The sequence below is a fragment of the Eschscholzia californica genome, unplaced genomic scaffold (assembly GCF_041429995.1).
Source record: "Eschscholzia californica isolate CP2 unplaced genomic scaffold, dmEscCali1.0.p SCAF_2, whole genome shotgun sequence".
NCBI classification, from domain to species: domain Eukaryota; kingdom Viridiplantae; phylum Streptophyta; class Magnoliopsida; order Ranunculales; family Papaveraceae; genus Eschscholzia; species Eschscholzia californica.
This window is the reverse complement of record NW_028238309.1, coordinates 56,104,054-56,380,509: the sequence shown is the minus strand read 5'-3', so window position 1 is coordinate 56,380,509 and position 276,456 is coordinate 56,104,054. Positions and strand designations below refer to the sequence as shown.

The window sequence follows — 276,456 nt, the reverse complement described above, 5'->3', positions numbered from 1 at the left end:
TTTTTTTTTGTTGAAATATGTCCAATATGTTCTTTCGACAAAAAAGAAGAAGCTCAATGTGTTAAAAACACCTAGAGTTTGTCCAAATCTTCATACTCTAAAAAAACAGATACGTTGTCAAACAATTGTATGAGTATGACTCAAAAGATTGATCACAAAATATTTTTAGTGCGAGGATGATGAATGTGGCTTCAAGAATTAAAAAGAAAACAATCTGGCCTTTTGTTTCCTCCAAACATACCCCTACCCTTTATTACATTTTCAGTTTCTCTTCTTTCATTTTCTCCTCCCACCGCAACATCAGCTCTAGTGACACCTCACCATCAACTCCGACTACACTTCACCATCATCCTTTTCTTATCTCATATGTTCGGGCGAAGGTGTTAGAGGAAGGGACATTTGTATCTGGCGCAGATAGTAAAATAAAAGGAAGATGAGAGAAAAGAGAAAGGAAAGGGAGAGAGGCGAAATAGAAAGAAAGGAATGAAGATGAGAAGAAGAAAAGATTTTCGGCGAGAGTCATCTGTGAAACTAGAACCAAGTCAATAGAAACTTGAGAACTTTTTTTCTTTCAACAAAAAAAAAACTTAAGAACTTGATTTTCTCTTAGATGGATAACATCAACAAAAAAGAGAAGGGCAAATATCCATGTCCAATATGTTTATTTTGTTGAAATATGTCCAATATGTTCTTTCGACAAAAAAAAAGCCTAATATGTTAAAAACACCTAGAGTTTGTCCAAATCCTCGTAATCTAAAAAAACAGATACGTTGACAAACAATTGTATGAGTATGACTCAAAAGATTGATCACAAAATATTTTTAGTGCGAGGAAGATGAATGCCGATTCAAGAATTAAAAAGAAAACAATCTGACCTTTTGTCTCCTCCCACCGCAACATCAGCTCTAGTGACACCTCACCATCAACTCCGACTACACTTCACCATCATTCTTTTCTTATCTCATATGTTCGGGTGAAGGTGTTAGAGGAAGGACATTTGTATCTAGGGCAGATAGTAAAATAAAAGGAAGATGAGAGAGGAGAGAGAGGAAAGGGAGAGGGGCGAAATAGAAAGAAAGAAATGAAGATGAGAAGAAGAAAAGATTTTCAGCGAGAGTCATCTGTATACTGGCGACATTCGTGTTTGGGGGAAATTTTTTATTTCTCCACTATATGAAATTTTGTACCCCAAAAAATTTTCTTCATTCTTGAAAACATTGACCCAATATTTCGGTTTGCTGGCGACGTCAGTGTTTGGGGAAATTTTTTGTTTCCTCCACCATATAATTAGGAGTAAGAAAGAGTAAAGAATACTAAATTTCATTCAAATAATATTAGAGTTTATACAAGCCAAAGTATGAGATTGCAAATTCTCCATACTCTAAGTTCCTAATATATCCTCTTGAAGAGAAAAAGCTTTTATTTTTATTTTTATTTTTAATCGATGTTATGGAAGTAGCCATATGCCTAGAATTTATTAAATTCAAATATTAGTTTTATCTCTAACCAATTGACTTGCAATGCAAATAAGAGTGTTGAGCAACTTCATTAATCTTATGAAGATAATACTTAAATTGTACTTTCTCAAAAAGTGCAACTTCAGATTGGAACTCTGATATAATAGTCCTGATCCTCCACGGAGGATCTTCTTCTGATCTTTAACAAGACCCGGCTACAACCGATTTGATTCTTTTATATCTAACTAAGCAGTACTTGCGCCTCCTTCAACAATAGAATTTCAACTAAGTACAGATTTTGCTCTAGCAACTGCTAGTTTAGTGGCCATTGCTTTCACTACTAATGCATTTGGAACTACTATGACGACCTCTGCATAGACTGCAACAAAGTTTACCTCGGAGTCCCTACAAACTATTGCAATCCTCGTAAGTCCTTCGAGTGCTGCATCAAAATTACATTCTTGATAACAGATATATTACGCCCTGGATTCACGAGGCAACGACAATAATTCACCCAAGTGAGTGGTTTCGCCGAACACGTAGCACCCACTTCTGAAAAAGCATTAGCATATCAACTTCGGATTGGATCTTTGATAATAGTCCCGATCCTCCACGGAGGATCTTCGTCTGATCTTGTGCAAGCCTTGGCCACAACCGATTGGTTCTTCTATATCTAACTAAGGAGTAATTGTGCCTCCTTCAACAACACAATTTGAACAAAGTAAAGATTTCGCTTTAGCAACGGCTAGTTTAGCTGCCATTGCTTCCCTACTAATGCATTTGGAAATACTCTGACGACCTCCACATTGACTGCAACAAATTTTTTCCTCGGAGTCCATAAAAACTATTGCAATCCCCGTAACCTTTTAGCGAACTACTGCAATCCTAATACTAATGCGTTTAGAACTACTATGACAACCTCCCAACAGACTGCAACAAAGCTTCCCTCGGAGTCTCTATAAACTATTGCAATGCCCGTAACCCCTTTGAGCAAACTATTGCGATCCCCGTAACCCTTTCGAACGTTGCATCAAAATTACATTCTTGATAACAGATATATTGCACCCTAGTTTGTAATCCTCTCTTGATAACAGATATACTGCCGCCCTAGTTTGTAATCCTCGTAACCCCTTTGAGTGAGCCAAAGACAATGATTTACCCAAGTGAGTGATTTTGCCGAACACGTAGCACCCACTTCTGAAAAAGCACCATCAAGATTTACTTTCATGAAATCTTTGTGTGATAGACAAACTCTCTATTGAGAGGTGACTGGTATGATTGCTTAAAAATTTGCAATTAAATTAGTGACTCTAAAAAATCAAAACTAACCCCATCAAATAAAATTATGTTCCTTAAAAAAATTCCATAGACCTTGTCTACATGTTCTTGTTAAATGGAAAAAAAAGAACAGACAGTATAAATTAACTTGTGTTACTAAGGTATCCTTTTCTGTGCATCTTAACACAACAAATTCAAATCAACATCTAAAAATACGACGAAAAGAACATCAACAAAGAGATTTTGTTTTTCTTCTCTCTTTTCTTTACTTGGGGTTTATACAACAGCACTTGCGGCGGACCAGCTTCATCCGCTTTGGCCGACTACCAACAGAAAGGTACATTATGTATGTATAGAAACGGAACTAAAGGTCAACACAAAGGTAGGAGAGGATGGAACCCGCTCTTCGTTTTGTACGCTGACTTACCTTCCACTTCTCAACCAGTATCTTCTTTATGTTGACACAGCTCGAAACAACTGTTGCAACTCCGGCTGAAGAAACAAGCGGGCAATAAACCATCTGGCAGGTCTCGAGTAGTGGGCATTTCGCCACTAGATATGATAAACCGGCATCTGTTATTTGCCTACAATGAGATAATACTATATCCTTTATCAATGGACAACCTTCTCCTATTTCGGCCAGGGCTGCGTCACCCAAATTCTGACAAAACAGATATGTATATACATGTTAACTACGTCTACTTCATTTAGTTTTGGTTGGAGATAGACAAAGATGTCAAAACTATTAGAGAGAGAGAGAGAGAGAGAGAGAGAGAGAGAAATTTTGTGTGGCAAACAACATACTAAGTTGAATTGTTTGGTGGGTCATTGAAATATTATATTCAACTATTCGAAATTAACAACACAACGGATGCTAACTAAACCTGATTTAGAAAGTATTTGGGAAACTTGAAAGAAAATAGTCTCATACCTGAAGAACACTGACATCTAGGTAAACAAGGTTGGGGCATCCCCTCGCAATAGCAATCAGTCCAGCATCACCAATTTGGTGGCACCCACTGACATTCAAATGGCGTAGTAATGAGCAGCCCGTAGCAACAGCAATAAGGGCATCATCTCCCACCCTGATTATATCAACAGAAAATAGAATCAGATATATGTCCTTAATCAGTGGCACTTCATAGTCTAACCTAGAGTGTACTGAAGGGTAAATAGAGAGATTCAACAAGCATATGGTTCTTTCTTGGGAAAAAAAAGCTTACAATACAAGAAGGTAATGGGAAAGAAATTTTTGAAAATCTTTACCTATCACAAAATCGAAGGCTCATATCTGTGAGATATTGGCAATTCTCACCAATGGCTATGATTCCCTTGTCTCCGACCTATTAAAGGCAAAATAAACTAATATCAACATCCAATACACTAGATTAGTTCAATCTCAGAGTTTTAAGAAATAACCGATGGAAGTCCGGAAATTACTTGAATTTTTGTGTTCACACTTAATAGGAAGTACGAAGTGGATTGAAGTACTATAGTTTCTGTAGTTTCAAACAAGATACTGATTACAAAGGAAGGAACTTGGATTTGATTAGAAGGGATACCTCATAACAACGTCGAATATGAAGCTTCTTCAAGTATTTGCAACCTTCTGCTATGTGGCAAATAGAATCATCTCCGATATTTGAACAATCCACCAAGTGAAGAGCTTGTAACCATTTGCAGCCTCTACCAATTTCAAGAAGAGCTCCATTACCAATTCTTTGGCAGTATAGTAGAGATAGTTCAGAAAGATTCCTGCATCCGTTACAACAGATATGTACTTAGTTGCTAGAAAGAAAAACTCAAAGAGTGAAATACTTCAAAAGAGTCTACTACTTGAATAAATATCTAGAATGATGAAGTACAATAACCACCATCCATAACGATGTCAAATTTGCTTTGCTATTTTCAAAATTTACTTCGAAACAAAAATATTTGTCAGTAAACAATATAATACGTCAGACTGAGCTGCTTAACTTGGAATACATTCGGTAAACCCATTCCTATCAAAAGCATATGGTTTTTGGAGATAAATGTTGGATCGCTCACAATGAAAAATAGGCTTAAATATTGAATTGGGGAAGTTAAATTCAGGTGAAATACATCCTTACAATCATTTATCTGATTCTCGCAGCATCTATAACAATGAACAGAGAGAGAGAGAGAGAGAGAGAGAGAGAGAGAGAGAGAGCGAACATACGGGCAAGATCTCCCAATAGCCTCCACCCCGTCTGTCCCAATATTGTGGCAGCCATTAACTTCAAGATGTGTGAGACTAGGACACCCGGTCCCGATTGCTCGTAGGCCCCGGTCACCCAAGAAGTAACAATCGCTAAGAGAGAGACTTTTTAGTTTCTTGCAACCCGACCCAATCGCAAGGAGACTCCTAAAAATGGATTAGCAGAGATTATATAACTTATAAGCATGTGGATAAGGCATCGTGATATTGAGACTAAACATATAGATCTCAAAATGGATGATTTTAAGTGACAAGATGGTTCTATAATTGTGACGAGAGAGAACCACAACAAGTATAATATACCAACATGAGAAGCTGATCATGGGTGCGTCCAACCAACAATTTAGGGAGCGAAATTTTAAGTATTTTGATTTTCATGGTCAGCTAGTTTGTTCAGAAGAATTTCTGCCAGTATAGTTTACTTTTTTTTAAAAAGAAGAGAATAATGCTGTCAAGGTACGTAATGTGGACGCTAGTATGGGTATTGTATACAGCAGATACACAATCTGCCAGATATGATGATCGGAAAAGGCCAGTACGGGCGTAAGATTATGCATGTATTTTCCATCAGTTATTAGGTCAACCTTTTTTAGTTTTAGATTAACCATTACAACATCATACGAAAGACCATAACCTAGGTGTTATTTTGTGGTGCTAACACGATTTTGTGCAAGTTCACACTAGATGCACTGACAAATTACATGATAGACTTTACAAAAGATGGAGTGACTGATAGAAAGAGAAGTATCATAATGCCCAAAACAAGGTATACAAGTAATCGACACTGCAAAAATTACTATGAAGGAGTTTTGATGTTATATAGGCTATAGCTATATTATTGGACTCCTTTGCTGAGAAATTCATCTATAGATCTACTGTAGACATCAGACCTAGGCTTATGGGCATTAACTCACTTAAGGCATGCCTAATTCCTTCTTCAATACTTGTTCAAACAAACCAATTCCTTGTTCAATATTGAGCTTGCCTTCTGTATCTTATTTTGTTTTTAAGATGAGAAATCATTATATAGAATATGAGACACACAATGAACAAGACACAAGTATCTAACCTGTCAGTAAATCTCTGGAAACTGCATAGTGCTAGAACCTCCAGTGACAAACAATAGGTACCCACAGCTTCCATAGCCTCATCTGTAGCATTTATACACTGTAACTTCAAAACTTTCAAGGATGGGCAACCTCGAGCTATGGAGAGCACCCCTTGGTTTTTCATGAATTCTGAATCCAAAATCAAGGTCTCAAGAGAGGTACAGTTGGACCCAACAGCTTCCAATGAAATATCAGTAACTTTGACGCAAGTTGCTATTCCAAGAGATTTGAGGGACTTCCCACAGCCAACAGCTAATTCCACCACGCCTTTATCGGTAAAGCCTTCACAAAACCGTAAATTAATATCTTCAAGTTGCTTACAGAACTGTCCCACAGCTGTTAGTCCTTGATCACCAATATAACATCCCTACATGCACAATAAGTAACTCTCAGAACTTACATTATCCATTACCTATCAGTGATGAAGCAAGTATTTATTGAGCAAAGTTGACATGTTCCAGAAGCTGACTCACTATATACAATTTATCTCTTATCTACCTTATAAGCAAAAGATTACTTCAGAAGAAAAGGTAAACATTAACCAACTGAATACTCATCTACATGGTTAACAAATTCTGAAAGGCGAGCATATTCCATAAACGTCTTAAACTTTTAATCAAAGTTCGTTATATTTTTATTTTTCCTTCATATTTCAAACAATACACATACAGTCTTCGTGCATGCAGGAAAAAAAACATAACAAATCAATGGATAAAGTAAGAGGGAAGACAATTGCAATCAATATAGTGATACAGTCCATCAAAAGTAAATGAAAAAGTATTTGGATTTACATGCATTCTAACCCTAAGCTTAGCATTACAGACTGATCATTTAATAAGTGGTATTCAAAGCAAATTTTATAAGCACCGTACACAGGAACAATATCATTCAATTTCCTCACTAAATCTTGTAGATACTGCTGAGTCGAAAACTTCAAAAGTCACCACTAACATGTACTAGATCACTTAGTCTTATATTATACAAACTAAGCAGGTTCTTAGTCACGACTGGTGACAAAACTGCGGAAATGAAGTAAAATGAATGCATGCATATGAGAATATAAACCACATCATGAGAGATAATATATACCTGTAAATCCAACGATCTTAGGGATCGAGATTTCTCAGCAAGAGAGGTTAGTCCTACACTTGATACATGAGAACACCAGATCAAGCTCAACTTCTCAAGACTAATGAGCTGAGCAAGAGAACTTAAACCAGCATCAGATAAAGTATACGATTCTAAGTCACATTGTGAAGAGCCATCATCCCCATCCACATCAAGATTGACTATGGATGTACCAGTACTCTTATTGCTACGGCGTCTTCTTTTCTGCAAGACAAATAAAAGCTACCACATTATTGGACCTGGATGAATGTACTTCGAATAGAAACGGTAATTTTCTTGAAGAAACTAGCAATGTTTGACAAGAAAGAGTGTAAAAGAATAAATATGGAAGCGACATATAACAATTGTATCTATGCAGGTCAAAAAAATCACTGGTTGACATGTTTAGTTGTATCCAAAGCAAAGTTTAGGACTGAAATGTGACAAGTTGTCCTGGAATGACACCTAAATTTTTTTTTTTTTACAGCCTAGTGTTACAGTTACAACCAATAATGCTAACCATTTCGCTGGTATCTATCCCTTCAGTTCAAGTTCACAAGTTTTGAGCACTAAATAGGATTTTTAAGTATTCCTTCCTAACAAAGCCATGTAATGTGACTTCACCAATCCCAACTAACCGTCTGAGACAAACATAAAATGTAACTTAGTTTCAAGGGTTGTTATTGATCTTCTTAACAAGATACATTCTCAAACTTTATAAAAGACCTTTCAGCTAAACATAATTTTGTTGTTTCACATTTCCAATCTCATGCTAGGGTATCAATGTGACTCTAGATTCTGAATTAAGTGCTACAACTAAATTCGAGTCACCCACCTTAACCTTTTTGGTGATAGTAATGATAAATCACAAATAACTAATAACTACTACTTGTAACGAGGTTTCATATTCCTTGAGAAAGTTAATTTCATACCTATATAACATGTAAAGTTCTTCATTTATATTTTGTATAGTATAGAATAATAAGACAAAGATAAAGGGAAACCTTAAAGTATTGAAGAATTTCTTCTAAACATCAATTGACTAAGTATAAAGATGTCACCTTTACTTGCAAAATATAACCTACATTCTTATCCTTCCCATTATTTTATCAAATGAATATATTCTTTCCACCTTTCTTACTAAGATATCAAGCTAGATAAACTTATAATACTAATTTCAATAAATTTACAGTTAAAATTAAACATAAATGCATGTGATCCAGATTATAGACCTACAATGGGTAAGCATCCAAAACCCTAATTCACATTGAACATTTTAAACGAATTCCAATAATTCTAGAGAGAGAGAGAAAACACTTACACTAGCAGAACGACGTGATCTGGGTACGAAAGGAATCACAGAGTCCATTGGTGAAGAGGTAGAAATTGGTAACCTTTCATCAATATAAACATTTCTAAGATTTACAAATCTATCAACTAATAATTTAATCAAAGCATCTGGATTACCAGAAGCACTTAACCTAACTGTACGACGACTCAATCTTTCGAGCTTCAACCATCTTTTACAGACAAGAGAACATGAATCGGCGTTTAATTTAGAATCCTCAAGACGACTAATAATCTCAAGAATGATTTCGTCGGGAAGAATTGTATTGATTAGATCATGACCTCGCATTGTGGGAGGTGATGAAGATCAAGCTTTCTATGTATTCTGAATTTTAATTTTAGAGAGAGAAAGAGAAAGCCCTAAATTTGTTGCAGGAGAGAAATGGCAATGTTGTTGTAGCAGAGGATAAAAGGGAAGAAGGATGAAGAATGCCTTGGAGTCTCTCCTAAAGTAACGTGTCGTGTGAAACTTATGGAAAATACGTTTTTTTTAGCGGAAAAAAATGTATCTTTGATAAAATACGTTTTTTAGTTTAAAATATCGGAAAATAGTGGTACAGAAAGAGTGAAGAAAGAGTTTTGTTTCTTCCAACTAAGGGTGGGAATCAGTCGGGCTCGGACGTCCGTGGACAGTTTTCTTTTGGACTCGGACGGGTCGGAGCCTTTCCCCACAATTAAGATTGGCGGACGGGGCCACATATCTTGATTTTCTGATGCACGAAGCTCGCCCCGCCAAATAAATTAGCCGAGCCAGGTATCAGATCATCATGCTTCGTGCAAGAGTCCTAATCCGGAATTAGAGAAAAAAATAATACAATTTTTTTTTAGAGAAACAATTTCCAAACGTTTAGAAGATCTCTATATCAAAACCCGAAAGTAAAACCCTAAATCAAATCTAGAAGAAATTATCTCCAAACGACTTAAAGAATTCAGTAATGGCAATCATTTCTGATTTTCAAGGGGAAGAAGGGCAACAAAAGATATAGAAAAAAAAACCTCAACTTCATCTTCTTCACTTCTTGAATCTCTTGGAAACTTTGTCGAACCTTACGATGAAGTTCTAAAATCTATCTTAGACCATCAAACTCAATTAGGAGTTGATGAAACTATTATCGATTTTCTTCATAAGAAATCTGATCTTCTCCGATATAATAAAATGGACAAGAAGATCTCTTCTCTGGTTCATGCATCAAAGGATAAAGATGTCGAGGAGAAAAGGAAGGCTGAGAAGAAGATGAAAGAGGTTGAATTTGGAAGGATGCCATTAAGTAACCTACTATATTGTATAAAAGTTGAAGAGAAATACGATTTATGATACTCTCATGCACATAGACTCGATGTAGACACAATATAAGAGTGACACAAACTATTTAGATTTGATCATTTTACCGAAATTATGTGTCAGTTCTGGTACACAAATATTCGATTTTTGTGCATGAAAGTGAAACTCATTTATATTTCTCAAAACTTTTTTAGTTGAAAGGAAATCTCAAAACTTAGTAAGCCCATACTCTTACATTTGAAGCATCCTAGATTGAAAATAACATACCCTATCCAACCTTGGATCTAGACAACCAAAAAATGTAACACACGCTTTCATATAATGAACGACCCAACATACATACCTCAACGTGCCATTAACACCTCACACCCCACCTTTCTTCACTCTCTCTCTCTCTCTCTCTAGCCGGTCTCTTCTGAATCATTCAGATTAAACCATTTCTCCAATAATCTAACCCTAATTTTTCTTTTCATTTGATTCTCCATATGAACTTCTTCAAATCTGTTCTTTTTGTTGACGAAGAAGATGATGATGATCAACAAGAATCGTCTCATCACCCACCCTCTGAATCTGGATCACCGACTAAATCACTTGACCAACCAGCAGAAGAACAAGAAGAAGTTGAAGAAGGAAGAGATTTAGATGTAGAAGAAACTGAATCAAATCAAAACCCTAATTTTTCAATTGGTTCTGGTTGGAGTTTTGGTGGTTTAATTAAAACATTCGCATCAAAATCTGAATCAGTACTTGAAACATACCGTCAAGATCTTGAAGATTTCAGTTCTGGTTTGAAAAAAGAAACTGCTAGTTTTCGTGAAGTTGCTACTAGGGTTGTCAAAGATCTTCCTGTAAAATTTGAAGTTGGTACAGCTGTTGCACAAGAATCACTTGAATCTGTAGGTCAAGCAATTGATGATCTTGGAACCACTGTTTGGAAAGGAACAGCTGAGATTATAGCTCAAGGTAAAGATACCCTTTTATCAGTTGACCTAGAAGGTGATTCTTCTTTTGATAATCAATTAAATACTACTCCTTTAAGCACAAAACGTTATAGTAGATTTGAATCACAACTTTATGCAATTCAATCTGATTTTAATACATATTTTGAGGATCCTGATGATTTAGTTGATTTTAGTAATTGGAAATTAGGGTTTGTTTTAGGTGAGAAAGTTGATGAGATTGAGAATTTGTTGAATGAAAATGAAGTAATTGAAAGGGTTTATGCTAAGATTGTTCCTAGTGAAGTTGATGATGAAATGTTTTGGACTAGATATTTTTATAGGGTTTATAAGCTTAAACAAGTAGAGGATGCAAGGGCTAATCTTGTAAAGAGAGTAATTTCGGGCGAGGATGATGAAGATTTGAGTTGGGATATCGATGATGAGGAAGATGAAAAGAAAGAGGAAGAAGAAGTGAAAGAGAAAGATAAAGATACGACTTCAGAGGCGACAGTAAATGTTGCTGAGGTCGAAGAGAAGAGTGTGGACAGAGAAATTGACAACAAGGGTTTGACATCAGAACAAACGCTAAGTGATAATCAATCTAATGAGGAGGTTAAGGGGGGGTTGGAATTGGAAGGCAAGAGCGAGATCTCTGGGTCGAATTCCGATGATTTGGTAGCAAAATTTGATGAAACAATGAAAATACAAGGAAAGACAGACAATGGCGAATCGGGTAAAGATAGTGACTTTTCAGTTGTGTCGAGCCAACAATCTTCACCGGATGAAGAAGAAGAAGATCTTAGTTGGGATGAGATCGAAGATATAGATAACAATAATGAGAACAAAGCTACTGTTGATGAAAGAGCTGGTTTAGTGAAGCGGTTAAGTGTCACTGCCGACGATGATGAAGATCTGAGTTGGGATATTGAAGAAGACGATGAAAATTCAACAGGCAAGTCTTAGACTTTCATTATAATTTAAATTCAAAAAACTGGTTTTATCTCTTTTATGTGTTCAATTGTTTAGTTCCATAAATATGGCAATTATTCTGTTTCTTAAGTACTAGTAAATTGTGTAAATACTTGTTTCATTGTTTGTATACCCTAATAATTGAAGATGAACATAAACCCATTCATGAATATGATTTTAGTTTCTTGATTTGGACATAATATCATGGCATTAAACTAGTTTTGCTTCTGATGTTAATTTACTTATTTTTTAAGGTATTGACTGTTGTATTCTTTAAGAAGCCTCTTTTGGTTCTTGTTATTTCTCTTTCGGTTCTGTTTGCTTTAAATTTAACCTTAACTTTCTTCTTCTCTCTTTTGTTATGTTAGCTCCGAAAATTTTGTTCACAATATTTGGATGTGGTTTTCTTATTTATCAATAATGAGATGTTGATAGAAAATTATTTGTCATTGGCGAACTCTTTCATAAGGCATGCCTAGAAATTTTGGTTTATTACGGAAACGAAGAAAAATAAACATCTATGTTTCTTTCAGAAGAGTTTTGGGTTTTATTCGGAGTTTTGGGCAGTCAACTACTGTTGTTGCTCGATTTACTTGACTCAGAATGCTAGCAGGTAATTTTCAATGAGATCGGCTAGTCATTTACATTATCACTACTCATCTTGCAACTTGGGTGTTCATTAAAGAGAGCCGTTAGCAGTTACAGACAGAAAGGTGTGGAACTAAAAAAAGCCCATAAGTCTAAGAGCTTTTTTTTTTTTATGAGAAAAGTCTAAGAGCTTTCCACAGTTGTAAGAGCATCTCCTCCATCCCCAGTAGGAAGTCCATGACTTCCGGGCTCCTTCAATTTTTTTTTTTGGAAGTCGACTACGATCTACGTATGTCGTTACATTTGACACTTGATACATCATAGATGTGATAAGCTCGATAACCGCCCACTCAAACACTAACAGAACCGGGCTATAGCCGAACAAGACATGGCCTAAAGCCCAACAACATTATTTACACCCTAATAACCCCAATTCAAATAACCAAAGATTCCACCTTCTCTTGGATTCGAACTTGGGACCTCCAGGGATTTCTGGAGTTTATGTCAACACCTTGGAACCACTTGGGCTACCAACCGTTGACTCCTTTAATTGGTCTACGTGTAAAGTCTCATTTGGAATTCTCTTTCGTAGAGGAAATTATTCAAATCATCAACTCAAACATTGCCTCCCAATCTTCATCCTCTATCGCTTGCACCACAACAACTTCCCACCACCACCATTCGAACTACCATTGCCACTTCTTCTCTTTCCTCTCTTCTTCTCTCTAACTCACTGTTACCCTCTCTCTCTTGTTGCTTTCGTTCTTTCTCTCGTTCTTGTTAGATCTCTCTCACTCTCTCTCTCTCTCTATCTCTCTCTCTTGTGGTACTTCACTCTCATTATTTCTCTCGTTGTAGACATATATCTCTCTCGCAGTTTTAATCTCTCTTTCTCGCAGTCTCTTTCCCCCTCTCTCGGTCTATAGATCTCTCTGTGGAAATCGCAGAGTTCGTGGCCACGAAACGTTTTGTTGCCACGAAATGGTCATGGCCACAAAATGTTTCGTGGCCACGAAATCCTCGAGAGAAACCCTCTTCGATGTCAGGTTTCAACGAAGGGAACACTTCCATTTGCTGAAGCGGCGTGAAAGATGGAGATAAACAATGAGAGATTGAGAAACAATGAGAGGTCGATTGAGAAATAAGGAGAGATCGAGAGAGAAACAATGAGAGATCGAGAGACATAGATAGTAAGAGCAATGGAGAGATATAGTAAGATATAGATAATGAGGAATAGAGAGAGAGACTAAGTAAAGAAGAGGGAAATACTAAGAGAATAAGAGAACAAGAGAGAGATGATGCGAGAAAGTGGGAGAGAGAGAGAGTAATAGGAGAGAGAGAGATGAAGATTAGGGGGGCAATGTTTGATCAAGTCAATTTTTGGACTAAAAAAAATAAGCCCCTGAATCAATATATAACCAATAAAGTCTTTATTCTGCGGAGAATTTTTTTTACTCCCCAAAGCCGAGTAAAAAAAAAAAAAATCTCAAAGTATTGAGTTTCTTCTCAGTGTCATCTCACTAATGAGTGTTACCACATTATCTTAAGACCCAAACTGGAGTTATAATTTTTGTGTTAAAAACTCAAAAAATCTTAGGTGATCTTTAGAGTTTCTCAATGAGAGTCTTGCATTGGAGATGTTCTTAGAGCTAATCCCATAGGGGTTCTGAAGGAGGGGTTGCCATCCCATTTTGAGAACTTCTAAATTTATGGGAGTCGATAAAATTTTCAATTTCAATAGGAGCTATCATATAAGGAGATTTATAATTCGCACTTAACTTATTTTATACCTGTGCGATGTACGTGTGTTACATATTTCATTTTTCAATTATAAATTATTAGTCTAAATTTTAAATCTAAATTTGATGTGTGTTACATATTTCATTTTTCAATTACAAATTATTAGTCTAAATTTTAAATCTAAATTTGACTATCGGAGAGAGGGTTACAAAAAAATTGAGACATGAACCTAAAACTAAAGTAAAAAACATAAAAGAATGGGGGTCCCATATAAATAAGGGAATCATCCGATTGTAATTGAACTGGCGGTTGAATTAGGGTTGAGCTCTTATTATATAGAAGGAGACGCAAAGGTGATTCTAGATCTAATCTCATCCGTCGATTTAGAAGTCCCTTGGAGAATCTCATATGTAATCAACGATCTTAGACGAATCACGTGTCAAGCTGATATCATTTTTAGCTTTTGTCCGAGAATTTGCAATACTGAGGCACATAACCTCGCGGCTATGGCGTTAATCCAAGACAATTAGGCTATTAGCTTTTAGTCCTTGATCTGTTAAATCTGTTACAAGATAGTCTTTTTTTGTATTTTGTTTTTTGACTGAGTACTTAGAGTACTAGACTTTTGTAATCCTGTTTGATTTAATGCAATGTTTATCTCAAAAAAAAGAAAAATCAATTGGGAGGAGTTTCTGAGAGGATCTCAAATTCACCCTAGTTTAGGGGTGGGATTTTGGCCCGGAAACCCGGAACCCGCCCACGACCGTCCGAGCCCGAAGGGTCCGTGACTGTCCGATGCCCGAATCGGTCCGTACCCGCCCGACCAAAAGATCTTAAACGGACGGACGCGGGCATAGGTTTTTACCCGGTGGTCCGACCGAGTCTGCCCGCTTATATCGTCCGCCCGATCGAACCCGTCCACACCCGTCCGTTATCCTACCCGTTATACTCGCCCGCCTATATGATTGATTTTAAGACTTTAGATTTGTAGAGATAGCTACAACCATTAGATTTCAAGAGTAAAAATAAATAACCCTAAAAATCACTTTTCTTAATCTTGTCTTCGTCGTTCTACTTCTCTAGTCTCTATCTCCTCCAAAATCTCAGTATCTCATCAATAACCCGAGAATCCACAATAAACCGATCGTAATCCATGAGAAGAAGCATAGAAACCGATCATAATCCATGAGAAATCTCAATGTTTATCTTGCGATTTTGAATTCATTTACTTTTTAGGATTGTAAAGTGGGAGTTTTAGAAAGTTGTATTTAGCGACTAAACATTTTTAATTTCGAATAAAAGTTTCTTTATTTGTTCATTAGTGACCGGTGTCCGCCCGACCGATACCCGGTTTGCCCGACTATTAAAACGGTCACGGACGGGCACTTTGTTAGAGAAAAATCCGATATGTCCGCCCGTTTTGTCCGGATGTCCGAGTGGACATTTAGGACTCGTGTCCGTTCCGTCCGGACCGGTCGAGTTAGTGTCCATTTCCCGCCCGTCCGGACCGATTCCCACCCCTACCCTAGTTATAGTTATCTGAGACCCAACGACAAATAAATAACAAATATATTATTAATGTTAATTTATGACAATCAACACTATTAATAATATGTTATTATTTATTAATTAATTATATATTACTAACTAGAATACTAGTTACTAATTTATTTATTTATTTATTACTTAGAATACTGATTAATAATTTATTTCTCAATTAAAATACAAATGTGATTGGACATGAATATAGATTTATAAAATGTATCAAAGATCCAAATATGATATTATTTCATTAAGTATCATAATTATTAATAGTATTAGTTAAAGAACATTTAGAGTATTAATTAAATAATTTTATTGATGAATTAGAATATTAATCAATGATATTATTATTAATTAGCACAATAATTAATAATATTATTTATTAATAAAAAATACTAAGGAATAATATTATTTATTAACTATAATATTTAGATTCTTAATATATATTTTATAGATTAACATTTATATCCTATCTATCTTGTATGAATAATTAATAATTAATATTAATAACTACTATTTTAATCTATAAATAATATTACTATTTTAGTATTCTATTTATTAATAATATTATTTATTATTATTTAAAAATAATAAAATAAGTTCATATAGAAACTTTGGCTGAAATTTGCCCTTTTTTTTTTTTCTTAAGAAATCGATTTTCTTACTTATAATGGCCAATCAAACGGCGGAAAACTGATTTTCTTAAGAAAACGATTTTCTTACTCACATTTGCACACGTATCAAACGGACCCTAAGAGATTTGTTACACTTGATTGGAGTTATCTCAAGTTCTGGTGACAACAAATTAATGTTTTCTTTGTTGATTTTATGTTTTACTCAAACACTTCATTTTAAGTTTGAAAACAAACAAATCTTATATGTTCATTTTATAAAGAGAAAATCTATTACATTTTGCACCCCTATAAAATGTACATTATTTTAGTATCATATTAATCATTAATACTAGTTTAATAACATTTAATGTTATATATTAACTAAAATATTAATTAAATATTTTATTTATGAATTAGAATATGAATTATTATTATTATTATTTATTAACTACCTGATAATAAATTATATTATTTACAAACTAAAAGACCGATAAAAAATAATTTTTATTACTATAATATTTAGATTCTTAATATATGTTATAGATTTATATTTATTTCCTATCCATCTTGTATTATAATTAATTAATAATATTAATAAGTACTATTTTAGTTAGTAAATATTATTATTAATCAGTATTATAGTTATTAAATAGTGTTATTCATTATTATTACAATTAATAAAATAGTATGGTACAACATGACATTTACTTATTTAAAACTAATAAAACAATTAAGATGTTAATGTAAAGATTTAAATAATGATTTTCTTTTGAAGTGAATGAATCTATTTGAACAAATGTTTTAATTGTTATCTTTTGAATTCTTTCCTATAGCTTCCTTATAAGTTAGTATTAAAATTAATAAAGAATATCATATCTAATTAGTAGTCTAATTAACAAATATGCTATTAATTCCTATTCTAACTAATAATATGATATGTTTAGTATTTCAATTAAAAAAAATAATATTACTTAATTAATAATATTATTAGTTGAAATAATGTCATATTTGGATCTTTGCTAAATTTTATAAATGACAGTTGTTTTTTTATTTATTTTAAATTTAAATTATTAAATCTTATAAGTTAATAAATAAAAATTAATAAGTGATTAGATTTAATAAAATAATACAATAATAAAGATGTTAATATAGATACTTGAATAGTGATTTCTTTTTCGGCGGCATAAATACTTAATCAATCAATATTGAGTTAGGGGAAATATTTTTCTTTTAGCCCGAAAATTTATTTTATTGAAAATTGCACCCTAATCTTCACCTTCTCTCTCCACCTCTGAAAAAAAAAACCACCACCATCATTTCCGACCACCATCATTCAGGTAGTGTATAAATAACAATGAAGCAAGCCAACAAGCTCAAACATGAACAGTTGGCGAGCTCACGATTTATCTGTCTCTCTTTCTAGATTTATTTCTCTCACATTGTAGATCTCTCATTCGCTCAAATTCTCAATGTATATCTTTATCTTGGCCAGTCGGCGCGAGTCATCAACCATTGTTGCTGGTCGGCCACGAACTGACCAACCACGATTACTTCGAGGAGGGTTTCGCTAGAAACCCTTATCGAGGTCTGGTTCATGTGTAGGGAACACTTCCCTTCGCTGAAACTGTGTATGAGAGAGATATAGGGGGTGAGATAAAGACAAAACAATAAAAGGGAGACACTGCTAGGGAGAGGGTGAGATAAGAGAGGTTGAGAGATTGTAAGAGAGAGCTAGATCGTGAGAGAGAGAGGGAAAACGACAGAGATAGACCGTGAGAGTGCAACAGAGAGAGAGAGATATAGAGGGAAGAGAGAAGGAGAGGGAAATACATTGGTAGATGAAGATTAGGGAGTAAATTTTAACCAAGTGCATTTTTGAACTTAAAAATAAATATCTCGCCTAAGTCAATTTTGACTAAGTCTTTATGTCCTAGAGATTTTTCTTTATGCCCAAAAGTTCACACCATCCAATAAGTCAAATAAACAATTTAAGATCTTCACAACAATATAAGACTAGGTAAAAATTGAGACTCTACCACCTTGTTGTATTACCCTTTCGTTACCTGCAACAGTAACTGAAGTATACCTTTACGAACTTATATCCGGACCGATGAAGTTGGGTTGCTCTGAGTCTTCCCTCCGCTTGTTTTGACCTACTACTAGATTTTTTTTTGTTGAAATTTGACCTAGTACTAGATGATTCAAGTTTCAGAAGATCTTTTGCAATCTTCTCCTATTTCCCTCCACTCTCACTGGCCTTGTTGTATCATACTTCTTCTTAAAAGGAAGGAAGCCCTTCGTGTAACTCCATGCCTAGTTCTCGGCTTATCTACGGGAAGCTTATGATCGTCTGCATATTCATATGCTTTAAGTGGTATCCTTTCGGTATGCATTGCGAACACTTTCATTTTTAGCGTCTCATCTTCTCTAGACAAGTTGTCCAATAAGTTACGTTCCGATGCACGTGTTCCAACATATGCACCAGGTGTTCCAACATATGCACCAGGTGTTCCTACAAGTTGGCAAGAGTGCGTTTACTTTCTAGCGTTCCTACTTATGCAAGGCAATACACCAGTGTTACAATAAAGTTTTATAAGTGGTATTCCGACCATGGTGTTCCAAGGATAGGTGTTCCAACCGTCCTTGATGTTCCTAAAAGCACGTCCACGGAATTCTCTCAATATCTTCTTTCCACAGGCCCAACCATAACATAATAGGTCATCAGAGATCTTGTGCGTATACTCCTGGAATAGCAGAGAGGAAAAATAGATACTTATTGGAAAGGGTAAAGTGCTTCTTGATGGGCCAGGAATTATGAAAAATTTTGAGTGGTGCGGAAGGTGAACCGGAGGATGTGGCGAGTAAGAAGCTATTTTCATGTCTTGTTGGGCAATTTATTTGATTTCCCTCCACATGTTTTGCATTTTCTTTATTTTTGTTGGCTATCAGCTTCATCAAGGTTCTCAGCAAAAAAGTTTTGAGAGTGATTGCGCCCTATTTATGTTTCCATATCAACAAGGTACTCTAAGGTGCCTTGGCATCTATACCAGTGGAAGGAAGAACCATGTACCATGTGGAACTATGTTCAAGTGCCGGCACTTGCAGAAAGAACGGGTGGGAGGAGGTTATCAACTTGATGTATATTGATTAAGTATTTCGATTGAGTTCATGATACATGATTTTCGTAAGTACAGCTTCTAACCTGCTGAAAATATTATGCTACAAATTCTTACCAAGACTTTGAGAGAGAGCAAATTAAGGAACTCAAACAACCCACCAAGGGAGAAGAAAGTATAAGTAAAAGAACATTTGAAATAAAAAACAGTTAATACAAAATTCTAGTTCCTACATAAAATTAATTCACAATCTTCAAACTTTGAAGAAACTCATCTAAACTCTATCCCTAACACACTACCAACCTGACTCCTCCTGATCATCTCAATCAAGAAAAATAAAAAAGTAAATCAATACTTCTAACCTTCCTTCTTAAACATCTCACTCTGGAATATTGAACTCCTCTTGGGTCTCTCGATTAACTCACAAAGATCGTTCGTTTCTCAAACTGTGATAGCTGAACTAGTACTTGACTCCATAACTTGTGTTTCTCTTGAAGAAGGTAAAGCGAGAAGCCTGGCTCGTTGAGCACGAGGTGGAAGATGTTTAGCTGGTTTCTTAGATTTCATAGTCCAAGGCAAGAAAACACCAGTACCGTTTTTCGGGAGTTTTCTAGGGTTCATAATCATCGGACCTGTTGGAGCTAACATGACTAACGGATTATAGTTGAATCCCCATTTTGGGACCATTTCCATGGGTCCATAACAAGGGTAGGATCCATTTGGAACTCTTAATGGTTGGGGCATACCTGGTTGCCATAATGCCATGGTTGTACTCAAGGGAGGAACAGTTGATGAGTGAACGACTTGATTCGTTTCTGACCTAACTCTGAAGAATGTAATGCTCACTCTCTTGTTTGAAGACGGGCATATGACGTGTTTTGCCATGTCAGCACTATTCCCACGCATAACAAGAAGTGACCTGTACATAGTTACCAGAATGACATCGTAAAATGATCCGTCAGTTGTAACTACTTATCTATGACAATCCAAAAATAGTTCTTCTAGACCCACTTCGACTTATTCGGGTTTGGCCTTTTACTTGCCTCTTTTGAACCTAAGATTCATTAAAGTGGCACATGAAAGGTTTTGAGTAAAAGACCAAACCAGTTTTAGGTCTAGGAAACTAGATTAAACCACAAGGTTCACATAGTGCCTACAAGGATCGGGTGGAATAATTGATAGCGAATTTTAAAGAATTCAAATGTGGAAGGCAGAAAGTAAAGCAAGAACATTAAGTTCTTACCCTTCCTTGAGAGAAAGCATGAGCGGGCCTTTATAGTTTCCTTGGTTATCGCTTACGAGAATACGCCCAAATGCCATGGTTGATTCAGAAAGAAGAAGAGTTGAGATTGGTTGGTCCAAATGTGGTGGTTTTAAGAAAGGTTGTGAGTGTTCTCCCTGCACGACAACGAAAAGATACCTAATTAGCTCCAAGAAGCCTGAACACGTACTTTAATCTACTTGACGATCCTAGCTAGAAGAACAAAACAGTAGTTAAGAATAGTAGAAATAAACGAAGTTTACCTCGTCAAAGAAGTTAATAATGCAACTATTGGGTCTTCTGGTCTCTGGTAGTAGATGCCATTGAGTCAAATGATCAATGACAGTTTGAAGAACTGAAGGAATCGGTTCGATATTACCTGCATATATTCATAAACGCGGAAAGAATTAGCGAGCAACTTTTGATTTAACAAAAAGGACAAGATTTAGCTACATAATTAGAACATGATAACATGGAAGTCAGGCTTACATTTGTCAGTATTTGTTTTATCATCCTTCATCTGTCCGAAGATTGGAACTCCTAGTTGAATTAGCTCTCTCTTGTTTCCTTTTAGTTGTTGATTGAACAGAATAAAGGTATCACCTAAATTCACCAACAAACGACTCAATTAGGACATGATGAGTTACATAAATTGAAGATATCAAATACTAACTAAAAGAGCATCAGGATTTGTATCTCACCAGAAAGCTCTCCATTGTGACCAGCATTATGGAGTTCAGTTATGTAGTCTGAAAGCTTGGAGAGTTCTGAGACGGTGAAGATATCCTCGTAAAGTTTCAGACCTTTGACGACGTTTACCTGCTAGGCATAAAGTAACCGTCATTAACAGAGAATGCTCTAGTCTACTACTTGTCTAATATATCTAACAGAGGATTTATATGAATGATGAAAGAAAGAACTTGCCATATGCCCTTTCACTGGCTCCTTCGCTATGAAACCTTTAGTCATCTTGATTTGGTATCGGCGTGACTCGCAATCATCATGGTTGGAGCAAATTTGGATATTTTCCAGCGGCAATTGCCCTCCTTGAGATCCTAGTAAACAAAACAGAAAGAACGTTAATACTTCCGTTCGATGTACAAAGAAATATATACCGTTACGAGTTAGAGTCAATCAGCAACTATTCAGGAAACTAGTGTTCGTAGATCAAACTGGTCTGTTTAATGTAACCTAAAAAACATTATGAGTTTCCAAAACAGACTAAAAGCCTAACATCGAACGGTAATTCCTGTTACCATAATCTTAAACCTATCTCCATGTAAACAAACAGGTTTCTAAAAACGTTCATTATATTAGCGAATTCTTCGTGGGTACCTAAACATTTTTCATTTGTGTGATTTACCCACATTCATAATTGAAGTTCTGAACTATCTTAGACTCTTTCTTTCAGATATTTCCTTCCACTCACTAATAAATGATAGTTAACTCAGATACAGATAAAACCTGAGTAACTGAGTAATCGAGCCGGAACGAATTAACTTGCCATTAATGATTATTAGTTCTGACCACATTTAATTCGATAAAGGAACTAAGAAACTGACAAAGCTCTGACTAGTTGTAACGAACAACTGGAACAAGTCTAGAAACAATCAACATTGAAAGGAAAAAAATCAGAGTCTGAGTTTTGTGCTTATCTACAACTTTTTAAGAATACAGCCTAACTTCCATTAATGACCTAAAATTCTCACACATCTCGAGCTATAATTCACTCTGATTTCGTATTCACGTATCCCAAAAAAACTATAAATGACAACAAATTTACCTTTTCTGATCTTGAATTACTCAAACCGTGAGTAAAATCTCGGGAAATTACAACTTTAATTCTTTTCCTTACTAATTTCATATCTTCACGGACACGATTTAAAGAAAGAAATCGTAAAAAGTAGAAAGTTTAGTCAGAAAGTTGAATTAGAAAACCGGCAAAGTCAATTTTGGGAATATCAAAGAGAAGATCAACCAAATAAATAAAGAAATCAGACGAATTCATTTTTCTATTTTGAATCGGTTTGAATCGTTTGATACGGAATCAGAATTCAGAAGAACAATAATAGAACAAGGAATGTCAATTTTCAGATTTAATATATGAGATTTTTAGAAGATGAGTTGAAAAATCAGTAAAATAACCTAAAAGCAGAAATCTGATTTACTCAATTTTAGGTCAGTTTTACTCACTGAAAGATCTAATAGTACTGATCAAAATTAAAAATTGAAAAACAGAGTTATACTGATCAATTAAGGACAAAATAAGATTAGAAAAAGAAAAATATTAAGAAGAAAACAAACCTTCGTCACTGAAAGTACGATCTGATGAATCAAATCGAGATGAATCCTCTTCCACCGTTTCATTTTCACAATCGCCATTATTCTGCTCCAATTTCTCAACCAGCAAATCTTTACTCTCTGATTCAACAATCTCATTTCGTTCTTCTATTTCACTTTCTCTCTCATCATCATTTTCTTTCATCGTCACCTTCTTCTCATCAAATTCTTCTTCTTCTTCTTCGTCACTAAGCTTCTGGTTCTTCTTCTCCGCCTCTTCTTCTTCGTTTCTCTTCTTCATCTTTTTTTCAGATACAACTTTTTTAAGCTCAATAGGAACATCAGCAATTGAAAAGTATTTTTGCATATTCAAAATCGGAATCCAATTCAATCTTCTTCGATGAATAGCTGCAAAAACAGATTCATATTCGGATCCATCACTGATTCCTTCGAGTTGACTCACCTGCGTCAAATGATTACATAGTGCATCAATAATCGCATTTGCAGCCGCAAATTCACCTCTAAACCAGGCAATAATAGCATCTTTAGCAACCGATTCCGGTACCGGAGATGGTTGTTGTCCGGTCATCGTCGTTGCTAACATCGGAACTCGATCTGGTACTGTTACTGTCATCGTCGGCATCGGTTTAGAATGTAGAGAGAGAAAGCTATAGAGAGAGAGAGAGAGATTTAGAATGGAGAGAAGAAACAGAGAGAAGATCGTTTTTGCAGTAGTACTTCGTTCTTCGTTTATATAGTCAGAGTTTTCCGTACTAGTAGACCCATTAGTCTGACGTGTCAAATATTTATGTGGTGAGTTGGCTTGATTAAAATGATAAACGGTTGAGATTAAAGGGTTCTTCTGTTTTAAATTGTCATAAAATGTAGTTTGGCAAAAGCAATAAGCATAGGAGGAGGTGCCACGTAGATCCAAATTTTTTAGGAAGCTTAGGTGTCAATCGCTAAATTATTCAGCTGGTACTGTTCATAAGTCAAAATTAGGGTAATGTTTATGGTAAATCAAAATGCAAATGTAGAAGGAAAATAAGACTATGCCCGTCATGAGCTTGCAGGCCTACGTATGGGGCCATGATCTAGAGAGAGAAAGTGAATGCTGACTCTATGTCTGACCGAATTCCGGTTGAGGTACTTGAACGAGCAATATTTAGTGAGAGAAAACGTTATCAAAACAAATGGAAAATGAAATTATCTCTCCACTTTTAGTAACTAAATCTGACCTAGCTAGTGAGTTGTCTGATTGCAAACTTTGAAACTCTAATTATATTTGTCTAGATATCCTACCCAAGAGTCATCTAGGATATATTGTTGAGCTGATATTGGCGAAAAAATACGTAAATATCTAGGTGACATTAGAAACATAATGTATCTGTGTATATTTTACTTGAAAAGTACAAAAGCACTAAGGTAAATAATGCTACAAACCATCAACATGTTAGTTCTTTTTACGAGATTAAACACAGGAGTATTCATTTCAGAAACAAATGGAATTATGTAGGTGATGGTAAGTAGGGAACCTTAAAACGTCTTTAAGGTACAACTCCATTCCTAGGTTAAATATTGAAGATGTCTTCAACTAAGGATATCTTGGGGGTGGAAAATAAAACGAGATAAGTAATTGGATTGATAAACACCATTGAATTTGTCGTTGCAACAAAAAAAATTGATTGTAGTTCAACAAAAAAAAAAAAAACAAAAAAGTTGTCACCATATCTGCTAAATTAGTCTACGCAAATGATCCATTCTTTAACCAGTCTCCAGTTATGACACAAGAAAATTGACCTGACCATGTGCAAACCGTTGGTAGTAGGGTTATGGTTAGAGTAGTTTTAATTTAGACATTCTTACGCAAGTTTCTAATACGAGACAATACTATGTTAATACAACTTAAACAGCCTAAAATTATGAAACTAGGCGTTAGAAGAACGTAAAGAAAAATTACCAAAAATGTGTAAGTAATAGTGCCGTAGAATCTTCAATAAGGTTAGACTCATGGGGAAAAAAATGTTAATTGATCTATTACAAGGGCACCATTAGGGGAACATATTTGGAGTTGAAATTGAACTCCCTCTCTCTTTCTAGATCCACAAGGAATTAGAGCAAAAAATTCTTGTGGTGGTTGAGATTCAAGTTCTTCATTTTTCTGGACCTACACGTGGGTATTAGTCAAAAAATGGAGAATTCAAAAAACGTGCTTATTAAAACATCTTTCTACCATACTAATGGAAACATCAAACACTATATACAATCCACGTGTACGGACGGTTGATGAAGTATGTCCAACTAAATCAACGGCAGGGAGAAGAAGATGATGGAGATGTGGTCCCTACATTAAGTATGGCCTGCAAAATTCCGTTAGTGGTGGGTCCCTTACTGGAAGGAGGTTTCATTTGGTTGTACGGGGTCCACAAAAATGGTTATGTGTATTTAGTTCTAGTGGGTCCTACATCAAAAGTTGACCAATTCTGAAATGTGAGAAGTAGTTGGTGCTGACCACCGCCTAGCGCACTACGCACGTGTCGTCAAACGCAACCCGACGCCATTCCCATCCCTGTTCCCACAATCCCACCAGCAAACCCTAGCCGAGCTGAGACAATCCAGTCGAAACCGAGGGACTGAGACAACGGTAGTCGAAACTCAGAAACGGAGCGAAGACAATTAAAACCGAGCTCTAGAGGATATTTAATGAAATATATTTCATTTGATATCTATACTGAAGATGAAATATACTTATAATTGTTACAGAATCTTTTATAGATATTCGTACTCTCTAAAGATTATATAAACCACTCTACAAGTCAAGTATTTATACATTTTACTATCCAAATCCAGTCAATTTGAGATATTACATGTTAAAATTAAGTCGAGAAGATATTTGAAATCTCATTTCCTAAAATAATATGATTACCATAGTTCAATCATTTGACATTGATACGTTAAAATTAAGTCGAGAAGATATTTAAAACCACCTACATATCACAGAGGTCATACAAACTACGATATATCACTACTTATACCATTAATAACACTACTTTAATAAACTTTAAACTTGTGCTTCAACCGAAAAGTGAACCAATGGTCTCTTGATTTTCGAATTGCTCCAAGTGGATTCGGCATCTTTATTTTAGAAGTTAATTGAAGGTGTAGGTTGTATGTGGGTATAAGCCTTTTCTGTATAGAGGGAATTGATTCTTCGAATCCAAATGTCTTTAGAACATTCCTAGACGTAGGATTTAAGGACCACAAATCCTTTCTCTATTACATTTATGATTATGTTTTGGGAATATTTTTTTTGGGGAGTTTAACTTTTTCAACTACCATATTTCTTTTGTCATTCATGGAGTTGCTAAAAGAACCACTCCATATATTCCTATCAAGTTGTTTTTATATTTTCCGGTAAATTAAAATGCCAAAAACAGGATTCTGAAGTAACAAATTTATTTTCTTATCAAATTATTATATGGTTTTCACATTTCAGATATAATCAGCTTTTTCGAGACTTGCAGCAGAGTACGTGATGTCGACAGTTCGAAGTAGCACCCGAAGGTCTAGAGTGGCCCTAAGCAAAAACATAAGCGGAAATGCGGAACAAACACAATTATTGGTGGAGAAACAACTTACTATAGAAAGAGAAAAGCCTTCTAACAATTTGATCTTACAATCACAAAATATGTTTGACTGTTTAGAATACTAGGCCCCAAAGTTTACCAAAATAATTAGATCACACTATTTAGATCCATATTTATTTTGTTTTATTTTTCCATATTTTGATCAATTTTAAAATTTTGAAAGATCAAGACCTAATAAATACTACTAATGTATTTGACAACTTTCTAATATTTTTCACAAGAATCAGATACCAGACAAAATGCTTTTGAGATTTGTCATTAAGTGAGAGCACGTTCATCCAAGCTAGTCCACTCTTTTGGTGAGCACATAAACATGAGAGTTTTATCACTTTAAGTTTGATGCCAATATCCTAGAGCACCAACAAGTTCTCTAACCTAGAAGTGACTATACTCACAAGCATCTTGTGGCTAATAATATCACACTTTTTCTTTTGAAAAAGATTGAAATAAACTCGACTTCTTGATGTTATACATGAGAGTTTGAGTGAAACCTAACGACAATAAATCTTTACGTAATACAAATGAACATATATATATATATATATATATATATATATATATATATATTTCGTACACGCATATATAGCCCATAATAGATATACAAATTTAGATAATCCATGTGTCTAAGTCAAAATCCATAAATTATAACTAGGGTCAGTTTTCATACTTGCGTAGTCTAAATCGAAATGGTGGTTGGTTTCTTTATCGAGGGGTTTAAAAATGTAGTTTTATCTTGTCGTTTGGTACCATAAGCGATTTAACAACTTGATGGACATTCGAACTGAATGTGCAACATGTGATGTTGGTGTTTTTCTAAAGATCTTTTTTAATGAGTTTGTATCAAATTTTTATGAATACCTAAATCTAAGTTGACACCCATATATCTTGACATAATATAGTCAGACATAGAAATAGTGTAACTTACAACATTTATCCTAAAACGTAGAATGAATATTTTCTACTGTACCGTATCACGTAACATCTACAACACATCAACTGTAAGTCAGAAATGATGTTTGTCGTCAAAACTATGAAACTATGGCAAAATGTGGAATAATTCTGAAAAGGATACGTAGAGTACGTGAAAATTCCTCACCATAAATGGTAGACTAAACTTTAGATTTGGGTGATAAAAGTAATAATGTAAGAGACCAAGAGAAGAAAGAAATCGAGAGGAAGAGGAGTCTGATTCTAAAGAAGATACAAATACATCACATATTTGGGTTTTATTTTATGTATCTTTCCTCCTTAATGTTTACCTCTTTAATATGTTTTTATTCTTCTAATGTTTGGATTGAATCTGTTTTTTTGTGGCTTCAACATTGAATCTGGTATTGGCAGCGGTTGGTGCTACAGATGTGATTACAACTATTCGACCATTTAATCGTATTAGTACATACGTTTTTATCTCTTTCAAATGTTTACATTTGGGCTCAACATTGTATCTGGTATTGGCAGGCGATTGCTGCTACAAATGCGATTACAACTGTCCGACCCGCTTGACGAGACAGAAAATTATTATGCCATTTAGATAGTTTGGATTGGATCTGGCACTGAGCGGTTGAACACCTGGTTCTATTAGCACCAGTAAAATGTATCGATATTGTTAGTGATATTTTGCGGATTTACCTGATTTTTGGACCAGCCTCTATTTTTTTCTCTAAATAAGAGAAACAGAACCCGGTTTTTATCCGAGCCAAACCCTAGTATTTGAAGAAATAATTGAAATATACATTTTTCCTTCTGCATAGAAAAAGTCCACTAAGGGAAGTGCACATAATGAGAGAAGGATTGATCCAAAAGGCAAACAAAATCAGAGTATGGGAATTGGGAGGACACATTTAAATGCAGATTCCACTTCCCCTGCCCTCCATTGAAAGAGCCTACTACTATTTTATAAATATAAGCTAAAATAGTAGAATAACAACGTTATCTTTATTTAATAAAAGGACAATGCGGCAATTTATAATTATGTAACTACTATAAACAAATTGGAACAACGACACTTTATATAATTTAATGTAACAATGTAATATTTATATTCTTTTTTTGAAACCATTGAAACTCTTTTCATTCATAAGTGATTAAATAACTGATTTACATGGCAAATAGTAATTCCTCTCTGTTCGGCGACATAAGAGTTACATAGGTAAATTCTAAGAACATTGAATGTAAAGTACCTCATGAGGTGAGAGAACTTGGACTAGACTCTAACGAGAAAGATAGAAAAAAGATGAAAGGATCCTAAAGATCACGAATAAAAGGACCCTAAAGGTCAACAAAATAATATTTATATCTTCTTTTTTATGTATTTTACTATTCCTTACATTGTACTACAATATAAATTATGAAGAAAAAAAGTTCAAGCTCGCAATTTCATCTTTGACATTTTTGTAAGATAAATAGTAAGTCGAAATAAATATTCTATTTCACCGGTAAAAGTAAAAAAAGTGAACATAAAAATTATGATTGACATGTTGTTAATTATCGAAGAGACCATTCGTTTAATAGGCCATTGAACTCTCTCAATCGAGGGTCGGAGGCAGTGGTGGCATGGTGGTCGGAGGCAGTGGTGGCAAGTACGGGGATAGGGGAGGAAGAGGATAGAAAATTAGAGGGCCACTCAGATGACAATCCCCCAAAATTGTCAATCCAATTTTGTCTCCTTAAGACAATCTCTAGTAGATTACATTTCTCAATTGGGAAATAATTTAGTCAGCACCATTCTTTATCTTGGTTGAGATCTCATAAATATCTTTAGTTATTTACTGTGTCATTCAAGTTTATGGCATTAATTATGATTCAGAACTAAAAATAATATTGTTCAATAAGAAATTGGTGGAGGCACTTTAGTTCCATAGACTATATAAAATTCTATGCCAAAGTAGTATTATTTAATAACAAAACCTACAAAATAAATATTTTATTACTAAGGGGAGTTTTATATCATAAGCTTTAGATATTTCGGTTTTCTCTTTTGTCAAGTAAATTAGTCTAAATTCTAAAAAAAAATATATTCTTCGAAACAAAAAACAATTCTTTCTATTTAATGACATGTGATAAAGAAAAATAATGTTAAGATTGCCTTTCTATTGACATTATTTAGGCCTCTTTAGTCTTTTTACGACTTTATGTTCTGATTTATAATTAGAAAAATGACTTTATACCGGGAAAACTGCAGGTAGAACCAGTAAAGTGTGGTTTTTCTGCTAAAACAAAAAAGTTGCAGTTTTTTTTTTAAATTGACTACGATCTACGAGTCATTACAATGACATTGATACATCAAAGATGTGATAACCACGATAACCGTCAAATTTAAACTCTTACAAAAACAGGCTTAAACCTCAACTAAACTATGACCTAGAGCTCATTTCTAGTTTCATATTTTAGTAACCAAAGTTCAATAAACCATGGAATGCACTTCTCTTGAGAACGAACTCAGGTCCCCATGTTGTTCGAGTTTATGTCAAGACTATCAACCACTTGAGCAACCAAATGTTGACAAAAACATACTTAACAATTGTAATAGTAAATTGTAGTTATTAATACTCTGCTGCAATTATCATGACAATTAATGAAAAAAATACGTAGATTAATGATACAATTAATATTATAAACAATTATAGGGTTATATAATTTGAGACAATATTTAAATAATTTTGGGTAGTTTTTAATTTTTGACAACTCATAAAAAATGTTAACCATTAAAATACACAGATTGATGACTTGGACATTATGTATTAGTTTTTTTTTTGTTTTTTTTTTTTTTTGTTAAGAGATACAACTTTATTAAGCTAATAAAGTGTCGTTACAATACAAGGAAAACATAAAGTAAGGAATTCTGCTCCAAGTCTTCGATTTTTTCTTCTTTCTGGCCCATTTAGCAAGTTTATCCGCTGGGGTGTTGAATCTACGGCAAGTGTAACTGAATTTCACCTTATGGATATGACGTTTAATCTCTTTAATTTTCCGCAAATGAATTCTGGACTGCCATTGAACTTCATGCTTCGGGTTCTGAATATTCTGAATGATATTGATATTATCACTTTCAATAATAATGTAATTATAATCATGTTCTACCGCCCATTCCAGGCCGGCTAGGATAGCCAAAGCCTCTCCTTCTTCACTATTTCTACTTCTCGTAACGTTCGTATGAGCTTCTAAAAATTTAGAATCAGAGTCATGGATAATAAGACTAATACCTGTAATTTCATTCACATTGGTAAATGAAGCATCAACATTAATTTTCAGCCAATGTGGTTCAGGCGGGTTCCATGTTCCTTGCAATTGGTTTTTGATGCTAGGAGTGGTATAAGTATTTTTTGGAAAAGCTAAAATCATATTGATAATAATAGGAAGAGAATTAATTTCATATTGAAAACAGTGATCACATCTAATTTTCCAGATTATCCACAGAATAGTGGCAAGCAGATTTTGATACGACGGTTCTTTGAAAGAGGGGGTGTTCTCCCAGGAGAAAATCCATTCTGCAACATTCATAATATTCTCAGATATAATATTGAAGTAGAACCAGATATTCCTAACAAGAGTACAGTGGAGAAGGGCATGCTCGATAGTTTCAATTTCACTGCAGTTTGGACAGATCAAAATATTATTAATATATTTACCGATTCTATCCCTCACTGGAAGAGATTTCGTACAGATTTTCCAAATGAAGTTTTTGATTCTGGGAATAGTTGGGAGAGACCAGATAAATTTCCAATTAGGGTTTAGTGGATGGGGGGAATTCATACTAGTGCAAAGGTATTTATACATGGATTTAACTGTAAATTTTCCTGATTTTGTAAGCGTCCAAATTCTTTGGTCCATCCCCGACACATCAATGGGGATGGATTTAATAAGGTTTTTAGTGTTAGTATCAAAGTAGTTGTTTAGAGCTTCTTCATTCCACTCATTATTACTAATCAATTGGGCGACCTTAGACACCGAAGGGTCAAAACTCTGAGTAGGAGGAGTATGGATGTCTGGAATCCATCTATCAGTCCAAATATTGATTTTCTCTCCATTGTGAACCTCCCAAGCAATATAATCTTCAATCTGAAGTAATTGCTTCCTGATATTCTTCCACATCCAAGAGTGATGTGGCTTAACTGGACTAGTTTTTTTTTTGTTGAACTAAGATATTATATATTAGTTTCCTTTCTTTTCTTCATGACTTACATATATTTATTTAAAGTAACAATATTCTTCAAATCAGATACTTTTTCATTTAAAATAAATGTTAAAAGCCCATACAGAATATTGTGGGTTGTTGAATGATCTTAACAAACAATATTATTTGTTAAGATAAAAGGCAACTCAAAAAGGGCAAGATGGAGAAGATAGTAGACCTATAAAACTTTTTGGCTCCCATTCTATTAGGTCATGTTCGCGTGTAGTTTGTGGACCCGACTTAACGATTTTTATAACTATTTTACAATTGTGCGGTTTCAGCTTTTTCGACCTATTGCTTACGTAGTCTAAATAATAGATAGAAAAATCTTTCACAACCACGGTAAATGACCCGAAAGATGGGCAATGTTGGTTTCCGGTATGTGATAAACCAATCTTTTCGAACCATCTAACATTTTCCATTAGAATATAAACCAGTTGGGAGCGAAGATAAACTTCACCCCTTTTTGGCCTAAGTGAAATCTACATATATCTTCGACAAAATTCTTGTTACTAGAACCAACAAAACGTGGAGATGTAGTATGTTCTGAGAGTTGAATCGTTCCCTCATTAAAGAGGCAAGGTTCAGAACCATACGATAATAAAGTATTTTTTACCAGAAATCCACTTGTAGAGACCATATTACAATTTATTTTATTATTCTTTCGGAGGATAAAACTAATATTCAAATACATTTTCATGAATCATCGATCCCTAAATTAAATATATAAATAGAATCTTTTTTTTTTTTTGTTGAACATATATAAATAGAATTTCTATTAGAGACCATCTTATCCTTTAATTTATTCATTTTATAAGCTTGTTCTATGTTTGAAAACTAGCTCTATTTTCTTCTCATGGTCGAGCTTTGCATTTTTCAACTATCACAAATAAATAATAATAAAAAGTATATAAAAATTCATTCAATGATCAATAGTATCTAATTTTGATATAATCAACATGGACCCTTTTATACTCACCAGAGGACATTTATCTTGAATAGGCATTAATAAGAGGTGTATTGCCTAGCTTTTCATGATGTCAGCATCTAATATTATATACATAATGTGTACCATTTACGTGGTTATTGGATATAATGCACTGCACGATTTGCTCGTATTTCATATAATAAGTTTTAACTCATTTCCTCTCCAAGCTCCACTTAATGCAGTGATCTCTCTGCCTCCGTGTACTTTTAGTGTATCTATAGTTCCACGTAGAAAAATAAATTTTCATTACCAACTAAATAGTTCCAAGGTCACTATGTTTGTTGTTTGATACGAAAGAAATTCAGAACTACAATATGGTAATTGAACAAGCCCAAACATGACGCGCCCAATTCTTAATAAAATACTCTTTTTTCATTGATATCATTGTCACTAGATTCATTTGTAATTTGACTCCCATTCATGTCCTCTTAACAAACTATTACTCTTTCCTTCCTACGGATCTTTATAACTTAACCGTGCTTAAAAAGTAAGATATGACTATAAGAAAATTTTATAAAAGAAGAAGAAACCAGACGTTTTAAATAAAAATGTTTTTAATTGGCTAGAAATCTGACAGCTTAGTTTCGTGTCTACCGATCTTCACCTTACATGACAACTTGTTTTAAATATTTGTTTTTGTTATAGTTTAATATTTGCAAAATGTTAATTTAATATAAGTTTCAAAACTTTACTGCCTAATAATTAATAATTGTTTTAGCTTTTTCTTGGCTTCTACTTATATAAAGACTTTCAACATCATCATGGTTCATGTGTTACATAAAATTCCAAAATGGCATCTCTTTTGACCTAGCTTAAAATTATTTTAAGTGTAAAATCAATGTAGCATGATTTCAAACGTCATGAACCACATCACAATCACATTTATCATTGAGATGGACTCGTTTGTTTTAGAGGAGAGAGAGAAGGTGGGATTATGAAGTTATCAAGTCAATGGACTTCATGTGAGAGACGTCTTTTGCAAATGGGTAGCTTCTTTGGGATGAGTTTGTCCTTCTCTTTGAGATGATAATTGATACACTAATTTAGAAAGTGTTACTTTGTCAATTTTCATATTTAAACCATTGAAGGTACAAATTGATGAAAATTTTATTTTATTTTAACGGTAACATCGAAAGATGTTAAAAAGGCCACTTGCTATAGTCGAGCAGGTTTCCCTAAAATGATAATGTCGATTTAGGGCTTAGAGGACTATTACATTATAGAATAAACTATTGTCATTAAAAATCAAGTCTCCAATTATTACCACCATTAGTTATTAGAAAGAATGTATATGAAGACAATTTTATGAACATTATAATATTTGGTGCTTTATTAGGTTTTGTAATTGTATGTGACCACATATTAGAGTGGACCTAGCATGAATGTGCACTATACTATTTAGATAGTGACTTCCTTTTCTGGTAGAGAGTGAGGTCATGACTTGGAATCCTGATTATTTGGTCCCTTGAAGAGAGGTGCCATGAGAGAGTTTCTTTCTTCCTATGACCCACTATAGGGTTTTCACTAAATTGGAACCTATGGAATATTCCATATGTAAAGCAGAATCTTCAATTGGGATATTCTTGTTCTTCATAACTCAAGTGATTTTCCATTATAATTTTGTTTAGGCCTTTGATTAAACAAAATTTTCCATTAGCAACCTATAGTTACTACTACGATTTACATGCAAGGTAAGCCCTTGACTCGTGGTCTCGTGGCATTATCAGGTTGGTTTCCACTTCTACGTGTAGGATTCGAGACACAAGTTCATACCCCTTAAAGTAAAAGTTGACATTTCCTAAAGTAAAAAAGAATATTCACACGCATTTACATAAGAAGATAGGTACACTAGTAAACCAAAAGTCAATATCTGACCCACACACGCAACCAAAGTCTTCCGCAGAACTAGGGTTTCTGTATTTTAGTTCCTAATGGAAAACAGAGTTCAAGCTCAATTAGCTTTTATATAAGGCTTGTAAGATATGACTAACTTATAGCGTAATATGAGCTCTTCTTGTTATCCATGAAGAATTTAAGAGACCAACAATTACATATCAGGAAAGACCTAACAGATAAAGAAGATTTCATTAAGAATTCACTCATCTAAGAAGATGTTCACAAGTTTCAACTCAAATTCAAGACACCATATTATAAGGACGAAAAAAAAGAGAAGCTTGATTTTAATCGTCTTTACACACAATAATACAAGTCAAAGAGTGGTAGTAATAGTATCAAGAAAGATGAAACGGCACTCTGCCCTTCTGATTGCATACCTCTCAAGACTCTCAAGATGGAGATAAACAGGTTGAGGACGTCAAGATATAGAACGACAGATGCCCATATGTGTTCATCGTAGGTGAATCGCTTAAAGAGGCTGTCTGTGTCGTAGACAATGTAAGCATAGAAAACCATGGCACTAAATCCACCATAGACGGCAACTGAAGTAGGACCCAGGAAAAAACATCTGTTTTCATATCACAAACAAAATTTTCACATGTTAAAGAAACAGCCTCCGTCAGATGTGTGTGTGTGCTTTGTCCGTGTATCTGGTCGTCGTGTCTGTTTGTGTCAAAGGAACATGTTGTGCCAGAAAATAAGCCAATACGCAGTAGGTGTTAATGACAATATTCCGAAAAGAACCAAGCTTATTATCTACCTTCAGACAGCTTCTGAGTCTAACATACTAGGAGTAAAGAGCGAGCTTATTGGTCTCTAACCCAGTTTCCGGAGACCGATTTTCAGATACCGAAGTAAGCAGTCTTGTAAACTCTGATTAAAACTAATGAGAACTGTAATGGTACATCTATGGTAGTAGTTCAGATCGGCCTATCAACCTGAGTAACTCGTGGACCAGATCCGGATTGGGGGTAGCCCAAGCTGATTCAGCATGGCAAGAGGTGGTTTAATTTGAATCATTAGAGACTATGTAGAAAACAATATTTATATTCTAAAAGTTATGTAGGATTTATGTTGATACAAATGGGTATATAAGAGCATATGTTGGTGTGTGCGTGTGTGTGTGTGCGAGTTAGTAAAAACTTTTCGGCTAAACTGGGAAGAGTTACTCGGTCGTAGCTAATTGGCTTTGAGTTGGGTGCATACAAACTTAACATGGTATCAGACTTACCGCCATACATGACAGGCCAAACCACATTGCATGTCACCAAGCAAAAAAACACATGTTTATAGGCTCAAAAGAACATCGCGGGGCATGTAAGAATGACAAAGAGTACTCTGGTAACGAAGGATATAATATCTGTGTCTATTCTAGTTATATGCCAATTAGTTTTGCTTTGGATGTTTACATACTTAACATATACTTCATCAGAAACATAGTACTAAAGAAATTGCTGCAGATATAGAGAACATAAGTTACCTTTTTAAAAATTTTGAGCCAAAAAACCCAAAAGATGAAGAAGTTTCACATTCAGGGGCAAAATAGAAGTAAGTTTCTCTATCTTGCGGGAGGATGCTGTTGTGAACCAGGATAAACAGCAGGACCAGGAGGTATAGATGATTGGGGATCAAGTATGGCTGTTCCCGAGCCCTGCAAAACAAACAAATGCTTAACAGAGTATTGGATAAGAATAAAATGAATCATCTTCAAATTGAATGAAAATTAAGCATACGAAGGAGGGATGAGGAATCAAAACTGAAGCATATAAAAGATTCAATGTTTTCCCTATCTTTTCTTTTTGTTCTTTTAACCACTGACCCTTTCTACCATAATTGAACTCAAAACTGTGTAATGTTGTGGTATTTTCCTTCTGTCTTCTGTTCTAAATTTTTCTCATCTTTTCTTCCTTTTCTTTTAATCAGTATCATGAGAGAAACCCAGCGAGAGCAGAATCAAGACATGGCTATAGCCAAACACCAACTTGGAATTATGATCCTCGTTTCTTATGAAAGTTTACTCGGGAGAGTTGCCATTAGCATTTACCATGAGAGAGTTAAAGGGAAATAGTACTTGCTCCAGAAAACACACCTGCTGGTAATAACTGGTGTTCCATGTCTGGCCCGATTGGGAAATTACCTCCTGATGCTGTGTCTGTGGATGCGGTTGTTGCTGTTGTTGCATTACTGAAAATTGTTGTTGCTGCTCTGGCAATTGTTGTGGCCGCTGCTGCTGTTGCAGATAATAATAGTGCCAAAGGTGATTTATGTAAGCCGGATTGTTTTGCACATTGTCATAGCATTCAGTACTTTGTGAAGTAACCGGGTTAACTTGTGCTTGAGATAAGGAAACAGATTGAGGTCCTGCTTGAAATTGAGAATGAGCCGCTGAGGCGAAGTGTTGTTGCTGCATATTTTCTGCTGACAGATACATCAACCTTCTTAAAAATTTACAACGAGGCAGCATTTGAATACAATACACATAGCTAGGTGATTCATGAAATAATTAATATATAATATTTTAATGTGATAATAAGAGTAAATATATATAATAAAGCCGAAGCCTAATTTCCTGTTCATCTTAGTGGAATCATGTGCAGACTTTACAACCTGAACAAACTATGTTCAAGCTTTACATACCAATTCGGAACTTGAGAAAACCTTGCTCTGCAAACAGTAGAGTTAAAGCCTACAAAGATTATGTATCATTTTCTATGAAAGAATATTTGGCTCACGGAAGTTTCGCCATTTACTCCTAAAAGTAATTAGTTTCTCATAGTTTAGAAACGATAATAATATATGGGTTGATTCCGTCTTGGTCCGCATAAGTATCCGGCAGTTTGTTTTGCCCCCAAGGGGCAAGAAAAGTTTCAACTTTTCCAGAAATACTCTTTGGAGGCCAAAAATAGAATTAATTTTCATAAAAAAAAATAAAAAACATTAAAGGCCCCATCATCTCCTCCACTTCACCACATCTCTCCTCCATCTCATCTCTCCCTCACCTTACTTCTCCAACAGAAAATCAGCCGGCCTATAACCTCTATAGCCCGCGACCTTCAACCCTAAAAATAACATTTTCTTTCTTCTTCTCTCTCTCTCTCTTATTTTTCTCTTCTTACTTTCTCCTTCTCTTCTGTATCTCTTTTTCTAAACTCTTGGATGGAAGGGAACATTTTTGTCGGAGAGTTTGGACAGAGAGAAGGGAGAAAAAAGGAGAGAAAAAAAGGAAGAAGAAGATGAAGAGAGAGAAAGGAATTTATTTTTTAGGGTTGAAGCGCACCTGTTGGAGACCTTATGTTGGATTAGAAAGGCGAGGTAAAGCCGGAGAGATGAGATGGGATGAAGTGAATGACATGATGTGGCCTTTAGTGTTTTTAAATTCTTTTGAAAATTAATTTTATTTTGTCTACCCAGGGTATTTTGGGGAAAATTTGAAATTCAGAGGAACCCCACGGTGTTGGGCCTGGGGCCGCTTCAACCGGTCCTCCCCTCCGGCTTCCCAACCCCAATTATGACCGTTGGAGATCCATCCATTTAACTTATAAAAATCTTTTTTGTTTGAATGTTACTTTTTCTTCTTGACCAATTTATTATTCGAAAGTTGAAGTAACCACAGTATCTTTTTCATTGAAAATATAAATACTATTTTAAATCCACATAGATTTTGGTAAAATTTGAAACTCAAAATTTTAATTTAGAGTCAATATTCTCATAGTTGAAAATTGAAATTAAAATCCCACATACATATATCAGACATGTGATAATATATTAATAAATTTGGACTGGGAGCATCTGTTGGGAGTCCGACATCTGTTGGGCTCTCATAATTGGGAGCCTGAGCCTTATACATAGAGTTTGCTCCCCTTATGGGGGCCAAAACCTCGAGTTGGTCACAAATTGGGGCCAAAACGGAATTAACCTTATGCGTGTGCGTATATATATATTCCCGCTTAAGAAAATGGGGTAACATGAAACGGTAACGAAAGAAATGGTTGTAACAAGGTACATGACCACTCATTTGTTTCTTTTGAGCAGAAGGTACCAGACATTTGTTTAGCTTCGTACCTGGGTACATCTGTTTGTGTCGCTCAAACAGAGGCTGAGAAGGATAACCTTGATTTGCAGGAACTCCTGATTGTAACTTAGATGTATGGTGTTGCTGCTGCGGAGAAACCTTCCATTGCTGAGGGATTTGAGTTTGAGAATGCCCTTGATAGCTACCACCACAAACAATTCCAGGAGTTTGCACAGAAGAATTCATCTGATGCCAATTTTCTCCACGAACAGAACAAAGATCAGATGTCGCAGCTCTAGACACCTGTTCTCGAGAGTGTGGTTGCGTTTGTTTCGAACTTGGATCAGTTGCTGCAGTTAAATGACCAGAATCTGTTTGACCTTGAACTTTGGCTGAGCTTTCAGATTGTCGAAATGTCATACTTGATGAACAATACACGTCACTAGTGTGACCATCTTCCGTTTTCCTTTCATGAGATTTAGGGGATGCTCGAGGATCTACAGTTTCATAAGACAAAGTGGGGGCCGAATCTCGGATTTCATCATCTTGGGGTTTTAATGAGATATCCTCTAAAGAAGGCAACTTCAGATCATTGTCAGGCTCATTATCTGGATCTTTCAGGACTTCACTTTCACCTTCCAAACCCGATTGTGAAGATTGCAGAGCTTTACAGCGATTAGAGACTTCATTCTCCAAAATATAAGCCCCAGAATCCCATTCTCTATTTTGTTCAGAATGTTTTAAAACTTCGGAAGAGTCCACTGGTTGTAATGTCCCTTTGGTGTCATCAATATCAGACTGGATATGAGGCACTTCTGGTGACACTCGTTTCTGATCAAGTACCAAAGGTTGAACTAGAACATCAGCAGTTATGCCTTCAGGAGCATGAGAAGGTGGAGTAGTGAGCACATTTTGACTCTCATATGCACGACTATAAGATACATCCCTCAATATATTTGGAAATAACTTCCAGTGACGGGCCCTTGCCTTCATAATATCGTGAATGGTCCCACATTGGTCTACAAACTGTTGGCAAATAGCATTTAATATATAGTTATAAAAGCGAAATATCTAGATATTGGTTAAAAACCTGAAACATTGTGCACAAAAATAAATGAATAACGTCACAGTATCATGTGTTAAATATCTAGATACCGGTTAAAAACCTGAAACATTGTGCGCAAAAAATAAATGAATAACGTCACAGTATCAGTTCCCTAATATTTTTAAAATGATGCGTATCTCATTAGCATAATCTAATACCCTTACATCCTTGAATCTGGTACTTGTGATCAAATTATTTAGGAGTAATACTTCAACATAGACATGTAACTTGCCAACAAATAAATAACAAGCCTCAATTAAGTGCTCCGAGGACCGTGGCATGACATTGTCACCTCTAGATTCAGGATATTTATGTGAATTATATGGAAACACAGTTAGGATATGTGATCATAATCACTGAAATATATCAGCATCCATCTACAGATGATCAAACCACATCCTGGAAACTCAAGGGGTCACTTCAACTGAGAGCTGGAATAAACCGGCGAATTCTTCTCTTTTACTCTTTTACTCTTTTCCTAATGCTTTCTTTTTCCAGTCAGTAAATCCGGTTATTCGGCAACCCTCTAAGAAATGGACTCCACAACTCCTCTCCATCAGGTTTTTGTTTTGAACAATTTCTCCCTTAAAACAGTAAATAATTTATTAAATGAGTGAAGGAGAAGATTAACCTCTAAATATAAGTTTGATATATCTTCACGATCTTTGATGCCTAATCCTTGAGACACATCTGTGCCAGGAGATATAGCATGGGTTACAATGGAATCAACCACATCTATTTTCCACGGTCCTCTGTGCATCATCTCAAAGTTCATCAACCCCTGCAGAAGCTATAAATATTAAAAAGTTCTAAAAAATGTAAAATTTTTACGGAACTGAAGTTTGATCGTTGTCTTTCTACTCTAAACTACAGGGATTTGGAGACACGTTATGTGACAACCCCAAACTATTGAGCCTCAATTTGAAGTTTGACCCACAGTTTCCTTGCTATTTGGAAATGTTTTATACCTTCTGTATGGACATAACAAGGTCCCGATGAAAAACTTGTATAGGAATGTTGAAACTAATCAAAATATGTACGCCATCTAGCATCCACAGGTAGCAAGCGTGTGATGTGACCAAACAAAATGGGATAAGAGGGTCATAAATGACAAAATACCTCTAAAAGTATTTTGCAATGAGGCAAATGTAGAATACCCTTAATTATGACATCTCTAGCATCATCTGTACAACCAGTGACCTGTTGCCAAAAAGAAAACATTTTAGAAAGACTAATTCAAGTAGTAACTCTAAGGGCGTTGCCCGAATCTGCAGAAGTACAAAATGGAACCTCAAAGGTGACTACTGGAAAACCACAAAATAACTATGCATAAATTAGAGATTGCGTGAGTCTAATGCCACTTACCATGTACTTAAATCGACAGAACTCGAGATAGAGGAGGGAAAGAGTATGTAAATTTTGCTTCTCTTTTGCCAGTTCAATAGCTTTCTCATATATACTGAAAGCTACTCCCGAATTCCCCTAACAAAAACGAAAAAGATGCAGTCATATTCATAATGTCATACATTCTATCAAAGATTCTAACAGGAAGCGACCAAGGGGGAATTACTTACCAAGCGTTTTTCCATATTAGCTTCTCTTTTGACCTTTTCAATCAAGTCGTGATTTGATTCTGCACTGCAATTGCTGAATGAAGCTTTTGCACCCAAAACATCTCCTATTTTCTCCTTGAAGTTTGCACAGAATAAATTGATTGGTTTCACTCCCTGCTGGGAGAAGATAAAACAGTAAATATCGCGATAAATTCCATCAATAAACATAAGGCTGACATAGATCATTGTTTTGAGGATAACTGTTATTCTGGCGGCCACGCTTTGTCCAGTTCAGAAGAATTCGTTTTCTGAAGAATATACGAGTACCACTTTTATTGATACAGCTTAGTACTACAGCAATGGGTAAGGAGAAGGAAGAAAGGGTCAGCCATTTGTGCATTCACTGCAAACTTGCCAACAAAGTATTAAACTACTTTCTGAACTCCATAGGTATAGATTGGTGCATCCCCAGGATTGCCGCCGAAGCAGTAAAGGGACAGACAAAAGAAACCTAAGTTAGAAAAGGAGTCTTGGACCTAATCCATGGCCATCATATGGAACATCTGGAAGGAGAAACAACAGAATATCAAGGAAAAAGATCAAGACTTGGAAAAGTATATAGAAAGGCATTAAGAGGAACCATATATCATTGTGAGTGGAACACAAAAATCTTTCTGTGAATAGTGTTTTTTCAATATTTTGATTCAAGTCTTAAAAAAAAAACTACTTTGATAAAAAGCAAAAACATTTGATAGATTTTGAAGGTCAGATAAGTCAAATGGTAAATATTTTCCTATGCAAGGTTTTGCTATTTTGGTGTTGAAATTTGGTTCCACGTCACAAGGAACAAAAACCCCAGACTCACATGCAATTTAACTTCCGAAGATTTTTGACACTTTAAAAATGAATTACGTTTCGCATAAGCAAGCTTTTTTTAACTCGTGGTAAAACTAGAACCTAGAAGGTATAAGTACAAGATACATGGTTTCTCATTTGGGACTTTATCAGGTATTGACAATTCAATAAGTGGAGAACTAAAAAAGACACACAAGTGTGCAACTTATGAAATAACTTTGACCCTCTGGAAGTTACATTACCAATAACATAAAGTTAAAAAATAAGCAATACCTTCAGAAAAATATTTGTTGCTCGTCCAAGAGAAAACTTAGCTATCTCTCTTCCACCATTTCTTTCCATGAAAACCACATAACGCATCCAGAATTCAGGATAGTTAGCACATGGAATTAGGCATCTCTCATAAAGTTTTAAAGTCTGCCAAAAAGTATGTACAAATTAGAAATTTGACATTGTCAGAAGCCCAACTAAACAGTAAAAAAAAAATATTAATCCTTACCCAGTCGAAGTCTCCTTGCATCTCCACAAAGTCTAGGTAGTAATGCCAATTTTCTAGCTGACTGACATCAAGTGGCTTTACATGGAAATATGGCCTCTTAATACGACTTTCAAAACAATGGATCTCTACATCTATCTGAGTTGATTTCTGTTGGAATTGTGCGGCAACGGACAAAAACTTTTCCAGTGCCCTACGTCTACGCAATGCATTTGTTGGTTCAAGAAGGTCTTTGATTACACGAGGGATGTCTTCATCTGTATAAGTTATCATATCATCTTTTGATTGTTCTTCTATAGCACTATTACATTGAAATTTTATCTCCTCTTTCCATACAGTAGCGAGCTTTACAATACTGAGAAAAATGTGAAACAAAATTTATGTATTTCATCCTAACTGACTCAGTTTGGAACTCCACAGCTTAAACAAAGAAAAAGGCATCGACGAAAAGGATTTGAAATGTATACACGGAGATCACAATAAACATGGGCATAAGATACATAACCACTCTTGCCAAATTTTGAGCAACAAATCTAAATATCTCAGAGTTCAATAACGTAATTTTGTCACTTGTTCTAATTGAGAAGTCCTGCTGTTGTTAATGAATGCGCAAGAGAATCAGATAGATACCTATCATAGTAGCTATTCAACTTTTTAGTTGGAAACTTCAGAGCCCGTATGAAAATATAAGCTAGGGCAGTCCACTGCTTCTGCAGGTACTCAAATTCTATGTATTTGTCCCACAAGAGATGGCACAAGTAGTCCTTGCCAACAAAAGATATTCCTCTCTCAAATAGTCTGTTCACAAATTCAGCAGAAGAATGTTAATGACCATTAAATACTTCAATTATATCCATAAAATATCAAAGAACAGATTCAAAACCGAGCAGATACAAGTACCAAAATTGGTCTATCAGGTATCCTCTTATCCAGATAGAAAGAAAACCATAAGATATGCTTGGAGTCCTAGGACAGCATGTATGCGTAACTAAATCCTGACCAATAACTTCGTTAAAGGCTATATACTGTTCAACTTAAATCTGACTGTTTTTTGCACTTCCAAAAAGACTAGGCCGAATCATGATTTTTCCAAACAATTCTTTTTTTAAGATTATACAGAAATTGCTAATTATCCAAGTTGCTAGAGACCTATGCTATTATGTAGTTCTTTTGTCCTTTACCCTCTACTTTAAGAAGCATGTAATTGTGTTCCATCCCACTTCAAGAGGAATGTGAACGACAGAGTTGTTATAGAAGTCCACACAAATTGTCAAGGGGTTCATCAAGAGTTAGCTGATACCTAATAAAGAGCTACTAGTTGGAAATTGAGCTCCAGTGAAGTTGTGAAACTGATCCAACAGTCTAGTTGTAGCTGTAAGGCCCATAATATCAGCTTGAAACTTGAAAGAACTGACTTTTAAACCGCCACTAGCATTTAAAGTTTTGAACTCCCAAGCTATAAAGACACAGGCATTGCACATTTAAAAACGCTACTTTATGATCCGACCTAAGGTGTGAGACGTATTTCTAGTATGGTGTGCGTGTTTATATTGTTGTAGGTGGCAATGTGTGCTTAATGACTAAATGACATCAACACTAAACTTGTTAGCGTAGTTCCAGCCTATAACTTGATTTTGAAGCTAAAAGTATAATTACTTCTGCCTAATTATATGTCGTAAATTAGGAACAATAATCAGAGAAAAGGTTCTTTTGAAGCTAATAAAACTTCATTACCTTCTAACTTCAATTTGATCTTCAATTAGAAACATAGAGAAGGTACAATAGTCAACCCATAAATGTACAGAATAAGGTGCGACTTCCAATGCTCGTTCATAAATTTCAAATACTTTGTTAGCAGAGTCTAAATTTGCCAGGTGATTGGCGTACTTCTTCCAGTAACCATAACATAAAGGATACAAAGACAAGAAAGTGTCATACACCAGGCAGATCTTTTTTAAGTCAACCTGTAATATGGAGACAATTCAACTCATATTATGTCCTGAATCCAAAAAAAAGACCTTAGACAACAATCGTTATGAAAGTTAAGTTTGGAGATTTTAGCATTAGATTATAGTAATAAGAGAGTATCTTTATACTGAGGTGGAATTGAATTAGACATAAGATCTTAAGTATCCATTTTCAATTTAACATGATCATCCGAGAAAAGAACATAAATTTCCAACTATCATTTCAAAAGGCTAGATGGTATGCTAGAAAGACAACAGTCTGTAGCAAATGAAGCGTCCTAGTTATATGTCCTAAATTAGGAATAACACTAAGTAGAAACATTCTTCGGAAGCTAAAAAGTTCAGTAGAAAGAAAGGAATAACTAGAAAGCAGTAAAATGAACTAAAAAGATCATAAATCCAACCATGGTTTGACTATATTCCAGAGATAGGGAAAACAGAATATAAAGATATCTACTTATAGGGTCCGGCCAACCCTTACGCCTGAGCTTCCTATTCTACTTTACACACTTATTTCCTATTCCTGTTCCAATAAAATTGCTGCTATGGCAAACTTAGAAACTTCTATATAAACAAATCTACTTAATAATTCTTAGTTGATTAACTAAATTTGATGCACTGTTGCTTCCTTTATAGACAGATGGAAGATGGCTTGCAACCTAAGTTTCAACCATATGGTATAACACCATATATCTCTCCACAATTTCATTGTCTATCCATTTCCCAAGTTCCATCTTGTGATTGTGTTAAACTTCCTCTCTCTGCATTGAATTCCTTTCCAAACTGCGCAACCACAAGGTGCTTTAGTTGTTTTTTTTTTGAAACTTTGAATGAATATATTAGAAAAAACTAGGTATTTACAAGGTTAGGGGAATGGCATTGGAATCTTTCACGATACCCAAGCCTCCCAATGTATAACAACATCAAAGAAAGTTAACATTTTTATATTTGTCTAGCTTCCTAATCCAAGAGAATAAGGTCCCTTTAATGTCTTCAATGTCAGCATTGCTTGATAAGTTCTTTTCCTTGAAGATTTTAGTGTTCCTGTCTTTCCTTATGTTCCAAAAGACCGCTGGCACAAGCTGTCAAACTTCTTCCTCTTCTTCTTCTTACATAGGCCATCCCATTGGGCCAACATTTGAGTAGTTGTGTTGGGGCCACACCAATGGACTGAGATGGATTTGCCGAAAAACTTCCAGATATCTGTGGCAATTTTATAGTGAAGGAAAAGGTGATCTATGCTTTCGTAATCATATGCTCCCATCCACCCTTTTCTTCTCCATATAATGATGTTTTACACAATTGGCAAGCTTGGATATCTTAATAAATATAGTAATGTAACACACCCATCCCATTCTAATTTATTCTCATTTTAATATAATTCATTCAATTTTTTTTTTAAAATGTTTGTACTTAATTTTCAAACATGTGCTCATTTTTAGACAAACTTTTCTGTCCAACAACAAGAAACATTGCTTACAGGTGATGTTTTCTCGATCTTTGATATTAGAGAAGTCCATGCACCGAAGTCTGTTGAACTCGGAAGTAGAAATGTCTGAAGTAGGTCCTCGTCAGAACCAGCTGCATAAGAAAAACAGGCAAATACAATCAAGTAGCTACTCACAAGTCATAAAAGCAATTTATTACTTAATTTGAAATAAAATAAGATGGATAATGGTGATGTTTGACCTCTGTAAGATGAAACCTAACTAGATGTGGGTAAAAGAAAAAACCTTTAACATTTGAATTACAGAGTATCAGAGACTTTCTGCAACGGAGGAAAAGTATCAGATGGTAAGGTCACGACAACTTTTGTCGATGGGTTCCTAGATTGCCATAAGTGGTGCCGCTTGTCTGATATTACTTCCGTCTCAGTCAACACACGAAAAATTTCTCCGGCGACCACCAGAACCTGTTTTTCCGGCATAAGACCGTTGGGTTTGCACTGAACAGTAACCCTAGCATACCAAAGATTGTTGAAACTTCGGGTATCCTCATGAACTCGATCATATCTCCCGCCTCTTCCAAAAGCGACGCAAAGATTTCTCATTCCACAGATGAAAAGGGATATTATAAAGCTTGAATGTTGGGCTAGAGAATGTCAAAATCCGAACTATCCATTATGCTCTTGACAGGAAACTTTGCTTCTGACCAATCTTCGAAAGGAGGGTCCATCTCCAAAATAACTGTTTTGCTCCAGTTGATATCGCCACTAGCTGAAACCGCCATTGAAGATGAAGGTTTAAGTTGAGAGGAAATGGTTGAGTGTGGAAGAGAAGATTGGATTTGTTTAAATGGGGGTTTCCTGGCTAGAGAGAGTCCCTGCTTACTAGACCCTAACTTAGGGTTTATGGAAAAGTCGACCTCTTCCTTACCCGATTGTTGATTACTCGAGAACCTAACGTTATGATGAGCATGCCATGCACTTGTTGAGTTACCAATGGTGGCTGGAAGAATCTTTGGGATGGGATTTGCTACCAGCTTCTTATCCTTCAAAACTTTCGCTCCAGATTCCAGAAGTATTTAGAAGGTTTCTTAGTTGGTCGGCCATTTCCAACCACCCGCTGTAGTTTCTGGCCGTCGGAATGCAGATAGACTTTTTGCTATTATCACCTTCACCCACTTTATGCGCGTATACTCCCCTCGACCATTTTCCATGCTTTCCCAAAGCCACAATGAATTTCCATCTATATGTCTACTTATTTTCTTTGTAAGATCTTTGCCTTTCCTCTGAGAAACCATCATTTCCGGAAAGTTAGCTAGATTGGTTATACCCTCCACCGGAATATTAATGTTCCATTCCCTGTAGTAGCCAAACTCAGAGATTCCCACTCGGCCATTCCTCAAGATTATTAAGGAATAATGTTTGCCTTCGAGGTAAATTTTGACCTCCTTCCCATGTTTACCATTATTTTCCTTGACCTTCGGTGCCATATTCTCTCTCACCTTTCCGGTCACTAGCCAGCCGCCAAACTTCCCCTATCGATACCACTCAAATCACCACGCGGAGCTACACCGGAATCTGAGATTCACGCGATCTTGGGGGTAATTTTTCAGTCGTCGGAGCTACAACTGGAATCCTTACCGGTGTCAGAGCTTCTCTCTCCTCAGAAGCTCCTTGAGGGCGTGATAAGATGCCCCCATTGTAACAATCAACATTTTTGCATATAATGATTATGGTTGTCGCTTTGGGGAAACAAAGAAATTTTCCAAGGTACAAAGACTTGGTTGGAAAAAGGTTTTGTTTTCCCCAAGGCCCAAGCCCTACCACTGCTTCTTCTCTTCACGAGACAAGGGTCACCGGCAGATAGCTATTGTCGGTGACCCTTACAAAAAGGGTTATTTCCCGTTAGACCCCTACTTTGTTACCAGTCTCCTTCCTAGCCCCTGATTTATGTTAAATACCTAGATACCCCACTTTTTGCATTTTTAATCCATCGACTAAAACCTCATATTTGTACTTTCCAAAAGGCACCCCTCTTCAATTTTTCTTTATTTTCTTTTATCTCATCATTCTTTCTCTCTCCTACTTTCATCCTCATTCTTCTCTTTCCTCTTCATCTTCATCCTTTTTCTCTATCCTCTTCATCTTATTAAGTTTCTCTTTTTCATCACAAAACAAAAAAAGTTTGATTCTTTTATACAATTATTTCTCGGTCATCTTCCTCTTCTCTCATCTCTAGTTCTTCCATTTCAAACCTAAACTCTCTAAAATCGTCATCAGGAATTTGAATCCCAAAGAGGAAGGGAGTTCCATACTCAATCCCTAATGGTAACAAGAGATGAATCCATAAAAACCAACGCATTGGACAAATGCTTGAAGGTCTTGTGGGGGCTTTAAGGATGAATTCTTGAAGGTCCCGTGGGGGCTTTAAGGGATGAATACCTCAAATCAAGGATTTGATTCCCAAACAAGGCAATCACTTGAATACTTGAATGTAGGGATTTGATACCCCAAACTAGGGTTTTGATTCCCGTTTATCCCATCTAGAGTTTGAAGAAGGGTGAACCTTAACTTTCACTTGCACAATAATATTCTTTCAAGAGAAACCAAATTGAAGTGATGTTTAGGGTTGAAAAGGAGAAGTTTGTTTCTTTGCTAATTCACCAAAACAACTTAGGGTACTACTCAATCTTCATCTTCTCCTCTCAATTAATCTTGAACGAAACAATAATCTCTCTTTAAAAATACCCATCTTCTTCTCTCTATATATATTACCCATTCTTCTTCGCTCTTTAAAAAATGCACATTCTCTTACTCTCTCTAAAAATGTTCATGTTCAATATTGTTACTGTGTTTTATGTGCTACTTCTCGTACTTCTAGTTTAGAGGGTTTTTTTTCTCATTTATCATTATCTCCTCCATTATTACTAATCACTAATTCTTAAAACGCAGCAATCTCTTTTGGGGATAATGAGTTGCAAAAATAAACTTAAGGATATAGATAATTTATTAAGAGGTATATAAATATAAGAGGAATTTCTTCATTGACTAATTCAGAGGAGAGAGAGAGAGAGGACGAGGATGGAGATGAAGGTAGGAGAGCAAAAGAATGAAGAGATAAAACGAAAACGAATAGAATTGAAGCGAGGTACTTTATGAAAGCAAAAAATAGGACTTTCCTGTCAATGTACTAAAAATCCATAAAGAGGTCACCTATGTATTTTGCATAAACTAGGGGGCTAGGTGGGAATATGATCATAAACTAGGGGGGTCCAAAATGGATATCAACCAAAAGAAATCACATCTTCTTCTTTCTACTCTCATCCTACCACCACTGGTCGACCAACACCATTTGTCTCTCCTTCTTCTCTCTCTCTCTCGACATATCTGTTCTTTTAGTAATACTACATACTTATCTATAAGGTAGTGTTCTTTTAGTACACATATTTATGCTTGCTAATTCCTGAACGTTTAGCAATTCAATTAGAATCGAAATCAAATGCTTATTCATGATTACGGTTAAGTGATTACAAATCAAGCACTAAATTACATGGTTAAGAAACAGTAACTGGTACATTGTAACAGAACTAGTAGAAAATTGCAATCAAACCCAAGAGAACCAAGGATTACCTGGATCAGTAGCTGGAAGCGATGACTGATCTAACATATCCATTTGTTTGTATGATGATCTGAAAATAATAAGGTGGTCAATATATGCACAATCAAATATCTTATGTGAAGAACAATTTTATGTGGACAAATTGAAAAATTAAAAATCATATATGGACAACAATTTATAAGGGGACATTACTCTAATTTATTTCACTCATGTCCTCTAAGAATTAGAGTGTTTATTTTAAGTCCTCCCCTTTTCTTCTTCCATAAACCCTAGACAACACTTTCTTCTTCTTCTTCTTCATTGGCAACAACTATCTTCTTCATTACCAACAATTAAATTTGTACAAAGATTATTGGAGGACCATTTTTTCTTTGACTACACTACGCAACCGATTCTTTTTCCTGTTTCTGCCATGGGTGCTTTCTTCTTAACAACACCATGACATGTGCTTCTGTGCGTGGGTCTATATAGATAATACTCAAATTTAACAGGAAATTGAAGCATAATTTCAAACTTCCAACCATCCAAACCCAAAACTGAAAAACCTAAACCTAATAATTTACAGAAAATTCAATTCCAAAACCCACAATAAAATCAAACTGTAAAGGAAAATCAAACTGAAACAAAGAGCCACATGATTTATAATAAATTGAAGCAAAACTTAACAATTCTATCGATCCAAACCCAAATCCAAAAATTTAAACCGAATAGTTCTAGAAATTCAATACTAAGAGCCACGATAAAAATCAAACTGAAACAAAAGAACAATGGTTGTATTATAAGGGAAATCCAAAAAGGGTATGCCAGAATTACTAATTTAATAGCATAAATCAAGATAATCAAATTTGAAACAAATAACTAGGATAAAGGAAATGAAAGAAGAGTAATCCATACCTTTTGGCTTGGGTCCAAAACTTACTTGAGGAAGAGAGAGGTCAGAGGAAGAGGGTTTAAGAGCCTCGGTAGAGTAGAGAGTTAATGAATTTAATTAGAGTTATTTCATTTTTGACCCCTACTTTGTGATCAGTTTTCTTTTTGGACCCCTGTTTTCTCTAAATTCAAATTTAACTTTTTTTTTTTTTTTGTTAATACAATCAATTAACCTTAGTGATTAATTTTTTATTTAACATAAAAGCCCTTGTTATAAAAGTGATTTTTAAATTTGAAATTGAGCCCCTTTTGAATATGGGTTAATTCCCAAAAGATTTCACCTTATTTATAACAAATTAGGGGCCAAAAGAAATTTATTTTAAGAACATTAACGACACTTCATCACTTCTTCATTTCATCACCTCTCTCCTCCGTGTCATCTCTCTCGCCACTTCATCATCTTCTCCGATGAAGGTTGCCGACCAACCAAATTTTCCGATGACCTTCAAACTTAAAAATAAAATCTTGAACTTTCTCTCTCTTTTTCTATCTATCTCCGACGAAGGGGGCATTCCCTACGTCGGAGGATCTGGTTTCCAGAACGTTGATTCTGATTTGTTTAAAGAGAGGGCAAAACTCTTCACTGTTTTTAATCGAGATTTCCCTCTCTAATTTCTGCTTCTCCTTCTTTCTTCCTTCGAATTGTTTGGCCAAAATCACCTGTGGTGCACCAAGAGGTCTTGAGTATCTCAACCTTCTTTAGTCGATTGAGATATTGAATCTAGTAATTTTCTTCTGTTGGATGATTTCATAATGCTAAATCACAAAAGATTTTGACAAAAGAAGTTACTAGCTGATGTGGCGGTTGTGATTTGAAAGCTTGACTAAATCTGGATCGTTGAGAGATAAATATCACAACCGCCACATCAGCTGGGTAATCAAATTTCTTTGTGATTCTAGCACTTTTGTTTTTCTTAAGTAGGCATTAATGAGAGTTGTAGTGCCTAGCATTTCATGGCAACAACTCTGTATCTAATGTATATATCTATAAATGTATAGATGATTATTGCATATAATGCACTGCACGATTCGCTCGTATTTCATTCAATATGTTTTAACTCATTTCCTCTCCAAGCTCCACTTAATGCAGTGATCACTGCGACATTCATGTCCTTGCAACAAACTACAATATTATTCCTTTCTTCTTACGAATCTTTATAACTTAACAACGCTTAAAAAGTAAGATATGACTATAAGAAAAATTTCAAAAAAGAAGAAGGAATCAGACGTTTTAAATAAAAATGTCTTTTTTGGTTGCTAGATATCCATTGTCCAATGTGGTGTGGGCCTAGCTCTGATACCATGTTAAGTTTGTGGCCATCCAAAATAAAAATGTCTTTAATTGGCATAAATATTTGTTTTTGTTATAGTTTAATATTTGTAAAATGTCAAGTTAATGTAAGTTTCAATATTTTACTGCCTAATATAAAATTAATAATTATTTTAGCTTTTTCTTGGCTTCTACTTATTATAAAGACTTTCAACATCATCATGGTTCATGTGTTACATAAGATTCCACTTGATAAGAAGATAGGTATACTAGTACACCAGAAGTCGATATTTCACCCACAATAATGAGACGGAACAGGACTACGTTTCACCCATGAATTCATTAAATCCTCTAGCATTACTAATTTTCTTTGTGAATATCCACATCATGCCAAGCAAAGCGAAGTCTTCCGCGGAACTAGGGTTTTATGTATTTTTTTTTCTTGAAGGGGTTTATGTAATTTAGTTCCTAATGGAAAACAAAGTTCAAGCTCAATCGGCTTTATGTAAGGCTTGTAACATATGACTAACTTAAAACATAACATAAGCTCTTCTTGTTATCCTAGAAGAGTTTAAGAGACCAGCGATGATAGATCAGGAAAGAAGATTTCATTAAGAATTCACTCATCTAAGAAGATGTTCACAAGTTTCATCTCAAATATAAGAAACCATATTATAAGAACGAAAAGAAAACCGAGGCTTGATTTTAGTCGTCTTTACACACAATAATACAAGTCAAAGAGTGGTATAATAGTATCAGGAAAGATGAAATGACACTCTACCCTTCTGATTGCATACCTCTCAAGACTCTCAAGATGGAAATAAACAGGTTGAGGACGTCAAGATATAGAACGACAGATGCCCATATGTATTCATCGTAGGTGAATCGCTTAATGAGGTTGTCTGTGTCGTAGACAATGTAAGCCGAGAAAACCATGGCACTAAATCCACCATAGACGGCAACCGAAGTAGGGCCCAGTGGAAAGAACATCTGTTTTCATATCAAAAACAAAATTTTCACATGTTAGAGAAACAGCTTCGGTCTGATATGTGTGTGGGTGTGTGTATGTGCTTTGTCGGTGTATCTGGTCGTCGTGTCTGTTTGTGTCAAAGGAACATGTTGTGCCACCAAATAAGCCAATACGCAGTAGGTGTTAATGACAATCGAAAAGAACCAAGCTTATAATCTACATTCAGACAGCTTCTGAGTCTAACATACTGGGAGTAAAGAGCGAGCTTATTGGTCTCTAACCCACTTTCCGGAGACTGATTTTCAGATACCAAAGTAAGCAGTCTAGTAAACTCTGATTAAGACTAATGAGAACTGTATTGTGTACATCTATGGTAGTAGTTCAGATCGGCCTATCAACCTGAGTAACTCGTGGACCAGATCCGTATTGGGGATAGCCCGAGCTGATTCAGCATGGCAAGAGGTGGTTTAATTTGAATCATTAGAGAATAGAGACTATGTAGAAAATAATATTTATATGCTAAAAGTTATGTAGGATGTATGTTGATACAAATGGGTATATAAGAGCATATGTTGGTGTGTGCGTGTGTGTGTGCGAGTTAGTGAAACTTTTTGGCTAAACTCGGAAGAGTTACTCGGATCGGGTGATGGACCCCTGTCCAATTCCGCCCTCAACTGATTAGCATGTATATCTGCAAAATTCGAACTACAGAGGATGATAAACTTACCTGAATAAAACCAGTAAGGACGAGGACAGAGAGACTGGTAAATAGTATAGGTCCAAGATAGCTGAAATCTTTGCCCTTCTTTGCAGCCCAGAAAGTATATCCCGTCAGGGCAGAAAGCACAGCTGCTGTTAAAATCAGGGCTTCAAGAACAATTCTTCCTGCACATACACCAATTCAATTAAAATCATAAGACTTAAGGTTGTGTTTGAAGTATTCACGGAAGTCCATACAATTCCACCACTTCCACAGAAGTTATTACCCTGGGTCCTGGGAAGAAGAGAGAAGGGTATTCCACAGAAGTGTACCAAAACTACATCTTATGTCACAGTAGTAGATTTCTTTGACCTCGCCTATTTCCAGAAAAATGGATCATAAGAAATGGAATAAGCAGGAAATGAATAGTGAGTACCAACCTTCTGTATTCGCACAAGCAACGGCTACTGTGACACTCAGGCACGCAGTGAAGAGCCCAAGGAATACAAAGTTAAGTGGATGTTTTTGCTGATAATGGTGCAATGGAACTAGCACTGCATGGAATTATACGTTTGTCATTAAACAAATATGTATCTTGGATACTCTTTTCAGAATATCTTGATGCGTACGATACTCGGATACTCTAACTACAATGAGTATAAGGTGGGTTTTTGTTTGAAATGTAATAAATCGTGTTAGACCATAGGATACCACTTTATGCAATGACTTTGTGCATAATGAAATGATAGCTGACAGATGGCAAAAGAGAAAATGCAAGTCAAAATGAAAAACCACGTAACTAAGACTATAGAGTATACGTTTATAGACCAAATAGAGTACCGGTGTCAGATACCATGTTTATGGTACATAGGTTAATAACAATACAACACTACCAGTGTTAAATGAGTCCTTGACAATAATCTTTCTGCAAGTTTAGACAAACAGCAGAAAGAAAAAAGAACAAGCATACAAAGGTAGTTTTTCATTAAGACTTGAGATTCACACAAATACGCAATATAGTTCAAGATAGTAGTAATTGACACACACAACTTTCCAAGAATACTAAAATAAGCTTAACCAATGAGAAGACGCCAATGTGCCACTAAATTAAAGAAGTAATACAAAAACATATCTAATAACAATTTATACCAAAATTAAAATCCCGACAAACCCAAGATAGAGCATATGCATGCCCCACTTGGATTGATTTGCAGATAACTGGATTAGCAACAGTAAGCCACTCAATGCATAATAAATTTCTCACTTAAATTAAGCTAAAGCGAAATATTAGGCATAAAATGTTGGAGAAATGGCTTTCAAAGCCTTTTTGCCTTCAGACATTGGGTAACCAAGGAAACTTGTGGATGTTTATAATAAGTTGTCAACCAACCTCTTGTAAACAATTCAGAGGAGTAGAGAATGGTACCCACATGTGCGCACACACACACACATGCGACTGCCGACCCAGGCGAGGATTGGGGCTTTGGACAAGGGGCTTAGGGAATTTAAAATAAATTAAAACCCGCGATCTTCTCTGGATACGACTCCACCACCTCTATCTTCTCCTCCACGTTTCCTAGTCAGTTACAGCTTTCTCTGGGACCAGTTAGTTGTGTTAAATTCTTAGGGAGCGACCGGAAGTTCACAATTTGTGCCGAAATCACTTCCAAGTCAGTGGTTTTCACCACGACACAACACTGCTATTTTCAGTCCTTCTTCTGTGACTCAGTACTCACGTATTCTCCATTGACCTTTCTTATTATTCCAACATAATAAACAACCCAATTTCCCTTGACATTAACCACAACTCAAGTTTCAACAATAAAGCAGTAGCATAACCAGATAAAACAACTATAAAGAGAATCCAATACAGGCAGAAAGCAATCCATCATCAAGCACATAATAAATCAATCCATATGATCATCTTAAAATAAGAGGAAACCCCAATTCGCTATTAATCTTAATCCTCTTCATAATTATTTTATAATCTATATAATTATCAATCCATATGCTGAAATCATTGTAAAAAACCTCAATGCTCCCAATCCCTCAGCAGAAAACTAGATCGAATTCATCAAAGCAATCAAAATAACAATTCTATTAACAAATTAAGAACAACCCAATAATTGAAAACCAAAACTAGATCAAATAACATCTAAGAAAATGATAGATCACTCGGGAGAGAGAATAAGAGAACGTACAAATAAAGGGCAAGATGGCAAATTGGGTCTCGCGGAATTTAAAATAAAATCCTTAGTTGTGTTTTATTATATCTGGAGAAGATCGTGGGTTTTATTTTGTTTTAAACTAGACCAAATAACATCTAAGAAAATAAAGGCAATATGGCAAATTGGGTTTTTATATATTTAGAGACCCAAATATCAAATTGGGCCTCGCATAATTTAAAATAAAATAAAACCCACGATCTTCTCCAGATATAACTCCACAACCTCTATCTTCTCTTCCACGTTTCCTAGTCAGTTACAACTTTCTCTGGGACCAGTTAATTGTTAAATCCTTAGGAAACCTAGTGACAAGAAGACTTACAAATATGTTTTAGTTCGCTGGAGAAGAAAGAAATACGACGGTTGTGGAGGAAGAGATAAACCTCTTCAGTAAAGATGGAGAGCTAAAATGCTTCGGTAACGGCTTAGAGAAGTAATGGGATTTTTGCATCATTTTACTAATGATTACAGAGAAGAGGGGCAGTCAGCCGCTCCTCGCGTCTGTGGAACTCCGACCGTATTATTTTTCGAAATCCGTAGTCAGATAGAAGAGAGCAATTTTAAATGCAACATTATAGTGACTAACCAGTCATGACTTTGTATTACTTACCATCTCCTATGAAAATATGTAAAAAAAAGTCAACAATTAAATTAGATTGTTGATTGCAAATTCTATCAAATGATTCTAGATGCATTCATGAGTCACTAGGATAGAAATGAGCTTTCAAAATAAATAATGGTCTCTTTATCATGTGTTCTAAAGACACATAGTAAGTCATAAATTATTTCTATTTTTACTAAGTCAAAAATCAACTCTCCTCCCTGTACAGACTTCTAAGATTTTTAATTAAAAAAGAAAAAAATGTATACTTTAAAAAAATATTCTTAGAGCACATACTAGGAAAGCTTATTAAACAATAGTCAGATTTACCTCCCATTAGAAATCTCTGTCTTGTATGGAAGTTCAGTAAAACTAAATCTTTATAGTTGATTTTTTAGTAAATATTAAGTCATTTATATAGTATGTAAAAGAATCACAATTTATGGGCCAAGTAAGTAATGATTATTTGACAGCTTAATTGAGAGAGAAAAATGAATACATAAATAAGGACCTTCCCCTATATATACACCTTCACCTCAACCTTCCAAGTTCATCAAAATTCATTTTCTTTCAAAATTCCTCTGTAGCTACAATGCCAAGAGGACTCAGTATCGGTCGGCAGAGGATTGAGATCAGGAAGATCCAAAATGAGCAAATCCGACAGGTAACGTTTTCCAAACGTCGTGCTGGTGTTTTCAAGAAAGCTAGTGAGCTTTCTATTTTATGTGGTGCGGAGGTTGCTATAGTAGTCTTCTCACCAGCTGGGAAAGCATTTTCATTCGGCCATCCTTCGGTCATTTCTGTCATCGACCGTTTCCTCAATGGAAACGCCAATCGGGACAACAATTCTATGGCATCAGTCCTTGAAGCCAATAGAAGGGATGTTGTCAGAGACTTGAGCAACCAATGCAATGACACTATGGCCCAGATTGAAGCAGAGAAAAGAAGGGGTCAGGAGCTTGATCAAGCTAGGCAAGCCACTGTGAACCAGTTCTGGTGGGAATCACCTATTGATCAAATAGGTCTGGAGCAATTGGAATTGTTGAAGAACTACATGGGAAGTCTGAAGAATCAAATCGCAATGCGATCTAATGAACTCCTAATGAATGGAGCTGCCAATACTGGGCGTTCCATTCCTTAGATCAAGTAGTCCTAAATATCGATACACATCGAATTAATAATGTTCTTTGATTTTGAAGAATATTAGGGTTTCATTTGTATTGGTTAGCTGATTTTCCGTCGTACTGCTTCTATCAAATTACTTATAATCCAAAATAAATTAATCAGTTTGGTTAGAACTGTGGTGGTATTGTTTGTTTCTATATTCTTGAAAATTCGTCACAACAAATGATACGTCTTTTTTACTTGATATTGTAAATCAAAAATCGAAGAACGTAAGAAAATAAACTGCGATGAAAACTATAAAAAAATCCATAACCATATGATAAAGATTACATCCAACGGATGATATAAAATCCTTTTCGTGTAAATCCAGTCAAAATAGAGAGATAGTAATGTAAACAATTAAATCAGTTAAAATTTCCCTACAATATCTCCCAACACCCCACGATTTCTCTTTCTTACCCTCTCTCCCTTCCGTAACTTCTAAATAACTTCCCACTCTCCCTTATCTTTATCTTCTTTCTTCTTCAGTTAAAATGTGGTTTACCGACGTAGCCAAGAGGAATCTGTCGCGTCCGTAGGACGCGGCGGAAACCTAGTCATATAAATAATTGCTCGGTACTTGAACCATAGAAAAAAAAAAATCAATATACTAAAAAAGATTTCTTGGTGCTCATTTGGCAGGGCAGGGTTATACTGATTACTTGTATATTTGTACAATGATGTATAATTTATTATGATACTAGGTATAACCCGTGCCCGTGGGGCACGGGCATGTGTGTTAACTCATCACATGAGATCAAACTAATGATTAGAAAAATTATATATTTAGAGACCCAAAACATGATGTGTTGATAAAGGTAAACAAATATACAGAGAAGAGTACGTGTATGATATAACATCGTTAAAGAAAACAAAAGATAATAAATTCACTCTGTCAATGAAATGAGAGGGAGTACAACCCACACCGCCAACTAGAACCTAACTGTTACTCTAACAAAGACCCGCCTCTCCCCACGACCTCCAAACTATAAACCTAACACTAAGACTACACCACCCTCCCCACCCCAAACATCAACGAACTCAACTGACCCCTAAAAAACAGAAAGACCTGATTCCCTATGCCCCCTCCTTGTGCCCTCCCCGACTATTGAAACCTTTACACCCGATCTGTTTGCTCTTTATCGTCCTCCTCACTCTTCCCTTCCTTCCTTTCCTTCTCCTTATGAGTTTTTCTAATCAGATTATGCTTGGTGGGAGTAGATAAGTTCCATTCTAGGAGCCTCAATTCTCTGGTTTGTCCTGCAAACCTCTTCTTTTTGATTCTCTCTCATAGCATCCAAAGACGATACATACTCCGTAACTCGATTCCGATGGGGTGGTAGAGATGCCAGAAATTGAAGAGGCTTTGCAAGGATGGACTCACCAGGTACCGTATAAATTACCTCTTTTCCTATAGTTGTCGTGCTCTGAAATGGCCCAACTGACCACCCCAACTCCTTCATCTTTTCTCCCACCTTTACCTCTCCCGAACCCGATGCCTCTTCCTGTTTGTTCTGAACCCGAGTTGGGGTTTCCAACGATAGCTCACTTGAGACCTGCGAATGAGGAGTGCCTCTAACAGCCAGGCTCAGGCATCTCTCGTCTACCGCCCGTTTGAATCCTTTAGCTTTGTGAATTGCATTCTTCAGGCGCTCCGGCCCAACGTTAGTTTTAGCCCACTTCACTGACATGTCCATGAGGACCCTCACCGCCGACAAGACCTCCTCCGGCTGCGGAGTTTCTTTGACTGAATAAAGGTTATCTTTGCCCGTTTCAACCTTTTTCGCCTTGTTCCCCACAGTCTCCTTCCCTTTTTCTGATTGTACCTCTTTCCCCATCCCTCTATCTGACTTACTACTGTCTAACTGTAACTCCTTCTCGTGTATCTTTATTCTTCCCTCCGGTTCTCTTAGTCTATTGATGATGTTTTTCTTTCTGCTTACTGATCCCACCAAAGGAGCTCCACTAGGGTTGGAGTTGAAGCTACTGTCAATGACAGGACGAGAAATCCTGCGCAGGATCGGGAACGAGTTCCTGGGAATTCTTACTGGGACTGTTGTAGGAGGAAACATCTCCTACCCTATCTTTGAGTCATTATCCGAGAGTGACTCCACCTCCGCATATATAATGAAAGAAACTCCATGAATGACTAATTCCTGGTTCACTGGTATCGATTTTTCCTTCTCACAGAGAACTGTAATCGAAGCATACCACAGGTTATTCAACTTTGAAGTATCTTCGTGAATGGCCAAGATAGTCCCTACCCCTTCCACCAGAACTGCAAAGATTTGTTCTGAACAGAGATGGAACGACAATCCAAACAACTTGACTGCATAAACGTTTGCTCTTTGAACCAAGGCAAGGAGGTTCCGATAAACCTAGAAAAAATGTAAAAAAAGAATAGTACTCTTTGACGAAGCGGATTGCATGTGGGCTCCCAACTCCGAACGGAGAGAGTGGCATCTGCTTCGTCGATCATTATGGCTTCAAGTTCTCGTAGGTGTTCCGTATTGAGAGTGGTACGCAAAACAGCTCCCCCCATACGAACGGCAGAATGTCGAACTCAGTCGACCCCAAGACGCTATTTATCACCCTCCTTACTCCCGTCCAGTCGTCGACCGGCGGGTTCAACTCCAAAATCAGCGTATCTGCCCATGAGATCCCTCCATTTCCTACGACGACCATGGTTGTGGTTGATTTTTTACAGAAAGTAGAGTTGAAAGATAGAGCATACTGTATAGTAGGAAAGAGGATAGGAGACTGAGACCGGAAGAATAGTTTATATCCTATCTCGGGAATGCAAACCAAACGAGCAGGCGGCGACATGACATCCATGCCTCCCTCTCTTGCCTGCATGCGATGCTCTTCGGATTTCGTGAAGCCGTCACTTCTCGCCTCTGCGCCTGCCCCTATCCCCGTCTACCTGATCTTTGTAGACATGACGTCATCTAGCATGGTTGCCAAGCCGGACCAACCCTCCTTTGTCCCGACTGCCGGAAACCTGATTGAGCGGGCTCCATTGAATTCGACTCCCGTCCTGTGCACCCAAATGTATTCCCCTCGCACATTCATCATGCTCTCCCATATCCAAAGGTTCGACCCTTCCCTAAGAAAACCCATCTTCTTTGCTTTCTCTGATCGTCGGCGGGCAGATGATACATCAACCAAAAACCGGCAAAGACTCACCACCCCTTCCTAGTGAAGGGATATTTCCCATGACTTTTCCTTCCCGAACTCCAGGATGCTGATTCTTCCGTTCGCCCGCACCGAAACCCCAAATTTCTTACCTGCCAGAAAAAGTCGTCTGACCCACCGCCCACATTTCCCCGATGAGTTCGACATCCTGTGATATCCCCAACCTGGGTTTACTCCCTGATCTCCATCTCTAAACCATCGCCGAAGCAGAGTAGATCGAATCCCAATCTCTGTTTTAGTACCCGAATCTTCTCGCCGGAACTCTAATCGGAGTCAGAGCTTCTCTCTCGTCTTCTTTGTCTCTTATTTATTTTGTTTTAAACTAGATCAAATAACATCTAAGAAAAGGATAGATCAATTGGGAGAGAGAATAAGAGAATGTACAAATAAAGGGCCATATGGCAAATTAGGTTTTTATATATTTGGAGACCCAAATATCAAAAACCCACAATCTTCTCCAGATATAACTCCACAACTTCTATCTTCTTTTCCACGTTTCCTAATCAGTTACAACTTTCTCTGGGGCATTGTTGTGTTAATCCTTAGGAAACCTAGTGACAAGAAGACTTACAAATATGTTTTAGTTCGCTGGAGAAGAAAGAAATACGACTATTGTGGAGGAAGAGACAAACCTCTTCTAAAGATGGAGAGCTAAAATGTTTCGGTAACGGCTTAGAGAAGTAATGTGATTTTCGCATCATTTTACTAATGATTACAGAGAAGAGGGGCATTCAGCCGGTCCTCTCTGTGGAACTCCGACCGAATTATTTTTCGAAATCCTTAGTCCGATAGAAGAGAGCAATTTTAAATGCAACATTGTAGTGACTAACCAGTCATGACTTTGTATTACTTACCGTCTCCTAGGAACATATGTAAAAAAAAAAGTCAACCATTAAATTAGATTGATTGCAAATTCTATTAAATGATTCTAGATGCATTCATGAGTCACTAGGATAGAAATGAGCTTTCAGAATAAATAACGGTCTCTTTACCATGTGTTCTAAAGACAGATAGTAAGTCACAAATTATTTATATTTTTACCAATTCAAAAATCAACTATCCTCCCTGTACAAACTTCTAAGATTTTTAATTAAAAAAGAAAAAAATGTATACTTTAAAAAAATATTCTTAGAGCACATACTAGGAAAGCTTATTAAACAATAGTCAGATTTACCTCCCATTAGAAATCTCTGTCTTGTATGGAAGTTCAGTAAAACTAAATCTTTATAGTTGATTTTTTAGTAAATATTAAGTCATTTATATAGTATGTAAAAGAATCACAATTTATGGGCCAAGTAAGTAATGATTATTTGACAGCTTAATTGAGAGAGAAAAATGAATACATAAATAAGGACCTTCCCCTATATATACACCTTCACCTCAACCTTCCAAGTTCATCAAAATTCATTTTCTTTCAAAATTCCTCTGTAGCTACAATGCCAAGAGGACTCAGTATCGGTCGGCAGAGGATTGAGATCAGGAGGATCCAAAATGAGCAAATCCGACAGGTAACGTTTTCCAAACGTCGTGCTGGTGTTTTCAAGAAAGCTAGTGAGCTTTCTATTTTATGTGGTGCGGAGGTTGCTATAGTAGTCTTCTCACCAGCTGGGAAAGCATTTTCATTCGGCCATCCTTCGGTCATTTCTGTCATCGACCGTTTCCTCACTGGAAACGCCAATCGGGACAACAATCCTATGGCATCAGTCCTTGAAGCCAATAGAAGGGATGTTGTCAGAGACTTGAGCAACCAATGTAATGAGACTATGGCCCAGATTGAAGCAGAGAAAAGAAGGGGTCAGGAGCTTGATCAAGCTAGGCAAGCCACAATGAACCAGTTCTGGTGGGAATCACCTATTGATCAAATGAGTCTGGAGCAATTGGAATTGTTGAAGAACTACATGGGAAGTCTGAAGAATCAGATCGCAATGCGATCTAATGAACTCCTAATGAATGGAGCTGCCAATATTGGGCGTTCCATTCCTTAGATCAAGTAGTCCTAAATATCGATACATATCGAATTAATAATGTTCTTTGATTCAAAAGAATATTAGGGTTTCATTTGTATCGGTTAGTTGATTTTCCGTCGTACTGCTTCTATCAAATTACTTATAATCCAATTTAAATTAATCAGTTTGGTTTGAACTCTGGTGGTATTGTTTGTTTCTATATTCTTGAAAACTCGTCACAACAAATGATACGTGTTTTTTACTTGATATTATAAATCAAAGAATGTATGAAAATAAACTGCGATGAAAACTACAAAAAAATCCATAACCATATGATAGTTATCTCTCTCGAAGTGCTTTCTTGGAGGAAATAAATATTTATTTAGTAAAAGGATAAATCAAATAACATCTCCGATAGGGATAGAGAAGTAATAGGATTTTCGCATCATTTTACTAATGACAAGAAGACTTACAAATATGTTTTAGTTCGCTTGAGAAGATAGAAATACGACGGTTGTGGAGGAAGAGACAAACCTCTTCAGTAAAGATGGAGAGCTAAAATGTTTCGGTAATGGCTTAGAGAAGTAATAGGATTTTCGCATCATTTTACTAATGATTACAGAGAAGAGGGGCATTCAGCCGGTCCTCACGTCTGTGGAACTCCGACCTAATTATTATTCGAAATTCGTAGTACGAAAGAAGAGAGCAATTTTAAAGGCAACATTGTAGTGACTAACCAGTCATGACTTTGTATTACTTACCATCTCCTATGAACATATGTAAAAAAAAAAGTCAACCACTAAATTAGATTGTTGATTGCAAATTCTATCAAATGATTCTAGATGCAGTCATGAATCACTAGGATAGAAATGAGCTTTCAGAATAAATAACGGTCTCTTTACCATGTGTTCTAAAGACAGATAGTAAGTCATAAATTATTTCTATTTTTACTAAGTCAAAAATCAACTATCCTACCTGTACAGACTTCTAAGATTTTTAATTAAAAAAGAAAAAAATGTATACTTTAAAAAAATATTCTTAGAGCACATACTAGGAAAGCTTATTAAACAATAGTCAGATTTACCTCCCATTAGAAATCTCTGTCTTGTATGGAAGTTCAGTAAAACTAAATCTTTATAGTTGATTTTTTAGTAAATATTAAGTCATTTATATAGTATGTAGAAGAATCACAATTTATGGGCCAAGTAAGTAATGATTATTTGACAGCTTAATTGAGAGAGAAAAATGAGTACAAATAAGGACCTTCCCCTATATATACACCTTCACCTCAACATTCCAAGTTCATCAAAATTCATTTTCTTTCAAAATTCCTCTGTAGCTACAATGCCAAGAAGACTCAGTACCGGTCGGCAGAGGATTGAGATCAGGAGGATCGAAAATGAGCAAACCCGACAGGTAACGTTTTCCAAACGTCGTGCTGGTGTTTTCAAGAAAGCTAGTGAGCTTTCTATTTTATGTGGTGCGGAAGTTGCTATAGTAGTCTTCTCACCAGCTGGGAAAGCACTTTCATTCGGCCATCTTTCCGTCATTTCTGTCATCGATCGTTTCCTCACCGGAAACGCCAATCGGGACAACAATCCTATGGCATCAGTCCTTGAAGCCAATAGAAGGGATGTTGTCAGAGACTTGAGCAACCAATGTAATGAGACTATGGCCCAGATTGAAGCAGAGAAAAGAAGGGGTCAGGAGCTTGATCAAGCTAGGCAAGCCACAATGAACCAGTTCTGGTGGGAATCACCTATTGATCAAATGAGTCTGGAGCAATTGGAATTGTTGAAGAACTACATGGGAAGTCTGAAGAATCAGATCGCAATGCGATCTAATGAACTCCTAATGAATGGAGCTGCCAATATTGGGCGTTCCATTCCTTAGATCAAGTAGTCCTAAATATCGATACATATCGAATTAATAATGTTCTTTGATTCAAAAGAATATTAGGGTTTCATTTGTATCGGTTAGTTGATTTTCCGTCGTACTGCTTCTATCAAATTACTTATAATCCAATTTAAATTAATCAGTTTGGTTTGAACTCTGGTGGTATTGTTGTTTCTATATTCTTGAAAACTCGTCACAACAAATGATACGTCTTTTTTACTTGATATTATAAATCAAAGAATGTACGAAAATAAACTGCGATGAGAACTACAAAAAAATCCATAACCATATGATAGTTATCTCTCTCGAAGTGCTTTCTTGGACGAAATAAATAATTTATTTAGTAAATGTGCATGTAGTGGTTTTAGTTTCATAATCATAGAAATAATTGCTCAATACTTGAACCATAGAAAAAAAAATCAATATACTAAAAAAGATTTCTTGGTGCTCGTTTGGCAGGGCAGGGTTATATTGATTACTTGTATATTTTTACAATGATGCATAATTTATTATGGTACTAGGTATAACCCGTGCCCGTGGGGCACGGGCATGTGTGTTAACTCATCACATGAGATCAAACTAATGATTAGAAAAATTATATATTTAGAGACCCCAAAACATGATGTGTTGATAAAGGTAAACAGATATACAGAGAAGAGTAAGTGTATGATATAACGTCGTTAAAGAAAACAAAAGATAATAAATTCACTGTCAATGAAATGAGAGGGAGTACAAGAGACGCTTAATTTGGGAGACTGCAAAATGGTTTGCTCATGAAAGTTGAACAAATATTTCTCCTTTATAATTTGTTTCAGTAATCAAGTATCAATTGTTGCTTTTGGCCGTTGCATATTGGTAGTAGCAAAACAGAATATTTCAACAACCACCCAACAATTATAGAGATAATATAAGGAATGTATAGAGATCATAGCAAGACGCCGGTTGTGGAGGAAGAGACAAACCTCTTCAGTAAAGATAGAGAGATAAAATAACATCTAAGAAAAGGAAAGTTAATTGGGAGAGAGAATAAGAAAACGTACAAATAAAGGGCAGGATGGCAAATTGGTTTTTTATATATTTAAGAAAAGGATAAATCAAATAACATCTAAGAAAAGGATAGATCAATTGGGAGAGAGAATAAGATAACGTACAAATAAAGGGCAAGATGGCAAATTGGGTTTTTATATATTTAAAGACCCAAATATCAAATTGGGTCTCGCAGAAATTAAAATAAAATAAAACCCACGATCTTCTCCAGATATAACTCCACAACCTCTATCTCCCCTCTATGTTTCCTAGTCAGTTACAGCTTTCTCTGGGACCAGTTAGTTGTGTTAAATCCTTAGGGAGCGACCGGATGTTCACAATTTGCACCGAGATTGTGCCGAAATGGGCCAGATGGCAAATTGGGTCTCGCAGAATTTAAAATAAAATCCTTAGTTGTGTTTTATTATATCTCGAAAAGATCGTGGATTTTTAATTTGCACCAAGGTTGTGCCGAAATGGGCAAGATGGCAAATTGGGTCTCGAATCCTTAGTTGTGTTTTATTATATATGCTGAAATCATTATAAAAAAACCCAATGGTCCTAATCCTTCAGCAGAAAACTAGATCGAATCAATCAAAGCAATCACAATAAAAATTCTATTAACAAATTAAGAACAACCCAATAATTGAAAACCAAATCTAGATCAAATAACATTTAAGAAACGGATAGATCAATTGAGAGAGAGAATGAGAGAACTTACAAATAAAGGGTAAGATGGCAAAGAGAAACAAGATGCCAGAATTTCCTCTGAGAACTTCATTAAGGGGAGCATATAATACAGTAACAGCAGAAATGATCGTGGTGAGAGCGATCTGAGCAGAAAGAATTCCGTATACCTTTTGAATGAAACCCCATCTAAGTTCGTTTTCTCCTTTTCCCAAGCCTGGGTAAAGGGTGCCTTCTTCTAGGTCTCCTTTCTTGCTTACACTCGCATACCCAGACATCTCCATCTCTCTCTCTCTACTTTATCTCTCCTGCAAATTCGATTCAGGGGAGAAAATACAGAGAGGAGGAAAAAGATGGTATAATGAACAGAGACGGTTGACATTATAAAATAATCCTTGGAAGTCTTTGATCGTTTTGGACCGTCCGATTTTTGTCGATAATTTGGGTGATAAAAATCAACGGTCATGGAAAATGTGGAAGAAGAAAAAAAGATCCGACCTACCGGATTCGAACCAGTGACCTAAGGATTTAAGCTGCATACTACTACAGTCCTCCGCTCTACCAACTGAGCTAAGGTCGGATTGGTGTCCAGTTCTGAACTAGTTATGTACTAATCTACACAGAGTGTGTTAACTTCCTCGGCAAGGCCTGCCTGAAGTGGCACAGTCGAAGGTACAGATGCAATGTTGTTATGACAGGTGTTGCAGGTACGACCGATTTGATTTACAAAAGAGATTTTGCAGGAATTTTGTCGCATCTGTAAGTTGTCGATAGGGTGGTGGTATCTATTTAAGACACAGAAGCTACAAGTTTCTTTCTTTCTCTTGATGTTTGGACCCTATTGGCCAAGTTGAAAGTGATATGACCGACTTTACGGAGATAAGTTGAAAGTCGTGGCTATACAGCAAGTGAAATCGATATACGACTACTTATGGTCTGGGTAATGTAGCCAATGCGATATCACTAATGGTTATTCAAGATGTAGCGGTTATTTAGTGGCATCACGGCTTACATTTGCGATCCTGCTCAATAATTAACTCGTGTTTGTGTGCCATGTTTGAAGATCAAAGATTGTGTTAGTTTATTGTTGTGCTTAGAGTCCAAATGAGTTGGGTTTGTGAGTGTACTTTCGAGGTCTGGAAGTACTTAAAAATAATTATTTCGAAGTTGTTTGGAAACAACAATATTAAAACTCACAATTCAAAAAAAACAATATCAAAACTCTTTTTCTTAGAAGCAACTGTTTTGTGGAACAAAGCTAAGAAAAATCTCAAAGTTCACAATTTCGAAGTTAAGTAGTCAAAAAGCAAAAAGAAAATACTTCGACGAAAATATAACGTACAAACCTAAGTCCTTCATCTAACTATTAATCTATGAAAATCTCTCATCCTCAAAATAATCAAAAACAGGTTCACCATATAACATCACATAATTACAAAATAATCAAAAGTATTATTACAACAAAGAACTACCAAAAATTCTAATCCATTAACATGTATTGTACAACACAAACAAGAATCAACCACGAAACATGGCATTATCGCTGTAACAAAAGGAACGTCTAATGGAGATGAACATGGCTTCATGGACTCATGGTTGTTGTGCTTCTTCTGCTTCAGTTGGTGAACCGGGAACAACAGGAACAAAACCACGTCCACCGAACACCGGTCTCATATATTTATCGTCGAATTTCCTCCAAAAGTAATGAACAGTTGATGCAGGATATTGCATTAATAAGGTTATGCTACTTCCTCGAGGAGGTATGGGATGTCCATATTCATCTAGTGGGGCACCAGTGTCAAGGAACAAAAGTCTTATGTCTTCTAAGCTTCTCGGCTGAGGTGTGTCAGATTTTCGTCCGAATAGCACACATTCAATCAATGGCTTGGTAATCGAGCCAAATACCTGCTTATGTCGAGTTGTTTTAGTCAAATGTTCGAAAGAAGAACAGAAAGAATGAATGCCATTATAGTGGGGAAGTCAAATTCATAGGCAAACTTGTTATGTATCGGTCAGTTAACTTACCACTGTACTGAAGAGAACAACGATTATGGTACTCGTGATCATAAGTGCATAATCTTGAGATAATGTTGAATCAGATTTTGTAAACTGAAGCAGATGAACGGTTAATTTTAGAACTTTGAAGCAATCTCATAACAGATTTACATTTGTAAGAAGTTCGGAGTTTTAACATGTACCTGGTTATAAGATAAAGCTATAGTAACTGCACCTCTCATTAGTCCTGCCCACCAAATAATGAGCTGAAATTTAAAACAGTGAGAACTTAGAAGACGAGAGTACGAGACACGAGTTTAAATGGGTTAATCATAGAGTGATATAGGATGAACAAAAGTATATTGCCTGCTGTTTTAGTATAATACTTGTTCTGTTTCTACTTCTTAACCAGTTTGCGATGTTTGCAAGAGGAAAAACAAACGCAGCTCTTCCAACCAAAACTAACACAAACAATGTCGAACTAACGGCAAGTGAAGTTTGAAAACTGTATTCACGAAAAAAAATGAAAGTTAGAAAAGTCACTGTAGTATGTTTTCATCTTAATGCAATGAATTTAAACAACTCTCGCATTATATCAGTTGATGCAAGCCGAGTCTTTGAGTTAACTCAAGTAATGGGTATTGCCGTATTGGGATAGTCCGATAGTCCCCACACTGGTTGTGGAAGGGGTGGGTGGGTAGGCTTATAAGTGGACTGAAAGTCTTATATCTTGACCTAGCTGGCGTGAGAGAGGTCTAAGACCAGTTGACACAGGTACCAGAGCTCAAGAAACAATAAGTCTCTGCTCAATGGTCTATCGAAGTTAAAAGTCGATTTGTGGAGGTGAATATTCTTGGGATAATCCTATACTGGTTGTGCAAAGGCAGGTGCTCCTTTCATAATTGGAGGGAAAACTTTCACATCTTGAGGTTTGAGCTAGCTTTTAAGATGGGAGAGGCTCAAGACCACCTCATAAGGGATCCCACGAGCGTCCCAACAGACTATAATATAGACTCAGCCCTATTTTCTTTTTGTCTCCAATTCCTCAATCGAGGAGGTTACATCTACTCTCCTCTACAACTTAAACTTGGAGAAAGACGAGAAAGTCTAAGTTCACTTAAGACATAAGGGTCAACAAATTCATAATCAACTTACCTTGCATGGCTTGCTTTCCATTTATCGATATCTAAGGCATCCATACCAACGTATAGAAAAATAAAAGTCTCCGCAATAAATGACATAGTTGCGAATGCATGCCTGCAATTGTTCAAGTCATTTTAAGCTTTGCAAGTCAAATTGTGAGTACTTAAACTGAAACGAAAAGAAAAATCAGATCCTTATTTTCATTTGAATTCTGTGAACAGAATGACTTATATCAAGAGCATCTGAAACTATAACAAATTACAGAGAATAAAATTGGCCTCAACCTCATAATTGCTATAGAAACTTGGCACGTCAATAAGCAGACAAATCACATGATAGTAATAGTCTAGCCTAATAAAACTTCAAATGAACATGACCTTACTTGGTTGTAATTCGGGAACTTTCAGTAACGTTGTGCCATGTATAGTGAGACATAACAATGCCACAGAAGAAAACTGTCAAAATACCACTCAGGGACAATATCTGCATAGCAAAAACTGATAGGCATTACAATAGTAAACAAACAGAAAACTTGGGCACGAGCTCATGCTACTATGATTGCATAAATATATGAGCAAAATTGTGTGGCTAAAAAGCCTTAATTTTATATCATCCCCCTCTCGCTATAAACTTAATTTGTTCCCTTTCCTGTGGTTTTAGACTGTAAGTAAGCCATAGGAATTAGTACCTCAGATAACATGTACGATAAGTAAGCCATAAGCATCATGAGTGCGACTTCACGATCAGTAGAATGCCTGAAGATGAAAGATATCTGATTTTTAAGTTAACCACAGCTGAGATGCATATACATGTAGTACAAAAAACCGATAGTTGATGCATTTTCTTTTTTGATTGGTTTAGTGAGTATAAGATTCATCAATCACCCAAGGTCTTTGTAAGCAATTACAAAGTTCATATACGAATAGATTAATTTTAAGTAACATTTTGATGCCATGGGTCTTGAAGCCAACCACAACTTGGGCATGTTGTTACCTGGTGATGTGCACAAAATTACAATTAGAAATGTTTCATGGCTGAAGCTCTAGTTTCTCTCATAGTATATCGCCCCGAACATCATGCAAAAATGTCATGTCAAACAGACACAGATACGTGCAAAAGGAAATTAACCTTCACGATAACTTGGAATAAAAGGTCGAATGTCTAAGTACCTTCCGAAGTATATTGTCTTCATGACATATGCACTGGTAAGCCCCATCTAAATTGTATCAGAAATTTCATAGTTAGTTAAGTTGAACCCAAATCATGCATTTTGATACTAACAATTTCATAAGAAAACCAAGAGAAGTATGAAAGTTTGGCGATCTAAAGTGAAAACAGATGATATAACAAGAGAAACCAATACGTATAGAGAATTAAGGTACTAGCTATAATAGTCGAAACACCATAAAAGAGCAAACTTACTGCCAAACCAAGCAGAGTACTTGTGACGAAGAAGTAAAGGAATGTCCCAAATAGATTAAACGCCACAGAAGCATTGATATTGCTGAAATCAAGTGTTTGGATTGCATTGAAAAGTACAATAGACGTAGCATCGTTCACCACTCCTTCCCCAAACACAAGACTGTAAAGTAAAGGCGTTTGCTCTTGATTGAGGACCTTTAAACAATAAAAGATTCAAGGTGAAAGTAAATTCATCAAAAATTTAGAAGAACTTCAAAATTCACTTTTTAGATTCGGACTTGTTTGAAGTACCTGTAGTGTGCAAACAGAATCTGTAGCCGAAAATATGGCCCCAATAGCTGCAGAATATAAGCTCAATACATTAGTAAATAGATACACATAATATGAGAAGCCTATAACTAGATCCCAACTAGTTTAATACTTACCTAGAAAGTCCTGAACCTTCAACGATGATAAGCCGATCTTTTTAAGAATAAAAAATGCACCTATATATGCAAGAAAGTCGAATTTTAGATTCCATAGAAACACTAAAAAGTCTACTTGAATTTTAGAGTTCGATGACATATTTTTACTTCGTAAATAACCTATTAGCAAGGTTGGTCATTCGGAGCTGGTTTGTCAGTCCATGTTCCAAGCTTACATATAAGCTCTATCTTGTGTTTCTATGTTCCTGCTGGTCCCTAAGCCGAAAGTACTATCATCCCCCAAGAGTTCTAAAAAGAGAGTATTAGTCATTTTTTAATTCACTGTTTCACATTCAAAAGAAGATTACTAGTTCATGTGAAAATAGCGGGAAGAGTTGATAGAAAGTACCTAGTGAAATGACACAAAATGATATCAGTGTACCGACCACCCCGAATAACAAAATTATCGAAAAGTTACGAAAGAACCTCTTTTTCTTCACCTGAAAACTGAAAAAGTATAATTCAACTATCAAGTAAAAAAGAATGTAACAACGTTCCGGAGTCAAAAGTAAAGAAGGAAAGCATATCAAAAACTGAAACGTAAGCGGAAAATCGGATAATTCAACAAGATCCATTCTCTTCTTACTGTAGCCAGTTTTGTTTGAGTTTGTCAACTTAAGGTAGTACCACGACGAAATCTAAAGTTTTCTTTTCCGACATAATTACTGCATCGAAGTGATTAAAGTAATCATATATGGGGTGTTAGAATCAATGGGAGTATCAAAAAGTTAAGGTGAGCTAATGGTTGATACAAGATAGACCATAATGGCCAAGGGATATAAACTCCCTTGGCTTAAACTTCTTTTATTAATTAGGATCCATCAATTTTTTTTGAGCTCCCTATGCAAGGTATTAGGTATGCACAAACTAAATTCGTACACACGAGTTCGAGCAACTAAGTCTTCATTCACAAATATTTCAAAAGGTTAAAGCAAGTAAGTTCTTACATCATGAGACTTAAACCCTAGAAATTCGAAACGAAAAAAAAACAATATATTCACAAAAAGAGTACTTACCCAGCATTGAAAATGATTGGGGGAAGCAAGTAAATGAAGAAAAGATCTTCACTGAAAACAAGTATATGTGAATTCCCACCTTTACTCACCAATAAAACAACAGCCCCAGAGCATAAACCCTAAAATTACATCCCAAAATCAAATTCATTCATTAATCAAGCAAAATTCTTTAAAAAAAATCAAAACCCAATAAAATTCTTCACTTAATTAATGAACTAACCAGAAGAATTGATGTAGTAGATTCATTAATCCATCGATGTTCTTCAACAAGATGACCAATTACAATACAAGCACAAAGAAGTGCGAAGAATAAAGATATAGCAATTACAGTACTGATATTAAACGAGGGTGATTGAAGTTTTATTTTTGGTAATATAGCTAGTAATTGGTAGGGGACTTCCATTTTTTAGGTCTACTTTTTTATCCGTAGGTTGTAGTCATTGCAGTAGTTTATAGGATTTGGTTTTAGAGAGAGAGAGAGAGAGAGAGAGAGAGAGAGAGAGAGAGAGAGAGAGAGAGAGAGAGAGAGAGAGAGAGAGTTGAAGGGAGAAGAAGAAGAATGGTAGTTATGAGTGGCTGTTAGTTGGCGGGTAAGTTCAAAATTAGGAGTTGGGAAGTAATAATAGAATAAAATGAAGAATATGGTAGCCCATGCTTGTTTATTGTCTGTGAAGTCTGACTCCAGATGTGAATTGACTCGAACCATAGTGTTTGGCTTTTTGTGTGTTTGGTAACGTTTATATTTTTGTTAATGACGTGTCTAAGTTGATGTTGGGTTCATTTGAATGGGGTAATTTCTCAAAAGGTCAAAATAATATTGAAAATGAGTAGAAAAGCACAAAACATTTGAAAATTATTATTCAGGTCAAAAAGTGTGTAAATACTAAAATACCCTTTTTTGTCATTTTGTGTAACTAAATTCTTTTATTTTTCTTTAAACTTTAAATTGATATAACTTTTGTTTGAGATGCCGGAAATCTATAAAAATTATATATTTAGAAATGATTTTTCATTAGCTTTCTAACAAGATCCACTTTCAATACTTTTTTTCAAAAAAAAAAATTCAGAAAAAAACGGCGTTTTTTTCCTTTACGTTTTTCTGCAAACGTGTTTGCAACAATCTGTTCTGCAAACGTGTTTGCAACAAACTGATCTGCAAACGTGTTTGCAACACTCTGTTATGCAAACGTGTTTGCAACAATCTGTTATGCAAACGTGTTTGCAACAATCTGTTATGCAAACGTGTTTGCAAAAATCTGATCTGCAAACGTGTTTGCAACAATCTGTTATGCAAACGTGTTTGCAACAAACTGATTTGCAAACGTGTTTGCAACAATCTGATCTGCAAACTGTGTTTGCAAAATATAGATTGCAAACATGATTTGCAAGCTTTGCAGAATATAATCTTGAGGTGCATATCCTGCAAACTCGATTTGCAAATCGAGAATATAAACTAAGAGTGTGTATGAAATCTTGATTTGCTTACCTTAATAATAATTATCCATATTATTTCAAACCTTCAATACTTAAAGAAGAAATAATGTAGAGAGAGAGAGCGAGAGAGAGAGAGAAACGTGATCAATGAATCATATACAGAAAACAAGATACTCAAAAGGTGAAATAATCAAAGTGAATTAAAATACAGAACTAATAATGCATATGAACATTGAAGATTTAAACAACTTAAATGTCATAACATAAAATGCCAACAACCCATGGTTGGAGTGGTAAGAGTTATAATCTTCCGCCTAGAGATCAAGGATTCGAGGCACACGCTGAACAATTCAAAAAAAATGTCATAACATAAAACTAAAATAAAAAGCTTTGCCTGGTGACTAAAAACCCTAGAATGTTTGATTTTCATTTGTTGCTTCTATATTACCAGCATCCATAATCTGTCGCCGCTGCCACCACCACTGCCAGAGCTCAGGACTCTTTGACGACGCATATCTATATGAAGAGAAGGGACAAAAACAAGGGAACGAGATTGACTATAAAAAGATAATAGTTTTCAGAAAAAAGAAAACTAATAAAATGATATTTAACTAAGGTATTGTGTCCTCTATGCAGCAAACAATTTCTTTTTTCACACGGAAATAATATTAATTTATTATCAATCTTTGATGATTCAGTGGACAGACAAGTTTCCCAATTTTCCCTAATAAACCTCTCTTGAAATTCGTCATACGAATCAATGATCATACCATTTACTTTATTTGCCAAAAATTCCATTTTGAGTAACAGTAGGTACATAACAATGATAATTTATCCACAGGTATTTTAAGCACCCGAATATGCCCAAGTGCGTACAATAAGGACACCTTCCCAGGAATATGTGGAAGCACATGCATTTAAGTTTGCACTTCGTGATCTAATTGTTTATTGTGGCAATAAGGGTTATCGTTATAATATTGTGGAAACATTTGGCTCCAGTTTATAACTAGTGATCTTTGGCCAATATCACAGTCTAAGTTATTCATAAGTTGTACTTTAATGTTGTCTATCTCGGTGCAATTAACTCACTAACTTTGCGGATAGTCAAATGAATTTCACTAAAAGGGTCAATATTTGTAGAGCTCAAACAACCCACACCCTGTGTTGTTACCATTTGGATAACCATGAATATTCTTACAAAAACAAGATAAAGGAAACCATTTATTCGTGGGACTTACCTCTATGCTCTTGGAATGAAGTTTGGAACACCTTTGCTAGGAGAGCTGCTTCCAAGAGCCAAAGGGGGTGACCACACTTTTTGTGGAGCACCGACAAACCCATTAGCAGACGATAAATTCGTGGCGGGATCCAATCTAACAGTCAAAAATGAGAGAAAAGCAACATATCGGAATCAAACTTGACATGCTATAATATAACCTAATTTATCTGATTATGATTCACAAGTAGAGCCTTGCTTCGCCTACACACGCGAGCATGTAATTCAGAAGAGTGAATGCATATTGTTACTCTGAGTCTGGGCTTCTCGCCAACACATTTAAAGAATCGACAATCTCCTAATCTTGGGAGAATAAGACACCCATCTTAAGTATGTTAACTACCAACATATGCAATAAGGAGCTTGTTCGCGCCTTTCGGAACATAAATCAAACATAGCAATTGACCAATGCCGAAGTTAGGAAATAAGTTCAACACTAAGAAACTATTCAGATCATCACATTTCCAGAAACTTAAAGAGAAAGACAAGAAAAATGAGTCTCTTTTCCAGGTCAAAAAAGTTAAGATAAACAGGGCTCAAGGTCTTAAGAGTATTCTATCAAAAATATTGATAAGTAAACATATTTGTACCAAATCCTGAGTCAATTTGTATTTAGGTCTATTTCAAACAAAAATATAGGTTTTACCCCTGCTAATCAAACTAAAAACCCTAAAAAGCAAATTGATCAAAAACCCCTAAAAATTAAAACACAGTGGGGCAAACCCTCACAATACTGAGAATAGGTTAACAATACGTAATAGAGAAAAACCTAAATTCAATGTGTTAAATGATCAGAGAGATAGTGTGGAGTTAATTACCTTGGAGATCGTTGTTGAGGTGTCGTTATAGTCGGAAAAACTGGTAGAGAAGAAGGAGAGAAAGAGAAACTTGATCAATAATCATATACAGAAAACAAGAGGATGATGATCGATCGAGAACGAGTATGGTGATGGTGAGAAGAGTATGGCGATGAATCTTCAGGAGTTTAATCGACTGAACGAAGAAGAGGAGAACCCCTAAAATTTTGGGATTTGTGGGAGGGAAAGTGAGTTATAGTGGACAAGGATATTTTGGGAAATAAAAAATAGGAAATGACCTGATTCTTAATTACTCATATTATTTCAAACCTTATTAGTCATTACCCATAATATTATGACAATTTTTAGTTAATAGAAAAATGTGATGGCTTTTTTAGTTATTATGTTAATTTTTCAAACCCAAATAGCCATTTTCCCCATTTGAATTAGACGTTTCAATATCATACCAATAATATGGAGATAAAGAGAACAAACTTACGTACATCTTTGTCTAATTATCAAGTTTGTTCGTTCTGAAAGGTACATTTGTTTGGCGGCAATAAGTCAGTCTCTCTGACTCGGTCTAGTGCGGAGAAATTGACAAAGGACTGAAAAAAAATAGAGAAGGCTTGCTTTGTGATAGAAAACGTAGACGACTAACCCTCCCCGCCTCTCTCCTTAACAGAGACCTCACTTTTAGAACTAAGGTAAGACGAGATTAATGATGGAAAAGTTAATAAGGGAATAACATAGTAGTTAGTTTAGAGACCAAACTGTTTGCCCACGACTGTTTGCTCACTTTATTGTACATCCATTTTGATAATCTGGACATCACATGATCGAAATTTGGTGGAATTTGAAATATATGGCTCATTAATTTTGTGTTATTATGGTATAAATTAATGATCTTTAGAGTAGACTCTATGGCCTTTAAGATATAAGAGTATATTTAAGACAGTTGATGATAGTTATGAACATAGTTCATCCTTATGATGTAACCCAGTCAATTCATGTGTGTGTGATTGCATATTATACTCGTGTAATCCTTTTGTTTCAAAAAAGAATACAGATCAAACTGTTTGCTAGTAAAAAGAGAGAATAATATAAGAAAGAACACTCTAAATATCTGAAATAGACACCAAATTTGTAGGAAGATGGAAACTTTTATGCTCACTAAAACAACAACATTAATGGGACTCAATATGATCAAGCAAAAAGTGAAAAGATTCCAACTTTTGGGCACTTTAAATAGCCAAATTAACTCTGTACGAACCACCGAATTTTCGGTAAAAACAAAAAAAAAGAGGGATTTTCGGTATCGAACTTAAATCAAAATTTTCGGCCAGAACCAACAAAAACTATAAGAAAAATATGACAACAAAAAAAGAGGATTTTCGGTAGGAACCACCGATTTTAAATCGAAATTTTCGACCAGAACCAACAAAAAATATGACAACAAAATCTCATTTCTTTTATGACAAGATTTCTTTGAAAACTACCTAAAGAGCTAAAGAAAAATCTGCTTCCATGAGTATATATGATTCAAGATAAATCTATAACAAGTTTCTTGGAAAACTACCTAAAAAAACCTTGAAATCCTAACACATTAAGATAAAAGTTGAAAGAATGGCTTTAAGAATCTGTGGAGGGAAGAAGAGTTTTAGATGGAGGGAAGGACCTATTTATAAAATAGGGGTCTCATTCTAAATACCTAATAAGTTGTGATAAAGTCAAACTCTCTGTAAATAGCAAAAAGTGTATCTACAAACATCCAACCCTCTAGATAACACTTAATAGCTTTGTAAATAGCACCGACCAAAAAAATGGTTGAAGAACCTTCACAAAGAGAGAACATTTCTTATTCAAGCCTAAAACTTCAATACAACTTTTTCTTCATTAACATACTTGGATTTTTGTTGAATAAGTCTAAATATCTTGGATCTAAGACAAACTGAACAATTTGTTGTTCCTAACAAGCAAGAAACAACTCTTCATCAAAAAAAAAAAAACAAGCAAGAAACAACGTTTCTTTCATGCTTCGTGACAACTTCACGAAAAATTGCACAGTCAAATGATATATTGTTACATAATTTGGGCCAAGAAGCATAGTTCTGTCTCTAATTAAATAAAAGTCAAATAAATCAATTACACTATAATTGCATCAAATCTGTTATAGGATGATGCAGACTAGCCTTTTAGGTTGCTGGTGATATTATCTGTTTTGATAATTTTGGGTCTCACGATTTTAAAAGGCTTCGCTAGAGAAATGGTGCTTAGGTCGCGTTAGGGTAGGGTTAAAATCTGCAAAAAAAAAAAGCTAGCTTTTAGCTATTTCATAAGTGCTTATATTTTATGTAGCATTTGGTTAAAAAACACACTTGGGAGGGTGTGTTGTGAACGATCGCACATCGGTGGCGAGACAGAGTGTGGTGCCCCTCTTAAGAGGTTCATAAAACGAGTCCGTGGGTATATAGACCAAAATAATATTCAAAAAAGGTTTATGATCCAATCTTCTCAAAACATGGATATTTAGTCTTTTTACATTATGGACATAATAACCCATTCTTTATGAGAGAACTACCGTCCATGTCCCTCCTACAAAAATCACGGGATTTTTAATTTTCCAGGGTGAATTTGGAATGTTTCTAATGTGGGCGTAATTTAGGGGATTTAAAGCAACTAACGTATAAATCCGAAATTGATTTTTCTCTATCTTCTAACCGTTTTGGAAAGCAAATCTATTTCCAAATCAATTCAAAACAAAAATCGTAACCAAATCAATTTTCTCTTTCTTTACAGATTTGGAAACCAAATCAATTTTCTCTCTCTTACTATGTAATTTTTTTTTCGATTCAAATCAATTTTCTCTCACTTAACTTTCAGATTTGGAAATAGTATATTTTCAAGGATCAATTTAGCGTGATTTGGGGGTTAATATACAAAACATATATATCACTTTCTCTCACTTAACTTTCAGTTTTGGAAATAGTATATTTTTCTAGGAACATTAAAGCAACATGTGTTTTCGTTTTTACTCATACATAAATACACATAGAATACAAATTATGAAACAAATACGTAAATTATGTATCATTTATGACGAGGAAACCATCATTTGTCAAGTATACAACATAATTTATCAAATGTATGTGGGTCTTGTTCAATAAATTACACATAATTTCTTTTACATTACACATCCTTTACATTCTGTTACAAAAAAAAAAGTACAAAATCTTCTTTGGTTAAAAAATGGTGCCCATCCATGTACTCTCCATTAGTTTCGTTGACTCACTTTGATTTGACGATTCTCTTTGAAATTTCATCTGGTATATCAAATCTACACACATAAATACACATACATTAAAGAAAAAAAATCGTATATTGTATTATAAACTACATGTACAGTTTCGTAAATTATATATAATGTTTGTCAAATTTTGACAACATTTGAAGGTTTTGAGTAGTTTGGTAAACTTATCAAGGCTACTGTTTTGGGTGAAAAGTACACGTAATGGTAAATAAATAATATACAATTTATGTGCACTTATACGTAAATTATATACATAATGGTAAGAACATGAAGATATACGTAAATTATATATACTCTATTGCAAAATACACGAGATTTGATAGTAAAGCGAAGTATTTCTACTAATGAAATGAGTACTGTTTTGGTGTTAAAGCACGGGTAATGTTCTATAAATTACCCATAATTTACTATAAATTGTGGTAATTTACGATAAAGTACCTGTACTGTAAATTCTGTTATGGGTAACCGTACGAAAGAACAAATGTTTCATAAATCCGTACGGATTGAAAACCAGATCTGAAGAAAAAAATGAGAATATCATTATGCTTAAACTACAAATCTAAAGATATCTGCTATGATGATTTATTACAATAATGTCAAACTCGAGTTGAAGGATTAAACATCAAGATCAAAAACATAAATGAAATTTTAAGAGAGAGAAAGAAAATAAACATCAAACATTTGATAGATGATTGATAATCTGATCTCACGAAATATAAGAAACAACAGAAGATTAAACATAGTTCTAAAGAAATATGATATTATCACTGGATGCAAACATAACATACTAACTTTGAAGGAATCATTGAATAAGGAATAAACATAAAGATCTTAAACAGTTATGAAAATTTTAGAGAGAGAAAATAAACATCATACATTCGAAGTTAATGAATTAGTAAACAGATCTTATAGATATGTATCATAAATCTGATACGTTTTATAATAGAGCGAAATAATTAGGGTTTTAGTTATAAGAAGAAATATTAGATATTAACAATGGTGTTTATAAAGATTTCGAAAGTATTAAACCTGATAAATGATGAATTTGGACAACAATATAATGTAGAAGAAGAAGATTTTCTGAGTTTAATGGAGGTTTGTCAACTAAATAGAGATCAAATAAAGAGTTTCCGTTACTGAAAATAATGAAGATATCCTTACTTTGAATAGAAACATGATTGGAGAGAAATATGGAAGATAATAATGAAGATATCCTTACTTTGAATAGAAACATGATTGGAGAGAAATATGAGAGATAAATATGGAAAAAGATATGCATAGATTTCGAAGATAAATTAGTTATAAAATATGAAAAGGTTAGATTAGGGATTATAAAATAATATTTATTCTAGAAATTTGTGTTTTCTCTCTAGATGAGACCAAATGGACTAGATATCCATTTATATTATTTTTTTGGTTTCAAAACCCTTTATAGAATTAGAGAGGATTATATCTACTATTAGGACCCGTTTTTTGGACTATAAGCCCAAAAATTCTTCATAAAACCAGAGTAGTCGAATAAAAATTGTATGGAAGTCACTGTCTTGAAAGTCATTCGGAACAACCTCAGTGCAAATTATAAACTCTACTCACTCCCCAAGGATTTACCACAACTAGTGCACTGAAGAAAACAATATTGGAGAAAGCAAAAAAGACGTCTCAGTAGGAAGAAGAAGATGGTGGCTTCTCTGTTTTCTGTGTGTTTCATCTGTTAATTGCTACCAAAATACACAACCTCAGAGAAGACCTGATCGACTAGGAAAGGTGGTGGAGAAGTTAAGGTCTACGATTTAGGGGAGTTAGATATACCCGGAAAGATCATGCTTATCCCACGAAAATTCAGTTATTAGAGTTCAAGTCAAAATAAACTTACTCCAAGTAGCAAAAAGAGCTCCTTCAACAAAAAAAAAAAAAAAAAAAAAAAATAGCAAAAAGAGTTTTATTTTAAATTCCCCAAGCCCAAAGACCAACCCGGCCCGCACATGCGTGTGGTATTGTCGCCTTTGGTACTTCTAAGTCTCACGATTTTAAAAAGTCTAATTAAAGAAAAGGTGTTCAATCTCTTAGACGGAACATCACACTCTGTCTCACCACTAATGTGAAATTGTTTACATCAAAACCAATATTTTTCCGTCGATATAAGATTTTTGATTGTCCCTATATTTATGTGACAAAAAAAAAAAAAAAAAAAAGGGCCAGCCAAATGAACGAATTGGTCTCCGAGGGGCAAATGGGGATTAACCCTTTCACTGGACCAACTATAGCTTTTGCAACGATCTGAAGTTCCGAACCAGTTTTGTTTCTCGGAGCTCTCTCTCTCTCTCTCTAAAAATCTCCTGCGTTTCTGTTGAAACAGGTATATCCTCCTCTTTGTAACCCTTATATCATTTGCAAAACCAAGAATACGTTTTTATTAAAGTTCTGTTTGTACTAAACGAACTTAATTTTATTTTGAAGAATCAATATCAGCCTAGGGTTTAAGAATTAAACATATGAGACCTGTATAATCAATCACATATCTGAAATTTCATTTGGTACCAAACAATCGTTAAGTATCACTAATCGTTCATGTAGAATATTGAATAAACCCAATTTTCTGTTGTTTGAGGTTCTTTAACTGATTTATAAAATGTGAGGAATTCGAGCTGATTTATAGTGGATAATGAAAACCCAGTAAGGATTTTGATGGGTAATCATTATTTTGTTGAGTTAAGAAATTTCTATTGGTTAGGTTGGAATTGTAATCATCCTTGAAAACATAGAAATTGAGTTGTTTGATTAAATGCCAACAAGAAGTATCATATTATGAAGTTTAATCCAATGATAGAAGCATACTTGTATTGCTTCACTAATTGCTCGAGTAATATGATTTGCGAAATTCATGATACACGAGAAAACAAACTAAAAGTACAAGCTAAAATATTGTCATGTGTGGCCTCAAAGCGTTGCAAAATGTGCATATACAAGTATCATCGAATTTGTCTGCAAAAGCATCAGCACGATAACTTGTATTTGATTGCCTAGTGAGATCGTCGTGAAAGTGCAACACAAGGCACAAAAGTGTCGTTGTATTTGTATCAGATTTAGGCACTTTAGAATAGCCTTATCATTTCTTGTTGTTTCCCTTTCTTGTAACTTTTGTTGTTTTATGAATATGATATTGATTGTCTAAAGTCTAATTTCGTTTACGCATTTGAAATTGGTGGAACTTTCGATAATAGTTCTTTATACCGTTGTCTCTTTGTACCTGATAATAACTGTCATTGCTATTTTTCGTAGTTGTGTATATAGGTAGGTGGTTAGCTTGATTTGCATAGAAATAACACCAATTTGGCCTCTAAAGCTATAATTTAATTAAAATATTCAGTCCATCTGAAATCACATTGAATTTATTACAGCATCTTCTCTTAATCCGAAAGTCAAAAGCGCGTAAATTCTACCTTTAAATCATGGCTAGATCATTGTCAAACATTCTCTTGAAGAACATGGGAGGTCTCCCAGCTACTCATTCTCTAAGAGCAATGGTAAGATCCTGGAATCTGACTATTTTTATTTTCGAGTTCTTTAATTTAGTTGAATAATATATTAATATATCTTTAGTGTAATGGTTTTGTGATCATGTGTTTCTCTGTCTAATTTGAATTTGTGGAGTAGGTGTCAGGATCTTTTTGTCGTGAGGGTAAGCGATACTCTACAAATATACCTAGTGATCCAGACACGCATGACGATTTCAAACCCACTAACAAGCTCGAAAGTTCCGGCCTTTCTTTGAAGGATGTAGTTGAGAAGGTACTTGCTTATCATCATCCCCGTCATGTTTTTCCGCATGTTATCTGTTCTTTGATAAACATTCTACACATCTCCTTATTAAAAAGGAGAGCTTCTGGAGTTTCGTGCTCACGCATTTCATTGAATTTATGTGTAGGATATCAAGGAGAACCCTGTAATGATATATATGAAAGGAATTCCTGATCTTCCTAGATGTGGATTCAGCTCACTGGCAGTTAGAGTACTTAAAGAATATAGTAAGTCCCTACTTCTTCTTTTATTTTCTTAATGTGGTATGAGAAACCAATACTTTTTTTTTCTCGATCTATGTTTCTCATATTGAAAACTTAGCTATATGGATATATGTTCTTTCTCATGTTCACGGTATGAGAAAATCAGAAAACTATCATTTTAGTTGTGTGTGAGAATTTTGTCTTTCTCAGAGATCACCATGTGTTATAATTAGACACAGTATTAGACTAAAAGGAATGAGAATCATTGTCTTCATCCTTGTGAGTTCATAATGTAAGTGGTCCTATGATTTTGATTATGAGTAAATAAGAGAAGTAAGTTGGGGGTCTCAATGGAGGCAAGTCAAGGCTAACTGTCGTGACAGTGATGCTAACTTGTAGAATGTGTTGTTCTTGATCTTGTAACCGGAGTACAAGTGGCCGTAAAGTGAATGTTGCAGAAACCTCTCTCAGTCGACTATTGATAGGAATACAAGTTTGAGAATGAACAATTATTGGTTTTAGATTCTTCTAGAAAATCAGCATTGCCTATTAATTAAGGCCAGCGCCTTGGGGAAAGTTAGATAGTTTCCGGGGTGTGAAGACTTGGTCAAAAATTGGTCAATTTTGTTTGACAATTTTATTTAGGGGGAAAGCAAAATAGCTTCTCCACCTCAGCTCTCTCTCTCCACCTCACTTCTCTCCCTCCACCTCATCTTCTCTCTCCACCTCATCTTCTCTCTCTCTCTTCTCCGATAGGTCGCCGGCCGGAAAATTTTCCGGCCGGCGACCATGAAAAAAAAAATATATATATTTTTCTCTCACATCTCTCTCTCTCTAAACTCCGGCGAAGGGGGTTCCCTTCGCCGGAGTTTAGAGAGAGAGAGAGATGTGAGAGAAAAAAAAAAAAATTACATGGTCGCCGGCCGGAAAATTTTCCGGCCGGCGACCTATCGGAGAAGAGAGAGAGAAGATGAGGTGGAGGGAGGTGAGGTGAGGTGGAGGGAGGTGAGGGGGAGAGTTTTTTTATTTTGAACCATATTCCCCATAAAATATGCTTCCCCGGAAATTTTTCAAAATTTTGCATATTCCCTTCAAAATTTCACACCCCGGAAACTATTTAGCTTTCCCCAAAGCGCTGGCCTTAATTAATAGCCTCAAATGTACTTTGCCAACTCTTATCGTCCGATTATGGATCTCTTTAGTATATTGATGCTTCTAAGCTCATCCAAAGTGTCTTATGGAGTATGCGACAAATAATATCCGTCTGATCAGGCAATTGTGGAATTTGATAATTATGAAACTCGCAGTTTATATATGGAACCTGACATCTGTGAAACTTGCAATTTTGAATATGTGTGTGTGTATATATATATATATATATTGCTGTATCCGTGTATTCACGCCACTGCGGGCAAGTAGGAACATACATATCTAACAGTTTCTCGGCTGACATTCTTGTGACTTATGCTATAGTTGTCGCCTTGCAGATGTTCCTTTGAGTGCCAGAAACATTTTGGAAGACCCAGATCTGAAAACTGCAGTAAAATCTGTCAGGTAAAATATAAGAGCCATAAGATGAGAAAATGCTTGGTTGTAACTTCCTTTACTGATCTATTAGGACCTGTTTTTGTAGCATGTGGCCAACATTTCCGCAAATATTTATTAAAGGGGAGTTCATCGGAGGATCCGATATTGTTCTCAATATGCACCAGGTAACTATAATACCAAATACCGTTTGGTCTTCTTTATGTTTGTATTAGATTACTCTAATTCTTTTAAGCTGCTCTTGGCAGAATGGAGAACTAGGAGAGAAACTCAAAGATCTTGCTTCCAAAAGATGAGCAAAAAAGGAATGAGGAAAAACTCCATGAGCTCAAGATAGTAGTAAAGAGTTTCCGATCTTACGTAGTAGTTGAGTGGAACCAAATAATCAAGAATCGTCACCTTTGTGAGCGAACGAGTATAATCAGTCATTCTGAACATCTTATGTCAATGAAGACAGAGTTATGGAAGGAATAGCTGTTTGTACTAAACCTCAACAGCCCAAAGATATATTAAGGCAAATGTGAGTAGTTTTTGGTTGGTTATTTCGGAATGATCTTATAACTTTCATATAAATGTTATAAGAAATGATAAAATGAATATGCTGTCTTCTATTGGAATATTTTATTCCAAATTACCCATTATTTGATAAGTCAGTGGCCCTATGTTTGGTTATGTGCAAAATATTTTCAATTTTGTTCGACCCAAGCCTGTCCGAAAACTCTAGTGTTCTTCATAATATTTCCAATGTGTGACCTGAGGTCTTACATACCCATGGGCCATGGGTACAGAGTACAGTGCAGTTCCACCCTGAGATGAAACCCATGTAAGATGGGCAGTCATTTGTTCTGAGGGGAAATTTTATACAACCGTATCCCATCATTTCCTTTGATTGGTGAGGAAAGTCCCAACAAATAATGTTGTAAGCCTTTTCCAAGTCTACTTTAACCAACAGACCTGGACTTCCGGATTTGATCCTAGAGTATACCAACTCGTTCGCAATACGGTCAAAAATCTCCATCCCGAGAGCTCCTTGGAAAGAAGAAATGCTAACCTACCAACTAACACCTTGTGATAACTATGAATGATCCTCCAACCAAACTGATAGGCCTATAATTTGATTCTGTTATCTATAGCTCCCAATCCTATGTCGTTGACCGGGCATATGTTGTACTACATGATTAGTTATTACAAAAAATTGTTATGAGTCAAGGTAAGTGCTTATCAAGCTATGCCAAGTAAAATGATGGTGGACTAAATCATTTCAGAGCTCTGAGTCACCGAAAAGTTAGATGTTAAAACATAAAAGGTCGGCTAGTATGTTTCTTAGGAATCGATTCTAAAAGGGAACCAGCCTTTAAAGCAACCAATTGAGTTGGTTTTCTAATTTAATGTTATAAAGTTGTTTATGGATAAAGCTAGTATATAACTTGCTGTTTTAATGGGAAAAACCATTGATCTACCCTAATTTTCCAACATATATTGCTGTTTTAATGGGAAAAATCATAGATTAGGAAGAAACTTCACATTGTGATTTTGATTCAAACATCCCAAAATCAAACAATTATCATCCTCTAAAATGATACAAATTAGTGAAAGTTTTTATTAGTGTTTTAATGGGATAAACGATAGATTATGAAGAACCTTCACATTCTTATTTTCATCCAAACAAAACTGTAGATACTGAAAATTTACCTACTAAAAAGGTATATAATCATCTCGTGAATCTTTGGTTTAAGTTTTCTTCAAGTGAAAGTGATGTTATTCCTTTAACAAAAACTTCAGGAAGGTAACCTATCGGAAGCACCAGTTTGTCGGATTGCATTAGATGTCGACACACAGCTACCGACATGTACTGAAACATATCGATATAACTGCATCGATATAATGTGTAACCAGTTGATTGTATCTTACCAATATATGTATAAAAATGTGGGAATGTTGCCTCCAACTATGACATTGAGTAACTAATTATTCTTACTTTGTTTTCCTAATAATTGGAAGATGATCACTTCATAAGTGTCGTCTAAAATTGAGAGAGAGAGAGAGAGAGATAGAGAGAGAGAGAGAGAGACGCAGAATGAAATCGAAAGAGTTCGAGCGTTATCGTTGTTGGACTTCATCTTCTCGTTTTTTTTCTTCTTCATCTACTTTTCTCTCTCAAGTTTTTGAATTTTTCGCTCTACTACTTCTAACATTGTTGCTGTAACTTTACTTTGTGTTCTCTATAATTTTGTGTTGCAACTGCTTTCTGTTTTTTTTTCTCTATTAATCAGCTAGAATGAAGAAAATACTACTTCAGAAACTTTAACACAAAATAAAGGTTTAATTGTTTCCGTCCGCAATCTGAATACTCGACGCATAGCAACTAGTCGAATCGGACCTAGTCGCCTCAGTAGACGTCGCTTTGTTTGGCTCTCACTTCCCACTAGAGACCGAGCCTCTACTTGATCACCTAAGAGGGGTCTACCCTCTAGGCACGGATTTTTAAAACTTCACCTAAACACATCTCCAATACAAAACTCAATCTTAGAAACTCGGAGCGTCACGTAAGATTTTCGAGACACTGATTCATATCGATGAAGTGTCCTCGCGAGACGAAAAAAGAGTACTCTGAAGCTGCAAACTCGTATACAGCTGTGTTGTAGCAAATAAGTACTCCTTAAACCCTCAACAAAAACCCTTCTCTCTCTCTCCTTTTCTTTTCTCTCATTATGTGAAGAAGATCTCGTCACCGTATTCAAGCAAATGCTGTCCATTTTTAATACGCAGAAGAACAGATCGGAAAATCTTTCTCACTACTAATCACCTCAAAAACTCAAACCCTAATTTTTTTTTTAATCTCAGTGCTGGTCACGCAATTAGAGAAAAGGTTCCGCATTGATTCTGTAGCTGGAAACTGAAATCAAAGATGGGATTTTTACGATCACAGACAATCCATCAGTTATATCGGTCACTTGAAATACGAAAACTCCCATCTGTGTAAGTTAAGATTTCTATGTTGGTTTGATTCTTATTGATAATGTTGAATTAAGTTGCTTGGATTTTGTTTTAGAATTGGTTTATCTGAGATAAAGCTTTGGTTTTTAGGTTTGGGAGCTCAAGAACTTACTTTAATTATGATGAAAAGGGTAACTTTTGTTTAATTCAATCATATACATCTTAAGCAATATAAATTTGAGAGGTCAATTAGCTGAATTTGTTTTTTTTTTCCTTTTGGGGTTAATATGAACAGTTTCAGGGTTTTTATACCAAAGCATTTCCACAATTCCATCATATAAAGATCATGATACAAGTAGTTGGATTCCTGGAAGTGCAAAGCCAGAAAATCAAATGAAGGTTATTTCTCATAAGTTTTAAAGTAGTTGTATACCAGTGATTTAATTTTTGTAGATTGTATCGTGTTCACCAATATATGTAGCATGTGTTTGTGTACATGTGTTGGTTAACTTGGTTTCGTGTATTTCATGCTTGTGGTTCTCGTTATCGTTCATCTTCCTTTTATGAGGGGTTTTCCAATAAGATAAGTGGGAATGAGTGAGATTGGCTTTTTCACTTCTATGTTTAAGGTTCATTGCCTTCCGGAGAGAATGTTCTTGACGATGACCTCGATCAACCTTAAATCAACATTTGAAGAGGCCATCTAAGTGTCAAATTAATGTCCTTTAAGCCAATCATACGAGGGGATCATCCCTATTACTATATTCTGCATCTCAATTCGTGATATGGTGGGGTTCTGTTTTGCGACTTAGATCCCTATTAGGAACTTAAGCATAAAACTGAACCAATAAAGACTTATACATCTGACTCTTGCATCTTACCATGAAATTTGCACTTATCCTTTCTCCATTCTTTAGTAAAAGTTATGTATTGTGTAAGTCCTATCAACCTAGGTAGATAAGCATATTTTAAGGTCATAAATTATCCATTTAGACATGTATCTTAAGCATTAGATGAATTGTTTCAGACGTATATGGCAGGAGTGAAGATACTAGGACTTATTTTCGTGTTCAAGAATGAAGGATTTGCGGTTTTAGATGGCAACAATATTAGTATATTGTGGGATAACATTCCGCCATTTGGGACTTGGGTGTAGTATGTCTTGTAGTTTCTGATCCAGCGGAGTCGTTATTTCTGCTTGACTTGCTTATACAAAGACTGGACTCTGGAGGAAGAACATTTCTTGTTTAAATTATATGTTTTGATATTGAAAATTGCACGTTGTGGTATTATGTAACCTGGATAATCTTCTTTGTGATTTAGGTTGCTGGGTTATCAATATTCTCCAATACAACAAGACTAATGAGCACAAAAGTGAAAGCATCTCCTCAAACACGGCAAACGGTAAGTGCTTAGTTATTTTTATTGTTCTGTTCCTCCAATACTTCAACTATATAATTGGTGTAAAGATAAAAATGCATCAGTCCGACGACATCCATTCATTCTGTGGAATCTCTTTCAATCTTTTTCCTTTTGTTTGGGGTGCTAATTGAAGCTAATATGGAAAGGGGCAAGATTCATTGAAATATTCAGTGATTGTACGAGTTTTATCAGTTCTCTGTTGTTGTAATTAGAAGAGCGGGGTTATGTCATAAAATCTTATATTCTTATGTATTCGATATAACCATACAAGTATGCTTCATTTGGAAAACTATACCTTACTTGTGGGATGTTCCTTGATATATATGTATGCAGGGGTCTATGACAGTATCCATGACAAGCCCAGGATTTATTTATGAACCGTATGAGCCTCGGGAAAAGCTTTCATTTTGGCGAAGGTTGGTTAAGTTCCATACCTTTTTTCAGTTACTGAAAGTTGGTATTCATCATCGTTAGGCTTGGAAGCAATTAATATTGATCAAAGGTGGCATGATAATTTGTTTATTTTATATTAGATTATTTTGATTACTACGACACTTGTATTTCGAGTTCCTCTAATAATTAGTTTTACATTTGTTTTTCTTGAGAAATGGATAAAATTATTGAGAAAGAATGATGATCTTGAAGAACCACCACTACTGATAGGAACTCTACTATAATGTGAACAAATCTTGAATTTTTCCCTAAAAATATCATGTTCCAGACTACGTGTGCGTTACAAATCAGTTTTTCCTATGTAGTTGTTGGAGGAACTTATAAAACAAGTCTTCGAGATCTATTGTGATGTCCATTTGTTGGTAGCTACTGTTGTAAGTTTTATCTAATTTTCAAAAAAAAAAATATGACAAGATTTTTCTCCGTATGTTTGCGGAGTTCAATTTTTGTTTTTATTTGTTTTCACTAGGCTTGACAAACATGTAATCATTTAATCTTTTGCTTGTAGACAGAAAATAATGCACTTCCTTACTAACTTCTGGTAATTTATGTATTAGATGGTTCACTAGAAGTGGCTGGAAAAGAACGAAAGATGATGTTATTATAGAGGTAGTAGTCTATTGCTTTGTTAGCTTTAGCCTTGTACTAGTCCCAATACTGTGTTGCTCTCTCTTACGTTTATCATTCATCTTGATAATCCTGTTTTTGTACTGACGCAAAAGTTAAAAAAAAAATTAAAAAATGAACTACGGAAGTCCTAAATAATATAATAAAATAGTTACGTAAGCATGCAAAATTAGTATGTACGGCCAAAGAGTATCTTCACTTAAACTAGATAGTGCGTTGTGCTATCTTATTACTTGAGAGCAAGTATTGTCAAGATGAACACTACTGATAATGTTCGTTTGAGATCTGAATTTATCATGCTATTGTTCTACGGCGAACAATTATCTATTTGTTGGCTTTCTCTGACCTTACAGCTCAAGAGTGCTTATGCAATCGCCAAATTAAGGAAATCTGGATATTCAAGAAAGGCATTCTATCAGGAGGCTGTACAATTATATAAGGAGGTGACCCTTCATTACATTTTGTATTTCTAATTCTGTAGCAAGTTCAGTGTTAGTTTAACCCCCTCATTGTATTATATCCTAATGTATTTTTATCATTACTAAGTTTTCAAAAAAAAAAAAAAACCTGTAGCAAGTGTAAGTGTTGGTTTAGTGTTTTACTCTTATTATGATGATATCCGACAATGATTTGCTTTATTCTTTATCCTATGATGATCTGCTTTGTTCTTAGTCCTATAGTTATCCTTTATTACAAGGAGGAAGCACCTAATTTCATGCATTTTTACCTACTGAAGTCTGAAGGCACTTATAGATTTTGGGATGCTGCTTCTTGTCTTGTGTATTTGATTCATCTTTGTTTCTCACATTTGTGTGTCCATGTGATGATCAAGTAATTGGAGTTGTGCGATTATGTTTAAAACAGCAAATGGATATCGTGAACATTGTTTTTCTCTTGTCGTCGACCTGCTTAGGAGGAGCAACTGAATCCTCACTGTTAGTCTTTAACTGAATCTTCTCAAGAAACGTTCCCCATATAAACCTAGTAATCTTTGTCATGAAAGTTTCAAGATTTAAAAATAAATAATTTCATTTTTGGTGTAGTAAGTAATTTCCAATAAAGTTAATGTTTTGATCCCTATGAAGCACACGCTCTACATATTCATAATGCTATTCATTGTAGTAAAACTGGAGTTGTTCTTCCTTTATTATTTCCCCTTGTCGTTAAAACTCTTCAAATGAGTATATTTTTTTTGTGTCATTTGTTTGCTTCAAAATTTTAAATTCTGTTTGAGTGTTTATATATCTGGTTCTCTAATATTTTGTTTTTCAGATAAACCTTCTAATGGCAAACGGTGACAAAACTTCATTAAGGAAAGCTGTTACTGAGAATATGTACTCTGTAAGTGATTTATTACCCTAGTCACAAAAATTACATGTTCTTCCTCTACTTGAACACCCAGGCCCCAGCTATAGTTTCTAATACTAGCTTAAACTCCAATTTCATGTCAGGTCTTTGTTACTTTTGGCTGATGTTCCATTCTTATTTGATACTAGGCACTCAAAAATGAGATTAAACAAAGAGAATCCATGTGGAGTAGTGTTCACTGGGAGTTGATTGAGCCAGTTGTTTTGATTCGGACTATGCGAGCTAGACTGGTAAAGATTACTTGTTTGCTGACTTCTGATATTTTATACTGCTAATTGTAGGTTACATATGAAACCGGACTTTTTAAGTTTGACCAATCCTCACTATTAATCCTAACGGGCCAGCTAATAAACTAACATAATCCCGCCTATCTAGTAATTAATGTGGTCTATCATCTATGGGTCCTGAAAATCAATTATGATGCCTTATTAACATCAATAGGTTTCCAACAATGAGGTAGGTGATTTTTAGTTTCAGTGTATAGGTTTAGGTTTTATTTATTATTTTCTCTGTTCAAATTAATAAATAACATGAAACACACATAAAATTTGTTTTACAACTGCTGTACAGCCTGTACCAACAGAATGACTAAAATATGTAAATAGCGCGAGAAATGAAATTTTAGATGCTATGGTAAAAAAACTTTAATCATTGTTGCAGTTTACACCAAATTAATCACTCAAAATGGATGTTTAGACTAAGATTGCTTTACTTGCTTCTTTTCACTGCTAAATAACGCATTTGTTTCCTTTTCCAGATAGGTGTTGATAGAAATGATCTCAGCAAAGTATTTGTACAGCTGACACTTGAGTTCCTTGCTAAGCAGGTTTAGTGACTCGTTTTAGACTTTCAAGTTTATCATATAAATTTAATTTAAATCAGAATGCATTTTAATAACATTGATATTCGATGCACTAGTATTTCCTGTTTACTGCCAAGTATAGTTCTTAAAATTCATTAGTGCGCCGGATTCTTTTAGGGAAATGACTTTTTTTTCTGGGTTCGTACTCTACACATACATAGGACTATAGTCTATCGGAGTTGTCTAAGAAGTGAAACGCCCCTCGAGGGCTTTCACAACCCCTCTCTTTCGTTGTTCTATATTATTGTTTATTGCAATTAAATGTCACTTTTTGTGACTTTAGATATAGGTGTATAACTTATGAGGTGGTTTGTTAGTTTCTGTTTCTTTTCTTTGCTGATAAGATCCATCTCTGAGAAGATCACTAAATGCCTTACATTCTTGCAGAAATTTGAAGCATATAACGCGAAAGGTGCTGTTGTAGCTGGAGATAAAACAAAAGAGGTAATTTTGTGCTGAAATGTTCATATATTGTTTCTATACCTTATCTCCTTTCCCCATATAAAAAATGATCGCCGTGATTCAAACAAATATTGACCCTGCGAACAGAAACCATTATCTTTTATTGAGAACAGGCTAAATCTTGTTGAAAAAGTAAAAAGACAAAACAATGACAATAACAGATTCTTGTAGAGCTGCCATAATACATGAATGGGGGCTTGGAGTTTCAGTCTAATTTAACTTCATTAGTCATCCCTGAGTCTTGTCCTAGATTGTGATGAGGATCTGAGTGCTAATCCCCGCCTAGCTACTTGAAACCAGCAGAAACAGATATTCCTTTGCCCGTAAACAAGGAAGCATAAGATAGTCGCAAAAAAAAAAAGAACTGTATAGCAAAAGATGAAACCACTTTCCCATGCTCACATAATTAGCATAAAGTGAAACAATCTGAGGAAATATACAGAAATTTGGCAGCAGTTCAAAATTTCGCATTGATGCAGAAAATTCCCTTCCATTTATGTGTCTCACCTATTAAGGATAAGTGGTGGCTTAACCTTGCAGTTGGTTAAGTTTTCCATCTCTTGCTTGCGTTGCATTTTCTCTTTATTATTTAGCCGGGCGGAGGGTATGAAAGCAAATTTGCCTTATTGACTAATGGACACATGTATAATATAATGTATGTACTAAGAATTTGGATCTACTTGTATGTACTAAACATTCTCTGGATTGGATCTGGAATCAACCAATGGTGTAAATATCAATGTTTGTGTATGCATATTGTCTTCAGCAAGACTTATGGTTCAGATTCTTCATTTTTATTAGGTACTCGTACGTGATCTCTGGGTATTCGAGAAATCTCTCTTTCATAAGGGAGCATATTGGCGCCTTTGTGGACGTATCAAAGTATAGGCCCATTTACCTGATCTTGACCTCCTTCAAAGGCAAATCAGTGCATTTTACCCAAATTGGTAATGTGTAGCAGATCAAGAGAAATGAATCTAAATTTAGTTCATTCAAACTTTACTGCTTGTTTTATTTAAGTGATCTGCATTTTGCATCAATAGTAGTTAGAGTGGCTACTTATGTAACAGAGTTGAGTCAGCACTTAACAATAACACATCATTGTGCAGTTTCTATTTTTGAAGCGGTATATGTAGAGGATTAGATCTACGTACTTTGATGATTTTGTGCTAGACTTTGACGATTCATTGGAAGAATAAAGTATAATAGATGGTAGCAACTTTCCGATCCTATTCGCTTTTGTGCAAATGATATTTATGGTGGATTCATCTATCAAAGGTTCACTACATTTTCCCATTACTATGTCTTGGTTGACATTATTTAAGGATGCATTCACATCTTCTTCCTGCACCTATGCTTAGTTGTATATTTTTCGTACTATATTTGAGTTCTGCTACAAAGTTATAGTTAGTAATTCTAATAATTCCCAAACTTCTTGATAAACACTCGAGGATAATTAATCAATGTTTAGCTGTTAGCCGGTGAAGGCAGGTTTAGAGTCCAGGTATACTAATATTCTGATTTTAACAACCCATTACTCGAACTTGTATCGATCACAACTTGTTCCAATTGATAGCCAACTCTCTTTAGTTTATCCTTATTGAGATTAATTAAGAAACTTCATAAATACAACTCACTTTTACTCAAATCTTACAAATCCACCACAAGTTCAGAGAGTAGTGTAATAACTGAAAGACTCGAGGACTTCAGCTTGCTCTCTCGCTGTCAGACACACATACACATTACATAACTGAAGGTCATATCTATATATATATATATATATATTATATAAATTATCAACCTCAAAAATTAATAGTGGGTAAAACCAAAATTATTTGTATTACTCCTGTTATTGAAAAAGTTAACTGTGATATTTATTTATAGTTTGGGTTCTTTACTTAGAGTTTGTTTGTTTTCCGGCTCCTCCAGTCATTGTAGTAGTTCTGAGCTTACTCTTGGCACGGGTAATATAATCAGCAGCTTTCTCATTAATACTATTTGTTCTCGTCTTTTTGGCTTCTTCAACTTTACTTGTCACCACTTGCTTCGGTGGCACTGGAAGTGGCTCAGGCTTAGAAGCGACCTCTGGTTTCACCTGCTTAGCCACCATCTCTGGTTGTGGAGCTAGAGGCAGGTCGAGTTTTGGTTTCTCTTTCTCCTGGTTTGAAACAGGAGCATGTGTCGATTCATTCTTCGAAAAGACCTTACTTACATGGCTTTTCACTTTCGCTCTCATGGGTAACTGTGTTGTCGTAAGTTTCTCTCGCTCATCTGTTGCGGTCGGTGGCTGTGGTAATTGATTATCTGTCTTAGCAGGAAACACTGCTTCAGCTACTACTTTGGTCTTTTCTGCTATATGGGTCTGGCCCGAACCCATGCCTTGTTCATTCTTTCCAGCAGTATTTGATTTGCTTGGAGCGACACTGGTGTGTCCCAGATCCTTACCTGGTTCATTGCCCCCAACAGTATTGGGTTTGGTTTGGTTCGTTTTGGTCCCAAGTGTGCTAGCGTTATAATCTACTGTGACTGGATGTGGTGGTGGTGGTTGTGGCGAGACCTGATGTTGTGGAGGTGGTGGTGCTGAAACTGGAGTTGAAACAACTGGTGGAGTTTGTGGCTGATAAGAAATGCGACGAAACGTTCGAAAAGTAGGATTAACAGAGAAGGCATTGAACAGTTTTTCGCAAACGCCTTGAGGATTTGAAGTGGGTGGTTTCTGATCCATTTATAAGATTCCCTTTTTGAAGGTTGAGTATTTGATAGTGATGAATGAATTGACAAGGAAATAGTGCAATGACAGAAACTGAGAAGAGAATTAGAAGATGAAAGGAAATTAGGTCTAAATGAGGTCTTTAAATAAGAGGGTTGCGGGGAAACTAAGCAAAGATAGAAGGAGAAAAGAGAAATTCTTCTCTAGAACCATGAAAGCTGGAAAACAGTATCTTGATAATTTATATTTGGAAGTGGGTAGTATCAGATTCTCTCTCTGCTTTCTCTCCCCATGCTATTTTTAGGGTTTGGGTGATAGAATTCATTGAGGTTCTTTCTTATTTTGATGCCTGCCATGTCTGGTTAGACAGGGTTGAAGATACAATTCCTTGAGCTGAAATGCTCTAGGAAATTTTAGTGGGTGGTGAAGCGAATAAATGATGAATTATTTACAGAACTCGTAAAGGTTAGAAAACAATTCGACATTTCATTTCATCGATGGTGGGTCCGTGGTGCTTAAAGCATCTCTAATGGGACACTCTAACAAACACTCCAAAGTCCTAGTTGTCAAGTGTCAAATAAAGATTCTCTTTCCTAAGTGTCAATGTAGAGACACTCTAAATTTTTTTGGTCTCCAATGGAGATCTCTAAATTCTATCTACTTAATACATATGTCACTCTTAAATTGAATATGGAAAAAGTATTTGAAAAGAAAAAATTTCTATTGGTTCAAATTTTAAATTTACACTTAGAGAGTCTCAAGGAAACACTCTAGTTTTAGAGTTTCTCTCTCTAGACACTCTATAATAAATGTGCCCACCTCATAACAGAGTGTCTAACAAAGTGTTCCATTGGAGATGGTTTTTTTAGTAAAAACTCCAAAAATTCATATGTGGCACTCTGAGTGTTAGAAGTCAGTCATGGTGTATGGTCTTAGGACCCCCTTGTTTGGGCCTACCTCGCCTAAAAGCTAGATCAAGAGTTAAGATTTCTCTTCACGATTAGGAGTGAACTACTCCCTCCTACCACCAATGCGAGAGAGATTACTCCTAACCTAATAGTTCCCTTTTCACATTGGGAGTTGGAAGACTCTTTCCATCTACAAGAGGACAGAGAGATTACTCCTAACCTAATAGTTCCCTTCTCACATTGGGAGTTGGAAGACTCTTTCCATCTACAAGAGGACAGAGAGATTACTCCTAACCTAATAGTTCCCTTTTCACATTGGGAGTTGGAAGACTCTTTCCATCTACAAGAGGACTTGAGAACTTCGGTAAACCTCGTATTTTTTACCATTTGGTGTAGTTTTGGGTCTTCTTCGACCAAGGGGGTCGCAAACCTCTCTTACGCTAAAAGCTAGCTTAATAGGTGAATCTGGGACCACTAACAACTGTCCCAAGTCCAACCACAAAAATTTAAGTCAAAGAGCAAATTAATTTGGTATAGAATGCTTATCATTTGGTATCCCTGCACAATAGAAATTGGATCCTTCCTCAACATGATCTAAGAGAACGTTTCAATGTCCCTCGGCTGGATATTCCTACACAATACTATTAAGTATATAAACTTAAGCCAATATGAAGAGAATTTATACAAAAATGAACGATGTCGACAATGTGGGACATAAATTTCAATTAAAAGTTGCCGAGAAAGGGAAGAGGAAAAAAACAAGCCTCGAATAAAATAGAAATAAGATTTTAGGAACCAGTACTGTCTCGAAATACTAATTTACTGAGAAATCAAAGACTAATGTTTATGGTTCGTGGACAAACCACATAAATGGTCTTCCTTTATTGGGACGAGTAATGAGGGAAGTTTTTTCATGAATTTCTGTATGAATTTGAAATTCGTATTAGTTAATACAATGTTGGGTCTGGGAGGGTATACTGTCACATATTGGTTACCTAGATGAGTTGAAAATTGAAATGTGGAGGAAATCAATGAGGCGCCTCTGACCCGAAAATCCTCAACGTCTACATTCCTAGACTGCTTCTTCTGAGTATTCAAAGCTTTATCACTGGCGGTAGGTCTTGAGAACTTGCTTGATTCGGTGGCGGCAAAGTGGACAGCTGATCAACCGTTTGGAGCATGTCATACAGCAACACATATGACCACACCTGAAATTTGTATATGTGGTTACCATAAATTATCCTAAAAAACAAGCCTCGAATAAAATAGAAATAAGATTTTAGGAAAAATGTTAGGGTGCTTACGGAACAAAAACAGGATTACACTCGTTCTGCCAACATATCACACATCGATCGGGCAAGATATGATCTCCTGTTGAAGCATCTGGTCCATTTTCAAATTTCAAAAAGAAGCAACAAAATCACCATAAGCTAGTTAATTAGAAGAATAATTTAAAGTCTACCTTCACCATCCTGCTGTAACCGTTTAGCAGCCGAAGCAAGAACCCTGGGAACACGAGCCACAGTAAGTTCTAAAAAAGAAAAAGGTTTGTTTGCACATAGGTCTAGATGGAAGTATGGCTACTTTGTCATTCGTATTTGTGAAGATGAAGAGTCGAGCCTAGGAAAAGCTTTAAATAGCACCGCTTGCATTTAAGCCTTATTCAGGCCAATAGTTTGTAAACTGCAATGGCATTGTATATGCCAAGTAAGAAAATATATATATGTGCAGTATATATAGCCGACCTGGCCTGATTGAAAGGATGATGAGATACAAATCTAGTTTCACGCTATCTATATCAAGTAATCGCCAGGAAGGATCCAACAAATATAACTATCAAGGAGAGGTGAAGAAAAAGAACAAATTTTACCTTTTCTGCAAATCCCAGCTACGTCTTCTTTCCAGGATGTATTCAATGGCATGTTTCACAATCAGATAAACACCAAATACTGTAAATCCAATAGAAGCGTACTTGTACAGTCTGCAAGTAATGCGAAGCTTAGATATATATACACATATGTACCTAAAAAGTGAAAGAAAACAGGTGTTCTGCTGGATTGAGCTATACTACAACCTCGCCGACTTCCCAAGGTTTGCAATGAGCTGGTCAATACTTTTTGGTGAAACATAAAATGGACCTTTTTGTGGTTCTTCAATCCGAACGGCTCCAATTTCATCTTTCACAGCCTATCCAAAAGCAGAAGTAGAGAAGATGAGAAACTAAATTAGTTGTTCCGGCATAATTACATATTTTATTGAATAGTGTCCCAATAAATATCGATGTCTATCATACATTTCATCCGATATAACCAAACTTCGTCATGGTGGATAACTCGATGTACTCTATGAATCCAATGTTGCCGATAATGCCCCACAATCCAACCTGAAGCGAATTCACCTCGTGTACTAATAAATCCAAGATATAACCCAGGCTATCATTTTTAAATTTTCATCAGAGTGCTATCGAGAGATAGAGTATTTAGTCTAGCGGTTCAGTGCTTACATATGGTGTAAGTGGTTCAGAGTTCAAATCTTGTTATTGGCATTATTTTATTTCTTTTGTCTATATATATATATATATATATATATATATATTCTACTTACTATAATTTGTGATTCAGAGATTGCAAAATTTGGGCCTAATACTAATTCTTCAATTTAATAATAATTCGTAGTGGATGGAAGATTAAGAATCCAAAAACATGCCGAATTTAATCAATACGGTCATTCAATATATCCCAAAGTTACCTTGCCAACAACTGTTAATGAAGTGCCAGTAGGAAGAACTCTTTCAGTTCGCTTGACTCCAATCATCTAGAAACGATACCGCTGTCATGTAAGTATAATGCGTAATAAACAAGTAAAAAGTAGATGAAAGTACAGAGTACGGAAAAACCTTGAGGCCTTGAAGATAATCCAATGTTCCCCGTAAAAAAGAACTCCCGGATTCCTCAAAGACTCCACTTGCCACAGTTAATACCAAACCAGTAGCCCCTCGAGCTCCCACAACATATACTTGACCAGTCCCATCATCCTGATTCAGTCAATTCAATTAAATCTAAATACTAGATCAGTCCCACCAAGCTCGAACCCTCTCGGAGTTCTTAGATACCTAACTTGGGTCCAATTTGTCCAAAGAAATTCACTTGGAGTTCGCTAAGATTAGAATGTTAGATGTAATAGTTTCAAAACTCGTATTCATTCAAATGAAATTCTTTTGAAAAATTGTAAGGTTTCAAAAAATCATGGGTTCACGGTACTTGGACACATTAAAACCAGATATATCATCACCAACTGAAAGGAAAAGGACAACCTTTACTCACCAGATACCAAGGAACCTCTTCACTCATAGATAGCTTCAAAGCTGAGTCTTGAACCCATGAACCAGTATCATTGTGCTTTAGAAAGTAGTGTTCTGTCTGAAATCGGATACCGAAAGAACTTGAACATAAACGTTGTAGTTAACTGAAGAAACAGATAATATATGCTCCAAAAATTTCGATAATAAACTTGCTTACTGTTTCCTCCACTATTACACCTCTCAAACCACCATGTTTGCATATAATGGGTGTCTCTGATCCGACTTGACCAGATATACTAACAACCAATGGTAATACTTCACTAGCAGAATCTAGAAGCTGTGCTGAAAGTTTGAAAATGTCATGAATTCAGCTCAATTTGCATATTAAGCCATCCATTTTTCACATGAAAATTAAGTTTTAGGACTTGCTCAGAATAGACACTTGAGGTTGTGTTTGATAACAAGGAAATGGGTTCCATGGAAGTGTGTTGATTTCCACGAATTCCATTGAAATGTTTGAAACCACTTTTTCGTCACAGTTTTAAATTAATGGGCAAACGTTTCTGGTGAAATAATATCGCAACCAAACAACAAAAACTAGACGATTTCTCTGGAACCGACCTATTTCCACAATAGGGCTATCAAACACAACCTTAAGGTGCATAAATATTTCAAAATAAATTTAGATAAATTTCATGAGCTGTATCTAATCTAAACAGAACACCCATCCTACACTATACTTCATCCCCCATTCGAAGTACTAAATTAAACTATACATGGACTTCAACATTCAACGGAGCTAAAGTTCAATCTGCTCTTTCATGTAAACTCCCTAAAGTCATACCCGGGGGATTCAAGCGATGAAAGAAGGAACTTTTTTTCAAGATCGCTTCCACCATAACCTCCTCTGGAAAGGAGGCTGAGTACGCAGGCCGGGCCCGTCCAGGCCTATTCCGAGTCCAGGCTAACCGGTACAGTAGACACCACTAAGGGAAACAAGGTCTGGTCAAATGTCTACACTACATGAGACTGAGTACCCGAAGGCTGAAGCTACTGGAAAAACGTAAGGGCGCACTAGTGCACACTTTTCTAATGTAGTGTAGAGTGTAGACTGTAGTCAGGCTTAACAACTCCTTCGACTTGGGCTTCTCTTTGACTCGCTTTACTTTTGCTTTCTGTTGCTTTTTGCCATCATCTGATTGACCCATCAGGCCTTTCACAAACCAGTTTCGGCTTTGATAATATAATTCTCAAAGATTATGAATTTAAGCTATTCAAGAGACAACATTAACTAAGCTTACTCAAGATCAAAAGTCCTTAATTTAGTTCAATCAATACTAAACACATTTATCACATACAAGACCAAGATACAAATCCAGCTAACTCAAATCCAAATTTCAAAATCTTATATCAGAAAAAGAAGAAAGAATGCACTTACCCAAGTCTTTCAATTGGTTAACTTTAGTAATTGATCTTAATATTTCAGCATCCCTGGAACATAAATCACCAAAAATTACCAAAATGAGTGGAAGTACCACAATAATCAATGCAAAAAAAAACTATATAGAGAGAGAGAGAGGACCTTCCACTGTTTCTACTAAGAAGATAGAGTGCAGCAGCACTCAAGCTACAAGTTAATCCACCCCATGAAATCATTTCCATTAAAAATTGAAAACCCAGATTTCAAATACCTAATGAGAAAGAAAGCTTTACTTTGATATTAGAATAGAACTCAAACTGATTGTGGCTTCTTTGTATTTGATTCAGGAACAATGGTAACGAAGAGTTGCATAAAAAGATTTAGAGAGAGAAAGAGAGTTTATTGGGAAAGATTAAGAAAAAAACTAGGGATAGTCATGTGAAAAGAAGCAGTAATGTTGAATTAAGACTGAAATCGAAAGAGTTCTTTAATAGACAATTTGGGTCCAAATTTGGGAAATCTTGGATAAAAATAACAACTTTTTTACTTTTTCTGATCCCTTTTGAAGAGAAAAAGGAAATTTAGACAAATTGAAGTCTTTGGGGCATTATTGAAAAATGGGAAGTTTTATAGACCCCTGCGGGTTAAAAGGTCCCTCCCCTCTTGTGAATTTGGTACGAGTCCACCAAATTCACGAAGATAAGCTACTGGAGTGAATTTCGGTGGACTCGTATCGAATTCACAAAAATAAGCTACTGGAGTGGATTTCGGTGGACTCATATCGAATTCACAAAGATAAACTACTGGAGTGAATTTCGGTAGACTCGTATCGAATTCACAAAAATAAGCTATTGGAGTGAATTTCGGTGGACTCGTATCGAATTCACAAAGATAAGTTACTGGAGTGAATTCGATGGACTCGTACCGAATTCAACTGGAAAGACCCTTTTAACAAGAACGTGAGGCCCCTAGTTTACGAACGGTTTGTTGTCTAGCCTCCTAATTTTTAACAACAACCCCCTCCCAAAAGTTGCAACACTTTAATCATTCATTGACCGTTTTCTTTTCCGAAATTTTCAGAATTACCCATGTTTCGATTTTCTCTGATATCTCTCTGACTCTCTCCCTACTTTCTCTTTCTTCATCATCATCGTCTACTTTCTTATCTCCTTCAAAATCAATGGACCTCCACCAACGGGGTCCAATTTTCCATTTCTTTTTTTCATCTCTTCACACAAGTTAAAAAGAACCAATCTTTGCCAGATTCATGAGGATCTTGAAAAACCTAACCCTCGTAAAATCCGAGGATAGTTTGAAGAACCCAACTGTAGTATGATCTAGGAAAAGGAAAACGAGGCTTAAATTCTCGGCCTACATTTGATTTCATGGCACAAATTTTTCGTGCATAGCCGAATTTATACGTCAAACAACAAGAAAAAAAAGACAATCCAATAGAAAAAGCGTTAAACCCTCTGTTTGATTTTAATAATTTGAAAAAACTGAATTTATAGGTCAAAATTTTGTTGGATAACTTTTTTTGTACATAGACTAGGAGAATTGTTGGATAACATTAGTTAGAGAATAGGGAGAAACTCCATCCTAGAGGCCTAGACATAAAACACAAATGTAGCCCAAAAGATGTGCACAGACAGAAAAATAATAGTTAGTCCCCTTTTCTCATTAGTTCCCTTTATTCTTAAACATAACATGTCTTGTTGTTGTTCTAGGGATAAACTAGTGACGGATGGAGGGTCTCACTTACTTTTTTTCTTTACAACGTTAAGATTCGAACTCTGATCTGTCCGGTAGAAAGATGTACATATGACCACTCAACCAGAGTAAGAGAGGGAATCACTTGCTCCTTAAACAGTTCTTTCAAAAGCTTGTTCAAGATAAGATTAGTACCCACTCTTCCCACCATTTTCTTCCGTCAGGTTTTTCTCGTTCAACTTCATAAACTTGTGAAGGACATCGGTTCTCCAGATTTCTAGCCAGCATCATGTACGTTGGAGTTCGAAAAACCTAAGGCGGGAAACATATGCAAATACCCGAAATAACAATCTCGATTGGCTATGTTTAACTCAAGTTAGGTTCATGCCCTAGTAACACGAAATATCAGGTAGACACCATCACACTAGACATGAGCATTTACACATTAAGATCCTACAAGCAAACACAAAGAGAACTCGTACAGAAACTAGTGATATCGATAGGTCAGAAATGAAATTGTGCGTGAACATAATAATCTAAAAAGAAAATAAAAATGAATCTAGAAATGAAATAGAGACCGTATTTTTAGGAACTAATAGTAATTTGAATACTGTCATTTGATTTCCTAGTTCAGAAAGAAATAAAAGCCTGTAGTATTTACAGCTCCTAGGGAAACCACATAGATGGTTTTTTCTTTTTCTAGATAAGTACCAACAAAAGCAGGAATTTTGAAAGAGTATATACTTGCTATTAGAAGAATCCTCAAGGTATCCCTTATGGTATGCTTCTTCAGAATATCACAGCGTTTATCAATGGCGGAATGTCTTAACAACTTGCTCGATTCGTCGGCGGCAAAGGGGACAACAGGTCAAGTGTGAGGAGCATGTCGTACAGCAACACATATGACCACACCTGAAATTTATTATATATAAGAATGAAAATTCAAAATTTTAAGTTTCTAGCAAGAGAGTTGACTGGAAATGAACTAGAAACAGATGAAACATGACAAACAATTGCTACCAAATTTAGTATTTCTTTCTTCAATTTTATGCAAACGCCTTTCCCAAGTGTTATCTAAATCTAAGAGCCGAACCTCAAGTTAACTAGTTATCAAGAGAGTCGACACTCGCAGATTTTGATTTTCTTGTTACCCATTGAAAAGTTGAATCATGAGAACGGAACAGTTCTATTTACGTTGGTTGATGCCGACTTACTTCAAATTGTAGAACCAGGGTGATAGGTTAAAAAACAACTATAGAATAGATGCCTCTGTAAGGCACAGATAACCGGTTCAAGACAGTACCTTTTTCTAAAAACTTATGGGTCAAACACTGCAAGCATGCAATGGAAGTTAGAGGGAGTTTGTTCCAATTTTAGTATCTACTGTGCATAAGAATCAGGTGGGCTGAGACAAGCAGATCCTCACTCACAACCAATAAATGTGTTTCTGATTCATTGATATTGCACTATTATTGACTTAATGTAAGATAGCTTCTTCTCACTCATCCCCAATTTGTATTCCCACCAACAATATTGGGTCAACCGTAAATGAATGCTAGAAAAAGGGTTCAACATTTAAACCACAAAATCATGATAAGGAAAACATATTAGTGTACTTACGGAACAAAAACAGCATTGTACTCCTGTTCTAAACATATCACACATAGATCTGGCATGAGCCGGTCTTTCTTTGATGCATCCGTTCCATTTTCTGGCTTCCAGTCAGGACCTGTATTTGTTCTAAAATTTCAAAAAGCAACCGAAACACCATTTATAAACTAATGGTGAAGTGAATTTGAAGTCTACCTTCATTATCCTGCTCCAATCTTTGAGCAGCAGCAGCGGCATCAAGAACCCTGATATAATAAGAGCAATATTGTGCTTTCAGAAAGTAGAATATCACTGAAAAGAGAAACATTTCTATTAATGTTCCTAATGAGGCTAGCTTGCACTGAGGTCTAGAATCGAGGTTCATTACGATGGAAAAGCACTTTTACTTCTCTCGCTTTCTTGCGCATACACTCTCAGTGCTGCATTTAGGTCAATTCATATTTGTGAAAATGAAGAGTTGGAGTGAGGATAAGCTTCCACAATGATTTTCTCTGCATTTAATTCCTCAAATGGTTTGTCAACTTCAGAACTAGGAGTACCCGGAAGGAAGAGGTTCAGCAAAGACAAACTGTTGATTAGAGGAGGGCATAACTTCATGCTATAAAAATCAGATTAAATCTAGTTTCAAATTACCTTTCTAGAAATGCCTAATAAAAAGATAAAGTTTACCTTTTCCGCATTTCCATGCAACGTCTTCTTTCCATGATGTATCGAATTACATGTTTTGCAATCAGATACATACCAAATACTGAGAATCCAACAGAAGCATATTTATACAGCCTGCAGGAAATGCCTTGCTTTAGTAACATGTAGATACAGAGGGGAAGAAAACAGGGTATTGTTTGATATAGTTACAATACAACCTTGCCCATTTCCCAAGGTTAGCAATGAGCTGGTCAATACTTCTTGGCGAGACATAAAATGGCCCTTTATGTGGTCGCTGAATTCGAACTGTTCCAACATCATCTTTAACAGCCTAGCAGAAGTGGAGAAATAAAAGAGAGGGTAACCAAAATAAGGCTCAACTGCTCAAGTATGGGAACTAATGTGAAACGAAGGTTTCATGTGTAAGGCGCTTAGTCTTACATTATTTATAAAGACCTCCAAAATCTGGGTTACAGCATAATATATTATCTTACTTATTGTCTAGGCGTTTGGGTGCGCTTGGCGCCTAGATACGTCACGTGCGGAAGTTTGGGTGGTCTAGGGCAGACCCATGCCAAGGAAAAAACTTTCGGAGCTAAGCTAGTGGATCAAGGTGCTGCCCACACAGTAAATGAGATGGGTGTTATAAAGCTCATAGATTCCAATTAATCCAATTCCAGTGAACATGAGGACGTGGGTCTGGTAGCATATGTTCATCTCGCTGATAATCAAACATCTTCTAGCTAATAACTTAGTGCAATCTATCAAATCCACCATTCTCTCGTTGGATTACATAACTTACTAAATATTCTAGAAACAGTTCCCAATACTGACAATCGAGAACAGAAGAAAGGCCTCGTGAGATCAATTCCAGCTAAGGAAAGTAGAGATCCCAGAAATATGTATTTTCTCCCAATTCATATTCTTGTTTGTCTTAAAGACTTGAACAAATGAGTCCCTTGAGGTCCCATGCTAGGCGCTAGCCTCAGTATGTTAGAACATAACTAGATAGGTAAATACTTGAAATTGAGAGCCAAAGTAAGTCCACTAAACTGGACGATCTTCATCTTAGAACTATTGCTGCTAATACTGGATATACCCCCTATTGTTTCTTAAGACTTCCTGGAAATCGTTGTGATATGAATCAAATATAAAGTATAAACTAATAAAGGTGAGTTATCTGGTGAATGCATTTTCATTTGTAATTCGTTCAAGATATTCCAATATTACCTCGCCAACAACGGTCAATGAGGTGCCAGTAGGAAGAACTCTTTCAATACGCTTGACTCCAAGCATCTGTATGCCATAATGCAGATGTTACAAATTCACAGCCCTGAGTTGAACAAGTAAGAAAAAGAAGTACGGGAAACACTGAGTAGGGACAAACCTTAAGACCTTGAAGATAATCCAGTGTTCCCCTTACAAGAGAACGCCCGGACTCCTCAAAAACTTCACTTGCTACAGTTAAAGCCAAGCCTGTAGCACCTCGGGCACCCACCACATATACTCGACCACTTCCATCATCCTGATATAACCGATTATTAAGGACTTAAGGTTATAGGTGTGTGTGTGTGTGTCAGTGTGTGTAAAGGTACGACACTCCAATTTACATTTCGAAGCATCATCCTAATGTTACACAATAACTGGTACAGATCAAACACTAACACTACCATTATATTAAACCTATGGGGTATCACCACGGCCCCAAAAACTGTTGTTCTTGAAGAAAGATTCTTTACATTTAGAACATTACTGCTAAACCAAATATGCTAATCAAACAACTGACCATCCACTTACTGCCATATAAAGGTGGACCAGAACCGTTCTAGTCTGAGTGGTGCAGTAAGAATAGATATAATCATTCAAATTTAATTCATCTGAAATCAAGAATGCGAGAAAGGAGAAGTGAAACCATTACCAGATACCACGGAACCTCTTTACTCATGGATAGCATCAAAGCTGAGTCTTGTATCCATGAACCGGCATCATTGTGCTTCAGAAAGTGTTGTTCTGCCTGAAATAAATAAAGAACCAGACAACTTGCAATTTACTGAAAGAACATTAAACACCGAAGTTATAGTTCTTCTAAAATTTGAACTACAAAATTTCTTACCGTTTCTTCCACAATTACGCCTCTTAAACCACTATACTCGCAGGTAATGGGTGTATCTGAGCTGACTCGTCCAGATATAGCGACTACGAATGGTAACACTTTGCGAGCAGTATCAAGAAGCTGTGCTGAAAGTTGGAAGGGAGAAAAAAAAACTCAAAATTAACTTATCTAGTCTAGTTTGTCAACTGACAGTCAAGATATAAAATAGCATGCTTCCAAGAACAGATCAATATCAGTATCAAAACAAGTTTCCATTACCATATACAAAACGTAAATGCCTATCCAGCTAAATCAAAATCATGAACTTAAAGTTGTAGTTTCAAAAAAGAAAAAGAGTATATAATCAAATTACCCAAGTCTTTTAATTGATTGACCTTATTAACTGATCTCAAAATTTCTGCATCCCTGAAACATTACCCACCAAAATTACCACATTTATAACTCAAATGGGATTTGTTTGAATCAGAAGAAACCATGGAAAAAGGTCTAGAGAGAGAGTTCACCTTCCACTGCTCCTACCAAGAAGATAAAGTGCAGCAGCACTCATGCAACAGCTCAATCCACCCCAAGGAATCTTCTCCATTAAACTCAATAACCCTAAATTCAAATACCTAATAATCAACCTTCACAAACGAAAACTTGTAACTAAAAGTGCCAAAATGGCATGAAACTCACACTGATTAGGTATTTTTATTTGGTTCAGCAACAATGGCAGGTCAATTTTAAACTCAAATGAGTTTCTTGAAGTGTTAAACAGGAACCCACAATTTTAGAGAGAGAGAGAGAGACGACGAAAGTCTATAGAACAAATTAAGCAAAAAAGAGGGATTTTGGTTGAGAAGAAAGATGAAGGGGCGTTGAAATTGGATTGAAATGAATAGAAATTTGATTCGAACTTTGAAAAAAATTGGAACTTTTATGCTTTCCCGTACGATTTGAATCGGAATTTGGGAGGAAAATGAGGGGATTGAGAGAAAACGAAAGAGAGAATCGAATGCTAGTCGTCAAGAAGAGGGTAAGGGTAAAGTTTTCAAGCTTTTGTTTTTAAGGCGGAGAAATTTTCATAAAAGAGCAAATCGTAACAGCTTAAAATACCCAACATAACGGTTTATCCGATAAAACGGAATTCAATACTCAAAAATGATCACAAAATACCGTTTAAAAGTTCGAGAAAAATCGTAACAGTAGTCAGTTGTTTAAGTAAAATTGAGAAAAAAATTTAACTGTTGTATATGTGAGTGACAAACTGTGGTGCTCTTTATAAGGTTTAAGTATTTTCATTGACGCGTTTTAAAACAGTGTAGTTCTAGAGTTTCAAAGGCGACAATATTGCTAGCAGTTCCGAAAATTAATATGAGTAATTCTATGACGTATTATCAACATGATTGTGTCTACTATGATGAAATCTTTGAAGAGTTTATTGTAAAGCAATCTCAAATCACCGAAAGAGTCAACCTTTTTCTATTCACGCGTTTTTAGAGCTATGAAGCTCTAGAGTGTAGAAGCGCAGCTAACAGTATTGAACGGTGACAAACAAAAAGTTGTAGAAAAATGTATTTTTTTTTTTCCCATCTAATGAGCCACACTTTAAGCGCGAGTAATTTGAGTTTTGTTATACATATTGCATATGTAGTTAACTAGTTATCGCTAAACTTGAAAACCTATCAACGTACCAGTTCATAAATCGGATCAAAGGAAGTGGTTATATTTGGAAGAAAATCGTTTGTAGTATATTATAGTACCTTCTTCCTTATTTTATTTTGTTGTTCAAATTCTTTTCTTTTCTTTTTAGTAATCCAAAGTATGCCCATACTTTAGATTGCTTTATTGGGAGACCAACAGACAAGATCACCAGTTCAACAAAAAAAAAAAGACAAGATCACCCGACCTGATCTAAAACGTTTCAAAAGGATAAAGCTTTGTTTATGTTGTAACAGTCGTGTATATCGTTACTGTCACAATAAAAAACTTGATGATAGTAACGATATATTTTTCAAAATTATTGCAGAAACATAGAGTATAGAGAGAATGGGCCACAAACGATAATACCAGTAACGAATAAAGCAAATATAACGGTCTCGTTTTACATGATTATCTAACGGCAAAGAGTCAGAGAAGAAACTGTAAACATCGGAATTAACAATAATAAAAATAATGATTACAATGGAAGACTGTTATTTCCGTTGCAACAGCCGTCTTTTGAACTGTCGGAAATAATGACCCTAATCAACAATAAAATGATAGATTGAAATGCAATCAGTTGAATCAACAATTCTGCATGTTATAGTTCTTACTAACAAAATTTCCAATTTCCGGGAACCCTAGATTTATTTAAGGCTTATAATCCCAAAATCCTCTGAGATCAAAACCCTTGTGAATTCAAAGGTTTAATTCATGTCTTCTTCCTCTACTATACGTTTTCGTACATTACAAGTCTTCTGAAGATCAATACTCACTGTATCTGGTTTCATTGACAGCACTGAAATCACAGATGGGAAAACGAAAACATTAGCTCCTTCAAGAATCAAGATAATGGCCCATAGTCGTTGCTGTTATAACGGAAAAACGGATGATATAACAGTTTTTGTACGAAACAGTTACAACGGTCACGAAACATTATAGACTGTTCTTAGAACTGCAACTTCACAGACCTGTTAATTGGACATCTGACTGACTGAATGGCTATAGAGTTGATATTGAGATAGCAGCAGAACGGAGCTTCATACCATCCTCGTTCCATTTAGACTCGGGGGCAGCTCCTCCAGCAACATATGCCTGGTATACATACATATAGGGCAAGCTTATAAGATCTACATGAAAAGATAATTCATATAAACTGTGAGCAAACTAAACTTTCTCGCATGTTTCTCTAAAAGGCTCTTATTATATACTTGACGCCCCGCCTTCTGGTTTAGCGCCTCATTAGTATCAATAATTCCAAATAAATATAGTTGGCACATATTCTGATATCATCATTTGTTTGGGAGCTAAGCAGTACTACTCGGTAAATCAAAGAGGTATTTTCTAATTTCTATAATATGAGATAGTCGAATGAGTCTGAGTCTATTCCGTCCCACATCGACGCCTCCAGAGACCCGCTTTTCGCACCCCCCCCCCCCCCCCCCCAAACTTCGACTAAAACCGAAATGAAAATAGTTATAATATATAATAGAGGTATAGTTATCAAAAGATAATTTGTTGAATACATCACCCACATAAGATGGATTTTGATGAAACACTAGTTCTAGTCCAGTACTTGCGAAAAGTAAGACAACCAAGATGATTTGAATCGCGAGCTGGCTCCACAGCTCTGAACTAAAGAGTGCATGAAGAGGAATAAGTTTTTTATACGGATTATAATACCTTCCCACTATTAACCACAGCTACTAAAGCAAAATGCTGTTCATCAACACCGAACTCATAAAAGTAGTAATTCCTGAAAGGGGTTGAATAGCAAATCAAAATTAGTAGCAATCACATTACAAATTTGTACATATATGTGTACCACACACACACACACACACACACACACACACACACACATATATATATACATACATAAATAGCGTAATTCGAAAATACTGTCTTTGATTTGAAGCCATCAAGTTACCTGATACCACCATCAGCTTCTTTGATTTTGATTATGCGAGCGGAGTACAGATTTGCACCCACTGCACTAAAAGATTAGGATTAGTACCACTTGACATATAAAAAGTCTTTTTACCATAAAATAGTTCATGGATAGAAACATAACAGGATGACTAAATCAATACGAAAGAGTCGAGTGGGGAGAGACAATGATGTGATCTAAATTCCAAAACACAATATAAAACAAGATGAAGTGTACCAATTTAGATTTACCTGGAACGAAGAGTTTCGATACTTCTTTTAAGGAACCCAAATCTGTGATATCTTTGGCCTGTTTAATAAAAGGAAACTATAATTGGTCAAGGAACATCTCAACACTTAACAACTTTTCTTACTAAATGCTTTCAAGTAGAAAAAACAGTCACTAATTTGCAAGATCATGCTAGTGGTCTAACAAGGTTTTCAACCTATTTAATATGGACATCATTATCAGTATTCTTAATCGGAACCGTACATGGTTTCGGGTGTATATATATATATATATATATGTACTTTTCGTAGCTTAATATACAAAGACATTAACCTAAAATAGTACTTTTATGGCCCTAACAAAGTACACATGTAAGATGTACATAGGGAATCAGACATTATACCCAATGAAGTGAATGAGAGGATCCCACTATGGTACTAAAACACAAGTATCTGAGACAGAAAAAATCCCATAAAAGGAGCATCTATGTTACACAGCTTTAACTGGTCGAGATGAAGGACAATCACTGTTTCAAAGGTGTTCTACAAGTAGCTGAAATTGGCCTCATAACTGTCCAAACTAAGAAAACGGTTGTTCGCCAACCAAATAATTTCCAATCGAAAGGAGCGAGGAAAGTCCAACAAGACTATCAAAGTTAATGCAGTCGATAACGAGCAAACATTTCATCTGCAGCAGAATCATAAAGCTAGACCATTTAAAAGATAACAAAGGAATTGATATGGTCATGGGTACCAATTGTCCAAGAAGCAAATGTTATGTCATAGCATCTTAGTATAGACAACCAATAGTAAATAAAACATGATTAGTCTATCTAGATTGCATTTCTACATAAACTTTTGAAATAAAGACTACCTTAAGTATAGAAAACCGAAATAATTAGAATTTCACAAACCTCTAAGAAAGTAATCTTGAGCTGATTGGTCGAGCGAATGAGCACACTCACAACTTCTGATCTATTAAGAACCACGAAACCTTCTAATAAGTTGAAACAAACAACCTTTTCCCACTCTTAATTTTCAAGTTACAAGTCATAAGATCACATACCCGTCCGGAGTTTGAAATCGTGCTGCATATGTCTTCGGCTTTGCCTTGTCCCCATATAATGACATTCCAGCACCATAATCCTACAACCATTTAGACCCAATCCAAATTAATAAAGAAAGTTTAGTTTCTACAAATAAATTTGACCTAAACTATAATGCTTGAATATAACAAAAAATGGCTCCTAAAGTGTGATTTATCATTTTATACTCAAAGGGTATCGAATAATAAATCCACTAACCAAAATTCCATACACTGAAGTACAGTATTTTGAACAACTTCTAAATTCAATGGAAAAAACCCTAATTGATATAGTCTTGCAGCAGACTAAGATATGGCAATCACACAAAGTTCTAAGAAAAACCCTTTTGGGGGAATTTAATAAAAGATTATACCTCAGGTTCTGTCACGTCTTCAAACCCAGGAGGAATGCGAATGGAGAATCCACTTCCATAGAATTGAAACCATGATTTCGTACTTATAATATTTGAAAGAATTGATTTTGGGGGTGCATTTTGAGTAGAAGCAGATGAAATTGGGGGTATTTTTAAAACTAGTGCTAGATTTAAAATGGAGATGGTTATGGTCCTGAAAACAAAATCTCTCTTTGTAGAATAGCAAATAATCGTGGGTTTGAATTTGAAAAGGGTTTTGGAATTAGGGTTTTGGAGAGGTTTTGTAGGATGTGAAGAGAGAGAAAGAAGGAAGGCCATGAGAGAGAAAGTGAAGAGAAAACATCCATTTTTGGGAAACCAGACTGGAAGTAGATAACGTGATGACAGATATAAGATGGTATTCTTTAGGGTATATTAGAAAACATTAGGGGCATATATGTCATTTAACTGTTTAATACCGATTTTCTTATTAGCATAATTGGCCAGATTTTAACGTTTACCGTTAGTTCTCTTCCCGCCATGTGATGAAAAGACGAAACTACCCTTATCTTTATTTCATGGCTATTAGATATTTAACATCTTATCCAGAACTCAACCATTCAATCCAAATCCAAACCATCCAAACCCTAACCCTAAAACTAGAGTTAGAGAGAGAAACTAATTCAATTGGAACCAACTTTTGTTCTGTTTTGTTCTTCTTTCTCTCATGGAAACCATTTTATCTCCTCACTCTTTTATCCCTCTTCTCAATCCTAAATCTTCTTCTTCTTCAAAGACTCAATTTTTTTCATCTCTCCAACCCATACAAAATTCTCTCTCTCTAAACAAACCCATTTCTTCAAATCTCAAGAAACAAAATATTCCATCACTAAAACCATCAATTCCTAAGAAATGGGTATCTCAAATTCATCATGGTTTAGCAGCTCTAGCACTTTCTTTAGCTATAAATTTTTGTCCAATTTTGCCAAGTGATATAGCAATGGCATCAGAATTTAATATCCTCAATGATGGTCCACCTAAAGAATCTTATGTTGTTGATGATGCTGGTGTACTTAGTCGAGTAACAAAGTCGGATTTGAAACGATTGTTATCGGATTTAGAATCAAGGAAAAACTTTCATATAAATTTCGTCACCGTTCGAAAGCTTACTGTAAGTTCATCTCTTCAAATTCTCTATAATTCTTTCGCTCTCGCTCTCTCAATGACATTAAATCATATGAATGCAGAGTAAAGCAGATGCATTTGAGTATGCAGACCAAGTTTTAGAAAAATGGTATCCCACCATTGAAGAAGGAAGCAATAAAGGGCTTGTTGTGCTTGTTACTAGCCAGAAAGAAGGAGCTATCACTGGTGGACCTGCTTTTGTTCAAGCTATTGGAGATACTATTCTTGATTCCACTGTCTCAGAGAACCTTCCCGGTAAGAATTTTTTTGTTCTTTATCTGCGTTGATCAATATAAATCGATAGCCACTCATCCGATCTGGTTGGAGATGACAAACCCAAGGTCGGACACCTAGCAACTCATCCTCAACGATAGGGTTATGACACCATGTCGGAGCCCATTACGCCTAACTTTCCACAAAAATAGGCTTACAGAAGAAGGGCAACTTTTGCACTATAAACTTCCCACATTCAATATCCACATACAAAAAACAACTCTTACAACTCCTATAGCCATAAGAGTCACGCTAGCTATACGTATTTACTATACAGGGTAAGATATTACTTGCTCAACGAGCTAGCGGTCTTGTCACTCAAAACTCGCCTTAATAGTAAACAATGTTAGAAAAATAATAATTTCTTCTACATATAGCATTTCTGCTCCCTACGCCTAAAATTCGTCAACCCGTCTCTGGAAACAAAACTCTGATACCATGTTAAAGCCTGTTGAGCCAAACTCTCCTTTGAAGAGACGGTTGTCTAAGCCTTGAACACTAAGGCTTTCAAGTCAGCTTTGAGAATCAATAGATGAATGATTGGGTTGTGGTTTGGAATTTTTTATCAACTTTGTGATTTTCCCTCTTATTGATTCATCTTTTTCTTGTTTGAAGATATAATAGTTAGATGATAAAATGTGTCTTTTTTCCCCTTCTTGCAGTCTTGGCTACTGAAGAGAAGTACAATGAAGCTATATATAGTAGTGCTAAAAGACTAGTTGCTGCAATTGATGGGCTTCCAGATCCTGGTGGACCAAAGTTTCAAGACAACAAAAGAGAGTCCAACTTCAGGAGCAGAGAAGAGACTGACGAAAAACGCGGACAGTTCACTCTTGTAGTTGGCGGTTTGCTAGTAATCGCCTTTGTCGTTCCAATGGCACAATACTACGCGTACGTTTCCAAGAAGTAAGTTGTGTATGTATAACACTTTGTTGTAAAAATTCTTATTTAGAACAATGTAATATGAGAACTTATTGATTGGAATGACAGAATTTTCCCGTATATGAATAAATTTTAGTTTGTAAATTATTTTTGTTCTTGATATCTTACAATGTTACGAGGTAGCTAAGAACGACCATACTATTGTATTTTTTGAAGGATCGTTACCCAACAATTTCATAACACATATGATATAGCATGAATTTATCATGAAAATAAATTAAGGACATGAAATAACATCGAAATTTGCGACTACTACGATCACCAGTGAAAGAGAGCCTTGCAACTATGACTATGGATCTAAAGGAGGGCAAATATATATATATATATGTTGAAATGATTTCTATCCAATAATGTATTATTTGGGTTTTACTCAAACTAGCTTTCTTCTGGAGCAATAATATGAATTCTACTGCGCTCAGAATCCTATATCTGAATCGAGCTAAAACTTGAACATTAGATTCAGAATCAATGTACATTTTTGTAAATCAAAACAGATATACAGTGCCCATAAATTTCCCCAAAATTAGTGTAGTTTGAACCCAAGAGAGAATTTATGAGAAACATTCGTAATGGTTTGGGGGACACAAATGTTAAAGAGACAACAAGAATTCTGATATTCTTTGACACAATTTATAGGGATTTTTTTTTTGGAAAGTTAACTATGATTCTACGAATTCATTACGAACGCGTTTATTCATCAAGATTTCATAAGTACGATAACCTCCTAAAATTAAACATTCAACTATGGAGCTTAAAGCCCATCTAAGCTAGTGGCCTAATACCTATCAAAATATTTTATTTATACATTAAATCATTCAAGTTCAATAAACTATGAATTCCACCTCCGTTGAGAAAAAAATTTATTTGAGACTCCTTCATTTGTTTATTGCAAAACCACCTCATTATCTCCATCATTCGCTTCACCACCCCACACCCAGCGACAACCACCACCACCTTCTCCTCCTCTCTCGGGTTAACCATTCCTTAAGACTTCTCCTAAAGCCCGAGAAAGGGAGAGAAGGAGAAGGTGATGGCGGCAATGGTGTGTCGTAAGTGCTCGTGGATCGTAGTGATGAAGTAAAGGTGATGAATATGGAGAGAGAAAGTCCCCTTAAGGGTTTCAAACAGGACGCTGATACAGGACTCTCTCGTACGCTCTCTGTTGCACCGTCCCTAATAAGACAAAGGGTATTTTAGTCTTTTCTTTAATTATCTTCACACTGTGAAAACACAAAAATATTCCTTATCGTATTGACCACCTAAGCAAGAGTGTATGGCGAGGGTAATATATCATTTTTCCTTTCAAGGTAGACTAGTAGATATTAAAATTCTTTTGTAGGCCCCAAAATCATTTTGAATGTCCCAAAGCATCCGTCCACCTTCCCTTAACAATAATCCTTCTTTATAACTTTTTCTTTTGAAAACCATTCTTTGAACAGAAGAGAGAGAAAAAGAGAGACGGACATAAACAGCTCAATCGAAGTCCAAAACCAGAGAAATTTCATGGATAAGAACAGCAAAACGGTTTTGATCCTCAACCTTCCTTTGTATTTATTACGTTTTATATCATAGTTTCTTCACTGCTATTATTATTAGGGTTTGTGAAAGAAATGCTTCTCAATTATCAGATTTTCAAGGGTTTTTCACTTTTTTTGTTTAGATCGAACCATAATGCAGATCTCTAGATAGGTCTATTATGTGTTATTGCGAAAATGATTTAAGTTTTTAGTAAGTTTAGTGCGGTATATACTCAATTGATTTTGTTGATGAAGTTCCAATCATAAACCTCATGAACTTGATTTGAAATAGCATTTTTTGTTTAAGGTTTCTCTGCTGTATTATGAGTTAAAATTAGGGTTTCATGTTTACATTTCTCTGTGGATAGATTAAAGAAGTAGTTAGATGATTCTCTTAGAATTAGATGATTAGGATCACTGATTATGTTGAATTTAGTCTTGTGATTATTAGTACTTGATTTGCTATATTCTTCTTCAAAAACTAGAAAGGGAAAACCCATTGGTTAAGTGAAAGCCCTTACCAAGAAGTCTAGTAAAATATAGTCAACCAAAAGTTTTAGTATTAGTATCGCTATTGAAAGTGTGTTTGAAGAGAAGGAAAAAATGAATGAAGAAAACCCAACATGTAAATAGTTGTATATGACAATTAGCAATGGATTGAAAACCTTTCTTTCGGTTCTAACTTCTAGTTTGTTTTTCAATTATAATAAAGTGTGGATATATTTCGTTTTCTTTTTACCATCATTTTGAAAAATACAAGAGAATAACATAAATGGTGGAGGAGTGAAGAAGGTGAAATTGGGGTTTGAAGTTTCGAACAAACGAATGCTAGCATGAGATATAAACTATAAATGGTCAGGTGGAGTGTTAACAATCCGTAGAAAGGGGTTGTTCATTGCCAGGAACCATATGTATATACTCATCAATTGATAGTCATGCTAGCTCACTTTGGGATCATACAATTTTGGTCTCAGCTTATTGTCATATTTTCACTGAACTATTTAAATTCTTATTTACTTGGGTGGTTGCAGAAATTTCATATTTCTAGACTGTACCTTTCGTAATACTTTTAGGACATGTCCTTTTTGGTGGCAGGAGGCGCAGTACGGGCATGAGTCCGAAGATGGGAAGCAAAGCACTGCCGATATGACTGTTTTTGTAAGTTTCTAAACAACATGAAGTTATAGTTAATAAGCCTTCTTCGTAAGAAAAGATAAGGAGTGTAGACACAAGAGCATTGTACCAAAAACAAATTAAATAGGAATCTTGACTAACAATATAGGAGGTTCTCAGCCTGAGAATAACCTTAAAGATCAAATCTTAGAGCATCTCCAATGCAACACCCAATCTTAGAAACTCTGAGTGCCACCTAGGATTTTTAGAGTTTTTTCTTAAAATTCCTCTCCAATGCAACACTCTATTTGGATCTCTAACATGACGTGTCGAGAGTGGAATAGAGATATCTCAAGAGGACACTCTATTTCTAGAGTGTCCTCTTGAGATATCTCTAATTGTCCAACTCATCAATATTTGATTTTCAACCAATAGAAATCGAGTCTTCTATATTTTCTAAAATAACTAATTATTTATTGACAAAAATAACTATGCCACATAAGTAAATAAGATAAGTTTAGAGTTTTGCATTGGAGACAAAAAAAAATTGAGGATCTCTATTAAAGCTACCTAGGAGTGAGAATCTCAATTGAAACTTGACACATATGATGAATAGAGATTTTTATGAGTTTTGCATTGGAGATGCTCTTACCCATCTCAAAAGTTTTCCTTCTTTAAACTTTTCAGTTCTTTGTATTGAGTCTATTAACTAAAGGAATATTGTTATATTAGGAGTCTGACGTCTCCATGTTTGTAGGAAAAAAAAAAACTTAATTAGAGTATCTATGCAATAGTGGACCTCATCAGTCTTTGCAAACTTTTTGCCGGTCATTTTGTTTGGATATATTATTGGTTAGCATTCTTATGCTTTCTAAGATGTTATATATAATAAATGCACACCAGAGTAAAAGAAAATCACGCTTTCCTCCTGAAATGGGTTTGGGATTGTTGATACTTGAGTATGGAGTCTTTGCTTTTGCTGTGTATTTAGTTACCCATGCTAAGACTGTTGTTGGTAATGGAGTTTAATTTCTGGCTGGGTTTTCTTCTTTCTTCTTCAGGTTCATAACCTTCTTCAGCAAATGGTAAGTTATAACATACTTGGAAACTAGTTCCATTTTCAGTCCCCCTGAATTTATATTAAGCATATCTTCTAGTTGCTAAAAAGAATCATTCTTGTTTGCAGCAATCTAGGTTCCAGCAGATGTCTAACTCCATTGTTTCAAAGAATATCCTTTTCAGTGTCTGAGTTTTATACATGTTACCGCACTAAAATATCTGATAGGACGAGGTGTTTGTAGTGGACACTTGCACTCGTGAAGAGGTTGAGATAGTTGTTTAGAATATCGTTCAAAAGGAAAGTTGTTCTTACCTATAGCTACTGACTCCTGTGCACTTGCTTACCATTTAGGGTTTAAAGTTTAGGAAAAGGCACTGTTCTATCTCATTTAGGAACTACCATTGTTGCTAAATCTTTATAAATTATTATGACTATCTTCTGAAATGTGTCAAAATTACCTCGCTGTGTTTGTGATTGATGTGATTATATGTAGAGTTCTTGATTTCCTTAACTGCAATGAACTCGATGAAATGGGAAGCCGGATAGACGAGCTCGAACAGAGCATTGATGAACTTCGAACTGAAATGGGCGCAGAGGGTTCACCTTCTCCTTTACCTCCGTCCAAGTTTAAATCCGAAGAAGGGAAGCCAGGTGATGGTTCTGCTTAACTTTAGGACCACTAAAGAAGCTAAACAGTTGCAAGTCTTGAAGGAGAGGATATTGTTTGTGAGTGATCCAAAAATTTGAACATGTTTCGTCTGGATTAATTTTTTGCACCGAGTGTCTTCAAAGATGTGTTGGATACGAATGTTCTTCTCTTTTATATATGATCGTGCCCGATCATCGAATCATCCCACTTTTAAGCTGTTTCAATTGGTATAGCTTGGCTTATCGTGTTTTATACTTATCATTTATCTCCATTTTATTAAACTTTACTTTAGATTGAGCCAATTAACCTTTGTTAAAGGGTTGTATCGATAAATGTAGTTAATAGAGAAAAAAAAGGGAAAGGTATAAGACTCCTTTTAACAGGCAGACACACAAGATGGAAGCAACATAAAGTACCAATGGTAAGTATATTCATAATACTAACAATTCTGTAAAGAGCTGTTCAAGAATTACATATGGGTAATGTGAGGAAGGGTAATCCCCTTCATCCACATAAAAAAAGGTATCATAGTATTGAATTTGGTACATGAATGAGCATTTCACATCTCATTGCTGCACATAATTATATCGATCTTCATTTCGCAAGATGGACAGAAAAAACTTGTCCACTGTTGTATAGGTTGACGACCATTCACACCTAAATATTGGACGCAACAACTTCGAACTATATAAGCAAAGAATCCCTTCCTTTACGAAGCATAAATCGACCACCCGCCTTGAGTGTGATAATCTTATCTAACGACTCCCATTAGTCTTGAATGGACTGGGAGTTCTCTGAGCAGTTGATTTGCCGCTGGATATTTTTCGCAGGTAACTTAAATCTCTGAGGATTAGAACTGCAGCCGAGTAAATTCAAAAAACAATAATCTCAGACTTTATAATACACGGAAGTGCTAGTAAAATGAGGGATAATGTTGTGTGGGTCTTACATGGGGAAAGGATATTATATAAGGTAGCATTCAGAAAAGACGGCTGCCCCAATTACACCGGCAAGGCTCAATAAGGAAACAATATCTGCCATACCAATGGTTGAGTTCGAAAGGAAATAAATCTTGTGTGTGTTGCCATCTCCGTAGAAGCCTCTTACAATCATTGCCTGAAATACCAAGATTATGCAAATGAAATTACTCAAAAGGGAACTTCTCAAGATCAATGTTATGGATTTGAGACTAGATTGCTCTTGAAATGATTAAGATAGTATCCAACTGTTGTCTGATGCTAAGTCTAGGTCAATGATGGAAACAAGTTCGTGTGTTACACTGGAAACTGAGTACTGGGATCGACGAACTTATATGTGAGTTGGAATAAACCTGAGTGATGTGCTCGGCATGGCTGAAAATATTTTTGAAGATTCGTCGAACGTATGTGAAGAAAACTGCAAAATTCAAACAGTCATAAAAGAGAAATATAATTATTAGGATTACCCGCTTACTGGTAAGAAACTACCACATATATGTCATACATGCTGGTTTCACGAAGCCAAATTTCGACGCAGTTAAACAAACTCGCAAACTTATTTACTACTGTTCCAAGTGAACATCGTGACTAGGCAAAGAGCAATACTTGAAACATCCCAGAGCCATAACAACTTGAGAAGAAGCCAAACAATCTCCTAAAGAATTTGTTATGAGCGTCACCAATCAAAATTGCTTTGACCCTCTGGGATTACGTCGAGGAAATGAAATTCATCTCTAATGAAGTGACTGATTCTTATACATAGGAACTTACTCTCAACTGTTTCCATAAACGTCAATTGCTTCCAGTTAATCCTACGAGCTACAATCCCCAACGCAGCATTTCGAACCTGCAAAAATAAAATATTATACGAAAAATTCAAGAGTAGAAATAATAAAGGGAGCTCGTTTAGATGAATAAATTTATCTTACCTCATCAAATACTAGACTGATGAACCTCAAGGAAAGCAGTAAGGTGAGGATTATTTCAGCTACCGGGACGCCAATGGGTATCAAGGGAAGCATGAACCATCGTAAAGCAGAAGCCAGTTGCTCTGGAGTGGTGGTCGTCAAACAAAGGCTCGCACTTTGGAAAATCTTTCATGAAAAGAGACCGAATTCTATGTTATTTCAATTCAATTGACGAACCAAAAGATATAATTCATGAAGAAGAGTTCAAGAAAGCTAAAGTGCTGAGCTACCTAGTTAAATCTTGCTCTGAAAATCAAGTTAAAAAAAATTGATAAAACATTTACGTATATACTCTAGAGCCAAGTAGTAGGTCTGGGCCGAGCAATTGAGTATCTCGGGTATCAGATGAGGATTTGGGATAGCTCGAGCATATAGCGACCCGAACTCTGCCAGTCAGTTGTTATGTTCGAGACTTTGAATATTTATGATTTAATTTGAATTATTAAAGTAGAGTTGATAGCAAACTCAGCTAGAACTCGGTCGAGTTACTCGACTTGGACCGGAGGAGTCGAACCTTGGCGATCCTGAGCCGATGCCCGACCCAAATTGCTTAGCTTGAGAGACTAGAACTGCTTTTACCAGAGACCGACGACCCAAAAATAAATGTAAAAGATGGGAAAGAAAAAGGTATATACCGTGAAGGTTAAGCATGCGGATGTGCTTGCTACTGACAATCCTTTCCTTGTAAGCTGCAGAGGACCTAACTTCATGACTAAATATGAATAACCTCCCAAAGCTGAAGGAATATTCGACAGTCCTGTCATTGTTGGGGGTGGGGTTCTTAATTGGACTAGTGGAGGTACACCATCCGAACCAAATCCCAACATTATAAATAGAATCGTGGACAGCAATCCAACTCTTCCCAATTGGTCCTACACAGATGTTAACTATCAATCAGAACAGGACAGCAGTACAATAAACACAATGATCTACAACTCTGCTCAAGTTTTTTTTATCTGCGAAGAGTGAAGTATGAAGTAGAAAAAAGAGAACAAACCGATGGAAAAGGAAAAACAGAATTATCTGATTTGGATAAATGGAAGCAACAAGATTTCCATTAGACAAGGTGCAAAAGATTACATAATACAACCATATTTCTACTTATGGGAGTTTATGTCAACCATTGAATCTTAACTTTCAACAGCCGAAGACTACTAATACTGTCACACCCAACTACATCTAAGTTATAAAAACCGTGAGCGTCAATCGAAAATCATTTATTTCATCAATTTGGGGATGGTAGAAATGATAGTTTGGTTCTATTAGTGGAGTCACTACCACTCGACCACACAGGTGTCCAATCTCGAAGGGACCTACTACGTCAATTGGATATACTTGGAGCTGTAAGTTTCTCTCTCCTTCTTTTGGAGATTAATGCTTTATTAGTTAAGAATCAAACTTACCATCCAAACTTGTCTGGGGAGAATCCATATGGACAGAAGAGCCAAATACCCAACTAACCCAAACCGCATAATGATATGTGATCTCGCAGGTAAAACAACAAGAGCCAGAAGCCATACCTACACAAAATTGACACCAATTGGCATCTTAAATGTAATTTCAAAAGAATCAGAAGTATTAAAACAATTGTGAGTAAAAATTGTCATAAGCTTCTCAAAGCTTAAAAAACGTAAATTTTTATTCAATCATTGACATAAGTTCTCCAAAAATAAAAATGCCAACATCTCATATATCAATATCACAATCAACAACTCTAATGAAACCCTTTGTCAACAAAAAAAAAAAAAAAAAAAAACTCTAATGAAACCCTAACAATAATTTCCTCCCAAAATTCAAAGATTCATCTAATAAGAAAAGAATTAACCAAAAACAAGCATACCCATTCAACCTAAACTTCAATTTCTGTAAAAAGTTTGAACATTTAAGTAGCCTAGTTGATAACCTAATAAACCCATTAATCAAAATCCTTCTTAGAGACATATATTACATAATCAATCAAGAATCTTTCTTCTTTGAAATTAAAATTTACCAATTTAATTCGAGGATCCACGGAATGCAAAAATGTGGTAGGGGATGAAACATACTGACAAATTGGACTTGAAGTAGCAGTGGAAATCAATCTCAGAATTCTCTCAGCTACTACTCCTTTTGGAACCCATTTAGCCCATTTCCCGATTCCACCATTTTCATTCACTGAACTAAAAACTACATATTTTCTCCTGCTTTTGTTTACTGATTGGTGATGAGTTTTCTTCCATGGAAAATGGGTTCTAGGGTTTGAAAGATTGGGATGAAATTGAAGTGTTGATTTCAAAGGAATTAGGGTTATTTGAGTTGAATTTGAAGGTAAAACTGGAAAATAGAGAGTTGGGAAGGTTTGAAGTCTGATGGAGTTCATGGTAGAATGTTGTTTGGTTTAGTGAAGAGGAAGAGAAATACAGAAAACTTGTCATTATTCAGCAGTGCCCGGATAATTACACCCATCTTTCTCTTTTTTTTTTTTTTTTTTTTTTTTTAATCAAACTTCTTTGATGGGCCAAAAGGCAATTTTTTTGAGACAAAATAACATCTATTGATTGATAATTAAGCGAGATACATTGATGTTCCAATGAGATAGAGTGCAGTTAGGAAAACTAATAGTGATAGTTGTGTTGTTCTTCCTAGAGTTTACAGCAAAATTATAAGTTTTACTGTTAAACTTCATATATATACATGCAGAACAGAAATATTAGTAAAAGATGGAGCTTGCTTCTTGAGTTCATTGAAAACATGTTTTGAAGTCCACTTCAACTCATCGTGACTCGAGCATGATAACCCACACAGCTCCATAAGGCTTTCTAGCAGATCAATCCATACTTGTCCCAAAACTACAAAGATGAATAACAACTCTCGGGTAGGGTGAAACAAGAACTTACCATCTTCAAAGAAGAAAAATAAGTTCCAATAATCGGAGTCGTGAGACTCCACGGTTACCCTCCAGACTTCTCTCAAAAGAGAAATAATATCCAACCGTCTACCGAAGGAAGAATAATTGAATACCTGGTAATTAGGGACGCTGAACCAGTCTAGGTCGAAAGACCCCGCTGAATCAGCACAACATGGTAGCAAGGCTACCCAAGGCGAAGAGAGTGTTAATAGAATTGTACTCCAAGACAAGCAACGAAAAAATCTCTTTCGAAAAGCGAAGTCGATATAAGCAGCTCCAGTAGAGGTTTGTGCAATTAAGTTAGTCGATTTGCCAGGGTCAAACGTTTGGCCTAAAAGGAATAAGGCCCAAGCTCGAGTAGAAACTCCAGGATCAAAGGGGTGCCCTAGCCAGTAGCAATTACAAGCCCAATAGAAGGAAAGTAACTTGGGCCCAGTGCAATCCGAGCCCACTAAGACTTTGGTAGTCGGCCAAGGAGATTGTGGGAGGCAAGTGTGAGGATACGTGTTACAATCAGAAGGAACAAGCTCTCCACAAGTGGCACGCGTCCTGTCTCTCGCAGTTGGCCGGAGATTGGTATTGTTATCGGAATCTTCAAGCTCGGCGCCGAGAAATCCATGAAGGTAAAATTCAAACAAACTTAAAATTACACACTGATCTACTACCATCGTATTAAGAGAGAAAGGAAATAACCTTCCTAAAGAACAGATCAAGAAGGATTCTAGAAATAAACAGAGTTACTAATATGCTGGTACAGACACAAAACTTGAAGTTTAATAAGCTACAAAAGGATTCTTAAGAAAGATTTATGAGATTACAAATGAAGTAGACACACTAAGACAAATCTTAGTACACCCATCTTTCTGATTGTCATCACTTGCATATTTTTTAACACTCTCCTTACACCTAGGGTTGGGAATCGGGGCAATCGGGGGATCGCGGTTACTCTCTCATCAAGTCAGGTCGGTCAGGCTCTAGTATTTTATGTTCATTATGACTATCGGAAAGACTGCAGCAGATAATTTCTTATAGACTGGTGTCCAAAACTCGTCTAAGTCCGCACACATTTTCACGTCTGAGGTGATCCGCCCCGAACAATACTCAAGGCGTACCACCACAGACAACACCACAACCACCACCCTTTGCCTTTGTATATGTCTCCTACCTTCTCTTCACTCTCCCTCTATTCCCTCTGTCATTATATTAGAAAAGAAGAAGAAGAGAGAATTGATTTTTGATTTCATTCATTAACATTAACCATTACAATTCAACTCTTGAGTTTAAATAGAGATTAAGAGAAAGAGAGAAACAGAAAGAGAAACAGAAAGTAGAGAGAGAGAGAGAAAGAGTTAGTTATAACTAACTCTTTTCTTAACTAACTCTAAAACCCTTCTTAACTAACTCTAACAGTTTCATAACAACTTTTCTAACTAATGTTGATTAAGCTAATCTAACTAGGTTATTGATTAAGCTAATCTAACTAGGTTATAACCGAGAATAATTACTTATCCTTAACATCCCCCTGCAAACTCAACATGGGTGGAGAGATGTTGAGTTTGGATCTTAGGGCAGTAAACCGAGTGATGGAGAGAGGCTTGGTGAGGATGTCAGCAAGCTGATCATGGGTAGAGATGTGTCGCACCTGAAGCTTATGATTCTTCACCATGTCACGCACAAAATGATAAGCTATTTCAACATGCTTCATGCGACTATGAAATATTGGATTGGTTGTGAGATAAGTGGCCCCTAGATTGTCACACCAAAGTATTGGAGAAGAATTTGATTGAATTGTTAATTCATCAAAAAGGGATTGAATCCAAAGAAGCTCAGAGGTAGCATCTGCAATTGCCTTGTACTCAGCCTCAGTGCTAGAACGAGCAACTGTTCCCTGCTTCTTAGAACACCATGAAATCAAATTAGAGCCCATGAAAATGAGAATGCCACCAGTGGACTTTCTATCATCTGGACATCCTGCCCAATCAGCATCTGAAAAGGCTTGGAGGTTGCAATCCGAGAAACCATTAAGAGTAAGAGATGACTTATGAATTGTAAAACAATAGTCAATGGTGTTCTTGAGATATCTTAATATTCGTTTAACTGCACTCCAATGATCTTGAGTAGGTTGTTTAAGAAATTGACAAACTTTGTTGACAGCATACGAAATATCCGGTCTGGTAATAGTAGCATACTGTAAGGCACCCACTGTGCTTCTATATAAAGTGATGTCTGAGTCACTTAAAGGATCACCCTCATCCAACTTCAGAATTGTGGAAGGAGCCATTGGAGTAGAGACAGACTTAGCATCATTCATCTTTGTTTTGAGAAGAAGGTTGGAGATATATTGCTTTTGAGAGAGAAGAAGACCATCTGAATTAGGTGTCACCTCAATTCCAAGAAAGAAATTGAGAGAACCTAAATCAGAGATAGCAAATTCTTGAGAGAGAGAAGAAATAGTAGATTGAACCAAAGAAGAGTCACTCCCAGTGATGATGATATCATCAACATAGATGAGAATATAAAGAACAGAAGTAGAAGAGATGCTATAAAACAAAGAGGTATCAGTTTGAGAAGCCATGAAACCTTGACTTAGAAGATAAGAACTTAGTCTCTCAAACCAAGCTCGAGGAGCTTGTTTGAGACCATAGAGTGATCTTTGTAGTTTGCAGACATGAGTGGGTTTATCTGAATCAATGAAACCAGGAGGTTGGCTCATATAAACCTCTTCCTTGAGAAAGCCATTAAGAAAGGCATTTTTGATATCAAGTTGTCTAAGAACCCACCCTTTTGAGACAGCCAAAGAAAGTATAATTCTAATAGAGACAGGTTTGATGACTGGACTGAAAGTCTCCTCATAATCTATACCCTCAACTTGATTGAAGCCCTTAGCAACTAATCGAGCTTTGTATCTAGAAATAGAACCATCAGCATTTTTCTTGATTCTAAATACCCATTTACAGCCAATAACATTCATAGTAGAAGAAGAGGGAATAAGTTCCCAAGTACCATTCTGAATTAGAGCATTGATCTCCTCAGACATGGCTGATCTCCATTTGGGATCTTTAGAAGCTTGGAGATATGTAGTTGGAGTAATGTCATTGGGTGGAAGAGAAACAGTATAAGCTTTTGGTTTTCGAATACCATCTTTGGCCCTGGTTATCATAGGATGAGAGTTCAAAACAGGAGGAATTGAAGATGGAATATGAGAAGAGGATGGAATAGGAGGAGAAGATGTGATAGGAGAAGAAGATGGAATAAGAGGAGAGGATGGAATAGAAGGAGAAGATGGAATAAGAGAAGAGATTGGAATAAGAGGAGAAGATGGGATAGGAGGAGAAGATGGGATAGGAGAAGAAGATGGAATAAGAGGAGGGGAGAATGGAATTGAGGTGGAAGGTGAGAAAGATTGAGAAGGAGTGATAAGTGATTGATAGGGAAAAAGGGATTCATCAAACACCACATTAGAGGAGATGACAATATGATGATTGATAGGATTAAGACATCTATGACCCTTATGCTTAGGACTATACCCAAGGAAAATGTGACAAGAACTTCTAAAATCTAATTTGTGTTTATTATAGGGTCGAAGACAAGGATAACATCCACATCCAAAGATTTTGAGATAGTTGTAGTCTGGTTTTGTGTGAAATAAAGCTTCAAGAGGAGAGATGTCATGAAGTACTGGAGTAGGCAATCTGTTTATGAGATAGACAGCAGTCTCAAATGCAAAATCCCAAAAAAGAAATAGGTAAGTTAGCATGAGCTAACAAAGCTAGACCAGTTTCTACTATGTGTCTATGCTTTCTTTCCACCATACCATTCTGTGCATGATCATGAGGACATGAAATTCTATGACCAATACCATTTGCCTCAAGAAACTTGGATACATTTCGAAATTCACCACCCCAATCAGATTGTAGACATTTTATTTTGAGAGAAAATAGAGTTTCAACATGAGATTTGAAGAGAAGGAAAGTTGAGAACACATCAGACTTATTAAGAAGGGGAAAAATCCAAGTGTATCTAGTGAATGTGTCTAGAAAGGTAACATAGTATTTGTATCCATTAAAGGAAGGAGTGGAAGCAGGTCCCCAAACATCAGAGTGTATTAAGTCTAAAGGAGCATTTACAGAAGATACACTTGATGGATGAAACAGAGAATGGCTTTTGGCCATTTGACAAGAATTACAAACAAATGGAAGAAGAGAAGTAAAATGAAGTTTATTTGATTGAATTACATGTTTCATTGTTCTGAAGGCTGGATGACCAAGTCGAGAATGCCAATCAGGAGCCAATGAGGAAGCATAGACAGCACCATTAATATCAGATGAAGGAGTATGAAGCTGAACTTTGTAAAGACCATCCTCACATGGCCCTTGGACAAGCTCCTTGTTAGTTTGAAGATCCTTGATGTTAAAATGATAGGGAAAGAATTGAAAATAACAATTATTGTCTTTAGCAAACTTATGAACAGATAGAAGATTCTTAGTAATAGAAGGAACATGAAGAATGTCCTTAAGTAAAAAAGGATTAGAATCAAAAGATGCATAAGTTGAACCAGTATGAGAAATAGACAAACCTGAGCCATTGCCAATCTTTACTTGACCTTGACCTTTGAATTCTGATTGAATGCTCAAATTTGCTAGTTCAGAAGTGACATGATGAGTAGCACCAGAATCTGGATTCCAAGTGGTGGAGGAAGAAGATGAAGAAGGTGGTGGAGCAGAAGTATATGTGTTATGAATCTCTGGGAAATAAGTCTCATAATCAGTAGAAGAGGGAGAATCAAAGTGAGAGGGAACATAAGATTGATCAGCATCAGAGTAGGGATAAGAATGATAATAGGCTGATGAGTAATCTGGAAAGTAAGAATGAGAATCATCAAATTCAGTAAGAAAGGTTTGATGATCAGAAGAAGAAGAAGATTTAGGTTGAAATGCTGAGTTATTCTTATTGTAACAGTAGAAGGCATAATGACCTGATTTGCCACAAATTTGGCATATAACTGGAGAAGAATTATTAGGTGATCGACCTCTAATCATATTTCTACCATGAAATCGCACATCAGATCTTCCTCTTCCTCGAAAATAAGAAGGAGCTCGATGAAAACCTCTAGAAGAAGAATTTTGAGTGAAATTAATAGAGGAATTAGCAAGATAAAGAGAAGCCTCATGTTGTAATCTGTTTTCTTCAATAAGGAGAAGACCGAGAAGATCATTAATAGAGTAATTTTGTGATTGAAGAGAGAAAGCAGCACGAAAGGGGCCATAATCAGAAGATAGACCTCTGAGAATTGTATCACAGAGATCATCATCAGAGATAGGTTTAGAAGCTTGTCGTAGTTGTAAAGCAAGAGATTTGGCTTTGTTAAAATAGGTTTGAATGGAATCAGAACCTTTCTTTAAAGATTGAAGATCATGTTTGAGGTTTGAAACTCTAGCTTTTGAGTGAGAGGAGTAAGATTTTTCTAGTTCAGACCAGACCTCATGAGAACTGGATAGATCAAGCACTTGACTGTGAGTTTCTTCAGTGAGAGAGGCAAGAAGCCAGCTGAGGATCATTTGATCTTGCTTAATCCAATTAGTATATTCAGGATTAAGTAATGGAAGATCTGAATCATGAGAACGAATGAATTTGGTAGGGCAAGGAGATGTGCCATCCACAATACTAAGAACATCATAAGAACGCAGTAGAGGAAGAAATTGAGATTTCCAAAATATGTAGTTTGTGGATGTTAGCTTATTTGAAACATATTGATTGACAGTAGAAGGAGATGGAAGAGTAACAAAGGAAGAAGAAGAAGAAAAATTTGGAGAAGAAGAAGAAGAACCAGTAGCCATTAATGGAGAAAAGGAGAAAATTTCGTTGATTGAAAGAAGAAAAAGGAACAATTAGACAAAGGAACAATTAAACAAGGAAAAGAAGAAGAAAGATTTAGAAAATTAAACCTGATTTGATCGAGAAGATCGAAAAAGTTGAAGGCTCTGTTACCATATTAGAAAAGAAGAAGAAGAGAGAATTGATTTTTGATTTCATTCATTAACATTAACCATTACAATTCAACTCTTGAGTTTAAATAGAGATTAAGAGAAAGAGAGAAACAGAAAGAGAAACAGAAAGTAGAGAGAGAGAGAAAGAGTTAGTTATAACTAACTCTTTTCTTAACTAACTCTAAAACCCTTCTTAACTAACTCTAACAGTTTCATAACAACTTTTCTAACTAATGTTGATTAAGCTAATCTAACTAGGTTATTGATTAAGCTAATCTAACTAGGTTATAACCGAGAATAATTACTTATCCTTAACACATTAGATCACAAGCGAACGTTCGACACCCTGGAGGAGAGATTCAGGCAAAACTAGTGTCAGCGGTAGAGGGAACCTCTCTATTGTAGATAAAGAGAAAAGACAAATAATGTAACGGGGAGAGGAGAGAGAGTGTGAATGGAGAGAAGAGGAAGCGAGTGAATGGAGAGAGAGAGACCAGCGAAAGACTTGAGAGGAGAAAGAGACAGAGAGATAAGAGAAAGTAGGTGGTGGTGTGATTGGTGATAGCTGATGGTGTTGTGGTCAGCGATGATGGTGAATTAAAGAAGTCCAAGGTCGAGAAGAGAAAGGACGGACCAAACACAAAAAAAAAATATTTTTGAGGTCTTCAAATTAAGCATCCTTTCAAGCACAATTAAGTCAGATATATCAAATCAAATTGATTAGGAAGTGATCTAGCAGGGAAAATCATAGGCAGATTTGGGAGGGAATCTCGAATCAATGGTTGGGGTTGATTTGTCAACTTTCTCTTGATTTGTGTCCTAAACTAAGAGAAAATTTCGATCGTTGTTTTGAAATTCTCTCCCAAATCTATGTCGGATTTCTCTTGCTTTATCACTACTGAATTGATGTTTTTGATGGAGTGTTCTCTCCAAAAACAATTTCATCAGTCTAATGAAACTCGATAAGCCTGTATCGGCACTCTATCTCTTAGTTTGTTACATTTTTTTTTTTACTATCATTCTATCTAGAATTTCCTCTAATATTAGAATATTTTGACATCTCGTCATTGCAATTGCTAACATTGTAATATTATTTTTATAGCAAGTCTTCAATTGCTTACATTATATTGCAAAAATAAAGAAAGTTAATATTTTATATATCAAATAAGGGCAATGTGCCTTCACAAAAGTAGTTACACTTCCCACACAAGAGAAAAGGGAGAAAAATCAAACCAAATCAAATAAAGAAAAACATTCAATATGATATTTTTGTAGTGAAAGGTTTGATAGTAAACAATCAAAACCCTAAGATTTTGACTCATCAACGGTTGATGTCTTGGATCCCTGAGTGGATTGCACCAGCACAAACCAATTGTGTGCCACTCAAAATGAATGTAAATGTCTCCAATGCTCTCTACAAAATTTGAATGAAAAACAAGTAAGAAACAAAATTTTAATTCTTTCTCTCTAATAATTTACTTGGTACCTATTCTTTTATTATTTTTCATACATGAAAAAAAATTTGAGCTTATACTTTCTTCCCTCATTACCACAAAAAATACTGAAAAATAGTGTTTTTCCACTTACCAAGTTTGAATCTCTAGGTCCAATGCTAATCTCTTTCCATGCCAACCTGCAACACAAACATCTCTCAATTAATGAGATACAATTTTTCACATATTTATGACGCGAACGCACTACATTAAACTGCAGTAAACCACCGACGAAACTTCTGTCGACAAAATTTATATCGTATCAAATATATAGTAGTAATAATTTTTGTAGATATTTGATGTATGTTATAAAAAGATGTTGTAAAGAGAGAAAGAGAAGTGTATTTACCCCATAGCTAGAATAGTGAGAGCCCAAGTAATGAAGGAAGTAGTTGCAGCTGAGAGCAAGTTTGGTAGATTCCATTGAAGGATGTTATTAATTCCAGAGATTGATGAAGCAATGCCCACAAGACCAGCAACAAGTGAGAAAATAACAAAGAATCCAGTTGCCATGTTTCCAATGGGAAAGAATATTGGAAATAGCCTAACTGGGATCATCAAAGTAGAAGCTGCAAATTCATCATATTTCATTTTCTGAGTAAGTTTCTGAGAGATCTAAACCCATACAAATTACCATGAAAAAGTGTAATGTTAAAGAACTAGAAAAACTAGGCAGACTCTATGCAGAAATTTAATGTGGCTTGTCGTGATTCGATGGATCAAATTAAATCATTGGAAGGGCAAATCACAACAAGCCAAATAAGATTTATGTCCAGAATCTGCCTAATTTTTCTTGTTTCATTATTTTTGTTCTTACAACTATAGCTATTTTGAAAACATAAACAATTATAACAGAAGAAAATAAAAACGTACGAGTTGAAACGAAATTATCTGATATTGAAAAGACACTAAGCCGAAAAATGAAATTGTTTCTGTTATAATAGTTGTTTTTTGGATATACATGCATCATGAAGTCATGGTTTTGATTAGATTGAAAATGTTGAAATGTTATGGTAATGTTTTAACCTTTTTCATAGGTGTGGTTGATCCCATACTGAAGAGCCCATCCAGCAATGATTGTGGTGATTCCATACATGACAAGATTAAGGAAGAGAAGTACAAAAGCTAAGGACTTTGCTGCTCCATCTGCCATGGTTTTCAAATTGAGCTTGAAGTTTCTATATGTTCAAGATTGGTTCTTGAGTTTGAAGTGAGATTTATACAAGAAAAAAAGAAGAAGATAGAGAGATATAAAGATATAGACTACTTTTGCTTTTAGTTTTATTCTTCTGCCTTACATTCAAAGAAATGAGATTTATACTTTGCTTTTGTTGTTGGGCTTGACCCATTTAGAGGGAAAGAATAATAATAATAATAATAATAATAATAATAATAATAATAATAATGTAATAATAATTTTGAATTCATTGAAATTATTGGTTTGTAATGGTTAAAACATGTTTTGGGGCGCCAACAACTCTTGGTTAGAGTGGTAAGAATTTGTTAAAATGAAAATGGAATTGGTTTTGATATATGTAACAATTATTGTTCGATAAAAAAAAAGAACTTAATCAGATGATGCTATGCTCGATTTCTTTCTCGATTCGAGATCTCTCTCTCGTTGGAAATGACATTAATGATGAACTAATGGTAAAATCTTACCTCTAATGGTAATTGAAGCGTTGAAAATTTGTCAAACGAAAAATGGAGAGGACAAAATTATTTTGATATACTAGTTCAATATTTTTTTTTGTTCGTCACATATTACGAATAATTATATATATTTTGTTGAGCTTTTTTTTGTTGAAAATATTTTGTTGAGCTTGTTCCTAACATATTATTTCTGATCATAACCCATTACAAGGAGAAACGAAAAATTAATTTTAGAAAAATAATAAGAGTTAATTCCTATATGGCCCCCTACTTTGTGACCAGCTTCCTTTATGGCCCCCTTTTTTTCGTAAATTCAAATATGGCCCCCTATTTTCATGGAAATGTCCTAACTACCCTTTCTTTAAATCTTTTTTCAAAATAAAATAAAAAAAACAAACATAATTCCACCTCACTTCCCTCTCCACCACTTATCTCTCTCCACCTCACCTCTCTTCCCAAATCATCTTTCTCTCTCTCCAACTCACCTCTCTCTCTCTCTTCACCTCACTCTATCTTCTCCGATGAAGGTCGCCGGCCGGAAAATTTTTCCGGCCGGCGACCTTCAACCTAAAAAAAAAAAAAATTTTTTTTACTCTCATCTCCCTCTCTCTAAAAACTCCGGCGAAGGGGGTTCCCTTCGCCGGAGTACGGGTCTGTTGAAGAACAGACCCGATCTGGTCTGTTCTTCAACAGACCCGTACTCCGGCGAAGGGAACCCCCTTCGCCGGAGTTTTTAGAGAGAGAGAGAGGTGAGAGTTAAAAAAAAATTTATTTTAGGTTGAAGGTCGTCGGCCGGAAAATTTTCCGGCCGGCGACCTTCATCGGAGAAGATAGAGTGAGGTGGAGAGAGAGAGAGGTGAGTTGGAGAGAGAGAGGTGAGGTGGAGAGAGAAAAAAAGGTGAGTTGGAGAGAGAGAAAGATGATTTGGGAAGAGAGGTGAGGTGGAGAGAGATAAGTGGTGGAGAGGGAAGTGAGGTGGAATTATGTTTGTTTTTTTGATTTTATTTTGAAAAAAGATTTAAAGGAAGGGTAGTTAAGACATTTCCATGAAAATAGGGGGCCATATTTGAATTTACGAAAAAAAGGGGGCCATAAAGGAAGCTGGTCACAAAGTAGGGGGCCATATAGGAATTAACTCAAATAATAATGATGTGTTCAAGTTGGAAAACAAAATAGGATCTTGTGATAATTGCATTATGACCTTTCACACAGTATATTTGCACTTTTGGAATTCACCGGATTTCACAAGTGGATGACACTTCAATCTGAAAAAGTAATCGAATTTGGACTTCCAATTATGTTTTCCTCCCAATAATTTTGCCTGAAACTTAGATTAGTAAAAGAAATTGTGTTAATCGCCAAGTTCTGATTGAGTCAGGACTCATTGTCTATTTCGTGACGTAAAAACAGATTTGAGGACAATTTTTTTATTAATTTGTCAAGTAATTTATCTTTTCATGTATTATAGTTACTTGTGCAACCACCCTGACATTCTTTAACCAAAACAACAACCATGACATTGTCCTCGTTTCATCGCTACATCCATGAATTCTTAAGCATTTCTCTACGTCCATGAGGACATTGTTTGTGCATGCACGTATATTCTCAGCTATAGTTAGCTACGGGTGGGACACTTCACGGCCGTAGCGAGGTAATTACACATATATATGATGATTGACTCCTTAAACATGACAGTAACAAAAAATAAATTTTCTAAGTTTTATTGTCGGGAGTTTCCGATGAAGTAGAACAAAACTGAATTACTGTCGTAATTCACAATAGAATCCAACAGTCTACGATCCTAATTCACAATAGAATCAAAACTGAATTACTGTCGTAATACTTTGAGTTGTTGAAACTGAAATGAACTTATCTTGTTTAATCTTAATAATTCTACATTGTTCAAAATAATCAACATTTGACAGATATTCACATTTTCAGCTATTCCTAAATGATGAAAGCAACAATCAAAGGACACTTTGTGAAATAGTGTTGATTATAATCGTTTTTTTTCGACTAAATTTAAATAGGGATACATGAGAGTGCAAGAACCGAAGAGACATAGAATCAAATGAGAGAGATATCCATTAGATGATTAGACTATTATTCTCTTTTTGACTATTATACTATTTGTTTGAGACCAAAAATCAATTAGACTATTATTCTCTTTTTGGTAGAAATCAATTAGAGCAACTCCAGTGGGAGCCCGGCTGAGGTCAAAATTTGAAAAGTTTGGCCTCAACTCGGGCATCCAAGCACAGTCGGTTGGGGCTGAGCCCCCTCAGCCCCAACCGACTGCTTCAGTCGCCCCTAATATTAAGGGCGACTGAAGGGTCCCCAACATGACCGTTGGGGTGATCCTAACCATTGGATAAATTCCAACGACCAGGATCTTCTCTATTTTTTTTCTTTTTTTTTAATGTAACTTTTGTAATTTTAATTAGTTTTAATTTTTTTTAAACTCTAAAAATACTTAAGCATTAATAATTAAAATACATCCCCCTAAAATGTCGGTACTGAATAAGTTTTCAACTTTGGGAAAAAAATATTATTTCGAAAATAGTTCAAATCCTTGTTTTGTATTTACACAAAATCATACATGTTTTTCGGACACCAACAGAAAGGCCACACACGCGTTTCCCACATGAACAAATTTTCGGTCTCAAGAGAGGCTGTGGTTGGAGCTGAATTTTTGAAGCTAAGCTGACGCTGAAAATTTTAGGTGAAAAAGTGGTTTTTCGGCGTAAGACACACTAGGACTGGACTGGAGTTGCTCTTAGACTATTCGGAACAGTTAAACATCACATTCACATGAACTTTTTTTCCAGAGACAAATCAGTTGAGAGAATCTAGCCCTTTGTAGGTAATGAGAAGCCCCCAATATATGTCCCAAAGTACCAACAGAAACAGCCCCACCCAGCCAAGGATGATGAACAAATACAATAGGGACTCTCTGAAGACTGACTAGTCTTCCTCTGAATGAAGACTCTAATCTTCTTCCTTCCTTGTTCCTCCTAAATCCTGTCTCCTTCTTCTTCTCCTTTGACTCTCTATCCCCTTAATTTCTATCTCTCTCTTTAGTCTTTCTTTTCTTTTTTGTTGAAATTTTAGTTGAGATTTCAACTGGGGAATATAAAGTTGATCCCTTTTTTAATAAAGTCAAATTTAACATGGAACAACTTGTAAACTTCATCATTCGTCCTCCAAGGTAACTACTATAAACCAAATCACTCAAATTTCATTTCTCTTTCTCTAGTTTTTAATACTTTTATGAGTTTTTCTTTTTGTTCATTGATCAGTATGAACTATGAAGTTACTTGTTAGAAAGTTCTCTTTTTTGGTTTTGTTAATCTTTCACTATCTTGGTAGTTATACTGAGATCGGATCTTACTTGCTATTAAATCTTACCTTAAAATCAACATATTTGGTTCTTGTTTTTGGTCAATATTTAGTGAAATTTAGTGGTGGTTCAATATGTTTGGTGTTGAAATTTGATTCTTTGCTTTCTGGGTTGAATTCAATTTTATGGATTATTTTAGGTTTAGGAAATTGGTTTCTGGATTAGATGGATTTTGAAGTTTTTTGCTTATTATGACAAATTCAAGTGACATTTGACCTGGGTTTATTTTGGAATTTAAGGATTGTTTAAATTTTCACTGAAATCATTTTCTTAGTTCTTTTAATTAAGAACCATATTCGAATTTTTACGGTATAGGAAGACCAAGAAGTAAATTTCATTTGTAGATTATTTGTTCTCATTTATCTATTCTTCGAGTTATACTTTAACACCTAATAAAGTATGGAATAGTATTCACTGTCCACAAAATCTTATGCAGTTTGAAGTAATTATGAGATCAGAATCTTGAAATCTAAAGGCGTTAAGATTTTGAGAATTTGTTCGTACAATTTGTGGCAACGTTACCCGTTGAATATAAATTCTCTTTAAGGCAGACTAACTTCACTTTCATGACACTTGATATTTCATCGTAACAAGTATCTTAGCTCGTAACTCATGAGTTCAATACTGACCTGGAATATGGCTGCCAACCATGTCATCTGGTGATAACTGCAGCTGTTTGATCACGTAGGACATAACTTTCACTTCGTCTGCAACAAATAGGGAAAAAAATTAAACGGTTCTGTATTTCAATGCGGATGCTGAAATTTATGCGTCTTGCAATTATGGGAAGAAACAAATTTCGTATTATAAAATATAACAAATTCCTCATCCGTGGCATCTGTCAAAAATGAATTGGCAGCGCAGGCATTTATCATATCTGTGGCATCATTCATGTTTGACTGGGTTGCATGGAATTGTTTTCTTATACAACAACATCATATAGAGCAATTTATCAAGTACTAAAGCAGTCATGTCAAGATATGTGGATTATCATATTTAAGAAATCATTTTGCTACTTCCATTAGCTATATCGGGTTTGTTGCTCAGCTTTTGCCCCTTAAGCTATAAATGATGTTTTGACTTAATGCATTTTGGTTACAGAGCTGAATATGACCCACAAAGCGACTTGTTGGAGGAAGAATTTATGCTAAAAGGACAGTGGTTTCGGAGAAAAGACTTGGAGGTAAGCATCAGTCTTGATCAGAAACCATCCAATCAATTACAATATTGTATCCACAATATAGGCAGAGTTGTCAGTTGTTTGCAAGATTAGGTGTATGTAGGAGTGTGATTTCACCAGGCTACATGCGCCAATTTTACTGATCAAATAGATTTTTGTAGAGTATGCTACACTGCTACTGTAAAAGGATGTCTCTACCACTCTACGGGATTAACCAATTTCTAGACGCTGGAGTAGATCCTAACGAGATCCTACTTCCCCATGATTCGTGAATTCATCTTGAATTATGATCTCTTGGCTCAACGTTATCCAATGTTTTCCGAGGGATCCACCCCATTTTTCACCTTAAAATATGCCAAATTTCTCTTACTTCTCTTACTTTTCTTACTTCTCGTGGAGGACTAGATCCAGCAACAGGGGATTTATGGCTGCCCGGTAGCCCACACCATGTTTAGTTCTTGCATTTCTTTTCTAGATAGCTAGTCACATGTATAGGGCTAACTGGGGGATTGGTCATGGAATGGGAATGCGTCATCTTCAAACTATTATGTTCTCTTTTTCATTAATTTTTTGAAGGAACTACTGAACTAATATGTTCAAGGAACTTAAGGCTTACTTTATACAATTTTGAAACTTGCTGCAGGTTACCAATAGTCGGGGAGAAGTACTTCAATGTAGTCACTATATGCCTCTTATTATTCCTGAGGGGACGTCACTTCCGTGCGTAATATACTGTCATGGAAACAGGTATTTAAATCGTCTATATATTTCTTATTAGAACCGGTCTGATCAATCTTATGTCACAAATTATATTTGTGCAAAACATATGTATGGGGTGTTACATAGTAACATTTGGTGTATCATCGTGTAACCCTAGAATCAACTAAGTAGATTGGCTATGCAATTTTTCTGCACCTCCTCTTAATTGACTTTGAAGCTTTTTCCTATCCTACCCCGTGTCTTACCCTTTTTGTCTGTTAAAGAATCACAATTATCTGTTTTGTCTTTGAATATCTTTAGGTCCTCCTTGACACCAATGAATGTACGTAGAGTAAGTAATTTTTGAGACATCTGCACTTAGAATTTGCTATGATACATAGGCAAGTACAGATCGCCTTGGAAAAACTTTTCTCGGGTTTCGTTTGTTATTAGTCTGAACATTCCCTACTTCTACCTACATAGAGTGGCTACTCCAAATTTTGTAGCTTTATCTGGTAGAAATCTGGAGATTTATTTTCACTTTTCGTTTACGTTCCTGTAAGGAGTGTTTTTTTTTCGGAACTCAACTAAAACTAAGTTGTTTTTTAGGCTTCCATGTGCTCGTTTCTTTTTCTCTGACAGTTAATCTCTTCTCATTCTCAGTGGGTGTAGAACAGATGCTAGTGAAGCTGCTATTATTTTGCTGCCATCATACATTACTGTTTTCACCCTCGACTTTTCAGGATCTGGACTCTCAGGAGGCGAATATGTCTCTCTTGGTTGGAATGAAGTAAGAGCTTAAATAACTAAAACAACAATTTTCATCTTCACTTCCTAGTCTGCAGCGATTTCCAGGTTCTATTATTTCCTATAATGAATTTGAGGCAAGCGTGTGATGGTTGAAATAACTGAGTATTCTCCACTTACCAGAACAGACTAAAAGAGTTCTTTCTGTATCTCACATTGTGGTGGCGGCTATGGGCTACCTCTAAATTCACCTACTTGCTTAATGATGCATTTTTGTGATTTTGTTTATTCTTGAGAAAAAATTAGAAATCGAACAATTTTTCTATTGAATATAAATTTCAGAAGGATGATCTCCAAGCTGCAGTCAATTACTTACGTTCAGAGGGCAATGTATCTTGCATTGGTTTGTGGGGGCGTTCAATGGGTGCTGTTACCAGGTTTTCTTCATTCATGAGTTGTTTTCTTAAATACTTGGATTTATATAATATAGAAATCTTGGGTTCATCATGATTGATGATTGTTTGTATCACGAAGAAACACGAAGATCTTCTCTCTCAATAATTTAACATAGTAAGAAAAATGGAAAGGATCGAATAAAGAAATCAAGAGATGCTGCATTTACGTCGTTAAGAAGCATTTATCCTGATACAGCTATATTTTTCACGATTTTACGAACTCCCTGTATAACTCGGATTTGACAAAGGTTCTTATAGATATATCTTTTAAATGTTCCTCAGCTTGAATGCAACCCAATGCAAACCCAGTTTAACACAATGAGAACCCAATACAACCCAATGCAAACACATCACAACCCCAATGCGACCCCACTGCAACCCTAATGCAAACCCACTGCAACCCCACAAACCCCATGAGGAGCTGAAGAGAAAAAAAACTGATGGATTTTGACAAAGTTTCTCTTTTTGATAAGTGGGAAGAACGGAGTTTCATTTGTAGTTAATTGAAGATTCTGCTTTCACAGTTTAATGTATGGAGCTGAAGATCCTTCCATCGCAGGAATGGTTCTCGATAGCCCGTTCTCTGATTTGGTGGACTTGATGATGGAGCTTGTGGATACTTACAAGTTCCGGTTTCCCAAGTTCACTGTAAGTAAAGTTCCTTAATGCTGCATTTTCCTGGTTTTTATTTATTCCTAAAAGAAATCGAACAAATTTTCCATTGAATAGTAACCACATGGTCCACAACTACTATAAAAAGGAAGGATAGTATATAATATCCTGATATCGTATTAGAAAAGCTGACTACTTGTTTTGTGTCCCTCAATTGTTGTTATGATTTTATTTTCCAAATAACATCTCTGATAAAAAAAAAGATAAGACAAATGATAAATACTCGTTTTTCTCTGTGTACTTTTAGCAAATCTTATGTTTATATGATAACCATATACTTCTAATTCTAAATTTCAATTAATGGAAATATTGATGTTGCTTTCAGCACCAAACTCCCTGGTTTATAAAGTTAGTGAGGTCATCTTCAATCTTGTCAACTGACAAAAGTTGCTTCTTTTCAGGTGAAGATCGCTATCCAATACATGCGAAAGGTTATTCAGAAAAAGGCCAAGTTTGACATAATGGACTTGAATACCATTAAGGTTTTTACCTACCTTTTCCCTTTTCTGTATACCCTGATTGAGATCAATAGTATCCCAGTACAGTTGTGTATAGCATATTGATTTGGACTATCCAAAAATATAGGATGGGCGAGTTGTCGGATAACATCATAACTCGAGGATGTAGAACATGCACGCATGAGAAATTACATACTCTGCAGATGAGAAGTAGAAATGAAGAATATAAATCTTTTTTGTATTCGTATATTGGATTTATTTTTCTTTTGACTTTTACCAAGTTCTTCTTGTTCTGAAGGTAGCAAAGTCGAGCTTCGTTCCAGTTTTACTAGGGCATGCCATTGATGATGATTTTATTCAACCCCACCATACAGATCGTATATATGAAGCATATGTGGTGAGCTTCTATTTTTTTGCTAAAGTTCGATACACATTTTCTGTAGTAATTTTTGGTCATTGGATATCTTCTCACATTAACTTGAAAAGTCATGTTCAACATTTAAAACGGGTAAGGCAGTAATTGGGGCGAATTCGGAGATAACCTCCTAACTAGCCTCAATGCTGCACTAAGGTGGAAGCCTCAGAATTGTAGTTTACTAACCTTAATAGCTCCTTATTGATTCAGCTTATTACTTTCAGTTACTCAGTAGCATAATTTCAGAAAATGAGCGAAGTACAGAAATAGTACATCAAAGAACAATCATATAGAGAACAGAAAAACTATGAAATAGAAGCAGCCAAAGTTACTAAAGGAGTAAGAGCCTCAAGGCTAAAAATCTAGCCTCATAGGCCTAGTCTCAATAGCCTTAGTTAAAGTCGTTGGGGTTCAACTGATTGAGTGGAAACAGCACACCTTCTAGCCGGAGGCCATACATAGGTATCTTCAAGTCTAGGAACAAGTATAATCAAGCATCGATCGTGAAAAATTATAGAGTTTCAACTTCGGGAAGCATATTGAGAAATCTATCTTGTCATAAATTACATCGCATATCGTGTATCGTTAATGAGAAAATCTTATGTTGGGTACTAGAGGAAGGACAAGACACGATTCTTCTAGTTAAAGAGGGTAACGGCAATGTGGCAATTTTTTTCTGAATATGTGAATGGGTTGTACAGGGAGACAAGAATATTATCAAATTTGAGGGAGACCATAATTCTCCGCGCCCTCAATTCTACTTCGATTCTATAACAATTTTCTTTCATAACGTTTTGAACCCTCCTACGGACGCATTCGAGGGAAGTTACTTTGATGGCATGCACGACTACTTTGGGAAGGTAAGACATGTTAATGACCGCTTTAGTTTTTGTTTAAGTTTGTACTTAATTTTATTTTTATTTATTAAATCCTGACATGACCATTCGTCGGACAGGGTAGTTGGGATCCCATGCACCATACCGGCCGCCATTTTGTGAGATCACTCGCAGGCATGATTACCGAAATGCTTTCCTTTCGTTCTCTGGTGTTTGCTGTGCTCTTTATATTGATATCTCAATAGTCTGTTTACAGGAATAGGAAAAATCAGTACTGAGGATGCTATTAGTGAACTTCGGTCAAGAATGCCCATGAGTCGGACTGAGGTCAGTTGTGTTGATACAGATTAGATGTTTTATTTTTTTTCCTCAAGGTTTTATTATGCTTGTAAAGAAACACGGAGATAATGAGAGACAGAAGGGAGGATCTCCGTTATGGACCATAATTGACTTGACCTTGGATATTACTTTTTCACCTTAAGGTTTTATTATGCATGTAAAGAGCTGATTTGGTTTTACATGATAAACCAACTCACAAGCAAGTCACTGTTCCCAAGGTTGAACCGGAGAATGAAACAATGGATGTATCTTTAGGTTGACTTTACCAGACTCTGCTACATATGCTTTACTGTCGATTTTTGTTCCTATTTACTAATTCTTCGTTTGGTCATGAATATGGAGAAAACTAGTTACCTAGGGGAACTGTTGTGATTTCAACATCTTTTGACATGAATCGTTTTAAATCATATCAGGTCCCTTCTGAGAGTCCTAAAGAAACGCAGTCGGGGACAGAGGTAACTTCTTCTTTCTGGTTTCTTACCCTTTCTCATTTCTTACATAATCCTTCCAGAACTATATTTCCTTTCTCCTTCAGTTCTGAACTTGTTTCTAGTTTTTGTTCCATATATACACACACGTTTTCCTCTTTAGTCAAAGAATGATGCTTAGACTTGACTACTTACTGTTTCCTTATTATTTCTTGTCGTAGGTAGGAGCTGAAAATGCTCCCGTGTCTTCTGATCTGATTAGTTTCGACTTCTCGAATGGTCAGCTTTATGAAACAATGGCTCCAACAACCACAGATTATGACGAATTCGTTGAGTACCCACTGGATAACTTATCAGATTTCCCGTGCAACATGGAAGAAGAAGAGAGGGTAATGTCTCAATATCCATTTTTATATAACTCTGGATTAACCCATTGAACAGAACCCTATCTCGATAAAAGTACTTAAACGGTCAATATCACTAACACCGTCATGAACCATCACCCACATTACTTGTGTTTTCTCACCCACATTACTTCTAGTTGCTTTTATCACTTCTTTCATATTGACTGTAAATCTTGCAGATGTTCATGGAAGCTGTAATGGAATCTCTAAAAGATTCGGGAACAAGACACCCAAATGAAGAACAGTCATCATCCAATTTAGACAACAATTCACCTAAATCTTCATCCAAGGACAACTCAAATACTGTTAAAACAGAGAACTCCGAATCATCAGAAGTAAACAACAATACAATTTCAGAAACCGAAAACATCAATGAACTCGGATCAAGAAATCCCTCTCTCACGGAGTCAAGAGCTCCACTCTCTGAATCAAGACCTGTCGCTCCTGGTCGAACTGATGTTCCACTAAGTATGTCAACTTCATCTGGCAGCTCCGTTCCATCACATCTCGATGAGAATGGCGATGACATGGCAGGTGGAACACGAGCAACCTTAACGGTGCAGAAGAATCCTAGTAGTAATATTAAGGACGGTTTGATGCATCGATGGGGTCTCAACTTTTTTAAAAATAGTAATGACATGAAAAAAAGAAATACCTGAAGATTGTAATTAAGCTTCTTTTCTTCTTTTTGTTTGGGAGTTGGGTGTTACATGAAAGAAATAGAAGGGGAATTTGTTTGTATTATTTGTGAAATAAATGTGTTTATATAGGGGTCTAATTGATTGATTTTGTATTTGCTTATGTGAATCACACTTATTAATGACCTTATTTTTATGAATTTACATTTTCTTGACTGCTTTTGTTGGTTTTTCTTTCTTCATGTTCTTATCATCCTTTCTTAATGGCCCAAAATTCGGGTAGTTTATGTTATGGCTTTTGAAAGGTGCCTCCTTTCCCCGTATTAGAATGCGACACTTTTTTTCAAGGACAGGGAAGAAGTGGTTGTCCCATTATGATCATATTCGTCTCAAGTCTGTCTCATACTTGGAAGTATCACTTTGTGATTGTACGGGGCTCGGGACTGCCTGATATAAGTATCATATTTCGATTATGATTGTATCTGGCTAATGTCACCGCCACCACCACCACCAACTTTTCCGATGAGGAAAGATCGTTTCTTCTTAATGCCCTTTCAAGACAACGAAAATAATCAGAGTATCTTCCACCCTGTTTGATTTGCCCCTCTCACAATTCCAAAATCAAGGCCAATGCATGTGTTGAACAACCAATTCCTTATTTGCCCATCTCCCAATTTCAAAATCAGACATTGTTACCGATTCTTAATGCCAACAGACACAACACAAGTTGAAGAAAACAACTTTAATGATTTGATTGATTCTATTGGTTATGAAATGTTTGATGTCGACGCTTTGATATAGCAATAATGATATGAAACAACAGCAGCAACAACGAACAACTTCATCTGCACATGAATGAGAGAGAGAGAATTGTAAAGAGAACTATGTGAAGGCTTGATACATGAATTAGACGGCTGTTCTAATCTTGGTAAGTAGACAACCTCACACATTTTCTCTCTCTATTTCTCTCCCTCTCTCTCTCTCTCTCATCTTCAACTGAGCACTGGCTTATCTCAATTGCAGTGGGAATTTATTCAACTCAGAAAACATCATTCAAGTGTATATTACAACCACAATATCTAGTTAAAATCCATCTCTCATTTTTTACCGCCCCTACATAAACGTTTCCTACTTCTCTTCCTCTCTCAATCTACTTGATTCCACAACATCGACCACCTTTGTGGGATCTAACCCTATACCCCCACAATCTACTATTATATAATATCTTCTTAAATAAAAATCACTTGACAGTACTGATGTTGTTCCGTTGGTGTTAACTAAGTTGGTTGGTCTTCTAGTCGGGGATGATGATATCCGGCAAACATGAATACGGGGGTTCAGTACCATTGGCTGCTAGATCCACCTTGTGGTGCTGCTGCGGCTACTTTCCTTGCGAGATACTGAGGTTTTGCTTGTACTCCGTTTGGTCCTTCTATTCCTTCATCTTGTCCTCTTTCATTTTTACAGTTAGGGTTCCTTCTTGGATATGAACATCCAGGAGTTGAATAGTGAGCTGGGAAAGTTGGATCTGAGACCATTCTTCTCTGTTGTACACTCTCTCCTGCTGCTGTTCCACAGTCGTACCGTAGTACTGACCCAACAACTTTCCCTGGCCTTGCAACGCTACCTATAGTAAAAGAGGTTCATACCATGAATTTGGAGACAATATGTAATTTTTTTTGTTGTGGTTATAATGCAAGTGGTGCCGTGGTGGTGGTGGTGCTGGAGATGGAGATAGTCTAAGCAGTTAGAGGCGGGGACTTCTTGGGTTGACAAGGGTTGATCCCTGATTCAATGTGCGCATATATATATATATAGTTATTTATAAACAGGTCACAAGTTCTACTATAATAGAACAATGTAAAATTTCATACATATAACAACTGACTTGGTGGTTTGGCATGATTTGATCACCGAGTTATAGGGTAGATTAGAAAGTTTGCAGCTACTTAGGTGGAAGTAGCTTTTATAAGACATAGATGATCCGTTTACCTTGTGCTCGTTGAGGAACTTGTAGAGGAACCCCTGTCATAGAGATGCCATAGCTCCTGTCAGTTTGTGGTTTCTCGACGTCCTTAATCCCACATTTTGAGAAATCCTCAGTCACCTCAGCTGAACCCTGACTTGTTTTGTCGTACAAAACACTTGCTCTGCACGTACAAAATTTCATAAGAAAACTATAATGAAGCAGGTAAGGAAAGAAAGGGGTTAGGAGTGACAATATGAGATTGGGTACCTGGGTAAAGATGTATGTTGCCTTTCAGGTGGAGCAACTGTTGAACCATTCCCATAATGCTCTTCCAGATATGCAAATTGCTTCTTAAATTGATCAACAGCACTGCAAAAAAACAGTATGTTAAAAGAGTATTTGGGGTTAAAGTTTGGATGATTGTCCCGAGGACAAGTAAAGTCGTAATACTTGAACTTAAGAATTCTTTGGAAACGTAAATGTCTTCACTTGTTTTCAGAAATAAGCATTTGACGTAGCATAATGAACTCTTAAGTTTATGTCTAACGATTTTACCAAAAACCTAAAGAACACATTCACACCTCTTGCCTCGACTGCTTTGGGGAAATGCTCTTTGATTTTCTAGTCGAGAATGATATCTAAGTCATAATGCAAGCAATAAGAAGCTCTTTCGGGTTTTAGCCTACGTACTTATTTCATATTTGTAGTAGTTCACAATTCAGATTTTGCTAAGAGTTCATAAAGCTTGCAGCCCACGGAACAAAAGTGTACGGTGAAAGTGATTCGAGTGACTAAGAATAATGATCCGCACTATTCGTTGAGAGATCATAAACTTAATATCTTAAATCAATACCTTGGATACATGAAGCCCATTCCTTCTGTTCCCTCCAAGAACTCTTTCAACATATTTGGATGGTACTCAAGAATTTCTCGGTAAATGAGCTCTCGTACATCTTCCTTCGTTATCCTCCGCCTCTCAAACTCAAATTCCATCTTTGTTACTGGCTGAGCTGAAGGCTCCCTCTCAACTTTAGCCAAACCCCTAAAATAAGGATCTGCCAAAGCCTGGCACCTTATGGCACATATTTTCTCTGTTAGTGAGCTGGTACATATTAACTATTAAGAACTATAAAAGAAAAGGAGAATTGCCCCCACCATACCTCCTCAGCAGAAGGTCGATCTTTGGGTTCAAAAGATAACATCTTCTCTAACAGACCAAGGGCCAAGGGATTTGCGTGAGGAAATTTTTGGGAGAAGGGAACAGGTTTCTTCTTTCGCATGCTGCTTAAATACCTTCGTGCCTTTTCATTACGTACCTTTAAGTGAAAGAAAAAAGGTAAGAAAAAAAAAAGATTATTTGAAGTTAAGAAATGCGTACAATAGAGATCCACTGAAAAATGGAATAAGCAACAAACCCTGGCAATGGAGTCTGCTGAAGGTGTTCCTAAAAAATCAGTCATCAGATCTAACTGGTGGACTACATTTTTTCCAGGAAATAGAGGCTTCCCCGTTAAAATCTCAGCAAAGATGCAGCCAATGCTCCATATATCTATTGCTGGTGTATACTGCAAGAAGGTTACACCACAGTTACAGCTTTTATGTTCACAACGACAAGATGAGAGATCAAAATATTTCAAGAAAATCGTAGATTGGAACTATTCTTCACCTTTGAGAAAAAAGACCCACACAGTTCAGGAGCCCGATACCATCTTGTTGCAACATAATCCTGCAATGAAATGAGAAAATTTTACATGCCAACACCATAGTTTAGCCTAGAAAAAGAAATAACGAAAGAAACTGAAGTGGGAACTACGAAGTCTATAATTGAGTAACAGGAAACTCACTGTCCAAAATATGGCCGTGGGAGCATCATTAAAGGCTACTCTGGCAAGACCAAAGTCACATATCTTAAGTTTGCAGTCAGCATTAGCTAAAATATTTTTCGGTTTTAAGTCACGGTGAAAAACATTTGCTGAAATATCAATGTCCAAAAAACAAATAAATTAGATTGGAATAAGCAAAGGTAAATCATATAAAGCTAGTTTATAAACTTGTACCACAATGTCACCTGTGTGTATGTATTTCAAGCCACGAAGAAGCTGATAAAGAAAGAACTGATAATGTTCGGGTGTCAAATCATCATTTGCTTTTATGACCTGATGGAGATCAGATTCCATGAGTTCAAAAACAACATAAATGTCCTTGAACTCTCTTCTCGAAGGAGGTAACAGGATGTGCTTGATTTCCACAATGTCTGGATGCCGAAGGATTCTAAGAAGTTTAATCTCGCGAAGAATACGTGTGGCATCAGAAACATGTTCAAATATATCATTAATCTTCTTAATGGCGACTTTCTCCCCAGTATGTGTATCGAATGCAGAGCAAACAACACCATAGCTTCCTTTACCGATTACTTCTTCAATTTTATATCTGTTCCCTTCACCATATTCAGTGAAAAAGTCTGCTTCTCCTGTCAGCTGCATCGTCAAATGATATGATCATATCAGCCGGACTGGAGTTATTGTTATGAGTTTATGACACGTAAGAAAATTAACATGATGATAAGAAAATGCTATAATACCTACACATAAGGACACGCTAAAACTTTAACCTATTAGCAAGAGACAAACAATATGAACTCATTACTATGGACTCATAAAAAAAGTAGAAAATTCCGTGGAGTATGGAACTTTATATTGTAAGACGATCATCAACTGCGAAACAAAAATATGTATTCAGCCCAAGAAACAAAGTAATTTATACATTCAACCGACAATAATATATTTATGTGTAGATTAGAAATGAACAAAAACAAGACATTGGGTATTCTCAGTCTAAATTTTAGTGCGAATTTGGTTTAAACCACGAAAGTTATCGCAAATTTTATAGTTATCCGTACTAGTGAAAATGACTCTCAACCTAAAGATACCTTACATCATGAGTGTATAATAATAGATAAGTATCAGTGTCAATTCTCAACGGATTCGTGTGGGATTTGCATCTAATCGTGGTAAAGGCAGAGAAGCTAAATCTTAAATCCACATGAATATCGAATTTAGATAAGTGACAAAATCGTACACCAGAAAGAAGATGGCAAACAAGTATACCTTTGCGTAAATGTGTAACTATATTAAGGAACCCTAAAGTTGAATAAGAAAGAATCCATCAATTAGTCTCAATATACTCTAATTGGGGAAAACACAACATGTGTGACTAAATCTAATGATTCAACACAAATAAGAGTCAAATACTGTATATAGATTAAGGAGATTACCTTCTTACGTTGATCAGCCATCTTATCAATGAAGATTAATATCCAGAAAACATCTCACGGATTCGACGAATCAAACTATAAGAAGCAAAATACTATCTTCTCTAGTCAAATCAGTAGAAGAACTGATACTTCAGATCTACTATTTCAATGAAGTTGAACTTATAATCTTAGACTGAACAGTAAATTAAGAACAAATGTGAAAATAACTCGATTACGAATAAATCAAACTGATAAACTAGAGATCTAAGATCAACACAGGAAAAGATATAACTAAATAACTAATGTTCAGCTAAAACAACTCAATAACTTTAACTTGAGATCTGAAGAAAAGATGAACCCTAATTCACTAAAATCACAAGTAAAGTAATCAAACCAAACGTTAAAATCAAGAGAACTAGTAACAAACACGTTTTTAAGCAAAATATGATCAACTTTAGATCGAAATGAAGAAAAACCTAGTTTCTTCAGTTACAGAATCGCGAGAGAGAGAGAGAGGGAAAGTTCAAAAAAACGAGGATTTTATGAGCAGAGAAGAAGGCGGAAAAACCTAAAATTGCCGTCTAAATGTTACTAAAAATAACAAGGATAGTAGATCAAATTTACTATAAATAGCAGCGGAAAAATAGAACTTTCTGAGATTATCACAATAGAGGATAATCTGGATACCAAAAATGCAGCTGAAAACTTAAAAAAAAAAAGAAGCTTCAATTTGAGTAAGAAGGAAAGGATTCAGAAATAGCTGAAAAACTGAAAAGGAAAAGAAAGAATCGAAAGTTTAGATAGAGGATCAAACAAGTGATGAGAGAGATGTGAATGATACTTTTAGAGGGAGGACAGAGAGAGAGAGAGAGAGAGAGAGAGGTTTAGCTTAGATTTGAGAGAGAAATAATTGAAAAAAGAAGTGATGAAGAGTTTTTGGAGGTTGAGTTTTTAGAGAGAGAAAGTATCTTTAGCCGATAAAGGATTAGAAATAGCTTGATTGATTATATAGTCAAGTGCTCCTTGGTAAGAAAATTATTATAAAAGCCAAACTGTTCTTAGTTCAACAAAAAAAAAAAAGAGAAAAAAAAAAGAGTCAAGACACATTATAAGATAGTTCAACAAAAAAAAAAGACACATTATAAGATGAAATAAGCACATTAAATTTTATAACGAAATAGTTTGTGACAAATTCAAGTATCCAAGGCTATTGATATAGCCCGTGAATGATTGAAATAGCTTCTGAATGATACGGAATTTTGTTCTTGACAAATGTTATAAGAGTCTTGTATTTTTAATTTTGAGTTTGTGCATACCGTCATGTTTTTTTTTGAATTGTTCAGCGTGTCTCGAACCCTTGACCTCTAGGGTGGAAGATTATACCTCTTACGACTCCAACCAAGGGTTGTTGACTGCATACAGTCATGTTTGCGGTCACTTCTCAATGTATTGTTAGACATGTTGCGGGAGATGTGACATTCACAAATAATAACTAAGGGCAACAACTATTGACATTTTTCATGATTTACCTCCCATAAGCAAGTCTTGGTGAATGTTGTGGGCAGGGGCGGAACCAGAAAATAGTGTGAGGGAGGGCAAAGATGATATCTAATAGAAGAGATCATACATAAAAAATTTGTGGGAGTCAAAATTACTATTAGAAGTCAAGGAGAGCCATTACCCTCCCCGGCCACCCCCTAGTTCCGCCCCTAGTTGTGGGAGTCTTAAAATGTCTCCAAATTCGTGGACCTGAACTGCTCTTAGATATTTTCTTATGCAATGTTGGATACCGCTATGAGATTTTATGAGAAACGTACAACAAAGTGCGATAAATGTGTCATATATAATTGAATTGTATTTTCATATATATTTTTTGAAGAATAGTTTACTTTTGTTAACACGACCTTCTAATGTCACGTGGGTCACCAACGGTGGATATTGCTCACGATGCGATATCATGTTTATTCCTCCACTTGGTGGCACTAGACGAGCTATCCAATCACTCAATGGGATCTCCAGTATGCGAGTTATTTAATCGCTCAGTGTCATCATTTAGCTTCCGCACAAATTCACATACAAATGTTCATCGGTCTTTATTCTCGAGTTAACTCTCTCATTCTTTCTAAATGGATTTTTTTCATTTTCGATGGACGGTTTATTCTTATTTAGGTCTGGATAGGTTTACTTTTGTAGATGCTTTTGTCATTTTTCTTATTTATTTCAACAAGATATCTCCTTCACTTCAACAAAAAAAAACAATATATCTCCTTGAGCCTCATCTACCTTGGGATCCAGGAGAAGCCCTGTTATTGTTGAGAGGCCTACTATCTTTGGGTTATGTTTTGTATTCTTTTCTCAGGGGCGTTATGTTAGGCTTAATGTAGTTGTATATTCACTTATAGGCCGCCGGTGGAAATTTACTTTTTTTTTTTTTTTTTTTTTGTTGAAAGATAATTTATATTAGATAGGAGTAAGAGTTCTATTACAATACAACTTACAAAGAAAATAAGGTACTTGTTTCCAAACCTTCGATCTGTTTTTCTTTCTTGCCCATTTTGCCAATTTGTCCGCTGCTTGATTGAATTTCCTGCTTGTATGAGAGAATTTAACTATTTCCAATCTCTTTTTTATTTCTTGGATTCTTTTGATATGTATTAGGGATTGCCATTGAATATTATTCTTTCCTTTCTGAAGATATTTTATAATATTAATGTTGTCACTTTGATTTACTTTGATTATTAAATGGAAATTTACTTTGATTTTCAAGATAAGTAGAACATATATTTTTTTACTATGTTTCTGTGAGTCACATTTTACTAAATCCATTTTTGTTGTAGCATTTTTTTATCACTCTCTAAGAAAATGAACCTCCTCCAACCCCAAAAAAATTAACTTATTACCATATTTTGATTTCGCATCTTCAACAGTGGTTGGTGTATGTGTTTTCTATCTATATCGTTTAGAGCCAGGATCGTGTTTGGGGGAGGGGTCAGTCCTGACCCCCACCTCCAAATGCCCATTTTCATTTTTTGTTAATACGACTGTCTATTTTTACAAGGTGTGGTTTTCTAATATATATAAGTAAAAGTAACTAATCTCATCAAAAAAAGTAAAAGTAACTAATCAAACAAGTTATGTATAGTAGTCCAGTTGGTAAGGGATGATAACACTATGCTAGTGACCCCAGTTCAACTCCTTAACTCTTCCCTCGACTCTATTTGGAGCTGATTAGTGTGAGATTAGGTGGAGGCTTCTCCGGGTATGACTTATTTCACTTTCAAGATGGTTAGACTTCATTCGTGGACAATCTTTTATGTTACTGAATAAAGAATGTTTCAATCTTTTATGCATTTCTTCATTTCTGTAATTTACTATTATGTACTTTGAAATGTTGTAATTTTATAATCAGGACTAAACATGTTTCAACAAAAATAATTAAGACTAAACGTATTTCAACAAAAATAATTAAGACTAAACGTATTTCAACAAAAATAATTAAGACCAACAACCCTTGGTTGGAGTGGTAAGAGGTATAATCTTCCACCTTAGAGGTCAAGGATTCGAGACACACTGAACAATTCAAAGAGAATAATAATAATAATAATAATAATAATAATAATAATAATAATAATAATAATAATAATAATAAAGACTAAACATGTTTTATGTTAGCATAACTTAATATGCCTCGTGTTGCATGCACTTAATTTTACCGCAGTTGGGTCTCAAACTGATTATGCTCTTACAAAAATAGTCTACAATTTAAAAGTTTAGCTAATAACATTGAGAGGAACTTGTGTCAAGGTTAACGCTTAAAATAGTAATTATATCATGTTTAAGTATCATATATATACTATACTTTTCCATTAAACGAAAGAAAATAACATTTGTATCTCTTCCATTAAAACACCAAAAAATAAGGAGTAGACAAGGTTATTTGGATGGTATCATGTGTTGTTTCACCTAAAGTTAAGATTCCAATGGCAATGTTGATGTGTGAAGTTTCAAGTTTATCTTGATACCCATTTCACCAATAATAATAATAATAATAATAGGATGATATATATTATAGACCTAGATATTTTACCCTATTGAAATTGTAATGTGGACAAGTAACAAGAGGATGGATGTCTTTTGCAACCAAAAAAAGGGATGGATGTCAAGAGTAGTACTGTACAATCATGGGTAGTGAGTGGAGAGAAACAATCAAAAGGAATGGATCCCAAGTAGGTTGGCTTTGTTGGTGACCATTTTTCCTCCTCTAGTGGCAAGTACTCTTCCTCTCAACTGTTAGAGGCCAAATATTACCCAAATACAGACCGCCCAAGGCGAGCTAAATCTCATCACTCTTGGATATGGAAAAATATTAACAAATATAATGAGCAAGAGTGAATGATCTCTCATGCTGGGAAACACATTCGGGGAACGATATCAATATCTGGACGGACACTTGGATTCCAACTTTTAACTCCCCGCCTCAAAATACTGTGAACTCAAACCTAATTAAGGTAGCCCAACTCATTACAAACGGTACATGGAATGAGAACACTTTAATAGAAAATTTTGATGAAAACACTAGAAACATGATTAAAGCGATTCCCATTGACAGTGGCGGGAAAGATCAACTAAAATGGAAATTAACAAACTCTGGAAACTTCACGATCAAGTCTATGTATTACCATCTTAGAAACAATAATTCCGAAAATCGCACCGATGATCACAATTGGAAATTTATTTGGGAGATCCCTTCTATCCCTGGAATCCAACTTTTCATATGGAAAATTTGCACAAAAGCCCTACCGGTTAAAAACAGGATAGGAAAGTACATTGGAAATGACTTGTTGTGCCCCAAATGTGCAGTTCCGGAAACCATGGAGCACGCCCTATTACACTGCCCGATGGCAAAAAACATATGGTTTTACTTTAATATCATCACGGAAAATATCAGATCGATAATAGATTGGATATTCACTTGGAAAGACTCATCCCAGTGCAGCTCTTCTGCGACTAATAATCACTTTGCAACGATTCTCTGGAATATATGGAAAATGAGATGTGATAACTGCTTCCAAAACACGATTTCGGACCCAAAAGCGGTCATAAACAACATCAAAAGTTTCCCGGAAAAACCAAGAGAAAAGATCAAAAGAAACCTTCCCACAACTATGAAATGGAAACCGCCTTCGGCTCCCTTCATCAAGATCAACGTTGATGCATCTTTCACCTCTGTGGTGGAAAACGCTGGTATTGGTATCATAGGTCATAATGCGGACTCAAGGTTTATGGGAGCTTCCGTGGCCCTAGAAAGGGTAAGGAATAGTGAAGAAGGAGAAGCTATAGCCATATTGCAAGGTCTCATCTGGGCTGAAAAGAACAATTTCAATAATATCATTATTGAGAGCGACAATATTAACCTCATCAATCACCTCAAAGATCGAAGAAAGGCCATTCACTGGTACTCTAACATTCATATAAAGAAGATCAGAGAAGCGAGGATTAGAATGGGCAATGTGCAATTCAGCTACACAAATAGACTTCTGAACGATAAAGCCGACAAGCTAGCAAAATGGGCAAGAAAGCAAAATAGGTCGAAGTCCTGGACTGTTGTCCCTTCCTTTTTGATTAATTTGTATTGTAATAGTGTACTCGTTTAAGCTTTAATCTATGAAAGTTTTAACAAAAAAAAAAAAAAAAAAAAAAAAAAGTACTCTTCCTCTCTTTAAAGAGTAATGAATATGACTTGTAATACAATCCCATAATTTTGGAGTAACATGTGATCTGTCAATGGGTAATTAAATTAGAAAACAAAACAAAAAGATAGGATAAGAAATTGAAAATGGATCCTACACTTAACCACTTTACCATGGCAACTAGGCAAGAGTGAATCTCATAAAAAAAAAAAAAAAACTAGGCAAGAGTGATAGAACCTTTTTGATTCTCTCATAAATCAAACATCATCCAAATAAATATAGAACCTTTTAAGTACAGTTTGATACTTTGATATGACTATAGACTTAAGTAGATCACTAGTTGATTTTACCAATTACTTTGTTGGTCTTTTTGAGTTTTTGTCGATGAATCTGCACGACACAAAAGGAAAAATGACAAAATATATGTCATCTCAACATCTTTTGAGACAATACAGAACTAATAGTTATACTTATTTTATTGTATTTCATGCTTTAGGAGATTGATGAGTTGAAAATAATAGTACTTACAGATATCATATCCTATTTCTTATTATTTAGTTTTGTCGATATATAATTCTCATAAAAAAATCATTTGATTTTAAGGTTATGCATTGCTAAGTATAAATAAGATGCCGAAGTTTGACGACCACCAAAACTACAACTAATCATTAGTCAACCTTTATGCATTACACTTATCATCAAAAGAGATTATCCTAACCGAAAATCAACAAATTAATTTACAAAGTATGTTATAAGGTTTACGAGCAAAGGGTCATTATCCTTGTTTAAAAACAAATCAAAGTTTTGAGAGTAAATGACTAGTGTGTGTATATTTTAAGTTTCCCTATACAAAACGAAAATAATGATAATGACAAAAGGGAGGAGAGAGATAAACAAGAACGTGAAGGATGGGAAGCTTATATTAAAATGATAAAGACATGTAGTTTTTGTATACTTTACAACTTGTTGTGGAAAATGCTCCACCAAGAAAGCAATTCAACATGTTGATTGAATCCACCACCATAGGAAAAGTTAGAAAAGAAATGACAAAGTAGCACAAATCCAATCATTAGCGTAAGGAGTTAAGCATTGTTGCATGATTTTTTTTCTTTTGTGTGTAACATACTAGTCTGAAACAGATGTTGCGCATCTTATAAAATATACATGTTTTTTCCAATTTAAAACAAAATAGAATAAATTAGTGCCTTTTGCTTTCTTGTAAGCTATTTTGGAACGATATTCTTTCTCATTCTTGAAATATCATTTTTTAGGAAAAATTAACATTGATACTTTGGTAGCTCCAAGAGGTAATACCTCCAAAAAGAAAAGTTAAATGTCTACTATAGATCACATGGACTTGGCCCATGAATCTAAACAAGGGGTTGGGGTTATAGAGGTTACTTTAATAGATGAATTGACCTAACAATAATTCGTGTAGCAAGCTACTCAAAGGAAGTATGAGCAGACTAGCTTGATTAGCCTAATAGATCCACCAAACTACTTTATATTTGATTATTTGTATGAGAAATTCTACCGAGACCTTTGATTTGGTGTAGTCATTTCGGGCGTCGAATTTGGATCCCAAACTCCATATTGTATTAACTTGGACATAATTGTCGTGCGAAATAGGAACCCTCAATTAGGAAGGAAGAAAACATGAAACATATTTACTCTTAAGTCTTAATTACACTTGGTTTACACTTTAAATTGTTAAATCCATTGGCAAGTTGTAATCAAGAGTTTCCTTTCTCAACTTCTTCCAGTGCGGGGCAGGGGCGTGGGTGAGGGGGTGCAGCCGGTGCGGCCGCACCGGGCCCCCCTTTACCTAAGGGCCTCCATTTTAGGAGATGCTAAGTAAGCAAGATATAAAACAAATTATATGTCTGTATATATAACAAATGATACGCGGCTCTGTTGGTAAGGAACTTGTCCTAATACGTCTGAGGACTCAAGTTCGAATCCCCTCAACTACCTAATAATGTCTATATCTTTTTATCTTACTAAGTTCTAACCTCTAGAGGTGCCTCCATACTAGGTTCAAAACCTCTACAAGACATACACAAGATAAAAAGTCAAAAAGCCCATTTCAATGATTTTATAACTTACAAACAGATATTCTAAAACCTCTAATCTCTATAGGCAGCCCGTGCATGGTTTTGCTAGGTTCCAACTTCTAAAGAGGCCCCATACTTAAGAATTAAAGCATCTTGTTTCTAATGGTTACTTTTAGTCATCTCTCTACTATCTTCCTTCAATATGTGATAGGTTTCTATATTTTATCTCTCAAATATACATTATTTTCTTTTACTGATAATTTTACACAAAACAATATTGTTGTTACCTGTTGCAGCAGATTTTCTATATCATACTTATTTTATGTGAATATTTGTTTTAATTTATGTTCTTAGACGTATATAACACATCGAGTGTAATTTAAATATTTTTAATGGAGTTAGTTATGTAATTACTGCAGATATTCGTAAGTTGTCATTTGGATAAACATATATTTTTCACGATATGTCATAAGAAATTTCTTTGGACAAATTATTTAGATATTCATCTATTATATTACACGTAATTATTTGGTTCTCACATAATAAAGAAGGCCCCGATGTTTTTTTTTGCACCGGGCCTCCGAAATCTCGGCCACGCCACTGGTGCGGGGTCATTCTGCAAAATGAGTGGTTATATTATAACCGACCAAAGAAAACTGAGAGAAAAAGACTTGCACATATACATAGAGAGAATGACAACAAAGTGGCACAAACACCACAATGTGTTGGTGGAGTGTCCATAAAGCCATGAGTTAACAAAATCCACAATGAGTTTCATTTTAGAAGTACAAATTATTTAATCATTTTCATCTTTTGAAACCTAGACAAATCATATATAGATTTTCATATGACATGTTATGTTTGTTGTTATCACTACTATACTATTTTAAACGACCTAATCATTTTTCTCCTACAAAAATTATCGGTTTCAATAGTATAGAATATATAGAAGATTACAAATTACACTGATACTAATAAAATTGTCAAATATAGACATCAACTTTGATTAAGACACAAAATATTATAAGGCAACATGACTATAAAATACTAATAAAGGCAACATAACTATAAAATATGAGTACTAATCAAATGTGAATTCTTACATATTTTAAGGCAACATAACTATAAAATTATACTAATAAAATGGACTTCATTCCTTTATAGGGGTTACTACAAAAACAAAAGTAGTACTATAGAATCCCCTTTTCCATTAATAAACAAGCTTTTTTGGATTAATTCTAGGGGATCTGGATTTTAGCTAGGTCATTGATTAACATGAAACTTGGATTAAATATGTTCCATATGTAAGTTGAGTCGGGAAGCAACTAGTACTTACTTTTGATTTCTTATTTTACTTTTTAGATTAGATTTATTTTTTAAATTAAAATATGGTAATCTTCTATGTTTAAAATAGGTCAGCGCTTTGGGGAAAGCTAAATAGTTTCCGGGGTGTGAAATTTTAAAGGGAATATGTAGAATTTTGAAAATTTTCTGGGGAAACATATTTTATGGGGAATATTTAGTAACACCTCATGTATTCGCCACCTCATCGTCTTTATCGGTGAAGGTCGCCGGCCGGCGACCTTCAACCATAATTTTTTTTTCCTTCTCCTCTCTCTAGATCTGATCTAGAGAGAGAGGAGAAGGAAATTATTATTATTTTTTTTTTTATGGTTGAAGGTCGCCGGCCGGAAATTGGCCGGCCGGCGACCTTCACCGGTGAAGACGATGAGGTGGCGAATACATGAGGTGGCAGAGAGAGAAGTGAGGTGTGGCGAATACATGAGGTGGCAGAGAGAGAGAAGTGAGGTGGCAGAGAGAGAAGTGAGGTGTGGCGAATACATGAGGTGGCAGAGAGAGAGAGAAGTGAGGTGGAGAGAGAGAGCTGAGGTGGAGAAGCTATTTTGCTTTCCCCCTAAATAAAATTGTCAAAAAAATTGATTTTTACCAAGTCTTCACACCCCAGAAACTATTTTGCTTTCCCCAAAGCGCTGGCCTTAAAGTATTTCCTTGTAATTATTTGACCAAGGCAGTCTGAGCCTCTGAGGTGCTACTTTCATTTTTTTTTTTTTGTTGTTGAGAGTGTTACTTTCATTTTGAAGTTGGTTGAGCAATGGTGGAAGGTAGTTGAAACCAAACCGAAAGGTAACCAAAAACTGGTTTAAGTGGTCGTATTGGAAGTTGATCATTTTTCATGGGCTATTTTAGCAAGTTGGTCGTCTTTAGGGGTCCATTTTAGTGAGTTGGTCACATTTAGGGGGCCAAAAAAAGAATTAACCTTGTTTAACTAATTTTCTTACTTTCCCTTCAAATTTAAACACATTTCACTCTTTCATTAATCATTAGATATCGGATTTCAATAAAACTTATATATATGAGTGCGTCTTTCTAAACTTTCTTTCTCCGATTCTCTCTCTCTATAACTGCCTTTGTCGGATCTTCCCAGAATTCGTGATCTTCAAGTTTTCTTAGGCGAAGAGAGTGATCCTTTCGCCGGGATTTCCTCTTTGTTTGTATATTATCTTTTATATCTAATATTAGGTTGAAGTAGAACATAGAGACATGGACGAGGATGGTGGTATAGGTAACAATTTCCTCGACGTTGATAGGTCATCTCTTTCTTGACAATAAAACCCAATCGTCCATGTGGCTGACTATAGATAGGAAATTTTCATTAAGGAGTGTGAGAGAAACCAATCGTCCATGTGCCTTCATCACTTACCCCGACTAGTTTCTTCATCATCAATCTCCATAACACTAAAAGGGTTCTTCTCGACTTAAAGATGATAGATCCATCATAACAATTTCATTGTCGGCGTGTCCGTCATCAGAGAGAAAGAAATTTGTGTCAGGACTTGATGGTTTGAGACTCATAGAGATCTTTGAATGATGATGGTCATGGTTGTGCGATTTTTTAAGAGGAACTTGCCTCAGAGTATCAGCTTCTTGATCACCAACTTACGGAATTTGACGTCACAATAGACACAGAGTGTCAACTTCTTGATCACCATGGTTGTGTGGTGTTCTTGATGCAACCGTTGTGTCTACTTGGTTCATTCTTCTTCATAAGTATAATAACGTTCACGGCCTAAGGTCTCCTTCGTGATCTTTAAGATCTTTAATTTGTGACTTATATGGTCTTTTTATTTTATTTTTGCAATATTGTACTCCTTCCCCTTTATGTTGTCTTTAGTTTTGTAAGTTTCATGTTGTTATTCACCAGGGCCGTGCGGTGCCCAGTGCGGGCAAGGGCGCCCGCACTGGGCCCCCCACTCACTTGGGCCCAATATTTTATCCATTACCACCTAGGTTTGAAAGTCAAAGGATACAAATATTTAAGTAAACAAATTGAATTTATGGTAAAGTAACGTGGGCCCCAATTAAAAGTACTGGTTCTTTTTCAATTCACTGGTGAAGTGGGAACCCATCAATTTTTCTCTCTACTCTCGTTTGGTTATTAAGTTTCTCTCTCTAGTTTCTTTTGGTATTACTCTTTCTCTCTCTAAATTTCTTTTTGCACTTTCTTTGTTGGTAATATTTTATTCTTTATTTTACAACCTATTATAACACTTTACATCATTTTTTTCTTCTCTCCTTTCCTATTACAAAACATCTCATTTTTTAGAGACCAAATTTTCTACTAAGTTTTTTATAAAAAAAAAATCTTATTAATTGAGTAATCCCTTCTTCAACAGAAAAAATTGAGTAGCCCCTTAGAGTTTGCATTAGTCTTTTTTTTGTTTTACTTCTCATCTTTTGAGTTCGCATTATAACGTTTTCTTTATAAATTACACAGCATTAAAAGTGAGTTCTTAGACAAAATTAATTACGAACAGTTAATTAATAATTTCTCTTCAAAAAAAGATAAGTAGAAAAAATTTAAAGTAATTTTTTTTTGTTCCGAATATCTTTTAAATACATTTTGAGTTGATAAATAAACAATCAATAATTATCTTTTTATGGTCAAATTATTTTGAACGTGTTTATTGTTTTGGGTATAATTTTATATATTTTAATTATACAAAGGGCCCAAACCAAATTTTTGCACTGGGTCCTCAAATTCCTAGGCACGGCCCTGTTATTCACATTAGCATATCCATGTTGTACTCAAAGGAGTCAAAACTCTCAAAATCATGTAACGTGCTGGATTGTATTCCTTCGTATGAATGAAATTCTGGTTTATATCAAAAAGAGAAAAACTTATATATATCTAGAAAGGTTTCTTGATTCTCTCACAAGATTCGCTTTAATTTTTTTTTCAAAAAAAAATACTAGCATTTTTCTGCAAAGCAGTTTCCAAATGTTACACACTAGAATTGCAAAACGCAAATTCTTCTTCATTCCTCAAACGATTCAAAGACCATTTGGTGTTGTAAAGTTGTTTCTATAGCCGACCAACATAAGTGACCTTGGTGAGACGAAGAGGGGTGTTTAGAGATGTGAGTTTTTGTATTTGGTTTTATACCCAAAAAAACGATTCAAAAACTAATGTACACAAAAAACCTCCACAGTAGGTTTCTAATACCCATAGAAAATAAGAAATCCCTATAACCAAGCTCTGGTCAATGAAAATGGACGAAGTCAATAGATTTATGGAAGGGTCTTTTAACAGAAACCCCTGTAAAACTTCCTTAATGTTTTATTCATACTTTCACAAGTGTAAATTTTCACAGGATAAAAATCAGTACTTGGTTTGAGTGGCTTGTATTTGGTAATTTATGGTTGGTTTTTTTTTTGTTAAGGATATATATATATATATATATATATATATATATATATATATATATATATATATATATATATATATTATAAACTAAGGAACCGAGCATTGCAATACATATTTAAAAGAAAATAGGGAATACAGTTCCACGATTTAGATCTTTATTTCCTCCGAGTCCATTTAGCAAGCTTGTCTGCCTGAGTATTAATGTTTCTCTTGATGTGACTAAATCGAACTAGTTGGAGATAACGCTTGATGTTTCTGATTTTGCTAATGTGAACCATCGATTGCCATTGCACCTTGTGTCGGGGGTTATTAAGATGCTTAACCAAGTTGATGTTATCGCTTTTGACTAAAATCTGCCTGTGATTATTTTCTTTCGCCCAAACAAGACTATTAAGAATGGCTATTGCCTCACTGTTCCTTCCATGATCATAATCTGCTTTTGCATAGACAAATTTTGATTGAGAGTCATGGTTGCCTTTTAGCTTGAGGAAGTTGAGTTTAAGGATAACAATTGAAAGAATTTGAGATGAAGTATAATATTATTTTGTCTTTATAAATGGTAGAATACTCAAATTTGTTTCAGTTCTTAGGATTAAAAGTTTAGAATGCTTATAAATATCACCTTTTTTTAAACATTAGTATTATATTTAAGTGCAAGAGTACATGAGTACAATACATTTACATCATATATTAGATAGTTTGAGATGTCATAAGAATGAAATATGTGCTACAACTGCCATAAGAACACTCATAATTTACAAGGATCATATCTCATCAAAAAACAAAAAAAAAATTACAAGGATCATAAAATTACCCTAAATATCAATTTAAACTAATATCTTTTTTCAAAACATTTTATATACGGATTCAATAACTCAAAGTTTAAACATATTTGAGAGGTTGGAGCAAATTTAATTGTGAATTGGAACCAAATATCTATTGTAGAGTCAAGTTAATTTGAAACCCTCACTTTCTATTACTCTATATTTATGATTTACCCATTTTAGTATGGTGCATATCATATTTGGTGAAATTTCTCATATTACTTATTTCTATTTAATATTCTTTCATTTGGTTATAATAAGTTTCCATCAAATGAATAACTCAAAATTTAAGCATAAATTGTTTATGTGAGAATCATAACATCTAATATTTGAGATGTTTTTTTTTTTGTTGAGAATAATATTTGAGATGTTGAAATTTAACTATGGTTTCACTATAAAGATATAAATGAAGGGGATAAGAAGAAATAGTGGGAGGAAAGAACAATGACAATTTAAATAGTATTACTCATTTGGGTAAACCATTTATAATTAAAAGACTTTTAAGCATCAATAAATGTTAACCAACATATTATGATTTATGTGGTGTAGATAAACTTTTGATCTCCTCTTCTCTTGGTTGTCGATTCTAAATTTTTTTATACATACACCACAACCGTTATTCACACATCACCAAAATCATGCTTTTAGGCCAAACCCACACACCTATTATTTACACATACATCTTCTTCCCTAATTTTGAGTGGCAACCTAACATCAACGACCACCACCGTCTACGGACATAATTTGATAAGCGTTATATCTACCACTTACCAATCTCGAGATGTAATCATAATACTGAGTCTCAACAAAAAAAATAGATCATAACACTGGTGCAAACAATAGTTTAAGTTAATGCAAAATCCAATCTTAGAAATTTGAAGTGGCACATAAGATTTTCTGAACTTTTCTCAAAAAATCATCTCCAATGCATATTTTAGTTAAGATCTCAAACATGATGTGTCGAGAGTGGAATAGAGATATCTCAAGAGGACACTCTATTTCTAGAGTGTCCTCTTGAGATATCTCTAATTGTCTAACTCATAAACATTTGAATTTCAACCAAAGTCTTAGTATATTTCGAAAAGGGTGCTTCTAAAGGCACCTGACCAAACAGCTGTTAGCATCCATCTCTGTTAGCACCAGGCCCAACCGCTCTATTCTCTGTTGGCACCACTCAAGTATGTAGGCACCGGTCCATTATCTGTTGACCCTAACCCCTCCATCCATCTCTCACAAAATCCATCCAAAATTGGGAATTTTAAACTTTCTCTCTCTAAGCTCTTAAAAAACCGAGTTTAAACCTCATCAAATCGCTCATAATCTCACTAATCTCCCTCAAATTTTGCTGAGAATAAGTCATTCGACTCTCTAAGTCTTAGAATCAAGAATCATTTGGTGGAGACGAAGTTGAAATCAAGCTACAATTGCTCCTTCAAGGTTGGTTCAAAAACCCTAACTTTTTTTAATTTTTTTTGAATAAATTTGTTGTTTGATTGATTGGGGATGTTAATAGTGTGTTCTAACATGTTTAGAATGTTGTATTCTTCAATTTCGAATATATTTAGAGCATTTTCTGTGAATATTTGATGCCCAAACAAACTGCCCTAGATCTATGAAGCTGCTGGAACGACTCGGACGGACTGGTCCAGTCCGTCCGTGTCTTCCTAGTCACGGATCAGCTAATCCGTGGGTTAGTACAAAGAAACAGACTCTCTTTCCAGTCCATGACGGACTGGGTAATCCGTTCCGGACTTAAAAGGCCCGGATTACCTGATCCGGGACCTGGGTTTTTTTTTTAATCTTTCATATTTTTCTTTCTTTATTTTTCTCATCATTTTTCCTTCATTATTTGAATGACCTTTTTTGTAGCGATACGTCTAATTTTTCCTTCATTAATTTAGAGTAGGAAAATATATTTTGATTATTTATTGTTTGTGCATCACATATCCGCGTATTATTCAAAAGTTATTATGGCACCACGTAAACAACGACGAACGCAAGGAGATGAGAACGAAACAGAGCCTCCTATTTCGACAGCAGAAACAGAAGTAGGGGGGTCATCTTCATTTTCAGACACGTACTCTGGAGGTCCGATAGATCGTGCGCTTCTACCTTGTTTCAAGAATCATGTTGCTTATACGATTTGGAACAAACCGGTAAGCAAATATTATTTTCTAATTTTAGTAGTTATGATAAAATTTTGTTAATCATCAATCTAAAACAATATCTTTTTTATTTTCAGGAAAGACCGGTGCTGAAGTTACACAACCATGCGTCTGCCGTAGTTGTGGGTACTGCTTTGAAGAAGACGAATGGGTGGGACCTGGAAACTGAGTGTCAAAGTGTTCGAGAGAGAGTCCGGAACACGGGATTGACCCACATCGCCAAATATTCATACACCAAGCTAGATCGTGTTCTAATCTCGGCATTTACAGAGCGGTGGTACGAGGACACAAATACTTTCCACATGCCGTTCGGGGAGATGACGATCACGTTAGAGGATGTGTATCGCATATGTGGTCGTCCAATTGAAGGTAAACCCGTTGTTCTGTCCAAGACGGATGATGAAGATTTGAACGATGACGATGACGATGACGATGATACAAAAGATCCAGATGCATTACTAGTCTCTCGTTATTTACAATTAGATTACGAAGGTGTAAAACTGCACTTAGGTAAATCTAAGTCTGTGGAGCTTAAGTGGTTGAGGGAACAATGCAGTGGGTCGAAAGAGGATGACACCGACCTTGTCAAAGATGCTGTTGCACGGGCATACCTCTTGCATCTTTTTGGTTGTACTCTTTTTGCTGATAAGAGTGCAACTAAGGTTCCTTTTGTCTATCTACGTTATCTGAAGAACTTAGATGATATTTCGAGTTACTCGTGGGGAACAGCGGCGCTTGCCTATCTTTATCGGCAGATTGGTTTTGCTTCGAGGGGAGGAAATCAATTGGCTGGTTATCTTACTTTATTTCAGGTAATTTCATATTTATTTTTGTCTCTCAATTATTTCTTTATTATGTTAGAGTAGCGAATAATAAATGTGTATTTAACATTACATTTGTAGGCGTGGATCGATGAACACTTCAAACTTGGGGTGTCTGTTCCCAACCCAAAATATGATCCTACATCTAACGTGCCCCGGATGTATAGATGGGAGGAACACGTTTTAAAAGGCAACAAGGCATGTGCTCTAGGAAGCACTCGTGAGCAATTGGACGGTCTGACCGAGAGAGATGTATGTATTTTATTTATTAATTTTTTTCCTGTGTTCTATAATACCTGACGTATGCTATAGGAATCACTCGTTAAACGTCTGTATCATGTAGGTCATTTGGGACCCATATCGTCCCTTATTGTCTGGTGATGCACTACCACTTCCTGAATACTCTTTTTACACTGGTTGCATCGCGGTTAACGATATTGCCGAGTCCTATCACCCTGATAGGGTGTTAAGGCAACTTGGGTTGGTTCAAGTCATCCCGAAAGAACCGATTCGACCAAAAAAGGTGTCGAAGGATGGAGATTCTAAAAACTTTGGTAATGTGGCTTCTTATTGGGGGCGTTGGGAAGATCACCTACTAAACATGAGTGATAGACCGAAGGAGGTATCTTTGGCTCCGTGGGAGGCAAACGCTCAGTATAACAATTGGTTCAAGAGAGTATCTCACCCGTTTGTACAAAACCCAGCTTTGTACAAATCCAATAGACCAGAACAGTACATAGGCTCGGTATCGTACTACGTGAGTATTCGATTTATCATTCTTTTGTTTTTTTACTTTTGAATTTGTAGCTATAATTTGTTACCTAATTTGTTATTAATCCATTGTTGTTTTTTTAGAGAGATGGAATTGATCGTGCCATTGTAGCGATTCAAGCGTCTGACGTTCCGTTAGAACTTGAAATCCTAACTAATGCGAGGGCTGAAATGCCGCTTCCCGAATGTCCTCATCAACCTCAACCAGAACCCGAACCAAGAAGATCGTCTAGAAAAACTACGGTGAAGAAATCGAGGAAATCACAAAGGGAATGAAGCAATATATTATCCCATATATTATGGTTTAGAATCTCAAGGGTAGTCTCGTTATTTTGAATTGCTTTTGTGAACAACGGTTACTTTTTTTTAACTTCTTTTGTGAACGATGTGTATCGTACAATTTGATCTATGTTTGAACATCGTTACTCTTGTTTTAACAAGTTTTAATATCTACCGTACATTTTGATCGTTATTCTTAATTTTTTAACAAGTTTTAATATCTATCAAACTGTAACGACTCTAAGATCTACCGAACGGAAGGTTTACAAAACGCCACCTTAAGTACCATTGTTTGGAAAAAAAAAACCGTACGGATCAGCTAATCCGTGCCTTCCCTTCTCAGGTCACGGATCTATGGATCCGTGACGTTGTTACAAGAAACGGATCCATAGATCCGTTTCTTTCTAACAGGAAAACAGTAACCACTGTTAGAAAGTAACAGATCTCTGGATCTGTGTCTTTGTTATAGGAAATGGATCCATAGATCCGTGACTTTCTAACAGGAAAACAATAACCCCTGTTAGAAAGTAACGGATCTATGGATCCGTGTCATTGTTACAGGGAACGGATCCATAGATCCGTTTCTTTCTAACAGGAAAACAGTAACCCCTGTTAGAAAGTAACGGATCTCTGGATCCGTGTCTTTGTTATAGGAAACGGATCCATAGATCCGTTTCTTTCTAACAGGGGTTCCTGTTAGAGATTGACGGATCTCTGGATCCGTCTCTTTGTGAACAGAAACGGATTCAGGGATCCGTGACCTGTATGAAATTCCTGTTTTTCTGTTTCTCTTCGATTATAAACCCAAAGAAAAAAAGTTAAATAACGAAGACAATTAATCATCTAAATTTATTCAAATATTAAATCAAAAAGTTTGTAACTCGGTATTTCAGTACACCTTAATCATCACTTAAATTTATCACACTACTACTTGGCTCATTCGAATTATCATGAGAATAAAATTTCTTTCCATCCTCGATTCTATCTCTAACAAGTTCAAGCCAACCCGTTGCCTCTAGCGATGCATACCTAGACCATTACGGTGCAATAGGAGGGAGTATAGAATCTTTTTTGAGTTTAACGTTCATAAAGTGACCACCACTATATGTAATGCATGCAATTTTATAACCCTCAGAAGGTGGACCACTAAGTAAGGGTAAGAAAGTTGTCGAACAACCGTAAGACAAATGAACTAATATGCAATTGAAGCTACTCGCCACAACTATACTAGTGTACGGGTGAATGTAGAACCAATTGTCCGGACATGTAAAATTGAAGTTGTTCGCGGCACTTAATGTTTGAGTGTATTCTCTTATTCCAAACATCTCTTTGTAGAGTGTGTACTGATCCTCAAGTTCTTTTATGACATTTTTGCGAACTTGTTTCCAACCATCTTCTAGTGAAAACCCAAGTCCTTTACCAACGACATGAAACCTACAATGACCATCGCCTGGCACATCTATAATGTCATCCAAGAATGGATCCATAACTGACGGAATCTGTCTTTTGTATCTTTTAAAATTGGGTATGGTTGCTTTCGGTGCTTTGGTTACTTTGTTAACTTTACGTACTGTCTGAGTGGAGGACATTCATCAACACACTTTGCATATTCGAAAGCAGATGGGTTCCTCTTAGTAGATTTTGCAGCTTCTTTTTCTTTTTTGCTCATTCTTCTTTGTTTCGGAGCCCCTTTTGTCTTTGTTTGTTGCAATGGCTCACATAAGTTTGTGATGACCGGAAAAGAAATTTCCCTCAACTTCTCAAGTATTGCGGTCCTCTCAACATCACTGGATTTATCCCACATTAAATAAAGGTGCTCCATCTCATGTGATGCGTCAAGATCATTATGAATCGGCGGAGTCGGGTTAATGGATAGCTTGGTCCACTGAGGGTGAATGATGTCCTTTGGACATACCTTATCTTGATTCATCAAAGATACCATCTCGTGAGCACAAGGGAGACCATAGACATACCTTAGAACACATCCGCAATTTTGAACGTTAATATCAATCCCATTTGCACGGTCGATCTCATCTACCATAAGATCTAATGCCGCGTGCGAGACATAACCACGTAGCTCTTTAAAAAACTTGATTTGATGCCCTTCCTTCACCTTAATACGACTGTGCTAAAAAGATGTTATAATTTCACATGTCTCGGTTTCCGTCATGATATGCATAAATTCCCAGCACGTAACATAGTTACCTTCGGAGCTACATAGATATCTCTTCAATTTGGAATGAGCACCTTCCACACGATTTGTTGTAGTATTTCCCATGTGAATAACCCCGTTAGTCCATGCAGTCACAAATCTCTCTTTCAATCCCAACCAGGTATCTTGAACATAACTAACATCTTTATGATGTGTGTTTGACCAAAACTTCACAAAAGTTTCCACCGCCTCATTATAACCACTTTCAGTCTCAGCATACATGATAGCTCGAAACATTGTCATAAACACATTGAATTGTTCTTGTTTGAAATGACCTTTGACTTTGGCTACCACACACTTGTCGATGTGGAAAGTACATAGAAACCTTTGAGCATTTGGAAAGACTTCACCAATGGCGTTAATCAGTGCAAGTTCACGATCGGTAATAAACACGATTGGCATTGAGTTGGGAGGAAACAACGTCCGCAAACGATTAAGGGCCCATGTGTACTGATTAGTTGTCTCCCCCATCCATAAATGTAAAGGCCGCGGTGAAGGATTTCAACGTAGAAGTTACCCCGACAATCTCAAGCAATGGCTTGTTAAATCGGTTGGTTTTATACGTACAATCGAGCAATAACACGGTATGGAAACTCTGTAATAATCGAATACAATCAGGATGTGCCCAAAATAGATTTGTTACCTCATCAGTGTCTTCGTTCTTTGAAAAATGGTAGACGTAATGGTGTTCCACCAACAACTTAATGACTTGTTGCATCGGACTCCTTCCTTCTTGGTTTTCCATACGTATGTTCGCACGTGCATTGTAAATGGTTTTCAACGTTGATGTGTTATCCTTGAATTGTTCATGAATTTGAGAAAGAATTTGAGCTGGCTTCGAACCAATTTTTAATAGATGTTTCACAACAGCTTTTTCATCGGGTTTCAACCTATTCACATATGCGTGACCTAGAAGACTTTCAGCTAACTCGTGGTTATGGATTCCAGACACAACTGACACTTTCCACGTGTCATTAACCCCCGGTATTCCTTTGAGCTTGAACGGACATTGACATTTTTTGGTGCTCGATTTCCTTTTCTTTATAGGTGGTTGATGAGATTTTGGAACTAAATCCTTCTTCTCATGTGAACGAAATACTCCACTTCTTTCGCAACATAATTCTAACCGGGGTTTCTGTCCACCTCTTCTATTACCTGACCTGGAGGTCAATACTACAAACTTATGTTTTTTCCCAATTTCTTGAGCCCAACCGATTAACTCCTCTTTAGTTTGAAAAACATCTTCAGTCACAAAATACTGACCAACATCAATACTAATAAATTGACACCCATCATTTGAAGGTCGATTTTCTTCTTCGGCATGGTACTCCTCTTCAATAGGAACAATATTAAGGTCCGGAATCTGTCAAAAGGTGAAAAAAACATAAAAATCACTTAAAGATAAAAAAAAATCTTCAGGATGGAATGGACTGAACGAGTCCTGGATTTATCAGCTAAGGACGGATCAGTCTATCCGTCCAGATCTACAAGAGCACGGACTGTTGAGTCCGTGACATTTCATTTATAAACGGATAGACCGATCCGTTAATGACTAAAAAGTACCGGACTGGTTCAGTCCGTCCGCGTCACCGAAGTTTTACTTTGGTTTTTTCAAAAACTCACACAACACGTATAAAAACATATAAAATAGGGTCGGGGAATGGTTGTATACCTCATGAGAAACTTCTCCTTGCCCGGAAATAGGTGAAAGAGTTAGAATCGATGTAGTTGTTAAATTTTTAGAACTCTCTTCTTCCATGGTTAACTTCCTAATTTCTTTTCAAAAGATGATATAAAGAAGCTATAAATTAGATGTAACACAGTTGTATGATGAATAAATCACCCGGATTGATTTTTTCGAATAAAAGAATAGTCGCCGGTAGGTGTCGGAGACGTTGCCGTCGCCGTTGCCGGAGAATGTTGCACTCTTTTCTAGGGTTTTGTTTTGGAAGAAGAATTGATTAGGATTCCTTTTTTTTTGGAAGAAGAAGATGGAAGAAGTAAACGAAGGTGAACGTCACCCACATTAAAAACTGGTGCTTATAGAGACCTCGGGTAAAAAATCATTGACTTGAGTCAACAATATTTTTGGATGCTAACAGCTGTTTGGTCAGGTGCCTTTAGAAGCACCCTTTCGAAAATAACTAATTACAGTATTTTCTTTTACAAAAATAACCATGCCACATAAGTAGAAAAACAAATTTAGAGTTTTGCATTTGAGACATACAAAAATTAAGAATCTCTATTCTCTTTCTATTCTTAATTTACAAAATTGCTATAAGAACCCTCATAATTTACAAGGATCATAAAAATTACCCTAAATATCAATTAACCTATCCAAAACATTTTATATATGGTTTTACTTGTTAAATGTACACAAATAACAGAGCAAATAGTCACATTTATGGGATGAAAACAAATGAATCAAGTATGAAGCCCAAAATTTCATTTCTTATATATATTTATAATCTTTTCAAAGTAGTTCACAAGTCTAAAACTTAGTTTACCCACTTTAAAATGGTGGATACCATATTTGCTAAAATTGCTCGTATTATTTGTTTTATTTAATATTACTTTATTTGTTTATCATAAGTTTTCATCAAGTCAATAACTCAAAATTTAAATATATTACCCGTTCATAGTCAGAATATATATTATTTGAGATGTTGGAGCAAATTTAATTGTGTTTTGGATCTAAACACGGGGATGGAAACTCTAAATTCAATTTTCTTTACAATTCTTGTCTCTATACCCAACCCCTAATAGTCTTGAATTATGAGTTACCCATTTTAAAATGGTAATCCTTCTATTATTTGTTTCTATTTAATATTATTTCATATAATAAGGTTCCATCAAGTTCAAGTGAATAACTCAAAATTTAACATATTACTTGTTCATGTGAGAATCAATACATGTAATATTTGAGATATTGAAACTTAATTATGCTCCATCAAGTGAATAACTTCTAAATTTTGTTTTTTTGTTGAACTTACTTCTAAATTTTGTTGATCTTTAAAAGACTTGTAAGCTTCAATAAATGTTAGCCAAATAAATGTTACCTTTTCAACAAAAAATAAAATAAATGTTACCCAATATTTTTATGATTCTATATGCTGTAGATAAACTTTTAATATCCTCATCTCTTGGTTGTCTGTTCTCAAAAATTTTATACATACAATCACAACCGTTATTCACACATCACCAAAATCATGCTTTTAAGCCCAAAGCACACACCTATTATTTACACACGTCTTCTTCCCTAAATCTGAGTGGCTACGTCCTAACATCAACGACCACCACGATCTCTCACACCAACATAATTTGATAGCGTTATATCCACCAGACTTACCAATCTGGAGATATAATCATAATACTGGTGCGAACAATAGCTTAAGAACATCTTCAATGCAAAACTCAATTTTAGAAATTCGGAGTGTCACATAAGATTTTCTGAATTTTCTTTAAAAAATCGTTCCCGTTGCAAAACTTAGAGCATCTCCAATACTACAATCAACAAAAACTCAATTAATCCAATGTGACAAGTATGAATTGAGATTCTCTTTCATAGTTGGCATTATTGAGATCCTCAATTCAAAATACTACTCCAATCCAACACTAAAAAAAACTCAACATTTATTTTAGAATTTTTTTTCTTATTTTAATATATAAAATGGTGATATGGACAAATTGAAATAGAACAATAAATGTTGAGATTCTAGTTGCCACATCATATTGAGATTTTAGTTGAGTGTTGCATTGGAGAGTGGTTTTTGTTAAAAACTCAAGTAATCCTATGTGTCAAATTGAGTTTTTCAAGTTGAGTGTTGCATTGGAGATGCTCTTAACTAGGATTTCAAAGATGACGTGTCGAGGGTGGAACAGAGATATCTCAAGAGGATACTCTATTTCTAGAGTGTCCTCTTGAGATATCTGTAATTTTCCAACTCATCAACATTTAAATTTCAACCAAAAGTCTTCGTAAATTTTCAAAATAACTAATTTTTTTTTTTTTACAAAAATAATCATGCCACATAAGTAGAAAAACAAGCTTAGAGTTTTGCATCGGAGACATACAAGAATTGAGAATTTCTATTTTTGTCACTTAGGAGTAAGAGTCTTAACTGGAACTCGACAAATAAGACGGATAGATATTTTTTTGAGTTTTGGATTGGAGATGCTCTTACCAGTGGTTATATTTAAGCACCAGTAGATCTGTATTGTTATTTAACATAACTAGTGGAAACAACCTACCAACGAAATCTAATTGTACCGGTGAGGCTTTTGTATCCAACGACGTTACTTTCAACAAAAAAGAAAACGTCGTATCGGTAGGAGTATGCTTATACAACAGAGAAGTATCTATAGAATTAGGGGGGTCAAAGAAAAAGAGATCAACAGAGAGGGAGATTTAGCAGAGACATAAAGGGGGAGAGTTACGAGGGAGAGAGATATATCTGTTAGGGAAAAGAGAACGGGCGGCAGAAACGCCGGTGTTAGCTACCAAATTTGGAGAAAAATATGACGCCCAAACCACTTAGCAGTTAATGATATGATTTCCGCTTTTGACGCCCCAGGCCCAAGGCCATAGGTGCGGGATTTTGTGTTGGCGAAGGCTCCATGAACCCACCCAAAGGCCTCGAAACTTTCTAAACTTGAGCGTACACTTATAGTCCAATATCCGGACACTCTCGCGAGCCATGTGGGACTATCACAATGCCCCTACCTAGCAAAGAGTCGGTATCAACTCTAATACCACTGTGACGTCCCAAGCCTTAGCAGTTAACGATATTGTCACCACAATCCCAAGTTTACTGGTACAGGTTTTTTGTTTTTGGCGAAGTCTCCACTAATCCATCTGAAAGGCCTCAGCACTTACTAAGTTTGAGGTAGGAGATTGTGATAGGACACATCACCCGTGAGAGTGTCCAGAGCCAGGTCTATAAGTGTAAGCTCAAGCTTAGTAAGTGGTGAGGGCTTTTTGAGTGGACTCCTGAAGCATTTGGCAAACACAAAACCTCGAACGTGAATGTTTAGGTCTGAGGCAAGACAATATCAGCAACGGCTAAAGTTTGAGGTGTCAAAAAAAATCTAGTTGTTACATTTGTGTCGAGTAAGTTGACCAAGTAAGGCGAATTGTGGGTGTGAATAGCAAAACAAGTAAAGGAAAGGGTATTTTTAAGTGATTGAAGCAAAGTCTCTCTGATAAACCCCTCCGTCAAGTTACAGAGGGTTTTATAATTGCATTTTTTCCTTCTCCTCCTCCTCACCTTCGTACAAAGAGAAGTTGCAGAGACGATGGAGGTTGAAGAAGAAACTCCCCGGATCACTACAACAAGGTAAAATGTCACCAAATATGTCTCAAACTTAAAGAATTTCTTTAACTTCTTCTCTTTAATCTTTATCTTAGCTTCATTTCGTTGATAGATTAGTGTAATTTCGAGGTTTTCCAAGCTAGCATGCATTATTTAACTGTGTAAAAGAACTCCATGTAGAGATTATTCAGAGTCTTTTAAACGTGAGTGTGTTAGAACCCATCTTATTTTCAGCGTCATTTCTGTAATGGGTTTCTCTGAATTTTGATCTTGAAGGTTTTTTATGCTAGATTAGGCTGATTAGATTCCATCCCTTCTTTAACTTTGCCCTAGAACTCCATCTTGAGATGTTTAGAGAGTTTCCAAGGTGGGTTTTGCAATTTCAGTCTTGTTTAGTTGTTTTCACCATCATTTATATGGTAGGCTTGATCCAAGTTTCACTTGCTACTTGCTAGGTTTTTGAAGCTTATCGGTAGCCTTTCATTGTTGTTTGTGTAATGATTTTTTCAGTTGCTAGGTTTTTCAAGTTTTTTAAGGCAAAGTTAGTAGCCATTACATACCCTTACTTGCATTTACACGATGGGTTTGGTGTGACTTTCGATTCTAAGTGACTGAAAGCTATAGTAGAAATCACACATGGCCTTATTGGGTATAAGAACATCTTGAGAAGTTAAAAAAACATTTCAATTGTTGATGTTATATTTGGGTAAGTCATCTTGAGTTGTTGACCTTCCATTGCAAAGTCAGATTTGCGTATTTGCTACCATCCTAAGTCTCATAATCTGTTCAATTTGTGACTCAAATGTACGATTTGAGTTGGATCACAACGAAATCAATTAAGATCAGGGTAGTTGTATCATTGTTATCTAAATCACACAATTTTTTTGCTGAAACATATAGGAAACCGTAAATCGTGAGATTCTGCTACGTTTCATGTATTTCCAAGTACTCGTGTCTCTCTTAGAAACTCCGTTCAAGTGCATACTTTTCTTAATCTATTTTGGTAGTCGCACAGGCTTTCAATTTTTTCAAGGAAACATACAAGGTCGATGCAGATGGTTAGTATGCATTTAGAGAAATTTAGATTTTATTCTGTATGAAATGCAAAAAGTAAGTAGCTAGTTTAGCTCCTATACAGTGACTTTTTTCGTAGAGTCTCCTTTCCATTTCACATTCTATATTTATCTATCGAGCTATATCGAATCTATTTCTTGAATAGTAGACAGTTCTTGGATTATAACACAAGTCTCATTCTATACATCTTCAACCAGGCACAAATGCTCAGCATGCTACAAACAATACAAGAAGAAGGAACATCTGGTTGAGCATATGAAGAAATCATATCATTCTCTGCATCAGCCAAAGTGCGGTGTTTGTAAGAAGTATTGCAAATCATTTGAATCACTAAAAGAACATATAATTGGTAAGGCCAACTGCCTATACAGTCTAAATCGTTTTCATTATTATTAGTTATCTTATTTCACATGCAATGCTATGTTCTGGACCTCATCAATCTTGGTTACTTATTATTTAGCTTTGTCGTTCTTGATGAAGGTCCATTGGCTAAAACTGGTTGTGCTGAGATATTTAATGCTCTGGGCTGCGATCTATGTTTGAATGTGTTTCGTAGCTCCGACGCTTTCATTGCTCATAAAGAAGCTTGTCATTTATCTCCGCCTCCTCCATTTGTAAGTTAACTAACAAAATATCAAAGATTATTAGTTGTCCTCATTTCTAGTTAAGAAGCTTGTTTTGGATAATCACCTCGTTTAAAGTGGAGACATCTCTACTCTCGTCAATATCTATAGATATATACACATACATACATATATATATATATATATATATATATATATATATGTTATGTAAGAGTCGCTTTATTTAACTAAGTCCTTTTCAGGAATTTGTTAAAGTACCTTCAATAGACTTTGAAATGGAAACTTCAAACTCTCATGAGGGAGATAGCAGTAGCCAAGGTCCTGAAGTGGTTGCTATAGATTGCGAAATGGTTGGTGCTGGAAGTGATGGAACACTTAATGTTTGTGGAAGGGTTTGTCTTATTGATGAAGAAGAGAATGTGATCTTTCACACATACGTGATACCTCAAATTCCTGTCACTGATTACAGGTCCTTTCCTGAGTTTTTTTCTAGATGTTCTAAATACTTTTTGGTACCTCTTTTATAGTTCTCAACTTCTCATTTGAAATTACTTGCGTTGTAAACATCTCCAGGTTCGACATAACTGGTATGACAGAGGAAAAATTCAGAGATGCAATGCCACTCAAGGAAGTCGGCGAGAAAATTAAGACCATCTTGTCAAATGGCGAGGATATATGGAAAATACGGCTGGACGGTGGAAAAGCTAGACTTCTCGTGGGTCACAATGTAGATCATGATTTAGCTTGTCTGAAAATAGATTACCCCCAACATTTGATGAGGTAAAATCCGATCAAACGTTGCCCTTCACTAAATGGGTGTTTTTATATGGATATGCGCACATCTGTTTCTCACTCTTGATTTCTTTATGTTGCAATAGGGACACAGCCAAGTACCGACCATTAATGAAAACGAATGAGAAAAGCCATGCTCTCAAGTACCTCACAAAAACATATTTAGGGTAAGTTACTATTTTCTACTCACATTCTAAAATTTGAATTAATATTTGGAAGTATGTAAATTCGAAAATTTCTTAAAAGCTGCAATATCTTATAGCTTTTACTTTACAGATATGATATTCAGACAGGAATTCATGACCCATATGAAGATTGTGTTGCTGCTATGAGACTATACAAAAGAATGCGTGGGCAGGTTCATCCAGTGGAAGAGACTCCGGCACCAATTTTTCTCACAAATACTTTCAATTCCTGGACACCAAAAGAACTTGAGAGTATGTCCCCTGATGCCCTCTTCGAGATTTCACGATCAGATTACAACTGTTGGTGTTTGGATTCAAGGCCAAAAACTTGACGAGTTCTTGATATAATCGAATGTGGATAGTTCTACTAATAGGTAAATATGATATGTAAGGTTTGGCTACGAAAGGAAAAGAAAAGGTAATTCTATAGAACTGATGTTAGTTTTTTGTTGGATTGAGTATCAAAATGAGATAGGACTCCTATAAAAAATTCAAACTAGAAAGTGTAGGTTTTTGTTGTAAATCAGATGGATTCAACTTATCTAGTTTCTTAGTTTATGCTTCTGCATTTTCTACCACTTTTGTGCAAAAACCTAATTCATATATAGGCTATAAGTTGCAATTTTGTGATCTCTAGGATCATGTTTGGATGTGTGAAAGGAATGTGATTATCACGAACAACGATACCATAATGTGATTCCTAGTTATCTGCTTATCGCCAATCACCCATGTTTTGGAGGATATCACCATTAGGAGGAATCACATTTTTTGGGCTTTTAACCAAAAATTTCTTTAGTGTATAAGAATTTGATTCTTGCTTGGAGAAAGGAGAAACCAAAGTTGATTGTGGTTACAATTATGATGGACCTACCATTTAACCCATTATCCTCTTTGTCATGTAAACCAACATGATTACTTCTAAAGAAAAAAAAAGAATGATAGCACAAGGCACCAATTGAAAGCCATTGAAAGTCCCCTTACCTACTACCTTTTTCATTTTTTAACCAAATTCTCTTGGTATGGTGGTAAGGTGGTTCCACCCATCATTTCTACCTAACCTAACAAATGCCAAGTTCTCTTTTGGATGTTCATCAAAAAAAGTTCTCTTTTGGTAGTGACTGAATTTTTCCTTTTTAGGGCTAGGGTACAATTGGAAATCCTAACCCAAGTTTTCTTAGAAATTAGTTTGTGTAAATGACTTTCATTAATTTAAACAACTCTCTGCCTACCCAAGATCATTTATATGAGGACTTTAGAATCCAAGTTGGTGTAGTGTTGGATCTCTTTAGCCTATGAGACATGACTAATAAATTTTGGAAAAACAAAAGAATAAGAGAAATGGAACATGAACAAAAATTTAGAGATGACAATATCAAATTTGACGATTATAACATAAGGTATGGAAGTTAAGATCAAAGTTAACTATTTAACAAAAAAAAAATCAAAATTAACCATTAGTGTTCAAATAACTAGTCTTATTTATGTATAAGTTGCAGTAACTAACTTCTAAATTTTAAAAAATATGGTAATGTCGACTCCAATCAGAATTTGTGGTCAGACACGATTTAAACCATGTTCGACTGCATATTTGAGTTGAAATCCAATACCGATAATGGATGCGCATCAATGAGTCAAAGTAATGGCAAATAAGTTATTTTGACTAGTATTCATTATTCCATACAATGGAGCCGCCTAGATTTGATCTAGACCTTGACCTTAACTCTAGACCATAACTATTAACTAATCATAATTATGTCCCAAAAAGAGAAGTATATCTAAACACCATTCTCTTATTGTGAAGAAACATACATATATATATTAATCATAATTATGAAAGAGTCATAGAATCACCCAAATTTAGATAAGTCCTTTAGTCAATAACACATCAAACTATCCCCCAATTTAAGGCATTATTATTTCGTTTCCTTTGCTTCTTCTTCTTCTTTTTCCCACAGTTTTAAAACCAAAACACAGAGGAGGAATCAACACAAATTTCCTCTGTTTCTCCCTCCTATCCATGACCAACCCTCTTTCTCTCTATCCCATTTATCTCTCTAACTTCAACCCATTTTTATTCTGAACTTCTACTTTTGAATGATTCTGATCAAGCCTCTCAATTGAGTATTTCTTCAGCATGTGATCTGATTCTGTTTCTATCACTCTCTTTTGAAATTTTGAAAATGGCAGTTGTTGGAGAAATAGGTATCTGGGAGAGTCTTCTTGAGCTTACAAAGGTTGCCCAAGATAGAGGTAGTAATCCTTCAGAATGGGCTAATCATATTTCTTCCAATTTGAGTTCTATGGGTGTTACTCTACCTTCAATAGAACTTGCAGATCTATTGGTTTCTCATATTTGTTGGGAAAACAATGTTCCAATCACTTGGAAGTTTCTTGAAAGAGCTATTACAGGAAATATGGTTAATCCCTTGCTTGTTCTTGCTCATCTTTCTTCCAGGTTATCTCTCTCTTCCTCTCATTTTACTTAGGTTTTAGTGATGGGAAGGTTGTTGTTTGGCCATGTCCTTTTTGTTTCAAAATCAAAAGGGTTTGAATGAAAAGGGTGTCTTCTTAATGTTTTGGTTAATGGGTATTCCAAATTCTTTAGTAGTGTTAACTTCTTGATTTATTAGGTCAAAACTCTGAACTGATTCTTAAAATGATATATACCTAGTTTTTTATTGTATCCATTAATGCCATCTTTTTTGTTGTCTTCCTGTGATATAAGTTTGATTTTTTTTTTTAATCTTATGCTTCAATTAAATGCTGCTAAATTTTAGTTCCCTTTTTGGCTATAACTTTACCATTCTGAATCTATAATAGCAAGTACTGTATGATTACACATTTTTCAGTAAAAAAATTAGTGTTTTGATCTTATTCAACTTTCAAGAGTTGGCCTCAAACTCCATTTCCGCACCAGTTGTCTGTCTCTTTTCAGATCGGGGTTCGAGTACAATTCGATTACGTAGCTAGTCGTTTCTTCTCTTACAATATGCATAATTTCGTTTTAGGTTTATATTAGTAACTTGCTGTATTAAGACTACCTCTCTTGATAACATTATTGTTTCCTACCAATGTTAGCTGGAATACGGATTGCTCTAGTACGTGGTACGGGTACTTGTACTCAATATGTTACCAAGTGACTATTCGGTACTCTAGGTGTATACTTTCTCAATACGCTATTCGGTACTCTAGGTGTATACTTTCTCAATACGCTATTTTTGGTTGCAATACTTCTTGGTCTCTTTTCATATACAATACACACTCTCTATGATGCTTACAAACTAGATACACTTGCTCTCAGACATTCCATCTTCATAAAACTCAGCATTTCAAGTAGTTAATTAAAAAATCTTATACTTTACCATTCCACTAGGTGATATATTAAAAAAAGAAACGAGTTAATTAAGGCAAAAAATTCCGTTATGCCATTTTTGGGGTCCTAGATTGCAAACCCACCTGAAAAAGGTAAGAGGATCCGGTAAGTGATATGTAAGGAGTAGAGATAGAGCTGGTAGCATTGCTTCATACCCAAGTCACTATTTTCTTTAATTATTGCTCAAATTGATCTTCATTTTTCTAACAGGGTGATTCCAAATCGGCGGTGCCAGCCAGCTGCTTATAGGCTTTATATGGAACTCATCAAGAGATATTCCTTTTCATTTACATCTCAAATTAATGGTTTAGTTGATCAAAAGTGAGTCTTTGTATTACCTCTTTTGCTATAAAATTCAATTTGGCTTAGATTGTAATTTTAAGTCTGAATACACTTACCACTGTAATCAAGATGTACTGGTTTCGGGCAATGAAATTGAGTTTCATAACTCATCCAGGCCGATCTGCTAAAATCCTGGAACTTAAGAGTCCTAATCTGACAAAAGAACAAAGTGAAATTCTCTATCGTTAAGACTACGGAAATGACTATGATGAATGGCTAGCGATATCATTGTTAACCAGAATCCCCAAACTATTGCAATCTGCATCTCGTACAAGGACATATGCAGTTCTGAAAATAGTTATTTCCTTCAAGAATGTTACTATGAAAGGCGAGCGCTAATAATTTCTGTAACTTTATGCAGGACCATGAAAGCTATAGATGACATTCTTCATCTTTCACATATATTTGGTCTTCAAGCATCTGAACCTGGCATCCTTGTGGTTGAATTTCTCTTTTCCACTGTATGGCAACTCCTTGAAGCAACATTAGATGATGAAGGGTTGCTGGAACGGACACCAGAGAAGAAGTCCAGATGGGAAACTAAGCCACAAGATATGGATATTGATGGTGTTGATAACCTCAATGTGAAGAAAACCGAACATCATGAGCGACTGCGAAAAACTAATACTATGATGGCTGTTGAGCTGATTGGTCAGTTTCTGCAGAATAAACTAACTTCCAGGCTTCTTTTCTTGGCACGTGAAAACATGTGAGAGCTTAATCCCTTTGGGAACTTCTATAGGTACCTCTTGTTTGTCCATAGGGAATCCGAACACTTTTGACTTCGAAGTCCAGGCTCCTTATTCGTTATAATACGGGCAGAGCTAGACTCGATCCAATGAAATTGGCGTCCGTCTTACTTGGGTGCTCCATTTGCCCATGTCAAAGGTGTTTGGGGGTGTCTTTGATCCAGAGTCAATGGCGTTACTACCTGCTTATAGCCTAGTTGGGTGCCTACAGAATTTTCAGATCCCTTAAATGGCCTATAAATGTAGTTAAGTTGCAATCAATTTTGAATTCATAAAACTAAATTGGGTTTACATGTCTAGATAGTAAGTTGTATTTTGGCTCAATTTCATCTACACTAACTTGAGTGCAACTTGATCAATTTACTACATAATGACACATTAGGCAGTCACATTGGGACGGATTCATTCAGCGTTTGCAACTTGTTGTGGTGCACTCCTCGGCATTGAGGAGTTCAAAAGCAGTATCTCCTGAAATCCTGCAACATTTGTCATCAGATACACGAAATGTTTTGTTTTGGGGAAGGAAAAAGAGTATACTTCAAGAAGTCCATGCAGTTGTTGCTCCTGGATCTCTGACTTCTTCGGGTGGTCAGTATCGGCGGGATGGTTGTTCTGCAATTTGGCTGCCTCTTGACCTGTTTATGGAAGATACAAATGATGGATCACAAGTTGCAGCAACATGTGCCATCGAAGTTCTTAGCAGTAAGGAAAAGCACATATTGTGTTTTTAAAGTTCTAGTATATGTTTTGTAAATAAACTTGGGCTGCCAGTTCCTATAATCTGGTTTTAATTGATTTAATTATATACAGGTCTCATTAGATCTCTTCAAGCAGTAAATGGTACTACCTGGCACGATACCTTCTTGGGCGTTTGGTTTTCTGCAATCCGACATGTTCAAAGGGTAACTATACCTATTTTTTGCAGTAGGATCAGATTTGAAGAAAAATAACGGCCAAGTCAAAAATGAAAGGTTTTCCTTTGATTTTGAAACAAATAAAAGTTGACCCTTATCCTTCTGTTTTGACTTTTGAGTAATCTTGATCATTCTGTTTTTATCTGTCAGGAAAGGGATCCAATTGAGGGTCCTGTGCCTCGTCTTGATACCCGCTTGAGTTTGTTATTGTCCATTACAATACTAGCAATTGCGGATATTATTGAGGAGGAAGAAGCTAAGGTAATTAATGAAAAGGATTATAGCTACACCAATCAGTGGAAGGACAAACCGGTTCAGGGAATGCGTCGAAAAGATTTGATTTCTAGCTTAAAGGCACTGGGAGATTACAAGGGTTTGCTTACCCCGCCTAAATCTGTTATTTCTGCAGCTAATCAGGCTGCAGCAAAAGCAATGATGTCTGTTTCAGGCCTCACAGTCGGCACCGGGTACTTTGATTGCATTAGCACGAATGACATGCCGCTGAACTGTAGTAAGAATTTCGCCATTTTAATTTGATTGCATGATGAAAGAGAAACGCAAGATACTGCTCTATCCCTTAAACTATTTAAATGAGACCATGAGACATAAGAAGTTGGCTTGACTCTAACAAGTAGCAAGTGTCAAGTTTGTGACAGTTTTTATTGAGAAGATTCTGGATTGCCCATTGAAAAAGCTGCAATTTTGCATTGCTTGGGTTCTGATAGTTCATCATGTTTATATTTGGTTAAAAAATCTTCTGTTGGAACCTTAGAATGACACTCGTTCTCATGTTCACCCGCCTCATGCTAGTGTTTGACGTCAGTCTTCTTGATGAGTTTTCTTGATTTGTTGATTCTTGATTTTTTTTCCAAACCCTTTTCAAGATTTTCACGAGAAGTCAATTTCTATATATTTGGTTGTAGTTGGGAACATGTGGCACTTGATAGTTGAAGCATGTATGGCTAGAAATCTACTAGATAAATCGGCATATTTGTGGCCTGGCTACGTAAATGGGCGTATCAGCCAGTTACCTCATATTACACCTGGCCAAGTTCTTGGTTGGTCATCTTTGATGAAAGGAGCTCCATTAACTCCTGCACTGGTGAATGCTTTGGTTTCTGCTCCTGCTTCAAGGTAAGCTGCCCTTCTTTCTTCAAGAAAATTGAGAAGAATTATGTATATAGACTGTACTGGTTAGTGATACCCTTAGATGGTTTAAGGGTTTAATATCAGAATTTAATCCATTAGAGGTGAATTATTTTTCAGATGTCTGTACTCCCGATGATGAAATTGAATGCTAGTTTCCTCTTTGATAATGTTTTCTACTGTAACTTAACTTTAGCAAAGCAACTTATTAAGCTCATGGATTTGATGGAAGCTTAGCGGAGCTCGAAAAAATATTTGAGATTGCAACGAGCGGGTCGGACAATGAGAAGACATATGCTGCTTCTGTTCTTTGTGGAGCATCTCTTTTGCGCGGTTGGAATTATCAGGTAATGAATTCATTTTGTTGAAAAACAAAAAAAAGATGATGAAATTGAAAGATTACATATCAAAACAAAACCAATATTTTCTCTTTGTCTATATGTTCTATCTAATCTTAATGCTATTATATCTATGTTATATCATTTAATTATATCATCATGGAGAGACTTTGTTTGTTCTCTTTCAGCAATTTGGTTTACAATTATCCTTATTCATACTCTATGCAGGAGTATGCAGTCCGTTTTGTTACAGAACTGCTGTCTCCTCCAGTCCCTGCTGATTATTCTGGGAAAGACAGCCATTTAATAGGTTCTGCTCCTTTACTGAACACAGTTCTTGTCGGAATAGCAGCCATCGACTTGATCCAAATTTTATCATTACATGGCTTGGTAGGTTTAAATTCTTTTATAGAAACAATATTCAAATCTTTTAACAAATGCAATATTAGTTTGTCAACTCGCAAAAGAAGAATCAAAAGAAATAAATTTCGGTAATATTTTCCGACTTTCCTAGGTCCCACAACTAGCAGGTACTCTAATGGAAATCTGTGAGGTATTTGGTTCATGTGTGCCCGATGTCTCGTGGAAACTTCCTAGTGGAGAAGAAATCAATGCGCATACAGTGTTCTCCAATGCATTTACTCTTCTCTTAAGACTTTGGAGATTTAATCGTCCACCTCTTGAACATGTCATGGGAGATGTTCCCCCAGTTTGGTCCCAGTTTACTCCTGAATATCTTCTGCTGGTGCGAAATTCCCAGTTAGTAGCTTCTGATGATAAATTGACAGAACAAAATAGGAGAAAAAAATCGACAGTCAAAAGTTCATCATCCGATGAACCCATTTTCATGGAGTCGTTCCCAAAATTGAAGGTTTGGTATCGACAACATCAAGCATGTATAGTCTCAACCCTCTCTGGTCTTGTACATGGAACTCCTGTTCATAGAGTAGTTGATAGCCTTCTAAACATGATGTTCAGAAAGATTAATAAAGCTGGTAACCAACCTTTGCCTTCTGGAAGTAGTAGCTCATCAGGTCCTGGAAGTGAAGATGCATCTCTACAACCTAAAATACCTGCATGGGAAATCCTAGAAGCTGTCCCGTTTGTTGCAGATGCAGCTCTTACAGCTTGTTCACATGGCAGACTCTCGCCTCGTGAACTAGCTACAGGTTAGTCTTGATTGACATTAATGTTCTTTTTTTATTTTATTTTTAAGAAAGATAATATAGTATCCACGTCTCGGACCCAAGACCTAGAGGGTGGAAACCGACTTGGTAACCACTCCAACCAAGGGTTGGCGACTTTAATGTAACAGTGGAGCTGAATAAACTCCATCTTTACCTTACTAGACGCATTTATATTTTCTAAAATGATGATACATGAAAGGTGGGATGGTAGAATTTGATCAAACAGGGGTCAAAGTGGCAGTTGATGTCGCACCATTTTGTGCGAAAATAGTTCATGGTTTTTCTTATACTATTTACCAAGAGTTCCTTAGATGTCCTTGGTAGTATCAGTCAACGACAGTGTGTAAACCTTTTGATTTGATGTACTTCAGGTCTTAAAGATTTAGCGGACTTTCTTCCTGCCTCTTTGGCGACAATTGTGAGTTACTTCTCCGCTGAGGTAACACGTGGCATTTGGAAACCAGCTTTTATGAATGGAACCGATTGGCCAAGTCCTGCTGCAAATCTGTCAACGACCGAGGAACAGATTAAGAGAATTCTAGCTGCCACTGGCTTTGGTGTGCCGAGTCTTGCTGCAGGTATTCTTTTGTACCCGTAACACACATTTACAGAAGGTTTCAAGAAAATCTTGTCAGTTTATTTGAAAAACCGAAACTTATAAAAACATAATTTTCTAGCAGTAGTACTACAATGACTTGTAGTTTTACTCAGATTTTCATAATTTTCTTTTTTTTACGTTACTTTTGTTAATCAATTTTGAGAGGCGAAAACTTCTTGGTTGCAGGAGGAAGCTCCCCAGCAACACTTCCACTACCTTTGGCAGCTTTTGTGAGCCTTACTATAACCTATAAACTTGATAGAGATTCTGAACGGTTCCTCAACTTGGCTGGCCCGGCACTGGAAGGCCTTGCAGCAGGTTGCCCATGGCCCTGCATGCCGATTGTAGCTTCCTTGTGGGCCCAGAAGGTTAAAAGATGGAGCGACTTCCTCATTTTCTCTGCATCTCGAACTGTCTTCCATCACGACAATGATGCAGTAGCTCAACTCTTGAAGAGCTGCTTCACAGCTATACTTGGGCTTAGTGGTTCACCTATTACTAGTAAAGGGGGAGTCGGAGCACTTCTTGGCCATGGATTTAATTCCCATTTCTATGGTGGGTTCTCGCCTGTTGCCCCTGGAATTTTATATTTACGAGTATATAGATGCATCAGAGACATAATGTTCATGACACAAGTTATTCTCTCTCTATTAATGTTCTCCGTGAGTGAAATAGCAACTAATGAGCTACAAAGAGAGAAAACGGAGATGCTAACGAAAACCAAGTTCGGTATGAAATACGGGCAGGTTTCACTTTCTACAGCAATGAAACAAGTAAAACTCGCAGCCTCACTTGGAGCTTCATTAGTCTGGTTATCTGGTGGTTCAGCTCTTGTTCAGTCCTTGATCCAGGAGACTTTACCATCTTGGTTTCTAACTTTTAATGGACCAGACCAGGAAGGAAACTACAAAGGGATGGCCCCAATGTTACGTGGTTATGCACTTGCCTATTTCGCAGTGATGTGTGGTACATTTGCTTGGGGTGTAGAGAAGGTATCAACAGCTTCAAAGAGACGTCCAAAGGTCATCGGTGCCCACTTTGAGTTTCTCGCCGATGTCCTTGATGGGAATATCTCGCTTGGTTGTGATTGGGCCACCTGGCGTGCTTATGTGTCCGGGTTTTTGAATTTAATGGTTGGATGTACACCGATGTGGTTGTTAGAAGTCGATGTAGATGTCTTGAAGAGGTTGAGCAAGGGACTAAGACAGTGGAATGAGGAGGAACTTGCTCTGGCTGTGTTACGAAGAGGTGGAATTGGAGCAATGGGTCCAGCTGCTGAAATGATAGTCGAAATTAGTAGCGAGTAGTACTCCTCGACAAACTGTTTTTCTTACTGAGTTAACTTTGTAAGATGCAAATTGGATGACTCGAACTGATAGATCTATTTATGTCTGCAAAATCATTGTGAATGTAAAGTTGTAGAACATATTAGAAGTAACAAAAGTATATCAAAAGTTCGGTTTGTTATCAGATTACAGTTAATGATCCGGTTATCTAGTATGTACTTACAGTTAATTGTCAGTGCAGAAAAAGAAGAATTAGGTATTTACTTTTAGGTTCTTAGGATGAGACACTTTCATGAACAACTCCGAGTAACAATATTCAACCTACGTTGCTCGTTTAGAAGATGGTGAGACCAACTATCCCAATCCCAATATGTAAACTAGTACAATTCTTACATGTCTCTTCTCCAAGTCATGGATCCAAATTGTGACTGAACTTTTATCACTAATAGAATCTAAGAAACCCACGAGTCGACAACAACAGATTTGGAAAGAGAAGGAAGACGAGGCAATATTTATTTTCTAACCACCCCTTGTACATACTTTTCTTTTTGTTATTGATTCAAATTTTCAAAAGAAAACACATGTGCTGACCATTAACACATCGGAGTCAGGTTTGAAGGATCACAGTCCTCGTTCATAGTCGATGAAGTTGACTAAAATCAAATATGAGAGGATTATGTGAAGCAGGTAAGATATTCCGCCAATTGCAATCCCCAAGCGCAAGAGCTGCCAACCTGATGGCAGAAATAAGCAAACACTACAATTCCCCACGAACATCCTTCGATAGCTGACAAGTTTATCAAATATCGGAGAGAACTAACGGACACCTTCGATCCACTCTTATTATAAAAGAGGGTGCATCCTAATAGATGGAATACGTACTCTCAAGCGCAAATATCCTCCCTAGACACATCGTTGAACCCCTCACAATTGTCCCTCACTCATTTCATTCTGACATTGTTATCCTTACAGGTTTCCATTTTGGATGTCGTTGTTATGGCTTACACTCCTGACACTTTTACACGAAGCTTGCCTCATTAAATTTCTCCTCATCGAGCCAGTACATTGTTTTACCTTCAATTTTAAAACCACAAATATGATACATATCCTTCAGGCCACAATCATTTCTCCAACTCTCTTTTTTTCTCTTTCTGTTCTGGCGAACGAAAGAAAACTACCTAGGAAAAAAAATTGTTTTGAGGGGTTGCCAATAATGAACGTTTGCCGACAACCTCGGGGTGGTGGGGTGGGAGAACAAATTGGAAAGCATGGATGGACGAATAAACGAGGGATACCTCGTCTAGAGAGTGGTATAGGACGGTAAATAAGAAGTTCTTAATTTTCAAATCCTTCTGTACTGAAAGAAAGAACCTAAATTTTGTTTGCCCCGAGGTGGCTGGCCCACACTAATCCAACTCTGACGTGGCCAGCCAGCTCGGTCCAAAAGTCATTGAGAAATGCTGCTTGGCCTGAGTTGGTCGGCCGACTCAGATCACGTAGCCAGCCAGCTCGGACCAAAAGTCATTTCCGTGAAGAAAAGAATGAGAGAGTGAAAAATTTATAGATCATTTAAGTTAGGTCCCCGATTTATGTCTTATTTCTTGCCACCTCCTTTCCTCTTTTATCCCATATTAGACTAGAGAGAGGGATAAAGAAGTTGTTTTGGGGGATTTTTGGCGGGATTCAACTGACTGACTTCTTCCTTCAATTCAAAGATTTTGGCGGGAAAAAGCGAGCTGCTCAATTCCCTTTCTCTTCTAGGGTTTTAACTCGATTTCGACCTCCCATAACTTGGTGAAGATCGTTTTCAAGAACTTTCAACTATTACAGGTGAACATTACTTTCTCTGTTTCTGCTAGTTCGCTAGGGTTTCCCTCTACCTCTCGCAGTTTCTATATTTTTCCCTACTTAAAATTGGTTTCCTTATTTGAAGTGCCCTTGATTTCCAACCGCCCTCCACCTCTCTCAAAATTTAGAAAACCCTAGGCCTCTCTTCGAAAGAGAGCAAAGTAACAAATCTAGATACCTAAAATTTCAGTGAGATGGAGAAGCTTCACCCAAATATTGTAGAAGAAATAGTTTCTCGTGTTCCTCCCGAATCCATCGTCCAGGCTAAACTTGTTTGTAAAACTTGGCTAAATATTCTTAGTAACAAAAACTATGGCATCTTGATGTCCTTTGAGATAGATCCTTATATTCGCGAAGCAAGCAGTGTAGAACTCTACTATGGTGATTTTGATGATTTTATTAATTACAATGACAATCGGCCGTTATACTCTAGACCTATGGTAAAGATCGATCATCCTCCGATTGGGAAGTTTGACGGTAGAAAGACCATACTTGGTTCGTGCAACGGTTTGGTATGTTTTTCTATTCCACACCAAGATATCTTAGATCCTGTTCATATATGTAATCCCTTTACTGGAGAATATTTTAATCTTCCAAGACTATATCAAATAGAAATGTATTCTTTCGTATCTGGTGGGTTTGGTTACTTACAATCGACTAAGGAATACAAAGTCTTAAGAGTTTACTACCCTAAACCTGCAACTATATCTCCCGAGGGGTTTGTCCAGGTCTACACTCTTGGCGATGGCCGTGGGTGGAGGAACATAGAAGGAACTATCAACTACATGTTTACTGACACAAGAGGTAATTTTGGTCCAAACGGGGCGATTAATTTCGTGACAAGAGATCACAAAATTGTGGGATTTGATTTGAGAGAAGAGAAGTTTCGGGTGCTTCCTTTACCATCTTGTTTCGTCGATCCGGATCGGCATGAGAGTTTTTCCCTCAGAGTTTTGCGAGGGGATTTGTGTTTAGTTCACTGGAGAATCCCAGTGATTTGCGAAGGACCTGTAGAGGTAAAAAAACCAATATTTATTGACATATGGTCCTTTAAGCAAAAGGAAGGGTGTTGGAATTGGAGCAAGGAACTTAGGATGGTTCGTCTTCAGGGTGGATGGGGATTTTATGATCCAGTTTTCATAACAAAGAAACATGAACTAGTGTTATGGGACTTTATAACTGGTTTGATTAATTATGATCCCGAAACTAAAACCATCAAGAGACTGGAGGAATGGTACAACGAAGTGCACCATTTTGAAGCAATTCTTCACATGAACACAAATGTTTCCTTGAGAGAGATGGGTGTTAGGTCTAAGATGAGAAGAAAAAGTTGAGAGTTTTGTATCTACTTCCTCATTTACGCTATTTTTTTGTTGCAATGATTCTTGGACTCTTTTCATATACAATACATACTCTCTACAATGCTTACAAACTAGATACACTTATACCTTCAGATATCCCATCTTCATTAACCTTAGAATCTTAACTAGATAACTAAAATATCAAAGATTAAAAAAAGAGGAACTGAGTTAATTGAGGCAGAAGATTAACTAGATCACAAACCCACCCAAAAATGGTACGAGAATCCGGTAAGTGATATGTAAGGAGTAGAGGAGTAGAGGAGTAGCATTGCTTCATACCCAAGTCACTATTTTCTTCAATTCTTGCTCAAGTTAATCTTCATTTTTCTAACAGGGTGATTCCAAATCGGCGGTGCCAGCCACATGCTTATAGGCTTTATATGGAACTCATCAAGAAATGTTTCTTTTCATTTACATCTCATATTAATGGCGCAGTTGATCACACGTGAGTCTTTGTATTACCTCTTTCGCTATCATTTCAATTTGGCTTAGAAAATAGTGAGAAGTGATAGTCAACAAATTAATCCAAATTGGTAGTGAGAATTGTTGCTTGACAAATTGTTTTCTTACTGAATCAACTTTCTAAGATATAAATCAGTCATCGAACCTGTCAAGTCACTAGTCAGCAGAGACTACCCATTAACCCAAATTCTCTATCTTCGCCCCTCTCTCTACATTAACAACAAAGTAGCAACATCTCCTTCATTAATCGAGACTATTTCAAGATCTATCTATAAATCTCTCGACTTTTCATCTCCATCTCGCTAGATTTCTTCGTGTAAGTTAGTTTGCTGGAAAAAAAAACAATGCTAAAACGACATTTTCACAGTAGCGTCGGTTGAGAAGGTTTCATCACCGAAAAATCTCGAACGCGGTGACTCTTCATAAACCCGTTCACTAGCATCGTTTCATTCGTAGTCTTCAAGAAGCTAGGTTTGTTGATAAATCTACGGGTAGGACGGTAAATAAGAAGTTCATATTTTTGAAATCCTTCCTTAAAAGAACGGAAGACCCCAAACAAAAAAAAGAGAAATACTGTTAGGCCCGAGTCGGCCAGCCCCCACTCACACCCGAGTCTAACGTGGTCATCCAGCTCGGACCAAAAGTTAGGTCCCTGATTTATCAATTTCTGCCGACCAGAATTAGAAGTAGTAGTAATTTTACATCAATGCCATTCCACCCAACTTTATCTCCCTTAACATATGAGGTTATAGTATAATGGTGTAAGTTCTTAAAAATCAATCATAGTTGACTCGCTCCATGACTCGGTCTCTTTACCCACCGCTATCAGGTCGTAACCCGGATCAACTCGGTAATATCTCTGATTTTATCCTCTCTTGTACTTCTCAAGCTGAACTTCTCCAAGGACTTCATGAGGGTGTTTTCGGGTATTCATCTTTAGGTAGGTCGAATTTTTCGCTCCCACCACAAGTTAGCAAGAGTTTCTCTTTGCTATTTTTGTTTATGTTTTGTTTGTCTAGTTCACCTTCTGCTCAAAGTGTTGAGTTTTTTGGTACACGTAGACCTCACATTTTTCATCCCGAAATTGACCTCTCTAATTCACTTATTTAGACTTTCTCCTTGTTAACCCAGTTAGTGACTCCGTTATAACATACAACAAAGGGATGCAACGGGGGAGGAGAGAAAGGATGCTTTTTTTTTAAACCAAGGAGAGAAAGGATGCTTTTTTTTTAAACCAAGGAGAGAAAGGATGCTTGAAAGAGATAGAGAGAGAGATAGAAAATGACTAGGGTTGATTTTGTCGGGCGACCGAAGAGCTACATATTTTCTGGCGGATTTTTGGAAATGTTAGAAGGTCGAAAGTTTAGGTTTTACTTTGCTTTTTCAATTTCTTTTTTGGTCCCTGTAAAACTTAGTATTAGATCACTAATTAATCTGTAAATATTGGGGGTGAGCAACGGGCGGCCAAACCGACCGGGCCGAACTCGACCGAACCAAATCGAATAATTTTTAGGCCGAACCGAACAATGTTCGGCGCGACTCAACTGAAAAGCAACAATCAACCGATCATTGTTTGGTTTGGTTTTGCTTGGACTTGGGTTTTTGAAAACCGCCAACCGAAACGACCGAACTATATGTATGTATATATATGTATATATATATATACAATATATATATATAAATTACCAATTTATATATATATATATATATAAATTACCAATTTATATATATATATATATATATATATATATATATACATATATATACATACATATATATTTATAATATATATATATATATAAATTACCAATATATATATAATATAAATTACCAATATATAATATATATAATATAATTTACCAATATAAATTACCAATATATATATATATATTGGTAATTTATTATATATATATTGGTAATTTATATATATAATTTACCAATATAAATTACCAATATATATATATATATATATATAATTTATCTATATATAAATATACATATATATAAATGCTCTTCTGGATTTAGAAAGTCTAATGTCGTACTAAAATACTTCTTTGTTTAATTCCGTGAGAACATCGATCTTTTAGATAATTAGAGTACGTGCATACGTGTTAGAGCTATTTAAGTATGTAAACTTTATGCATGCATTGAGGTTTTTCTTAATTCCCCTTGTTTCCTTGTACAATCAGAAATTACACGAAAACGGAAGTACTAGTTTTGTCGTACAAATTTATATGGTGTTTCATAACTTTAGATATCTATGTGTTGAAGCTCATGATGGATAACAGAGACTGGCTTGACTCCTCCATTAGAAGCAACAATAACCTGCCCATAGACATCCTCAAACAACTCACCATCATGAATACTGACCCTGGCTACAGTATGTCCTGTTGTGCAATGTATTTTTTTTGAAAGACCTGTTGTGCAATGTAAGCGTAAACTTACCTTCCTCTTCCCTGTAAAAAACGTTGTGTGCGATTTCAGCACAGTATGTCCTGTTGTGCATCTTTAGTAGTTCAAGCTCTTTGACGTTGTGAACAACAAATTTTTTGAAACCATTGGGTAGGTAATGACGGGTTTTTCTCCGTTAAATGCCTCAAGATTTTCTTCTCCGTTAAAATGACGGGTTTTTCTTGTCAGAATTGTAACCAATATTGGGCATCAAACTGACTCCTTTGAACTTTCTAACATGAAAAGCAATACCCTTGGGTCTTCGCCACTCTGTCTTGACACAGATCTTGCGATCGCTCTGCGTCTTCTTGAATTGCTTGACTCGCTTATTGATGATCTTCTTCATGAGTAGTGGTACCACCATGGCTGCTCGAGTTGCTTTGCCTCCTGCAAAACTGGGGTTGGAAATGCTTCTCCTCGGTACAATCCTCAAAGGGAAAAGTATCCTCCTGGAAAACAACATTCCTGGATATAAATATCGCATGAGAGTCCATGTCATAGCATTTATAGCGTTTGTGAGAAGTGCTATAACCCAGAAATGTACACCTTGAAGACTTAGGACTGAGTTCATCAGTGCGATAAGGACCCAAGAATGGGTAACAAGCATAGCCAATAATCTTCCAAATGAGAGAGGTCAGGCTTGCTTGCTATGAAACAAAGCTTCATAAGGAGATTTGTATCCAAAACCTTCGTAGGTAATCTGTTGATAATATGAGTGGCTGTATAGAACGCATCAAACCAAAATTCCTAGGGTAATGAAGCATGTCACATCATATTAATTCCAACCTCTGTAATATGCTTGTGTTTTGGAGGCAAGAGCTTCTAAATATAGTAACATTATAATTTAAGAAAGCTCGAAACCCTTTGCCAACTCATATGCACCATCACTTTGAAACTGTTGGATTTGAAGATCTAAAAGCTTCTCAATAGTTGTCTTAAAGTGCTTATAACAAGTGATACTGTAAGATTTGAAATCAGTAAAATATTGTTGACGATACGAAGATGATGAAGCAGGACTAACAGTCGTACCTGCAAATTGTTTTGCCATATTTTGGTTGCTTTCGCTTGAGGCTTGTTTTATGTTTTTCCAGTTGTGCTGCATTTTAATCTAATTACTTCTTTCTATCTGTCTTAGCAGGTTAGTAATGAAATGTGAAATCGGCAGAGCAAATTGATATCAGGGTACAACTCAAATTTCTTCTACCTAAACTCAGAACCTTTTTCCACTGTGTTGGTACTTTCAAACTCAAATTTCTTCTGTGAAGTAGACCTGTTTCTTTCTTCATGTTTGTTGTTATATTCGAACCATTGTGCTGTTATATCCAAACTCAATCTCTTCTTTGAGGTAGACCTGTTACTTTCTTCATGTTGAAGTATTGAAGCTTCTGATGAAGTTCACTTTCAGAGTTTTAGTTCAGTTACTTGTAATGCAACCACTGATGTTGCACAAGAGACTTGATGTACAGTGTTCCTTACTTACATTTCTTTAATGAGGAATGTGATATCAATTAGATTCTCATTTCGTGCTTCCGTTTAATTGTTTTTATTCTTATTTTACAGATTAACATTGTTAAAATAACGACAAATATTATGAATTTCACGCGACCTTTCTGTACCCACTATTACCCTATTTCGTGTTAATATGAAGACCGAAGTGTTTTACGTCTCCTCCTCCGCCATCATCTGTTCCTAGGCTATACCCCATACCCTCAGAGACATGTAATCTAAACTATCTTGATTAGTTTCGGTTTTTTCTCTTGAAAACAACAAAATACGTATTGATATAAAGTGTCAAGATGACTAAATTTTAGTTTATACGTTTCAACAATTTCCAGTTTCTTAGTTAAGACTAGATTGATTATGAAATTTGAATGGCAGATTTGTCTTCTTATGAATGAAGATCTGATGTAGAAGGATATGTAACTGGATTTGGGAATCCAGGTTGAGCAAGAACTCATCAAGTTGCAGAACTCATCCAGTTGCAGAATCAACAGCTCTGCTGTTTAATAATGAGAGAGAGAGAGAGAGAGAGAGAGAGAGAGAGAGAGAGAGAGAGAGAGAGAGAGAGAGAGAGAGAGAGAGAGAGAGAGAGAGAGAGAGAGAGAGAGAGAGAGAGAGAGAGAGAGAGAGAGGTATACTGGTATGAAATGATGGTGATGATCGGAAATTGTGGTGGACAGGGGAAGCCGCGAAAATTAGGGGCAAAATACAACTTTGGTCGATGTTAACCATTGGTATTCTCTTTCTTTTATTTTGCAGACCATGAATAATGAATCATCAAGTTATGATTTGTGTGTTGAACTGATGATCATCTATTCATCTTACCTGTTTTAGTTGTTGAACTAGGTATCAATTTAAGGAACAGAAATCTCGCAGTGGGATAGAAGAGATTTCATCAATGGGAGATTTTAGGGTTTAGAGAAGTTAACAAGGATGACAAATCGGTTAAGTTTTATTAGAAAAATCAGAGTATTATAAATCAAACACTTGATAATCAAAAGAAAGTTTTGATCGTGCACAAGCTATAATGTTCTTAGCCAACTTGTCAAATAGCAGAGGATGTATCAAAATAGCAGAGATTGAGAGAATTACAGAGTTAAAACTCAATTCCATTCATCTAAGTTCCAGTACACAAGCTTTTCTTATTTATAGACTAACCAGTTGTTAATCTAGTGAGAGAAAATGGTTAGTTAGAAAAGTTTGTAATTAATAACACACTTTTCTCTAACTTTATTAACTGTCTAGCTACTTTATGCTATAGGCACTCTATTTCTCATATAACTGACTCCTATACATATCTCTCGATTATGTAATTACATTAACCAATCTAAAAGATTTATTTATGTCTTTAAGAAAGAAGATCAAAATCAGGGAACAATGTTGATCGATCATAAGGTGGTTTTTTCTAGGTTTTAACTCGATTTCGATCTTCCATATCTTGGTGGTGATCGTTTTCAAGAACTTTCAACTATTACAGGTGAGATATACTACTTCCTCTGTTTCTACTAGTAGTTCGCTAGGGTTTCTCTGTTTCTATTTTTTTTTCCATACTTTCCTTATAGACTCGGTGTGATCTGTTTCCTTGTTAAACTCAAACTCTGTTTCATTTTGAAGCGATTCTTCACATGAACACGAATATTTCCTTGAGAGATATGGGTGTTAGGTCTAAGATGAGAAGAAGTTGAGAGTTGTGTATCTACTAATGTGAATAGAATGGGTTAGTTGGTGTTTCTTCATGATCAACTTACCGTCTCTGGTGCTTTTCATAAGATGTTTTGACCATTAACACATCCCAGGTAGGTTTGAAGGACGGTAGTCCTCCTTTAGAGTGGACTCATCAATATCAAATTGGTTTTTTTTATGAGAATATCAAATTGGTTTTTTTTTATGAGAATATCAAATTGGTTGTTGATCTACTTATCAATAAATGTATAATTGACTAAAATTGACTATAATTGACCATTAACCATCACAAATGAAGCCTTTTTACCAACATCTATAATTGACTAAAATCAAGGATGCGAGAGTTATGTGAAGCAGGGGCAGATATCCCCCCGAATTGCACACCCGAAGTGCAAGCTCCACCAAGCAGATGGTAGAGATAAGCAGACACTACATTTCCCCACGAATATTCTTCGATGGCCGACAAGTTTATCAAATATTGGAGATAGCTAACGGACACCTTCGATCCGCTGTTATCACAAAAGAGAGTGCATCCTAATAGATGTAATATTCTTCGATGTCTGACAAATTTATCAAATTTGATTCTAACAATTCATTAACAAATGGATGAAACGATGATTACTATTCCGTACGTTCTTACTAGATATCTACAATAATAAACTTTCTGAAGAACTTTTTCAATTTGTAATCCATATACCCTATTCAGCTATAACAAAACATATATATCTAAAATTTTGAACCACCATATGTGTAGAACAATACCAGTATTTCCTTTTTTTCGTGTTGTTTGTGGTTTGCAGAGGAAAGAAATCAAGGGAAACTCTCTCAAACCTCCATGGACGAAATTTACATATTCAAAGAGCTGCAGCACGTACGCCCGTAGTCTCGCTATCTCAACAATCCATTTTTCTCACTAAATTAAATAAAAAATCAGTTTCTTTCTTGAAAAACTAACGGGCTAAACCAGAAATTGATCATAGCGGCTAGTCTAACAACTAAGAAGTATTTTAGTCGGACATTCGATTTCTTAAATCCACAAGAGCGTCCGAGCTATCCCAAGAAATTCTAAAATTAACCAAACGATTGGAAACCATAAGTTCAGAATAGTTAGTTGGTGTTTCTTCATGAAAAGTTGTTCACTTTTTGTTAGTTATATAACATACTATTTGTTTTGGACAACCCTAATCTGAATTAAAATTACACGAACTAACCTTGCAAGCCGTCACTTTGTGGACTACTTATTCCGATAAGGCCACAGGGGAGGCCTAACTTCAGACCTAAGGGCTCGAACAATTGGTTTGCACAATCGAAATTGGGTTCGGAAGATATAGTAAAATCGACAATTAAGTTTGACATGGCGGAGTAGGATCTCTCAAGGGAGAGCCAGTCTTTTAGACTTTATAAAACTCAAAAAAGAAGTGTCAAGGACCAAACGACTTTTACAATTGTCGGCAATAGTCATTTATCGGCGACCACTACTGGAGTGGATGAAAAATTGTCGTGGAGACGTGGAGTGAGAACAAAAAGAAAAAGTCGAAAAATTTCACGCGATCGCCTTTGTATAGACTTTGTAAGAAATATAGTAATTCTTAACACACCCTTCCCCGATTTTAAGCAACTTAAACCAGACTCGAGAGGGAGAGAGAGACAGAAACTCGAGGAATAGAAGATCTCCATTTTGCTGAAATTTTTTTAGGGGATCCAGGGCTTCGAGCTTAGGGTTTATCGTCTTCTCCATCTTCATAGAGAAAGTTCTTTATTAAGGTAAGCTATTCCAAACTAAACCCTAGAGTTTAATTCAATCACTGTTATTCATCTTTGTTTTTAGGGTTTAAGTTTTCAGTGTTTAACTCAGTCACTGTTAGGGTTTAAATTTTTAGCATTATCCATCTTCATTGTAATTCCATGAATTTTTGTTGGAGGAAGATGATAAACCCTAAGGAGAAAGCATTAAACCCTCCTTCATTTTGTTCTCTCTCTAGGGAAAATGCAGATGATGATGATAAACCCTAACAACAAAGCCCTAAAACCTCCTTTTTTCTCTTTGTTCTTCTCTCTCTGGCCAGCTCCTCTCGTTTTCTTCTCTCTGTGGAGCTTCAGCCTTCACGACTTTCTCAATCTCTTTCTTTACTTTAAGATGGGAAACAAAAAAAAAAGGACTGTTGAATAATGAAGGACCGAAGTTGAATAAACCACATTTTCTGGTTTCTCTGTCCATGGGAACCGCGGAAAGTGACTTCTTGGTCCGAGCTGGCCGGCCACGTTTCAGAGTCGGCCAGCAACTCGGGCCAATCAGCATTTCTCTTTCGAATATACGTCTGTCAAATTTCTATGAAGTTCTTTTTTTTCCTTTAAATTTGATGATATGTACTAGTTAAAGGTTTCAGCTTTTTCATTCTATAAACGCAGAATATATCGAGGAGGTAAACAATGAGTCACATTCAATGCGGGAGAAATGTTCTGAGGCAGCTTGTGAAGAACTCGACCCTCCACAGTTTTGGTTCTATTACCAATCAATCGATATTTGTTGGTCAAGGGCTTAGATATAGAAAGTTAGAAGTGATTTTAACAACGGTGAGTATGCGGATGATTAAATTTTGAAAGTTGCTTATCGTTTTTTTCCCCTTGATCATTTTGATGTTCTTGTTGACCATTCAGAGCATTGAGAAGCTTGGTAAGGCTGGTGAAACTGTGAAGGTAGCTCCTGGATATTTCAGGAACCACCTTATGCCAAAGTTGCTTGCTGTCCCAAATATTGAAAAGTATGCATACCTTATCAAAGAACAACGCCAGGTTCTTCTCTATACTTCTATTCGGTTTAGCTTCATGGGTTTCATTAGATTTCAAATATCCGAACAGAGTAATGTGGCCATGTTTTGTCAGAGTTCTTACTAACTCATAAACTCATACTTACATATCTACATATATGTATGCATGACACCTAATTTCATGGTTCATTATCGACTAGGCTCGGGCTACACCAATACCAGTTCGACAGATGAGTTACTTGTGTTGATGGGTTGGTCCCAACTACTTACATAGGGAGAAGAGTGTGTAATACTTCTATGAGATTTCACCTTGGTCCTCGTTTTGGTCAAATTTATTCTGAATGGTGATTGTATATGTTGAAGATCGAAGATAAATTATTTACAATGAAATGTGATAGAAACAACATCAATATCGAAACTTTTAATCAATTTTGAACTACCATTTTATTCTCATTAGTAATGGACTATCACAAGTTCAATTTGTACAATGAATTTGATAAGGTTGGTCCGTGGACTGTCTATATCGATTAATATTAATAATATATTATTGCTTAGCACATTAGGTTGCCTCTGTGTTTTCTTGGATAACCTCATAACTAATTATTCATCTTGTATGTTTGTTGGTGTCATTGCAAGTAGCCATATTTGATATTAGGATCTACTTGGTGGGTGGTACCATCAATTTCTTCTCTCATATTACTTCTTGCGGAGCCTCAGTCCTAGACGAGTGTAATGCAAATCAAGAGTGTTTAAATTTACATATTGAATATAAAATATCCAAATAGTGGATAATGCAAGTATGCGCCAACTTAGTAACAGTATCAATATATGTAATTCCCGTTGATTGATTGTAAGTTTGTTCTTGCTTTTGTTTTGTGCACTGTCGATTACTCGGATTTATATATATGAATTAACTTGTATATCTTCATCAGCTCCATCAACCTGAGGAAGTGGAGACAGTAAAAGTCGTTCCGCAGACGAAAGAAGATAAGATGAAAGAATATCAAACAGCAGCAAAACGCCTAGATAATGCTAACCTGGTTGGTTATTTATCTTCTATTCACTTTATTATTTATTACAACTAAAAGCAGAATTTTAATGAGAACATAACTATTAGTAATAGCTTGATTAGGCATACACCCTTGGTTTCTAGTTCATTTGGTGTAAGATATTCCACAATACCCTTGTTAATTTGATGTTCAATTGTGAACCTCACTTTGATGGGGTGGTTAGTGGTAACATGTGTGCCACTCCACTGGAGACACTGGACTTTGAATCTTATTGTTTTCAGAAAAAAGGTTCAATTAGATCAATTTTGATAAATTAGGTATGAAGTATGATTATCAGAGAATGATTCAACGATATAGTTGAAGAGTAATTTATATGGAACTAAGAACTATTATGTTGGAACTTGTGAATCGTTTACTGATTTCCTTGAAATAGTATGTATAAATCAGTAATCTAAACTTCTAAAGCACGAACAGATTCCTAAAGTTACCTGTCGGTTATTCGCAGTTCTTGTAAGGCCTCAGTAACTCCACAAATATCCGTCAACAAGAAGTTAATGCCGCACCCAATATAAATGAAAAATGTCTAGTGTCTATCGAGATATGTATTATATTTTAGAGGTACTCCCCTTATCAATGGGCTTCGGTTGTGACCTCATGAATGTGATAGGCTCCCAACCAGATGGTCTTCATCACAATACATTTTGGTGCTTGTAAAACTTCAGGCGATTAGATAGGAGTTTTTGTTTCTTTCAACTGTAGCAATTTACTCGGTAGAAAAGATACTTGTGTTTTACTTAAATAAATCATTGAGGATGTAAAAATCTATTCCTTAATCATCGATTTATCCTTGAATTATGAAGTTGGTACTTTTCTTAATGTTATTTATTTCTCTGAAAGTTTGTTATTTGAGTGGTACTGAGACTACTGACTTTTATAGGTTCTGAGAAGGCTTATCCGGGTTAAAAACAAGGACCCAAGTTCGTCAGTTATTCAATTACAATCCCCTATAACAAAAGAGGAGCTTGTTTCTGAGGTATGTCGTCTTGTCATGGTTCATTATTTCCTTCAAATACTGCAATTAAGTCTACAAGTTGTCCAAGATACTTAGACAAACATTAAGATGGCATGTTCACCAAAATGTTTTTTCTGCGACTGTCGTAGTTTTCTTTTGTTCTTATTATTTTTATTGAGTTATCATTTGAATTATTTTTAATACTTTTTGTATAAGCAACTGCTTTTCCAAGTAGATTTACGAAATCAACTCAAAAATAGTTCGATAGTTTGCTTAACGAGAAGATTGATCATCTGAAAAGCAAAATTGGAAGTACTTCATCCACATTAATTCTAGACTAGAATTTAGGTTGTGGCGTACCTTGTACCATATTTTATCTTTGATAGTGGAGTAGTGGACTGGTTGTGCATTCTACTATTCTAGATTTCATAATGTGAAACAAGTCCTTATGATGCATAGTTGAAAGAAATTTACCTTGGGTTGAATGAGGGCTGAAAGTTACTTTTCCATTACCAAGGGTGCTATTGTGCCCAGACTAAATGCCCGACTTGGCCTCGAGGCGTACGCCTTCCCCGTTTTTTAAAACCTTGCTGCACATCTCAAGGAGGTAGTAACCAAGCATAAGAGTTGTTGGGTTGGTTGGTCAGTCCCAGGTTGGGCATCTAGTTTCAGACATAATATACTATTCCATTACTTTTATCCTTTAACTTTTGGCAATTGAATTAACAGTATATACCATGATGTCAGGTGGGGAGGCAGCTGTGCGTGAGCCTTGCTCCAGAGAACTTGTACTTACCGGAGTCTCTCTCAGCTGTGGGAACGTACGAGGTACCACTGCTTCTGCCGAAGTCAATACCTTTGCCTGAGGGCAAACTTCGCTGGAGTCTCGATGTTAAGGTCCGGCCCAAGTAAAACGCCATGGGTGTTTGTTCCCTAGTTACAATGAGGGGTATCTGGAAAATAAAGGCTAGTTTATGGAAGTAACAGTAGTACAAGGAAACTAGAGAGATGTTATTGTTACTATTTACTGTGTCTTAGTGCAAGAAACCATTTTCTTGCGCAGGATTTTGTTGATTTTGTTTCAATTCTTGATCTTTTTTTTTTAAATTATTAATGGTAATATCTAGTTGAATTCTTAATATTCTTTTTTGAATCATTAAATCTTAAATCATTAATGGTGGATATTGTTTCATTCTTGATCTTTCTTTTTTAAATCATTAAAGTTTCAAAAATCATTATAGTTGCAACATTTATTTAAGAGATACAGACTTTTACGTTCAAATCTGGAGAAGATCTAAAATATGATACTCCGGGAAGAGAGGGATTTTCTCTATCTCCTTCTAATTCATTCTAGAGTGGGGTGAGAATATTTTTGTCGAACAACAAAGGTCCCCGGAATGTCTAAGTGAAGCAGACATAACTTTTTTTGACAAAAATATGCCTGGTTGCGAATTTCTGAATTTCTGAGTGAAAATTAACCGACAAAACCGATGATGAATGTGAAGAGTTAAAAGAGTACAATGGTAATGAAGACAAAATCACAAAAATATGCAGTATTATTCTCTACTATCTAGTTAGATTAGAAGTTTCAATTCTTGATATTCTTTTTTAAAACTATTAATGGTAATATCTAGTTGAATTTTTCATATTCTTTTTTGAATCATTAAATCTTAAATCATTAACGGTGGATTGTTTCATTCTTGATCTTTCTTTTTTGAATCATTAAAGTTTCAAAATCATTATAGTTGCAGCATTTATTTAAGAGATACAAACTTTTACGTTCAAATCTAGAGAAGATCTAAAATATGATACTCCGGGAAGAAAGGGATTTTCTCTATCTCCTTCTAATTCATTCTAGAGTGGAGTGAGAATACTTTCGTCGAACAACAACGGTCCCCGAAATGTCTAAGTGAAGCAGACCCATAACGTTTTTTTTGACAAAAATACGACTGGTTGCGAATTTCTGAGTGAAAATTAACCGACAAAACCCCTGATGAATGTAAAGAGTTAAAAGAGTACAATGGTAATGTAGACAAAATAACAAAAATATACAGTATTATTCTCTACTAGATGTTAGATTATAAGTTAAAAAAGGGGTCACTTTTGAACATATGAAAAACATAGGGGCTTAGAATTAACTCATCAGTTCCACAGTCCTTGTCCATGAACAAAAAACTCGTTCTCTCTCTCTCTTATAAAATTCCCCATCATCATCTTTCTTTCTCTTTGCTCCGATACATCAATGGGCACTCAAAACCCCAGAAGACATCCTTCCTCTTCAATAAACCCTAATTCTTCTTTCCTATGTGAACAATCTCCTTCTGCTATACTAGACATCTTAATCTTCATCTTACTTCTTTTCTCATTCACATTTCTTCTATCTTCTTACATTTCTTACATATTTCAATCTCTTTCTAAAATCTTACCACCTCCCCTCTTTTTCTATCATTTCAATTCCTTTTCTCAATCCTGGTCTACTTTCATTTTAGGGTTTTTCATAATTTTGATCTTTGTTCTTGTTTCAGTGATTGCTCTTACAATCTGTTTTTGTAGTTATAAATCAAGAAAATGTAAGAAACCTGGATGTAAAGGATTGAAAAATGCCATGAAATTTGATATACAGTTAGAAACTGAAGATTGTTTGAATTCTCCATCAAATGAGATTGATAATTTGCCTTTAGGAAGTGGAAAAGAAATTAATTCTGATATTGTGGAACTAAAATCTGAACTTAAGAAAATGGCTCCTCCTAATGGAAGGGTTGTTTTGATTTTTAGGGCTGATTGTGGGTGCCCAATTTCTAAATTGGTGGTACAGGGATCTAAAGATAGCAGGAGAAACAAAAAGTAAGTACCTTTAACTTCTATGATTGCCTTTGATTGAAAATACAGTTTGTTTAATTTTCCAGAATTGAATGAATTTGAAACCTAGATATGTATAATTAGGTTAACTAACAAATGTTTAGAACTTGTTAGTTTGTGATTAGTGTTCACTTGTTGGGTCTGAAACAAGTTTTTTTTAAGGTTATGTGTCCTTGTGGCTGGTAATCAAACAATGAATGAACTTTTGCTGATGTTTTTTTTCATAAAGATGCTATATTTTTGTTATTGATTGCCTCTTCTGTTTTTTGGTAGTTGGAGTACCTTTTGTTTAGGTAATTAGGTTGTTTGTTTCAATTGTTTGTGTCGAATCAGCTAGTTCGGTAGTTTGCTAAAATGATTCATTTTCGTTTTATCAAATGGTTGTATTGGTTGATAGCTTCTTCTATTGTGGGAAAGAATTAATGGGGGTGGTCCGTCTCTTGAATTTTACAAGTATTGAGGAGGAGGTTCAGTTTTGGTACAAGTCGATTGAGATTTTAGTTGTTCGTTAGGAGGGTTATTCTGACTTTTGAGTAGGTTATATGCATCAATAGGAATTGCTGGATGATGTCTTTTGAGCAGGAATTAGAGAATAATATAGTCCGTAAAGTGATATTAGGTTATAAGTAGCACAGACCACAGTTTCTTGATGTGAAGCCAAGATTTCAATGGTGTGATGTCGTTAATGGTAGTACTATTTTTGTTGTTCACTGTATCTATCGAAGATCTCCTTTAACATAACAATCATCTAAAATGATACGATCACACCCGTGAAAGCTCTGAGCGATCTTGGCGATTTGTTGTTGTTCCCAGAATCACGAATATGGTAAAGAGCCCTAGTTACTTCAAGTTTTTGAATATTCTCAATTCTCAAAATTAAGTTAATGCCCTAAGGCATCTACAATTGTTTTCTCAAAAAAGCATACGACTAGTACCACGCTATCAACATTGCTAAAACATTCTTTGTTGTACACTTTTAGTATATGGTTTCCCATGGTTTGGTTAATTTTGGAATTTCTTGGGATAAGTCAGATGCTCTTGTGTTCTTTTTTTTTTGTGATTTTCAGGGCTCTGGGCAAAGTCAAAGGATGAGTTCGATGATAATTTATGGTGGTTTCTTTATTATACAGGTTACAAGTTTGTCTTGTTTCCTAATCATCTTCTTTTTCTATATTTAGTCTTCTTTAGAACTAGAGAGTTCTTTGATCTTACTTCTAAAAGATTTTCGCAGTTGGTAAAATTTCATACTCTATTAGGTATATCTTCAATCCGTTATAACTATGAATTTTGTTCGTTCATTGAATTCCTGAAAGGAAAGGTAGAAAATAATACTAGTCAATATACGACAATGGCATTGTCTTTCAATCGTCTCCCATTTTCTTAATCTGATCTACTAGTGATCTTATTGAAACATGTATATTTTATCTTTTTCTTTTTTTGAATTGTTCAGCATGTGCCTCGAACCCTTGACCTCTAGGTGGAAGATTATACCTCAATTCTATCTTAGCTTTAGGTTGCCTAAAAACATAGTATATTTTTGTTTTGTTGTTGAAAGTAAAAACATTTTATATAATAAAAATCGAACACAAAAAAGTGAAGAAATACCAATCTAAACTATCAGAAAACAATCTAGTGGGTTGGCTTGAAAAACCCTAAACTCAATTTTTTCTTCTCTTCTTAGACCTAACTCCCATATCTTTCAAGGAAATATTAGTGTTCATATGAAGAATTGCTTCAAAATGGTCCAACATGTCATCATCCTGTTGAGACAGTATCTTCATGGTTTCAGTTTTTGGATCATAACTGCAAAGTTTATCGTCTGTGTGCCATAACACTAGTTCTTTCTTCTTTGTTATAAACAATGGCTCATAGAATTCCTTTGCAATGAAGTCAGGACAAACCATTCTGAATTCCTTACTCCAATTCCAAACCTTTTCCTTATTCTTCTTAAAGGACCATATCTCCACAAATTCTGGTTCTTCTTCTTCTTTTAGACGAGGTGTTTCATTTATGTAAATAAAGCACAAATCACCTCCCAACACTTTGAGAGAAGAAAACTTTCCCTTATCCCAGTTTGGGAAACAAGGTGGCGAGCCAAGCACCCGAAACTTCTCCGTTGCCAAACTAAATCCCACAATTTCGTTATCAGTCGTCTCAAAATTAATCGCATCGTTCGCGAAAGTACCACCTGTTTTCCACAAGTCGTAGTTGGTGGTTCCAATGTCCCTCCACCCACGACGATCACCGAGAGTGTATACCTGCACAAATCCCTTCGTATTTTTTGGGTCGGCGTAGTAAACTCTTAAGACTTTATACTCGTTTGTTGATTTTAAGTAACCAAATCCACCTGCTATAAAATAATGCCTATTTCTTATAAAAAGTCGTGGTAGGTTAACGTATTCTCCAGTAAACGGATTGCAGATATGAATAGGATCTAGGACACTGTGGTGTGGAATAGAAAAACATACTAAACCGTTGCATGAAGCAAGTATTGTCGTGTCAAATTCTCGCTTTTCAATAGGAGGATGATCTATTTTTACAGTGTGGTTGGGGTATAAATCACGATTTTTATTATCAAAAATAATTTCATCAAAATCCCCATAGTAAAGATCAACACTGTTCTTCCCGCCATCTGCATCATCCTTCTCAAACGAAAATAAGATACCAAATTTTTTGTGTCTAAGGATATCTCGCCAAGTTTTACATACAAATTTCGCTTGCATGATGGATTCCGGAGGAACACGAGAAACAATTTCTTCTACGAGATTTGGGTGAAGTTTCTCCATCTCACCTAAATTCTTTTTTTTTTGTGTGTGTTTTGGTTTGGTATCTAAGCTTTGTTCTTCAACTTTCTTTTATGAGAGCCGTGTGGGTTTCTACTTTTTTGTAGAGAGGTATGAGGCGGTTGGAAAGCAATTCAGTAAGAACAAAAGGGGGAAAAATAGAAACTACCAATTTTGAGTTGAGTACTTATTTTCTGTAGAGCCTCAAGAAGACCTCAATTTATTAAAATCATCAACTTAAAGGCATATAAAGAGTAATGTTTTATTTGTTGTAGTAATTTTTGTTGGGATATTTCATCATTATAAACAAGAATCAAATATATTATCAAGTCTAAACAATGAAATCCAGGAGTCATATTTGATGAACAGAGAGATGAAATTTAAATGATTTACTAACTTGAATCATTAGAAGCCATGATGATGATGAAGCAAAATCTTCCAAACCTAGAGAGATCTCTGTAGTAATTTTGTCTTAATGGGAAGAGAACAAAATTAGAGTTATGTCTCTCTGGTTTAGGGATTTGCCCATTTATGAATCGGAACTCCCAACCAGTTATTGGAAGTTACCCAAATTATTACTAAAGAGCCCATCATTCTTTAGTAATAATACTCAAGGGCTCTACACAATGCATATCTATAATATGCCCCCCCCCCCACAATATAACTGATATTAAATAGGTCCACATAATAATTAATTAGACCACTAAGGACCCTCAATCGAAATAGCCAACATATTATATATTATGAACCTCATATTAAGTCCACATAACCATTAGTATTGAAAAATACTAACAATTTTTTTAATAATGAGGAGTTATAATATAGTTTGTATGTCATTAGTAATTGGTAGAGGATTGACCGAGAAATTCATGGAAGAAATCGATGTGGCCAGAGATAAGGACAAACGATTGAAACTGACAAAATCGTGTTTTTTTTTTAAACCAAGCGAGACAAAATCGGGTTATGGATGTCAGAATTTTGGGCGAAACTGGAGTATTGATGCAAAATTACTTATCGCACACTTGTTGTTGCTAACGCCACAATCGACCCACTTTGGGGGGTCAAATTCCATTGTTTAGGCTTTGAAAATGGTTTGGTAAGTTTTCTTTGGAAATTTCCTATTTTCTCAAGATTCTATAATTTATTTATTTAGAATTTGTTAATTAGAATTTGATTAGGTTTAGGAGATCCTATTACTCCAGTTGTTGATTAATTTGATTAATTCATTCAGTTTACCAATAAAATATCCGTAGTCCGTTACACCTCGTGAGTTTTTTGATTTTGAAGTTTTGCACATACATCTAAAACTTTTATGAGTTTTCCGTTGCATCATATACTAATAAAAACTGATATTTGATCTAAAAAATTGGCACGACCCAATGATCGATGTGGTTGGATACCCCATATACTTTTATTTTACTTTTTTGTTGAGAGGATACCCCGTATACTTGTAGAATTCGACATATTGGCCATGAAAGCCACGGAAATAGACTTCAAATGTCTAGCAAGGTTGAGATTGACTACACCTCCTTAGTCGGTTCGGTTGATGGGCCGTCCGAGAATCTTCATCAAATTCATAAAAATTTATATGGTGGTTCAGAACTTTAGATATCTATACTTCGTTGTAGCTGAGCCTGAGTAGGATATACGGATTATAGATTGTAAAAGTTCTTTCACAAAGTTTATTATTGGACATGTTGTGTGGAGAAGGTGACTGTGAAATGTGTGAATGAATTCGAATATTTACGATTTGTTTTATGGGATATGAGCCCTAGATGGAGGTTGATAGCATGATGTCTAGAGGAAAGTTTGTTATTTAGTGTTTCTAGTGATTTTTTATCTAGACGATGATTACTAAGTGTGTTTTTTTTTTTTTTTGTGATTTTCAGGGCTCTGGGCAAAGTCAAAGGAGGAGTTCGATGATAATTTATGGTGGTTTTTTTATTATACAGGTTACAAGTTTGTCTTGTTTCCTAATCATCTTCTTTTTCTATATTTAGTCTTCTTTAGAACTAGAGAGTTCTTTGATCTTACTTCTACAAGATTTTCGCAGTTGGTAAAATTTCATACTCTATTAGGTATATCTTCAATCCGTTATAACTATGAATTTTGTTCGTTCATTGAATTCCTGAAAGGAAAGGTAGAAAATAATACTAGTCAATATACGACAATGGCATTGTCTTTCAATCGTCTCCCATTTTCTTAATCTGATCTACTAGTGATCTTATTGAAACATGTATATTTTATCTTTTTCTTTTTTTGAATTGTTCAGCATGTGCCTCGAACCCTTGACCTCTAGGTGGAAGATTATACCTCAATTCTATCTTAGCTTTAGGTTGCCTAAAAACATAGTATATTTTTGTTTTGTTGTTGAAAGTAAAAACATTTTATATAATAAAAATCGAACACAAAAAAGTGAAGAAATACCAATCTAAACTATCACAAAACAATCTAGTGGGTTGGCTTGAAAAACCCTAAACTCAATTTTTTCTTCTCTTCTTAGACCTAACTCCCATATCTTTCAAGGAAATATTAGTGTTCATATGAAGAATTGCTTCAAAATGGTCCAACATGTCATCATCCTGTTGAGACAGTATCTTCATGGTTTCAGTTTTTGGATCATAACTGCAAAGTTTATCGTCTGTGTGCCATAACACTAGTTCTTTCTTCTTTGTTATAAACAATGGCTCATAGAATTCCTTTGCAATGAAGTCAGGACAAACCATTCTGAATTCCTTACTCCAATTCCAAACCTTTTCCTTATTCTTCTTAAAGGACCATATCTCCACAAATTCTGGTTCTTCTTCTTCTTTTAGACGAGGTGTTTCATTTATGTAAATAAAGCACAAATCACCTCCCAACACTTTGAGAGAAGAAAACTTTCCCATATCATCATCATCACACTCTCGGAAACAAGGTGGCGAGCCAAGCACCCGAAACTTCTCCGTTCGCAAACTAAATCCCACAATTTTGTTATCGGTCGTCTCAAAATTAATCGCACCGTTCGCGAAAGTACCACCTGTTTTCCACAAGCCGTAATTGGTGGTTCCAATGTCCCTCCACCCACGACGATCACCAAGAGTGTATACCTGCACAAATCCCTCTTTGATTTGTGGGTTGGCATAGTAAACTCTTAAGACTTTGTACTCGTTTGTTGATTTTAAGTAACCAAATCCACCTGCTATAAAATAGTGTCTATTTCTTATAATAAGTCGTGGCAGGTTAACATATTCTCCTGTAAACGGATTGCATATATGAATAGGATCTAGGACACCGTGGTGTGGAATAGAAAAACATACTAAACCGTTGCATGAAGCAAGTATTGTCGTGTCAAAATCTCGCTTTCCAATAGGAGGATGATCTATTTTTACAGTGCGGTTGGGGTATAAATCATGATTTTTGTTATCAAAAATAATTTCATCAAAATCCCCATAGTAAAGTTCAACACTGCTCTTCCCGCGATATGCATCATCCTTTGCAAACGAAAATAAGATACCAAATTTTTTGTGTCTGAGAATATCTCGCCAAGTTTTACATACAAATTTCGCTTGCATGATGGATTCCGGAGGAACACGAGAAACAATTTCTTCTACGAGATTTGGATGAAGTTTCTCCATCTCACCTAAATTCTTTTTTTTTTTGTGTGTGTTTTGGTTTGGTATCTAAGCTTTGTTCTTCACCTTTATAGAGAGCCGTGTGGGTTTCTACTTTTTTGTAGAGAGGTATGGGGCGGTTGGAAAGCAATTCAGTAAGAACAAAAGGGGAAAAATAGAAACTACCAATTTTGAGTTGAGTACTTATTTTCTGTAGAGCCTCAAGGAGACCTCAATTATTAAAATCATCAACCTAAAGCCTAAAGGTATATAAAGAGTAATGTTTTATTTTGTTGTAGTAATTTTTTTAATGATTAAGAGTTATATATAGTTTGTTTGTCATTAGTAATTGGTAGAGGATCTTTTTTTTTTTGAACTAATTGGCAGAGGATTGACCGAGAAATTCATGGAAGAAATCGATGCGGCCAGAGATAAGGACAAACGACTGAAACTGACAAAATCAAGTCATGGATGTAAGAATTGGACGAAACTTGAGCATTGATGTGAAATTACGTATCGCACATTCGGTGTTGTTAACGCGCAATCGACCCACTTTGGGGGGCCAAATTTCATTGTTTAGGTTTTGAAAATGGTTTAATAAGTTTTTCTTTAGGAAGTTTTCAATTTTCTTAAGATTCTATAATTTATTTATTTATTTAGAAGTTGTTAATTAAAATTTGATTAGGTTTAGGAAATCCTATACACTATAATGGGTATCCAGACAAGTTGTTGATTAATTCATTCAGTTTTATCACTAAAATATCACTATTTCGTTACACCATGTGAGTATTTCAATTTTGAAATTTTTGACATATATTTAAAACTTTTATGAGTTTTACTCTGCGTCATATACTAATAAAAACTAATATTTGACCTGGAAAATTGACACGACCAGTCTAATGGCCGATGTAGTTGGACAATGATTGAATGTTTGAAAATTAGCGGAATTTAAAATGCATGCGACTGGATATCCCAAATACCTGTAGACTTCGAAATATCTGCGACTGAATGTGACGAATGTTCACGAATTGTAAAGTCTACCTAAACGATTGACTACACACCCTCGGTCAAAAGATGGTGGTAGTCTGCGTGTGAAAATAAAACTCGGCCATGTTATTCACTTTACCAACAACAACACTTCATCAAAAAAAAAAACAACAACAACAAAAAATTATTCACTTGACCATATCAATGGCTGCCTATGTGTGTATAAAATTAAAAACCTAGTGTTGTGGGCATATAAAATTTCACTTTTTAACCCACTAAAAAAAAGCCCGAATTGCTTTAAAATCCAATTTCCAAGTTCTTGTCATCTCCCAAACCAAAGATGGAGTCGAGGGTGATTTTGCTAACCTGTGCTCTTCCTTCACCATCAATTTCCTTCATGACCCTCAAAAGGAATTATTCATTCATTCCAATTTCAACCCTTTTTAGACCAAAATCACCATCCGGTAGGTTATTAGATTATACCATCATTATCACAACCATAAAAAAAAACCTCAGTCTAATCCTTATTGTGTTAATGGTTTTCTTCTCTGTCATTAACTGAACTTCTGTTCTTTTTTTTTTGAATTTTGCTTACAGTTTTGAGGTTGTGCAAAAAGGAAGACCAAGAGTTACAATACTTGGATGGACTCCCAAAAGAGTTCTATGATGATGTATGATTTACCCTCTTTTAATCAATTTGGGTTTGTTTTGATTATCATTTTACTTGTGTTTTTTGTTTGTTTTTCTAGAGTTTTGTGAAGAAAGTTTAATTTTTTGGTTTGTTTGTATAAATGGGTAGTTTAAGATATTGATGCATTTTTCTGTTTTATGATGTGTTTGTTATAAAGTTGAGTTCTTGCTCTAATTTATAGCTTGGGTTCTATTTGTTTTGATAGAAGATTAAGTCTGCCTTCTCTAATCAAGAATACCTACTTATTAATCTACTAGAATTAAGATTTGTGCAAGGAGAGTATGACTTGACCCTAAAATATGGTTTGGTGATTTGTGGTTTATCCTCTATTGGGAATTTGGCATAACTTTTGGGTAGGTCAGGAATGGCAAGCACGCCAACGAGAAAAGACTAAAGAGTTGCATCGGAGACGTGAAGAAGAAGATGAAGAAGAGAATAGAAAGGTTGAAGAGTATCGCGAAATTGGTACACGCTTAAAGGACTATCCGGAGGAAGAACTTTGCAAAGCTAGGAAGTTGGTTTCGAGTTTTATTAGAGCTGCTGAGGAAATAGAAGAGGTGAAATTTCTTATTTGTATGACTAGATTTTCAATTTTATGCCCGTATTAGTTGTAATCTCAATGTTACATCTCTTTACTATCAGAGAATCGAGGAGGCTGCTGAGAAAGGCGAACTCACAGAACTTGTCCTTATGATAGTGTGGAATCGCCTAGATCTTGCTCGACGAGATGTATGTATCTAGTTCTTTTACTCGAGTTCTTAGTTTTATTAGCTAATTTTAGCTAATGCTTTTTCTACCTCTCTATTACTAAAATCTGTAATCACAGTTTTATCTACTGTTTTCGTAAAATTATGTGTCTATACCCTGTGGTTGGAATTGGAATGAACCAGTTAGCAAACGAAGAATGTGAAGGAAATAATATTTGATATCTGCTATTGTATGGTGATGTTGAAGTATAGTGAAGTTTTAGAATGAATGTACGCCATTGAAGATGATGATGATGCCAGTACTGATGATGTTTAACTTCGGAGATTATCCTAGTGATTGCAAACCATTAAATTCATTTGCTCTGAGCTCCTCTCTGACTCACTCTTTTATTTCACTTATTGATGACCATTTCCAGCTCATTTGGAATCTTATCTGAAAATAAAAAGGCATTGTTAGTGATTTCTACTGGAATATTTTCACCTTGGAGGCTTGGACTTCGTAAACGAGCTCACGAGATTCACTCCAAGAATGTAACTTTTTGGGACCAACATTTTGTAGGTCAATAGCGGAACTTATGCTAATCATTTGCTAGCTATCTCTTATTCAATTCTGTTTTAATACTTCAGTTGGCAAATTCTAGATCTTGCAATTTGTTCTTCTTCCTTCCTCCACTACGCCAATGAATTTCATTTTCCAATACATTCTTTTGCAGGAAGAGAAGGATGTAATTAGAAGTCTGGACCTTTTGTACAGGCGGATTGAGGTACTTAATGCTCAAATACACTTGCGCTTTACCATCCTAAAATTGCAAATTTCGTTCTTGCAGCCACTTTCGTTTTTCGCTATCTATTGTTTCAATTTCTAGAACTCATTCATGTAGTGCTCTTCTTGTTCTCTTTTTCTTTTTCCTATTTGACCTTCTAGTGTAATTTGGCGTTTATTTGAAAATTCTAGACGGAGATTTTAAAGCGAGAAGCAAGTCCTGCCATGAGATTACTCAATGATCTCTTGAATTTGCATGATGGATTTGATGATGAAGGTTGGCTAAAGCAATGTAGAAAGCTAATGCTAGATACCTTTCCAAGAGAAGACCCATTCAGTTTGCTTGTTCCTTCGGGATTTGACATAAATACGGTAAATTACATTCGCTTATTGTTCCTTATTATTTAAAAACAATTTGAATGATGTTATGAAACTTTATTTCATTACCGACTTCCAAGTATGATTTAGAGGCCTATATCTTCGTGGACATAGATTCTTCATTCCTGATAGTTCCGCCTATGTATACAACTTTAATGGGCAACGCGGTTTAAGGTTCTCAAAAACTTGTGCTAGCTCTGGTCGACAAACGCAAGTGGACCTATTAGAAGTCAGTTTTGCTCATTATTTTCTCAAGTTTTTTCATTCAGGAAGTTAGATATAAATTTTGTTGATAAGTTTATGTCAATATTAGTAATTACGCTTCGGGTTTCCATTAACAACTCTCTCTCTCTCTTTATGCCAGCACCAGGGTCCATTCAGACCACCACCGGAGGACGATGATAATATGTTACTAAGGGTAGACTTTGTCAGAGAGGTTGATGCATTGTTACAAGAAGTTCGGGGTGAACAGGAAGAGATGGAAACTGCACAAGGGTTTGACCCGGAAGCCGTTGCAAGTAGATTGAAGGAACACGAAAAGAAAAGGACTATACAACAAGTAGAAGCTTTACTAAATCTAGCAGCCACTTTGACATGGTAGTAGCTCTCTTCTTAGGAAACCCTTCTCTTTTACTAGTAGCAAAAGTCAAAGCTTAGTGTAGATTGAGGACAATACAGACTATTTACAGACCTTGAGCAAATTGTGGCTCAAGAAATGTGTCTCATTAGTTTAGACAGGGAGGATAAGAATAGTATTAGCTTGTGTTTTCGGCGGGCTGATCCTTGATAAGTTCTTCATTTTTGTAGCAGATTAGGGCACTGAAAAAGCACATGAGATCCTTTTAGGGTTATCTGTTGCAAATTATTATGAGAAAAGATTGGATATTGGTATTTTCACTTCTTTTCTTTGTATGAGTTGAAAGAATGTTGTATATTGTTGATTTGAAAGGGAAGCTATTTGATTGTCTTGTCGAGGTGTTTTCTTTGTTTTTTCTTTCCTGTTTCTTTCTTTTTCTCCTATCTTCACAAACATGCAAAATAGAAATAGTATGAGACTAACCAATCCAATATCATATCATTAAGTTCTTAAACCATAAGTTATGATCTTACATACGACATACAACACTTACATTCATTCAAACTACAAACTTATTACAAGTAAAACTGGAAGTATTACCAGAATAACAAGGTCCTATACTTCAATGTTCCTTATCTACAACAACTTGTAATTTGAGATTTATCTAGGATATTGCAACAGAGTTGTACATGTAAAAGCGACTAAAAGAACTCACGATCGGGAAAGATCAAGGGAGCAACGAGAGACCAAACATAAAGAGCAGCAGTTGCCCATTGAGTGCATATTCGGACCCAAACTGATGTCCAACCAACATCTATTAGATCGGTGCTTGATGATGTTGAACTAGTCCAACCTGTAAGCAACATACCCGCATACATACTAGCGAGTGCGAAAATCAGATGAAAGAACGTATAGGAGTAACTAACTGGTGTTGCTTCGGTTTCTTTCTCCTTTTTTCCATCTTCTAACTCTAAAAGAGGTTTTGACCCACCTTCAACAAATATCAAGCATAAATGAATTAAGATAGGATAAAATGTACAAGTTATCATTCTTGGGGGACGGATAGGCTCAACTCACAATAATTTACGGTATCAAATCAAACTTCTTTTTTGCGAGCCTCCAGTTTCAAAGAACTTCTGAGGTTTAATTTTCATGTTTTCGTGTCTAATCGAGTGCTTTCTTTTTGCAAGGGATCATTTTCTTTTATTGTTTTTCTTCGTTCTCATTTTAGATTTCTTATAATCATTCTTTGCCGCCAGGCCTCTTCGATAAATATTTGCCTTCATAAAGAAGGTAGAATCAGAAACATAAGCATAAGAACCTTGATGGAGTTCTTACTTTGAAACGACATAAAAATTTATGATATTGAATCGACCATGTGATTTGTGGGAGGTGGGACATGAGTTATTTAGATGGCTTTCGTTTGACAGTTTTACATCTGGGCAATCAAATACTGGGTTTTTGCTGCCCATTTAACATCAGCCTACAAAATTTCTTGGTGGGCGAGTAGTCGAAAGTACCTGATCGAGGTGATGAAGGTGGGGACAGAAAGGTTGTGGAGGATCCAGCCCGACAGGCAGAGTACAGGACTGAGAGAACTGTTGTGAGCATACCAAGGATGAGGTTACCGGTGGATACTCCTTTCGAACTGTTGTGGAGACCATTGCATACATAATCTCGAGGCTCGCTCGAAAGAGCACTATAGAGCACATATGAACAATACACAGAAATGATGGAAGCTGGCAAAAGGCTCCCATTTACCTGTTTCAAAAATCCAACCCAAATTTCCTGGTTAAAGCTCCATTCTACTTATCACTGAAGAGATATTTAACTTTATTAACAATGACGATATCAGCAAAAAGTTCCAACTAAGGACTTCATTTTACATTTTTACGAGCAATAAGATTTAAGGGTTGAACATTTGTGCCGGACAAAAATGAAAAATCTAGGATTAACACCACAAACAAGTGTAGGTTTATGCCAAATCTTCCGACATAATCTATTATGGGAGGAGTTGGGGATTGAACTCCAAATTACGTCAATTGACCTTTTCCCGCATGACTAGTATAACTCTATTGACTACGTGGGAAAAAAATGGCATAGTTTTCAGATAATACACGGATATAGTCATTTCTAGACTTCTACTTACCGTAGTTACCATAATAAAGTTTCCTTACCTGTGGATGCAAAGCAATAATTGCAAAACTAAGTGCCAGGATCATGGTCATAACAATGAAGAAGACATTTAGGCCACAGTCGTGGCCAGCAGGATTAAACCAAATGAAGAGAAGTCCTGAGATAGTAAATGCTGCAAGGTAACATCCAACAGATACTACAAGTAATGCAATGTACCTGATCCAATTTGATGACAAAAAAATGAAACCCCAGGCAAGATAATAAAAATTTGCTCTTGATGTAGAACAAATAAGCAAACAAAAAGAAAAGAAGCAATAACGATTGAGAGAAGCAGTTGCACAAACCATTTCCGTTCATCTTTCTCAACCCATGCATCATTCCAGGTATGCGTGAAATCTAGTAGTATAACAACTTGAACCAGCAGAAACAACCCAGATCCGAACTTTGATAATGTTTCTGCAAAAGGATCGTATAATTATTAAATGAGGTAGTTTCAACTATAGAAAAATGGATATCTGTAAAATAACAGGTGCATGTCACAAAGAGTGCAAGAGATGTTCGTACAAACAGATGCTGCCCACAGAGAACCAGTGAAAGCAGTTAGCACTGCTCGATTTAAGCATTACAAATGCAGGTACCAATTGCTTAGTCTACGAAGTCAAACTTTGGAATGAAAATCGAACTAATGGATAATCATTCTTATATTCTGAACTATTATATTCTATGTTATTATTTTGGATAAAGGACTTGATATGTTTAGAGGCCAATAGGAGTTTCTGAAACCCAAAAATGAGCCCGAACACACATATAGGGTACATTGCTATCACCATTCCTTATGATGACACCAATAAATAATAAGCCACTTCAACACGCTTGGCAGGAAGGGAAGCCCTTCGGAGCGGATGTCTTGACCTCTTGCTCTATACCAAAATGAGCCTAAACACCTGCCCAACCCAACGTTAGTAACCATCTAACATCTTTAGATATAAAATTAGCCTATCATAGATTTCATGTATCATCTAATCGGATATTCGGATCTAACATTCATATCCGTGGGGGAGGGGGGGGGGGGGGGGGGGGGCAAGTGGATGGTATTCTGACTCCGGATGGGTATCATGTCATAAGCTGAAACTCCAAATATCCCTGATTAGATTAAAACTCTATTAATAAACATTACAAAATTAAGAAAATAAGGAGACAGATCAAATTTTCTTAAGTTTTCGTGTATACAAGTAAAAAAAATACAAGTCATGGGTTTTAGAGATAGATATGATACAGGGTTAGGCGTTTTTACTCAACCCCCAGAAGTCAGGAAACAAGTAATAGTAAAATGAAAAATAAAATTGAGTATCCAAATTCTATTTAATAAGGCAAGACTGACCATAAATTGAGATGATAACATCTGGAAGAAAAAACATGAGAATGATGAGCAAAGCCCACACAACAATCTTCACAATCCATCCTCCGTGATGCATTGCATGTCGTTTATCATTCTGATCCTTGACACCAATCATGATAAGGGCCAATGACGCGAAAAAGAGGAAATTCCCCAAGCTGACCCGGAAAACAGCATTGATTTGCAACCATTCTTTCGAGTGCGGGTGTTCGTGAGTGTTTATCCCTATAGATTCCAAGGAAATGAAAATTACCATAGATTCAAATAAATGACTAGCTGCAATTATACTCTAAACGACCAAATGAGAAATGGTCCGATAATAGCATCGCAACTTAAAATGATGACGTCCACCACCCTTTGGTGCAGCGGTTGGACACCCCTTTTAAGCCCATGAGGTCGTCGGATCGAGTCTCGGTGGAAGCAGTTCGCCATCAAGATTTATCCCATGTAATTTAGGCAATATATAGTTTAAATTAGGCAGTTATCGTGCTCATCACATCTTCATGTTGTATCAATGCCTTGTAACGATTAACGTAGATCGTAGTCGATTTCTCAAAAAAAAAAACTTAAAATGATGACTAACAATGACAAAATACCAAAAGAGCAACATAAATCTAAGAACTAAGAAGAATGGAGAAGATAATGATATATGGGTAGGGGATCAAATAACTTCATATAAGGAAACCCTCTATGAGAGCTCTCAATTTACTCAATTATTGAATTGAGTAGAACTCCCAACTACAGAAAACCCAATCATAAAAATCTAAAATTGGCATCAAACAACTCTAATTGGAATTTAATTGAAGCTGATAATCCAATCAAAGAATGAATTTTGAAAGAAAAGAAAACATAATTTGGGAAATAAGAGAGAGAGAGAGGGAGAGGGAAGGATTACAGGGGAGTTTTTCCATAAGAGGAGCTCCAATTTCTCTGATAATCCATGAAGTGATAAGAGAGACACCAAAAAGACCACAATAACCAAGTCTAGCTGATCTTCCTGATATCCCTGAAGCTACTGTTGTACATAATCCACAAGTTGAAGATGCACAGCAAGCCAACAAACAAGACATCCTCTCTCTCTTTCTCTCTCTACAATTTTATATCTCTATCACCTCACAACAACTCTAATTCACAGGCAATAAATTAGAGAAGACACTAGAGAATAGAGATTCCAAGGTTTGACCGTTCGCTATATTACATTTTCTCAGGGGGTGTGACTATATACAGGCCCTTCTTTTTATTCTCCACTTCCATCTCTCCTAGCGCCCCACGGATTGCGGCAGTCCGAGGGCCTAATCCGTGTTGGACTTGAACAACATGGATTCAACACATTCCGAGGTCCACAAGGAACGTCAAAAGGTAGAGAGAGAGGGGCTAAGTCGCTAAGAGAAAAAGGACGAGGTGCCTCTAGAGCACCCTTTTCAGGATTTGTTTAGCTTTGGAATTTGGTATAGACTTGGCTTTGATAGAGATTTGACAAGACCAGGGATTTAGGGCTTCTAAAATAATTTTAGGAGGTATCCAAGATTTTAGCTGGAAAATTTTGGATGCCTCCAGCTCCTCTTCTACTCTTGATGTCAGTGGTCGACAAAAGAGTCGTCGGACAAACGACATAGTTGATGACTCTTTAAAGAAAAAGAAAAGAAAAAATTTGAGCGGAACGAGAAAGAGAAGGAAAGAAAAAATTTCTCTCTTCCCTTCTCTTTCTCGTTCTGCTCAAACTTTTTCTCTTTCTCTCTCATTCTATGAAGCTTTCATATAAGCTTCAATTAAAGCTCAGATCTGAAGCTTCAATGGAAGTTTAAGCTTCCCTCGAAGCTTCAGAAAAGGAGAGAGAAAGGGAGAGGCAACTGAAAGTGAAATGATGCGGTGATTCAGAAGTTGTGGTGGTCCAGAAGTTGTGGTGGTGAAAGAGAATACGAAAAAGGATGTTTTTTCGTTTGGAGGGTCACCAACAATGACATTTTGTTAAAGATCCTTCCCGGGCGACCCACCTAACAAAACTTTGTCCGGTTTCAATTGGAAACTTCCCTACCATCCCTGTCAGTGAAGGGAGTTAAATTTCGAAGTATTAAAATTGGAATGAACTAATGACACTTACCATCTGTCCTCAAAATGACCCACAAATTACTTGCAATTTTGATGGTATATTTTTTCTCATAGTCCAAACTGGATTCGTTTGGTTCAATCGACATTTAACTAAATATTTCATTATCTTAATAGAGTCAATTCATACTTGAGTTCAAATCAAATTTAGGAGAAAACAAATGTTTTACGAGAAAACAAAATTATGGGCTTTTATGTGCTCTTACCGCAGGTGATAATTCTTGAAAATGTTTTAATTAGGAAAGTTTGAATTTGAAGTTTTAAAATTGAAAAGAATGACTAAGTTACCATCTGCCCTTAGGAATGACCTGCAAACTATTTGCAAATTTTGGCGGTAATCTTTTTGTAGTGTCTGGTTCAAATCGAATTTAAACGAGTATTCTGTAATTTTATTCGAATTAAGTTAGATTTCGAGTCCAACTTTGACTTTGAAAATAAACAAATTTCTTACAAGTAGATCACGAGTTTTCCTATCACATAGTCATGTTACGAAACTTAAATCTTCTTCTTTTTAAGTTGTAAATCTTTGAGGTAATATCGTCAGCGAGGATAGTTAAAATCTGACTGGTTAAAACGAGAAATGATTTCTAGTTTACTACGTGGGATGACCGACAAGCTATTTGCAAAATTTGGTGGTATTTTTTCCTCATTATTTAAAACTTAGGGTTATTTTCCAAATAACCCCCAACTTTGTGACCAACTTCTTGCCTAGCCCCCTACTTTATCAAAAATACTCAGATGACCCTTTTTTTGAGTTTTCGTTATAATTCTGTTAACCAACCATCATTTCTCTCTCCTCCATCTCATAACCTCTCTCTGCCACCTCACCTTCTCGCCACCTCATCATCTTCACCGGCGAAGGTCGTCGGCTGACCAATTTTCCGACCGGCGACCTTCAAACCTGAAAAAAATTTATTTTTTTTCTCTTTTTCTTCCTCCCTCTCTCATGTTTTCTCTCTCTTCCCACTCTCTCTCTCTCTATATATATATATATTGGCAGGCAAAGGGGGGAACCCTTCGCCGGTCGTCAGTTTGGGAAACCAGACCGGCGAAGGTCTGGGAAAACCAGACCTTCGGATCTATGAAAACCAAACCTTCGGATGTGGGAAATTCCCACACCGACGACCGGCGAAGGGTTCCCCCCTTCGCGGCCAGTATATAGAGAGAGAGTGAGAAGAGAAGGGAAGAAGAGAGAAAACACAAGAGAGAGAGGAAGGAAAAGAGAAAAAAAAAATTTAGGTTTGAAGGTCGCTTACCGGAAAATTGGTCGAGCGGCGACCTTTTCCAGTGAAGATGATGAGGTGGCAAGAAGATGAGGTGGCAGAGAGAGGTTATGAGATGGAGGAAAGAGAAATGATGACTGGTTAACGGAGTTATAACGGAAACTCAAAAAGGGGGTCATCTGGGTATTTTTGATAAAGTATGGATTTAGGCAGGAAGCCGGTCATAAAGTTGGGGGTTATTTGGGAAATAACCCTAAAACTTAATTCAAGTCCATTCAGACTTCAACTCAAATCTAGGTAGGCCTGTAAACAGTAGCTTACCGGATTAGATACAGGCATATCCGATAAGCTAACTAATATCCGATGGATATTATATATCAATGTCCAAATCCGACTCCATAATATTAACGAATATCGGATAATATCCGATATCTGAAACAAAAACAAAAATTTATATTTTAAGTTTAATGGTGTGTTTGGATGGCGGACTCATAAATCCGCGAATTAATGAGTCCCTTCAGATTCATGATTCCACAGATTCATGAATCCAAGTAATATTTTTGGTTTGTTTGACAACTAATAAGAATCATATGGTTTATTATTGAGTATTTTTAAACTTTTTAAAAAAAATGTTGAAGAAACTTTGTTCTCGAAACTCGTTTTATTCGAGAAGCTTCTGTTTTCTTCATAATTTTTTTTTCGAGAACCGTTTTCTATTTTTTTTCGCAAACAATTTTTTTCAAACATAGTTTTTCCCGAAAGGCATTGTTTCCTCGAAACCCTTTTCCCCGAATTTTTTTTCTCGAAAACCATTTTTCCGGTAACCAAGGTTTCATAAAACTTTTTTTTCACAAAAATCGTTTTGTTCCCAAAAAAATGATTTTTTTTTAGAAAACTTTTTTTTTTGAGATAAAATTTTCGGGAAAAACAGTGTCCGTGAAGCAAACAAAACAAATTTTCAGAAAATTTCAGTTATCGCAAAAAGCAGTTTTCGAGAAAGAAAAAAGTATTTACCGAGAAAAAAAATTTGGTAGAAAAACGGATATGGAGGAAAAATCTGTTTTCGAAAAAAAAAAATTTTGGGGGAGTCTCGATTTGCGGGAAAAACGATTGTCGAAAAAATCGGGGTTCTGGGAAAAAAACGATTTTCGGGAAAAAGAAAACGATTTTGCGGGACAAAAATTATTTTGCGGGAAAAAAAATATTTTTTGAAGAAAAAATGATTTTCGTGAAAAACATATTTTGGGGAAAAGAATGATTTTTGAAAAAAAACATTTTTAAAATAATTATTTTGTAGAAGGAAATATTTTTTTTTGTTGATTTTAAGTTTGAAATCTAAGTTTATTAATCCAATATCCTAAGAAATCCTAAGGGGAGGGTTAGATTTTGTTCCAATACAAATTTTGGGGAAAAAAATGATTTTTGAAAAAAAAAATATTTTTAAATAATTATTTTGTAGAAGGAAATATTTTTTTTTGTTGATTTTAAGTTTGAAATCTAAGTTTATTAAACCAAAATCCTAACAAATCCTAAGAGGTAGGGTGGGATTTTGGTCCAACACAAATTTTGGACTTAGGAATCCTTAGGATTCAAGAGTCATAGATTCTTAGTAGCCAAATAGACCAAGAATTATTGATCCCTACCAAATCCCGCTTTTGATAGGAATCCTACTTTTGAACCCTGCAACCAAACACACCATAGGTTTTTAACCATTAGATCTATATATTAAATCTCAACAATCCATTTTATATATTATTATTTATAAAATTTGTATCTTAATATTTTTTTATATTACTTATCGGTTACTGATATTTATCGGATCAGATATTGGTGTATCCGTATCCGATAACAAATATCCGATATCCGAAATTTTAGATGCTTTTAAAAAATTCGAATGCAGATCGAATGTCTATTGACAGATTTCGTAGGTGGCCAATACGCGGACAACCGTTTTTCTTATATGGACAACTATTTTCGGGTCCGATGCGAGTCAACTATGTTTGACTTAGTTGACTTTGATTTAATAAGGGGACAACTCCATAAAGTCTTAAATACTAATAATTAGTAACTTGTGGACTACTAACAAAAATAATAGTTAAAGATTGAAAACCTAAACTGTCTTCTTCTTCTTCATGTTCTTCCTTCTTCTTAGTCTTATTCTTCTTTCTTCACTTCTACTAAAAGTAAACTGTAGTTTCTACCATTTATTTTTATCAAACCCTAGATGGATGAAGAAGACAAAATCTCTTCTTAGTCTTATTCTTCTTTCTTCACTTCTACTAAAAGTAAACTGTAGTTTCTACCATTTTTTTTATCAAACCCTAAATGGATGAAGAAGACAAAATCCCTCAATCTGCATCTGAAGAAGTTTTTCCGGGCGTTTCTATAATAGACATTAATGACATTGATGAGGTAAAACAGAACATAACTTGCGACGAAAATCTGGCAAAATCGGACAATTTTCCAGATTTTCTTAGCAACTTAGCTTCTGTTATGCCGTATTTTCGGAGAAAACCGATGAAAATATTGCATAACAGAAACAAAGTTGCGACGAAAATCTGGCAAGTTTTTTTATTATGCCAGATTTTCGTCGCAAGTGATGTTCTGTTATGCCATATTTTTGCACAACTCGAATTACCAGATTCATCTTCCTCTTCACCATCGTTTTCAGAGTCGGAACCAACAGATCCATCTTCGTCTTCCACATCTTCTCTAATTTTCTCTGCCATCAGTACCATCTTCTTCTTAATGGTTGGTTTTAGAGTTTTAGGGTTCTAACCTTTGTCTTTGGGGAGATTCTACAACAACTCCCTTGCTTTTGTTTGATGCCATAACCACCAATGCTTCTCCAAGGAGTTTCTCTCTCTAGAAATTTGGGTGATGATGAAGAACAAGTAATAGAAGAGATGAAGACTAAACTAACCTAGAGTTTATGGAGAAAGAGAAAGGTCATCAAATAATACATCTGATTCTAAGAGGACTTGAGTGAAAATAATAGAGAATTGTCCCCTTAGAAACTGATGTCCATATAAAAATTTAATTTTTTTGCGTTGTCCACATAAGATAGTTGTCCATATAAGAAAAATGGTTGTCCGCGTATTGACCACCATTTCGTAGAAGGATGAAAAACTTAGAGGTTTCCTATCTTGTGCTCTTATGGCACTAGGTAAGATTTAAATTTCTTTCAAATTTATATTACAAATCTTGGAAGTGGTACTATTAAGGAAAGTTAGAATTTGGAGGTATTTACATACTGAAAGAGTTAATGACTGATTTAAAAAATGAACAATTTTTTTTACATGGAAACTATGAGTTTTTACCATAGAGGCACATGATAAAATTTAAATTCTTTCTTCTTTGGAAGTTATAAATTTTTGGAAGTTGTCCAACAATTAGTGACTTAACATATGCCTTTAAAATGACTCACTATTTGCAGATTTTTGTGATATTATTCTAATTGTCTAAACTTTGGCTTGTGTGATTCAACTTTTGAATTAAATTTTTCGAAATCCTACTCATATCAATTCAAATTTCAAATTCAAACCAAACTTTAATAAAAAAAAAACAATTATCTTAAAGTGGATAGGAAATCAACACATAATAAAACATCAAATTTTTCTTTCAACAAATAAAATAAAATAAAAATAAAAATAAAACATCAAATTTTTTCTATTTTAAGTTAGAAATCTAGAAACCAATATAATTTGTCATATGGAAGTTTGACTTGTTAAATTGAAAATAGTTAATGAATTACCATTTGCCCACAAAACCACCCATAAATTATTTGCATATCTTGTGAGATTTTTATTCTTTTAATGACCAAAATTTTAAATATTAATGAATTACCATGTGCCCTCAAAATCACCCATAAATTTATTTACATATTTCATATGTTTTTCTTCTAACGATTCGATTTGACTCATCTGACTTAAATGGATCTTAAACAAATATTCTAAATTTTTATCCAAGTTAATTCAGACTTCGAATCAAAGTCAGAATTTTGCAGATTCTCAAATACAAATTCCTTTTTTTTTCATATTTTCGATTTTGGTGTCAGATGCAAACAAAAAAAAGACGAAAAGCACTGAAAAGATGAAAATTACAATATTCTAAGACATTAGAGAGTTAAATTTACATTAGATATTAAGAAGATATTTTTGTCATATATCGTATCTGTCGTTAGTTCATACAATACTTAACTAAGTTTTGAACGTTTCCGTCTAAAAAAGGTCTATACCACAAACTCTAAAAAATAATTGGGGGTATAATCCAAATATGATCAAATCCATGAAGGTCAAACCGTCCACAATTTGTACGTACAGCTGCGACTTAGGTTAACTGACACATGATTGTATCAAACTAGTAAAGGTGTGTTTGTGTGTAAATTTGCTTCCTCCACATAAAAAAGGGCTAGGTCATTTTTTTCTCTCTCCTCTTTTTATTTTCTTTCCTTCCCTCTCTTTTTTTTTTCTTCTTCTTTCTCTCTCTTCTTCAATGCCTGAAGTTCTTATCGCTGAATCTTCTTCTTCTGATAACTCAAAACAGTGCCGATTCCTCCCTTTCTCATCAGAGAAGAGAGGAGCGATTTCGGACTCATTGCCACAAATTGATTCTGAATTTTTTTCATCACTCATTAAATTAAAGAATCGGATGATCTAAAACCTGCAAAATCTCTCGGTTTTCTTCATTTTTGATGGCTCCAAGAGGCAGAAGAGGTGGTAGGAGAGCTTCTGCTGCTGTTTCTGCTCGGGGGCAATGGAAAGTTGGGGATCTGGTTCTCGCCAAGATCAGAGGTTTTCCAGCTTGGCCCGCAACCGTAAGTTTTTCGATTCCTTATTAGGGTTTTATTTTATTTTTGGTTGTTTAGTTGCGAAATGCTAGATTTTTTTTTTTTTAAAAAAATTGGCTTTTCATTTCTGTGCCCAATCTGTATCTATTGACCAGTTTTACTTCTGGCATTAGTTTTTCCTGTTTCAATTTAGTTGTTGCATGTTGTGATTGTTCTGGTTTTCGTTGCTAATGCTAATGCTAGTACTGGGATAAAAAAGAGAACTTTCTTAACAAGGGGTAAAATATTTGGGGGTTTAGTTGAATTGAGATTTTGGGATGTGAATAGATGATCACACAATAGAAAAAAAATGGTGAAAACATAATTCTGTTTTGATGTTGATATGTACTTGTGCTTCTGATGGTGTTATGTTCAATTTGCATGCCTTAAGTGACTTCTTTTAGTTTCGAGTTGTTTCCGCTGTGAATATCATTGTTTGAGGATTGTGTAGCTGAATGAAGTTAAACTCTAATGGCAGGTAAGTGAACCGGAGAAGTGGGGACAAACTACAGATTTGAAGAAAGTGTTCGTGCTCTTTTTTGGAACTAAAGAAATGTGAGTTATTAAATCCTAAAATTTGAAATTTATCAGTAATACCTTTATTACAGGTTTTAGTGTCAGTAACGAATGGTAGTAAGATTTAAATAAGGGTTTGGGGGCTCATGTGAGGATCACCAAAAAGTGTAGGTTGCTTGAATCACCTTTTTGTTTCAAAATGGTAAAAACTATCGTGATGAGATTCACCAACTAGGTGGTAGTACATAAGAGATTATTCCTGCATTCTTTTGCTTGTACTTCCTCTATATAGAGGTATGCACTATGTAATCAGCCAACTTATGTAGTAGCAGTAGGTCCTAACTTCTAGCAATCTAGGAAGAACATAATGAAGCTTAATTAACATAACCGGATATAGTTAGCACGAGATGAAAGCTAGACACATGCCTAACAGAAGTGAAGGGCAGAGCACTAAAACATAAAATAAGTGTATTAAATAAGAGATTTACGAATCGGATATTGTACATCTTGAACCGATGGACAAAAACTAAGAACTCACAAAATCATTTTACTCTTAAGAATGAAGCACAAAATGGTTGAGTTTTTAGAACATGTGCTGCAATGTTTTCTAATTTTTAAATGGGATAATGATTTTCTTCTCATCCTATCCTAGTGTAAGATCAGTTGATAGGTTCTGTACTTCATCCATTACAGTCATGTGTATTACATTAATTTGGTGACTGCGAGCATAACTCGGACGGGGTCTTCTACATTTGACTATTTTCTTATCATAGTCAAAGTCTTTTCCACTTTCTATATTTGAGGCCAATTACCAATGCCATTTGTACGTTAGCAACTTACAAATGGTACTGGACTTGTCTCCAAAATCGGCTTCATGGGTTGCTGATTTTGATGATTGCGAAAGCAGAGTCCATAGAATCACGTGGATTTTGAAAGGGAACAAAGTGATCATTTATCACAATCAGAGTGGTTTGTAGCTGGTGTTGACGAGGCTTTGTTGTAGGTGAAGACAATAATGTGTGTGAGTTCGTAATCCAAAAATCTAGATATAATTAAAATTGCAATTGTGTTCCTGAATTTCGACTGTCCAGTATGATATCTTAGAGTTGATATGATCTCCACACCACAACGTGTTGTCGTATTTCTTTTATTGGACAAAGTAACACTTTGGAAAACTTAGGGTTACAACTCATGCCTCTTCTGACTAACGAAGTCTTTAACACAATCTATTGATGTTCCCTTTGTGGGGGTTGCTTTCATTGTCTTTGTCTTCGGCTCTTCGCATCTCTAGTCTGTTTTGAGGCTTTAAATCAAATTTTGAATCCTAATCCAAAAACCATTGCTAATTAGGACTTTCTAATTACGTATACATACATGGGGTTCATAGGAAACGAAAATGCCTACATGCTTTAACGGGTAACAGTATATAGCTGTACCCCACAGCAAGTTGGCCATTTTTGGCAATTAGTTTTTCTGGTGGGAAGCAGCAAGCGAAAATAAAGGTGGCACCATGTATGGTGTTTGAATGCCCCTTTAAAAGATTTTCCTAGTTTGCTTTGTCTAACAAGGGGGAGGCTAGTGTTTGGGACAGATCCTTCTTTTTGGGAACAGCAAATTAAGATCTGGGCTTAAGAGAAACTTTATAGGCTAGGAAATAGAAGACTGAAGTCAGTCTTTGGTCATTTCTAGTGAATGAATGTAACCTTGGAAGAGGATCATATAGTACGAAAGAGGGCTATTGAAGGAGGTTTTCAGTTAAGTCTTTCTACGCGAATCTGGCGAACATAGAGGTGGCAGAGGTCCTGGAGGAAGTGGATTAAGGTTCCTAAGGAGAGGAAATAGTGGGCTCTAATTCCACTTGCTATAGCGTCTCTTTCAAAGGAAAGGGTTTTATTTTATGGCAGACTAAGTTTGCAGTATTTACGATACTCATCTCTCGGTGTAAGAGGATGACAGCTTCGGCTTATAGGTATACAAAAATACAGTTACAGGCTTTTCGTGCAGGATTACTACCAAAATCTGGCGAAATTTCACTTTGAGTTTCGAAATGTTCGAAGATACACTTACCCTACTCCATCACATTGAAATAATGAACCATTCCTTCTTCCTGTTTTGGTTGGTTTCTCCAGTTTCTCTTTTTGATTTCATTTCTATTTGATTATTTATCATCTTCACAATGGAAACCCTCATAAATTTTCATCCAACTTGAGAAGATTTAAGATTTTGGGAAAGCCCCTAGAGAGAAAGTGTCTGTGCAAGAAGAAGGAAGAAGACAGATTTTTTTCGGTTGAAAGAAACTCTGTTGTGTTTAGGGTCAGCTAATTATTTATTGTAGGAAGTTTTAAAGACGCCCCAATTATTGCTGTAGGCGGGATAAAACAGGAATTCCTACAAACTTTTGCCTTCAGGAGGGTGCCTACAGCAGTAATGCGAGGCGCCTATAAAGCTACCCTTTGATATTTCACTGATTTTACTTTTTAGTATACATAATATTTCAGTTTAGTAATTTACCCCCTGCTGTAACAATTTAAGTTGAAATTACTTAATTTACTCCCTAACCTAATTGTTTATTTGCATGTACTCCCCAAACTAACAGATTTTGTTACAAATCGGTTAAGTTTTTTGTACGTTTCCTCCTTATATCAACTATTTATAACTATTAACAGTAAACACATTATATTTGGGGTGTTAATGTCAATAAAATATTTTGTTATGGTTTAGTAATCTTGTTATATACAATTGCATGATATTTCTGTAATTGTGGGTTTGTAAAACTTCCACATTGGCCGAAATATTTCCACGAGATATTTTTATTTCTGGGCCGATCGAAAATTCCACCGAAACCGAAATTTCATTCCTTGATTCTTACATGGTAGTTTCTTATGCCTTCTCAAAGAGATATACTCCCTCTGTCCCAAATTAAGAGTCCCATATTGGGAGTCAAACTTATTTTCATATTTTATTCTATGTTGTTTTGGGCGTGAGGCGAGGCGACAGACCCATCGCCTCGCTTAGGCGTGCTGAGGCGACCGCCTCAGACAGATGGTATATATTTAAGTAATACATACATACCTAACATAAAAATAACTAAATAATCACTCTAATGCCAAAATTAAAGGTATAAAACTTAACATCAAAGGTTCAAAGCATTAAAAAACAATTCAAAAACAATTCAAAAACATTAAAGAGCGATTCAAAAACATTCAAAAGCATTCAAACAAGCAAATAACCATAAAAAAACAAGCAATCAACCATCAAAAGTTAAGTCTAGTAAAGATCTAAAAGTCAATACCTTGCTGAAAAGTATTGTCTAGAACATTAAATAAGTAAACAAGTTTTTTTTTTCTAGTTAATAGTAAGTAACTAAGTATACAAGATAAGAATAAGTAAAAAAACAAAAAAGAGTTGCTGAAAATCAGTAAAAACAACCAAAAAAAGTGTGAAATCGAGTTTGCTAGAGAGAAGAAATAGAAACTAGAAGAAGGAGAAGATAAAAAGGGTAGAAACCAAGTTACCTAATGAAGAAATCAACTTAGTTTGGAGGAGAAGAAGATGAAGATTGGTGAAGAAGGAGAAGTCTCGGTCATGGAGGGTTTCTTTCGTTTTAGGGGAAGTTAAAGAGAGAAATTGAATAGGTAAGTCTGATTTAGAGGGTCTGTTCGTTTAGGGCTAATGAAGAAAACAAAAAATTATGTGGGCACTACCTTAAAATCGACTTGGGCCGCCTCTCGCTTCCCCTGGGGCGCCTAAAGGCGCTCGCCTAAGCGTCTGAAGGCGCCACCAGGGGAAACCTGCTGCTCTCGCCTAAAAAAAAAGCAACACCTTTCGTAACCTGGCGCTTTGGGCGCTTAAGCTCGCCTTTTACAACATAGATTTTATCTTCTTCCGTGCTTGCCTTTATTTATTTCATACATTATTTTGAAGTAATTCAAAGATTACAATTTTCATTCTAGAAATACATGTAACCATATTAATTTCTCACTTGATTAATCCAAAAGAATGGATTTGTTCATTGGAAAAACAAGTTTTTGTATTGGAAATAAAAAATGTCTTAATTAGCTTAATTAATGCACCATATATTGGAAACATATAAAAAAGGGTATTTATGGAAAAGTAAGGGATTTTATGTGATATATAAGGAATGAGACTCTTAATTTGGGACATTTAAAAAAGGAATAGTAGACTCTTAATTTGGGACAGAGGGAGTATTTTTTTATTTTTTTCAGGGTTCCAGTGCCCCTATATAGTCTTATACTTGTATTGCTTTGCTATTGTTAGTAATCTTTCCCTTGTTAAAAAAATTAGACAACTCAATTTTGTAAAGCTACCAAAAGGAATCCTAATAGAAAAGAGAAATATGTGCCAAGGTTGTTAAGGATGAAAAGTGAACCGCAGGTGACTAAAAGCAGTGAGGCGGGGTGAGACAACTACTATCAGCTTAGGTTCCCGCATTATGTAGAAAATTAGAAATATATGGTTATATTGCATCTCACAGTGTAGAGTATGGCTACTTGTTATACATTAAACGTAGTAAAGAGTTAGTTAAATATCGAAACAAATGCTTTTCTTTTGGAGCGGAGGGGAAGAGTTGGTTGGATATCCATCTTCTGTTGTTTTGTATATTTTAATTTTTGATTGGAATTTTGTTAATAATCTTTGTCTATAGATAGTCCTAACTCTAATAGTTTCTTTAATAAATAGTCATTCATGCTTAAATAAAAAACCCATTAAAGCAACAAATAAGTTATGTAATAGTATATTTCAAGAAGGTGTTGGTGGGTCAATGCTATTATTTTGAAGGCATATGTTTTTGGGATATACAAAAACGAGGGTATGACCCGTGCTCGCCGGGCACAAACAATTATATCAAATGCGTAATCTCAACTGTTGGAGATAAGTTTCGGACGTATAATCTTAGGCATTGAAGAGGGTTCGAAGATAAGTTTGGGAGGTATAATCTCTACCCTTTGAGATAAGTTTGGTAGGTGTAATATTAGCCATTGAAGAGGGGTTCGGAGATAAGTTTGAGAGATATAATGTCAACCCTTAGAGATAAGTTTGGGGGTTGTAATCTTAGCCATTAAAGTGGAGGGTATATTCTAAAGAAGATACCCTCTTCCCTTATTGTATAGATTGAATATAGTTAGTTGAATGATCAATTACCGAAGTTTACTATGATACTATTATCACTAAAAAAAAAGCTAAAATATAAGATTGGCTAAATAAATAATTACTAAATTGTTCCTTTTTCTCCAAGTATGGATATTTGGACCTTTTAAGTCTCCATTATCAAAGTAGATGGAGAATCTTGGTGCAGTCTCCATTATCTTCTAGGAAATGAACAGCCATAACCACTTAGTAGAAGAGGATGTAAATGGCATTCTTTTCTGTTGGAGCAGAAACTTTTGTTGCTAGAACCAAGTCCTACCATGACATGGTTCATAGTTGGGAGGCCTTAATGTCGCAACATGTAAATTAGATTCCAAATCAGTTTTGTAAGTACCTTTTCTTTGATATACTATTACTAATTGTAAGTTTCAAAAAGAAGAGTATGACATATCTACTCGAATATTAATATTTTCTGACCCTCATCTTTTGTTCTTATTCTTTTGTTTTCTCAATGTATCTATTCAAAGTTTCAAAAAATAAAATAAAATATTTTCTATCCTCTTCTTGTCTACCATCAATCTCTTCCTGATGTAGAAACACAATGGACACATGAATTTAACTTAACACAAGGGATAGGAAACGAAGTATACGTTGTAGTCAGTCAGATGGAGAGGGAACTACACTATGAGTGTAACTTGTCTTTAGCATGGGAATGCGGGATCAGTTCTCAACATTCATCCTGGTCTTCTTTTTAAAAAAAGTTTGATGGATCTAAAATGTAGGATTGAGAGTGAGTCAAGATTAGTAGTAAAAATCGGGCCGTCATTTTCTGGATCCTGATTCTTTGAGTTCTATAGTTGATCTGCATGGGTTATTGGAAATTATATTCTATCCATAAATTGCTGTCATGCCTCAACGCTCAGCCAGAAGGAATGAGTAGTTGGAGCAAATGATCAACGCGCGCTTATATAGTTATAATCTCTCTATTGTTATACATCAAGTTTCTTGCTTATGAGTTAATTTAAGAGTTATTTGATTCCTGTCAAGATAGTTGTCTTTTTTCATCCTACGTTATTTGCTGATGGGGCTTTTGTGCTCTGCAGTGCCTTCTGCAACCCTCGTGACCTAGAGGCATTTACAGCGGAGAAAAAGAAACCTCTTTTAGCGAAATGTCAAAGAAAAGGGGCAGATTTTTCCCTTGCAGTAGAAGAGATCATTGATCGTTTCGACATGTCAAAGATGCGGGATGAAGCTGATGCACTCAACTCTGGTGACGAAGGCAGTGTTTCAAATGCTGGGACACAAGGTTCTATGGACAAGTCATTGGAAAAGTCACTGACAAGGAGCCCCAATATTTCTGTTGAAGTTCCTGTTGTTGCCCCTGAAACTGCTGTTCGACAAGACTCTGATGCTGTATCTGAGGAGCCAATTGGGAGTACCCTGGTTCCTGATCTTCCCATAAGAACGAGATTGGATACTTCGAACTCAAGGAAGAGATGTAGAGAGACACCTGTTCAAAATTGTTCCTTAAAGAAGAAATTACCATCTGTTCGAAATTCTGGAAATTCAAATACGGTCGATTCTTCCAAGTTTGAAAGCCTTATCATGGCTGTAAATGACGTTCATAAGAAGAATGATGTAGCTTCTGATGTAGTGCAGAATGAACCTATAGGAAGCAATAGAAGGATCAGTGAAACCCTTCATGAAACTGTTTCATCCGATGCGATCTCACCTGTTCGTTCAGCCGCCTGTGTTTCTATTAGTAGCAGTGAAAATAATGCGTCTGAGATAGTTGCGACCGACTCAGATGCAGTTAGTTTGAATGAGGCTGGCGTATCAGATTCCAGTTGCAGCACTAAGCATCTTGACACAACCGTTGATTATCCGTCGAAAGATGCTCCATACGATGAAACTCTTCTTGTCTGTGGTCGAACATTTGTTGTTAGAAAGAAAAGGAAACCAAATAGAAAGCGACTTGTACATCATCCTGCAGAAGTTACTATAGCAGAGAACGAGTCTGGTGAGGTTGGGGGGGACGAAGTGGTACCAAGCTTATCTATTGATGCTGGAAAATTAGGTCGAATGAATTACAAGGCAGATGGGGACGAACACTTGCCATTGGTCAAACGAGCAAGGGCTCGCCTGGGTAAACCATTCATAGATGAAAAAGATACTAATATCTTGTTAGATACTGAAGAGAATTCCTCAAAAGGTGCAATTGATCAGTCTGACCCAGTATTAGTGCCCTCCTTAAGCGCTCTTGCTTGTAAAGCCTCCTTGGTGGATCAAAAGGAACCTGAAAACAATACACCAGCACCAACTAGTTCTTCACACTGTATTGAAAGCAGTCATCTGTCTTGGATAGCTAAAAAATGCGAGTTACGCGGTTATTCAGAGGCCGCTGAAGCGAATTTGCCTCCGTCTAAACGCCTTCATCGCGCTCTTGAAGCTATGTGTGCTAATGCAGCTGAAGATGACCAAGAAAATCATGAAAGCCAGAAAACCACAATGATATCAATATCTAATGGTTGTACTAGTTCTGACAAGAAAAGCCCTCTTCATACGACTATGGAAAATGAAGCACGGGATGAGTTGGAAGTCCACATTTCGAAACACTCTTGTGATGATGTTAAGAATATGAGTGGTAGATCTAGGGTGGTTCCTCTCCTGACTTCACCATCTTGTGAGAGACCGGAAGAAATATTTTCAGAAGTGAGACCGGGGGAGTTCATTTTAGAAAACTCTATTAGTCCAAAACTAGAGGATTGCCAAGAAATATCGGCTCAGAACTCTCTGAATACGACGGATATCAACGTCTCATTTTTTAATGCCCGTTGTGAAACTGAGGTCTGTGTTAAAGCTCTACAACCTTCACATTTTAGTGCCCAATGTGGTGAAGCTGTATATGTTGAAACTTCACAACCTACATCTATTTCTGGGGAGAAGCATGACAGTCTTGACTCTGCTTCAGGTATGATTTCTCCTGCACCATCCATAAAAGAAGATGCCGAAACTGGCTTACTTATACCAAGCAACCAGAGCTTTGTTAATGTCTCAAAAGGGGACATTGGGAATATCCTGGCAGATAAATCAGAAGGGAAAACTGGTCAGAAGTCTAAAGTCTGGAGTCCTAATTCCGTCTCAGAGGCTAAAGATATTAAGTGTGTTTCACCTGTAGATGGCACAAGTCTGTTTTCTTCTGTTACAGGTGGTAGTTCCCGTCAAGATAACAAATCATCAGAACCACCACCTGATGGAAACACTAAAGTTGAGGGGATGTAAGTTCTGTGCTGTACGTTGTTATCTATTTTGCAAATTCTGTACTCGGAATAACTGATAGTAAGAATCTTGATGGTACATGGCATCTTGGCCTGTGTTTTCGCAGTCATTACTTTTATAGTGGTAGGAAAAAAATTATGTTTTATATAAGTTGTGTTTTTCTGATATGCACCAGTTGTTTATCTTCTATAGGTGTGAGATTGTGAAGGAAGTGGATCTAGTAAAGGACGCAGCTGCACCTTCAGGTGATACATCAAACGAGGGTTTGATTTCTGCTGACTACCAGGCTAAGCGGCATTTTCATGCTACATCGCTACACGGAGATTTTATGGACAATAAAATTGTCTCTGATACCAAGCACAGCCCAATAACCCGTATTACTGATTATTCTGAGAAAGTTTCTTCACGTCATTTCCCAATCTTCCATCAGCCCACGCTGAATAATAGCAATTATATTCTTCATAATGGCAGTGGAAGCCCAAAGGTCCCCTCGAACAGTAAGAAAACCACTGACGTGCTGGAGATGGAAAAAGAAGGAAAGTTGGAGGAAATCGCATCTAACAGGCATAGGCAATTTAGCAAATGGACCAGGGCTGAAGTATATGCAGCTCGGAAATCTTTTCAGGTTTGGCTTGGGACGTTATCAAGGACGAAAGAAAGCATTAGTAGAGCAACACGTCTTGCGATTGATTGTGCAAAATATGGCATTGCTGATGAGGTATGACATTCTTTCTCATTGTTCTCTGCTCATATTTATACAAGCTCGGAAGTCGAGGCTGATGGCCATATTTTTTTAAACCACCAGAAAAACTTGTTTCAGCCGCTTATTTTTAAGGGGTTAGATGTTGAAATGCCAGTTTAGCGTCATACTAGCTGGTCTGGTCTTTCTATGTTACTGAAAAGAGTAGGAAATTTTTAAAAGCACTAACACTAACCTGTCCTGGTGGCATATTGGTTTTTCTTTTTATTTCTTCTGCTTTCATTTTCTTTCTTATACATTTGTACATCATATTTTCACATTAATGTGACTATTCATTCTTTTATTCTGAAAAAGAAGTGGTACCAAGAGATTACCATGGTCGTTGGAAGAAAGTTTACCTTTGCACCGTCCTAGTAGTTCCTTGAGAAATTGTTTACTTGCCGGAACCAGTTAGTCTATGTCTCGTGTTGGCCTTTGCTCTAACTGAAGAACAGACGAGGATTTTCTTCTAAATGTTTCTACCTCCATATTATGACTTTTTAAAGCTGTTCATAGGTAGGCTGGTACTCACAATGTTTTGAATTGCGGTTGAGGCACGCCTCGAGGCATAATGAGGCTTCACATCTTTGAAGTGGGCGCCTCTTCGCCCAAGAAAAAGGTGTACACCACTTCACCGCTTCGTAACATATGCCTTGAGGCCGGTTAAGGAGTAGCTTCATAGTTCATCCAATCAGGGTTTTAAGTTTTAACAATAGAGAAATACTTTTAGTTTACATTGAAGTCCAAAATTTGCCGAGATTCTAAAAATTTCTGTTTAGTTTGCCATATTCTAATCTTTTTGCTAGTTTTTTGGTGTCTTTTATAGACTTATAATCTAAATCTACGATTCTATGTTCTTAGCCGGTTAGCCAATTGTCTACTTGCTACTTGACTTGCTTATGTTTATATCTGTACGTCATTACTAAACTATGCATTAATTACATCTTGTCCCCACGTATCACGTTTTTTAGGTCAGTCCAAATCGAGGTTACACCTTTACCACCTCCAAGGGACACCTTGCGGTTATGCCTTGCCTCAAAATAAGCTACATAGAGGCGGAAAATTTGTTCTTAAACGCAGGGGTGTCCAACAGATAATGTATAATAAGGCGTTTTTATAATGATCAAAGGACCACATTGACAATTACGAGTCATTTTCTGTTGTTGATACTCTGAATACATGGGCAACTACTCTTTCTGAGATTGGAAGCATTGTTGCTAACTCTTAAGTAAATAGCATCTACCAGCATTGGTTTCTCTCATTTTACTTTGTCTAGAATAGCAAAACTAGGAAGGAACAATTGGAACACTTCGATCAGGACTTATTAACTAGTTTTAGTCTTTTTGTGGTTCTGGATCTTGGTTGTTATTGTTCTGAGAGTATCTTGGGTCGTGGCGAATATTGTTCTTTACAACATTTTAGGTAGTAGTTACAAGTGTGCATACTGCGTACTAAACTTGGTACTTTTCTGTCTCTACTTTCATCTTCCTTGTAGGTAATTGAAATTCTTGCTCGAAGTTTAGAAAAAGAATCAAGTTTGTACAGAAGAGTTGACCTTTTCTTCCTTGTGGATTCCATTATTCAGCGTTCCCGTGGCCAAAAAGGTATATTTTCTTGTGAGCTATTAATTATTACAGTAGAAATGATATTTCATTGATAACCACTCTCTCTCCAGCAGTTTGGACTTCGACATTCCTTATGTGAATTATGTCCCACTAGTTAGACACACATGCACTTAGATCTATATTCTAGAGGTTGCGATACCCAAGAATCTAAAGTTTCTTCTCGAAATATTCTATAGGTAATATTGGAGAAATATACACTTCGGCAGTCCGAAAGGCGCTTCCACGCTTATTATCTGCTGCAGCTCCTCCTGGAAGTGATGCACGGGAAAACCGCAGGCAATGCCTCAAGGTAAGCAAAATGGCAATGATGATTTTTATTTTGAGAAGTTTATGTTCCCTTTGTTAGTTTTGTAGCTCACCCCTTTTTTTATCAAAAGGTTCTGAAATTGTGGCTCGAAAGAAAAATCCTACCAGAATCCATCATCCGTCACCACATGCACGAAATTGATGATGCAGTCTATTTAGGTTCCTCTTCTCAGCGGGCTTTAAGAACAGACAGGTCTGTTAATGATCCTGTGCGGGAAATGGAAGGAATGCTTGTTGATGAATATGGAAGGTATGAAATTATATCTCCTACAAACTGTATTTTTATGTGTTACTTATTTACATAATTTTCCAACTTAGTGGATTTTACTTTCTGGCCCCACCAGCAATGCAAATTTTCAGCTTCCAGGAATTTTTATGCCCCATATGCTTGAAAATGGAGGAGGAAGTGACAATGATGAGCAGAGTTTTGAGGCTGTGACCCCTGAGCCTGAAATTCCTGTAGAAAGGGATACAGCTCCGACATCTACTACTGAAAGGAATCATCATATTTTGGAAAATGTTGATGGTAAACGTGAAATTAAGGATATAATTCCTTCCTCCATAGCTGATGTAAATTCTTCTTACAACAGTACTAGAGTCGATTCTGTGCGAAATTTGGATTCTCAGTTTGAGCAGGGCCTTCCATTGTCTTTACCTGCCCCTCCACTCCATGAAAATAAGCCGCCAGCACCTTCTCCACTAACCAGTTCCCCACCACCAATGCCGTCCTTACATTCATTCCCCTCCTACCCTACCCCTCACCCTCCATTTCCCCCTCAACCTCCATCCTTCCCTTTTTCGCGCCATTCATTTGCAGATAATGCTGATTCAATCAACTATACCAATACACGGGTGAGTGACTTTCTGCTGATCTTTTTTGTGTTTGTCGAATAACATTTCTTGTCTCTGTATTTGGTTTCAGGTTGCAACTTCTCTTTTTGAAATTTTTAATGAGTTTTTAAGAAAAAAAGTTTTCTTACAGGGGAACTTGGATAGCTATGTTATGTCATCATAGCTTCCCAGTTGTATGATTTAGACTTAGCCCAGTTCGAGCTTTCTACTCAATGGAATATTAATCCTTCTACATCTTCCACTTCTGTTACATTATGGGGACTAGACTTCTTATGTTTCAGGTTGCAACTTATTTGCCTTACTAATTTTGATATGTATCGGCAGAATGTGTCTAGTGGCTTTCAACAACCTACACACCTGCAGCAAGGGGCACCACCTGTGAACACAATGATCTCTGATTCAGTGGATTCTTATGCTCCTGGGTATAGGGATTTTGGGCCAAGGATGCAAAGACCTGGTTTTCCTAGCTCCTCTCAGCCCATCCACAGTTTTCATTTCCCTAATACATCAATGATGACCCAGAATAATGTGCAGCAGATAGACGTTGCACCTAATAAGAATTACCATCTACCACCACCTCCTCGCGTACTCTCAAATCAATTTTCTTATGTTCGACCAGACCAGAGAGCAAATACTTGGATGGAAGCTCCGACCTCGTCATCCACCAAGAGCTTTCAGTTTCGACGTGATGTGTATGCAGAGAATATGAATGATAACCAAGATAGAAAGGTACTCGACCAATGTGGGACTGGAGATAGATGTATAGTACCTCCGCCTGTTCATCCAGGTAAAGTATATGGAGTCTTCTACAACAAAACCTACTGGCTAAGTGGCTTTTGTTTGTGGTGGCTTGTATCTTTATGAGTTCTAAGTTTCTAACCTTAATGATATTTATTCATTTTTTCATCCCATTTACAGACCCTATACACTCTGACATTATTGACTCTTCGTATGTTCCCGCTCCACTCTATGCTTCACATCCTGAAATCCCTGATCGGCAATGGTCCTATCCTCCTAAAGCTTTCAATTATCGTCACCATACGCCTCTTAAACAACCAGAAACCTCAGGAGCAAATGGAGGTAATTATCCCATATGCATTCTTTTATTAGCAAAATGATTTTTTTTTTTTTTGAAAATCATAATGAATATATAATAAAAAGATGATATGTACATAAGGTGTGAAAACAAAATATAAGGACTTGTTAGATCATCCAAGCAAGCCTTCCCAGTTAACTACCATATCTGTAAAAGATACATCTTTGAACTCCTTGAGACTCCTACACCATACAAAAACAGACCCTTTAGTGTCTTCTATATCTAGTAAAGTGTTTTGGTTTGCCTCCTTGAAGAATTTGTTGTTCATGTCTCGCCATAAGTTCCATATTATTGCAGCTCGGATGATGTCCCAAGTTGGTTTTCTATTTTTCTTAACCCTGAGACCTGGCGACTGCTATCGGTGCTTCTTGGCGAGCACCAGCTGATCTTCATGGTTGATGTGAAATAGTTCCAGAGGTTTGATGCTATTGGATAGTGTAAGAACATGTGGTTTATGGATTCTTCATCTTTCTTACATGGGATGCATCTGTTAATCAGTGTCATTCCTCTCTTCTTAAGCTGGTCCACCGTGGGTGACTTCTGCAGGGTTGCCGCCCATAGAGTAAAACTGACTCTTGGAGGGACCGGTTTTTTCCAAATCATCCTAATGGTGCGTCGGCTAAGTTGGTCAACTCTTTGGTTACTTCTCAAATAGAAATTTTAGACGCTGATTTGCCCATCTTCCTTCACTTTTCAGACTCTGTTGTCTTCTTGGATCGAAGGTTTTTTAGTTTTTATGAGTGTGAGCAAGTCCGTCACACTTTGACTCTCCCAATCATTCAGGTTCCTACAGAATTGAAGTTTCCATGCTCAATGTGTACTGTTGTACATCTTTGTTTTCTGCAATGAGATATAGTTCTTGAAACCTTTCATTGAGTGTGCATGTACCAATCCGAACGTCCTTCCAGAATCTGATTATTCTCCCATTGCCCAATTACCAATTCGAAACATCCCAACCCTATTCTGGATGCCCCCCCAAACTCAGTACCAGAAGGTATTTTTGTGCCTATTGAGAGTCCAGGCATTAGAGTCCTTGCCATATTTCTCCGAGATTATAGATACCCAGAGCTTCTCCTCTTCTTTTTCAAACATGCGGAGCTATTTAGAGAGTAGGGCTTGGTTCATGCTCTTGAAATCCTCAACTCCTAGTCCTCCCTGTCCTAACTCTTGACATACGATGATTCAGGCAACCCAATGCATCCTTTTACTGCCCGAACTGTTGTCCCATAGGAAATTGCATATCTTTTTCTCAACCGCTTTAAAAGTGCCCAGGGGAACGGAGAATAAGGACATGAAGTACAAGTGCAGAGCATGTAATACTGATTTGAGTAATGTCAGTTTGGCACCTCTAGACAGCACTTCCCCTTCCATGCAGCAAGTTTCTTGTTAATCCTTTCCAGGATAGAGTCCCAGAGACTTTTTGCCTTATATCTTTCTCCTAAAGGAAGCCCCAGATAAGATGTAGGGAGAGATCCTAGAGGACATCCGAATTCTTCGTACATAGTTTGTGTTGATCTCTTCCCCCTGGCTCTCTGATTCTGAAGATAAAGGATTTTTTTAGATTAACCTTGAGCCCTGAAGCCAATTCATACAAAATCAGGATATCTCTCAGCTCCCTTAGTTGTTCTCTACTATCATCAATGAAAAGTAGGGTGTCATCCGCGAATGGCAAGTGGTTAATAGGTTTGCGACTCTCGGAGACCTTAAATCATTTGGTCCAATTTTTCTCCTCGGCCCTTTGCATACAGAAGCTCAAGATTTTGCCTACTACTAGGAAGAGCATGGCTGCATGGGTGATAACGGATCTCCCTGCCTAATGTTACGTGAGCTTTGGAAAATCTTGGTTGGTCTACCATTGGTGAGAATAGTGAATGTTGCAGACGAATCACAGATCCAGCTCCTCCATTTGTAACTGGAGTCCATCTTCTTCATGGCTTGGTAAAGAAAGTCCCAGCTAACTCTATCGTATGCCTTCTCTATATCAGCCTTAAGTCCTTAACCATGAGGCCCGGTCTGCCTGCTTTACTTCTTGAATCTATCATCTCCTTAGCGATCAGGACACCATCCAAGATCTGTCCTCCCACAAAATCCCCTTGAAAGGGAGAGATCACTTCATCAAGCACTAGAGCTAGACTTGACGCGAACAACTTAGTCAGTATCTTGTAAGGACCCCCCACTAGGCTGATAGGTCTGAACTCTTAGAAGGTGGAGGCTTTGCTCTTCTTGGGGATTAGGACAATGTATGTTTGATTCAGCCTCCAATGTAAGGTTGCTGTTTGCAAGAATTCCTTAACCATGTTCATCATATCCTCTTGAACAATGTCCTAACAATTGATGAAAAAAGATATGGGGAAACCATTGAGCCCTGGTGCTTTATCTGTAGCCAATGCTTCTGTGGATATCTTTACCTCTTCCTCCATCACTTCCTTTTCCAAATTTATGGCTGAAATGTTCGAAATTTTCTTCAATTGCATCTCTTCGATGCAAGGCCGCCACCAGTTTGGTTCTCTATAAAGCTCGCTAAAGTGATTTACAGCTGCTTCTGTAATCTCTGACCTCCCAGTCATAAGATTGTCCTCCTTAACAATAACTCCTATTTTGTTCTCTCTAGCCCTGAAATTTGTGATTTTGTGGAAGTATGCTGAATTCCTATCACCTGCTTCAAGCCATTGGTTGCGAGACATTTGTCTAAGGCTAATTTCTTCCAGGTTCATCAATTAGCCAACTCGACCTCGAACTTTTTCCTGTTTGCAAGCTTTTCTGGACTTAAGCTTTGAGATTCCTTCTTATTTAAGGATGTAATCTCCTGCTGCAACTTCGAAGATTGCAAACTAAAACTTCTGAACGTAGTTGTAGACCAGATTTTTAGTCTATCCCTAGTGTTTGAGTTACCATCAACTTCTTCCCACCAGTCTCTGGCTTTGTGTTTCGATTCCTTATCCAACATCTGTATCTCCTCCAGTCTGAATGGAGGTGGAATGGACTTCTCCATTTGTTCTCAGAATAATGGGGGAATGACGGAGATAGGTTTGGGAAGGATAATTTATTCTACCAGAGGGAACTTGTCTTTCCACTCATTGTTCACCAAAAACCTATCTAAGACACTAAGAATAGGGTTGTCCTGGTTGTTGGACCATGAGTATTCCATACCTTGCTTCGGGAGGTCTAACAGTTTGTTTCGGTCGACCCATTCCCCGAAATCCTTCATGCTAGTAGTAACTTTCTTCTCATTCTTCTTTTCGTGAAGGAATCTGATGACATTGAAATCTCCTCCCACACACCAGAGCATAGTCTATTTAGACGCTATGCTGTCTAACTCCATCCAGAGATCGTGTTTCTTTACCTTTGTACATGGAGTCATGAACCATAGACTCCTTTGAACAGCCATGTAATATTCGACTTGTTTTTTATTACAAGAGACAAACAGAAAGACCTTTTCATTATATCCAAAATATCGTAACTATTGACATCCCAAATACACAAAATACCACTGGAGGCTCCTACAGACGGAACGGCCTCCCAGCCACAAATAGAATCCTGATCAAAGAGAAGGATAGTACCTTCTAACTTAGTCTCCTGGAGACACAAAAGAGAAACACTGAAGTCTTTAACAACTTTCGTAACAGCCAAAGACTTGATGGGGCTCCCTGGCCCTCAAACATTCTTACTGACAATATTCAGGGACATTAAATGAGCAACTAATTTTCTTAGTAGACTAACTCGATCAAAGTAGTATAGAATAAGCACTCAATCCCTCACCCTGGTGCCAATAAATCAGTGAGCCAACAATACACGAACCTGCACAATTACCACTTCCTGTTTTTTGTTGGTAGCAGTAGAATTCCTACTGCACATGTTTAACTGGACTTGTTGACTTCAGTTATAATTGTTGCTTTCTGAGTAGGAAGTTCAATTGCTTTTGCTACGTGTTCCAATTACTATCTTTTGATGATGTTGAGTTCAGATTGTACTGTCTGTGGTCTTGCAGGTCCAAACCTCTGGAGATCAAGTTAAAGCATACTCAAGAGATATATCATTGGTATTTTCTCTGTTTTATGATCTTATTAGTTCAACATTGGAAAGTCTACTTTCTTTTCTAAGACAATCTTTTATAATTAGGTCCTTGGCCATTTTTTGATCCGGATCTGCGGCTTCTTCAGGCGTTCAAGAGATTTTTCTGGGAAATCATTTACTTCCTGCAAGGAGATATCTGGTGGAATTTCTCCACCAAAGTCTGTCGCATACACTACATACTTAATTCTGCACATTTACTTTATATTATTCTGCAATGCAGAATAGGAAAGAAAAATAGTACTTCTGGGGATTCTCCCCAATCAGTCTTTCTTTTTCCAAATACATCACTCATTGGCTTTCTTACTATTAGATCCTTTACTAAACAAATCAACTGTTGACTTTAAAGATGATCTGATATCATTTCCTTGTGTTTTTTCTTATCTTCGATGTTTAGCGGTCTAATGTGAATTTTCATTTCTATTGACACCCCGTCTTCCACATTATTTTTCGGGAGTAACTGAATGCAACAGTCTCCTTATTAGTCATTTCTATTAGGTTTGTCACTTGATCTTTGTGTCTTGGTTAAAGCAATTAGTACAACAATAAGTTTCTCGTTTTTCCGTAATCTAAAACTCTAACGTCAATCGCTAAGTCGTTTTTAATCTCATATTGAATTTAGTGCATTTATGCAGTTTCTTATGTTTAGTAGTGTCAAAGATTGTTTTTGGAGTAGTTATATCATTACAACAAACTTGCAACAGATTCTTTTTGTGCAGTCCAAGTTATTCACTATAAATTTTAAACTTCCCACAACCAATAACAAAATTAGCGGAAAACCGTATCCACAAATATAGAATCTTGTTGTGTAACTGAAATAATATAGTTGTAGCGAAAGTTTTTTTTGTTGTTGTTTCTGGCACTAAGCATATCGAATATTCAGCTGGAAACGTCCATACTAATGTTCTTCCTCCTCCATAGGAAAATGCACGTTGAGGAGTTGGCAAAATCTTCACATTAATGTTTCTCCCTTCTCCGTTGGAAGTCGCGGACTGGAGTATCTCGTCGTTACCGCGTGAGATGATTCGCGATACTTATCAAATCTTGCCTATTTAAGGTATTGCTTATGGAATTTATAGTTTTCTTACCTTTCCTTTTCTTATCTTTACCTTCCTTAAGTTTAGCGTCTTTGCTAAGTGGGTGTGTATGATAACTTTTCCCGACAACTATTATATCCACTTAATTGTTAAAGCTTGTGAAAGAGTAATTATTGCTGTCTTTTAGGAGGCTTATGGTTGTGCTAGTGAGTATGAATTGACACAAGTAATTTGGGGATCGTTGTAGCTCGAGTTGATTCTAAGCCGAACCAGGGTTAGTTGTTGTTTGCAACTTTGGTTTGTTATAGTTTATTTTGAATTATGTATATATATATATATATATATATATATATATATATATATGCATGTCATATAAGAACATGGGTGCATATATATACACACGCACACACACACAAGTGTTGGTGACATTTCAGCCAAAACTCGGCCTAGTTACTTGTATGTGAGGATCGGGGCTGATACAGAGCCCCCCCAACTGATTTTCTTATCGGTCACCAACTCCACGTTTCTGTGAATTCAGACATGCTGTGTCGTCCGTATGCTTGTCACATATGAAAAAACCTTTACGTCATTGTAGAAGTTCAACACCAAACACCTCTAGTTTTAAGTGTATGAACATCCTCTTCATGTAGCGTTGAGCTGCATATCTGTAATTGGCTACAATTATTGCCATGTGTACGGAGTATAATTGTTGAGCAACAAATATGTACAATGATTTCTCTTCCTATGTATGAAATAAAGTTATTATAGGCAACATTGAAAAAGCTGTTAAAGCGGACGATGAGACGTAGACGGCAAATGGAAATGAGACTTCAATGCCTTGTAGTATACGGCTATTCGGCCAAGAGATAGGCGAAACACCATCTCATTGAGGCATACCTTACAACATGCACCCTGAAATAATAATTTTTGGATTGAACTCCAAAATACCAAAGCATTTAGATTTAAGAATACAGAAATAAAAAAGGACAGATTGAATAGTTTGATTCAGATTTTGTGTTTTATATAGGGTTACTTGATTTTCTGTATAGTTGTCTACTTGCCTATGTTTCCATGTGTTTACTGAACTTTATAATTGTTACCTTTTTCAGACATGTAAGAGTTATTAAGATCGTCTGAAATCTAGGTTACACCTCAATTCTGCCTCTCGGCTTCCCCTAGCCTGGTTGAGATTGATGCCTCGCTTCTTTAAAAAAACCTGCATCTGAGATACGCTGCAGTTTGTCAATGGAACTGCCCCGCGGCTAGTTATATTTGTAAGATCACAAAGGAGGTTAGTATTTATCAACAACTGCCGATTTTTCTGTCTTTTTCCGTTACTTTTCTTGCTATATCTCCAACTTCTTTTGGTTTTGGGTAAGACTTAATAATAAAGAGAGATTCCTTGCCCCTGCATCGTTACAGTCTGTTGGTAACATCGATACTAAATAAAAAAGAGAAAACCCTAACTCTTAGCATCAGTAGTTTACTAACAATATGAGACTAAATCATCAAGAAAAAAATCCTAGAAGAAAAACTATATGTAATCCGCTGAGTTCCCTCCAGGCGAGGCAAGGTGGTTAAGGCACTCGCTTAAGCCCGCAAAAGCGTTTTTTTTGTATCCCAGGGGAAGCGTTCTAGAATGGTAAAGAGAGTCAATCCAGTCTCAAGCTCGCTGAAGTGTTCTCTATTGCCCGCTTTTGACAAAGTAACTTTAAGTAACTATAGATTATCATCGGGTAGCTATTTTGTATCTGTTCTTGTTCTTTTAAACCCAATGTAGTGTTTCATAGATAAATTGGATGAACACAAAGACGTCACTATAATAATGCATCGTTGATGGTACACTACTAACTATATCATTTATAGATACTTTCTATATGGGAATGTGCAAATAATTTGCTGCAACTGTATTTTAAGGGTTCTCCTTTCTCATGGTATCTTGAACTTAAAGCTAGGTTGGAAGTTGCCTAAAATAAGAATATCTGGGATTTCATCCTTCTAGGAATTTCTATCTTTCTAATATAATTGCTTTTGTATGTCATTTGCGTTATTTATTATATCCATCATTTTTATGATAAAATAAATTTTGAATATGAAGTTCCCTTGGCCGTCGTGGATATAATAACATGTTAGTTGAGGCTTCTACACGTTCAACAATAGAGATTGTAAGAAGTAGCAAATTGTATCTTAATCTGTTATTGTAATTCATCTTATTATCTTCAGATACTGCAGAAGCAGAGCTACATACTTATGAACTTCTCTGGAACGACAACAGTCTTCTTAACATGAATGCTTCTTCCAAAGGTCCACATCATTTAAACTAGTACTAAATGAACGATTTGAAGTACAGATAGAACATAATAGTACAACATTCGAGAGATTCAGGCTCTAAACAAGAAAACATTTGTGGAATGTGGGCAGGCGAAGCTTGTCATGCCCAATTCCCTAACTAAACCCTTCTCTGCAAGGACAGCTTATCTTCTTTTTTCATGTGATTCTTGCCATTCGTGCTCGACATTTGGATAATGATTTGCTCTGTTTCTATGCAGGATATAATGGAGAAAAAAAATGTAACCTTTGTGAACCGAAAGCATTGAATACTTGTTATTTCTGATGAATGAAAGAACGGATGGATCTCCCTTGGGTGATTTTGAAGTCTAATTGTGTATGCAGTATTAGGAGAAAAGGCACTAAAATCAAGTTTAACTCAGAAGGTCAGTTGCCAAAGAAAGAAAGGAGGTTTGGAAAATCATTATCCCCCACGCAATCTTGTGGGAGATCTGGAAGGATAGAGATAGGATCATCCTCAACAACATAGATCCCCACGTACAAGCTACTATAATGCTCAAGTCACCCTATTTCACTGAAGCAGGCAATTGCCAATGCCATGAGCCAAACACTTCCTATCGTGATTCTCGATCTTATGGGAGGCCTTCAGTAAAATGTTGTAATTTTTATTCGTTAAGGTCCGCCTTTTATAGGACCTTAACCCTCTTGTAAAATTTTGTTTCTTTAATTTATTCAAATCATTCACAATAAAGAACTCAGAAAGGATTCTTAGTTACGATTTAACACGTAATAATGTAGTTACAGTGACGATGTTCGATACTATAATAAATTTAATATTTGGGAAGTTTACTGTTTCTCATTCTGAATGAAGGATAGTGAAGTTGGAGAATTTGATCTCAGAATGTGGAACCAAATATTTGGTAAGAACAGTGATGGAATAACCACTTTGAGCATGCCCCAGAATCTCACTCGTTACTTTATCCAGATATTCTAAAAAGTATGTGGTTTGGAAGATGTGGCTCAAGTGTTCGAGTTTCCCTAGCCCCAACCCCAAGGGATCTGTGTATACAGGATTTTGTTCTAGTGGTACTATGTTAGTGCACCTATTTAGAAAAACTTGGAACACTGGTAGGGATGGATACAATTATTTATTCTTGTAATTAATAGTAACAAAAGTAGATTAGTCATAATAACTTTTATGATTTATGAGTGTCTTTATATAGTTTCACCACAGTTATGACATATATCTAAATTATTAGACGTTAGTATATACAGAAGTAAAATATTTCTTGTGTATTATAACAATTAGTATACATCCCTATTTATTGAAGTAAAATACTAATCCTAGTTTGAGTACAATACATATTTGATATACACAAAAAATTTATCTTAATAATGACAATCATTAAACTCTAATACTAAACGGACCGGGTCGGTGGACCCAATCTGATCGGATAGGCTGGACGCCTACCCTAACACTCCCCCTCAAGTTGGAGCAGGAATGGTAATGAGGCCCAACTTGTCAGTCAGCTTCGGTAAGGCTTCAGCTCCAAGCAGCGTCGTAAAAATGTCTGCGAGTTGTTCCGAAGTCGGTGTGTATTGAGGGAGGATGAGTTTGAATTTTATCTTTTCACGAACTAAGTGACAATCTATTGCAATGTGCTTAGTTCGTTCATGAAAAACCGGATTGTCAGCGATGTGTAGAGCTACTTTGTTGTCACAATGCACAGGCACTGGACTGGAGTATTGAATACCAAAATCCTGTAGAAGGGATTTCAGCCATTAAAGTTCACATGTTAGGGTGGCTAACGCCCGATATTCAGCCTCAGCGGAAGAGCGAGCAACTGTATGTTGCTTCTTGATTTCGAGTATAACAGACTAGATCCTAACACGATGAAGTATCTTGTAGTGGAGCGACGGGTAGAATGACATCCTGCCCAATCAGAATAGATGTATCGAGAAATAATGAGAAAGTTATTGGCTGATAGAAGGAGACCTTTGCCAATAGACCCTTTGAGATAACGCAGAACTCAGGGAGCAGTAGTGAGATGGATGTCTGTCGGAGTTTGCATGAATTGACTCAGATTATTGACCGCATAACAGATATCAGGACGTGTAACAGTCAAGTACAGAAGACGGCCAATTAATCTTCTAAAAATCGCTGGATCGGAAAGTGGCGTTCGGTCCGAAACAGTTAAGCGAGATTTCTGTTCTATGGGAAACGGAGAGACTTTGGAATCCATGAGGCCGTAATAATGTAAGATATCCAGGATACACTTTCTTTGACATAGAAAGATGCCCTTTTCTGAGCGAGACACTTCAATACCTAAAAAAATACTAAAGTCGACCAAGATCCTTTAAGGAAAAAAGTGTTATCAAGGAAAGATTTTAAAGCAGAGATTGCCTTAGAATCATTGCCAATGATAACAATAAACAAGGACGTAAATCTAGACACATTTTTGGGAATACGTGAAAAGAGAGTAATCAGAGAGAGACTGTACAAACCCATGATTGACCAAGACAGTAAAAATTTAGAGAACCATGTTGGGACGCCCGTTTGAGACCATAAAGGGATTTGTTTAGTTTACAGACCCGATTCTCCCCTTACTGTGAAAACCCGGAGGAGGTTTCATAAAAACCTCTTCATCCAAGTCGTCGCCTTGTAGAAAGACATTTTGTTAACATCCAACTGATGGAGAGGCCAGCCTTTGATGGCGACAATGGACAGAAGGACTCGAACAGTGAGCAGTTTAGCAACGGGTGCAAATATGTCATGATAGTCGAGTCCCTCAATTTGAGTATAACCTTTAGCGACCAAACGAGATTTGTAATGTTCGATTGATCTGTCAAACTTAAACTTAATCTTGTAAACCTACTTGCATCCAATTCGTTTACCAGGTGGGAGATCAGTGAGGGTCCAAGTGTTAATGGATTCCAAAGCGGCGATTTCTTTGGACATTAAGTTTGGAAGTTCTGTATTGTATTTTACTTATGTAACTCTCATGTTGTACTTAGAGGAGTTAAAAATCTCAACCATGTAATGTTCCAGATTGATTTCCAACTTATGAATGAAATTAACTCAAAAAAAAAATAATATGGATGGTTCTGACTACATTTCCATTTTGTATAAAGTGGGAATGGCCCAAGAACCATTTCTGTTATGAATGAGCGGCATAAATGGCAAGTAGTTAGTTAATTTGGTTTTCTTATACCAACTTTTAAAATTCTGAAAAACCATTTTAAGGAAAAAGCTTGGAGGGGAAACTCTTTTGTCATTCATGGAAGATTCTCTCCATGAATTTACTGTCAAGGTTATACCCATCTCTCTCTCTCTCTCTCTCTCTCTCTCTCTCTCTCTCTCTCTCTTGGCCTTCATGGGTTCTTTTTTGTTGGTGGCAGGATTGCAAAGGAAATGATGTAGATCTAAGCATATTCAAAGGAAAGGTCCTTCTTGTTGTCAATGTTGCTTCAAAATGGTGATTTTTATTTCTCTTATACTCCTTTTATTCTTTTGATTTCAAATTTTCAATTTCTTTTTCCTGATTTGTTTGAGATTATTTTTGTGGTGATGAAAACAGTGGATTTACAAACAGAAATTACACCCAATTAGCTGAGTTTTACTCTAAATACAAGGACCAAGGTGAGATTACATTCTCTCTTTTTTTCCTCTTATATTTTCTCTTTGCTTCTTTTGGTTCCACTAAAAAAAAATTTCCCAAAGATTAATTTGCAGGTTTACATTACATCCAAAATTGGTGAGGGATTTAGATTTATGGATTTCGAAAAATGTATAGATATTTCATAGGATTTCATTTTGTCAAGTGTTATGACGAAGAACAAGTAAACCAAGAGATTTACGTGGTTATTTCAATAGGAAAAAAAGAGAGTTATGTGATTCCGTTAGTGAGACCTACTCGGTTGCGAACAATGGTGCAATGATTAAGTAATTGAGGACGAGATGCCGAAGAATTCTTTTTGTAACATGTTAACTAAAGCCTATTGATGGGTTCTTGTGTACTTTTGTGCAATCTCTACACTTTTCATCAATATATTATCTACTCATAAAACAAGAAAGAAAAAGTGTATGTTGTATGAGTTTTGAGAACATGTTTTTGGATTACAAATTGAGCCATTTATGTCTTTGTCGTGTTTGTAGCGTTAATTTCTTAAATCCGTAGTGAACTACATAAGAAAAGTAGCTTCATTGTCGTGGCAGTGTCCAAGGACGACCTTCTTGCTTCCTAGCCACAAAGGCTTCGTTTCTACATAATCTCTTAGTCCCCAACCCCATCTTAATTTGTTATTGCGAAATCTCATTAACAAAACACATGAATGATAGTCTCATAGTCATAAAGAGTACTGATTGAGGGTTTCGTGCTACACTCTTTTGTATTTTATTTCTTTTAAAGAGAAAAATTGTCGAAACTCCCTAGGCCAAATTTTCTCTTGTCATTGATCTTCTCTAGGCTTCAACTTCCCATGTAAGGTTTGCACATAGTATGTTAAGTTTGCATAGTTTATACATGAGCCAAGGCCTGCTAGATATAGATATGCCCTTTTAACCTAGACCAATTGAAAATTTGGTCTCGAGCCCAGCTTCTTGTTTTCAAAATTGTGTGAGATATTGTTTCAAGAGTTTCTTTGATCAGCAAAGATTTCATTCATACGGAAGTACGTTTAATGCTTTACTCATTTTGTGTGATGGTGGGTGTGTAGGTTTAGAGATATTGGCGTTTCCATGCAATCAGTTCTTGAAGCAGGAACCTATGTCAGGGGAGCAAGTGCAGGAATTTGCATGTACAAGATTCAAGGCTGAATTTCCTATGTTTCAGAAGGTAAACAAGATCTCTGGTTTTGAATACAACAAACACTAAATTGGACGATTTTTTCTATTCAACTTGATGGCTGTTTTCATTACGTGATTTGTTAAATCTAAGTAAGAATTTGATGAAATTTAGGTTGTTGATTTGTTAGTTCGTTTTTTTCCACATATACTGATATAAGAAATGTAAGGAACTAAGGCTCCGGTTGGTATGGCATGAAAATGTTCGTGTTAGTACAGAATAACTTAGCATCTATTAAACTAACTGGAGTGCTAAGTTGTTGGGATCGGAGATGCATTCGAGTAACTTGGGGGTCCAACTCGGGTTTGGGTTGCTCAAGAAGGTCCCAAGCTGGACCTGCAAGTAAGGGTTGACTTGCATCGGGGTACAGTGATCATAGAATCCTATCTCGAGTTGAGCCCGTTTGAAACTACTTAGCTAGAGTGATCCCATTTATACATGAAATCTCTTTTTTTAGAACGGTAAGATTTGAACCTTGATCTCTCTAGTGGAAAGACATACATGTCACGACTCAACCAAAGTGATGTTCATAAGTTTTGGAGCACCGCTAAACACTCCCAACAAAAGCTCCAAAATAACCTCTTCTACTTGTATAAATATTTATTCACGTACCCTTAATGTTCTTATCGATTCACCACGACATAATCTGATATGTTTGGCTTACTTTTTCTTTGCTAGGTTCGCGTAAATGGACCAACTGCCGCACCCATCTACAGGTTTCTGAAATCAAGTAAACCAGGATGTATGGGAGCTACCATCAAATGGAACTTCACTAAGTTTCTACTTGATAAACAGGGTCATGTTATTAACCGATACGGACCAACAACTAACCCATTAACAATCGAGGTCCGTTTCTTTTTTCCTCACCATCTTCTTCTTCTTCTTCTTCTTCTTCTATCTCTTAATCTGTTTTCATTACATTGATATTCTTTTTCTTCTTAAAAATACAGAAAGACATCGAGAAAGCACTGGAATCGACATGAGATTTGAGTGACTTTGGTTTCATATATAGAGTTTTATCATCTTCAAAGAAAGAAAGAAAGATCAAAGTACATAAATTGTATGTTTTATTTGTATTTTGAACTTCAATTATTTCATTTTTTTTTCTCTAACTCCAATAAGCACAGATTGTTGCCTTGTTTATAATATATGGTTCTTCAGTAATTGATATATAGACTGATTTAAAATTTACCTCCGAAAATGCAATCTGAGTGGTATTAAGTTGAAATTGTAAGGAAATATAGAAAATGGGATTTCTCACTGATAAAACTATGAACTCAACTATTGGAATACCGCATTGTCGATGGTTAATTCCGTTTTGGCCCTAATTTGTGACCAATTCACCCTTTGGGCCGCAATAAGTGTCCAAATGTTCCTTTTGGCTTCCAAGGAGTAAAAAGATTTAACTTTTTCCGGGTATATACTTGGGGGCTAAATTACAATTAATTCGCAGAAAAATTCAAATTCATACAGGTCACATCGTCTCCTAATCTCTCCTTCACTTTACCCCATCTTTCCTCCGTCTCATCTCTCCCTCTCTGGCCACCTCACTTTTCTTATCCGGCAGAAAGTCGTCGACCTGTAACTTTGGGCCAAGGACTTTTCACTCTAACAAAACTTGTTTGCTTCTTCTTCCTTTCTCTCTCTTCTTCTTCTTCTTCTTTTCCTCTCACTCCCTCTCTCTCTCTTGTTCTTCTCCTGCTTCTCTTCTTTCTTCCCATCGTCGGAGGTCTAGTTCATGAATAAAAACTTAGTGTTGAAGGTCGCCAGCTGGCAGTCAGTGACTTTCTACAGGAGAAGAAAGGTGAAGTGGAGAGTGTTAAGGAGATGATGTCGCCTTTATGTATATTAATTCTTTTTGGGGAATTACTTCTATTTTAGTCCCCAAGAATAATTCGACAGAAAGTTAACAATTTTTTGGCCCCTGTAAGTCAAAACGAACTGCATCATATTTATGGGGGCCAAAATGTTGAGTTAGTCACAAATTAGGGGCGTTAGTATCACTTCGTGATTTCAGATTAAAAAAGATTCTAATCCAACATCTAATATTTGATATTTTCAAATCTCCTACAATTTTTGTCAATTCATTAGGACCATCAAGTGGGCCTAGGCCTCACGTGGACAAGGTTCATATCACACGTGACTTGGAGGGTTTTCATTGAATGGCATTATTACCAAACAAAACCTTCAAGTACTTGGTAGGGCTTGCCCTCAACATGATGATGTGACTAAGTGAAGTACTACCCCATCATCACCCACAATAACCAAATAAGAACAATGCAACTACATTAAAATTGGCTTTTATGATGGTAAGAACTATCTTGTTGTCCTCCACTTGTCTATTGTTGATTGGATCTTTTAAGATTCCAATTAAAGAATGACTTGGGGAAGAAGGGGGTAGTGGAGCGGGACTTTCACAGACTTTCACAGATTTTCATAGACAAAATGTCCCGTAGACATTTCAAGACATTTCGGATGAGTTATTATAGACAACATGTGTTCATAGACATTTTCAAGACATTGAGAGTTTGTAGACAAAATGTCTTTATAGACATTTCAAGACATTTGATCCATAGACAAAATGTCCTGGGGACATTTTAAGATCTTGAGTCCATTGACAAAATATGTAATGCATATTATATTTGTGCTAATCAAAGATATATTTTTCGACTTTTGTAGACATCTGTGAATATTTGTAGACATTGATGGACATTTGGTAGACATTTATTATTTTAATATTATTATTATTATTTAATCACATGAAATAATATATTAATACTAACATTTCAAAAATATATTTTTCGACTTTCGTAAACATCTGTGAATATTTGTGGACATTGATGGACATTTGGTAGATATTATTTTAATATTATTATTATTTTTTAATTACATGAAATAATATGTTTATACTAACATTTCAAAAATATATTTTTCGACTTTCGTAGACATCTGTGAATATTTGTGGACATTGATGGACATTTGGTAGACATTTATTATTTTAATATTATTATTATTGTTTAATCACATGAAATAATATATTTATACTAACATTTCAAAAATATATTTTTCGACTTTCGTGAACATCTGTGAATATTTGTGGACATTGATGGACATTTGGTAGACATTTATTATTTTAATATTATTATTGTTTTTTATCACATGATGGACTTCAAATGTCTCTTGTTTTTTGAAAGACATTTTGGCTTCCAAATTTGTCCCAAATCCTTCACAAATTCATCAAACTATGAAGTCCACCAAAGTCTGGGACATATTTTGTCTACAATCGAATGCTTCGGACTTTCATAGACTCTCAAATGTCTGGATTTGAATGCCTCAGACTTTCGTGGACTCTCAAATGTCTCGATTTGAATGCCTCAGACTTTCGTGGACTCTCAAATGTCTCGATTTGAATGCCTCGGACTTTCGCGGACTCTCAAGAGTCCGCGAAAGTCTTGCTCCACTACCCCCCCTAAATCCACACCTAGACCCAACTATCTCTTTAGGTGTTAGATTTTCTTGATATTTTTCGTGTTTAATCAGTAAAAACATAAGTTTATGGTTTTACACGTGGTTTACAGTTTTACGCGTGGGACGGGCCCGTCGAGAGGACATGACAACCAATTAATTAATCTAAAGGTATGTCACCTAGGAAAGTCACATTGAAGGCCATTGAAATTGTAGAAAGATTGTCCTACTATTAGTCTATTAGTTGAAGGGTGCCTCTGGGGAAGATTACATTGAAGGTCATTTCAAGTTGTAGAAAGCTTTTATAGGGTCCCTGAGCTTTTGAAAGGTCTCTCTCTTTGTCTTAACAAGGGCATTGTGGTAGGGTTGTTTGCCCTAAAAGATAAGATCCATCTTAGTTACTTCAAACTGCCTTGTCAAACCCCTGGCTTAACAGGAGAATAGTGTTCTCGTGCCCTACATAGACAATATACATGTGATATTGCGCCATCGGAATGGTACAATGGGCCCGTCCATCGTTATCTATCCGTGTTTGATTAGATACTAGATAACTCAACCATCCATAAATTCAAGGTGGAAGAAAGTTTTGTGATATATTTAGTAAGTAATAATAAAGAAGAAAAGTGAAGTCATGGGTAAGAGATATGATAAGTTGAAGAAAATGGTGAGACAGCAAAAGGGAAAGCTTCATATAATGAGAGTTTGCATTTCTATGCTCTTATGTTGGGATCACAAGTACTCCTAGGAAGCACAAGCCAACATGTAATACTACTAATAGCATTATTTGAGAGGGTTCTCCTTGTGTATTTTATGTATACAATATATTATTTTTGGTAGGCAAACTTTACTTGGTGGGTTCACTTCTTTCTCAACTCTCTCTAGCTATATCAATTGTTAAGAACTATAATTATATTTTGTCAGTATGATAACACTTCAATAGCTCGTACAATACATAAACTCGATTCAAATATAGTTCTTAGGCACTTGGAGTAGGAAAAATGAAATACAGAGAATGTTTTAAGAAATATGAATATCGCCCTTTCTTTTTCCTCCATGAACTAACATTTTTTTGGTAGTTACGTGGTAAAGTTGAGTGGTTTAGGTGTTCATAGGATCACCTAAACTGAATTTTAGGTTTTGTAATATCTTAGTTCCTCCTTAATCTTATCAATATTAGTAGTTAATTTAGTTCTATTCAAGTTAGTTTGTTGGGCTAAAATGCATTTTTAAGCAATGGGCATATCATATATCCCACATGCCATTTCAATGAGGCGGGAATTTCAAATTTGTAAATAGTCCTCTCACTTAGGCGACGGGTTTGCCTTTTTTGTTTTTTGTCGTCTCGCTTTCGTAATGTACCTGCTCCTCCGACTTTTCAACTATTTCTCTTTCTATTTTTCTAGTTTAAGTACAAAATATGAACTTATTTTCTAACCCCAACAAAAAGGTATGGTGTATTGTATTGGTTCGTAACCCTCCTCAAGGGTTCCAGACCCTCAATCAAGTATTTTGCAACCCTCCATGGACGGTCTGAAGCAAGAAACACAGGGGATTTTGCCATTTGTCCTTGCAGTTGTTGCCCTGCTACAACAATGGAGACGAAGGAGCGCATCTCTTCATCTTCATCATTTTCAGCATATCTGATATCTGATAGATTCTCAAATTTGATGGATTTTTTTAGAGAGAAAGGTAAGAGTTGAACATAAAGAAGAGTAAGAACAAAATGGTGGTCGGTGGTGGTCGGTCGTGGTCGGTGGTCGGTGGTCGGTCGTGGTCGGTGGTCGGTGGTCGGTGGTCGAAGACGACTGTAATAGTCAGAGATTGCAGTAATCGAAGTGAGGTGAACATGAAGATTAGAGAGCAAAATACAATGAAGTAAATTTTTGGTGTAGAAGCAATATTTTCTATATCAATATTGATTTACTTAATCTTTAAGTAGACTACTTTGAATGCCCCAAAGTAATTTAAAGATTGTCATAAATTTTAAGTGATATTCAATGTTTTACATGCTTACCAAATCAGACATGAATAGAGGGGGTATAGTTGATGTCATTGTCATTGTCAAACCAAGTTGACACTCAATGGATTCTAATATATTAATCCTTGTCATCTTATACCTAATTGTAGGACCTGACAAGTAGATCCAACAGTGACTAGTGATAGTTCTTTTTTTACAGAATTGACTAGTGATAGTGACTACACATTTTTTACCCACCAAAACATAATTTGTTAAAATTCCTCCCAATCCACTTATCTATTCCTACTATCCCAAATCTTGTTCTCTCCTGTATAAGCCTTACTAGACCATATATACATCAACCAAAACAGTGGTTATTTTATAACCAACAAGTTATGGTACCTATTTTTTGGATGACCTAAATTTTCACAGTGAGGATAGAAATATAACAATGACCAGTCTTCAAATTATCTTGTATTTGACTACTACTTACTAGCACTATTGAATTATAAAGAAAAACAGACAAGGTCTGATATTTTATAAGAAGGGAAAGAACCAAATTGTCTTTGAAAGAATACAAAGATAACATTGATTTGACGGGAACAAGGTTAGAGACTACAAACTAAAAAACGTATTTATCTCATCAAAAAAAAAACTAAAAAATGTATTTTGTGGGTGAAGTGTGCTAGGGAAAACACCTTCGGAATTGTTTTGATAACAATAATAATTATAATTGCAGACTGAGTATTCGTCGAAATATTGACTTTTGTCAGATCGAACAATGATTTTCACCTAAATAATGACTAAACAGCATATACCTTATGCAATATCATTTCAGTGGCCATAGGAACTGAAATATTTTACTTATTTCCATTGATATGTTCGGAAATTTCAATATATAATACCACAATAGCAATCAAAAGCAATATGATCTCTATATTATGAAGTATTCCCCTAAAAAAAGTTGAATCTTGCAAAACTTTTTCTATTTTTTCTATCATGATAGGAGCTTCGCTATTTACCTGTTTCTAAGTTCTAATCTTCAAAGAGATCCCATTCATCATCCGAACCCACATTACTATCATCTTCTGTAACCTTTTTCACAGGACTTTTCGTTTCTGAATGTTCAGAGACTGATGATTCAGGGCTTAACCGTTTTGGTGTCTGAGTGCCCAACTTGCCTTGATCAGATACCCAGTCTGAGATTAGCCCTCTGCTGAATGAAGTTGAAGATGCCAAGAGGAAACTTGTCTGACTTGAAGATAGTGACTTACTGAGTGGAACACGGTCGTCGAATTTTTCTTTAAGAAATTTAACGTCTTGACAAATAACAGCTATCTCTCCTCTGCAGAGAACGAAAAGAAAAATAAAACTTAACGCCGTTATCACATTTCAGTGTTATTGTAAGAGCTTCAATTTTATTTTACAACAAAAAAACTATATGGAAATGCTTGAAATTTTTCGGGTTTTTGATGTCTGATATAATTAAGGAGTATAAGCCAGTGAAGTAACTAAGCAGATGCGTAAAGAGAATGATGCGACTACACATTTCAAAAATACAGCGACAGAACTGTATCCTGAAAATTTGAGCAAGTTTTTCGTTTTGTTCGGTCAGGCACTCTTTACTTGCTACTTGACTTGCTTATGTTACGATATCTATCAAAGACAAACTATTTATCGTTATATAACTCTTTTTGCCCATATTGGTGTTATTTAGGTTTTCTGACTGCTTCAAGCTACGCCTCGCGAAAAGAACGAAAGTAGATAATACTTACTGCAATGTGTCAACAACACGACCACGATCCATGAGGAAGTCCCGCAACTACAACAGAGTAAATTTAGATTAGCATATTTATAAGTTTTCTATCTATTTTATTTCTTTTAGGTTTCAAGCACTATCACTAGTTCTATGCATGACAACTGTTATTACCTTGGCATTCTCCTCTGCTTCTAGTTGTAGTCTTTTCGACTCTTGAACCACTTTTTCCATTATGAGCTCTTGCTCCATAAGTGCCTTCTTTGCGGATTTTTCCTTTTCTTCCTTCTCTTTCTCGGCTGTACTCTTGATTTCTTCAGCAGCTGCTATTCTTGCTTCAAGACTTTGTCTCATCTGCCCAAGAACAAAACATAAGGTCATATTCTAGTATAAGTTACTGGTGCTATATCCAAATGTGGCTATGTTGAAAAAAGAATTTTCTTCATGCAAATTGGTACAAAGCTTATATGAACTTATAGTAATGTCAAGGCACCTCATCAAGAACTGCAAGAGATTTATCCCTTTCCTCTGACAAATTAACTACACGAGATTGAAGTTCCCGTGCTTCAGTAGCTAGAATGGCCTTCTCTCCGTAAACTTCCCCAGCATGCTGCAGAAAACCAGGAGATCGTTTAATTAACTCATCCAATACCATAAATTATATAATTTAATCAGGAACGCATCAAATTTTAATCCTTAGAGGATATTCTGTACAACAAAGTTTACAAGAATGAAAGCAGGAAGGCCTAACGAAGGAGGTTTATAATGAACTTTAGTGAAATCTGGCTTTTTTTTTCCCTTTCTTGTTACTTTAGAATCATCGACAAGGATTAAGTATCTTCCTTATGATACTAATATTACAGTCCTATCTACTAAATAAATGTGCATGTTCGTGAAAGTAAGTTCTGAATCATCGAATTAAGAGTCTATGGGCGAATAGAACATACACGTAAACTATGATTCTTTTACTTCGTTAAATATTTAGTTCAAGCTACAAAAATAAATATCAGCAAGAGCAAGGCATGAGGAGTAAGCAAAACCATGTCATTTGCAGTTTTTGCATGCTGCAGCATTTGACTGAGCTCTTCCACTTTGACAAGGATGTCTAACCCTCCCTTCTCTGCTTCATCTTTGACATTTTCAGCTTCTTTCTCCTGAAGTTCCACTTTTTTCATCATGTTGATGACGGTTTCCATAGCTGAAAACAGAGTTTGCTGCACCATTTCAAAAAAACATGTTCATGCAGGCAAAGATTAAATCATGTCGAGTGATTGAAACCTTAAGCTGGAACACGAACAAAACTTACCAAATACATTTATCAATCGAAATAAAATAGAAAATGAACAAGACTACAACAGTAATCTAAAAAATTCCAAGTCAGAATAACATTAATCTCTTTCTGCAAAGATATCTAACCCTGATCAATTGCATCCATTCAGCCAATGTGGCCAATTGCGCATTCGTCACTACTTACTAAATCCTGCTAATTAGTAGTAACAGTCAGTTCATGTGCCTACGTGAGTTTCAACTAATAGTTATGCTCGTTTTTAACGCTAGTGGCCTGTGTCATCTGGTTCACTTTTGTTGTTTGGCACATTATTTCACAGAAAGCTCAACTGCAAGAGAAGACTTGAGGGAAAATGCAGTCAATTTGAGCTTTAGTAGATAACTATACCACTTCCAAGAAGTCAAGACCACTAGCAATACCAAAACATTAATTTACATCAGAAAGCATCGCATGAATAGTACCTTATTACTTTTTGCATCTTCAATAGCATCTTCGAGAAGGTCCATTCTACAAATTTGGGTAGATTGTGTAACTACCGTAGCAGAGGAATAATCATTTTCAATGTTCATTTCAAAATCAGAGATAGCATTCTCCAACGAACCCCTTGAACCTGATTCATGTTCTACAAGATCTGCAAGATCTTCGTTACCAGCTAATGAGTCCTGCAATGAACTACTTGGCACATCTTCAAATCTCAATGTGTTCTCTTGACATGATCGAAGCTCGTCACTCTTGCCGGGTTCACAAGAACCATCAGCTACTTGTTGAATTTCCTGTATACTATCAAGAAGAGCGTCACTACAACTATCTGACATGACAGTCTCTTCATGTATCGTAGAGTTTGATGTTGAATATGAGCTCTCAAGTAACCCAGAAGATAGCATCTCTTGATTGCTTGATGAGGGTCTCTCTTCATTATCTTCGAACACCTGATCAGTATCATCTCTGTCAACAATATTTGTAGCTGAAAAAACATCTATAGGCTCATCTAGACATGTAGAATCACTACAAGGAGCACCAGTATGGCAATTTTCACTAGATTTTTCACTTGCTAGAGTTCCTGGTGTCAAGGGAGTGCTTGTTGTTGCTTCGTCACCTGCAACCATAAAGATGTGATTCTATTAACTTGGCATTCCTTTTCATATGATTTTTCAAAAACGAAAAAATTTGTAAGATTAAATAACCCACTAAAACACTAGATCCCCTTTAAAAATTCTCATGTTAAATAAGTACTAACTTTAATCCAACAAAAAACAGCATTAGAATAGTTCTTACGAAGCTAAGAACAAACACAACAAAAAGTATTAAGGTGCATATTATGCCATCTCAATTAAGCAATAAAATAAGGAGCTTTTCAAACGAAGATGAAAATTTTACTTCCTCCAACTGATGGGTTTTTTAAATCCTCGATTTCACGGGAAGGATCTGGGGCGTTTAATGAACTGCTGCCAGAGATAGGATGATCATCTGTACTACCATTGATAGGACGAGATGCCTCCATCTGCTTGCTTACGAAGGGGAGAATCTCAGAAACAACCGCTTCCACGGCTCCATCAGCATCCTTGGAGTGTTCAAATGCCACAGCCTTTAGTAGGCGAACATCGACCTACACACGAAATAAAAAATTGTCGTCTTAGTCATGTTTGTCAGCAAAACATAAAACATTATGATAATAAAGCGTGAAACTCCAAAAAACCATAGCCATTAAAACTTTCCCATAACTGCCCTAAACCCTAAGTACAGAGTTTAAGAACTTTCCACGTAACCCCTAATCCAAAAAAGACGATGGGGCGCTGTCGTTTGTTTGGAACCACGATAAACAAGAATTTACTGAGAGAATCACAGTTCACGGTAACAGAGATCACAAATTACGCACTAAACTTCAAAGCCAAGCACAAATAATTGAATTCTAAGATAAACTACTCCATTGTTTATAAAGTTTTAACTATATACCTGTGGAAATATCTCTTGCAGTAATTTATACACTAAACTGAACCCCATTGAAGAAAAATAGTAGCTGAAACTGCATAAAACATGTATGATAACCGTATTAGAGCTGATAATCAATCACCATTCACTAACAACAACGGTTTGATAAAAAAAACAAATAACAAAAACCCTAGATTCTACACCTCAGGTCCTCTCATATACCCAAAATCACGATAATTCACTAATGACCCGCAATAATTCTAGCTCAAATTACAGTAATCTTACTATAAAAACATCAAATTCCAAGATGAAACCCTAAAAAATCTAATTCATCCATGAAAACGATCACAATATATGAAAAAAAATCTGATTGGAATTGAATAAAATATAGCTCAATTGGAAAATCAATGAATTGGAAGAAAATAGGATGGAGAAAGAAGAAATCTAACCGTGAGAAAAACGTGCGAAATGTCAAACAAATCGCAATAAATAAAACAATATATGAACTAATAAAATCAGTGAAATTATCGAACATAATGAACAGAAAAAACCGTGGATTTGTTGGATGATGAATAAATTTAGGGCAACTTACTTGATTCCTTCTCTTCCAAGTAATTTTAGAGAGAGAAGAAGAGATGAGGTCAAAACCAGTTGTTTGCGGAATAGAACTAGTTTAATATCCCCCAAATCTTAGGGGGTAAATTCGGTATTTATGAGAAGATATTAATTGCACTTCGATTTACGAAAGGATCGAATAAAAATCATGCATGTGGAAGTTGGAACAATCTATTCAAGGGTTAATTCTCGTTTAACTCCCAAAAGTTAACTAACTTGCTTGTTTGATCCCTATGATTGATAAACTAACAAGAACAATTTAGGGGACTTGGGGAATTGGTCCAAGAAATCAGGGTAATAAGGATCAGGTCCATAACGTCCGAATTAAATTAGTTGCAGGCACGAAAAGATAAGTTCATAGTGAAAAAATATGTCATGCTTTAAGTACTTTTGTGCTTCAATGCATAAACTCGATTTTATGTAAGATGTTTCTCATTTATATAGCACATATTGTTAGACGTATCATGCACATAACGTTATACACTTTACACTGTACACAACCCATTTTTTTCACTAACAAAAATGTGATTGAAGTTCTTAACTTTTTTGTTGTCAAAATCGCAACATTTGACACTTGTGCACAAAAGCAGGTGTGGTAACTGCAAATGTCATCGTATCGAACAAAAATACTATTATATAATGTATTCTTTTATGATGAGTCACCTGATATTGTGTGTATGACATAGACTTCATGTGCCTGAACGTTAACACATCACTGGCACTACATATTTTACCTTTTGATCACTGAAATGTGATATTTTCACACCGAAACCTAATTTTTTGCCCTTAGTATACGTTCTTCTTTTAGGGCCAAGAGATAGGATTCAGCTAAAATCATCTCGGATTCCAAAATGGGCCTAAGATCCACGCTGGAACAATATTAGTTTCAGTTAATTTTTTTTGGAATTAACTGAAACTACAATCGATCCACGAATTCTTGTTTATTTCCTTTTGTGGGCTAAATGCATATAAATGGATTTTAGGACTATATTCCCTTACAAAAATCTATAAGAGAGTTTCAATTTGGTGAAAAACCCACTTAACCAAACCACATTAGAGCATCTCATGTGGACGACTCAGTTCTTTATATTTCAGAGTGCCACATATAATATCTAGAATTTTTGTTTAAAAACCATCACTAGTGGAACACTACTTAGGACTCAACGATGATGTGGAAGTATTTAGTTTATAGATCCTTAATCTTCTGAAGATCTTTAAAAGTGTCTTGTAGTGATTCATTTCCTGCAATATAGTTTGCTCCTGATGACCTTGTTAGAGTTGGAGCTGCGAGCTCGGCCTAAGTCTGTAAGCCCTCAAGAACTAAGTGCATCCTCTCTCCCCCTAAGGGTCGTTCTATCTTTTTACTTTTCTGTCTCAAAAATTCCCTTCGGAATCTGCCTCTATACTTCTCTGTAATTCATATCCATTGAGTTACCCTATCCTCTTAATTTAGACTAACCTAGAGAAAACCAAGAGATAATAAACTTCTCTAGTTCTCTGCTGAGGGTTGGGTCTGACAGCAACCTAAGAGTTGATTTAAGGGACACTACAAACATGAAATATAAAAAAGTTTCTTTCTTTAAATAAAAAAATTATTGTTGTTCTTCAATGAAATCAAAGAATGATTACACAATACACCCATTCCAAATGCAATTGGATTCGGTTTGAACATCTCATATTATACATAAAAATTTTGACAAGAATGTTACATAGAGATTAGTTTAGAACACGAAGAGAGAACGGAGTCTGCAGATTGTAGATTTTAAACCAAAGTTGAACCATCCTCAATAGACATGTGCAAGAAGAGGATCCTTGAGACTCCCTTGTCTAATCGAATTTGGATCATCCTCGGAACCTATCTTTGGTGTTGGTCCTTGCTTGTTTAAACCGCCCTGAAAAAAAAAAAAAAAGAGTAAGCTTCAATTATTACTAGAATCATATACACAGTGAGTGTGAACAAATATTGAAGATCCCAGTATCGCCCTTTTCGATCAGCTTCTTTAATTTTTCCTTATTCCTGGGGGTATTTTAGTTGTAGACCAAGAGGTTCTTAAAGTGTGTACAAATGTCGAGAAGAGTCGGAGGCTTACACCATAGTGCTGCCTCCAAGTTACATTTAGCCTTACCAGAGCAAACCACCTAAAAACTGAATACGCTTTCAAACATTTCTTACAAAATTTGTGTGATGTGGGACTTGAGAAAGCAAAAAAATCAAAATATCGGGTGATTATCTTCCTATTAGTTTTGGTACAATGTTACTCTCCATGCTTTAGTGAAGCTTATCCATTAACAATCTATTCTACCATACTTAGGAGAGACATTTTGTTCCTTTAATTTAGTGAAGTTGTGAATGTTTTTAGGCTTAAAATTTGTTTCAAAACCTTTTGATCTCCTTACGTTTCTTAGTTAGCAATTGATTTTTTTCCTATAAATGGCAAGGAAAAGAGATGTAAAAGAAGAAGATCAAAAGTTGTTAAGAAATGTTGCCACGTACTATTCCTTTCTGAGTGATCCTTCGAATTGATGGGCTTCGTGCGAGTGAAGAAGCAGCAGCTGCTGCAACAACACGTATCCTGAGAAGAAACACATGGGAGGATTACTATTTTAAACTAAAAGTTCACTACTAAAGAGAAGGAGAAAAATTCTCATGCAATCACTCGTTCATCGTCAATTTGTCATGATAGTAAAATAAAACATCTTTAATCCGGTTACCTTTTATGTACGTCAACAAACTCATCCGTCTCATCTACAATCTCTTCCTGCATCAGTATAGAGCCATATTAGTATTTTATATAAGATTAGAGTTTGAATAGAGTTAGTAGACACACAAATATATATATATATATATATATATATCCACGCACACATAAGTCTTATGTTAGATAATGAGCACAGAGGTGAATAAATTGTATAATCCCAAGTATGCTAAAATCTGCCAATCTTCCAAAAATGTCCAAAAAAGTGATTGTAGTGATTGATGCCAATGCATATAACTTTTTTCTCAGCTATTTTGTGTTGCAGAATGCTGCTCTAAAGAGATTAAAATTGTCTTGAAATAAAACAGCTCACTGGTTGGAGATTCCAGATTGAAGAACATGCATGCACGAGAGGAGAGAACAATGGAATTTAAGAACTGGAGTGCCATGTTGATTACCTGCAGAAGCTCTTCAAATACATCTTCCAAGGTGATGATACCAATCACTTCACCATCTTCAATATCTTCAGCATACACATTTGTTCCGTCTCTTTGTTGGAATGAAACCGGGTTGTTTGTTTTGATTGGACTTGGAAGTTTTTGAATGTCGATAGCAACTGACTCTGTCTTTTTATCCTGCTTGGGGGGCAAATCAGATGGTAATTTAGAATCCCCTGAAACTACTTTGCTTTCACCCAGTTTTTCTCCATTTGCTTGTTTACGTTTAGTCTTCACCACAGCTGCCATATGACTACTTCCATTTTGAAACTCATTCAAAATGTCATACAGAGGCATGTCTGCTGGAACCCTGAGAAATACTCCATGAACAAACATTATAAATATCTAGATGTAAGTTCAGGAACTGAAAACAAGAACAATAAACAAAGGAATGAGAAAACCGTGGAATTCTTCGGATAGAAACAGCACCAACTTGTGTCTCTGATTCAGCCCGTATTGTGAGAAGACTTTTCACCTATAATTTCGAAAGTGGAATCAGCTGAGTTACATTCAATCCTTACAATTTCCACATTCTGAATATTGACAAACAAAAGAAGTCATATATTCGGCACAAACCAGTAGAAGTCCAATAATATTTTTTGGATTCCCAGAATACACAGGAACTCGACTATGGCCTCGAGCTATAATCTTTCCCATTGCCTCCCTGAGATATAAAATTAGCAACAATTACGTATGTCATGTCTCCCTGCTTCAGATTATATCAATGGAAACACTATACAACTGATAAAGAAAAATAAGTAAAGAAATTCAAGGCACTATCTTAGAACATACACTTGTAGAAGGGGATATTAACATTTATCAAAAGCACATTGAACTTGGTAATGAGGATTTGATTTAAATTGATTTATAATATGAAGCACCAATTTCCTTAAGAAACTTTTATTTAAAAATCATGCCGTGTTTAGCATGGTAGGAACATGAAGATATTTCATGTTACACTAAAAGAGAAATTATTAAGGATCAAATGTAATGGTGAAGTAAAAGAAATTCTTGTAACTATTCACTCACCAGTCCAATTTGGAGTTGACGTCTAACGAAAATGTCGACTCAATTGGAGTCATAGCCTCTTCTGCAGTCTGTATCAAAGAAAAATATATGCTTAGTTAAGATTTCAGAGAAGAAACGAACTTCTGAAACAAGGATCCATCCAAACAAATACCTTTTCAGTTAAATCCAGTGCGCCGCTAATAATTGTTGTCTCGTCATGTGTGAGTTCCCCTCCTTTACCAGCCTAAAAATGGAAAAACCAGATGACTTTTTCACATGAATAAAGTTTAAGAGGACAGATCAAGTAATATTCTGATATTACTTGTTAGTCTCTGACCACTCAAAACTCCCCACTTAAATTTGAAGTCCAGCTACCCTTACCGCTTGGCTATGGATAGAGACAAGTGCTTTCAACTGAGACCGCCGAAAAAGTGCTTCGTTGTGTCCTAGCAGCAAATCTAGAATCTAAAAGTAAATTTAGATAGAGTCAATTAGTCATCAACAGTATGCAAATGACAAGATGATGAAGATATTAATACAGATCATAAAAGTATAGTCAACGACTTCATGCAAGTTTATCATGTTCCTTCTAAATCATAAAGGGGTAACAAATAAAAGCAAGTTCAGCTTTGAGAAGTTCGAAAAAAAAATTATTCTTAACACAGGATAAACGTACGGGACAAGGAAATTCTATTAAGGAGGTTGTTTTATCCCTCAATAGTCGAATGGATGAGTTGACACAGGCTGATAACGAAAGCCTTGAAATTATTTGAAACCTTTCAAGCCTGTCTAATGAGGGCCATTAGTGGGATGGTCTAATCCTTTGAATGGGTCTCTACAGGATCAAAAGTGGTAAAATATTCGAATTCAACATGATACTAGCTATTTGGTATGCATTGTTTTAAATGCTTTTGAAATCTGACAATCACTTTATGGATATTACCTTCCCAATCGGATAAGCAATTGGATAACAAATTATCATCAAAACACGGACAAGCCATACAACATTTGCACCCACAGAGAGTCCATATCTTGTGCATATTGCTTGAGGAATAACCTGAAACCACATTAAATAACGATGAACTTATGTTCTTGCCGGTACACCTTTATAATTCTAGCTTAAGAGTCAAAGCTTAATTAGCTCGATAATAAGATTTACCTCTCCAAAGAATAGAACAAATGTTACAGATAATACGATAGCAACAAATGGATGGAATATCTTATCCAAGTAGATAGGGAGGGCCTGTATCACCAAACAATGGACAAATACAATAAGACGATGAATAAAAATAAAAATGAAAAAAAATCATCGAATGAAGTCAATAACAACTTCAAAACTAAACTTTCAAATAATGTATCAATTCTATTTCCTGTGTTTTAATCCTCGTCAAAGACAAAAATTAAAGAGGCTGCTTACCTCCATGGCGCATGCGTTACAGAAAAGCAAAGTAACAAGAAGTTGGTGTTGCTTTTTAACGACCGGAAGGATAGCCGCTGCATAGTAGGTTAAAGTAATTAGAAATTGGGCAACATTACAATATAGAACTAACTGAAATCAAATGGTAGAGTTGAGAAATAAATAATAAGAACTTAAGAATGACAAGACTCGGCAATATCAGATATCTCTACCTTGATTTTGCATATATTGTAGGTTCAAATTGTATGCATTCCTAAAATGATTATATATACAATGTGTGAGCTTAGAGAATGGATGGGATTCAATATCAACCCTAATTTTTTAAACGAATTGGAAGGCTGATTTTGAAAAAAAAAAAAAGTATCTATGAGAAACCCATTATCTTCTCTAAACTACATTACCTGTTATTAACGAGAAAATTAAGAGAGAACGATGGAATTTTTATTGCATAAATCAAGAGCTTAATAACCCGGAGCTAAACTAAAAGCACACAACTTTTGAAAAAGAATCCCAACCACAAGGTCAAATTAGATAAAAAGATCACAACTTTTGTCCTCTCTCAATTAAAACAAGAAACAGAATTATCATGAATTCATGATACTTCCTCTGTTACTCAAACTTCAAACAAAATGAAAAGAAAAACCCTAAATTCCAAACCTCTTAACAATCAAATTACATGAAAGTAATACCACATTACAAAATTAAAATCAGTTTTCAATGATCAAATCAGAAAAATCAAATACAAACAGAATTCATCTATCACATTGTCTACCCAAATCTCAAACTAAATGATATTATGACAAATTCATATTAAATTGCATAATCTCCTTCAGCTATGAATGATCAAAAACAAAATTTAAAAAGATTACGAAGAAGATCAACGTAAGATAACGAACCTGCTTGTTTCTTCTCTTGAGGTGTTCCACTTCTTTGAAGAATTTCTAGGTCAACAAGACTAAGTGACATTAAACCTAAAGTAAGACCAGACATAATTCCTGCAAAGAGAACGAGTATACAAGAAACACCAGCATAGGTATACCAACGTAACGATCCAAATGGTTCTGTTTCATGAAGAAGCTCCATTGTTGCTATCCTAATTAGGGCTAGGGCATTAATCGACGACAACATTTTCGATTTACAGACTCTCTCTCTCTCTCTCTCTCTCTCTCTCTCTCTCAAAAGTTGGGAGAGACAGAAATGATGATTGAATATGAGACAAACGGTTTTTAGAAGGAAGAGGCTTCTTCCAATTTTCTTTCGAGTTTCTCACGTCTGAGACAAATTTGCTGTTTGATGGTTGTTGAATTTTTTGATGGTTTAAATTTTAAACCCTTGGATTCAATCGGGTCGATCGGATACTACTCGATACTAGCTCATGGGCTCGCATGGCTCGACTGTAATGAGCAGGGCAAACAGATAGAGTAGTGGTGTCAAACAGGTTGGCTGGCCTGCCCTGCTTGTCCAAGTTCCGTCCTCGACGGCCCACAAGCGAGTTCCCCACCTGCACCCATGGGGTAGACAGGCCGGCGGTTCTGCCTTTAAAAGTTAAAACAAATATATTGGTCCATGCTCGATTCCTTGCCTGTTTAGTCACGGTCATGTTGATCCACAAAAAATGCAGACCTCAAACTAGAGAGGAAAATTATAAGGCCTAAAATCTGGGTCAAAATATCAAATGAAGCCCAAACCGGAATAATGATGCAAAAAAAAACCCAAAAGTTGAAATTACAAAACATTTTTGAAAATTTCTGAACAAAACACCGTTTGCTCTCAACAATTTTGTATCTGCTCTCAACAATTTTGTAAATGTATGAACAAATTTGTTTTTGTTCACACATAATTAAGAACATAATTATATATGTTGTCATAGTTTCAAAAGTGTTGTCAACGGTTTCAAAAGTGTGTTGGGTGCTAAGGAAGATTATGGATTTATATAACTTGATAAAAGATATTTGATTGCTAGATAACTTAATTTTTTCCTGATTTTTCTAACTTGTTTTTTTTTTGCTTGATCAACAACATTACAAAACACCTCTATTTATAGTAGAGGATTTAGCACATCTAGCAAAGCCTAGAGACTTCCACATTGGAACTTACAAGTCATAGTCTAAGCTTATCTCTAGTCTAAACTTATCTCTAGTCAAACTTCTCTAGACCCATCTATCTTGAAGACCACCACAACTCATTTACTCTCCTCTAGATTTTTCTAACACACTTAGAAATTACAAATTACATTTTTTAACACCCCTTCTTAATTTGTAATTTGCATGTAGTTCTTGAACTTGAGAAATTTTTCCGTTGTAATAGCTTTTGTGAAGATGTCGGCCCATTGCTCATTGGTGTTGACAAATTGAAGTTGAATTTCTTCTTGTTGTACCAAATTGCGAATGAAATGATGACGAAGTTCAATATGCTTTGTGCGGTTGTGAAAAACTGGATTTTTCGTCATTGCTATTGCGGATATATTGTCACAATAGATAGTTGTCGGACCTTGTTCCTTTTGAAATAAATCTTCTAGAATTCTCCTTATCCAAACGACTTCACATGATGCATCGGTAGCGGCAATATACTCAGCCTCCGCGGATGATAAAGCAATAGTCTTTTGCTTTTTTGATGCCCAAGCAATAACTTTAGATCCCAACTTAAAAACATATCCGGACGTACTTTTCCTATCATCAAGAGAACCAGCCCAATCACTGTCAGTAAAACCCACTAATTTTTTTTCATCTTCAGTCACATATTTTATTCCATGGTTTTTTGTTCCTTGAATGTAGCGTAAAATACGCTTGGCAGCGGCAAAGTGAATTTTACTCGGCTCACTCATGAATCTAGAGATGAGACTGACGGGATAAACAATATCTGGCCTTGTATTTGTTAGATAAATAAGAGACCCAACCAAACTTCGATAAATTTTAGGATCGACCTTAGGTGCTCCGTCATTTAATTGCAATTTTTCATTTACACCAATAGGTGTAGCAACAGGCTTGCAATTTGACATTTGAAATCTTTTTAATAGGTCTTTAACATATTTCTCTTGGGAAATAAGGATTTCTCCTTTTGATTGACGAACTTGAATTCTGAGAAAGTATTTCATGAGACCCAAATCTGTCATCTCATATTCCTTCATCATGGATTTCTTGAATTCTTAACCATCCTTAGATTTGTGCCTGTAAAAATTAGATCATCTACATATAAACAGACAATTAGAAAATTATTTCCTTCTTTCTTCACATATAAAGATGGTTCACTTTTGCTTTTGTGAAAATTATTTTGCTGAAAATATCCGTCAATTTTACTATTCCATGCTCGGGGGGCTTGTTTTAAGCCATATAAGGCTTTCTTTAGTCTGTATACTTTATTTTCTTCTCCTTTTATTTTGTATCCTTCCGGCTGCTCAACATAAACTTCTTCTTCCAATTCTCCATTTAAAAATGCTGATTTAACATCAAGTTGAAAAACTTGTAACTTCATTTGAGCGGCTAATGCAAGAACAATTCTGATTGTCTCCATTCTTACTACCGGAGCAAATGTTTCATTAAAGTTAATACCGGGTTGTTGAGAATAACCCTTTGCAACTAGGCGAGCCTTATGTTTTTTAATTGATCCATCTTCATCAAATTTGGTCTTGTAGATCCATTTTAATCCAACAACATCTTTTTTTTTTTGAGGATCTACAAGTTCCCAAGTTTGATTTTTTTCTATAGTTGTCAATTCTTCATTCATGGCATTTCTCCATACTTCTTCTTTTTATGCTTCTTTGAAATTTTGTGGTTCATAAGTGAAGAAAGAAAAACCACATGATTCGTAGGTATCATTTAGAGAACGTGTCTTTCTTGGAGGTGATTCGGAATCCGAAGAATCCTCATCAAAATTTGGAGAACTTTCAACTCCTCTATTTTCAGAAATTTGTGGCATCTCAATAAATTTGATGAAGGAGAACTTTGATCTTCTTGACAATCATTAATTTAGAAAAAATCAGATTTATTTTCAATTTGAGAAGAACTTTCTCCCCATTCCCAAGATTTCATCTCATCAAAAATAACATCTCGAGAAATTACCAATTTATTAGAGATGGGATCAAGAAGACGATAACCTTTGGATTCATTACTATAACCAATGAAGATGAATTTCTCACCCTTCTCATCAAATTTTTCTTTCCTCATAGGAATGTGAGAATATGCTAGACAACCAAATATTTTGAAAAAATCTACTTGAGGTTTTTTCCCATGCCAAGCTTCATATGGAGTAATATTTTGAATTGCTTTTGTCGGAGACCGATTTAATAAGAATACCGATGTATTTACTGCCTCAGCCCATAGATTATTTGGAAGCCCTTTTCCCTTCAACATGCTTCGAGCCATTTCTGCAATTGTTTGATTCTTCCTTTCGGCCACACCATTTTGTTGTGGACTATAACGAACTGTGAGCTCTCTTTTAATTCCTTTTTCTTTGCAATAATTCATGAAGGGTTTATAAATGAATTCTCCACCTCGGTCAGTTCTGAGAGTCTTCAATTTTTGGCCACTTTGTCTTTCTACAAGAGCCAAAAATTCTAGAAAAAAACCAAATGCTTCTGATTTTTGCTCAAGAAAATAAATCCACATTTTTCTTGTATAATCATCAACAAATAAGAGAAAATATCTCTTATTACTAAGTGAAGGTGTTTTAGTCGGTCCAACAATATCGGCATGTACCAATTCAAGTGGTGCACGGGCTCTTGAAGAGACTTTTGGAAAAGGAAGCCTATGCATTTTTCCGTAAATACACCCTTCACAAATTTCATCATTTTTTGAGATGTAAGGAAGACCAACCACCATATTTTTCTCTTTTAATAATTTCAACCCTCTACAATTCAAATGACCATATCTCAAATGCCAAATATGAGCCATATCAACTTCACTTTTGAATGAAACATTCTCACATTTTGGCATAATAAGATAGAAAACATTATTTGAGGTCATTTGGACAGTGGCCACAATAAGATTTGTTCTTTTATCAACAATCTCACATTCTCCATTGTCAAAATGGAGAGAGTAATTTCTCCTCATGAGTTGCCCAACACTTAAGAGATTTTGTGTTATACCGGGAACATAAAGAACATCATGAATAAATTTATCACCTTTATTTGTAGCTACTGCAATCACACCTTTTCCTCCAGCAGGTTTTAGTTTTCCATCACCAAGCTTTACTTGAGTAGAAACATTTTTTTCAAGTTCTATAAATAATTCTCTATTTCCAGTCATATGATGGCTGCATCCGCTGTCCAAATACCAAATATCCGATGGTGGTGTTTCAACATTCATGCAAGAAAATAACTGTGCTTCTTGTTTTTCTTCTGTAAAATTAACTTCACTTTTTCCTTTTTGAAACCAACAATCTCTTTGAGAATGATTGGGAATTTTGCATTTGGTGCATTTAAACCGACATTCCTTAGATTCATGACCAACTTTTTTGCAACAGAAACAATAAGGAGCAGAATTTCCTTGAGAATTTTTTGTGTTGACGAACTTCCCTCGATTGTGTTCTTTTCCTTGAGATTAGAAAGAACCTTGTCCTTCTTGATGCTTTCCAAAATAATTTCTTTTTTGAAAAACCTTACTTCCTTTTTTTTGTTGTTTTGAAATATTAATCTTTGATTGAAATGCTTGCTCCACCGGACTACTTTGATATCTATTGATTCTACTTTCATGAGCTTCAAGAGAACTAATTAGTTCATAAAAAGAGAGAGAAGATAAATCTTTAGATTCTTCAATTGCGGCTACAACATGATCGAATTTTTGCGGTAAACTTCGAAGAATTTTTTGCACGATTTTTTTGTCTTCGATAGTATCTCCAAGACTTCTAATTTTGTTAATAAGTTCAGTGACACGAGATGAAAAATGATGAATATTTTCACTCTCCTTCATTCCCAAATTATCAAATTCTTTCCACAATGATTGAAGCTTAATAACAATAACTTTTTCGGAACCTTGAAATTCCTTTTTCAAAATATCCCATGCAATTTTAGCTTTAGTTGCACCCATAATTCTATGAAAGATCGATTTACTAACCCCTTGTTGGATGTATTGCAATGCTTTTGCATCCTTTTTAATTAGCTCTTTCAATTGAGCTATTGTTTTGCCTTCTTCTTCATAACCTTCATCAACTAATTCCCATAAATCTTGTGATACATAAATTGTCCTCATTTGAATGCTCCAATAATCATAGTGTTCTCCATCAAAAATTGGTATGGAATTAGGTGAAAGATTGAAGGTGGAATTTGAAGATGGTGTTGTCATTTCTTTATGAGATTGAAATAGATAAAGGGGATAATTGGCTCTAGATACCAAATTTGTTGGGTGCTAAGGAAGATTATGGATTTATATAACTTGAGAAAAGATATTTGATTGCTAGATAACTTAATTTTTTCCTGATTTTTCTAACTTGTTTTTTTTTTGCTTGATCAACAACATTACAAAACACCTCTATTTATAGTAGAGGATTTAGCACATCTAGCAAAGCCTAGAGACTTCCACATTGGAACTTACAAGTCATAGTCTAAGCTTATCTCTAGTCTAAACTTATCTCTAGTCAAACTTCTCTAGACCCATCTATCTTGAAGACCACCACAACTCATTTACTCTCCTCTAGATTTTTCTAACACACTTAGAAATTACAAATTACATTTTTTAACAAAGTGTTGCCAACAGTTTAAAAATTAGATTTTTTTATATTATTATTTCCGAGTGGATTTTTTTTTCGTATTTGGGCTTAAATCTTGAGCTTTTCTTACATAGTTTCCTTAAACTATTCTTCAATGGATCAAGAAATAATGTAGGATCGCGGTCCACTATGGTCAACATAATGTTTTAGATGGTCAAATAGAGTCATAATCATGATCAAGGACTTGGCTATGTGTAGGTAACGAAGGAGACGATGATCAAGGACTAAAAAAAGACATTTTTAATATCAAGCTGCCTACTATTCTAGCATTTGTAGGTAACGAGGGAGACGATGATCAAGGACTTAGTTATGTGTTTCTTCTGTACGGGAAACAAAGAGCCATCTAAGTACCATTGATTTGATCTTGTTATGAGAAGGTGACCAATACGTGGACAATCAATTTTTTTATATGGACAACTACAAAAACTAAAAGTTTACAAGGACAATTATTTTTAGAGGGACATTATTATATTATTTTTCAATCAAGTCTTCCACATATCAGAACTTTTATTTTAACTCCTCACACTTTTCTTCCATGAACCCTAGACTTTTGTCTTCTTCATCTCCATGACCTACAAATTTGGAAAGAAAAACATGCCCAAGTCTATCCTATCCCCACATGAAACATCTAAATCGGACAATGAAGCACAAAAGCAGCCTATGAAGAATAACCTCTAATGTTGCCTTCCTGATTGATTTCTCAGGGAAACCACTGTCGGAGAAAGACATAGGTATTTTAGTTTCATCCTTGCCCTCTACTGAATCAAAAGCCTCAATTCCTCGCTCTATACGGTTCTTTAGTTTTGAAGGATACTCATTTTTAGATTTCTCAGTTTTTCTCTCATCTTGTTCTTCTTTATTAGAATACGAAGTACCTACATCAGAGTCTGGTCTTTTGACAACATGGGTGTGAGAATAGTCCCACATGAAGAAAGAGTAACTAGTAATCAAGAATATTATGTAGATGTCATGTTTTGAGTTGGATGGCCACAAACTTAACATGGTACTAGAGCTAGGCCCACACGTGATAGGCTAAAAAGTCCCATGTGATCCACGTCGCCTGAAACAAAAAAACATGTGTTGGGCTAACCACCCCACACGTGAGGGGGCGTGTGAGAATAGTCCCACATGAAGAAGGAGTAACTAGCAATCAAGAATATAATGTAGAGGTCCTCTCCACTCATCGCCAATTGGCTTCGAGTTAGATGACCGTAAACTTAACAATGGGTACCTCGATTTCGATAAAACCATCTAGATTTTCGATGATGTGAAGCGGATTTTGTGGATTTTACAATGAAATCTGATATAAGTGTAGTTGAAGGATCAATAATTTGCTTAGAAGATACTGGATTTTCAAGATTGGATTGTTCTTGTTTTGTGAGATTTTGGTCTTCTTGATTCAAGGGTTCAACAGTGCACTTCTTGTATTAATGGTAAAGGAAGAATAAGAAGAAAAAGAAGATGAATGAAAGCTAGTTTTTTTTTAATTGTTGTATTTGCTAATGGTACTTGGATTAATTACAATTAGTATTTAAGCCCTTATCAAATTGTCCCCTTAATACATCAAAGTTAATTGAGTCAAACATAGTTGACTTACACCGATCCTGGAAATAGTTGTCCATATAAGAGAATTAGTTGTCCATACATTGGCCACCTATGAGAAAGTCGAGATTAGGGATAGGTGGAACAGAGCCGTGTGATTGAATAAACCTCGCTGAACAAGGATTGGAATTAACCATCCACAAAACCAAGAACATCGTA

General features: G+C 35.8%; 33 protein-coding genes, 1 long non-coding RNA gene, 1 other non-coding gene and 3 pseudogenes across 69 annotated transcripts; 18 read left to right on the top strand and 20 right to left on the bottom strand.

Moving 5' to 3' along the window:
- Positions 1-2,775: 2,775 nt before the first annotated feature.
- On the bottom strand, positions 2,776-9,088 carry LOC147559317 (F-box/RNI-like superfamily protein). 2 transcript variants are annotated; one of them, XM_086661202.1, is made up of 8 exons: positions 8,512-9,088; positions 7,173-7,415; positions 6,044-6,450; positions 4,936-5,121; positions 4,298-4,490; positions 4,002-4,078; positions 3,667-3,820; positions 2,776-3,396 (listed from the first exon to the last, which is right to left on the bottom strand). In XM_086661202.1, the coding sequence occupies exons 1-8, from the start codon at positions 8,824-8,826 to the stop codon at positions 3,100-3,102; spliced, it is 1,872 nt and encodes a 623-aa protein (XP_086517328.1). In that variant the 5' UTR covers positions 8,827-9,088; the 3' UTR covers positions 2,776-3,099. The 2 variants fall into 2 exon arrangements, with proteins under 2 accessions (XP_086517328.1, XP_086517329.1); XM_086661203.1 differs by having other exon boundaries at positions 2,776-3,319; positions 8,512-9,072.
- Positions 9,089-10,049: 961 nt separating this feature from the next.
- Positions 10,050-11,926, top strand: LOC147559316 (uncharacterized). The gene has a single exon (XM_086661201.1). It carries the CDS (start codon positions 10,305-10,307, stop codon positions 11,721-11,723), a length of 1,419 nt encoding a protein of 472 aa, XP_086517327.1. The 5' UTR covers positions 10,050-10,304; the 3' UTR covers positions 11,724-11,926.
- A 7,581-nt stretch (positions 11,927-19,507) lies between these two features.
- Positions 19,508-23,612, bottom strand: LOC147559315 (RNA demethylase ALKBH10B-like). The gene is made up of 7 exons (XM_086661200.1): positions 22,895-23,612; positions 21,515-21,645; positions 21,292-21,409; positions 21,080-21,193; positions 20,854-20,969; positions 20,573-20,727; positions 19,508-20,248 (listed from the first exon to the last, which is right to left on the bottom strand). Exons 1-7 carry the CDS (start codon positions 23,511-23,513, stop codon positions 19,771-19,773), a joined length of 1,731 nt encoding a protein of 576 aa, XP_086517326.1. The 5' UTR covers positions 23,514-23,612; the 3' UTR covers positions 19,508-19,770.
- Positions 23,613-34,730: 11,118 nt separating this feature from the next.
- Positions 34,731-50,631, bottom strand: PRP39-2 (Tetratricopeptide repeat (TPR)-like superfamily protein). 6 transcript variants are annotated; one of them, XM_086661195.1, is made up of 15 exons: positions 50,520-50,631; positions 49,637-49,695; positions 46,043-46,143; positions 44,330-44,559; positions 43,226-43,393; positions 42,599-42,950; positions 42,373-42,516; positions 41,266-41,418; positions 41,057-41,173; positions 40,811-40,891; positions 40,323-40,472; positions 38,637-39,612; positions 36,664-36,989; positions 36,055-36,225; positions 34,731-35,142 (listed from the first exon to the last, which is right to left on the bottom strand). In XM_086661195.1, the coding sequence occupies exons 2-14, from the start codon at positions 49,677-49,679 to the stop codon at positions 36,133-36,135; spliced, it is 2,934 nt and encodes a 977-aa protein (XP_086517321.1). In that variant the 5' UTR covers positions 49,680-49,695; positions 50,520-50,631; the 3' UTR covers positions 34,731-35,142; positions 36,055-36,132. The 6 variants fall into 6 exon arrangements, with proteins under 6 accessions (XP_086517321.1, XP_086517324.1, XP_086517320.1 ...); XM_086661198.1 differs by having other exon boundaries at positions 36,712-36,989; XM_086661194.1 differs by having other exon boundaries at positions 41,266-41,421; positions 50,520-50,614.
- A 1,785-nt stretch (positions 50,632-52,416) lies between these two features.
- LOC147559310 (Bax inhibitor-1 family protein) lies at positions 52,417-66,735 on the bottom strand. The gene is made up of 4 exons (XM_086661193.1): positions 66,270-66,735; positions 53,936-54,049; positions 53,523-53,680; positions 52,417-52,815 (listed from the first exon to the last, which is right to left on the bottom strand). The coding sequence occupies exons 1-4, from the start codon at positions 66,517-66,519 to the stop codon at positions 52,603-52,605; spliced, it is 735 nt and encodes a 244-aa protein (XP_086517319.1). The 5' UTR covers positions 66,520-66,735; the 3' UTR covers positions 52,417-52,602.
- On the top strand, positions 56,914-57,462 carry LOC147559313 (agamous-like MADS-box protein AGL62 pseudogene; annotated as a pseudogene).
- Positions 62,117-63,442, top strand: LOC147559312 (agamous-like MADS-box protein AGL62 pseudogene; annotated as a pseudogene). Its single transcript, XR_015235386.1, has one exon. The product of XR_015235386.1 is annotated as an agamous-like MADS-box protein AGL62 pseudogene (transcript).
- Positions 63,971-64,519, top strand: LOC147559311 (agamous-like MADS-box protein AGL62 pseudogene; annotated as a pseudogene).
- On the bottom strand, positions 66,728-66,815 carry TRNAY-GUA (transfer RNA tyrosine (anticodon GUA)). Its single transcript is given in 2 exon segments — positions 66,728-66,763; positions 66,779-66,815. It is a non-coding gene; the product is annotated as a tRNA-Tyr (tRNA).
- An 816-nt stretch (positions 66,816-67,631) lies between these two features.
- Positions 67,632-72,896, bottom strand: LOC147559308 (sodium/hydrogen exchanger 2-like). Its single transcript, XM_086661192.1, has 14 exons — positions 72,496-72,896; positions 72,276-72,394; positions 71,609-71,706; positions 71,221-71,280; positions 71,087-71,133; positions 70,796-70,990; positions 70,543-70,589; positions 70,062-70,128; positions 69,756-69,856; positions 69,386-69,487; positions 68,597-68,735; positions 68,434-68,496; positions 68,261-68,344; positions 67,632-68,140 (listed from the first exon to the last, which is right to left on the bottom strand). Exons 1-14 carry the CDS (start codon positions 72,676-72,678, stop codon positions 67,826-67,828), a joined length of 1,620 nt encoding a protein of 539 aa, XP_086517318.1. The 5' UTR covers positions 72,679-72,896; the 3' UTR covers positions 67,632-67,825.
- Positions 72,897-73,926: 1,030 nt separating this feature from the next.
- Positions 73,927-76,030, bottom strand: LOC147559307 (uncharacterized). The gene is made up of 3 exons (XR_015233609.1): positions 75,804-76,030; positions 74,948-75,082; positions 73,927-74,225 (listed from the first exon to the last, which is right to left on the bottom strand). It is a non-coding gene; the product is annotated as an uncharacterized LOC147559307 (long non-coding RNA).
- Positions 76,031-81,262: 5,232 nt separating this feature from the next.
- Positions 81,263-85,255, top strand: LOC147559306 (monothiol glutaredoxin-S15, mitochondrial-like). The gene is made up of 7 exons (XM_086661191.1): positions 81,263-81,448; positions 82,491-82,616; positions 82,747-82,881; positions 83,018-83,117; positions 84,581-84,647; positions 84,727-84,805; positions 84,887-85,255. Exons 2-7 carry the CDS (start codon positions 82,542-82,544, stop codon positions 84,932-84,934), a joined length of 504 nt encoding a protein of 167 aa, XP_086517317.1. The 5' UTR covers positions 81,263-81,448; positions 82,491-82,541; the 3' UTR covers positions 84,935-85,255.
- Positions 85,256-87,151: 1,896 nt separating this feature from the next.
- Positions 87,152-93,999, top strand: LOC147559305 (Mitochondrial inner membrane translocase complex, subunit Tim44-related protein). Its single transcript, XM_086661189.1, has 12 exons — positions 87,152-87,617; positions 87,726-87,766; positions 87,871-87,974; positions 88,899-88,979; positions 89,331-89,413; positions 90,008-90,059; positions 90,431-90,520; positions 91,350-91,418; positions 91,574-91,675; positions 92,203-92,271; positions 92,695-92,751; positions 93,571-93,999. The coding sequence occupies exons 1-12, from the start codon at positions 87,547-87,549 to the stop codon at positions 93,655-93,657; spliced, it is 906 nt and encodes a 301-aa protein (XP_086517315.1). The 5' UTR covers positions 87,152-87,546; the 3' UTR covers positions 93,658-93,999.
- Positions 94,000-94,293: 294 nt separating this feature from the next.
- LOC147559304 (uncharacterized) lies at positions 94,294-96,607 on the bottom strand. The gene is made up of 2 exons (XM_086661190.1): positions 94,400-96,607; positions 94,294-94,349 (listed from the first exon to the last, which is right to left on the bottom strand). The coding sequence occupies exon 1, from the start codon at positions 95,492-95,494 to the stop codon at positions 94,664-94,666; it is 831 nt and encodes a 276-aa protein (XP_086517316.1). The 5' UTR covers positions 95,495-96,607; the 3' UTR covers positions 94,294-94,349; positions 94,400-94,663.
- A 582-nt stretch (positions 96,608-97,189) lies between these two features.
- LOC147559303 (E3 ubiquitin-protein ligase SP1-like) lies at positions 97,190-101,709 on the bottom strand. Of its 2 annotated transcripts, none has more exons than XM_086661187.1 (11): positions 101,271-101,709; positions 101,127-101,179; positions 99,906-100,030; positions 99,711-99,806; positions 99,284-99,421; positions 99,136-99,201; positions 98,462-98,574; positions 98,258-98,368; positions 97,850-97,893; positions 97,692-97,770; positions 97,190-97,595 (listed from the first exon to the last, which is right to left on the bottom strand). In XM_086661187.1, the coding sequence occupies exons 1-11, from the start codon at positions 101,348-101,350 to the stop codon at positions 97,493-97,495; spliced, it is 1,008 nt and encodes a 335-aa protein (XP_086517313.1). In that variant the 5' UTR covers positions 101,351-101,709; the 3' UTR covers positions 97,190-97,492. The 2 variants fall into 2 exon arrangements, with proteins under 2 accessions (XP_086517313.1, XP_086517314.1); XM_086661188.1 differs by having other exon boundaries at positions 97,692-97,758; positions 101,271-101,707.
- A 1,691-nt stretch (positions 101,710-103,400) lies between these two features.
- Positions 103,401-108,415, bottom strand: LOC147559302 (E3 ubiquitin-protein ligase SP1-like). The gene is made up of 12 exons (XM_086661186.1): positions 107,863-108,415; positions 107,691-107,784; positions 107,540-107,592; positions 107,188-107,312; positions 106,993-107,088; positions 106,462-106,599; positions 106,305-106,370; positions 105,293-105,405; positions 105,099-105,209; positions 104,625-104,674; positions 104,439-104,547; positions 103,401-103,730 (listed from the first exon to the last, which is right to left on the bottom strand). Exons 2-12 carry the CDS (start codon positions 107,768-107,770, stop codon positions 103,628-103,630), a joined length of 1,044 nt encoding a protein of 347 aa, XP_086517312.1. The 5' UTR covers positions 107,771-107,784; positions 107,863-108,415; the 3' UTR covers positions 103,401-103,627.
- An 884-nt stretch (positions 108,416-109,299) lies between these two features.
- Positions 109,300-113,090, bottom strand: LOC147559301 (tagatose-6-phosphate ketose/aldose isomerase, putative (Mog1/PsbP/DUF1795-like photosystem II reaction center PsbP family protein)). Its single transcript, XM_086661184.1, has 8 exons — positions 112,483-113,090; positions 112,091-112,170; positions 111,939-111,999; positions 111,049-111,106; positions 110,798-110,858; positions 110,551-110,623; positions 109,839-109,962; positions 109,300-109,666 (listed from the first exon to the last, which is right to left on the bottom strand). The coding sequence occupies exons 1-7, from the start codon at positions 112,798-112,800 to the stop codon at positions 109,870-109,872; spliced, it is 744 nt and encodes a 247-aa protein (XP_086517310.1). The 5' UTR covers positions 112,801-113,090; the 3' UTR covers positions 109,300-109,666; positions 109,839-109,869.
- Positions 113,080-114,945, top strand: TLP18.3 (thylakoid lumen 18.3 kDa protein). The gene is made up of 3 exons (XM_086661185.1): positions 113,080-113,632; positions 113,709-113,901; positions 114,582-114,945. The coding sequence occupies exons 1-3, from the start codon at positions 113,189-113,191 to the stop codon at positions 114,827-114,829; spliced, it is 885 nt and encodes a 294-aa protein (XP_086517311.1). The 5' UTR covers positions 113,080-113,188; the 3' UTR covers positions 114,830-114,945.
- A 1,169-nt stretch (positions 114,946-116,114) lies between these two features.
- On the top strand, positions 116,115-119,432 carry LOC147559299 (heat shock factor-binding protein-like). Its single transcript, XM_086661183.1, has 5 exons — positions 116,115-116,385; positions 117,474-117,536; positions 118,553-118,576; positions 118,678-118,720; positions 119,074-119,432. The coding sequence occupies exons 1-5, from the start codon at positions 116,365-116,367 to the stop codon at positions 119,217-119,219; spliced, it is 297 nt and encodes a 98-aa protein (XP_086517309.1). The 5' UTR covers positions 116,115-116,364; the 3' UTR covers positions 119,220-119,432.
- Positions 119,433-119,597: 165 nt separating this feature from the next.
- Positions 119,598-123,596, bottom strand: ABCI12 (cobalt ion transmembrane transporter). The gene is made up of 8 exons (XM_086661182.1): positions 123,136-123,596; positions 122,549-122,665; positions 121,781-122,017; positions 121,107-121,271; positions 120,949-121,024; positions 120,531-120,595; positions 120,150-120,316; positions 119,598-120,056 (listed from the first exon to the last, which is right to left on the bottom strand). The coding sequence occupies exons 1-7, from the start codon at positions 123,502-123,504 to the stop codon at positions 120,164-120,166; spliced, it is 1,182 nt and encodes a 393-aa protein (XP_086517308.1). The 5' UTR covers positions 123,505-123,596; the 3' UTR covers positions 119,598-120,056; positions 120,150-120,163.
- Positions 123,597-131,158: 7,562 nt separating this feature from the next.
- Positions 131,159-132,797, bottom strand: LOC147559297 (AWPM-19-like family protein). Its single transcript, XM_086661181.1, has 4 exons — positions 132,539-132,797; positions 131,862-132,081; positions 131,607-131,652; positions 131,159-131,433 (listed from the first exon to the last, which is right to left on the bottom strand). Exons 1-4 carry the CDS (start codon positions 132,663-132,665, stop codon positions 131,341-131,343), a joined length of 486 nt encoding a protein of 161 aa, XP_086517307.1. The 5' UTR covers positions 132,666-132,797; the 3' UTR covers positions 131,159-131,340.
- A 2,505-nt stretch (positions 132,798-135,302) lies between these two features.
- Positions 135,303-144,051, top strand: LOC147559296 (uncharacterized). 4 transcript variants are annotated; one of them, XM_086661176.1, is made up of 15 exons: positions 135,303-135,354; positions 135,946-136,373; positions 137,667-137,748; positions 138,389-138,492; positions 139,108-139,234; positions 139,534-139,628; positions 140,171-140,294; positions 140,720-140,800; positions 141,075-141,173; positions 141,893-142,051; positions 142,147-142,201; positions 142,284-142,354; positions 142,780-142,821; positions 143,016-143,183; positions 143,378-144,051. In XM_086661176.1, the coding sequence occupies exons 2-15, from the start codon at positions 136,336-136,338 to the stop codon at positions 143,855-143,857; spliced, it is 1,725 nt and encodes a 574-aa protein (XP_086517302.1). In that variant the 5' UTR covers positions 135,303-135,354; positions 135,946-136,335; the 3' UTR covers positions 143,858-144,051. The 4 variants fall into 4 exon arrangements, with proteins under 4 accessions (XP_086517302.1, XP_086517303.1, XP_086517305.1 ...); XM_086661177.1 differs by lacking the exon at positions 135,303-135,354 and having other exon boundaries at positions 135,886-136,373; XM_086661179.1 differs by lacking the exon at positions 135,303-135,354 and having other exon boundaries at positions 136,080-136,373; positions 139,188-139,234.
- A 793-nt stretch (positions 144,052-144,844) lies between these two features.
- On the bottom strand, positions 144,845-150,325 carry MPK16 (mitogen-activated protein kinase 16). Its single transcript, XM_086661180.1, has 10 exons — positions 149,080-150,325; positions 147,874-148,282; positions 147,650-147,777; positions 147,472-147,531; positions 147,221-147,370; positions 146,966-147,121; positions 146,659-146,870; positions 146,073-146,174; positions 145,829-145,986; positions 144,845-145,463 (listed from the first exon to the last, which is right to left on the bottom strand). The coding sequence occupies exons 1-10, from the start codon at positions 149,098-149,100 to the stop codon at positions 145,174-145,176; spliced, it is 1,686 nt and encodes a 561-aa protein (XP_086517306.1). The 5' UTR covers positions 149,101-150,325; the 3' UTR covers positions 144,845-145,173.
- A 3,898-nt stretch (positions 150,326-154,223) lies between these two features.
- On the top strand, positions 154,224-154,712 carry LOC147559294 (uncharacterized). The gene has a single exon (XM_086659161.1). It carries the CDS (start codon positions 154,224-154,226, stop codon positions 154,710-154,712), a length of 489 nt encoding a protein of 162 aa, XP_086515287.1.
- Positions 154,713-167,425: 12,713 nt separating this feature from the next.
- Positions 167,426-167,875, bottom strand: LOC147559293 (uncharacterized). The gene has a single exon (XM_086659160.1). It carries the CDS (start codon positions 167,873-167,875, stop codon positions 167,426-167,428), a length of 450 nt encoding a protein of 149 aa, XP_086515286.1.
- A 5,855-nt stretch (positions 167,876-173,730) lies between these two features.
- On the top strand, positions 173,731-177,125 carry LOC147559292 (RNA exonuclease 4-like). Its single transcript, XM_086661175.1, has 7 exons — positions 173,731-173,936; positions 175,184-175,335; positions 175,467-175,600; positions 175,813-176,039; positions 176,144-176,350; positions 176,449-176,529; positions 176,639-177,125. Exons 1-7 carry the CDS (start codon positions 173,896-173,898, stop codon positions 176,877-176,879), a joined length of 1,083 nt encoding a protein of 360 aa, XP_086517301.1. The 5' UTR covers positions 173,731-173,895; the 3' UTR covers positions 176,880-177,125.
- Positions 177,126-178,148: 1,023 nt separating this feature from the next.
- LOC147559291 (mediator of RNA polymerase II transcription subunit 33A-like) lies at positions 178,149-186,664 on the top strand. 2 transcript variants are annotated; one of them, XM_086661173.1, is made up of 12 exons: positions 178,149-179,002; positions 180,131-180,241; positions 180,624-180,971; positions 181,394-181,713; positions 181,822-181,913; positions 182,076-182,436; positions 182,849-183,059; positions 183,304-183,418; positions 183,638-183,799; positions 183,924-184,578; positions 184,968-185,174; positions 185,381-186,664. In XM_086661173.1, the coding sequence occupies exons 1-12, from the start codon at positions 178,728-178,730 to the stop codon at positions 186,499-186,501; spliced, it is 3,978 nt and encodes a 1,325-aa protein (XP_086517299.1). In that variant the 5' UTR covers positions 178,149-178,727; the 3' UTR covers positions 186,502-186,664. The 2 variants fall into 2 exon arrangements, with proteins under 2 accessions (XP_086517299.1, XP_086517300.1); XM_086661174.1 differs by having other exon boundaries at positions 178,518-179,703; positions 179,740-180,241.
- A 1,852-nt stretch (positions 186,665-188,516) lies between these two features.
- On the top strand, positions 188,517-189,662 carry LOC147559290 (F-box protein At3g07870-like). The gene has a single exon (XM_086659159.1). The coding sequence runs from the start codon at positions 188,523-188,525 to the stop codon at positions 189,660-189,662; it is 1,140 nt and encodes a 379-aa protein (XP_086515285.1). The 5' UTR covers positions 188,517-188,522.
- Positions 189,663-197,159: 7,497 nt separating this feature from the next.
- Positions 197,160-201,767, top strand: LOC147559289 (Ribosomal protein L9/RNase H1). The gene is made up of 6 exons (XM_086661172.1): positions 197,160-197,549; positions 198,195-198,359; positions 198,444-198,578; positions 199,486-199,593; positions 200,501-200,596; positions 201,323-201,767. Exons 2-6 carry the CDS (start codon positions 198,216-198,218, stop codon positions 201,485-201,487), a joined length of 648 nt encoding a protein of 215 aa, XP_086517298.1. The 5' UTR covers positions 197,160-197,549; positions 198,195-198,215; the 3' UTR covers positions 201,488-201,767.
- A 1,042-nt stretch (positions 201,768-202,809) lies between these two features.
- LOC147559287 (uncharacterized protein At5g19025-like) lies at positions 202,810-208,409 on the top strand. Of its 2 annotated transcripts, none has more exons than XM_086657798.1 (2): positions 202,810-203,419; positions 208,107-208,409. In XM_086657798.1, exons 1-2 carry the CDS (start codon positions 202,818-202,820, stop codon positions 208,138-208,140), a joined length of 636 nt encoding a protein of 211 aa, XP_086513924.1. In that variant the 5' UTR covers positions 202,810-202,817; the 3' UTR covers positions 208,141-208,409. The 2 variants fall into 2 exon arrangements, with proteins under 2 accessions (XP_086513924.1, XP_086513925.1); XM_086657799.1 differs by lacking the exon at positions 208,107-208,409 and adding an exon at positions 204,502-204,719.
- LOC147559288 (F-box protein At3g07870-like) lies at positions 205,093-206,220 on the bottom strand. The gene has a single exon (XM_086664353.1). It carries the CDS (start codon positions 206,218-206,220, stop codon positions 205,093-205,095), a length of 1,128 nt encoding a protein of 375 aa, XP_086520479.1.
- A 164-nt stretch (positions 208,410-208,573) lies between the features above and the next one.
- LOC147559286 (F-box protein At3g07870-like) lies at positions 208,574-209,834 on the bottom strand. The gene has a single exon (XM_086659158.1). The coding sequence runs from the start codon at positions 209,832-209,834 to the stop codon at positions 208,698-208,700; it is 1,137 nt and encodes a 378-aa protein (XP_086515284.1). The 3' UTR covers positions 208,574-208,697.
- A 1,215-nt stretch (positions 209,835-211,049) lies between these two features.
- PAC (pale cress protein (PAC)) lies at positions 211,050-214,304 on the top strand. Of its 2 annotated transcripts, XM_086661170.1 has the most exons (8): positions 211,050-211,261; positions 211,395-211,468; positions 211,851-212,045; positions 212,131-212,217; positions 212,909-212,959; positions 213,151-213,330; positions 213,701-213,936; positions 213,983-214,304. In XM_086661170.1, exons 1-8 carry the CDS (start codon positions 211,138-211,140, stop codon positions 213,996-213,998), a joined length of 963 nt encoding a protein of 320 aa, XP_086517296.1. In that variant the 5' UTR covers positions 211,050-211,137; the 3' UTR covers positions 213,999-214,304. The 2 variants fall into 2 exon arrangements, with proteins under 2 accessions (XP_086517296.1, XP_086517297.1); XM_086661171.1 differs by having other exon boundaries at positions 211,071-211,261; positions 213,701-214,070.
- Positions 214,305-214,386: 82 nt separating this feature from the next.
- Positions 214,387-218,755, bottom strand: LOC147559284 (Serinc-domain containing serine and sphingolipid biosynthesis protein). The gene is made up of 6 exons (XM_086661169.1): positions 218,341-218,755; positions 217,431-217,670; positions 216,394-216,505; positions 216,091-216,265; positions 215,434-215,674; positions 214,387-214,904 (listed from the first exon to the last, which is right to left on the bottom strand). Exons 1-6 carry the CDS (start codon positions 218,513-218,515, stop codon positions 214,615-214,617), a joined length of 1,233 nt encoding a protein of 410 aa, XP_086517295.1. The 5' UTR covers positions 218,516-218,755; the 3' UTR covers positions 214,387-214,614.
- Positions 218,756-225,114: 6,359 nt separating this feature from the next.
- LOC147559283 (protein HUA2-LIKE 2-like) lies at positions 225,115-247,365 on the top strand. Of its 18 annotated transcripts, none has more exons than XR_015234553.1 (17): positions 225,115-225,590; positions 226,081-226,157; positions 232,331-234,505; positions 234,699-235,224; positions 236,741-236,849; positions 237,047-237,159; positions 237,248-237,426; positions 237,521-238,028; positions 238,353-238,815; positions 238,947-239,108; positions 243,113-243,163; positions 243,244-243,337; positions 244,117-244,252; positions 244,420-244,506; positions 245,342-245,523; positions 246,465-246,536; positions 246,782-247,365. XR_015234553.1 is itself a non-coding variant. In XM_086661165.1 (12 exons), the coding sequence occupies exons 1-11, from the start codon at positions 225,468-225,470 to the stop codon at positions 243,136-243,138; spliced, it is 4,461 nt and encodes a 1,486-aa protein (XP_086517291.1). In that variant the 5' UTR covers positions 225,115-225,467; the 3' UTR covers positions 243,139-243,163; positions 243,244-243,558. The 18 variants fall into 18 exon arrangements, 1 of the variants encoding a protein (XP_086517291.1); XR_015234550.1 differs by having other exon boundaries at positions 246,456-246,536; XR_015234552.1 differs by having other exon boundaries at positions 243,244-243,356; positions 246,456-246,536.
- A 2,309-nt stretch (positions 247,366-249,674) lies between these two features.
- LOC147559282 (putative phospholipid hydroperoxide glutathione peroxidase) lies at positions 249,675-252,556 on the top strand. The gene is made up of 6 exons (XM_086661166.1): positions 249,675-249,832; positions 249,921-249,997; positions 250,100-250,161; positions 251,238-251,356; positions 252,044-252,211; positions 252,316-252,556. Exons 1-6 carry the CDS (start codon positions 249,800-249,802, stop codon positions 252,346-252,348), a joined length of 492 nt encoding a protein of 163 aa, XP_086517292.1. The 5' UTR covers positions 249,675-249,799; the 3' UTR covers positions 252,349-252,556.
- A 5,077-nt stretch (positions 252,557-257,633) lies between these two features.
- On the bottom strand, positions 257,634-262,523 carry LOC147559281 (uncharacterized). Of its 4 annotated transcripts, none has more exons than XM_086661162.1 (9): positions 262,353-262,523; positions 261,785-261,854; positions 261,209-261,437; positions 260,293-260,927; positions 259,584-259,757; positions 259,037-259,153; positions 258,718-258,897; positions 258,563-258,609; positions 257,634-258,132 (listed from the first exon to the last, which is right to left on the bottom strand). In XM_086661162.1, exons 2-9 carry the CDS (start codon positions 261,830-261,832, stop codon positions 257,823-257,825), a joined length of 1,740 nt encoding a protein of 579 aa, XP_086517288.1. In that variant the 5' UTR covers positions 261,833-261,854; positions 262,353-262,523; the 3' UTR covers positions 257,634-257,822. The 4 variants fall into 4 exon arrangements, with proteins under 4 accessions (XP_086517288.1, XP_086517289.1, XP_086517286.1 ...); XM_086661163.1 differs by having other exon boundaries at positions 261,308-261,437; positions 262,353-262,516; XM_086661160.1 differs by having other exon boundaries at positions 262,210-262,354.
- Positions 262,524-263,930: 1,407 nt separating this feature from the next.
- On the bottom strand, positions 263,931-269,292 carry LOC147559280 (DUF21 domain-containing protein At4g14240-like). Its single transcript, XM_086661164.1, has 13 exons — positions 268,890-269,292; positions 267,994-268,070; positions 267,736-267,819; positions 267,520-267,633; positions 266,958-267,041; positions 266,749-266,820; positions 266,598-266,665; positions 266,145-266,232; positions 265,970-266,043; positions 265,530-265,878; positions 265,088-265,134; positions 264,870-264,948; positions 263,931-264,267 (listed from the first exon to the last, which is right to left on the bottom strand). The coding sequence occupies exons 1-13, from the start codon at positions 269,119-269,121 to the stop codon at positions 264,160-264,162; spliced, it is 1,476 nt and encodes a 491-aa protein (XP_086517290.1). The 5' UTR covers positions 269,122-269,292; the 3' UTR covers positions 263,931-264,159.
- Between the last annotated feature and the right edge of the window lie 7,164 nt (positions 269,293-276,456).

What these genes read in the sequence shown, in the direction of transcription:
- LOC147559317 (XM_086661202.1), bottom strand. Translation starts at nt 8,826, where the DNA reads ATGCGAGGTCATGATCTAATCAATACAATTCTTCCCGACGAAATCATT. An exon ending in GATCACGTCGTTCTGCTAGT is followed by an intron (nt 7,416 to 8,511) that starts GTAAGTGTTTTC and finishes TTTGTCTTGCAG; the next exon opens with AAAAGAAGACGCCGTAGCAA. An exon ending in GCTATTGGGAGATCTTGCCC is followed by an intron (nt 4,491 to 4,935) that starts GTATGTTCGCTC and finishes TAACGGATGCAG; the next exon opens with GAATCTTTCTGAACTATCTC.
- LOC147559316 (XM_086661201.1), top strand. Translation starts at nt 10,305, where the DNA reads ATGAACTTCTTCAAATCTGTTCTTTTTGTTGACGAAGAAGATGATGAT.
- LOC147559315 (XM_086661200.1), bottom strand. Translation starts at nt 23,513, where the DNA reads ATGCCGACGATGACAGTAACAGTACCAGATCGAGTTCCGATGTTAGCA. An exon ending in TCGTACTTTCAGTGACGAAG is followed by an intron (nt 21,646 to 22,894) that starts GTTTGTTTTCTT and finishes TTTGTTTACTAG; the next exon opens with GATCTCAAGGAGGGCAATTG. An exon ending in AGCCAGTGAAAGGGCATATG is followed by an intron (nt 21,410 to 21,514) that starts GCAAGTTCTTTC and finishes TATGCCTAGCAG; the next exon opens with GTAAACGTCGTCAAAGGTCT.
- PRP39-2 (XM_086661194.1), bottom strand. Translation starts at nt 49,679, where the DNA reads ATGGATATGTTAGATCAGTCATCGCTTCCAGCTACTGATCCAG. An exon ending in GATCAAATTGAAGTTAGAAG is followed by an intron (nt 43,394 to 44,329) that starts GTAATGAAGTTT and finishes ATTTGTGAACAG; the next exon opens with ACTATTTGAGAGAGGAATAT. An exon ending in ACACCAGTTATTACCAGCAG is followed by an intron (nt 36,226 to 36,663) that starts GTGTGTTTTCTG and finishes TTTGTTTTGCAG; the next exon opens with GGCTCGGGAACAGCCATACT.
- LOC147559310 (XM_086661193.1), bottom strand. Translation starts at nt 66,519, where the DNA reads ATGGAGATGTCTGGGTATGCGAGTGTAAGCAAGAAAGGAGACCTAGAA. An exon ending in TGCCATCTTACCCTTTATTT is followed by an intron (nt 54,050 to 66,269) that starts GTAAGTTCTCTC and finishes AATTCCATGCAG; the next exon opens with TGCTAGTTCCATTGCACCAT. An exon ending in TGCTTGTGCGAATACAGAAG is followed by an intron (nt 53,681 to 53,935) that starts GTTGGTACTCAC and finishes GTGTATGTGCAG; the next exon opens with GAAGAATTGTTCTTGAAGCC.
- LOC147559308 (XM_086661192.1), bottom strand. Translation starts at nt 72,678, where the DNA reads ATGGAAGTCCCCTACCAATTACTAGCTATATTACCAAAAATAAAACTT. An exon ending in CCAATCATTTTCAATGCTGG is followed by an intron (nt 71,707 to 72,275) that starts GTAAGTACTCTT and finishes ATACTTTTTCAG; the next exon opens with TTTTCAGGTGAAGAAAAAGA. An exon ending in GAAGGTTCAGGACTTTCTAG is followed by an intron (nt 71,134 to 71,220) that starts GTAAGTATTAAA and finishes TATATTCTGCAG; the next exon opens with CTATTGGGGCCATATTTTCG.
- LOC147559306 (XM_086661191.1), top strand. Translation starts at nt 82,542, where the DNA reads ATGGCTAGATCATTGTCAAACATTCTCTTGAAGAACATGGGAGGTCTC. An exon ending in TAGAGTACTTAAAGAATATA is followed by an intron (nt 83,118 to 84,580) that starts GTAAGTCCCTAC and finishes GTCGCCTTGCAG; the next exon opens with ATGTTCCTTTGAGTGCCAGA. An exon ending in ACTGCAGTAAAATCTGTCAG is followed by an intron (nt 84,648 to 84,726) that starts GTAAAATATAAG and finishes CTGTTTTTGTAG; the next exon opens with CATGTGGCCAACATTTCCGC.
- LOC147559305 (XM_086661189.1), top strand. Translation starts at nt 87,547, where the DNA reads ATGGGATTTTTACGATCACAGACAATCCATCAGTTATATCGGTCACTT. An exon ending in AGCCAGAAAATCAAATGAAG is followed by an intron (nt 87,975 to 88,898) that starts GTTATTTCTCAT and finishes TTTGTGATTTAG; the next exon opens with GTTGCTGGGTTATCAATATT. An exon ending in CTCCTCAAACACGGCAAACG is followed by an intron (nt 88,980 to 89,330) that starts GTAAGTGCTTAG and finishes ATATGTATGCAG; the next exon opens with GGGTCTATGACAGTATCCAT.
- LOC147559304 (XM_086661190.1), bottom strand. Translation starts at nt 95,494, where the DNA reads ATGGATCAGAAACCACCCACTTCAAATCCTCAAGGCGTTTGCGAAAAA.
- LOC147559303 (XM_086661187.1), bottom strand. Translation starts at nt 101,350, where the DNA reads ATGGAAATGATTTCATGGGGTGGATTAACTTGTAGCTTGAGTGCTGCT. An exon ending in AACCTTGGGAAGTCGGCGAG is followed by an intron (nt 98,369 to 98,461) that starts GTTGTAGTATAG and finishes CATTACTTGCAG; the next exon opens with ACTGTACAAGTACGCTTCTA. An exon ending in AGCTGGGATTTGCAGAAAAG is followed by an intron (nt 97,894 to 98,257) that starts GTAAAATTTGTT and finishes TCGTGTTCCCAG; the next exon opens with GGTTCTTGCTTCGGCTGCTA.
- LOC147559302 (XM_086661186.1), bottom strand. Translation starts at nt 107,770, where the DNA reads ATGGAGAAGATTCCTTGGGGTGGATTGAGCTGTTGCATGAGTGCTGCT. An exon ending in CAATCAATTAAAAGACTTGG is followed by an intron (nt 107,313 to 107,539) that starts GTAATTTGATTA and finishes TCCAACTTTCAG; the next exon opens with CACAGCTTCTTGATACTGCT. An exon ending in TACAATGCTGTTTTTGTTCC is followed by an intron (nt 103,731 to 104,438) that starts GTAAGTACACTA and finishes AATAAATTTCAG; the next exon opens with GTGTGGTCATATGTGTTGCT.
- LOC147559301 (XM_086661184.1), bottom strand. Translation starts at nt 112,800, where the DNA reads ATGGCCTTCCTTCTTTCTCTCTCTTCACATCCTACAAAACCTCTCCAA. An exon ending in TCAAGATTACTTTCTTAGAG is followed by an intron (nt 111,107 to 111,938) that starts GTTTGTGAAATT and finishes TTTATTAAACAG; the next exon opens with GCCAAAGATATCACAGATTT. An exon ending in CTGTGGTTAATAGTGGGAAG is followed by an intron (nt 109,963 to 110,550) that starts GTATTATAATCC and finishes TATGTATACCAG; the next exon opens with GCATATGTTGCTGGAGGAGC.
- TLP18.3 (XM_086661185.1), top strand. Translation starts at nt 113,189, where the DNA reads ATGGAAACCATTTTATCTCCTCACTCTTTTATCCCTCTTCTCAATCCT. An exon ending in TCACCGTTCGAAAGCTTACT is followed by an intron (nt 113,633 to 113,708) that starts GTAAGTTCATCT and finishes ATATGAATGCAG; the next exon opens with AGTAAAGCAGATGCATTTGA. An exon ending in TGTCTCAGAGAACCTTCCCG is followed by an intron (nt 113,902 to 114,581) that starts GTAAGAATTTTT and finishes CCCTTCTTGCAG; the next exon opens with TCTTGGCTACTGAAGAGAAG.
- LOC147559299 (XM_086661183.1), top strand. Translation starts at nt 116,365, where the DNA reads ATGGATAAGAACAGCAAAACG. An exon ending in TGGATAAGAACAGCAAAACG is followed by an intron (nt 116,386 to 117,473) that starts GTTTTGATCCTC and finishes TTTTGGTGGCAG; the next exon opens with GAGGCGCAGTACGGGCATGA. An exon ending in ATAACCTTCTTCAGCAAATG is followed by an intron (nt 118,577 to 118,677) that starts GTAAGTTATAAC and finishes TCTTGTTTGCAG; the next exon opens with CAATCTAGGTTCCAGCAGAT.
- ABCI12 (XM_086661182.1), bottom strand. Translation starts at nt 123,504, where the DNA reads ATGAACTCCATCAGACTTCAAACCTTCCCAACTCTCTATTTTCCAGTT. An exon ending in TGGATCCTCGAATTAAATTG is followed by an intron (nt 122,666 to 123,135) that starts GTAAATTTTAAT and finishes AATTTTGTGTAG; the next exon opens with GTATGGCTTCTGGCTCTTGT. An exon ending in TCCCCAGACAAGTTTGGATG is followed by an intron (nt 122,018 to 122,548) that starts GTAAGTTTGATT and finishes ACATCTGTGTAG; the next exon opens with GACCAATTGGGAAGAGTTGG.
- LOC147559297 (XM_086661181.1), bottom strand. Translation starts at nt 132,665, where the DNA reads ATGGCAGATGGAGCAGCAAAGTCCTTAGCTTTTGTACTTCTCTTCCTT. An exon ending in CTCACTATTCTAGCTATGGG is followed by an intron (nt 131,653 to 131,861) that starts GTAAATACACTT and finishes TTTGTGTTGCAG; the next exon opens with GTTGGCATGGAAAGAGATTA. An exon ending in GACCTAGAGATTCAAACTTG is followed by an intron (nt 131,434 to 131,606) that starts GTAAGTGGAAAA and finishes CAAATTTTGTAG; the next exon opens with AGAGCATTGGAGACATTTAC.
- LOC147559296 (XM_086661176.1), top strand. Translation starts at nt 136,336, where the DNA reads ATGGAACAACTTGTAAACTTCATCATTCGTCCTCCAAG. An exon ending in TTCATCATTCGTCCTCCAAG is followed by an intron (nt 136,374 to 137,666) that starts GTAACTACTATA and finishes TTTTGGTTACAG; the next exon opens with AGCTGAATATGACCCACAAA. An exon ending in ATATACTGTCATGGAAACAG is followed by an intron (nt 138,493 to 139,107) that starts GTATTTAAATCG and finishes TCTCATTCTCAG; the next exon opens with TGGGTGTAGAACAGATGCTA.
- MPK16 (XM_086661180.1), bottom strand. Translation starts at nt 149,100, where the DNA reads ATGGCTGATCAACGTAAGAAG. An exon ending in CCACGGCCATATTTTGGACA is followed by an intron (nt 147,532 to 147,649) that starts GTGAGTTTCCTG and finishes ATTTCATTGCAG; the next exon opens with GATTATGTTGCAACAAGATG. An exon ending in CAACATACATCTTTACCCAG is followed by an intron (nt 145,987 to 146,072) that starts GTACCCAATCTC and finishes TTGTACGTGCAG; the next exon opens with AGCAAGTGTTTTGTACGACA.
- LOC147559294 (XM_086659161.1), top strand. Translation starts at nt 154,224, where the DNA reads ATGAAATGGAAACCGCCTTCGGCTCCCTTCATCAAGATCAACGTTGAT.
- LOC147559293 (XM_086659160.1), bottom strand. Translation starts at nt 167,875, where the DNA reads ATGGATCCATTCTTGGATGACATTATAGATGTGCCAGGCGATGGTCAT.
- LOC147559292 (XM_086661175.1), top strand. Translation starts at nt 173,896, where the DNA reads ATGGAGGTTGAAGAAGAAACTCCCCGGATCACTACAACAAG. An exon ending in ACTAAAAGAACATATAATTG is followed by an intron (nt 175,336 to 175,466) that starts GTAAGGCCAACT and finishes TTCTTGATGAAG; the next exon opens with GTCCATTGGCTAAAACTGGT. An exon ending in CTCACAAAAACATATTTAGG is followed by an intron (nt 176,530 to 176,638) that starts GTAAGTTACTAT and finishes TTTACTTTACAG; the next exon opens with ATATGATATTCAGACAGGAA.
- LOC147559291 (XM_086661173.1), top strand. Translation starts at nt 178,728, where the DNA reads ATGGCAGTTGTTGGAGAAATAGGTATCTGGGAGAGTCTTCTTGAGCTT. An exon ending in TGACATGCCGCTGAACTGTA is followed by an intron (nt 182,437 to 182,848) that starts GTAAGAATTTCG and finishes ATTTGGTTGTAG; the next exon opens with TTGGGAACATGTGGCACTTG. An exon ending in TGCGCGGTTGGAATTATCAG is followed by an intron (nt 183,419 to 183,637) that starts GTAATGAATTCA and finishes TACTCTATGCAG; the next exon opens with GAGTATGCAGTCCGTTTTGT.
- LOC147559290 (XM_086659159.1), top strand. Translation starts at nt 188,523, where the DNA reads ATGGAGAAGCTTCACCCAAATATTGTAGAAGAAATAGTTTCTCGTGTT.
- LOC147559289 (XM_086661172.1), top strand. Translation starts at nt 198,216, where the DNA reads ATGAGTCACATTCAATGCGGGAGAAATGTTCTGAGGCAGCTTGTGAAG. An exon ending in TAGAAGTGATTTTAACAACG is followed by an intron (nt 198,360 to 198,443) that starts GTGAGTATGCGG and finishes TTGACCATTCAG; the next exon opens with AGCATTGAGAAGCTTGGTAA. An exon ending in GCCTAGATAATGCTAACCTG is followed by an intron (nt 199,594 to 200,500) that starts GTTGGTTATTTA and finishes TGACTTTTATAG; the next exon opens with GTTCTGAGAAGGCTTATCCG.
- LOC147559287 (XM_086657798.1), top strand. Translation starts at nt 202,818, where the DNA reads ATGGGCACTCAAAACCCCAGAAGACATCCTTCCTCTTCAATAAACCCT. An exon ending in GATAGCAGGAGAAACAAAAA is followed by an intron (nt 203,420 to 208,106) that starts GTAAGTACCTTT and finishes TGTGATTTTCAG; the next exon opens with GGCTCTGGGCAAAGTCAAAG.
- LOC147559288 (XM_086664353.1), bottom strand. Translation starts at nt 206,220, where the DNA reads ATGGAGAAACTTCACCCAAATCTCGTAGAAGAAATTGTTTCTCGTGTT.
- LOC147559286 (XM_086659158.1), bottom strand. Translation starts at nt 209,834, where the DNA reads ATGGAGAAACTTCATCCAAATCTCGTAGAAGAAATTGTTTCTCGTGTT.
- PAC (XM_086661170.1), top strand. Translation starts at nt 211,138, where the DNA reads ATGGAGTCGAGGGTGATTTTGCTAACCTGTGCTCTTCCTTCACCATCA. An exon ending in CAAAAGAGTTCTATGATGAT is followed by an intron (nt 211,469 to 211,850) that starts GTATGATTTACC and finishes TGGGTAGGTCAG; the next exon opens with GAATGGCAAGCACGCCAACG. An exon ending in CGGGATTTGACATAAATACG is followed by an intron (nt 213,331 to 213,700) that starts GTAAATTACATT and finishes TCTTTATGCCAG; the next exon opens with CACCAGGGTCCATTCAGACC.
- LOC147559284 (XM_086661169.1), bottom strand. Translation starts at nt 218,515, where the DNA reads ATGTCTTGTTTGTTGGCTTGCTGTGCATCTTCAACTTGTGGATTATGT. An exon ending in TCTTATGGAAAAACTCCCCT is followed by an intron (nt 217,671 to 218,340) that starts GTAATCCTTCCC and finishes TGGAATCTATAG; the next exon opens with GGATAAACACTCACGAACAC. An exon ending in GAGAAAGATGAACGGAAATG is followed by an intron (nt 216,266 to 216,393) that starts GTTTGTGCAACT and finishes AAATTGGATCAG; the next exon opens with GTACATTGCATTACTTGTAG.
- LOC147559283 (XM_086661165.1), top strand. Translation starts at nt 225,468, where the DNA reads ATGGCTCCAAGAGGCAGAAGAGGTGGTAGGAGAGCTTCTGCTGCTGTT. An exon ending in TTTTTTGGAACTAAAGAAAT is followed by an intron (nt 226,158 to 232,330) that starts GTGAGTTATTAA and finishes TGTGCTCTGCAG; the next exon opens with TGCCTTCTGCAACCCTCGTG. An exon ending in CTTGTTGATGAATATGGAAG is followed by an intron (nt 237,427 to 237,520) that starts GTATGAAATTAT and finishes TGGCCCCACCAG; the next exon opens with CAATGCAAATTTTCAGCTTC.
- LOC147559282 (XM_086661166.1), top strand. Translation starts at nt 249,800, where the DNA reads ATGGAAGATTCTCTCCATGAATTTACTGTCAAG. An exon ending in TCCATGAATTTACTGTCAAG is followed by an intron (nt 249,833 to 249,920) that starts GTTATACCCATC and finishes TGTTGGTGGCAG; the next exon opens with GATTGCAAAGGAAATGATGT. An exon ending in AATTTCCTATGTTTCAGAAG is followed by an intron (nt 251,357 to 252,043) that starts GTAAACAAGATC and finishes TTTCTTTGCTAG; the next exon opens with GTTCGCGTAAATGGACCAAC.
- LOC147559281 (XM_086661160.1), bottom strand. Translation starts at nt 262,295, where the DNA reads ATGTTCGATAATTTCACTGATTTTATTAGTTCATATATTGTTTTATTT. An exon ending in CTCTTGCAGTTCTTGATGAG is followed by an intron (nt 258,898 to 259,036) that starts GTGCCTTGACAT and finishes GTTCTTGGGCAG; the next exon opens with ATGAGACAAAGTCTTGAAGC. An exon ending in AAGCAGAGGAGAATGCCAAG is followed by an intron (nt 258,610 to 258,717) that starts GTAATAACAGTT and finishes ACTCTGTTGTAG; the next exon opens with TTGCGGGACTTCCTCATGGA.
- LOC147559280 (XM_086661164.1), bottom strand. Translation starts at nt 269,121, where the DNA reads ATGTTGTCGTCGATTAATGCCCTAGCCCTAATTAGGATAGCAACAATG. An exon ending in TTGCTTATCCGATTGGGAAG is followed by an intron (nt 267,042 to 267,519) that starts GTAATATCCATA and finishes ATTTACTTTTAG; the next exon opens with ATTCTAGATTTGCTGCTAGG. An exon ending in GTCAACTCCAAATTGGACTG is followed by an intron (nt 266,233 to 266,597) that starts GTGAGTGAATAG and finishes TTTATATCTCAG; the next exon opens with GGAGGCAATGGGAAAGATTA.